The 267,669-nt window shown below is 38.5% G+C and overlaps 13 protein-coding genes and 1 long non-coding RNA gene across 21 annotated transcripts; 6 read left to right on the top strand and 8 right to left on the bottom strand.

Moving 5' to 3' along the window:
* Positions 1 to 39,184: 39,184 nt before the first annotated feature.
* LOC106906431 (olfactomedin-like) lies at positions 39,185 to 43,754 on the bottom strand. The gene is made up of 5 exons (XM_014971709.2): positions 43,573 to 43,754; positions 43,278 to 43,436; positions 42,362 to 42,574; positions 40,946 to 41,078; positions 39,185 to 40,215 (listed from the first exon to the last, which is right to left on the bottom strand). The coding sequence occupies exons 1-5, from the start codon at positions 43,606 to 43,608 to the stop codon at positions 39,368 to 39,370; spliced, it is 1,389 nt and encodes a 462-aa protein (XP_014827195.2). The 5' UTR covers positions 43,609 to 43,754; the 3' UTR covers positions 39,185 to 39,367.
* Positions 43,755 to 47,560: 3,806 nt separating this feature from the next.
* On the top strand, positions 47,561 to 55,335 carry LOC106906427 (olfactomedin-4-like). The gene is made up of 7 exons (XM_014971706.2): positions 47,561 to 47,688; positions 47,764 to 47,886; positions 47,961 to 48,179; positions 50,380 to 50,533; positions 50,683 to 50,907; positions 53,648 to 53,816; positions 53,936 to 55,335. The coding sequence occupies exons 1-7, from the start codon at positions 47,635 to 47,637 to the stop codon at positions 54,402 to 54,404; spliced, it is 1,413 nt and encodes a 470-aa protein (XP_014827192.2). The 5' UTR covers positions 47,561 to 47,634; the 3' UTR covers positions 54,405 to 55,335.
* Positions 55,336 to 55,522: 187 nt separating this feature from the next.
* On the bottom strand, positions 55,523 to 59,338 carry LOC106906430 (olfactomedin-like). The gene is made up of 5 exons (XM_014971708.2): positions 59,163 to 59,338; positions 58,907 to 59,065; positions 58,042 to 58,254; positions 57,826 to 57,958; positions 55,523 to 57,603 (listed from the first exon to the last, which is right to left on the bottom strand). Exons 1-5 carry the CDS (start codon positions 59,196 to 59,198, stop codon positions 56,756 to 56,758), a joined length of 1,389 nt encoding a protein of 462 aa, XP_014827194.2. The 5' UTR covers positions 59,199 to 59,338; the 3' UTR covers positions 55,523 to 56,755.
* Positions 59,339 to 61,717: 2,379 nt separating this feature from the next.
* LOC106906429 (olfactomedin-4-like) lies at positions 61,718 to 64,875 on the top strand. The gene is made up of 7 exons (XM_014971707.2): positions 61,718 to 61,856; positions 61,942 to 62,064; positions 62,152 to 62,370; positions 62,534 to 62,690; positions 62,894 to 63,121; positions 63,344 to 63,512; positions 64,010 to 64,875. Exons 1-7 carry the CDS (start codon positions 61,803 to 61,805, stop codon positions 64,446 to 64,448), a joined length of 1,389 nt encoding a protein of 462 aa, XP_014827193.2. The 5' UTR covers positions 61,718 to 61,802; the 3' UTR covers positions 64,449 to 64,875.
* Positions 64,876 to 65,159: 284 nt separating this feature from the next.
* On the bottom strand, positions 65,160 to 118,898 carry ndrg4 (NDRG family member 4). Of its 4 annotated transcripts, XM_088006419.1 has the most exons (19): positions 118,152 to 118,898; positions 95,512 to 95,602; positions 93,659 to 93,817; positions 87,739 to 87,777; positions 81,802 to 81,907; positions 77,819 to 77,939; positions 77,110 to 77,172; positions 76,746 to 76,806; positions 76,197 to 76,283; positions 76,036 to 76,092; positions 75,781 to 75,884; positions 75,617 to 75,673; positions 75,290 to 75,341; positions 73,232 to 73,279; positions 72,911 to 72,946; positions 72,767 to 72,818; positions 72,589 to 72,627; positions 67,902 to 71,134; positions 65,160 to 66,073 (listed from the first exon to the last, which is right to left on the bottom strand). In XM_088006419.1, exons 2-18 carry the CDS (start codon positions 95,587 to 95,589, stop codon positions 70,980 to 70,982), a joined length of 1,314 nt encoding a protein of 437 aa, XP_087862545.1. In that variant the 5' UTR covers positions 95,590 to 95,602; positions 118,152 to 118,898; the 3' UTR covers positions 65,160 to 66,073; positions 67,902 to 70,979. The 4 variants fall into 4 exon arrangements, with proteins under 4 accessions (XP_087862545.1, XP_087862542.1, XP_087862544.1 ...); XM_088006416.1 differs by lacking the exon at positions 93,659 to 93,817; XM_088006418.1 differs by lacking the exons at positions 72,589 to 72,627; positions 93,659 to 93,817.
* A 17,377-nt stretch (positions 118,899 to 136,275) lies between these two features.
* gins3 (GINS complex subunit 3) lies at positions 136,276 to 139,829 on the bottom strand. Its single transcript, XM_015010522.2, has 3 exons — positions 139,563 to 139,829; positions 137,528 to 137,761; positions 136,276 to 136,824 (listed from the first exon to the last, which is right to left on the bottom strand). The coding sequence occupies exons 1-3, from the start codon at positions 139,731 to 139,733 to the stop codon at positions 136,594 to 136,596; spliced, it is 636 nt and encodes a 211-aa protein (XP_014866008.1). The 5' UTR covers positions 139,734 to 139,829; the 3' UTR covers positions 136,276 to 136,593.
* LOC148158703 (uncharacterized) lies at positions 139,587 to 140,703 on the top strand. Its single transcript, XR_015763069.1, has 2 exons — positions 139,587 to 139,705; positions 139,803 to 140,703. It is a non-coding gene; the product is annotated as an uncharacterized LOC148158703 (long non-coding RNA).
* Positions 140,704 to 145,764: 5,061 nt separating this feature from the next.
* Positions 145,765 to 189,689, bottom strand: znrf1 (zinc and ring finger 1). Its single transcript, XM_015010523.2, has 5 exons — positions 188,240 to 189,689; positions 161,922 to 162,017; positions 149,513 to 149,618; positions 147,728 to 147,819; positions 145,765 to 145,910 (listed from the first exon to the last, which is right to left on the bottom strand). The coding sequence occupies exons 1-4, from the start codon at positions 188,631 to 188,633 to the stop codon at positions 147,762 to 147,764; spliced, it is 654 nt and encodes a 217-aa protein (XP_014866009.1). The 5' UTR covers positions 188,634 to 189,689; the 3' UTR covers positions 145,765 to 145,910; positions 147,728 to 147,761.
* A 3,381-nt stretch (positions 189,690 to 193,070) lies between these two features.
* Positions 193,071 to 198,838, bottom strand: ldhd (lactate dehydrogenase D). 3 transcript variants are annotated; one of them, XM_015010527.2, is made up of 11 exons: positions 198,759 to 198,838; positions 197,700 to 197,799; positions 197,015 to 197,127; positions 196,760 to 196,901; positions 196,406 to 196,547; positions 195,605 to 196,039; positions 195,332 to 195,460; positions 194,967 to 195,094; positions 194,315 to 194,405; positions 193,882 to 193,993; positions 193,071 to 193,749 (listed from the first exon to the last, which is right to left on the bottom strand). In XM_015010527.2, the coding sequence occupies exons 2-11, from the start codon at positions 197,790 to 197,792 to the stop codon at positions 193,569 to 193,571; spliced, it is 1,566 nt and encodes a 521-aa protein (XP_014866013.2). In that variant the 5' UTR covers positions 197,793 to 197,799; positions 198,759 to 198,838; the 3' UTR covers positions 193,071 to 193,568. The 3 variants fall into 3 exon arrangements, with proteins under 3 accessions (XP_014866013.2, XP_087862538.1, XP_014866014.2); XM_088006412.1 differs by lacking the exon at positions 198,759 to 198,838 and adding an exon at positions 198,451 to 198,583; XM_015010528.2 differs by lacking the exon at positions 198,759 to 198,838 and having other exon boundaries at positions 195,605 to 195,804; positions 195,880 to 196,039; positions 197,700 to 198,249.
* fam169b (family with sequence similarity 169 member B) lies at positions 198,247 to 204,660 on the top strand. 2 transcript variants are annotated; one of them, XM_015010529.2, is made up of 8 exons: positions 198,247 to 198,465; positions 198,788 to 198,920; positions 200,067 to 200,169; positions 200,253 to 200,338; positions 200,500 to 200,665; positions 201,199 to 201,381; positions 202,553 to 202,683; positions 203,633 to 204,660. In XM_015010529.2, exons 1-8 carry the CDS (start codon positions 198,404 to 198,406, stop codon positions 203,933 to 203,935), a joined length of 1,167 nt encoding a protein of 388 aa, XP_014866015.2. In that variant the 5' UTR covers positions 198,247 to 198,403; the 3' UTR covers positions 203,936 to 204,660. The 2 variants fall into 2 exon arrangements, with proteins under 2 accessions (XP_014866015.2, XP_014866016.2); XM_015010530.2 differs by lacking the exon at positions 198,247 to 198,465 and adding an exon at positions 198,507 to 198,640.
* Positions 204,661 to 204,736: 76 nt separating this feature from the next.
* arpin (actin related protein 2/3 complex inhibitor) lies at positions 204,737 to 207,752 on the top strand. Its single transcript, XM_088006414.1, has 6 exons — positions 204,737 to 204,927; positions 205,291 to 205,366; positions 206,146 to 206,278; positions 206,454 to 206,660; positions 206,868 to 207,031; positions 207,577 to 207,752. The coding sequence occupies exons 1-6, from the start codon at positions 204,836 to 204,838 to the stop codon at positions 207,583 to 207,585; spliced, it is 681 nt and encodes a 226-aa protein (XP_087862540.1). The 5' UTR covers positions 204,737 to 204,835; the 3' UTR covers positions 207,586 to 207,752.
* Positions 207,753 to 208,656: 904 nt separating this feature from the next.
* On the bottom strand, positions 208,657 to 228,165 carry anpeplb (alanyl aminopeptidase, membrane like b). Its single transcript, XM_014976627.2, has 20 exons — positions 225,478 to 228,165; positions 224,788 to 224,930; positions 224,558 to 224,694; positions 223,981 to 224,101; positions 223,611 to 223,765; positions 223,332 to 223,445; positions 222,161 to 222,304; positions 221,100 to 221,165; positions 220,087 to 220,152; positions 219,832 to 219,977; positions 218,700 to 218,779; positions 217,511 to 217,644; positions 216,290 to 216,345; positions 215,750 to 215,897; positions 215,452 to 215,540; positions 214,845 to 214,955; positions 213,108 to 213,275; positions 212,844 to 212,984; positions 211,021 to 211,084; positions 208,657 to 209,784 (listed from the first exon to the last, which is right to left on the bottom strand). Exons 1-20 carry the CDS (start codon positions 226,083 to 226,085, stop codon positions 209,632 to 209,634), a joined length of 2,844 nt encoding a protein of 947 aa, XP_014832113.2. The 5' UTR covers positions 226,086 to 228,165; the 3' UTR covers positions 208,657 to 209,631.
* Positions 228,166 to 228,292: 127 nt separating this feature from the next.
* Positions 228,293 to 236,406, bottom strand: LOC106903666 (uncharacterized). 2 transcript variants are annotated; one of them, XM_014967625.2, is made up of 3 exons: positions 235,771 to 236,406; positions 232,553 to 233,178; positions 228,293 to 231,642 (listed from the first exon to the last, which is right to left on the bottom strand). In XM_014967625.2, exons 2-3 carry the CDS (start codon positions 233,081 to 233,083, stop codon positions 231,055 to 231,057), a joined length of 1,119 nt encoding a protein of 372 aa, XP_014823111.1. In that variant the 5' UTR covers positions 233,084 to 233,178; positions 235,771 to 236,406; the 3' UTR covers positions 228,293 to 231,054. The 2 variants fall into 2 exon arrangements, with proteins under 2 accessions (XP_014823111.1, XP_014823112.1); XM_014967626.2 differs by lacking the exon at positions 235,771 to 236,406 and adding an exon at positions 233,414 to 235,756.
* Positions 236,407 to 238,062: 1,656 nt separating this feature from the next.
* Positions 238,063 to 266,887, top strand: chka (choline kinase alpha). Its single transcript, XM_014967617.2, has 12 exons — positions 238,063 to 238,583; positions 240,114 to 240,222; positions 243,801 to 243,854; positions 253,418 to 253,531; positions 257,661 to 257,794; positions 258,584 to 258,688; positions 259,080 to 259,138; positions 259,328 to 259,415; positions 261,808 to 261,916; positions 261,996 to 262,102; positions 262,222 to 262,303; positions 262,864 to 266,887. The coding sequence occupies exons 1-12, from the start codon at positions 238,348 to 238,350 to the stop codon at positions 262,921 to 262,923; spliced, it is 1,257 nt and encodes a 418-aa protein (XP_014823103.1). The 5' UTR covers positions 238,063 to 238,347; the 3' UTR covers positions 262,924 to 266,887.
* The last annotated feature ends 782 nt before the right edge of the window (positions 266,888 to 267,669 follow it).

Here is a 267,669-nt window from a genome sequence, read left to right as displayed (position 1 = left end):
CAATTTTGGGCAGGCATGCGTTTCTGGGCATAACACCGGAAGGCTTATTATGTTGTACAAAAAACAAAACAAAACAAAAAAATTATTTTAGTACATGTTATTATGTGTCAGAAGAGGGCTTTGAAAATAATAATACAAAAAAAAAAAAAAAAAAAAAAATAGACCAAAAGGGCACTTTGGGGCAAGGAGCAAAAAGGGCAGGTGCTCAAGCACCCCCAGCCCCGCCCCTCTGCACGTGCCTGATAATGGTCCTGATTGTAGTCTGCCAGAACGAAAACAATAGAGTCATCAGCCAGGCTTTATACAGACAAGTTTTCAAGGAAATGCTGGTTTATATTGGTGCCATTACATGTACGCCGTGGGAATTGTGCCTCATTGGTCGACTGATCCGTATCTCGTCAAAAACTGGAAATGCTGTAAATTTGTTAAACTGTACAGTAAGCGAATGATGAAAATGACTTTATTAGGAAGTCTGTCTGCATACTTAGAGTGGGTATTTGTGAAACTACTTACAGCTATTAGTTTAGCTAAATATTAATTGGCATGTTTTATTATCCCTGCATTTTCTGTCTTAATTTCCAAATAACTACTTATCCAATGCTGGACAAATTCATACTAAGAAAATAAATAAATAAATAAATAAATAAATAAATAAATAAATAAATGTGAGGCACCACAGCTTTGGAGGTTTTGTGTAAGAGCCAGGGAACCCAGATTTTCAAGATTTTCTAACAGAATATTCTGCTTGGAGAGTAAGACTGTCTGACTTTCTACATTTTCACCTTCTGAAATATTCACAAACTTTTTTTTTTGCCTCTAGCTCCATCTCCACATGTGTAGTACGTAAAAAAACAGACTGTCTTTTCGAAAATATATATAAAAACTACTTTCTCTCTGACTACTCCTTGGCTCTTGGGCAAATATTTTAATTATTCTTTTGCCTTTTATGTCAGAAATCTTGAGGGGAAACTAATTGTAGGTTTTTTTTTTTTTTTACAGTAACATGTTATTTCCACTTCTGGTTTGTGAGTTCAGTGGTTTTTGCTGGAACACTGAGAAGTTCAGAAAATCTGAACTTACCTATTCTAGCCCTCTATGAAATATTTTGGTAATGAGAAACATTTTTCTAGGTCACCGGCTGATATTAAACCAGCTTTGATGTACATATAGCAGCAAGAATGCTGCTCCTTCTCATTTCCATCATTACCTTCACCTGCTCAATACTATTCAATGATAATCTAAATACTGACACTACAAATAAATAAATTATAATAATAATAATAATAATAATAATAATAATAATAATAATAATAATAATTAGGAGTTGCACTCTTTCTTTAAATTTTTGCCTAAACGAATTGCTTGTACTTCACTTTCACAAGCTTTTCACTTTGCATCAATGCAGTGGAGTATCAATGATCATTGTGGTTGAAAGCAAGTTTATGCTAACCTCACTTTAATAGCTTAGATAAGACTGAAATTGTCAGGGTTTATGCAATGTTTAATCCTGTTGGCAGTGTCTGCGACTGACCCCTCTGTGTCCTGCATTTATCCTGCTCTCATGTGATTGTTTTCATATGTGTGATATTAAGCGGTGAATAGGAGTGCAGGAGCTGGTGCAGCTCACATTTATTATAATAATTGTAGCATTAGATAGCCTTTTTAAGTCGTCTTCTCTCTCTCTCTCTCTGTCTCGTTCACTACTTTTCCTGAAACATTTTCATTGTTCATTTCTGTTTCGTTCTAGTGTCAATGCAAAAGGTTCACTTTGAAAATTAAGCCATAAACGACACTGATGGAGAACCTGAGGGCCCATGCAAACTTTGCAGTCTATTAAGACGCAGCAGTGTCAAAGGCAGAGGTGAAATCTAATAATGATAGCTAACACTTTGATCAAAGTGTCACTTTATTCATAGTAAGATGTGAAAATGAAGGAAGTATCTATTTTCAAATAATTTTCCCAGTCAGTTTTTTTTCTCTGTCTGTTTTTGACACCGACATGCAAGAGATGTGTGAAAATTTTAAGACAGGTTTTTTGCATCACAGTGTAATTATTTATTTAGTATTACATACTTACCACTGATTTTGGTTCTGTAACAATGATGGCTCTCCAAGCCGACTGTTAGCCCTGATAAAGACGTGTGAAAATCATCATAATAAATTAAAATTTTACTGCATTTGCATAATTGCACACAATTTGCTTGTACATTTGTGTAAATTGAGTGCATTGTTTACAAAATCCGACAATTAAATAAAGATGAACAAACTGCCGACGGCATGACCTAACCAAACAACGAGCAAATGAGGAATAAGTTCATGTTTTGCTTCCTTTTGTCTTTGGTTGCGCCCCTGTCCTAACAGCTGTGTCTGTAGCCTGAAATACTAACCTGGTGGTCGCCAAAAAAAGCAGGTTTATTTCCAATCTGTCTCGATTTCTTCCAGCAAAAGCAACAATTATTTTGTATCGTATTTACCAATGTTACCAGATGCACTTGTTGCATCTGTGCTGGATCTAATCAGCCAAGCAGCAGCTCTGAATCTGCCATGTGGCTGGCCGAGAATAGAAAGAAAATGTGGAGGAAGTTGAAAATCAGGTTAACAGGCAGAGCAGGCCCACAGCCCACCCGGCTCACATGTCATCTTTAACCTCATCACCTCACTAATTACCAAACAGGGGGTCCGCCCCGCCCTCTTCGTACTCGTTCAGCAAGCACAGACTCCTTCTGTGAGGTCAGAACAAGGCCTGCAGCTCTTGGAGGTAATAAGAGACTGTAAATCTTTCACATGCGCACTTATTTTAGTGAGCCCCTGTAGTTTTCAGTGTGCGTCTGCTTCTCCGCATAAACAATATAGTTCAACTCAACCACATCTTAAACAAACTGCTCCACCCACAGCTTCTAGTTCCAACATCACGGTCAGAAGACGTTAAGAGGAAAACCTTTAACAAGAGGAAAGCACAATGACTGAAATCAACTTGATTCATTTTACCAAAAAAGATTTTTGTCAACATTGCTAAAAATGAGTCAGCTCCTTTTTCAAATGACCGGAAAACAAAACCTAAACTGGAAAAGTAAAAGTAAAAGTTACCTCTCGAATCTTTTCGCTTTTTTTTTTTTTTTTTTTTACACAAACCACAAACTGCAATGAGATTAAATTTATTTTTACAAGTAAATATCTTAAAGGGGAAGTATTATGTGTTTTCCAACCACATAGTGCCATTTCATAGCACAATAAAGTAATTATTCTACTTTCAGTTGTTATAAACACGACTTACAAGAAATTAGATTTTGCAATTTAACGCCCTTGACATTGGGCGTCTGTCTCTTCAAGAAACCCTTTAACTTTCCGACACTCTGCCATCAGCATGTCATCACATTGCTCTTCTATTGACCCCTTCACAATGTTTTTACCAGCATTGCACAGAGAAGTAGCTCGAATAATGAGCTACTTCTCTGGTGTTTAATGGCAAACACCTCTAGGTGTTTGCCAATTGTTGCTGGCTAGTCTGAAGGAGCTGAGTGGGGAAGTTGTGGGGGAAAGCTGCTCTGTCAGGTGGAAGCCCAGGTGGAAAAAGTTCAAGATATATGAAAACTTTTGTGAAGTCAAGATAAGCAGTTAGACATCTGAGGATTTGAGGATAATTCTTTAAAAGAGGAATGATCCATCATAGTGATCATCTGATGAGACAATATTTCAACAAGAGATAAATAAAAATGCCAGCATCCATCTGCAGGTTAATTCACAAAATGTATTTTTTTTCTTGATTTCGAAAGTTTGGGATTACAATGTTTCTTGGCATCACAGCAGCCATTATGTTCTTAGCAGCCATAAGGCTGAGATGGGTGTCCACTGCTGTCAGTGCCGGGTCTGGCCAGAGCACCTGGCATTTGATATGCCGTGCTAAATGGTTTTCAGACTCCGCCCACATAAAGAGCGGCAGCATGCAGAAGGTGCGGACCCATTCTGCTCTAAATGAGAGTCTGTAATTTCATCAGTTAACAGCGCTGATGACTGACAGTGCCCATACGCTCTCCCTGTTTCCAAATATAAACCCACCCCATCGCCTAAAAGATTAAACCGACCCAACCCAAATCCTGCTCTCTGCAACTTCTCAGCAGTGGAAACATAATCTGTCTTTATATTCACACACTGACCTGCCAACAGCAGCGGGCAGCCAACCAAGCCTCCCAGTCACATCAAACATAAACTCACTATCGAACACACAGCTGTCTGCTCTAAATTTGCTTTAGTGCGATGAGCATATTTCAACAAATAGGCCGTAATCCAGACTAAATATCATTCAGCCAATCTCATTGGGATGGATTTAAAAAAGGAACTGCTCCATTCCCCAAATCCTTCTTTAAACGGCCCAGTCCAACGTGCTGATCCAGCTGAGCCACTCACTTTACAATGCAGAATGAAGCAACGCGCACAAGACTCACAGCTGCAAGTTTCTAAAGAACCAGCTTCTGGTGTGCACACATTCAAATAATTATGCATCCATATTCTATCATTTGTAACCTTATTTTTCTTTCACACAAATGCAGTTAAAGGAAAATTAAATTTTACTTGACTGATTTGTCAAAAGAAAAACATCCTGCTTCCACATTATTTGAAAGAAAAAGTAGAAGATATAGGTTCTGCTATTCAAATGCATTTGATTATTTGATTATTGTCAGAATGAGCACCTCTATAAAAAAAATGCATGGGGTTGAGCAGGTGCATTCAAGAGTGATTGACAGCGCTAAGGACCTCCTCCTGCATCTGATTGGTTGTCTCTAGTTCACACTGGGAGAAGATATAGCAGTTTGATTTTTTTCACAGATTATTTATCTCAAACCATACTGTCAGACATAGAGACAGTTTCAACAAATGTGTAAACAGTATAAAAGTTACACACTGCTGCTTTACAGACCAGAGGTCTGGGAGTCAAACCTCATGAACATTAGCTCAAACCTCATGAACATTAGCTCATATGATCAGAAATGAAAGCAACAAAATAAGTAAGCTGCAGATCATCACGGTGACACAGATGCACACAGTTTCCTCTGAAGAATTCAGAAGAAAGGTGGCACAAGTGTCATTTGGAAGCAAAAAACAACACTGTCTTGTCATTTCAAGTTGGCAGAAAATATGCTGAGCAAAGAAAGATAAAATGATGACTGAAACAAAATGCTGGGAACGACCAGTCGGTGGAAACGTTTGGCACCCTCTCACTACAACGCTCCCTCTTAGGTAAATGGTCTATCCAAGAAGCCGTACCGCCCTAGCTTATAAATGTTACACTAAGAGATAAAGTTGAGAACTACTGATTTATATCTCTATGAAGATATAAATCAATGGTACTGGACAGAAGAATAATTTGGCCTAAATCTAGAAAAACCTACAAGAACATACTATATTTTCCGCTATAACACGTCAACATGTGTGAACGGGTCACGAGAACAAAAACAAAAAGGAACTGTGCTCCACTTTGTTCAACAATTGGGTTTGATCAGCAACCAAGAAATTTATAACAGAATACTGAAAAGAGAAGAGTCTGTACGTTTGTGTGCTGCTGTGTGTGACGCAGGAGTCCATTTATATAATCTCTATGTGTCATAGAGCACAAGTGAGGTTAATGCGTATTTGCGATGTGTCTGTGTGTGTGCTCAGTCGTCTTGCCCGCAGCAGACGGATGACCTTGGGTCGGTTGTCTGCCTTTCCCTGTTTAGAGGCTCTTAGACGTTCACTGAAGCTGTAAATGATGTGACGACATAAAAAATAAAACACTGTGCTGACCAGGGGCCCTGAATAAAGAGAAATGCTTTTTTCAGGCTGCTCAGATCACGTCCTGCTCTCTCTATCTTTTTTTTTTTTTTTTTTTGTTTAGTTACATTTTCAGAGCTGTGCTGCAGCTGCCGCCCACTCTCACTCTGGACGTCTGCTGACCTCTGTCATGTTTTATTTTCTGAAAAAGAGGGCGATAGAGAAACAAGCCAGTTCACCAGAAAGAGATGTTTCAATTTGGAAATGCTTCTGTGTCGGCTGATTGTTTTATTCTGGAAATAGTGCTTGGGTTGCGGTTTGCAATGCTGGGTGTTTTTTTCTTTCTTTTTTTTTTTTCAGGGCAAACCTATTAAAAAATCATTTTCTTTTCCCTGTATCTTTGCCAGCATTTAAAGGATTTGTTTGACACCAATTGATGGATTCACACATATTTGGAACATTGGAGAAGATCAAGAAACACAGTGAAGAAGTTTCCATTTCTAAACACTCCTCAACCAGGGTCATCATTTAAAAGTAAGTAGATATAAATAGATAGGTCTCTACTTTGCCCAGGGGCGTGTCTAGGATTTTTTTCTTGGTGGACCACATGTGCACAGTAGAAGGGTGGGAACCTGAAATTGCAGTTTTCTCTAAATGCCTTGCAGTCTTAAATTGCAATGCCACAATTTGAAGTTAAGAAAAGGGGAAAAATATTTTGAATCCTCCTATATAAATTGATCTTCAGTCTGAATATTCCACTTTGACACATTCATTTAGTTTTCATCTCTTGTGTGTGTGCTGGATGTCTCCCTCCCAGCAGGGTGGCAAATCAAATTTCAAGGGTAGCTGGCACAAATTTGATCCCAGATCTTTAAGTTTTGTCATGTGTGGATGAGGAAAAATATATGTAAGCTTTTTCTTATTCCTGTTTCACTTTGCCAAGTCATTGCACTCTGGATAAAAAACTGTCTCAAATAAATCCTTAAAAGTCCAGAATGAATTTTGAAGGCAACTCTAGGCTCATACTTTTACATACGCCTCTTTTTCAAGACTGTAAATTAATACATTATTACTGATCTACTAATTTATTTAATTTTACTCATGTATTTATTTCCCCGATTTAAAATGTTGCACATGAACCTACAACAACAAATTTACCAATTACAGTCAATTACAGTATCCAGCTACCCATTTGAATGTATTTATGTTTCAATCATTTTGTCTTTAAAGATAAAAGCGTTTACAAGAAAACCAAAAGCAAATCAGAATAGGATTTCAGGTTCAGATTTTGCTTTTCTTTCCTTTCTGGACGAAGCATCGGTGGAAGCGGTGGAGTTTAGCAGACATCCCACTCATGCTGCCATGCTGGCACCTTAAACCGCCTGCATGGATGGAGGGAACAGATAGACAGATGGGGGACAGAAGGAAGGCTGACACACAAGAGTGATGAGAGGGTACAGAGATGGAGACACTAAGGACAAGCCCACATGAAGGCAAGAGGCAAACATGGAGCCCTTTCAGTCTGAGAAGAAATCACAGAGGAGGAGAGTGAAGAGGGTGGAGGAAAGACTGTAAATGGTCTTTAATCAGCTGTACGTGGTCTAAACGGGGCTAAAGTCATGTAGCTCAGCCTCATTTACCATAAGTAGGCAGTGTGCTGCTGGTTAAACACCACCTACATGTTTTAGCTCTGGGTGTTTTACTTGAGCAACCTTCAGCTTTGGCCTGTGAAACCCCGAAAGCCTTAAGCCAGATGTATTTTTAACATTTCTGCCTGAAAAGAAAAAAAAGTCAGATAGAAACAGCTCGTCATCTGCAAGGTGAAAAATATCAGCTGTGCTAGAAAAATGGCACTTTGCACATGACTAAAGACTAAAGTTTCATCCCTTCATAAAATAAGACTAAAATTATAAAGAATAAAATTGTGTCAGTAAGATTCTAGTATTGTTTTGTTGTTTTCAAATGCCCAAATGAAGAAGGTCCATCATGTTGCCACAGATTCATGATCATGTAGAAAGGCTTTCAGATCTTTTTTTCTTAGTCTACTGTTCTAAAAATGGACAAAAAGTGCCAAAATAAATCTTGTTCACTATCTAGTCACTTGGTCCTCAGAGTCTTGAGCAGGACTGGGTCTTTTCCCAGTGGACATTAGGTGAGAGGTGCATTATACTCTCCACAGGCCACTGGTCCATTACAACCATGTAAAAGGCAATTAAGAGTGACCAGTTATCCTCGAAAAAATAACAGGAAAATGCTCTGTACAAAAGATAAACATGATAAATAAACCCAGGAAGCAGAGAAAAGACCTTCAATTGTGACGAATCTGAAGTTGAGGGCCCGAAAAAACTGAAACCCCCCCTGCAGAGTCCCACAGGGTAAAATATAGCCTCCAACTGGGGACTGTGTCTGCGCTGGTGCCAGTTAAGGCTTTCTAAAGAGAGTAAGCCATGGACTTCCAGATTCACACCATTTTTGAATCCCTGGTTTCAAATTAACAACAAAAGCCCGCAGACATCACACGTCCTTTAAGGTTTGCAGTTTCTGATTCAAATACCAGCAGGCCTCCACACAACTGTCCACAACAAGCGTCTCATCTCTGCTGCACAGCTCTCAGCGCTGCGCAGAACCGATGCACTCACTGTTTTAGCTTTCATATCAGATTAGAAAATGGCAAAAAAAAACAAAAAAAAACTCTGTGCTTCCTGCAGTCTTAATTACCTCTGTGTGACTGTTTTGAGACAAGCTTCTTATCCGATTGTGAATCTGCTGCCAGCGGCGGCGACAATGAACTATTCAGGCTTCTGTGAGAGCACCTATCCGAGAGAGCAGAGGGAAATGAGAGGGACGCACTTGAGTGTGAAGTCTTGGCTTAAATGCAGGAAGAAAAATGATGATGATGAATAAGAGGCGAAGGAGAGGTGGGAGGTTCACTGTCAACACGGCTCTTCATCCCATCATTTATTAGAAATCCGAAATAGGAAGTAATCCCGAGGGAGGCGGGCAATAATAGGAACAGCAACTAGTTGCTGCAATTACCTGCCCAGCCATTTTTTTCACAACAACAAAGAAACTCAAATATGAAACATGAAACCCAAAGCATTTAAAATCAAAGGTCCTCAATTTTCTGGACAATCAGCAAAAGAAATATTCCTTAACATACTGAACATTTATCTACCGTTAATGACTGGTCGCCCCACATCAGTCAATATTTTTGATGAAAACCATAATCCTACATGACAAGGGTTAAAAAAACAGAAGCATCAGGGTTTAGTCAGTGAGTTCAATGATTCTGTGAACAAATACATTTAAAACACTTGTCCTCTATTTTAGGCTAGAGTTAGTAAATGTTAGGAATGTTGGTTACACTGGATTCCTCCAGAGATTGGAGACAAGCTTATATGTTTATTGCAATATTAAAGAGCAGTGATAGTAGGCTGCTCAGAAAGGAAAAAAAAAACAGCTTTAATTTTATTTAGTATTGAAGCTAAATCCAGAAATGTGAAGTAATATGGAAAATGACCTATCCAATCGACCAGTGATCACCTCCAGGGTTACCTGTGAGAATGGTAGCTGTCCACAAGAAGCCTCAAACAATCATTGTTGAGAAGAAAAAAAAAATACATGGACTGAAAAAGTTACAGTTTGCCAAAGAACACAATCACAAGCCTGAAGACAAACTCAGGCAACCGATGAAAGCAGGATGGTTCTTCCTGGGCTCATGGGATGAGTCTCATACAAGTTTGACGAAGTCATGTTGCCTCGTGCTGAATAAGAAATATCATTGAAAGGCTTCAACAAGACAGTGACTTCAACACACCAGTTATCAAGCATCTTCTTCGTACCAGACCACAAAGAGTATAAGGTAGACTGACTACAATAGGAATCCTTTAAGTGCATTGTGTTCTGAAACAAAACCAAGAAATGCACAGGAACTGTAGTCCAAACAAAGAGTTTGGAAAGAAAAAACGCTCATGCTGCTATTATTTTAAACATCCTAATTAAAGCTGCATCACACATTGAGTCTTAATTGAAATCTCAATATCAGTGTGTGCAATATCACAATCGAATAGGAGTACCTGGATGCAATATGATGAAAATCAACAACCAGAGGCCATAATTATCAGCTGAGAAAAATGTGAACGAATCACCTAATATTGTTGTCCAGGTGTCTTGTTCATAAGTGATAGTTGGATGGAGACTGAAATGGACACGACTGAGATTTTTTCTGATGGCGTTGCTACATCCTGTCGTACAGAAGAAGTTGAGAGATGCATTAGCAACACAGCAGAGCACTGAGTCAGGGAATGGGCCGTCATTTGGTGCCTTTATCACATGCATGCCGAGGTCACGCTCAGGTGCATCAGGACTTCAGCTGCAGAGAGCTTCATGTGAGCGGCTGACGCTTCTTGATAATGGACAAATTAAAAATGAAGAAGAAGGAGTTTTCCCCCCAAACTGTCACTCTTAGTTACCAAGCAGCGCTGGTTGATTTTTCATTCAAACAGCACTTTAGTAATTCTTGCAGTAATGAGAACGGTAAGCGGACATGCTCAGTGTCTGTTCAGTCTGCCAGAGAGCCATTAACTACTTATACTTTGGTTATCACAAAGATCCTCACAGGGAGTCTGGGAACCTACATTTTTGGAACTTTTCTCCAGATTAATCAAATTACTCAAAACTATTTTCCTCTAACACTTATAAATATAATGGGTTCAAAACAGATCTGTGGACCGTGGAGCCTCAATCAGCGAGCAAACAAAAGTTTAACTAAAATTAAACGGGAGGCATTTTTTGTTTAAGTTTTGCCTTCTTGACCACTTGAAGAGGATTCAGCAGAAGTGGTTCAGGTGGTGCCTCCTGTTGCAGCTCTTTGTAGGGTTACTAGACAAACTCCACAACAGACCAAGAACTTGGAAGATCCATATGTCCCCTCTGCATCGGGAACAACTTTCAATCCCCTTTTAGAAACTGGACAGTGTCCAGAAGAAAGTACTGCATGTGTGGGTTGTCCTCTTTAATAGGTTTCCTCCACAACCTCGAATAAACGTAAGATGATGGGAAGATGAATTTGTTCACAGAATATACCAAACAGAAGAGATGTTTTGTAATTCTTAAACTAATTATTCCCTATCAGTATGTGTCGGCTGCAGAGCGGATCACATTTACATCACACTAGATTCAGCTTTATTGTTTAAAATCACAAGTGAGAAAATGGAGCTCCTTCTTAATGTTCTTAACTGTGCCTTGCATGACGACAGGAAACATTTCCTTGGGTAGTAAATGGGTTTAAAGGCTTAAAATTGACTGCTGTAACGCAGGAAAAAAAAATACTTTGATTATCTCCAGATGGCACCAAAAGCTACAGAAAAAGCTACCAACTGGAACTAATTAAAGAAGGCACAGGATTCCTGTTTTATCACATTTTGACTCGTCACCATTTGCTTTCGGATCTCGTTTTAAAACCGGGAACGTTCATGGCCGAACACCTCAGGAAGAGCCTGTCTTATTAAAACTTCACACTTTCAGCACAGACCTTTGGGTCATCTCACCAGAAATTATTAGCAGGTCCTCACAGCTGATTTAAAACCCAAGAGGATCGACCTTTTCAAGCAGCTGCACTTCTACTGTGGATTGAGCTTTTCGTGTTTTGTTAAATGTGGCGATTCCTTCTAAAAACAGAAGCCGAGGATGTAATAAAAGGTTGTTTTTTTCCCGTCAAATGGTAATTTTAATTTGACAGACGAGCCTTATCAGAAAGCAAAGTCAAATTTATAAAAATACCTGTATTGAGGTTTTAACCAAGAAAGGTGGAATATCACTATGTTTTACTGATAAACTATAAATTTGTGTATTTTAAGCATGGTGTAAAAAAATAATTTGTTAAAAAAAACTTTTATTTATGATAAAAAAAAAAATAATTAAACAGTTAATGATCCACAGGAAAGCTTCCTTAATGCTTTCAGCCAAAATTTTTTGTCTTGCAGCTAAATAAAAGTAAAATAATGTAATAAATAAATCAATAGATAATAAATCATTAAATTAAAGACAAATTACATTTTAAAAATATAGAAAAAAACTAAATTAGCATAAAATACATATATTGTTAAAAAGGCAAATATTGAGCCTTAAATAAGTATTAAGAAAATTGAAAGGAATATCATCGAAAAATATTTAAATTTTTTTTTAATTTAGTTTAAATAAATACAAAGACACATATACAAAAATAATTAATAAAAATATTTAAAAATATAATCAAAAATAATAAAAAAATACATAAAAGAAAATATTTACTGAATAACTGAACTAAAATTAAATAATATATACAAAAAGTGTAATAAAAATTAAATAAAATACATAAAAGAAATCAAACTAACATATTTAGAAAACATGACATAAATGTCAATAATGTCAGCATCTGCACCCAACAGAGGAGACGGTCATTTTTCAAACATTGTCCCACTCATTGTAAGGTATGCAGCTTTAACCCTTTGTGTCTAAACATGACAAACATTACTCCACTTTATACACGGTTAGGCAGCCTTGATGTTTCTGCACCTGCTCAGAGGCTGAGAAACCAGATCCTGCCCTATCAGGTGTCCCAGACGAGCCCCCGGTCAGCCCCCCACCTGCCAATCGAATCGGCCAAAACCACCTGGCTGATTTGACAAAGACCCTCTCTGATGCACGGATGAAGAGTAAGAGGAGGGACACAAACTTTCAAGCCTTCCCATTACATAAAGGCTTGTTAAATAAGGTGGGGTTGATTTGCATTATAAAAAATGAAGTAATTTCCTTGCACGATTCTGAACAGGCAGCACGACATGCAGCCACAGCGGCCAATCAGAGTCGCTTATTACGCCTTCTGGCTCATTCTGGGATATTAATCACCAGAGCTCTCGGTTTCCACTGAGTTTAATGAAGCCACTTATTTGAAAAATTACACATTCAAGAGTGACACTTAAAAGAACACACACACACACGCATTCAAACATTAACACACAGTCAACAGGGAGACGTGTGACTAACACACAGCTCTAATTAAAAACATATCAAACAGAAGGTGAGTTAAGCAATCAAACTAGCAAATGAAGACACGTCATGCAGGGCAGACTGAGGAGGTTAGTCTGAAGATCCTGTTTCAAGACGTGTGCATATTGCAAAGACTTCTGCTGCTCCGACATGTTGGTCAGAAGCCAAAAAGTGTAATAAATAAGCCGCAGCGGCTAAGGCAAGTGTTGTTTTGGCTAAATGCGGAGGATTACTTTAATATAGGTGATTAGGGGAATGTAGGAGGAGACGGGCTACAGGCCCAGATCTCAGTCCACACGGAGAAACATGAACCTCCTCTTCATCCACATAAAGCACTGAGTCATTCCTCATTTCTTTGTGCTTTGCTTCAAATAAGGCAAACATTTTTTCTTTGCTATATGCCAAACTGATACTGATCAATAGTTTTTCAGGCTCTCTGATGGTTTCTCTAACTTTTACTTTTGACTTTGGCTCCTTTTGTTCTTTACAAAGATTCAGCACCAGAACGTGGCCTATAAAAAGCAAACGCAGACAAAAATATACTGGCCAGGCTTAAGCAGGCATAAAAAGAGTTGCCCATAGACATTCAGTATTTCAGTAGATGGTACTTTCCAAATGTAATCAGTGAAAAATTATTTTTTTATTCTTCATTTCAGTGACCGCTCCATTGAGTTTTTGAGCTTCAAACAGAATAAAAATGCCTCAGTTCTACAGCCAAAGCATCTTTGTTGGAAAAGCAAAAAGCTCAATAATGTTATTATGACTTCTAAGAAATGAACTTCCAATGATCCTCCAGCTGACTGGTCTCACACTTGAAAAAAAAAACTTGAATACGCAAAACCGGCCGCTTGGTTTTAAACTGAATAGCCGAAATATTTTGAACAAATCAACAAATGCCAAAAGCATTTTTCCAGTGCAAACTATGTCTTCACTGCAACAGTCAAGCAAGTAAAAATTTTAACTTTTTCACTCTGGCACCCATTAACAAAATTGAGTGCTACTCGGAAATATCTCATTAGTAAACAGAGAGCACCAATGTGTATTTTAAGCTCATTTTAAATCTAGCTGTCCTGAAAGCCACTAGCAATAAAAAAAAATAGTGAACAAAGATGGTAGAAGCACACCAAACAGGTCAGAGGCAAAGTTGCAGAGAGGATTAATAGAGAGTTAGATTTTAAAACAATGTTGCGAACTTTGAACGTCTAACGAAGTGCTGGTAGATCATCTGAAAATGAAATGTATGAGTTTGGCTCAGTAACAAATCGACCAAGACATGGCAGTCCACGTTTACATGCAGCCATGGAAAGCACTCCTCAGAGAAGTCAAAATGTGTATTGTACCTCTGGAGGAGCTGCAGGGATCTAGAACTCAGTTGGGGGAATATTTCGATTGGTCAGCTGAAATCTGTGCAAATATTCCCAAATAGATACACAAAGGAGGAGGTTTTGAAAATCCAGAATATTCACTCTTAGCGTTTCTTTAAATGCTTCAGAAAACACAGTTTCCTGTTACTCAAATAAATACACAGCTGTGTTGGAACATTATAACTAAATAAACCAAGAGAAGAGAACTGAGCACTCTTTAAATCAAAGTAATAACCACACTGATTAGCATTCACTTTGTTTTAGGGCAAAACGAGTTTACAGGCTGTACTGTGTCTGTTTTTACATCAGTTAAGGCAATAAAACCTCAGATAAGGAAGGGAGAGGGGGGAGCAGCAGGATGAGACAAAAATAGGTGATGAAGGAAGGAAAAAGACTGGAAAAATACATATGGAAGACAAACAGAAAGAAGCTAAATGGAGAAGAAAGTGGAAACAAATATTGGAAAGGGTATTAAATGGAGAAACAGAAGAAAATAAAAATGGGGGAGGTGAAGCAAACTGAGAGAGAGGAATGAAAAGATGGAAATAAGATGAGGAAACGGTCAGCGGAGAGGAGGAACAAAAAAAGAAGAAAAAACAGAAGGAGAAAGAAGAAAAAGTGAAGACAAGAAGCCACACCTAAATCTACTCTGGTAGAGAAAGAGGAAACACTAAACTGAGCAGATTCTCTTCACTTTCTGCTCCAAGCTGCTGCATCAGCCATCCAGAAACCGAACCGGTAGCAGACCACTACTCCCAGTACCATCCTACCAGCAGTAAATCAAGAAAATAAAGCCAAAAGGTGGACAGAGCACGCCGTGAAAATGATTAAACCAGCAGAGTGGCCGTGTATGAAAGCCAGGTGGAGAGAGTGAGCATGTCTGGCGACTGACTGCTGGATTATGCAAATGCGAGTCAAATGTTTCACCCGGGCAGACACAAGGTAAGATTTAGGCGCGGCTGGAAGACACACACACACAGAGACTAAAACCGAGAGCAGTTTCCTGAAATCCAACTGTTCCGCCAAAAATCCAGTCTAAATCAGATAGAAAACAAGACAATTTCTGCTGTATTAGCATTTATAACGCTACAGCTGGAGAGTGTCCCCCCCGCAAATGATTTCTGACACACACCGACACAGAGGAGGAGAGAGAATGCACCTCTTACTTGTTGGGGAGGGGGGGAAACATTTCCCACAGGGGCTTCGGTTTCAGAACGGGTCCTCGGTGCGGGGAAATTCCACGTCCGCGTCCACGGAGCTGCTGATTCCCTGCAGTTTTAGAGCAAGCCGACCGAGCCACGGTGCGCCGGAGCCCGCTGGCTGTCTGAGCGGCGGGCAGAGTGCTCTCTTCAGCACCACACCGCTTTGAACAGCTCCCGCTGACGTCACCACAAGGCTACGACACCACGCCCACTTCTCCTAGCGACCACGGCCGCCACGCCCCCCGTACTCACAGAGAGGAGGGGCCAAAGTTATCAATAAACTCATGCCTTGATTATGACTCCATGAAACGTTCCTTCTCTTAATCTATTCCTTTATTTTATTTCATTTTTAGTATTTTTTCCCCCCCTCTCTTCTAAAATATAAGTTTTAATGTCTGGCTGCATGAGTAAATTAAAGTTCAACAATAAATGCAGTGTGGTTCAGTCGGACTCTCCTAATACAGTGAATTCATCAATAAGATAATCCAGATGTGCAATTAAAAATGTACAAACAAACAAACTGTTCACAAAATAAAGTGTTAAAAAGTTATCTAACCTACATTTTGATCTAATTCATTTAAGACAAACTGAATTTAATTAATTAATGTAGCAGCAAATAGCAACCAAATTTGGGCTATAATACCACCCAATAAACATCATCAAAACAAATCCCCAACAACTGGAAAACCGCTATAAAAATTGTTATATTAGCAGTGAATCGCTGATACTGTCTATAGAAAGAAAGTCAGAGAGAGTGTTTAGTAGTGACAGAAAAGACAGGGTCAAGTGTTCACAAGAGAGAATATAAAGTTAACAACAACAACAACCCAACTAATGGTATGTATATGAACACAGAATGAAGATGTTTTCAGGTGTGAAGTACTCCACTGATGTACATGAGCTCATCCGCTGAATGCACGGTTGGCGGGTTTGTTCTACACATACATGGACAAAAAACAACAAAAACAATGGCAGGTCGCATTGTGCAGTGTGTGCCACTGAACTTGTTCAGTTTAACATAACTTCTGCTATTAAATATATGTGAGTAACATGAACACTTGCTTGATTGGATACAGGTTACTGCTTTTTAATGGAGGTTCAGGGTGACAACATCCTAAAATCACAGTCGCATTTAGTGCCCTGGCACGACGACCACAGAGGATTCAAGGCGTCATGGCGGTCTTGTTAAAAGGTGAAACTTTTCCCTCCATCACCGGCAGTTCCCGTGTAGAGGTCTCATGTAAACATAGCCTCAGTTTTCTAGCAATTCAGAGTTTTATTTAAGCAGAACAGCTGTTTTTGAAGTAAAATGTTCAGAAAGGCAAAACTGTTTTCTGTCGTACATGTGCAATCATCATCACAGTGTGCAGGGTTTTGTGGCGTTAATAGGAATCTGCTGCAGATTCCTGCTGAGCTGAAAGAAGTTACACCATGGTCACTTTTCTGTTACGGAAGCGATATATGAACCTTTTACTTGCTGGCTATAAACCAAGCTGGAAAGATGATACCGCAGAACATGTTGCCTTAGTCACAAAACTCAGAGAGGCAAACAATAAGCTTGAAGAGGTTATGGTCTGCACAGACACAGAATAACGCCTAGAATCAGAATGCTGAGTGCAGCAAAATATGCATCTTGGCTGCAAAGAGATTAAAAGAAAACTATACATCCACCCTAACTCTGCTGCAGATTCTACTCTAAATTGGCTTTTTGAGCTTTTTCCAACAATATGGATTCATCAATGCACTAAAACGTTGATGAATGATTTTGTCCATCAACCTTAATACTAATCAAAAAGAATTGTGAATCGTGTGAGAGCAATGATTTCGTGATGACATTTATTGGTGTTTATGGTGTTCATAGGAAGAAAACAACTTATGTGTAATGAAGTGAAATAAACACTGAACATATTTAGTTATTAAGTAGAAAATATTTTTTGGTGATTTACCTCCAAGACATCTCCTCTATGGATAAACACATTTTTTTTGGAGAGGGCTGATTTTACTCAAAAACATAAACTGCATAAACTTTGACACTTGGCTATTTTCATGTATTTCCATTTGGTTTCCAGCCAGATGATTAACTGGGCCATCTAGCAGCTTGATTTCCTCTCTCTTAATTCAACAGTTTCCATAGCTTGTTGTTTTTTGTGCCGAGAACCCCACCCTGACTTCATTTTTAGAATCTGATCAAGTGCTGGCACATTTATCCTTTCTTTTGCTTAATTTAGGTGATTTAAAAACAGACAATCAAAATCTCGCCTGTCTAAAATGTACTTGTAAATCAGTCTAAGTTTCAGACGCAGCAACAGAACAAAACATGCTGCCCTTGAACATACATTTTTGTTTCAGGAACACTAGCAATTTGAAATCCAGAACGCCAACCCATATCTCATGATCATGGGCCAGGGGGTGGAGCACATGATGAGCCATGAAAATGAATCTTTTCCCTTTCTCTTCATCTCTTTCTTTAGCACGACAGGCGACAGCAACTCTCTCATTACTGTAGACGCCCGTTCTATCCTGCCACCGCATCCAGAAACAAAGATACTTCAACTCTTTTAAAGTTGAGTTTCGTCTCCAAGATGCAAAGAGCTGAGAACAGTGACCTGCTGATCTGCAAAAAAGTACGATCAGACACCTTCCTGCCTGTGAGTGCTTCCCATCCATGGACACTCTGAACAGGAGCGTTTCCTAAACAAAATAAGAAATGCTGAATGCTAGAGAAGAGTTTGGGGATAAATTAATCATAAAGAAACAATAAAAGCTGAGTATTGACTAATCAACAGAAAAGCCCTGAGCAGCTCTTTTCATTGTTTTATATCAGTACCTTCTTCCTTCCATTTTGCTTAGAATTATTGTTACTGTCGTTTTATTGACCTGAATCATTTCTTCACCCTCTTTGGTCAACGAATTATCGCACTTTTCAAGGTCTTTTTTCTTTGTGCTAACTCTGTTACTGCTTGAAACTGTGAGTAGAGACAAGCGACCAGCCTGAAGCTGCTCTCTGTGCTGTTTGTGTTCACTCCAGTGACTGGAAGTGCAGAGGTGTGAGACTCTGGGACTCTGTGAGGCGGCTGCTGTCTTTTCACTTCCTGTCAGGCTGCTCTTCATAGACCCTTTTAACAGGTTGTCTTCCCATAGCCACTTGAACACAAATACTAGCTTCATGTTTCACTTGACACAGTTTCCTTTCCTATTTTACAGTTAGTGTTTTGTTTACCAATTAAAATAGTTTAGAAATTAGATTATGTAGTTTTTCATATCTTGTTTTGTGTTTCCTGGTGAATTCCTGTGTTTGTCTTTTAGGTACTTTGATCTGCAGACGTCTCGTTTATATTGATTATATATAATCAATATATATATATATATATATATATATATATATATATATATATATATATATATATATATATATATATATATATATATATATATATATATATATTGATTATTCCTCAAAATAATTCTCCTTTCATGTCTCAGCGTGTTCCCATCTCAGATATTTCACATTCACATGTCACTCCTCCCAGTATTTCCACTTCTGGTTTGTGTTCAGCTGCTGTCAGGTTCCAGCTGTCACCCACTTGTTTCTTTTGCAGAGCGGCAAATCGTTGTATTTCTTTGGTAAGTTTAGTAAAATTCGCAACACCATGATATTGTCTACCTTCCGTCTTTGTTTGGATCCTCCTCAATACAAGAAATAATCTGTAGATCCAAAACCAATTAAACTTAAATTACAGATATGTCATCAAATTTAAAATGTGTTGTTGTAATAGACTATTACATTCTGAAAAAAAAAATTCTCAGAGCCTTAATAATTCAAGACAGACCAATGCGTTCCCATGCTATTGCACTTGTTTTTAAATTTAATTTTAATCTCGCTTTGATCTAAAAGAAAGCGCAAAATGAAAAGAAAAGTGCAGATTTTGCAGTAAGCATTAAAATACTTTACTCTTTTTTTTTATCAAATAACATTCTCACTGAAAACATATTTAATTAACTGTCTATAAAATATTTACTGAACAATTTCAAATCTCACATGTACAATTTTGCATGAATTTTCGAGTGGTTCTTTGTTTAATGATCCTGCGACTCCAATGTGCATAAAAAATGAAGCCAGCAGTCTTCGGTAAATTGCTTTTGCAGTTGATAGTTCATGTTTGCAGTAAATCCAATGCGACAAGAACGTGCCGTAATGACTTCTCCACGGAGCAGCAAGGAAATGAGCACAAATTAATCACGATGCTCTGACTAGATGATTCTGCTCTCAGATATATTTCAAACATTAATGACCTTAAACTAAACAGGAGCATCTTTTCCTGAGAGGTTTCAACTTTGACATCTGAAATAAAAGGAGGATGTATTAGATAGATAGACAGGACAGGACACAGACAATCAGAGCTTTTAGTTCAGTGATTCAAGAGCTGAGAGCCTGCAGGGCGACCTCCAGAGTCCTCAACAGGCCTGCAGACAGAAGCTGCAGGAGATTAGTGAAGACAGACGAAGAGAGCTGTAATAATAAATTTGGGACAAGAGGGATTGTGGGGGCTTACATCATTGTGGCTCTGTGATCTGTGAGTCAGATAGTGTCTAAGGTGATTTACCATGCAGTATGTGAGCAGCACCTGGCCTCAGTTAGTCAAAGAGAGGACAGTAATCCTTTTTAAGAGAATCTATGTCACCAGACAAAATCCTCTGATTTCCTGAAAATTCAAGATAGAAACAGGGATTAAGACGAGATCAAATCCAAATAATCTGCGTGAAAAAAACAGCCAAACAATTTACACAATTCACAAAACTCATAACTTTAAAGTTGAATATATACGATTTTAACATTTATGATGAATATTGATGAATCATTATAATGACAAAACAACAGCACCTTCCTGAATGGAAGAGAAAACAAAATAGAACATACAAAACATCTAATACACCTTCTCAATAGCATATGTAGCATAGAAATCAGAAATACAAAGACGAAGCAATCTAACTACAGTAATGAGAGCCCAAATTTACATGGCTTACCATTTGAAGCATCTCAGAGCATTAATAAAAATCTGCTGTTTTGTAGTTAGGAGTTTTTAGTATTCCACCTTTATAATTTGGCAAGAAGCCCTACTTTAACAACAAGCACAGAGCTTACTGTTTTCTATGTACAAGACGCATATGGGTGATGTCATACTTATTGCCAATTGGTAGTTACTTGACTGAACAATTTGCCATCCATTTTGATTTGTTTTTTTTTTTACTGCTACAAGTGCAGAAGTACTTGTAGCAGTACTTCTTTGTACTAGTTTTGTAAAACTAGTTTGCTAGTTTTACAAAGGATGTAAACACAGCAGTGCATCAGCTGACGTGCAAAGGGGCCAGGCGGGGTGAGAGAACGAGGTACTAGTGATTTATGGTTTGGAAAGCAGCAGGATCTAAAATCAAATAAAAATTAAAATGTGATGCATTTGTTTGGCCAACAACATGATCACTATACTGATCTGCCATTACTGTTTTGAAAGGAAGGGTATCGATGTTGAAACGTTCCTCCTGGCGGCTACGTTATTCAAATCTCACCTGTCCCATTGCGATTTATGAATGGCCAGAGGTTTGCATTCTGTCCCAGAATCCTTAAAAAAACCATCCAGGCTCTGGCCGATCTTTGGTGTTGTGGTGTGGCCTTCAGTCTTGAATGAAGTGGACTTTACTCACCTGCAGTAGTTGCAACAGAATTGCTTCTTTGTGACTATGTTCACTATTGTTTTCTGAAGATCATTTAGAAACTAAGACTCTCATTTTCTGTGATTTAGCAAGCCAACAAATGTGTGCCTTTCTTATGCCAACCCACATACTCACTCAATTACCCATTGAGGACAATAACTGGACTTTTTGAGAAGTAAGAATTATGTCTAACAATGGGACCACATGCTGCTTTGGGGCTGGTTAGTTATTCATCTGAAGGACTATAACAAGTCCTCATTGTGTTTCAGCCCGCTCCTGAGCCTGTGTGTGTTTGTTCTCAACAAATCATCTAAAAGCACTTCAGCGTGCTTCCAGAGACCGTATGCCGCATGAACGCAGATTGAAAATGCCGTTCTCAGTTCCTGAGTGGCAGCTCAGGAAGCTGAGGCTTGACAGTCAGCCAGATTGATCCATCAGATAGCGAAGAGCTTCTCGTTATGGAATAACCAGCCAGGGGTTGAGAGTGGGGGCAGACAGGTGGCTGGTATTGACCGCACCTTCCAACATATAAGAGAAACAGCCATTGTGCTGCACTCAGTCCCCTGTTTAGCCCTGTAAACTGACCACCGTTAGCTTGTTTTTCGCACTAATACACGAGATAAAAGCCAATTTTCCTGAGACAATTTGTCACAAAAGACCTTTATCAGGACAAAACTGATTTTCCTGCTGCTGAATACAGGATTTGTGTCAAAGCAGAACTGTTTTCTGTGGTGTTCCAGACACAGAAAATAATGAACCTTTAGATTTAAAATTGTTACGCTTTTGGTTGTAATGTGAAGATAAAAGCAATATAACAAATCGCCATTGGTGGCGCTGTTGCTGTGCACAAGAGACGTGAGCTGGACCTGTAGCGAAGAAGACGAAGTTCCCCGTTCGAAAATAAACGTTGCCATGTGCTACCCTGCAGTTATCTGCTTGAATATTATTTTATTTGACCTAGTGTATCACACACAACATTTTCTACATATTTTCTGGATCATTTCAGCGCCACAAAGGAAGCGGCACTGGGTGACCTGGTGTAGTTAGACTCTTAAAGACGACCAGACATGTTATGTAAGCATTAACAGCAGGTCTGCATGTTTCCTTGATAAAGCTAGAGGCCCTGCTTTAGCATAAAAAGGGGCATTTATACAAGTCTTCTCCATTATGACATATTTGTTAAAGAATGAGATCTGAAAGTAACTAAAAGGTAGTCAGCATAACACTTTCAGGGTTTGAGTTATAATATGAAAATGATTTTTTTTTCCTCTGTGGCACTTTTGCGAAGTGGATCTACCTGATATGTGTTCAGTCCATGAAGCTGCCCCGTGTCCGCTCCCTGGCAGCTCTCCTTAATGCGGATGATTATCCTCTTACACAGAGCCTGGGCCAAATACACACGCCGATGAGTTTCTGTCACTTCAGGAGACAAAACATTCAGCTGAAGACACAGATCACCTCATGACAACATTAAGGCCGCCCTCACTTAAAAGAGTGAGTGGCTGTAGTAAAGAAAAGTCTGCAATCTTGAATGATGTGTCCTCAATTGTCTTTGAATCTATTTTATGTATCTCTTTAATATCTATTTTTCTTAAAGAATAACAGTTAGTGTTTTATTACACGTTTCACATTGATATAAACATTAGATTAAGTGTATCTGGATTTCATGTGGAAGACTGACACACTGGTAAATAGGTGAGGGATAAATCATTTTTCTTTACCAACAAATCTGGAAAGCATAGTGGCTGACATTTATTTTCAGTCTTCTTGCATCAATACTTTCAGAACCACTTGCTTTGGGGTACAGGTTTCAGCCTCATACCTGGGACCCTAAATAACTGAAATAAAATGCAAGTGAACTCATTAACCTTTGTTGTAAAGTAGTCGGAAATGTCTACAGAGGGATGAGCTACACTAAGGAGAGGCACATGAGACCTGTTGGTGGTCAAACACCTCCTGCGGTTTCTGAGCTGCTTGCTGTGAAGTTACAGCTCAGATTTATCGACTTGGACTTGAAATGTGCTGACTCTGCACTCATCAGATTTCTTCTCCACTCTTATTGTGCTATGAACATTGGAGTGGGCAAATCTGGCATCAGGCAACAAAGCTCTGAACTTTCTCGGATTTTACACCTTCTATTGCTGGATGGAAAGCGAGATTGGAAAAGTAACATTTTGTAGGTTGCATATTTTCTTCTGGGAATTAATTTCTATGAGGTTATGGTGTACAAAAGAGAAAAAAGCAGCAGATAACGCAGCAGGGCTCAAAGGATGGAAATCTGCACCAGGGCTTCAGCTGTTGGCTGATGGGAATCCTCAGAAGAGAATTAGACCCCGCGGAGCTGCAGAAACGAAAAGAGACTAAAGGGTGCCCTTGATTTGTTGATATGACAGGTAAGTGCGAGATGACAGAGTAGTCTTCTTATTGGAACGTTTTTTCTTATTAGCAGGCACAGCATGTGGTTAGCATTGATGGGACAAGACAGAAACGTGTCCTCCATCTGTCTGAGTGATCCTGTTAAGTCAAACGTTTCTTTTTATTTTAGATCTGGGACGCAACAGGAGTCAATTATCTGCTTTTTGGCTTGACGTTTTTGGCCTGCGCATGTAAACAAATGCTGCACCGACTGTCTTTGTGCATGCTGGTGCGGTGATAATGGACAGGAGCAGAGGAGCAGCGGCAGCGTGGACGTCTGCTCCGGGGCCAAAACCAGCTAACAGGAGCTACTCTATTAAAGATTATGAGATTAAAGAGGCTTTGAGCTGAGCCGCTCCCCAAGTGTTTTCACTCCTCTGCCTGCTTCAGCTTATTACACATAGCTGACCCTCATTGGTTTAAAAAGCTTTTGGCAAAGGACGGTTGTACGGTTCATGGTAATTTGGATGCCGGCATTGGTGCATGTTCACTGCAGCTTAAATGCTGCAGTTTGGATGCACTTCAAGTTATATAATGCTACAAATGCAGTGCATGGACCTTGTAATGTATCACACAGAATACAGAGTAATACTATGAGATCCCAAGTGTTGCATTGTGGTATCAATCCAGGGGTTATTGATTGTTTTGTTTTCCATTTTAGTGTTGAAATCTATAAGAATGCTGTCCATCAGTTAATTAATGGGAGACATTTATTAATGTCCCCCAATAGATTTTTGTTTATATTTGAGTCTGGTGGAGAAAGATGAAGAATAATGAGGGAAATTCTGAGAGATCAGAGATCAGATTCATGCAGCGACTGGAACTATCATGCACAAATTGCAAAGTATAGGTGTGATGTTGAAAAATGTCAAAGGAGAACCTGTAATAATAGCTCCACAGATAATAACAGATGATAGCCCGGTGACTCTGACCATTATTATGCAAAGGTTGTCACAATTCCTCATGAAAAGAAATGTGATTATTTTAGTTATTTAAAAAGAAAAAAAATAAAAGAAGACAAAGAATTTCAGGAATTATCTCAGAATATTAGATTATTATTATTATTTTTACAGAAACACCTGGTTAATTTCTTAGATACATTTTTCAACGCTGTATTACAGTGTTTTAACATTATTTTCTATTATCCGACAAACTGGATTTTCTTGAGCAGACTGAATGTTTCTCATGCTCGACAACTAAAAAGTGAAAAACGGATTTTATTAGCTGCTGCCGTCTCGTCTGTGTCATGCTACCTGCTCTGTGCTTAGAGATCCAATAGTCGGTGAGGGAAAGAGTGATGCAGAATGAAAAGGGAGAAAGATGAGGGGGATGGTTGAGAAGGAAAGAAGGAGACAAGAGTAGAAGAGAAAAGTAGGATAGAGAAACTGCAAAGGAACATCGTAGAAGTCTGTTTGGGATTAAGTATTTGTCTAAATCCTGATTGATCAACATGTCCCATAGATACATAGCACAATAAAAATGACACAAATTTGTATGCCGACGATGTGACTTGATTCTAAATAATACATGAAGATCGTCACACACATTAACAGATTTAATTTATTCTCTCAGGAAAGCAAGGACACAATTAGACCTGTCGAACTCGTTTTTGGGGGTTTCATACACGACATTGCTAAAAGTCTTTGCTTACCTCTACAAATAATCAAATTTGTTTATTTCTATGACCGCAGGTGGATAAAATGAATCACTCAGGTATGCAGACAGGTTTCATAAACTTGTGTGAAAGAACATGTCAGTGAATTTTATTGTTTTACTGATAGGATGACTGCTTTTTAAAAACAGTCATTTCTATGATGACTGGGATACGATACGACTTAGTGGGAATTATTTGATTGAATTTTCATCTGAAAACAAAAATAGCTTCATTTTAGTTAAAATAAAAACGCCTAACTTTTTTTGCTTCAAAATTTCCTTTTTTTACTTCCTTCGAAGCTGCATAAAGTCCCAAATTAGCCATTTACTTACAGTCTGCAGTGAGTCAGTCACTTTGAATCATAAATACAGCTACAAAAGATTGTGCTCACATCTCTTTGTTTACTTTACTCTGAACAGCAAAGTAAACCAAGATGAACTGAATGGGGACTTGAGCTCTGAACTATAAATGAGAACATATTGTTAACATGCTAAGCAGGAAATCTGACATTATAGTCTAACATTAAGGGTGCAAAGTAGTCATTACAATACTTCCTCTTAGAGTTGAAACACACAACTGTGATGATGACGAGATAAGTCTGTCCGCTGTAGCTAGCGGTTGATTCTTGCCCTCTGTTGCAGGTTCTGGTCAGCAGATCTTGTTTAAAGCAGGTTGTCAAAGTTTGTGGGTGTTTCCCAACAGAGGGAAAGGAGACTTGACTGAACTACGGTGTGAAGTTGTAAATAGTCAAGCAAATAGAATTTTGTGAAACTCAGAAAAAATGATCCTGCAATTTGAGTTTGAAGAAAATGAGGTTATCTTTGCTTGATGTCTGAGAGGAAACGTTTAATCCTGATATGTTCTGGGTTGGGAAGGCAACACAAAGATTGGTCTCAAGCATGAAGGACCTGTTTCCTGCGGTTTTATGACTCTGTGGAGGTCTGTGTGAAAGCAGCTGACCGAACTTATAACAAAACACTTCAAATAATCTAAAACAAAAGAGGGGTGAGGAGCACATTGTAACATTTTCCATTACACTCACTGTCATTGATAATTACTGAGCCAATTAGTTCACATCCCCTCATTATGTGTTTGAATGTCATATTTGCTGTGGGCGTTTGATGATGCATTGTTCATTCAGGGTGGGATACTGATACAACAAATTCAAATAATAAATAAATAAATAAATAAAAATAAGACACAGGTGCAGTCTACACACACCAGCTCAAATATCAACATGCGGCTCACAAAACTCTGCCTAGTGAGATTCATTTAAATTGTTTAGCTTCCTGGTGGAGAGGCAATATATGGTTGAATTCAGGCCTCTATCTAATCTCATGTGTCTTTATCCTGTTGCAAGATTCAATCATGATCAGGTTCCAACTAACTACCTGTTGATTAAAGACAATGTTAAATAATTTGGAAGTATCTATTATTTAGTTTACTTTGTGCAACGCAAGAGTGACGATCGGCACTAAATCAGCCCCTCAGAATGAGATTTCATACAGGGTTACTAAGTTTGTCTCCTCCAAACATACTTCCTGTGACTGTGGGCAGTCAGCTCTACAAAGTCTCACCTGACTCTAAGTCTTAAGTCATTTAGCCTAAGACTTAAGTCATTTAGCTTATTCAGGAGTAATTCAGTCATGCTTCACGTTGTGGACCTTGTGGCCAAATGTCAATGTTGAATTTATTTTTATAGCATTTTAAAAGCAGGTTTAAAACTGCACCAAACTGCTGTACAAAAATGATAATAAAATAAGTAAAATGATAATAATAAGAAGTAAAAAATATATCTAACTGGAGCTATACCAGGAGCCTGTTGATGGGTATGGAAACCATGTGGTTGAGGTGCAAGTTGCTAAGGGACGTTACTCAAATATAACTGAGGTTGTGTTCGTGCGCCTGTAGGTAAATCGAGAATCCAACTTAAAAAAAAAATAAAAAATCACTAAAGTCACTGAGGCTTTTTAACTGTATGCTCATTCCTTCCTGGAGAAAGGACAGTTCACACAAATTATTGAGAGCCTGCAAACAAAATGACTCATGTCAGTAGTGAATGCATGTAAACTTCTGGATCTAGTTTGTTATGATGGCAACAAAATAAATAAGATTCAACCTGGTTCCAGTCAGAGTTTTCAAATCAAAATCCAAAGTGGATCTTTTAAAGAAATATATACAAATTAGTCCCAAAAGTTTTGCTCTTCATTTTCCCATATAAGCACACAGCGTAATTGACAGTCAGCTCTGTTGGCAGATCATTAAATAAGCACGCAGAATATGCACCCAAACACTTTGTCTTTTGCATGTGTGGCCACAGAGGGACAAAGCCATCTGTCTTGTCATTAACAGGAGCGAACGGATTATATTTTGTGGAGGGGAAAAGCCGGTTTGTTCTGCCTCATCCTGCTCTATATAAAACACTGGGGCTGATCCAGCTGCACACTGCAGCAGCTTAGCATCAGGTTTGGATGCACACAAACAAACACACACGGTGAGGAATCACACATTTACTATAATGTGAATTTTCCACAGGTAAATTGAGTAGCCTTAGAAAAGATTTAAAATCCTGCAGAAGACAATGAATGCAATTGTTTCGTTTGTTTGCGTTTTAACCAATTTATCTTTGGGTCACTGTAATTATTACCCCTTCAATAGCAAAGACAGATATTCAACCTGTTATTGATTTTAACATTATGATGTCTACTTAAGTTTCTTTTCCTAGAAATGTTTTTGTAAGTAGTAATACACCATGTCCCTGTTGTAATAGGCACGTCTTTCCAACTGTACATGCTGAATCCTCAAACCCTCTATGACCCGTTTTACCTCCATAAAATGTTCGTCTCCAACTTATGGCATCTGGTGACTTCCAGTTTACCCAGGAAGTCACCTTGAACTCCTGCAGATCTTCAGGGTTCACCTCCTTTCTTCTACATCCAACCTTAAGATATGCATGAGCAAAATGTTAATTATGTTATTAAAAAATATTAAAAACTATTAGATGAAAATGCAAAATCTTGGTCAAGAACTCAGAGTCAAGAAATTGCATTTTGTCTGCCATACCTTCGGATTAAAGGTGTTCTGGGTTTTAATGTTTATGTGTTAATGTAAACATTAAAAAGTCATTGGAATATTATGTTTTTAACAGATTTAATGTAACCCTAAACCCCCCACCCCCCCAAAAAAAAAAATCTGAAGCGACTAGATAATTCTTCCCAACAACTAGGTTTAGAGGTGTGCCTTGCACCACGTACTCCATTTGTCTTTACTTTTTTAAGTTTTCACAAAATCTTTTGAAAACAATGTCAGTAAATGTAGTTCACATTGAGTGCATTATCATCCTACTAGTCCCTCAGATTCACTGGCTTGAGGATGAAAACGTGTGGGAAATTAATGTGTTTGGCCAATTTCAAAAAGTACAAGGACTCTAATAATTGTTGTGCAGGACACCTTGTCCTGTTAGGCGACGGGGCCTGGATAATACCCATGTTAAACGGACGACGGAGTCCGCCGACGACAGGCGCTTAAATTCCGTAACAAAAGTATGTTTTTATCTTTTTTTTTTCCAAAATCTTTCTCTTTTTTACTGTTTATTCAATGTCACATGCTGTTTTTATTTAGTTTTTGAATTATGTGAAGCATCTTGAAATGCCTTGCTGCTGAAATGTGCTATAAAAATAAGATTTGATTGATTGATTCAATTTGTGCTTTAAAAAAAAAACTGAATTTCAACATTCTGACTTGGAAAAATCAGCGACAAGCCAGATTTATGACTTGTAAAGTCAAGTGTTCCCAATCAGGACACAAAATCATTATGGTTAGAAAGTAAGAAACTAATGTGAAATGACTGATCCACTTCACAACGTATAGGACTTAAAGGATGTTCTTGGTACTAGATGCCACAGCACATGGTTCTAGTGGGGGCCAACATTAGGCAGGTGGTCATCATTATTGGTCCAGCTTTAATTTTGAAATGAGTGGGTGATAAAGATCATAAGTTTGAGCATTGAAAGAAATGGTCTCTTAATCTTCAGCTGCTAAAATACCAGCGCCTACTTCTCACATCCATTAGAGTGATGAGTTTACAAAAGTCATGAGTAAAAAATGCTTTTACTGTCAGTGGAGAAGTTTTTAAAGTGCATCCACAAAGGCTATTGGAGAACTACTAAAGGTTGGTTACTGCAGTAAAAATGTTCAGAAAAATGTCAGGAAAATGACTCGATATGCTTAATTGTCTCTGCTGGAAAAAAAAAAAAAAAAAACGCATTTCGTTTCAGGGAAAATGAGACACAATGTAATAATAATAAAAAAAAGATGCACAGAAAAACCCAATAAAAGAAGACCTTTGGCATAAACAGGAAACATTTTGCCTGATATGGGAATTTAGTTGCTCGTTGCAATAAACAGGAAGACTTATGTCTGCCTGAAAGGGCTGCTGTGTCTAAAAGAGTTATTTCCTCCACTCTCTGCAGGCTCTCCCCTGCCTTAAGTCAACATGAAGCAAGCAGCTGGTCAGCAGAAAATGAACCATGAATGAGAAGCTTTTTCAGTAATTCATAACACGCCGAGTGTTGCTTTTAACATCTGTGGCACAGTTGCAGAACGTACAAGAAAGGAAGGACATTTAAATCAAAACTGTCCACCCAGTGTTTGAATTAACCGACATAAATACACACACACACACCCCACCCACGGTCGCTTTCCATCCACCCTGTTATTTACAGATTCCTTCCAGAAGGCTTTCCTCAGACCAGCTTTTTAAGAAAGTATTTATATCCTGAAGTTCTGAGGCGCCTTGTCATTAGAAGGTCTAATTTAGCAATGAGAGCAGTCCCACCCATCTCTCCCACAACGCGTTCTCTCCTTTTCCCATCTAGGCCACCTTTGTGGGTCTGTGTAAACACAACATTAAGATGCCAAGTGTGAAGTCCCACAAAACATCTGGTCGTCTCATCCACACTTTAGTGGTGACTCATTTAGCTGCTATGAAAATCCAGTACTTGTTTGACATATCGTCCTTCTGCGAAAGCAATTAGACATTTACATTTGTGCTACTATAAAATATTTCACGCGCTTTAAGAGGCTCACGTCGGCCAAAAAGAAAAGAAACACAGCAGCAACTCAGACTGTCGTTTCATCTACCCCTTGGAGCAAGTCCAGTCCTTAAACAAATTTTAACATCAGTCAAACACATTAAATACAAAATGGTGTTTCAGGTGCTAACGGGAAAAAAAGTTAGGAAAACCAGCCTATGGGATAAAGATGTTGTCTTGTTAAAGCATACATTGACTGTGAAATTTGGTTTCACTATAGCTACATCAAGGCCGGAGTCCAGATATCGCTTAATAAAACCTGTCTGACACCAAGAAGTAGGAAAAATCTCTCAAATAAAACACATTGGGAACTCAAGAACATGTGAGAACTCCAGTGAATCACAGTAAATGGCCTTAGTAGATACAAATAGAAGAAGAGAAAAAATATCAATGGTCAACTTTGCCAGGAGTGTCATGCACCAAAATAACTCCAGGAGTGAAGGAGTGCACCAAGGACTCGTCCAGGAGGTAATCCTGCCCGAGTCACATGGTCTGCTTCCTATTGGTAAAAAAAACAAAACAAACAAAAAAAAACCTCAATAAATAATTTTAAATGTTCTTGTCAAAGTCCAGACTTAAACCTCATTTTAGAAGCTGAGATATGACCTTACGCAGGCCGTTTATGCTAATGAACATTTCATTGTGGCTGAATTAAGACAAAGATGAGTCAGTCAGATTTCCTCCAGGCATGTCAATGATTGATTCCCAGTTTTCACAAAGTAAAATTACTGCCGTCTAGGATGACTCAATTACTGATTAGGTTTTCACACATGATCCAGTTGGGGTGGATAGCTTTTTTTCTCTTAAAAATGAAATCACCAAGTGATGGCACTTTTTGTAGTTACTTTGGTTAACTTGATCTTTTGTTAAATTCTGTTTGATTATCTGAAACTAATGAAAATTGTAAGTGGCCAAAAGCTTTTGTCACAGCACTGTAAATTTGACAAAGACAGCAGTTTCCACACAATATGAACTTTCTATCAGTTACTTCAGTGCTCTTTAGTTCAGGACGCTACATATTATTCAAAAAATGTGTTGAAAAGCAGTCCAATGTCTTCTCTTTCTGGTCAGATTTCTGAGAGGAAGAAAAGAGCCATAAGAACTGTGAGAAAATATGCCAGCTGGCTCCATTTGACTTCAACGGAGGCTAATGCATGCCGATTGTTCTATCAGAAAAAAACACTGAGATGCTTTATTACGCCGTCCAAAAGAGATACATCAGGGGAGCAGGGATGCTTGTTGAAGAGTTTGAAGGACAAATTGAGCCAAAACATGGATGCATCTGCTGGAACTGCCAAACTAATGAGACGTGATAAATAAATAAACAAACAAATAAATAAAATCAAACACGCCAGAAGACTGCATGATTTATTTACTGGCATAACTTTTTAACAAGACATCTGCAGTTTCGTGAAACCACTTATTTGAATATCTGAGGAAATGTTACATTACATTTCACTAGTTTGCCTTCTATTAAGTTTAGTATGAAAACTTTACATTTTGTCACAATTTCTACAGCTTTTTATATAAACTCAGATGTGGGTATTGTGGTGAACAAAATAAATTTCTATCTGTCAGAAAAACATCATATAAAAACAACGGTCAATCAACTCATAGTCAAAAGTTAATCAATAAAACTAAGAATAAACCTTCATTATCATGATCGTGTTGCTTGTAACAACTACAAGGAAGTTCATATTGCTTATGAAAAAAACTGTAAACATTTAATATCCAAAAAAATAAGTCACATAGTTGGCTATGCTAGAGACAATGCACTTATACTATTAAATGGCCATTAAGAGTTAAATGTTCACTCTCAGGCCAGATTTTGAAGATTCAGTTCTAGTTTCTAGGAGAAAAATCAAGCATCTAACATTGTAATGTATTTTGATTTAACTCCAGACATTTTCAGAAAACATTCTATTTATTTTATGATTTCTAACAGTGATAAAAAAAAAATCAGATGAAAGGAGAAGCTCCATGTTCATTATTCTCTGTGGAACAAACATGCTGCTTTGCTTCTGCCAAGCTCCACTTTTCAGTTTTAAAAATATTTGTTCTGTTATAAAAAAATAAATAAAAAAAAACCTCCCTCTGAGGAGGCAAAGAAAATATCTTGAAAGCTAATCAAAGTTTATAATGGAGCCAAAACGACTTTGCTTGTATTTGGTGAAAAAAAAAACAATGGTGGGACAGAAACTGTGGGGGGGAAAAAAGACACTTTGCCTTAGAGTTGGTTCTTGTTGCAGTCTGAGCCACACAGAGAAATAAACACAGAAATCCTTTGTTCCTTCTTATATAGAAATAAAAATCTAGCATTTCTTAATGCTGGTTTGATGTTTCAGAAAGTATTTTAAAGACTTTTAAAAACTAAAATTGTCTGGAAAATGTTGCATATTAGGTCATCCATATGTATAATCCGGGCAACAATTATTTCAAGCTGATCCATGTTGCAGATACATTTTTGTTGACTTTTCAACTGTGGTGCATTTGATATCTTTACAACATGACTACTAAGAAGGCAAAAAAACCCAAACGTTTTTTAGTTTTAATACTCAATAACTCAAAGAGTCACAGCCAATTCTCATCCCCATAAATTGAGACTACCATTTTAAACCCAACCAAAAACATTTTGGCCCCCTCATATGTACACAGAGAAGCCAAAAAAATATATTAGAGTAAAGGTAGCAGTGCTTCAACATGATGGTTATTCAAATAAAAATTAGCCATCCAAAAAATTACTTAAGAGTAAAAATGTTTTGGTGTAACTGATCATAACATAATTTGTAAAAAAAAACCCCAACAACAACAACTAAAAAAAGTATGCAATCAGACGGCAAAATTTTAAGTTACGTTCAGATTCTGGTATTTTGAAGGTTACCGTATACTGATACATACTAGAAAATAAGTAAATGACAAATTCAGGCAGAATAAACACATTTTCAAATTGTTTGTGACAATTTGTGACTTACTGTATGCCATACGTTAGAACAGTGTAAAGTAGTTTTGGTAACAATATATTCTGCTTACTGTATATTAATCTGATCTCCAAATGAAACAGCAAGCTCAGCAGACTGAAAATACCTGACATTGTTTCTGTGTATGGAGTAATTTTGGTTGGAACTTGCATCATTGAAGTTATTTGCAGTGGGTAGAGTAGCCAGAAAGTTTGCTCGGGAAAGAGAAGCAATAATTCAAAATAATGCAACTCAAGTGTAAAGAAGTACAGTGCAGGAGAAACATTACTCAAACATAAGTGGCTACAATCAACCTCTTGTATTCATCTACATCCATTTTGTCCATTTTGTTCGTGAAAACTATTTTGTACCCATGTTTTTAACCAAAGACTTTCAGCGTTAAACTAATAAAAATGGCATAGTTCAAATTTGTTTTGGCAGGAAACAACAGCTGATATGTCAAAACAAGAAGCCAGTTTGTGACTTTGCATCTCCAAGCTTAACATATTAATATCCTGTCAAAAACCCATCCAGTGCCAGGAAGACATCCTAAGAAAAACCAATCGTAACCCTTGACTCACACAAGATAATCCAAATACTCAATCTTTATTATCCCCTACAGTTTTTTTCTGTTCTCCTACCTACTGCTCAGCTACATAACACGTTACAAAAAGGATGTTGAATTCAACTCTTCAGTGTTAATTCTAGGAAACGTATTTTGGCTAATTACTACCTAATGTTTCCTATAATTAAGGACAATACTGGCAGTACGTGCAGATTATATAATTAAGGCAAAACGATCTCTGTGATGCTGGAGAGGGAAGGATGATAGAAAGGATTAAATCTCCACAGATGTTTGTTTTTTGTGTGTCTTTTTTTTTTTTTTTTTTTAATAAAATTCAGAAGGTTGCCCTACTGACCTCAGTATGAACTGTGTACATCATTTAATCTGTCCACCCAAATCCTTGTCTTCAGTCTCTGGATGCCAATTGTCATACTGATATACGGACCTGAATGTCCTCAGCCTTAAACCTAGGATGTTTCAACATTGATTCCTGATCAGGATCAGAATTCATTTTACAACTATCTTACACCAATCATAACTTGTATGAGCACAAACTGATATCAAAACATAGCTTAATCTCATAAAACTGATCTGATTATAGTGTCTGCTTGTGTGCATAAAGAGTCATCTCTTTTTGTCTAGTTGAGGCAGAAATATAGGTTGCAGAAAAAGATCCTCTGCCCCTCCCCACTGTAGCATTTTTAAGCAACATGGAGAATCTTTTTTTAATCTTTCCAAATTAAAACCAACTCCTTGCTGGTTTGCAATTTGTGCATGATTATAAAAGATCCCTTAAAGATATGCAAAATCCTGCAGAAATTTGCAAGCCAAAGCAACTCGTGAAACATGATGCTTACACTATTTGTGATCTATGCACAAACGACACAGAGTAATGATTAGTGTTTGTTTAGATTTGCTACTTTGAAACTGAACATGTTTGTTCGACAACTAAGACCACCTAAAATCGTATATTTTAATGGTTTCAAGTAAGTAGGACAACATTGTTTCCTTTTCTCACAAGTAATAATGAACTTTTTCACATTACCATCCTTCACTTAGATGAAGACAATCTAGGTATAGTGTACTAAACAGGATAAACGAAGTGTTTTTTTTTTTTTTTAGATTTACTGCATTCAGCTGCATATTAACTGGTCTAAACATCAAAATGTTCACTGATCTTAACTTAATAATGATCAAAAACAGAATTACAAGACATACAATAAAATATATAAAATTTAACATGGCATTGTTCCAACTTTCTCCTCTTAATTCCCACGCTTCTTGAACAAAGAATAGTTTCTCTACCTTTAACTTCCGCTAGACTCACTTTACTCTCAGGCTTTAATCTACTTTGTGGTCAACAAGCAACATGTACTGAATATTGACACTCCTAAATCCCAGAGTTACTAAGATATCACAGTCTTTCAATTTTCTAACTTCACCGTACTTCCCAGCGCAGGTTTTCATGAAGCCAATCTAAAACTCGGCTGATAAAACGTACAATAAACAGAAAGGTGCACAAAAACCCTGACACAGTGCTATCTACTGATCAAATAAGAGGTAAACGTCTCACAGAGTAGTTTTTGTGTGTTTTTACCGTGTACAGACTTGAAAAATAATAAAACAGGATTCAGCAATGACGACAAAAGCGCTGCCTAAGCATTCAAATTGCGTCCGAGGTAAACAGGAAGTCCGCCCCAAAACCAACCCGGAAGCAACGACCCCCAAACAAAGGTTCCACTTTGCCACTACACCGCTGTCATCTCAATATCAGGAAAAAACTAAATGCAGTCAGAATAACATGCCAAAATGCAAACAAAATATTATTTGTTCATCTTTTTGTTTAAAAAAATAGTAACAACAACAACAACAACAACAACAACAATAATAATAATAATAATAATAATAATATTAATAATAATAGATTGTATATGAAAATATTTCAAAATTATAAAAGAACCAAATTAATGTGGGGGAATATTTTAGGTGCACCATCATTAAATACACCATCATTAAATACACATGAAATATATGGATCAATGTCCCAGTTGTTATGAAACACGGCTCTAAACAGGTGGATCTTAAACCTTTTTTTAAAGGAACGAAATGTTTAGACTCAGTTTTTTGAAAGTTACAGATTTGTGGTGGATAGAAGCTGAATGCTGCTTCTCTATGTTTGGTTTTGGTTCTGGGGCTGCAGAACAGACCAGAACCAGAAGACCTGGGATATCTGGAAGGTTGAGAAAATGATAATAGATCTCTAATGTATTTTGCTTTTAACCTAATTCTACACACTTGTGATGGTTTTATATCAAATAAATTCTGTTTCTGTTCGGACAATTATCCTCCTCATGTAGAGACATCAAAAGTTGAAACTGACAGATCATTGAAGGCTCAGCTGATGCTAGGTATTACTGGAAGTCTTTGATTGTGTTAATGGCATACCACAGAGTCTTTTATCAGAGTATTACATATTTATGAGAACTGATTGCACGATAATGTGTTTAAGGTGAAACTGTCAGGCAATCATCCTGCCCAGGAAAGAAAACAGGATGGACTTTTAGACATTAGAGAATGAACTCTGAGTGGTCAACTCGGCCTTATCCGTAAACCATGCCAGCATTGACAAGCTAGTAGGATAACATAGTTAGATCTTTCAAAACGTTTCTTACATTATTTTTCACTGAAGGCTATTTTGGTGACCTGCTCCCATGCATCCAGTGTGTTATACAGAAAAAGTTGCAGCTTTCTCTTATTGCAAAGTGACATTCTATGTCTTCTTGTAGTTTATGCAACTACAGCTGCTGTGTGAAGGACTTAGAGTTTTGTAGAGAACATTAGTGAACAAACAGCATTAGACAAAGAACCACAGCACAGTTAACATTGCTTCACTGTGGAAAAGTTTAAAGCTTAGAGTTAAGTTGTTAAAGAACATACCAAACTCTGAACAAATCACACAGCAAGGTTCAATCCAACATTCAAAAATAAAAGTACACTTAGATAGTTTTTGTTTTTTAGAAGTGTTGAGTTATCCATTAGGTTTTACTTCAGAAATGCATGCACATTAACATTTTTTTCATCTACGACAAACATCAGATACGTAAGCAAAAGAAATACTTTAAAATATAGAAGAAAAACTTAAATACATATAATTTTGTTATTGTGACTTCAGCTGTGTAGTTAAAACTCCTATTACAGCCTCCGAGAACCTGGTACGTGCTTCAGATTCTGGGTATAACAACAGACACATGACCAAAGTCAAAGTAACACAAGAAAGCACAAAAAGGGCATGCTCTTTAGTTAATTTGACACTCCAGGAAAAAAAAAAAATAACTTGAACATATTACACAGAAGCATGAGATTATTTTAGGTGGGATCAAAGAGTTTTGTGAAACCTAAAAAGCTACAAAGGTCTGACGGTTTCCAAAATGTTCCAGCATCTCAGCATATCATTAGAGTGCATGAAGATCCTCCCATCCTTTTTTCTCTGTGCAGAAACATGGAATCAAAAGCCACAAACACAGACCAACATGCCGCTGCTGCTTGGCTTCTTTAAATCTGTTGGCCAGCAAGTCTGTCATTACAGGAGCAGAGCTCTGGGTGTGTCACACAGTGAAAACCAGGCCTGTAAAACATCGGTGGTCCACTGAAGTCTCCGTGTGTGTCTCCACCTACTGCCAACTTCTTGCACTACAACAAAGGGCTTCTGAAACCGTAATGGGAAATCTGAATACCACAAAGTCCAGAACAAAGCCTGGGACAACCGATACCCTGCTGCAGCTTTCTACACATGAAGAGCATATTAAATACATACATTCAAAAATGCTTCATTTATCTTGAAAGGAAATAAATAAAATTCTGAACATTCTGAGGACCTTTACTGTAATTTTATATAGATATATTTTATTTCCAAGTTTCTTGTTGGTTTTAAGTAAGCATGGTCTACATGAATGATTTTGCAATAGCTCAAAATGTCTTCTCTTCCTATTTCTGTTTTTCCAGTTGCTATTCTCGAATGTTTCTATAAATTAGAAACCTATTTTCTTATTTTTTGTTATTTCCTGCCTAAGCAGTCGGGGTTATCTGTAATCATTTGAAGTGGTTGTTTTTCAGGCTTCCTAAAGCTCCTTCCAAGCTTTTCTCTTAACTCTGACTAATTTGTCAGTACCTGCTCATTTTCAGAGGAAAATTGTTCTTTTTTTGTTAGGCCACTTAACTATGACTCATGGTTGCATAAAAATGTTCTTAAAGACAACTGAGCAAATAACCACTTTTAGGTTGCATCACCAGGCAGCTAAACACAGAAAAGTCATTGTCATTTCTTAAGATGCAAAACATCAAAGATGACTTTCAGATCCGTCTAAATTGATTTTTCACCTATTTTTCTTTTTCTTTTCAGATTGCACTTTACATTGATTAGAAGTAATCAGTTACTTTCTATTTCCATGAGGTATACTTATTTTGCAACGGAGGTTTATTTAACTCAATTCGGAGAGACTCAGATGGAGAAAGACAACGATTAAAAGAGTTTATTGACGTGTGAATAAAAGTTCTTTGGCGCTCGGGCCCCGGCTGAGGACGTCGAGCTGTGAATTGCAATAGCTTGGTTGACCATTCCCAATACTGATTAGGAATGTCATCCCCTGGGACCCGATACTGGTGGTGGAGGTTGGTGAATGATGGGAGCCTGGAGAGCCAGGAGAGTGGAGGTGGAGAAGGGCCGGAGGTGGGTTGAGCGCAGCTGGAAAGCGGAAGACGACATGGATGGAGGTCCTTTTCAACAGGAGCTTGCTCGGTGATTGGCCGTGATGTGGCTTGGTCCAGCGATGATTGGTCGATGACGATGAGCGAGACACGCCGACTGGATGATACAGGTGGGGCTAGAGTCTTCCAGTTTGAATTTACGCCAAGGCTTCTTGTTAGCAGTTATAATTCTTCATAGGTCATTGAAGATCGATAATTAAGAAGTCTCTGACTTGGTAGCTGATGCAAATGGACATCTTCTTCTTTATGATGATCAAAACATGTCTTAAAGTAGGGAAAAAAATACTAGTACAACATGAATTATGTTTCATTCTTGTTACTTGGGTAAAAACATCTGCTAGCCCATAGCAGAAAACAATCACCCCATGAAATGTCAAAACTGCAGATCTGTCTTAAAATAATGCAAACGTGCAAGATTTTTTAAAATGTTTTTCGATCGACTATGAAGTCCTTACTTTACAAAATTCTTACTATTTACCTCCTTTCACTGAAGTATTGCATATTTAGTTTATTATTGAGCAGATAAAATTAAAACAGGAAAGAAATGTATTTTTAAAATTGCATTAAAAACTTCAAAACAACGTATTTATGTGGCCCCCAATCACTTTCAAGTTGATAATTTTGGCACTCGTGGCAAAATATTTGAACAACTGGAAGTGTGACGTTAAGATTATGTTGACACAATTAAAATATTAATTTTTATTCACCTAAAACAAGTTTATTGCAAGTTTTGAAAAGAAAGGAAAAAATGCATTAAAACAAGACATTTATTAAAACATACTTCATTTTTTCTTAGAATAGCAACAGAAAAAGGTGTCAGATGTGATTTGAGGAGAATATTCTTCTTCTTAGGTTCAAAGGCAACACTCAGAAGTAAGCCTGATAGGCTAGGAGATATCCATCGTTGTACATGTAGATCTGCCTGTTGACCGGGTTGTAGCTCAGACTAGCCACTCCTTTAGCAACTTTCTCCAGCGGCAGTTCCAGAGAGTTGTCCTCTTTTCCTGTTGCTGTGTCGAAGGCGTAGAAAACTTCCTCTCTGTATTCATCCACGTAGCGGGTGGCGTACATCACACCACACACCATGAAAGCGTTAGTCGCTGCCTTCTTGAACAGCCTCGTCTCCCAGGTTTGCGACACGTTGATCGTCTTTGAGTCGTCATCCCAAAACAGCTTGCTCACTACCAGATTGCCATGGTTGCCAACAGTGGCATAGAGAGCCCACAGTCCGGTTTCATCAGCCTCAACATCCACGTCGCTATTCGAGCGGCATTCATAGTAGCAATATGGAAATTTGTTGTTGAAGCCCACACCTGTGCCAGGAAGGGTTACCCGCTTGACCTCATTGGTCTTCAGGTCGTAGCGGCAGATATCTGCAGAGCGGTAGCAGTGATAGTACAGACCGTCACCGTACAGCACAGCACTAGGACCCTCAATGGCGGTGGGAGCAGTGACGGAGGAGGAGAAAGTAGCATCCCTGTGGTTGGCAGAACGCATGAAGTCTTTGTAGGTTTGGTAAAGGCGGACTATGTTTCCATAGATGTTGCTGCTGGTTAGGGTCTGAACCCAGTAGGTCTCTGTGTCCGACTCGCTGTCCATCTGCGCCTGTTTGCCCCATGATCCAGAGACGTGGTTCTTGTCATAGGGGTTGATTTTGGTCGTGACAGGTTCACTGATGTTGGTGATTAGGCCCTTCATGCAGTACCTGTTCTGGCCTGAAACAGGGGGGAAAGTGTCTTGAGTTGAGATTAAACTTTCAATATTTCATTGAGTGTATCATTAAGGAGTGGAATGATTATTATATTTTGCATAATACATATTATAGTACACTGATATTTTTTAGCTTTTACTTTTTGGTCACAACAACATGTTTCAGAAGAAATACATTTTAGCAACCAGGCAACCAGAGTGGATATAAAATGTAGTTTGGAAGTCATGATTTCAATGAAAAAGGCTCTAAAACCCAGATGGTTCAAACCTATGTTTAAAATTAAACTCCCCCTTGTTCAACCATTAAACAGGATTAAGTGTTTTTTGAAAGGTGACTTGAATTTCATTTGCCACACGCAGCCCTAATTACTGCAAGAGAAACATGAAGTAGGCTAAAGGACCCCAAAAAGCAACTCATCAGGCTCCAATCTGAAGAAATTCAAAAGTGGATAAGAAACAAAATAATTAACTTAAATTAGTCCAGAAAAGGTTAAAAGGCCATTTGGCTTTATAACTATAACAGACTGCAATAGCTTCCTGTAAAAGAAATTTCAATTAGACACAATATAAATTTATTCGAAACTATGTGGAAATTCAGATGTGAAATTGGTATTACATAATGCAAATTATGTAAAATTAAAAAATCTACTTTCATTAAATAAAAAATAATAATAATGATCTGGAAAAGCTCTGATTAATTAGATCTTTGGTGTCACTGCAGACACACAGACTCACCTCTGAAGTCTTTGGGGATCGACTTGCAGGACTCGACGTTGTTCTTCAGGTAGCGAAGTTTCTCCTTGACTGTCTTCATATTCACCGTGTCCGACGTTTGCATCTTTAGCACATCTTTTCGCAATTTACCCACCTGAAAGACACAAATAATTTAAATAAATAACTCCTGAAGAACAGTCTATAATTTCTTGAACTTTGGTTATGAGTGATAGTTATGAGTAGTCAGTATTTTACATGCGTTAGACAGAATTTAGTGTTTTGCTGGTTTTGGAGAATCATTGTTACGGAGGAGTTAAGCTAACTAGAACTAGAAAAAGCTAGTGAACAAATTTATTCACAATCTGTTTACTGTATATGGCATTTCCACATGTTTCTTATCTACTACAAGTTGCGTGCTAACAACATGGCCTTTAAAATTCATTCATTGTTATACTTTCTATATTTCGGGTAAGCTATATCAATAATTACATTAACTATTTATTACTTTTATTTCTAAAAATCAAGACATTTCTAGAAAAAGAAAAAAAATAGCATGAAGTAGCCACGAATGCATGCAGCTGAAAGTTTTTATGGAGTTATGACTTTACATTTAAACTCAAACATCATTTCATAATTTAATAGCCACTCCAGGCAAAAGCTGTCGTAGCAAACTCTTTAAATTGAATCTAAGTTAATGAGGTAAAGATTTAAGTGGTAGTTTCCAATAGTAGATTGGAGTCAGGAGAACTGTTGTCTGAGAGCAGGAGTCTGGAGACCTAACAAACCGCAACCTGTGAAGGGATTCAAAAGTGCTACATGATGAAGCCAAGCTTCCGGTAGCAGGGAAGAAATGCTTGTGAGTTTCACTTTAACTTTCTGTAAGCATTCAGAGCAAAGGCTGCAGTTTGGACCTGTATCGTTTCTCAGATTGCCACATGTGTTAGCGCTTCCATTTACCAAAAAAGCTATTGCTATGATGCTTTATAATAACCATACAGTAATTCAACTATTCAACCTGTTTTGAACAGTTCAGTTGAAGATATCATCTGCATGTCAGTCTATAGTTAGTTCTCTCATCATGTTTGGCGCTGAAGTCATTTCAAGCTAATGCTAAAGGTGAACCACCTTCATGTGGCTCAGAAACAAATAATTAATCATACAGTAAAATAAATGTTCTTACCTGAGAAACGATATAATCACTTAAAATAAAACATTTAAATTCTCCAGAGTCACTTTTCTCAGTTAAACAAGCTTTAAATTCAGTGTTACTTAAATATTGCAACAACTCAAGAATGTGTTCATTTGAGTTCATACATTTAAACTCCTGCAGGTAAGATACTGACCACTCATACTGATTCCAACCCCTCAAATACTTTATTATGATTCCAATCAATCCTAAGCTGTGTTGTCTTGATTTTTACTGAGTTTCCTTTGAACCTCTTTGTGGAGTTTCTGTGACTGGTCGTTGTTTAGCTGGCCGTGCACAACGGTGATGTCCGTCTCCAGCTGGCTGAGCTCCTGGCCCAGCAGACGGATGGACAGCGCTGTGTACAGTCCGCGGTCATGCAGGTACTGGTACGGCTCAAGTCGTGCTGTCAGGTTTGAAATTTGAACCTGAATGTCAGGGAGACGCTGACTGGAGACCAACACCTGCAGGGAAGCACACACAAAAGCTCCAAAATGTCAAGATTGCAGGTTGAAGCAAAACTATCAATAAATTGTTTCCTATTTTTTGAGAATGGTTCGCATGGTTTTAACGCTCTGAAACAAATCAAGTCAGACAAGAAAACAAAATGAATTTATCATTCCGGCATAGAAAATAAACTATATATCATGTATAGGCAATTTGACAGCCAAAGTTGTTAGTTTTAATAACTGGCTATAATCAAAACATTTAAATAAACGTGTGATTGATATGTTAAAATGTAAAGACAATTTTAATGAACAAGCAATTTATTAATAATCAAAACAATTTTTTGATTATTATTATTGTTATTAAATTCATATAATTTCATCACACGGTTTAACTTCCCAACAATCAAAGTTTTGTGTTTTTCTTTTATTTCGAACAGACAAAAAGTGAAAACAAGAAAAAATAAAAAAAAATTAAATTAAAGAAAATTATCATGCTCAGTTGACATGCAATTTTCCATCATCTTTTCAAAAAGGAGCAGGCAGAAGACACGCGATCTTATGATTTCCTGCCCCCCTCACTTATCAACTTAAAAACATTTAAATCTCCAAACACCAGATAAACTTACATCATTTCCACATTACATGACACTGACATCTCACATTCTCATTGTTAAATGTACAGCGATTCTACTCCCTGAAAATAATCTTCAGCTCTTACCTGCTGCTGCAGGCCGTGCAGAGACGTCTCGCAGGTTTCAACCTGCTGCTGCACAGCCTCATACCTCAGAGCAGGAAACGACCATATCGTGGTGTTCACATCGCACCGGCAAGAGTCAGACTTTTTCTGACCCGGCACGCGGTAAGCCCAGGTCTGTACCTACATACAGAAACACAGATGTTTATGGAAGCAGAAAACAGATGAGGTGCTGAAAACCAAATAAAACTCCTCACTGAGATTGTATCTTGAGGTTTCAGTCTAATTTTTTTTAAGAATCTGAAGAAATGTGACTTACTGTAGATAAGAGCAGTGGGAAGAGCAGCAGCATCATGCTTGAAGCTGGACCAGTGATGATCGGACGTCTGTGTGTTTCTCTTAATCAGCCTACTGATTTACTGTCTCTCATTAGTCATTACTGACCCATAAAATCAGGACTCAACTAAATATATCAAAGTGCAAAGTTACCAAAGACTTTTGGTCTGGCTCAGAATTTCCTACTTCCCCTTCTCTTTATTGGTCGTTTATTTGTGAGGTCAGTTCCTCTTTTAAAAGATCCTATAATAATTTTTTTATTTGAAATGTGTAAAATCTCACAGAACAAAACCTTCATTTCCATATTTTATTTAACAGCATTAATTAGATTGTGTTGCTGACTGCCAGATTATTTGTCCTATTTCTTGCCGTACATCAACCACTTTTCCCCCACAGCTGCTTGTCCATCTCCAGAAAGTTTAAGCTTATATTCCACATTATTATTCTATTGCTTTTATTATGAAAAGTTTTAGAAAGTATTTCATCCACTTCTTTTCTGTGATGGCTTTAATGGAAATGTGATTAGAGCACATGAACACAGCCACGATTCTCTAACTGTGGGACAAATACCACCAAGATAGCTTCTGACCAAAACCTCCAAAAAAAAAAAAAAGCGACAAGAAGGAAAAAATAATGAATATATTTGTATTTGTCTTCTGTTAGTTATTCAGTTAAGATCAAATGGGTTTACTTATGTAGCACTAATTCTCTACAAATAACGGGTCAAGGAGTCAATTTACCAAAAGGTCAAATGAATTCAGTCATTTAGATGGCTTCAAAGTCATTTATATTTGTTTTTAAAACACTTTGTTTTTAAACTCTGAAGAATTCTACACTTAATTTAAACATGCAATTTGATCAAATTGTGTTTTTTTTTATTCATTGTGCAGGTTGAACATTTTCTGTTCCTGAATGGTACAACCACATCCTCAAAAGTGAACCAAAAGTCTAAATAATAAATTAAAGGAACCCTTCAGTCAGGTTTTTTGTCCCCATTTGACTTTTCTCTAAGTTTGCAGTCACTTTAAATTCAAGGCCATTGACTTCTAAATGGAAGTAAAACAGCATAACTCAGATAAATAAGGTCATTTATGACCATAGTCTGCAGACTCAAGCTGCTGATATAATTATTTGTCTCCTATATGAACCTGAAGACAGAGGACAAAGCTGCAATACAACAAGGAAAACAAAATACTTCAAACAAAGCAAATGAAATGAAATGAACACAAGTGATTAAATAAACATACATTACATTTTGTGCAAAGGAGAATATATTTAATATGTTGTTTTTAGCAGTTCTCTGGTGATCTGAGAACAACACTGTGGGTGAAAGAAAATAAAAAATACTTTAATTAATGTATTGTTTTGAGTTGAGTTTTAGAATCTTATTCAAACAGTGGTGCCCAAGTTGATTCCTCGAGAATTACTATCCTGGAGCATTTGGATGCATCTGAATCAAATGGCTTAATTCCCTCATCAGCAGGTCATTCAGCTCTGTAGAGGCCTGGCAAGGAACCATTCAGTTAGTTCAGGTGTGTTTGAGGGCAGATGTATCTAAAAGTTGGAGGATAGTGGCTCTTTACAGCTACAGTTGGGCATCCATGAAGTAATGAAACATGTTCACAAATATAGATCTCATTTGAATCCAGTTTACTCTGCAACTTTTCCAGTCGGAATCGTGACAAGAAGCTTTATTGTTGCATTTCAAGTTAAATAGAACTTTCCATTTACAAATTGAAAGAAAAAAAATGGTTAAAGAGTCAGCTTATTATAGAGAAATAATCATTAAAGCTTAGCGTTAGCCTGACCCATATAAACCGTTTTATCTGATGAGTCTTACTTAATCGAATCGTAGTTCCTAAAGAAAAGAGACAATGTCAGCAAGTTCTGAACATTTTTAAAACTCATTTACATGTGGTAATTTTTTCTTTTTATGCTGATTTCAGTCTGGTTCTATTTAAGGTAAGAAAAACAATAAGCACACTGTCAAACAGTGGGACATAAAAAAAAATGCTTGGCTTGAAGAGCTTAGTCTGTATTGAATCTTTTGTGTGACTAACACAAACCACAGAAATGAATATTAAATTTAAAAGTCTAGTCCAGGGTTGTGGGTTTTTTATTGAGGTTCTTTTTCCTGCCTTCAGCGCAGAATGGACACTTTCTGTTCCTAAATCCAAATTAACACAAATATTATTAGCAAAAGATTATTTATTAGTCATTCTTTTTATTCACACGTGATTTCCCTTAGCAACTTCCAGTCACTGCATCTCAACAGAGACCATATGAGCAATTATTCACAATGTGTAAAAATCTAAATTTTAACCAGATGACATCTCTAAAACAGTTTACCTGTGTTTTTAATACGCAAAATATTATTTGGATGTTAGACGAATAACAGTCATATTCCTTTTTTGTTTACAACGCAGCAGTCCGATTTGTCCTTAAAGGAATCACAACGAGCAAATTGCAACAAAACTCTTTGGACTTAGTTTGAATAAAAATGGTAAATTTGTATTTTTTGCTGTTTATACTTAAATAAAATCATAATTTCTTTCAAATGGAAAGAAAACTCTGAGTTTGATTACACTGATCTTTCTTTTTCTCAGATTTGTCCTTAAACAAATCTGAGTTAAATTGAACTGAATTGTTCGTATCTGAACTGAATTCTGCATGTCAAGCTGTTTTGGTCCAAGTTGAATTTTGTACACTGGCAACATGAAGATAAATGCAGCCAAAATTTGGATCTGTATCCATTTGCTGCTGGTGTCAACGTCTCTGGGGAAACAAAGAGCTTGTGCTCATGTCATGTTTTCTAAAGCATCGCTGCAGTTTCACAAAGAGTGAATTACACTTTATGTTTAGGTGATCTTCAACTTAATGTTGCCTCGGAGTTGTGTCTATGCATCCTGTCAGCATTTCTTCTCAGTTGGTTAAATATACCTGTAAAATCGCCACAAAGTTCTAATATGTGAAACAATTCCTGAATTTGTCAAAAATACAACCTTAATATTAAAAATACTAATAAAGTACCATGTTTTTGAAGGTGAAAAGAGCTGCATCGGTTCAGTGCCCGAGAAGCATCTTCATGCTAGTTAAACTTTTTCACATTTTACCTCATAATTATGAGCATCAACTAGGCACAAAAGGATGCAGTTTTTTTCTTCCTAAAAATAAAAATCTGATGTCCGGAATACGCGTCAGATTTTATTATGTATATGCTACAGAGAGTCCAAATAAAAATCTGAGTAACATCCAGAGCATCTAATTTCACACGCGATCCTGCATAACTTATGGAAAACTCCAAACAGGGTTTTGAATAATTTTATTTCAACTATGGCTGTCTTCTTGTCACAAATGTTTTCCTTTAAACTGATTTTCCTTGCTGAACTGTGAATGCAGCTACAGGTGGATGGTCTGGATGTAGGTTTGTATTTGGGTCAGAGCCTTTCAATGTTCAAACGAAGAATTAAACTGTGACATTTTCAAAGCCTGGGACGTTGTTTTATAACCCAACCCAGTGAAATTCCTCTGCAACTTTCTCCCTGACCTATCCGCTGTGTTTGTTGGTCTGGTGATGGTGTTTGCTCTGTAATGTTTTTGACAAAACAGGTGGATTTTATGCAGGGAATAAATTACACACAGCACTGTTTATTAATTAGTTAATTAGTCTACAGGCAATTCTTTTGACCAGATATCATTTATGGGTATCAGAGTAAAGGCTGCAGCATAGTTTGACGTGGCACAATGTTGCTCTACTCTCTAAAATCCCCATTAAGTAAATGTTCGCTTTTAATTGCTGTGACAAATGTAAAAGTCTGCTTTAGTTCTTGAGCAAGATTAATTTATCAAAAGTTCCTCTCCCTTATGCTTCTGCCTTCTTAGCCACAAAGAGGAAAGGAATAAGATTCAACAAACATGAAGAAAAGAAACTTCCTCTTTTCCCCATTTGCGTGCACACATTAGTGGGAGTGTTCACTGCTTAGAAACCTCATCTGCACACAGGACCTTGAACAAACTCCAGTTTTATCAAGCTCTTTGATCAACCATGAAAGCCTCTGTAATTGTTCCACTCTGGGCTCTGTTCTCCCTAGCCCAGCAGGTAAGAAAAAATAACGAATGACAACTTTTTTCATTTTAATCCAAAAAAACAGCAACCTGATGCTTCAATCTTCAGGCGGCTCCAAGTAAAAGCTGCACATGTGAGCTGAATCCAGCAGAAAAGGCTTTTCCTCACGACAAACTCCAAACAGCGGAAGGCAATGCGACAGACTGCAACACCCACGTCACACCACAGAAGGTAATCCCACCGTGTCTACCTGCATGTCGACAGTCATGTTGAGTGTTGTGTGATCATCGAGTGCGCCTCTGCAGGCTCTGGAGCTGGAGAGTCTGCTGCTGGGACTGGAGAAGCGCCTGACCCAGCTGCACAGTGACGTGTCCGTCCTGGAGGAGGAGGACGACGGAGAGCTGTACGGCGTTCTCAGTCTGTTCGTCATAGAGAACGAAATGGTCGAGATCAGGCAGCTGATGGAGAAGCTCAACAGCACCACCGTGGAACACCAAGTCCTCACCGATGACACCGTTCAACAGGTAGATTCACGCATTAACTCTTAAATCTTTAGTACAATCAAATAGCAGAGCCTCAGAGAAAATTTAAGAAAACTCTAAGCTTTAATTCAGGTATCAGCTTCTGGTTTAACCACTCACCTTAAACCAGTGTTACATGTTTTTGGTGAATCCCTTCTGCCACACACCTGACTTGAATAAGTGGGTGGTTAATAAGCTTCTTCAGCACTTGATATCATCTAATTATTTGAATCAGTTGTTCTGAAACAGAGATACATCTAAAATATGCAGAGCATTATTCTTTGAGGACAGCAATTGAGAAACACTGATTTATCTGTAAATATATATATTTTTTGCCAACAGGGCCTTAGTTTGCTGTAATTCTATTGAAAGATACAATAATAAGCTGATTTTCCGCAAAGGTTTAGTTTGAAAATGTCCTCGTATTTTAAACAGCACAAAACATCATGTGTTTCAAAGGTTTCTCAAGGATTAACAAACAAAAATCATCCTAAATCCCTTTTTTTTGGGACATAAAATTCCAAATGAGTGAACATTTCTAAAACCACAATAAAGTTTTCCATTTGAACATTATTGAATATCTTGTCTTTGCTGTGTATCCAATTGAATATAGATTGAAAAGGATGTGGAATAATTGCATTCTGGTTTTATTTATGTTTTAATGTCCCAACTTCATTGGAATTGGTTTAAGTTTAAGTTTTAGATCAACACAAATCAAAACAAATACATTCATAAATTAATTTAACTACATGCATATTAAGCAAATGAGGACAAAGAGAAATATGTTTCTCTCTCGTCTCATACAGGAAACAGGAAGTCATGGATTAACTAACTAAAAGGCTGTCTGATCAGCTTTAAAAAGAAACATTAAAAATAAAATTGACATTTAGGGTCAATTAACAGTTAAAAACATGACTGATGATTTATCAAAAAGAGATGGTGATGAAAAGAAAAAAAACAGTGTGCTGAGAAAACAAAATATAACAAAGAAATTGCTTCTTTCTTGTTTAAAGTTGTAAAGTCATAATCTGAGACCTAAAGCGTCTGTAAGTATGAAAATCTGTAGATATTATTGTTATTGAAAGACAGTGCAAAGCTGCTGCTATCTAGTGGCTATAAAGTAAACAGCAAGACGGTTTGTGTATAGAGCAGTGGTGTCAAACGTACGGCCCGCGGGCCTGAACCGGCCCGCCGAACGATTTAGTCCGGCCCGGGGGCTAAATGCATTATCATTATTCATGAAAAAACATATACTTCGTTTAATTGAAAATCTGCAGTTCCTATTCTGTCCACGAGGGGCGCTGTGTTTCATTCAGAGCACACAACATGATGCAACACTGCAGCGGAACTAACAGCAGATGGCAGCACTGAGCTTCAGGTTCAGTAAACAAGTTCGATTCTATGCTTTACCAGCTTTTTATTTTGGCCCTGGCAACCTCATATTTCTCGTGCATGCTAACATACATACGTGTTATGTATGCAAGTTTTTCTATATGTATGCATTTTATGCATCAACAAATGTACTTAATCAAATGTCTGTTTAAAACAGCTGACACTTAAGATTTCAAATGTGTGAAGCCAGATAATTTGTTCAAATTGCTTCCCAGATGTTGAAAATTGATTTTAAATCTTTTCTTAATTTTTGTCTGTTGTATTTTGTGATGCAGGACAGTGTTTTTAAGTTCCAAAAACTGTGAATAAATGTTTTGCAACATTGTACAATCACTGAGATCAGTTCTTATGCATAATGCACTTAAATAAATGCTTAACTGAGTAAAAGTATTGTTGAAATTGCAGATACCTTTCTTAAAAACTGAGATTATTCATAATATATTTTGTAAAAGTGAAATTCGTTTAATATAAAAATCAACAACAAGTCCACTTTTATTGGTTCTATTTAATCTTGCAATGAGTTTACTTGTGTGGCCCCCTGCAGATCAGATTAAGCTGTATGCGGCCCCTAAACCAAAATGAGTTTGACACCCCTGGTATAGAGTAAATATTCTGACCAATACAAATAAACTAGACATGTTTCATTTCCATTTCAATAAAACATCACTCACATAAAATCAATATTAAAGGCCTGTCTGTGGTTCCATGACTTTTCAACGCTTTTTTTTTTTAATATCACTGTAAATTCACAAGTCAAAGTCTTAACCTTTTTCCCCCCAACTGCTCTATATGTTTCCATTGTCTTTCTCAGCTTGAGGAGTTGAAAACTGAAATGATAAAACTGGAGAAATTTGACACCATGGAGGTGGTGAAGGGACGGCAAGTCAACAAGCAGCTGAAGAGCGCCCTGGAAACATGCAGGATCGGAGTTAATGCCACTGTCGCACCCACCCAGCCACCATATGGTAACTTCCTCAAACATAAAGATCCCAATGACCTTAAACTCAAATACTTAAATGTACTGACCATTTTCCCAGGAAAAATGGTAAAAAAAAAAACAAAAACAAAAAAACTGTAGTGGTATTTCATTAGTTTTTTTTTATTTTTTATTTAGGTACCTGTCAACACGGTCCACTTCGTAACATCACCGGGCCTGGTGTGAACACACAAGGAGAGTTCTCTGGCAATTATGCATACGGGGCCTGGGGTCGCGATCCCAAACCAGAAACGAGGAAGGAGAATTGGTACTGGATGGTACCGCTGACTTCCAGCCAGTACGCTAACTATATCCGTTTCTACTCCAGTCTTAGCGCACTCATCATTGGGGTGAGCACTCCAGGTGAGGATGTTCGCCTAAAAGTGACTCGATAATTCTTCAAAATATTTGCATCCAGTGCTTTGTTTTAACTTCCGCACTTAAGTGAAGTACAGTTAGCTGTTCGATGACTATTTATGAGTTTCTACTGGTTCCAAGACACCAGTATGTGTCCAAAAACACCCTTTACACCCCAACCCTTAGTCCCCTCTCTAAAAGTGTGCTTCCACGTTTCTCAATGTGGATCAGAGCTCAGAGAAGGAAATGGAAGATGGGATCAACCACTCTGATGTCAGGCTTGTAAGTAAATTGCAATGGATTTCCCAAGGGAGAAAAGATGTCTGAGGACCAGCTTGCAGAGGGTCTACATCAGATGAGAGGGAAATGCTACCAATCTGTAGCTTCTGAGGTCCTTTAGATGAGAGGTCTTCAGCACAGGTACCATGCAGGTGGACTTCCACAGCTGCAATAAATTCCCCAGCTTCAGGCTCATGTTGAGCATGTCTCCCATGATGCCATACAGTTGATCTGCACAGCACTTCAAGTGCCTGAAGCTAATGCCATCCAGACCGTCAGCCTTCCAGTCTTTCGCAGGTTGTTCCTCACTTGAAGTGTTGTAAGGATCAGGGTTGTAGTGATGAGGAAGGCTGTAAGATGAAGTTCTCTGAACAGAAGTGGGTGAGAGATGTCTGAGAGTTGTCAAGTTTGGGGAAGAAAAGCAGGCAGTTGTTGAAGATGAGGGGCATTTGCAGCAGGGGATATGAGGGAGTGGTGAATGAGTGATTATATCTATTGAAGAACTATTTCAGCTTATTCGTCCACTGTAAATCTTCTACAACCTGGGCATTTTATGTGTCACTGGAAATTGTCGTCTGGCTTACAAACACCATTTTTTCCCCCTTCTCTAATCTTTCTTCTCAGTTCCTCTCTGTTTCCTGATCCAAACAGTCTCTTCTTTTTCTCATGGAGAGCCGTTGTTTCAGGATTGATGCCAGAGCTGCATAACATTGGACCTTCATGAGGGGCACAGTGTTGCCAACACTGAGGTCTTCCCACATGATGGAGCTAGAACTGTCCTTCAGAGTGTCTTTAGTCTCCTCAGACCATTTCTTCATTGTGAATTTCATAGCTGGTTCTTTGTGTACAAGAGGCTTTTACACCTATGAAGATGAACCAAGTTGTGTTTTAATCCCCCAGGTGAACAAGCTTACCTTTAAAGGGAATTTGAAATAAATGGTCTCTAACAGATTCCCAGCTCACCAGAAATCACTGGATAAAAAAAATATATTGCAAAAATAACACATTAGTGTTTTAATCATTATAAAAGGGCATGAAGTCATACTTAACAAGATAAAATAATGTATAACGGTAAGGGTTACTTAGATTGATTACAAAATAGCAAAATTCCTGAATGGCATTTGTAAGAAAGTAGGGAATCTTTTTAATATTCTGTAAACAAAAACTGAGCTTCATTGTCAGGCAGAAAAACAAGAAAATAAAATGTTGATCTTACTTGTTTCATCCACATCGTTTAGATCACTTACAGCAGGATGAAGAACTCTCTTCTGGATCTTGGCTCAGCCAATCAGATGATTTGTTTGTTGATCTGGAACTCACCAGTGCAGAAGAAGAACATTCTGCTTTCGGTATGGTTCCAGGAAGTTTTGTTGGTAGGTGCGAGACTTAGTAGCTGAAAGGCCAGAGGCCCTTCCAGTGGGGTGGCTGGCTGTGCCTGTGGGCAGTGCACTAGGATGGGGGCAGGGTGTTGGGGTACTGGGCCACTGAATTGACTTGGCTTACTGCCCTCGTCTTGGAGGAGGCCACTCTGTGGGGGACTCTCCTCTTAACATTTTTGATCTATCAAAGGTCCCACGTCTCAGCAGGTGCTGCATTGGTTTTGGGGCACAGCTGGGACAAGAGGGAACAAGGTGGGGAGTCCCCTTTGGTGGTGTGCTGCTTGTGTGGGAGCTTGGACCATGCCCGGAGTGCTGGGCACCCATCAGGATGCCTATGGCTCCGGGGGATACATCCTGGCCAGAGGCAGCAGTGGCTTCGCAGAGCTCTGTCAGATGTCCATTCTTTTTGGTCTCTCAGGGCCTAGCTCACCAGGTGTCCCTCTCTGCCCTGGTCCTTCTGCTTTACAGCTGCTGTGGTGGGCCAGTACCACCTCAGTGTGTTGGAGGTTCTGGGGTAGGGAGGGTCTCCCTTGCTTAGTGCTGGGTGCCTTTGCTGCTGGGGGTTTGTGGGAGCTTGGGGCCACCAGAGAGGCTGGCTTCAACCTGCCTCTCTGCGAGATGGAAGTGTGGATAGGTCAGGAGGGGGCCACCCTACATTTTGGCCTGTGACTCTTTGGCCTGGGAGCTGCTGCTCCATTGCTTTGCTGATAGAGCAACCTTTTGTGTGGAGGTTGCCTTTCTGATCCAAGTTTATCCTTCCTTTGCTGCTCTTTGGTGCTGTGGGTTGCTGGCCTTTCAATCTTCTTGGCATGAACAATTGTGCACCTCCAGGTGACACACTCACTCACATAAAGTAGGTCCTTGGTTCAGCACTAAATCTGTTCCTCTGTCTCTAATGTAATTTGCAAGTAGGTGTGAGTAAAGAACAAATAAGCAATTCTTTACATTGTGACAATAGAAGAATATTCTACATATGATCTCTGTAAACATCTAAGCTTCTTTGTTCTTGACAAACTGAGGTCCAGGTATTATAATCACACCAGTAAGAGTATTCTAATGGTTACCTGATTGTACATGTTTTCTACCAGGCAACATTCAGATCGCTTCCTCTAACCCGACCACCAACACCATTCAGGGTCCCAATAATGTTTTGTATGGAAGTGCCTTGTACTACAACTGTTACAACCGGGATGCTGTTTGTCGATTCAACCTCACCAGCAAAAGTGTGACCAGCGTACAACTACCAAGAGGAACCAGGTTAGATAATGTTGCAAGAACATTTGATGTGCTGGTTCTGTTTGAGTCATCGCTACAGTCTTAGTGTTGTTCTTTCTTTTATTACATTGTTAGTATTATTCCTGTCTCGGGTCTGATAGGTATAACTCAAAGAGTAATTTCTGCCACCTTGAAGACTGCTACGCCTTCACTGACCTGGACCTGGCCACTGATGAGTCAGGCGTTTGGGTCGTCTACACCACCACCGAGGCATTAGGCAATCTGGTTCTGACCAAGGTGGAGGAGACTGAGCCGCCAACGCTCGGTAAAACATGGCGCACTTCAGTCTACAAGCGAAGTGTGACCAACACCTTCATGGCCTGCGGCGTCCTCTACGCAACACGTTACATCGACGCAAATGTGGAGGAGGTGTTTTATTCCTTCGACACCACGACGGGGTTGGAGAACTTCAAAGTTAGCATCTTTATCAACAAGGTGTCCCCTAACATTTTCTCCTTGAACTACAACCCAGTGGACCAGATGCTGTACGCATACAGTAATGCTAAAATGGTCTCCTACAAGGCTTTGTTTGGGTACTCTGATCGTTATTTTTCAAGGAGTGATATTTGATCGTACAGTGATCAAATGATCACTGTACGATCATTTGACATGATAGTATTGTCATGGTGTTATATTAACGTATAAGCTTCGTCCTTTGTCTTGTTAGTCAGATGCAACAAGTTTCCTATGAAAGACAGCATATTCTCAAAATGTTTCCGCATGGCTTTAGTGTTACTGTTGCAGCCGCGCTGTCGTTGAAGTAGAAGTTGATTGTAAAACGGCACATTCACCTTTGGTTAGTTAGACAATTAATCAACTCCAGTTAAAAAATAAACTTACTCAGCTTGTTCAAATGCACTGGATTGTGATGAATATGGAAAATCCTTTTATTAAATTTATAAGAGAATTTTTGAAACAACAGGAAGCCATAATGTCTATTACTTCCTAGTAGTACAGTAGACGCCTAATAGTAGCGGGGATTAGGAACCAAAACCTAACTTTAAAATTATTATAACTGCTTATTTTAGTAGTTTAATCACCAAATATACCTTGGTATGCAGTAATACATACAGTGGAAACCAAAAGAAAGAAGGGTTCAGTTTCAGGGTTAATAAAATTTGCAATAATCACAATAAAGGCTAAAAATGAAGAAAAAAAAATACAGTTTGGCTATGAGAGTATGGTATTTTCTATTTACAAATCTAAAGAATCACATCATGTTGCTATTTTGTTTAATTCTCTTTAACGGTGTATGTGGGGAGTGGTGTTTATATGGTGTGAAATTTCTCAAGTTGCTTTTCTGCTCCAATGATAAATTAGATTTTCTAGCTGTTTAGTGATCATTCAAAAATGTTATGACTAATTTTCCGTATTAAATTTTGTACCTCCTTAAAGATGTAGTAGGTAACTTTTATAAAACGTGTAAAATTATATGATGGATATGTGAAAGAAAAATCAAGTATGATTGATGATGAGAATAAAACTGTCTCCTGTCTCTGTCTTTTTCCAGCAGATCATCTGTTTCTTACAAATATGTTAAAAACATGTTTCATAAAAGTTATCTACTGAAACATTAACAGCAAAAAAAGTAAAAACGTATTTTGTTGTAAACAAGATTCAAGAGAGTAAATATATGATTCAAAACAATTTGGTGAAATCTAAAATGTATGATGTTACTGATTTCACAATTCTTTAATGAAATAAAAAAAATGTTAAGTTTATTCAAGAATAAAAACATGGATATATTCTGCCTTATTCCATTCAGACATGATGTTATGTATATATTTTGAAATCTTCCATACCAGGTAAAAACTGATCATTACTTCACTTGTTCTTTTTTTTTTTGCAAAAAAAGAGTGGTGATGTTTTTAGAACTTATTTCAAAAGATGATCAGAAAAACACATAAAAAGCTTGTCAACAGTAAAAAAAATAATAATTTCAGTGCTATAATGTGAATTTAAGTTTTTCAATTAATTACTGAGAATTGCTGATGTAATTTTAAATATACAATTTTGATTGAAATGTGAATAAATACAAAAAAAAACATTCACAGTTTGTCCTACAAACAGAACAAAAAATTAATAAATAAAATCTCACAAGACAGCAAATCACAGTGCTTAATTTTGAGTGAACGAATATGTAAAATCCTTGGACAATTGTGCCATCTACAGGCTGCCTTGTAGAAAAACTACCAGGAAAAATGCAAATAATAGACTTCAGACAGTTTGGAATGTGATACTCTAAACGCATGATAAAAGAAATCTACAAAAAATATAATTATAATTTACATGCAATTGAAATTACAATTTCAATTGCATGTAAATTATAATTATAATATGTGTCAAATTATTATATTTGACATAATTTCTGATGATGAATGAGGGAGGGATAAGAGCAGCTGCCGCTGACCCTGCAGGTTACCATGGCAACGTTTTAGAGACTTTGGACCAATTGGAAAGGGATACTTCATTGAATATTAAACTGTTTTTGAAGAGGGGACATAACAAAAGCGATACATTTCCTATACATTGATTCAAAAGGGTGCAGCAAACATCCAAATAAAAAAAAAGTCACAGTGTGATTACATGTGCTTTTTAAAACAAGAGATTTATCATTTATTAAGATAAACTCTGACAATATTGTTTGGTAAAATTTGCTAGATAACCAACATCTTTATTCAAATAGTATTGCAGGATTAACAAACATTACACATTACAGATGGACCATTATTAATTATACCACAACATTTTTGAAATGTCATTGTCATTATTGATAAGTCAACACTTAGGCCAACATCTTTGATTGGCTAACAAACGTTGTTGTTGTTTAGCCAACACTTTTGCTCATTCAGCATCGTTTTTGAGTAATATTTGTGTTGTGTTGAATCAATTTAGCTCAAAAATAAAATTATTCCATGGAATCAAAAGTGAGCCTGATAGGCCAGAAGATATCCATCATTGTACATGTAGATCTGCCTGTTGACCGGGTTGTAGCTCAGACTAGCCACTCCTTTAGCAACTTTCTCCAGCGGCAGAGCCAGAGAGTTGTCCTCTTTACCAGTAGCTGTGTCGAAGGCGTAGAATACTTCCTCTCTGTAATCGTTCACATAACGAGTGGCGTACATCACACCACACACCATGAAAGCGTTGCTTACCGCCTTCTTGAAAAGCCTCGTCTCCCAGATCTGTGTCACGTTGAGAACCTGAGCTTCGCCATCCCAAACTAACCTGCTCACTACCAGATTACCGTGGTTGCCGAGAGTGGTGTAGATCACCCACAGCCCGGTTTCATCAGCCTCCACATCCACGTCGCTATGCGAGCGGCAGTCATAGTAACAATATGGAAACTTGTTTTTGATCCCAACACCAGTACCTGGAATGGTTGCCCGCTTGACAGAGTTGGTCTTCAGGTCGTAGCGGCAGACGTCGGTAGAGCCGAAGCAGTGATAGTACAGAGCTTCACCGTACAGGACACCGCTTGGACCCTCGACGGCATCAGCATGAGTGTAGGATGGGGCAAGGGTGTAGTCCTTATGGTTGACAGATGCCATGAAGTCTTCGTAGCTTTGGTAAACACGGAGGGTGTTACCATAGATGTGGCTGCTGAGCAGAGTTTGAACCCAGTAGCTGTCCTTCTCTCCCTCTGTGTCCATCTGCGCTTGTCTGCCCCATGATCCAGAGATGTAGTTCTTACCATAGGGACTGATTTTGGTTGTAACAGGTTCACTGATGTTGGTAATAAGACCCTTCATGCAGTACCTGTGCTGGCCTGAAACGAGGAAAAAGTGTCTTGAGTACAGATCACGCTTTCAATATTTCATTAGGTGTTTCATATAGGAGTGGTATGAAACACTGGGTAAGTGTTTGGCATCAACACTTAATGACTTCATTCAAAAAAATGAAGTGAGGTAGGCCAGAATTAAAAATGGTGGATGGTGTACCTACTGTTTACACTGAACATGTGTCATAATTGATTAATACAACACCTTACCTTTAAAGTCTTTGGGAATTGTCTTGCAGGACTCCACGCTGTTCTTCAGGTAGCGGAAATTTTCTTTCACGGTCTTTAGATTAATAGTGTCTGAGATGTGCATCTTTTCTACATCTTTCCGCAGTTTACCCACCTGGCAAACAAACATAAACACACACCCTCTCAGAACAGTAAACATTTATGAGAATCCTTTTTTTTTTCTGCACTTTGTTGTACCTCTGTGGAAAGTTTCTGTGTCTGCGTGTTGTTCAGCTGGGTGTGGACTACACTGAGGTCGATCTCTAGCTGGCTGAGTTCTTGACCCAGCAGGCGCAGCGACAGCGCGGTGTACAGGCCCTGGTGGTGAAGGTACTGAAAGGGCTGGAGTCGGGCTGTCACATTTTCAACTTGAGCCTGAATCTGAGGAAGACGAGTGGTGGAGAGCAACACCTGAGGAGAAACAGAAATAGAAACTCAATGGCTTTTATATATATAGACAAGATTTTATTCATAGATGTTAACATCAGAGACTGATAATTTTGTGTGAAGCCACATATGTTCAACTGAAAAATAATCACCCATTTCCTTAAAAATAATCCAAGTGATTTAAATAGTCAAAGAGGATTTTCATATTTAAACTTTATTTAGCTACATTATGCCTACATGGGGGGCGGAGAGAAGGGAGAATAAAACCCCGAACAGAAAGAGTCTGATGTAAAGGACTAACGAAAATGCAGAGGTTTGGCATTATTGGAGGGTTTTGGGCTAATTGGGCACAGAAATAAATGTTACATTCAATATTTTTTATTTATATTCAGTTTATTCTATGTTAGTCTGTCATCATGAACATGTCCCTAATATTTGCACTTTTTACTGCTTATTGAAGAAGTAAAAATACAAAGTAAGAGCAGTTAAATGTTTTCAATCTATCAACCTCATGTCATATAACTTTCTCAGTTAATAATCCTTTAATGCTTGATGTATAAACCATAAAAGTGTCATTATTAATTGACATGTATTTAAGCACTAAACATGACGTCTTTTCATGAAATCCAAATAATTTAATGTAAAATATCAGTTTTCCAGCAGTTTTACTTCGTACCTGTTCCTGCAGACTGCTCAGAGATCCCTCACAGGTTTTAACCTGCAGCAGCACACCTTCGTACTTTAGCACCGGGAAGGACCACATGGTGGAGTTCACCTCACAGTGGCAGGAGCCATCTTTACTCCGGCCGATCACACGTTGGGCATCTCCACCTTTCTGGAGTTACACACACAAAAAAACAGTGCAGTAAACAGAACACTGGTAAAAAGCTGCATTAACAAAAAGAAACATTAAGAATAGATTTAAAACTCACTAGGGATGTTAACAGAAGAAGGAGAAATGCCAGCATCTTCACAGCAGGAGACCTTAATGCCAAATATCTCCCCTTTTCTCTCCCTTCGCTGAAATACTACGACCAAACCCTCTGATGAGTCACAAATCTGTCACCACAGAAAGCTTTCACATCCACATGAAACCCCACAAAGGATGGGAAACTATAAAGTTTCACAACAAATATGGTTGATTCAGGAGTCGCCCATTCCCCTTTTGTTATGCAAGAGCTTTTTTTTTTTTTTTTCATGTTTTTGGAACACACCGTTTCACCCTGAAAAACAAAATCACTTCCTCCCTCTCAACTCAGCAACATGTCATTGAGCCAGCATCACTGAGCTGAATAGAATGATGACGTCCATCCATTTGTGCAGCTTATTACATTTTTATATCATTTCAAACAAGCACATTTTAAACAAATCTCTTATACCGGCAGTCTCAAACTGATATAGGAGACCTAAAGGTGCTGCAACTTTTAGATTTGTTCCTTGACTTAAATGTCTTGTTAGCATGCAGTTACAGCAAGCTGCTGATGAGCTAATATTGGAGTCAGGTGTGCTGAAGCAGACAGATCTAAAAGTTGACAAGTTTGAACAAAACACATTTTATTTGTACTGCAGTATTAGATACGTTTTTCTAAATTAAGTGTTATAATCCATTGGTTGGTCAAAGGTGATATTGTTCTTCTATGCAGATGACAAAATCATCTTTCCCAGCGTTTCATAATCAACAGAATGATTAAAACTAGATACAACATAATGCCATTTGTCAATTATTTACCTGAAAACTGCCATCTTTTACAGATTGTTTAAAAATTATATACAAGTAATGATAACAGCAACAATGAAAAATATAATGGACATAGTTTGACTCCAAGAGCAAATAGTTTAACATTGATTGTGTCCTTTTCTACAAACTGCCAACAACAAACAACTTAAAACAGTAACAACATTAGGCTTTCTTTTATCATGCAAGACTTACTTATTATTACTACGGCATCCTTTCTGAACCCCTAAAAGTAAGATTATGTGCTAATGTGCTTACAACAATTGCAAGTGAAAACAAATGTGTGAACTGGTATTATTTTAGAGCAGAGAGAGAAAACAGAACCACCCTTGCTAACGAGGAAGCTCTTCTGTGTAAACTGTGAAATTTTTCAAACCATAACTTCACTTTAAATTTGAAAATGTTTAAAAATTGTGTATGCCATCAAACAATGCACTGCAGAAACCCATGTCTTATTTCAATTTAAGAGGCACTGGGGATATAAATGTTCCCCAGAAAAGGAAATTGTAGCTAGTTTTACAACAGCTGTGGTTGACTCAGGAGTCACTCATTTCCTGTTTCTCTCATGCAAAAGGTATTATTTCCATCACACTAATACATGTGGTAGTTTTACTTCACAAAAATACAAAATAATCACTTCTTTCATCACTGAGGGACAGCTGGCCCCAACAACAAATGTCTTTTCTATGAATAACATTTTTTGATGCAGATGTTGTGCAATTAGATGAGCTTTTAAATTTTGATTCTTTCTGCTGTTTCACATTAACTTAAGACCCAATAATTTTTTGCATCACATCTTGATTTTATTCTGGAGTTACTCTTTGAGAGTTTTAGCTTTCATAAATTGATGTGATGTGAAAAACCTGAATTTAAATGACTCTGCAAAACCGTGACAGATTTCACATGCATATGAAACTGCAAAACAGCTAAAACTATGGAGTTTCACAACAAATATTGTCACCTAAGGACTCTCCCATTTCCCTTTTTTTCCATGAATGTTATTGTTTGACTTTCTATAACATTTCAGCTCTAAAGTTGCCCCGTAAAAGAACATATAATATCAATAACTAAAATTTTTAAATATCCATCTACAAATGACTTGCAATATCTTCCACTTATGAGTGGAAGATATACATACATATATGTATTTATGTATACAAGAAGATATTTTTAAACACAAAAATACAACTGAAGATAAGTAACAATGACTGTTTGGTTGTAGCGTGGGCATTTTTTAATGGTATTTATTTATTGAAAACAGTTCAATGAGTCATTCTGTATATTGGTCAACATACTGAAGGCGATTAGCAACTTTATTGTTTATTGTACCAACTTGAAAGGTGCTACGGGAAACAAAAAGTAGAGAAATAATAATAATACATTAAAAAAAAAAAAGGAAGACAAATGTTCTAATCTCAAGCAAAGTAAAATAAAATGTAACTTCAGATAATTTTGCATCGTTGTGCATTTTCTAAGTGGACTTTGAGCAACAAGAGTTTTTCCCAGGCATACAAGTTTTTCCACACTAACTGATTAGGCAATGTATTACCAGATCAACTTGAACAACAAAAAGAACAACTCTTCTTTTTGCAAAATCTATCCACCCAGAACAAATGACCTTGCATATTGTACCCATCTCTGTTGTGCGTTTAATCAACAGGTCAAACAAAGAAATCCCACATTGCCGCAATCGCATCTGCAAAGAGGAAGTGAAACCCTGCAAAGCATGCAAATCCACCGACTCACATGCAGTCGGTGTGGGAGTGTTCATGAAATAGTAGCTGGTGCTGCAGCGAGGCTGGTTTCACAGACTGTTTGATTTGCTCTCTGATGCATCATGAAGCTGCTCGTCGTCCTTCCATTGTGGGCCCTGTTCGCTGTCACCCAGCAGGTAAGCAGGTTATTAATGGTATTTATTTCTAGGTATCAATTACTTGCTCATCTCTCTCTCTGTTTGTAATGTGTCGTTATTTCAGAAAGCGCTGTCAGATGACTGTCAGTGTGAGCTGATAAGTTCAGAGAAACAATTTCCCTACGACAAGCTGAAAGCAGCACAGGATGCCGCCTTAGGCTGCATAAACACCATCACTCCGCAAAAGGTAGGCCAGTCTCCTCGTTTTCAAATGGACTTGAACTTGCTGCGTGTCTACATCCATGCACTGCTTGATTGCTTACTGCTCCGACAGAGCGCCGCCTTGGACAGCCTGCTGCTGGGCCTGAGTCGACGCCTGCCCCAGCTGGAGCAGGACGTGGCGATGCTGGAAAAGGAGGATGATGGAGAGCTGTTTGGAGTTCTGAGTCTGCACATCATCGAGAACGAGCTCGCAGAGATCCAGCAGATGATTGATAAGCTCAACAGAACCAACGCAGAAAGCGACCGCCTCAGTGAAAACGTAGCTCAGCAGGTAAATTCATAACCCTTCAGTACTTTTAGTGCTTTGTCTTTAAATGACAAGTCTCTCATCAGTGTCTCCACATTTGGACAGATTTAAATACATTTACAGAACATTATCGAGTCCAAATCATTAATAATTAACATTCATTGTTTTTTTTTTTTTCTTTTTTTAGCTGGAGAATGTAAAGGAAGAGATGGAGGAGCTGGAAAAATTTGACACCATGCAGGTGGTGAAGAGACAACAAGCCAACCAGCGACTGAAGAGAGACCTGGACCAGTGCAGAAACAATGGAGTTTTCCCCACTATCCAACCCACTCAGCCAATTGGTGGTGAGTCCTAAAATTTTGAATGGAACAGCCCATCACATAAGCTCAACAGAACCACAGAAAATGGTTGTTTGGATCATAAACAGGGTCGTTTAAATGAAGTTTCCTGCTGATGGAAAATTGGGAATTGTTGAAACTGTGAAAATACAACTATCCCTAGATGTGCTTGATATCTTCCTGGATGTTTTGATTTCACATTCTACTAGGCGCCTGTCCTCATGGTCGTCTCGTCAACATCACCGGACCAAGGGTCCACACAGCTGGAGAGTATCCCGGTTCGTACAAGTACGGAGCCTGGGGTCGGGATCCCAAACCAGAGCCAGGGAAGGAGAGCTGGCACTGGAGGGTGATGTTGACGTCCAGCAACAGATACGCCCATTACGTCCGTCTCTACTCCAGCCTGAGCTCTCTCATTGTTGGGATCAGTGTTCCAGGTGAGAGCCTGAGCCCCCACAGGCTTGATTACATCTGTGTTTCTAAAAATAAAAACTAAAAATCAATTTGTCTTTTATTATCTCCAGAAGAGAACTGATTGCTTGAATATTTCATGTGTAGGTTGACCGATTACAGAAAATGTCACTTAGGAGGTAATTTTTTTTAATCACCTTTTGTGATGTGAATTCAAACCGAGTGCTTTACGTCTTCTTTGTCCTCAGGAAATGTTCAGATCCATCCGTCTAACCCGACTACCAACACCATCCAGGGCCCGAATGTGGTTCTGTATGCAGGGGCCTTGTACTACAACTGCTACAACAAAGACGCAGTTTGTCGATTCAACCTCACCTCCAAAGGTGTGACCACCTTGGATTTACCCAAAGGAACCAGGTCGGTGCTTAACTCTTATTGAAGTTGTGAATGTAAGAATAAAAGTCAGAAAATTACAGCATACTCTGAACAATGCTAGGAGCGTCTAATGAAACTCATGGTGACTGTGAAAATCTGTCAATATCAATGTTGACAGAGGAAAAATTGAAGAAAATCGTCCATCTGGCACAAGAAACTGTCGCAGACACACGTAAAATCATCTCTGTTTGGATGGGACCTGAAAGCCACAGCAATAATTTCAGTAGTTTTATGTAATATGCTACGTCAATGGGAGTGAGTGAAAGACGGTTATGGCTCAATTTAACTAAATAACCTTCAGGAAAAAAATAAGGCACCTGATCAAATGCTGACCTTTAAGTTTTAAGAGGCATACTCTGAAATATTTTTCATCGTGATTTATAAATGTTTTCAACTTGTTGTATTCCGTTATTGCAAAGGACAAAAGAACCGTCCAAAACTAAAACGCTGTTCTGTAATCACCTCTGCTTGTTTACCAGGTATAACTCAAAGGGCGATTTCTGCCACCTTGAAGAGTGCTACCCGTTCACGGACCTGGACCTGGCCACGGACGAGTCGGGCGTCTGGGTGGTCTACACCACCACCCAGGACCACGGGAACCTGGTTCTATCGAAGGTGGAGGAGGGTGAGCCACCAAAACTCAGCAGGACCTGGCGGACTTCAGTCTACAAGCGAAGCGTGACCAACACGTTCATGGCCTGTGGCGTCCTCTACGCAACACGTTTTGTCAACAAAAACACAGAGGAGATCTTTTATTCTCTTGACACGACGACAGGGAAGGAGAGTTTCAAAGTTGGCATTTTCATTAATAAGGTGTCTTCTGACATTCTGTTCTTAAACTACAGTCCAGTGGACCAGATGTTGCATATGCAGAATGATGCCCAAATGCTCTCTTACAAGGTTTTGTTTCAAATGTGATAAAAGCAGCAGTAATGCTGAATAAGTGCCAGAAAGCATTGCGCTAATCTGAAAATTCATCTTCTTTATGTCTTAAAAAACGTTTTCTTTTTAAAAGTGACCTTCCTTCTGCTTTCCAGTTTCATCGACTAATGTTATCTCCTTAATATCTGATTTAATTTAAATGAAAACAGAACGTTTCTTGTCATGGCCTGTAATCTCAGCCATCAATTATCCGAGAGGGTAAATGACATTTAGTCAAAGTTATCACACTTTATTAGACTTGGAGCTAGATCTGGGATGCCGGGACCATTTCCTGTCCTCAAGATGATTTGTGTAGTCATTTGATGCAGGTTGACAACATGTCCAAATAATGTTCACTGCTGAAATTCTTCTAAAAAAAAAGACATATCAGGTTGAAAGGGTCTGAATAAAAATCTACAGCAAACTTTTTGCATTTTTATTTTTTTGAAAACCATCTCCCATCTTCTTTAATCTTGAGTTTTGCCCAACTTTGTCCTGATCTATCACATAAAATCCCAATTAAATCTAATAAAATATTTGGTAGAATCCCCCGAAGATGCACAAAGGATCAATACTGTAAATGGACCTGGGTTAGACGTTTTCTAGGTGGCGCTGTTGGGTGTGAGTGAGCTTCACAGCTGCTGGTAGCTGTAGTTTTTTCAAGCTTCATCTGAAAACAAATGAAGAAAAAAAAAAGTGACAGACAACTTCTGAAATTCTGACACTTAGTTTTTATTTCTTGTTACTTGACCAGTACATGGACAGAGACAGCTAAGTTTGTATTTATATAGTATATATATTATATTTAAATTGTACATTACACATCTGAATGACAACGAAGCAGGTAAGAGTCTTTCTACTGTTGTGAATAGAAACAAGCTAACAGGGAAGAGACTCCCACAATATGAAACAAACAAGAAAAAAAGACCTTATTGCTTCATACAAATCAATAATAATGGCAGTAAGTAGAAGCATAAGAGTAGTAGTAACACGATTATCAAGATCATTATACCAAGATGAGGTTACACCCTACAGTTAACTATAAAAAAATGCAGGGGAGAGAAACAGAAATGTGTTTTCTCACGTTACAGTAGTGTTAGTGTTTGGTAATGGTAACCTGCTCTAGAAATAAAAAGTATCTACACGAGCGAGGAGGTCTAAACAAACCGATCCAGTGAGTAGCTGACAGGGAGCCGTGGACTTTTCTGTTTAAAGAAGAAGGCGGAGGACGGATCTGCTGTTTTCATGTTCAGGGTTAAATGTTGGGGGCACGGAGAAGAAGTGCAAACCGTGGTGAGATCGAGGTGTAGGATGACAATACCGTACAGCACTTCAAAAAAGGGACAAGATACATTCAGGAGCCCCCCAGGCAGTGTGGGTCGAAGTTGTGTGGGAGGAAACCAGAGTGTAAGAAGGCAGAAAATAGCTTTTAGTGAAGAGAAGAAACACTGAAAGATGACCGAACACGAACTCCGCTACATGCAGTCTCGACTGTTTGAAAAATTCACTCGCAGGGTGTTTTGATCAGATCTCGTAATCCGCTTTCAGCTTATGTTACATTTTTTTTTAAATATATCGACAACAGTTAATCTCTCATGCGTCAACAGATTCACATTCTTTTCCTTTAACCAAGGGTGTAGGAACGAGTCTGTCATTGGGGGGGACGCATATCGGAAACCTGACAGATGAGTAAATAGCTTGAGCAGAAATGTCAAACAATTATGTCATCAACACATCAGCAACGCGTTACTCTAATCTGACCCTTGTTTCAATAACAAGTATTCTAACACGTTACTATTTACAATCCAATAATCAGATTAAAGTTATGCAGTATAATGACTGTCATTCCAGGATGAACACTCACTTTAGCATTTGCCTCACAACTAGCAAGCTAAAAACTCTGGTAGCACAGAGCCGACCAGATTCTGATGTATCTTATTGGTCAAAATGCATTGATATAAATTGACTGGTAATTGAACTGGTTCTACTTATTTCTAAAACCAAAGTAGAAAACATCTCCTAAAATAAGACACAACAGTTTTAAACTCAATACAGCAGTTTGACCAACAAAAATAAAATCTAAAAAATCAAGTTTTGTTCTTCTTGAACATCTCTCTACATCAGTGCAACAGTTTGATCTACAAAATAAACAAAAATTATACTTTTCACGTCTAACAGACACCTTAGCTCCTCACTGTTAACTCAGTCTCACTTTCCAGCCCTGCATTCAGTAACTTACCAAAGATTCATGAAAAACACTGAGGCAAAAAGACTAAATGTTTTTTTTCTCCTGTCATTTTCAGCCGCAAACATTTAACTAAAATATCTACGGATATGTGTTTCTGTCTCTGCCTCCCTCTGACTCTCTGCAGCCTGATGTTCCTGCATGGATTCATGGATTTACAACAGACACTACAGTAATGTACAGTGTCAGAATGTGAACTAAATATAAAAAGTATGTTTTATCATACAGAATGAGAATTTAAACTTAATTTTCAGATGTATACATTATTATACATCTCAACTCTATTTACTGTGTAGCAAAAATTTTCACTAATTTATTTTTAAACCTCTCCTCAAGCACTTTTCTTATTATCTTCTAACCATTAACCTTATGGTGTGGAAATAATGAAAAAATATTGAAACGTTGAAAGAAATCAACGTGACATCAGTCTCCTCCTGTTCTCCTTTCTGGTTCTATTATAATTAATATAATTTTTATATCTTCACACCCTGAAACGCCAACTGGCTCTCCTATGTCTTCCCTGACCTGCTCCTCTCATAATAAAATAGTTTATTTAAAAATTAAAAAGAGTTAATACATATTTCAATAAACTAAATGAAGACCTCACCAGAGCTTCTTCACCTTTCTTCAACATCATTCTAGCACTGCTGTTCTCCTAAATATATAATATAATATAATATAATATAATATAATATAATATAATATATAAACACATGTTAAGTGGTTAAGTATGATCAGGTGTTGCTCAGTTTAAATAATAAAAAGGCTCATTTTCCTGCTGTTTCAGTCTAAATCATTGTGACTAGACTAGCTAACTGTTAAAGTTAGTGGTAAAATTTTGGACATGTGACTATTCCAGAATTTAAACAGCTAAACCAAAAAGATTTAGTTCTATATATGAAAGTAAACTGACAATAAGATGTTATAAACGAGCGATATTTATGGCAACATTCCTGACAGACAGTTTACCTCCTTCAAACGGAGTTTCTCTGCTGCTGCCTTTACTCTGAGCCGTTCAGAGGGGGGAGGGGGAGGAAGCGCTCTGCTAAATGCGCTGTTATGCGCCTTCAAAATAAAAGCACGCGAGTGGAAGATTTTAAAATTCTTCGCAACTGCAGTGAAATTATTGGGGGGGACGAATGTGGCTCTCTCCAATATTGGGGGGGACATGTCCCCCGCGTCCCCCCCGCTTCCTACGCCCATGCCTTTAACATTCATTCAACTATTTTTCCAGGGCAGCATCTCTCTCCGTTCTGCTTTAGCCACCACTCTCTGCGCGCTCCCTATCGCCCCCTGGTGCTCCAGAATAGTTACTACAACACTCTTGAAAAGTGACTTCAGCTGATAGCCCTTTAGGGTGCGGCTGGACTTGCCTGTTAGAGCCGGGGCACCTTGTGATTTTTTTTTAATTTTTATTTAATTTTTTTTAGGGAAGGGGGATATTTTTTTTTTTTATTTTTAAGATGGCTGGGGGTTGCCCTACATTCCGAGCTTGGAGCCCAAATGGCGCCAAAAAAGCCCCGTCTCTGGCAGGCTGCCTCAAGGGAACGCACACCTCAGTATTTGGAAGCTACGCCCCTTCCTAAAGGGGACGGAAATGCTTTGTTTCATTGAAAAAACAAAAACAGAAATCAGTCACAAGTGAAGTGAGGGTATGTGAATACTGGATGTTAATGCAGCTAAATAAAAACCCGGGGAGCACCATGTTTAGTCTCAGTAAAGATGGCCAGAGTTCACAGAGGACAGCACGTGCCTTAGTCACAAACTACTCTTGTTGCACGACTAAAAGCGCTAAGCTAGTGAGATCATGGCTAAACATCAAATCACTCACTGACCATGGGGCGATGAGTTTGTGTACATTTTGTGTTTTTCTTTGGCACAGACTCATCACAAAACCCAGCCCACACAGCTCTCCTTTCAGTAAATGGGCGAAAAATGTGCGCTTGTGTGTCGAAAGGTGGAAAGTGTGAGGGTGTAGCTTTGGTATATCCATGCAACAGGGCTGGGCGGTGTAGAGGAAATTCTCGGGTGCCTTGACTCTCCAAACCTGTTCTGGTTGGGCTTCTGGTCAGAGCGTGATTTTCACGTCGGAGACCGCAAACAGCCGACTGCTGCCAGAACCGCGTCGGTGCAGAAGAGCCTCAGATCCACGATGGGTGTCGCATCTACGACTCTAAACATCCATCTAATCAGCCTAACGAAAACGTTGCTATTTTCACGTACTACTCACACAGGAATGCCCTAAGATTTACATTCACATGCAAATATGTGTTTAACAATTCTAAGCTATCATTGTGTTGTGGATTGTCTTTAACGTGAAGTGACCTACACACACCTTAAAGCTGCACTCAGTAAATCTCACTGAACGTTTCAGCTAAAGCAGTCGTGTTCACCAGCCCGGCCTGACAAATGCAAGAAAGAAGGAGATTTCCCCAAATGATTTCACTAGAGTAGAGAAACAGGCTCTTCCTTATTTTCTTTCATTCTAACAATTATAAAACACAAAAGAGAAGAAATGTGGTCCAGTTTTTTGATAGAGGTAGTAGTTTTAAATCTAACAAACAAACAAAGAAAAAAAAACAACTACAAGATTATCCTACATCTATGCATTAAACTACTTGATCCTAGTCTCTATGTGATTTTTATGAAACTGGTTACATAAAGAAAAAGTGCATCAAAGTAGGCCAATGTGCTTTGGCTGATGCATTTATAGAACAGAAATAATGTGAATTTTTAGTTTTGATGCTTTTATCAAAACAATCGGAAAGAAAACTTTTTTTTTTAACAAATCATCGTCTACCAAGATAAATATAATCTCTGGTTGACTGATTGATGCAACTTTCCTCTCAAAAAGACAGAAAAGTAGTTTGAAAGATCTAAAAACTATTCCTACAGTCATATAAGGAATATAAAAATATTCTACTTATTCTAAAGAACTAACAATATTATTTTAAACAGCAAAACTTTCTCAAATCTGAGGTATTTCATCCTGGGATGAACAAATAATACAGACTATGAAACATCATCATATCATCCTATTTTGGTTCAGTATGACCACTAATCTAAAATAAAATATATAAACTTTTACAGATGAGTTTAACTCTAAACAAACAGCTTAAACAGTAAAAACATTTTCCATGCATAAAAATTTCATATAAGAAAATGTAGTTTCAGCCGTCACCATAGTGCAGAGATAAACATGCAACACAGAACTGTCACCATCCTAGAAATGATTGTAATGTTTTTTACCTTTCCTGTAACTTAAAAAATGCGCATCCTTCAGAAACTGCGTGCCTCATTTGAAACCATGCTGCTCCAGATTGTCATCTTGCATAAAAAAAAAAATAAAAAAAATCACCCTTACTCCAAACGCTTCAGTTCCCTGCATCTGTTTAAACTGATGGGAGTTTAATTTCCAGGATCAGAGGAGAGAGAAGTTGCCTCCACTTTATTTTTAGTGGAAAAGTAAATCTACAGGGCCAGGCTGGGGAAGATGGCAACATCCAATTGTCGTATCTTAAAAATGAACTCAGACCAAGTGCAGCTTTGCTTCAGTGCGGTCTGTTCTAACTAGGCTCTAAGATAACCTAACACATCATGCTACGGTAAGACCACGTGATGAAATCTGCCCGACTCTGGACGCACCTTTTTTTTTTTTTTTGTTCTCACCGGCCCTCTTATGGCAGGAGATCAGCTTCCTCATAAGCGCTGCAGAGAGAGATGCTGCCAGTTTCTCACAAACAACATGAACTACTTTCCAAAATCCACATGCATTTATCCGTTTTCATTTATTTACCTTTGTGGCACCCCCAAAAAGTTCTGCTTTCCTTCTCATTTTTTTTTTATTTTTTTTTTACCTTCGAAACAAACAGGAGCTTTTAAATTACATATCGGTGTGTGGGTAACCAGTTGTTTGCGTAGGTGCGTGAGTGTGTGTGTCTTTTCTCGGGGGGAGAGGAAGGGGATAAGAGGGGTGCAGGCAAATTAAATGAGGAACACTTAGCAAACACAAGAATGACACTTCAAGAGCAAAACCAGCAGTTTAAATCTTTAAGTGTGGGGTGAAAGGGGTTTGGGGTGGATAGTCAAAGGTCTGCCGGATGTGTTAGAAGCAGTACAGATGGTATTTTACAGTGACAAGGGGAAGAAGATGGCAGACAAAGATGAAGACAGCGAGAGAGAGAAAGCCGCCAGCTGACACTCATCATCAAGCCTTATTTTTGATCCTCTTCTCCCCTCTCCACCCGCCACTACCCCTCTTCCTCCCTTTTCTCTGTGGCTCCTCAGCAGGACACCTCCATGGTCTGGGAGACCGCGCCGACACCCTCGCCGCTGTCGGAGTTGGTGCAGGCGCGGGAGCGGGACCCCTCCACGGAGCCGGCGCTGGTCAGGGAGGCTGTCCTGGAGCGGGCCAGGCGGGTCATGCTGGCAGAGGGCACTGAGAAGAGGAAGAGGAGAAGAAGAGGCAGTTAAATTTTTGGAAAGAGTCCCTCCCCAGACCCCTCCCCCCAAAAAAAACAAAAAACAAAAACAACGTAATGAGGTAATGTCAGGGAGATGTAGGGAGGACATGCTAATGCGAATAACTGAATATTATTCCTCTTTTTCAGCTGACTGGCTTGTAAAGCAGCCATTAAAGAAAATTGGGCTGTAAAAAAAGCTGCTAATGTGTCGGCAGAGAGACACATCGTTGGCAGCATGCATATTATTCTCAGGTTACGACACACAAACATCATTGGGAATAGTCAGAAGAGCTATATTTTAAATAAATGTATTCAGTTAATCTATTTTATTAAGTAAATCCAATGGCCACGTCACTTTCTGAAATGATTTGTTTCATCTGTACGAAAAGGTCAGTACAGATGACCTTTACTGTACTGAAAAGGTCATCTTTAGCATTACTGTAAGGATAACTGATTGGTTGATTTGTCAATTTGCGATTTGTTAATAGTCAAAGTGTTGCACCACACATCTTAACCAGTATTTGGACAAATCTTGCTAAAGACGTAAATAAAAATTGTCCCACTGTTTCGGTTTCCACCACCTGCAAATGATAAAAATCCATGCTGTGTGAAATCAGGCCGTTACGAAGCCCTGATCTCCCAAAGACCGAGTTTCAGCCGAGCTGAAATGGTGCAAGAAAGCAAGACAGACTACAATGCTGACTCAGTTACACCTGTTTTCTCAAGAGGAAAGGGTAAAAAGCAGCTTGTGAAAAAACACCCAAAAGATTTGACCAAAGTCATGTTGCTTGGAGGCAGTTGTGCCACATTTTAGGGAACGATATGTAAACTACCGAATTTGAAGAAAGTAAAATAAAATCTCCATGAATTCTCTCTCGTCCTCCCGGCATTTACACACAGGACATCATCTTGGTATTTTTTTCCAGATAGAGGGAAAAATGTAGTCCAATTTCTTGTGAAATTATTGAAAAGAAGGCTACGTATCTTTTCATACAGTGTATGAAAACATCTGGTTTTCAGCAGATATGCAAAAATATCCACCTGGAGGTCTCGACTCCCAGTGGCACCCATTTTTGCATATGCTTAAATTTTCATTCGAAAACATTCATTTGTTTGTTGTGACTTTAATTTGAATGCTTTTGCTCAAAGCTAGCATAACTCCATGCAAAGAGCATAATCGGGGATGCGATGGAGTAGGAAATGGGGGAACGGGGAGTGAGGACAGTGTATTTTTCCACTGAAGGAAAAATTTGGTCTGATTAAAAAAAGAAACAAATAAAAAAAGTGAAACAGATAATCACAGCCCAAAAAATATTATAATATTCATAACCCAAGAGATGAACCAAAAACAAAATGGAAATAAATTTGAAAATGCCATTGAAGAGGGCAGCAAGTAAGAGGTCAGAGCTGAATGGGAAGGAGGAAGTACCTGGCCCTCCACTTAACCTCCGATCCTTCACATTAGCGACTGAAAGAACGGGGCAAGGAAGACAGAGGGCAAGATTAACAATTCATCTCCCTCTGCATCAAAACATTTTCTTCATATGCACACTAGAAATATTTCTTCATTGCTTTTGCTAATCTTGGTACAAGTTCAGGATACTCACTGTAGCCCATTCCCTGCAGGAAATACTTGAAGGCTTCAGTCAGCTTCCCTGGCTGGAAGAAAGTTCACACTGTAAATGCTGCCGTCATTGTTTGCCTGGATGTTTGTTTTCGTTTGGCAGGAAGTCTTGTGTTTGTGATGTTACCTGCGTGAGCTGTGGCAGTCCACCAGAGTCAGCCATCTGCCATGAGAAGAAATCAAACATCAGCGCTAAGATTTAAACATTTCAGACGTTGTTTGCATCAGATTAGCAACGGCAGCATGCATCAGTACCCACAGGCAGTATTTTAGACCCCATTTAGTTTTTTATTCTTTTTGCAGTTAAAATGTGCCTTTACGCAGATGACAAAGTACTTTATTAATTTGGCTCGACTTAAAGCCGAATGGTTGATAAGCTTCGTTCTGCCTTAAGATTTTGTCCTTTATGTTAATAAAACCGAATTAAGTACGATAAAGATGAAGTTACCTTTAGGAAGGTGGTGTTGGTTGGATCCAGCTTGGAGTTGCACTCAACCTTGAAGACAAAATTAGATAAAATATTGCATTGTTTGGTCATACATCAGTTTTACTTAGTGTTAGCATTTTTATAGCAGCTCCAGTAGAGGAGATTTTTTTTTTAAATATTCAGCCAGATTGACTGGGTTTTATTTTTCTTGCATTTTATTTTTCATTTTCGTTACGTACAACTCTAAAATCCATAAACCTTGCTCAGAATTAGCAACACACGTTCCAGTGGACTGCATGTCCGTAACCCAGATGGTGCAGCGTGCTGCTGCAGAGATGAGTCAGTCTGGCTGGCAGAGGCTCGGCTGAACTGTTCACACACATAAACTAGACAGATGTGCACTAATTCACATAATGCAACACTGCCCAGACACAAACGCACAAAGTGAACATCACACACATGGCAGCTCTTTTCACTCTGCTGCATTTAATCTCGGATGCTAATTGATAAAAATGCAGGTCAGGCCACAGGACAGGAATAGAAAACGGGTGAAAATGTCAAACATAGAAAAATTATTCATTCATATCTCAATGTAAGTAGACCACTTCAGCAGCTCCTGCCTCGTCAACGAGAAAACGTTGAATATTAAACTCGAACCGCATCTGTTAGAGCCAACAAAGCAACTTCTGTTTACATCCCTTCTCCTCCGCCTCACACTCCGCATCTTCATCTCCGTTCGACTTTCCTTTCTGTGGGATGTTTCATAACAACATCCCTCCCTGCTGCATCTCCGTCGGAGAGAGGAGAATCTGGGCACGCTGCAGATTAACTGGTGCAGAAGGGCATGCATATCTGGGCCACTTCAAACAAGGGAACCCCAGAGACACAGCCAAGCCATCTGTCCCTTTGAGAATACACACACCCACACACCCTCCTCCCCCCCCCACACACACACACACACACACACACACACACACACACACACACACACACACACACACACACATGCACGCATGCATATCTGCACATGTATAGTATCGCAGGCATGCATCATCCTCATAAAGACACACAGATGGATAGCATTCCTGCAGGGGCAGCGGGGTTGTGGAGTAAGAGGGCCGGGTTTCTGCTGGCTGACCTGTTTCTGTTTACCTGAATGAGAACAAACAGTAGCTGACTGAATTAATGAGCCAAGAACAAAACACTGAATGGAGAACAAAACACTGAACGGAGAACAAAACACTGAACGGAGCAGGGAGGGGAGGGCGGTCCGCTGCCTGGAGCTCCAGTTAGATTGTTGCTTATTTACTCTGACTCACGTTGACAGGCTCTGCTAAATGAGGAAGGCTGCTGACAGAAGAACTGATTTTTTACAAAACACTGATCTCATGTATTAGAATTTGAAACGTCTAGTTCGGGGGTGTCCAAAGTGTGGCCTGTGGGCCGTTCTCGGCCCTCAGGGGGATTCTGTGGGGTCAGCAGCAAAACGGTGTCATTTTGACCATGACTGAGGAGATTCATTCAACTGGACACTTTATGCAAATCTTCAGGGAATTCTTTTTATTTATTTCATTTTTATAAAGAAGAAAATGAGAGATGGAGTACAATACAAGTTTTTGATATCTGATGATATGTGTTACGACATTTGGTTTGGGTAACCATTCAGAAAATCCGACTAAATTGTCACCAACAGCAGTTCAGCTGACATCTTGTCAGCACTGAACTAAAGGGTTGTTTCACAGTTTTTTGATTTGCATTTAATTGCCTTCAGTTCAAATATTAAATTAGGCTATCTTGCTTTCTAATTTAGTCTAAAGTGCTACTCTGAACACAGTTTAGGACTGAATCGTTTTATGAAAGATTTCTTAATGCACAACATATGGACAAGTCAAACCTTCACGGATGAAACTGTTCAGAAAACAGTTTGTTTGAAAAGAATAGATTTTCGTTTTTGTCAAATATTTTAGTACATTTTTGTCTAGTCACATTTTCTTTTGCCCCAGATTGTATAAAGTCTCATCGTTACTATTAGCTGGCTGTGTTGTTCTACCTAAACGTGGATTATGATGTCGGACTCACCACTCCCTCTTCGGCAGGAGCGTTGTCTCCCACAACCAGCATCACTGGACACCTGCAGAAAACCCGTAACCATTTAGGATGTTCTTTCAAATTCTCTTGGTTTTACTGAAGACTTTACTCTCAAAGACTTTGCAACGTTTTTGAACAAAGAAACAAAACTCCTCTTTTCCTATATTCATGGAAAGTCATGTTATAATCAATTCAAAACAACTATAACTATGAATTTTTACCATGTAAAATCAACAGAGGTCCTTTGTAGTCAGGCATGGTCAAAATCATAAAGCATGTATGAAGGTGTACAGTAAAAATAAGTTCCTGAAAACTCACTTCAAGGTCTTGGCATTAATCGTTGTCCCACCACGGTTCATCTCCAGGTCCCTCCGACTGAAGCAAACAAACAAAAGAGGAAAACCGTGCGAGTTTGAGCCTCTCTGTCACGTAAAAGGTTTTGCCTTTCAGACTGGCACAAGATTGCTGGTTTGCTCGTTCACCTGTTGTACATGTTCCAGAAAAGCTGGAGGTTTTGGTGGTTGATGGAGTTGGTTATCTGTTGTCGGTAACTCTGAACCAGTTCTGTGTTGTTCACCATTTCGTCCTGCGCACACACAAAGCACGGATGGATCCAAACGGTTTATTTACTGTATTCTGTTTGTTTTTGTAACTCGATTATTATGTTTCCGATTCTAAAAAAAAAAAAAAAAAAAACATAAGAGAAATAGAAAAAAGAAAAAAAAGTCTGATCTTACCTGGCTGAAAAGATGTGGCAGCACAGTGTCTGGGATGGTGCTGGTCAGACCCGACAGCTAAAGGTGCAACAACGACACACGTTTACCGACAGCTGCTTAACACAAAAACCCCACCTGACTTTACAAAGACCTGAATTAGAAGTAGGATCAAAAAGAGGCACCTTGGAGGCAGCCCAGTCAATCCATCCTTTGCCGTTCGGGTCGATGTTGAGCAGAACCAAACCCTCCACCATGTCAGGGAACAACAGCTGAGCAAAGAAGCACAACAGCTACTTTAATGGAAAGAAAGCCACTTATTAACTAGTGCAGCTCCTTACATTTACATCATTTTAGGTATAAATGTGAAGTAACAGTCCATGTTGTTTTAATTATGGTATTTTTCAGGAAAATCTGTGATTAAATTCATACCACAGCAATGTACTCTTTTCTGTTTTCCATTTATTTTGATAAATTATTACAAAATAACTGCAGTGATTGTTGTAGCTACAAAAACTTAGGTCAAGTCAACCAAATAGGAAAAAAAAAAAAAAAATCTACATTTTTGGGTCCATTTTTACATGCAGCAACTGGTTGAAATGTACCTAAAGTTGAGACATTATTAAACATTAACTGGAACCTAATGCAGTGGAAAACGGTAAACACTTAAAGATTGATAAAGAAGTTGATAATTGACAAAGAGGTGCAGGATATAGGACAAGAGTTTAACTCACAGCGAATTTAGCCAGAATATAAGCTCCAGCGCCGACTCCGATCCCAACGATGCTCTTGAATCTGATAATAAGAATAATAAGATCAGCAAAAAATTACAAGTAATCTACCCAGAATAATTGTTAGAAGCAAATATAAATCTCAGCTGAATCAAGTTTAAAAACAAAACCTTATAGGAGAAATGTAATCATTACCTTATGGCTACATTTGTTTAATACTTTATAAATGTTGTAAAATGAAGCATAAAGCTCCAAATGGTTTTTCCCACAATCATTTGCAGTTATTTCCAACAGTGTTTGGTTTCTCAGACACTGATATAAACTGTAAATGTACAAGCAATTGAGTTTTAATGCAAATGACACCAACCCAAAATGCTGCACAACAGTGGGCAGCATCCCAGCCAGCTGGTCCATGGTGGGATACTGGTACCTGTGGAGGAAAATGACACAGTTTGTCCTTTTAATTCAAATTATAGACAAATTATGTCCTTCAACAGATAATCAAACCTTTTTAATCCACAATGTATCAATGTCTTTACACTTTTTGTCAGACTTGTCATAGAGTTTTTTCATTTTAGGATTCTGTAATCTTTACCCTTTTCTTGACTATATATAAATCCTTATTCCAGTATTAGTTGCACCGATAAAGTAATGTAAAAAACAAAAAACAAAAAAGAAAACAAAAGCAAAAAAGGAAATATGCTTAAAATTATAGTTTAGTAAAAATTACATTAAATTACATTATTTGTTTTAATTACATTAAAAACAAATAAAGAATTGGTGTCTTTGGAAACTTAATCATGCTCAGCTTAAAAATTCAGACATGTTTTGATGTTTTGATGAGGCCAACATTTAAATGCAAGAGCTCGATCTTCTTGTATATCATATTTTATCAAGTCCAAGCTCTTCAGGTGTAGAAATGCCGAGTTCACTTAATACGGGCTTGAGCTCCTGGATCACGTACGGGTAGATGTCTACCCGTACGTGAACACTTTGATAATTAAAGTGTTCAATGATGAAGATGTTCTCCATTCAACAATGAAATTTGTCTTTTTAAAGCATGAAATGCTTCATACCCTTGTGGGAACTGCGTAGCTCCGACGTGTTGTCCTGGGGCGTCGACATGACAAATCACAAAGTGCTTGGTGATCTCCTGCATGTCCTCGTTATTGAAGAAGGGATTGAAGCACATTTTGTCTGGAGGAGGAAAAAAGCACAATGATGGAGGGACAGGAGCAGGGAAATGTAAGCTTATTGAATATGCATCACACTATGGCTAGCCCTGATTATTGCTAATGTGGCTAATTATTAACAGTTCTAAAATTGTTATTCAGGTTTATAAGAAGTGCAAAGTATTAGTCTAAAATAATAAAAAAATGCAAACCTTTTCTTTGATTTCAAAATATATCTTGCAATTTTAAGGATCAACTTTCTCTATGAAGAGCTGTAATGGTAACTTTAACTAGTTAAAGTTAACTATAATGCTTTCAAATTTCTCTAATAATTCTCTATATTTTAGTGTGACTGAAATATTCAATTGAAATATGCCTTAATAGTAAAACCATCGCTTTAATTGTATAAATTCACAATATTCAAACACATTTTAATGTTATACCTGATGACAATGTAGTCATAGCTAACTAAAGCTAAACTTTAATTTATCATATTTTCCCTAATCAAACAAGTTTGAGGGGATTGAAATGTGTCGAAATATTCAGCTTTACCTCAATATTTTTGAGATTGGGTTTCATTTTGCATAATGGCTTCTTGATTGAATAACTTTCTAATACAATCTGTGGAAGCAATAAACATGCAGTTACGGTTAGCCTGAGCCAAAACTAAATGGTACCTGGTCATATATTTAAATAACTTGTGTTTAGAAAGTGTTTAGAAAATATTTCAAGCCCAAACTAAGTATTAGTCCATTTAGTGCAAGCTAAATACTGTCACGTTTTTCTCATTCCAGTGTCAAAACAATGTCTAATATTGATTAAAACTGTTGGTTTTATCACTTAATTAAAGTTTTAATCTAAATCGAACATGAGAAATAAGTAAAACAAAACATAAAACAGAAGTGATTCTTGTTTTCATCTGCGGTATATTAAAAAAAAAGATATTTCCAAGAACTTTTTAACTTTCCAAAATGTCCGACTGCCTTACTTGATGTTTCTTGGTTGTTGACACTAATTTCGGTGCCTGCCACGCTCCATCCGTCTTAAAATTTAAAAATATTTTTAGTTTCTGATATTCAGAGAATCCAGCTTGTTGTGGCAGTGACTCACAAAGGATTAGTTTGAAACTTAGAGCCCTATTTCCTGAAGCGTGGTGGAAAAAACTCGGAACATTAAACTCTGGAATAGCTTAATCTATAGTGTCAGCGCTTCCTCTGCCCTCCTCCCACCGGTTCCGCGGTCGTCCTACTTTCAGCCCATGTGTGTCCGAGTCGGTGAAACCACACAGCAACAATGTTTCCTCCTCAGGGCTCTGACAGAGCGGCTTTAATTAAACGAACCAATTAACATGACAACTGGGTTAGAAGAGAAAAGTAGGGGAAGACAGGAAAAGAGGTAGATGCAACAGAATGTGGTCATTACATTAAGTGAGCATCACTGAGGTGAGAACTTGCCCATCAGCAACACGCTGAATCGTCGACGCACGCTCAGTGTGTCTGCACTCCCACCGACTCCATGACCTACTTTCTCTTTTTGGACTTTCTTTACCTCACCCCATGCAAAAGCTCGTATTCTCCTCCTGTCTTCATCCTGCGCTTCCTCTGCAGTCAGATTTAATACTTTAGCTCCATCATCTGCATCAATTCCTGCTGCATGACCTCTTTTCTTAAAGTGACCCTCTGCATGCTCACTTCTAATCCCTTTCTCTTCATTTCATTTTCCATGTAGCCCCCCCGCATCCCGTACACACACATACGCACACGCGATCCTTGTTTCATGTTCTCCCCTCTTCGGTGGTCCTCATCAGGCCTCTGGCAGATTTCCCCGCCATCTGCTTATTAAGCCTTATTTTGACGGAAGACTGAATTTCCACCTAATTTCAGCCGTGTTTCTCTGCATTTTGTGCATTTTCCTCTGTCCTTTGGTTAAATGACAAGCTGCAGATACTAAGAGTCATGTGGCTCTGCTGCAGGAAAATACATTAAGACATTTGTTATTAATTTTTAGATTATAGGGTTGATAATTAGATTTTTTTTCCCCCTTAACTTCTGAATTTAGGCAGAACCAGGCGACAAAGCAGCAGGTCAGATAACAAAAACAAGCTGATATCTGCAGTCATGCCAGCATTGGATGGTGCACCCAGCCCCCCCACCACCATCCTTATCCCACCTTCACTCATCGCGGCAGCGCCGCATTGCTGCTGGTTGGCCCCACCCACTTCTCTCTGCAGAATAGGGATGTTTTTCTGACCTACATTTCATCCATGCCTCTTTCATCACCTCTTTACTGTTTTCGTCTTTGCATTTTTACACAACCTCCCCTCTGAGGCAGTTTCTGTCTCCGTATCGTTTCTCTAGGGTCTGATTTAATGAAATACCAATCAGCTAGTGTTGCATTCAGGCATGTAAGGCGTTCGTTCAGTGACCTTCAACTTTGACATAAATGTGGTGACAGATCAACACAGAGATTGAGGCGATCGTTGTGCAGCGAGCAAGTCATAATACCTGCTTCAGCTTTTTGAAATTGTACTTTTGTCCTCATTCAGGATAAATGAACATTTATTTTACTAGATGAACTCGATAACTGGGTTTGTCTTCATTTGCATAATTGACTTTGTCCATTTTTCAGACTTACATCTGTGTGATTATCCTGATTATCTGCTGTTCTAAAGCCATTCTAAGCTGCATAAGTTAAACCAGGCTGTCCTAACTGGGTTAAAGTTGGGTTTTAACATTTTTTAGAGGTTAAACAATTAGCTACTTATTCTAAGTCATCTCCATTACACTGGCTTGAAATAAGTAGAGTAACAAATTAAACCTTTCGACTGTCTTCAGTGATTATATTTTATTTTAAAAGAAGGCAGAACTGATGATGTTTAAAACTAATTGAAACCCAAGTACTTGTCTGAAATGTATTTTACATGTGTATTTTTACATCCTTATTAATCTCAAGTAAAGCATTGTATATGGTCTTCTCTTTATTGTAGGCATCAATTTTTTGTATTAATATAAAAAATGTGTGCCTTTGTCATGAATCTACCTGGTTGCACATTTACGCATTTTAATGATATGTTTTAGACACAACTAGTCTTGAATCTTGTCATCTTCAGATGTAATGAAAAAGAGAAAAAGTTAAACAAACATAATGTTGTCGCCATCAGTATTTTGAGTTTGGCTTCAGTGAATGAGAATCAGTAATAAAAACTACTCCAAAAATATTGAAATACTCAGTTCATTAGGTTTGTTTACTACCTGACATATTTACATCAGGATTTTAAAATGGTTAAACTGGTAAAAAGTCCAGTTTTTTTTATTGGCTATTGAACAAAATCATCAGTACAAACAAAGACTGAACTTCATACATTCACTACAGCCTCAAGCTTTTATACCTCATTAGAAGCTTTGAAAAAGATACTTTGAAGCTGATTAAATGACTTTACAGCATCTTCTTTAGTGGCAAAAGTATTCTGACAACAGTCTGAATGCTGGCCTTGTGTTTTTTGTAGTTAGTATATAACATAACCGTAATGAATTTGCACACAATAGTCACCATACAAAAATCTCACTCATTGTGGCCAGTTCCTTTTTTCTTGCTTTAAAGTTCCTTCTCGTTTCATCTTCCTCAACGATGAAATTCTGATTTTAATATATATATATATATATATATATATATATATATATATATATATATATATATATATATTGCACTATTTTAAAAATGTCTTCCTTTATTTTCTTAGATATGACTTCAGCCTTACGGCGTGTTGCATATTAGACAGAAAAGTCGGGATGTCTAATTGAAACATGACAAAGAGCGCCAATTATCGCCTCTGAGACCTGCAGAAACATCAACCTCTGGTAACACTGTTTTTTCTTTCGAATACTCACGGTTCAATCCCACATCATGGTAGGTGAGGATCGCAGGCTTGTTGCCCTTGGGAGCGCCTCGGATCACCACATGCAGCATCCCGTAAGGGGTCTCCACATCATGTTCCTGTGACACATGCAGAGACACAAACTCATCCGGTGGCTCAACAAACACATGAATCCATCTGGACTAGACTACATTAACCTGACCTTCACTAAGCTTCACGTCTGCGCTACTAAAAACCCACTAAACTGTTTATTATTGGATCAAAATTGTTCCAAATAATTAAGAAAAAAAAAAGGATTGAAAGATAAACACAAATATGATGAAACATGATTTAAAAGGCATCATCAAAAGTGTTAATAAAATTTCAGTTTCATCTTCGATGGACTGGAAGTTACACCCCTTTAACCATGAAACTATAGTTTTCTTTCATATCTGATTTTTTCTAATCTAAAACAAAATGGTTTTCTGGACATTTCATACAGACCGTGCATGATTTAATACCCAAGAAGGCTTTGGACTCACTTTGACAACCAGTGGCTGAAAGTGATTTCCAATAATCTAATCTGGGTATGCCCTAAGTCAATGTAGTTACTTAGCATAGTAACACCAAGTCACTTGGCGTTGCTATGGTTCGATCAGAATCTGTTACAAGGATTAATTGGCCGAAACTGGGAAAAAAACCTAAATAAGCAGAAATGAGATGTGATACAACGGTTTTAGAAAATAATATGCAATTAAAATGTTTGTCAAATCTGAGCCTTTTTATTCTGAAAAAATAAGAAAATAAATAAACTGATCTGTACTGATATGTACTATTTCCAGTGAATGTATGCTAAACGGACGATTTGGCAACACTCGACAAAAATGGACAAATAAAGGGACAAACGGACCCAGAGTTAACCAGAACAGGAATAAAAGCAAAGCTTTCCCATATACGCACATTGTGAATTCACCTGCGGTGATATAAACGATTGATAGTTTATGGCAGAATGGATGGAAAAAGTCGTTTACATACTGTCAATTTTAGCTGTGAAAAATAAATCTGGGACTTTCTGATCCAAGATGGGCCACAAAAGAAATAAATCTGATGCAGATTCATACATTGAGGTAGAGGTTTTGAAATCAAGATAAAAAAAAAAAAAGATTAAAAAGATTATCTTTATTCAACGTTTATCTAATGTAATTATGCGTTGTAATGTTGTGCTTTCTCGTAGTTTGGATATATTTAACAAATGGAAGAAAAAAATAAGCATTTTTCATCATTGACTCCTTGCAAGTATTTCATTATGTTAAAAATATTACATCACTCAAATGACAAATCATAAGCAGATATTGTCGCTAGACATGAACAGCAATTTAGAGCGTGAGTCACAGCCTCCATGTTCAAATAGAGATATGTGAATCCAAAACAGAGCGCTGCAGAAAGAGGCAGAAGTCGCATCATCAGCTGAGCCGTGAATCAAAACATCTCATGTTATGACCCACATTTTGTCTGCTGGTCACAGCCAGGCAAACGCAAAATGGAGGTATGAAGCAAATATAACACACACACACACACACACACACACACACACACACACACACACACACACCCACACACACATGCACGCACGCACGCACGCACACACGCACGCACACACACACACATGCACACACACACCTACACACACACACACACACACACACGCACGCGCGCACACCCCCCCCCCCCCACACACACACACACACACACACACACTCACAGAGCAGTGATCACTGTAACTGGATTCATGCTTTAAGCTGCACTGAAACCCCTCTGATGATGCTGCTGCAGCCTCTCCTCTCTGGATCAAACAGACCCTAAAATATGCTCTGACATCACATCATTACCGTCCTCATCCCTGCATGTTTTTTTTTTGTTTTTTTTACCCAGACCTGAGTATAAACATCTGCTGCTGTCAATCTTCCAGTCTGGAGAAACACAAACATTCATGGCACAGCTATTTAAATCTATCCCTGCATAGCATGAAATAATAACAAACACACAGGCAGCAGTTAAGTGCCAGAATTTTCCATAATCCTCTCAAAAGCAGAGAGTCATGCAGGATAGTTATGAATTAATCCATTCCGCTTATCTCGCTGTTAGTTCAGCTTTGAAATCAGTGTCATCCACAGTCAGCGTTCTAATTTAAGGCAGTTACTGCATGAGGAGGTGTGTTTCCAGTCTGCTTCAGTGTGTGCATCAACACAGCAGAAAAGACAAAAATGACCTACAAACATTAGGTTTTTGCCAATAACAACATGCTGGCATGATTCCTCTGTAGGAAGAGCCGAAGGAGAAAGGAGGCGAGCAGTAAAAGTTTTCTCGCCTTAAATTACATTTTTAAAAATTCAAATATTCCTCCTCAGATTGGCTTCTGAGATTGAGCTTCAGGATGTCAACATGCAACTGCGTTTGTGCGCCGATATGTGTCAGTGGGACAAACTCAGAGGATGGAGCATCGCTTGGTGCTGATGCTGCAGGACAAAGCGGACCCCACACCAGCACACGTAATGCACGTTTTCACATCGAGCAGAAGCGACGACAGCCTAAATAAAATCTCCCATTGGTGTTATTCTGTTTGCACTCGTCACTCACCCCGTCCCAACACTCAGGCATGGTTGCAGCGTGTTAACTGACGGCTGCAGGGAAGGCAGACAAGCGGTCAGACCTCTCCTGTTTTACGGGACTAGGTCCTGGTGATGCGCTCGCTGGAGGATGGAGGGCTGGATGGCGAATGCCGCAGAGTCTTTGTCTGCTCTGCTCTGCAGCCAACAACGCGCTCTTATCCTGGGAGCAGCCGCCCCTCCTCTCTCTTTCCTCCCTCACACATCCCTCACCCTGCCTCACGTACTCCACGCGGCGGAGGCAGGAGAGCATGGGCAGCATGTTGATGATAGGCTCAGAGAGCTGCAGCCCCTCGCTCTCTTATTGGCTCGACTATCATGTCAGTCATCAAAGGCTCTCTCATCAGCACCGCTGCGCCTGATTCGATGCGATGTTTACCTGTTTTCCCTCTATGACCTTGTTTTGGTCGTAACTTCTGACAAATAAATTAGGCCAATAGTTACACAGTTAATTACAGATTGCACTCGATTATGTCAGCAACGCAAATGCAGACATATGATGTGTATGTTTGTTTGTTTTTTTTTTGTTAACCCCTTTAAGAGCAGCATGACTAACTATTGTTTATTACAGAATCAGTCATCGTTTCACTCACGTTGGATCCAATAGGTTTACACACACACACACACCCACACACACACACACCCCACACACCCCCCCCCCCCCACACACACACACACACACACACGCACACACACACACACACACACACACACACACACACACACACACACACACAATCTTTTTTATTAAACAAATGAGACCAGAATTCTGCCAAATCATTTCTAAACATTTTCTCTGAACAACAAATATATTTGGGGAAACGATATGTAAAATTTTATTGAATAATCTTTTTGCAGAAGCATGCACACGTTCGTGTATTAGGATTCGGTGGATTTAATGCAAAAAGAATTCTGAAAAAGTAAAACATGGCCACTCTAGTGGAGTTCAAATTGCAAATTTACCTGCCTTCCCGTCTCTAGCACTAGACTCCCATTCAACGAGATAAGTCAACGCTTTAGGCACAGCATAGCGGCTCCTTTCTTTTCCATCTAATCAGCAGCCCAACAAAACCAGAAACTAAACCCCAACGAAATGGCATCAGCGTCACCTCCACTAATTGAACCAGCAACGAGTGAAAATACTTTCAGAACATAACTAACAGCTGAGGAGTATTTGTGCAGGAAGTCAATGGGCACAGCAGCGCAAATCAACAGAAAAGACACAATGGGATATGTATATTCATCTGGTGGCTTCATGCATATAAAAAAATAAATAAATGGGCATCTTCAACCTGCAAAACTCTGGCTCAAGGATGAAATCTGCAATGCTTTTATTCAATGCACAACATTTTTCACACATCTGTAGTGACAGCGTTGTGACCTTGACTCTCCCATCTCGTCATATGGGAGCTGCAACAACCCAGCGATGAAGCAGAGTCAGGCTCACAACGCTGTATGATGTTCACAGACACCAAACCCACATTTCTCTCCAGTTAAAGCAACATGCGCCACGGTGGAGAACCAGCAGCCTACGTGCAAATCAAGGTGGCAGCAATGGTGTGCCGACTGCAGAGCCTCCCTCTCTCCCTGCTCTGTGCTGACACTCATCAACAAGCCCTTTGTCCTTCCTCTACGACTTCCACTCGCCTTTCCCCCCCCTCGATCTTTCACGTTTTTTTAAACTCCGTCCGTCCCACTTTTTTTTTCCTGCTGACAGATCACTCAGGATCTTTCCCCTGCTGTCATTGACTTTGTCCCCCTTTTTCACCCAGACAAGCAGGAGATTAACTCTCTGCCTGCTGACTCTGCATCTCCCCATCAGCTTCAAACATATAAACATCCACGCCCAGCATGGCTGATTCACTGGTGTTCACATCAAATTGCTTGATTATTCTTGGATTTTTTTTTTTTGCCTTACTCTGAATGTTATTCTATAATAATTATAATGCATAAAAACATTTTGTTTGGTGCTGCAATTCTCTGAAATCTCTTCTTTTCTGTTGTCATGACCTCATGAACTGGGTGTTGACCGTGTTTAAAAGGTGAAAATGTATAAACAAATGACATTATATCGTAGCTGTGTAGGTTAAAAGATTAGAGCAGAAGGGAATAAAACAACGTCTGAAAAGTCGTCCTCACCTTTTCACTGAAACTGATGTCAGAGTGAACAATTTAGCAAGTCACTGTTTAAAAATAATCACACATCACGCTGAACCTTCCTGCTTCATTGTTACAGTACCTGAGATTTCAGACGAGGTGGGGTGTGACGACAAGAGAGAGAGAGAAGTGTTTGTTGAGTTTCTTTCTGTCACACTTTGACTGCCACTTATCACATAAGGAACTGAAGTTATGATCAGCAAAACCAGTCAGGACTGATCCACGTGATTCTGAAATGGTGTATTAAAGTTCGGAAACTGCGCAACATTCACGTTTGGCCTCGAGCAACTTGGAGTCAAGGAGTTTGGACGGCTGAGAAACAGTCCAGTCCTTTGCCTCTGACGTGTCAAATTCAGGAGAGTCTGAGAACGCTGTAGCGCCGCGTCCTGCAGGATCCTGAAGCACCGGCTTCAGCTGCAGTCTCTATGCCTTCTGAATCATGTCCATACTGTTGAACTTGATGTGCTTCACAGTCTGCTTGGGTTCCTTTTTACCCTCCATAATTTCCTCCTCGCTAACGTAGTTGTTAGCTCAAAACTTGAAGTCGTCTGAAAAGCTCACTGCTGCAGTAAGCTTTCGTGGTAGGCTACTGACTGCTGATTACAACTCCACAAAACTCCATTTCAGAGGCTTAATATGACATGAAAACATATTTCAGGGTGACAACTGCTTTACAGGTAGCGCAGGAAGGTCAGGACTCCTGGACTCAGCCATCTTGGGTTTGATTCGCGACCTTCGAACTTTGCTTCAAATATTCCTCCTCTAGTAATCTTTTTCTATTTCCTGCCTGATCATTGCAAATAAATTCCATTAGTGCCACAAAATATACATATAAAAAATGTTTTTACAAAGACTTCTTAAAAGCAAACATTGTTTATGTGCATGAGAGCAACAAAGTCTTGAATTCCCCATCCAGATGAATCACACACTCCATGCAACTCTGCATAAAATTAGTGTCTATCACTTTCAGGACAGCAGCTATTATCTCAGGGATTGGAATAAAATATTCATTCCAGTTTATCAAAGCATGCATGTCAAAGGGATGACCAAAAAACCCCCAAAAAACCCAAAAACCATGAACCGCCACAGCGTGAGAAAACAGAAACAACAGTAATAATTGAAGAGTAGAGGAGTGAGTGGGTTCGTACCTTCCAGTCGCCTGGTGGCATCAGTTGTTCAGGGCATTCCTGGTCAGGGAGGCAAGCACATAAAACACATAAAAACTATTATGTCAAAATAAGAAAACATGGATGAACTTTACTGTCCTGCATACAAGGAACAGAACATCCACTGTCGTAGAGACGACAGAAGCACTCCGCGGCTCCAAACAGGGCATGCTAAGGTAGCATATTTACCGTCAGCCGCAGCGTTAGAAGCATTAAAAAAAGTCACAAACTTTAAAATAAAAGGTATTTCATGCCTTTGAGTTTCCAACGCCTCTCAACGTAATCAGCCTATTTGGGTGTTTCAGCCTTTTGTTTGTTTGTTTGTTTGTTTGTTTTTTGGGTTTTTTTTTGTTAAAAATGAAACCAGCATCAATATAGTTTGACATTTTTTTAAAGAATCTACAAAATATACTTTTGTAGATTCTTTTTTTTTGCAATATAATATCAATTAATTTAAAATATACTGGGGGAAATTAATGACTGCATGCATATTCCGTTCCTTTAAAGAGACTTTCCATATTGAACAGAAGTCCAGCTAAAAGATTTGTCACAGACAGTGAAATGAAGATTACCAGAGAGCAGTCAGTGTAAGTCTTTGCTTTTTCCGTTATCCCAAAGCGTTTTACCAACAACCAATCAAAAGCAGAATAATTCGGAGAGTGGAGTGGAAGATGAGGATATCCTAACAAAACAAACACTAGAATCTGAAGGTGTTAAATTTCACATTAAAACAAAGCCACGTTTCTGGTTTTGTGTGCGCAAACTTAAGTGCACTAACAAAGTTGATTCTGATTCGCCTGATCAAATGTGGGATGTTTCTGAGGAAGAACGGAGAGAATCTCCCACATCCAGATTTTCAAATATGACTGAGATGTATTCAGCCACAGGTGGACCAGCGTACTGGCCTAAAGGGGTGTGAACATTTATGTGGTCTTTATTTTATTTTATTTATTTATTTATTTATTTTTGCAAATTCTTGTCCCAAAACCCAAATTATATTAATCACAGTTTAATTTTTTCAAAGCAATTAGAGGCTGAAGCATACAAGTGGGGCAAATACTTTTTCTATACAGTAAATTAATAAACAGGCTTGAAAAGTAAACATCAAAAATGAATTCAAGAGTATGAAAGTTTCTCAAAAAATGTCTTCTCTTCCCTTTTTAAGCATTTTAATATTCAATCATATAAATAAATTCTGAATATTTTATATAATACAATTGTCAAATTTATGTCACACATTTCCTAATGTTCAAGTTGACATCTTCTTATTTTTTCTTCCTTATTTATTTATTTTATTTATTCTGATCTGTGGATTTTAAGGAATACTCAAAGAGTATTGTAAGATTGTTTTCCAAATAGATACCTTGCAGCATAAATGTTTAACTTAAAGGATGTGTGGGAAATTGAGAAGAGCTTCAAATTAAATAATGGTGAAAGATGGTGTTTGAATACATGATGCTGTGCAGCAGCCAGATCCCTTCTCACGGCAAACCACCTCGAAAATGATCTGAATCAACAAACAATTAACGTCTTGCAAAAGTATTCATAACCGACAAACTTTTCCGCATTTGGTATAATTCAACCATAAATCACTTGTGCACTTTATTTGGACTTTTGTGATGCACCAACACAAGGTACCACATAGCTGTCAAGGAAGATGATACACTCAGTGAATTGTTTATAGGACACGAGTGAACAAAGAGCATCACAAAGTCCAGGAAAATAGGATATAAATCGAAAACCATGCGTCTGTCCAGCTTTCAGTTATACGCTATGCTTTGTGTTGATCCATCATATAAAATCCCAATAAAATACCCTGAATTTAGAAATGTGACATATGAAAAACTTGAAGGAGTAAGAGTACTTTTGCAAGTTTAACCAAACCAAGATCAAGACAAGAGACACATTTTCTTGATTGGACAAAAGTCATTAATTTGTTGGTTTTGAAGTTGTAGATGTGGGTTTTAAGTTAATTATGTGTTATCTTTCAGGTGATTTGAACCTTAAGAGGAATCTGGTCTTTCATGTGTTGACATAAAACACAAATACGGCATGCTTAAGAACAACAGCTACTATCATATATCATTTTTTTTTTTTTACAAACTTTTTGCACACCAAAACAGGTTCACTCATCAGAAACATTGTTAAAAAGCGTAGAGCAGAGCAGGAACATCTGTAAATCTTAATAAGACAAAAACAACCAAATTAAGGGCATGGATGTGTGGTTAAACAGTTTGTCAGAACAGATGGCTGGCCTCCTTCTTAGACATGCACACCTCTGAATTTGTAGGATTAGTTCGGGATGCTTCAGAAAGAAAACATGAAAAAAAACACACACACACACACACACACAAATATAAAACCATGACTGAAGTAAAAGAGGTGGATAATGGAAACAAGATGTGAAATTTTAGTAGCTGTGATGACTTGAAAGAAAATGACAGGAGAGCCACAGAGAGTTTAGAAGAGGGAAACACCTGAAGAAAGAGAAACAAGTTACAAAAAACACAGGATCTGAAGCTGCCTCAAAAAAAGAAACTGCACCAATACGTTGCTTTGTTTGTACCACATTAACAGGATGTGTACGGAGCAGACTATCCAGACACTTATTTAATTTATTGAACTCATCCTTGAAGGAAAGGTGTAGTTTTGAGGCAACTTGGATCCCCACAGACTTATTTCATGCAGGTGGTTATATTTTTTGTTCAAACAGGGAATACGTTAGTAATGGTAGTAAGGTGGTCGGACCAGCAGGTGGCACTCTTCTCTTCCTTTTAACACACCCGATGTGTAATGGCTCAGTTCAGGAAGATGTGAGACTAACCAAAGGGAATGAATTCGTAAAGGTGGCGGCTCCTTTAGCCTCGCAGACCTGAACAGAATGTTAAATAACTAAAGCTGCAATTTTGTGTGTCTGTGTCTTTCTTTCTGAGTTATTTTTGGGAATGCAGATTTTGGCCTAGATTTCGGGATTTGTTTTTCTAAGGATTTCTCTCAGCAATACTAAGTTTAAGACATCCGGTCCTGGAGGATCAAGGAACTGACTTGATTAAATCCACAGGGGATTAAAACCAATTGTACTGCCGTGTTTTGCTTTGCTGCTTAGGACGTTCTTTAACTGTGAGCTAAACCAAAGTAGTTGCACAAAACAATAAGGTCTTACAGAAAAATAACTAGACATTAACTCCATATCAGATTTGCAAAACATTTTCCTAGTAAGGTTGTTACAACTGGGTCTGGACAAAATGTCTTCACGTTTAATTTTCAACTAAACTTTTACAAAGGTACTACTTTAATAAAAGAGCCAACAGCTTCTGCCACAATGTGATTTAGACTAATCAAATAAAGTTTTGTTTTCTCTGTTAAGATGGAAATGTTAGCATTTAGCTTGTTAGCTAGTGAGGACTACATACACAGAAAATAATGCCCTAATGTTTAATTTTCAGTTTAATTTTCACCATTTCAATAGTTGAATAAATCAATCTAATTTATTCAAATATAGCTTAACTGCAAACATTTACCAATTTCAGCTTGTTTCAAATGTTTCTCAGCATTTTAGCTTGTTAGCATTTAGCTAGTTTGCTTAGTAGAAATTAGTGCTTAACAAAATGTCTCAATGTTTCATTTTCAGCTCGTATTTTCATCAAAAAATATTGTTTATATCAATAACCAATTGTTTAAATCAGAATATGTGATTTCAGTGCATGTTGATAATATAAATGTTCTCATTTTTTCTGATGTTAGAAACCCTTCAGTCAGTTAACTTGAAGATACGCAAGGGTGTAGGAACGAGTCTGTCATTGGGGGGGACGCATATCGGAAACCTGACAGATGAGTAAATAGCTTGAGCAGAAATGTCAAACAATTATGTCATCAACACATCAGCAACGCGTTACTCTAATCTGACCCTTGTTTCAATAACAAGTATTCTAACACGTTACTATTTACAATCCAATAATCAGATTAAAGTTATGCAGTATAATGACTGTCATTCCAGGATGAACACTCACTTTAGCATTTGCCTCACAACTAGCAAGCTAAAAACTCTGGTAGCACAGAGCCGACCAGATTCTGATGTATCTTATTGGTCAAAATGCATTGATATAAATTGACTGGTAATTGAACTGGTTCTACTTATTTCTATAACCAAAGTAGAAAACATCTCCTAAAATAAGACACAACAGTTTTAAACTCAATACAGCAGTTTGACCAACAAAAATAAAATCTAAAAAATCAAGTTTTGTTCTTCTTGAACATCTCTCTACATCAGTGCAACAGTTTGATCTACAAAATAAACAAAAATTATACTTTTCACGTCTAACAGACACCTTAGCTCCTCACTGTTAACTCAGTCTCACTTTCCAGCCCTGCATTCAGTAACTTACCAAAGATTCATGAAAAACACTGAGGCAAAAAGACTAAATGTTTTTTTTCTCCTGTCATTTTCAGCCGCAAACATTTAACTAAAATATCTACGGATATGTGTTTCTGTCTCTGCCTCCCTCTGACTCTCTGCAGCCTGATGTTCCTGCATGGATTCATGGATTTACAACAGACACTACAGTAATGTACAGTGTCAGAATGTGAACTAAATATAAAAAGTATGTTTTATCATACAGAATGAGAATTTAAACTTAATTTTCAGATGTATACATTATTATACATCTCAACTCTATTTACTGTGTAGCAAAAATTTTCACTAATTTATTTTTAAACCTCTCCTCAAGCACTTTTCTTATTATCTTCTAACCATTAACCTTATGGTGTGGAAATAATGAAAAAATATTGAAACGTTGAAAGAAATCAACGTGACATCAGTCTCCTCCTGTTCTCCTTTCTGGTTCTATTATAATTAATATAATTTTTATATCTTCACACCCTGAAACGCCAACTGGCTCTCCTATGTCTTCCCTGACCTGCTCCTCTCATAATAAAATAGTTTATTTAAAAATTAAAAAGAGTTAATACATATTTCAATAAACTAAATGAAGACCTCACCAGAGCTTCTTCACCTTTCTTCAACATCATTCTAGCACTGCTGTTCTCCTAAATATATAATATAATATAATATAATATAATATAATATAATATAATATAATATAATATAATATAATATAATATAATATAATATAATATATAAACACATGTTAAGTGGTTAAGTATGATCAGGTGTTGCTCAGTTTAAATAATAAAAAGGCTCATTTTCCTGCTGTTTCAGTCTAAATCATTGTGACTAGACTAGCTAACTGTTAAAGTTAGTGGTAAAATTTTGGACATGTGACTATTCCAGAATTTAAACAGCTAAACCAAAAAGATTTAGTTCTATATATGAAAGTAAACTGACAATAAGATGTTATAAACGAGCGATATTTATGGCAACATTCCTGACAGACAGTTTACCTCCTTCAAACGGAGTTTCTCTGCTGCTGCCTTTACTCTGAGCCGTTCAGAGGGGGGAGGGGGAGGAAGCGCTCTGCTAAATGCGCTGTTATGCGCCTTCAAAATAAAAGCACGCGAGTGGAAGATTTTAAAATTCTTCGCAACTGCAGTGAAATTATTGGGGGGGACGAATGTGGCTCTCTCCAATATTGGGGGGGACATGTCCCCCGCGTCCCCCCCGCTTCCTACGCCCATGAGATACGCCATCTTTAAGACTGAAAAATATAGAAATTCATTTCACCAAATATTTAAATTTGGGTATTCATGTATATGTTATTTATTATTTAATTTTAGAGGACTCAAATCTAACTAGGCTTGTCACCATTTAGCTATTACTCTTAGTTTTGGAAAAAAAAGCGTCTTAATGTTTCTTTTTTAAAGTTAATTTTTAACCGTATAATAACTGTTGTGCGTTGATTTTGTGTCCTGCCTGTCAGATGTTTCTGGTTGTTCTGGTAGTTACCGGGAGGACCCCGCTGGTCCGACGGCGGGTCTGGCGGAGCCAGTGCCGTGCGAAGGCATGCCAGCGGTGAGTGGGGCGGCGGGGGGGAGGGGGTTCATTAGGGGGTGCGGGGCTTTCGGGGCACGGGAGTCCCACCGATGCCTCCTCTCCTTTATCCTGCTGTGTTGCAAAACAACAAGCACAACAAGGTGGTTACTGGGCAACAACTAAGTCAGGCAGATTGGCAACGTACAGTCAACATAAAACATGATGTCTATAATTCACATTTTCTTTCTCTAATGCTTGTGCAGATCTCCCAAAATGCTCTTGGTGAGCTTCTTGTCCTTTAAATGTCCAAGGAAGAAACATCGTGTCCCGTTTCATTATAGCTCTTCTGTTCCTGTGTCACCAGAAAGGTCAGGCTAAAGATTTGCAGGCTTCTTCTAATTAGAGTAGAGGAACAAGTGGTGGGTCTTGATCAAACTTGGAATCGAAAGCAACAATAAACCAGGAATCTGCTCCATTCATGCCTTGCTAAAATGTACTTTGCACCAATGATAGTTATGGAAACTTAAAAAAAATAAAAAAAAACTTAATATTTCATCACAATTTTTACTCTTGTGAACTTTTTATGACAGTTTCATTTGTCCTGCAATGTGAACAGGACCACAGCATCCCATTTGTTCTATCTGATCAAATATTTTTTCGTCAATCTCAATCCAAACATTGTTTTCTTTTCCCATGCCGACTGAATGAAGAACTTGTCGGACATTAATGGTTGTGGGTTTTACCACCATCTTGTGCAACCAGCAATCACTCACTGCTTTTAAAGGTCACCTGTTCTGCAGGGCTGCAGACTTTAAATAAGCAGTGAGAGGCATCAGAGTGTGTGCTTGAGCAAAAGGGGTCATTCATAGAATAAAACAGCGGCTAGTCAAGTCATGCAACATGTAACCGGATCAATGAGGCAGCAATCAATGGCATTCAATATTTACCAACAGAGAGTTATAATGAGCAGGCCTAATGACCTTTCCAGCTGATCAATGGTGGTTTTTGAGATTTGTACTAATGGAGAACATATTCTGTTTCTTCCTATTAAGAGACGGATCTCCTATATCACCTGGATGAATCATATTCCTGACAAAGAGAGTCACAGCTAAGCCATCGCATTAGTCAGCAAAACTAAGGTTGGCAAAAGGAGACAGAGTTGCTTTACTGGGATGTAATTTTCTTTCTTTTATTCCTCTCCATCGCGGGCTGTTAAAGACTGTTTAGGCATTTCTCATCCAGCTTATCTGAGTCCTTATTTTAAATCAAGCAACTTTTATCTCCACAGTTGAAAAGAATAATAACCACGTCACTTTACTTTGAAATTGTTGTTAGAAAAGCTTCAAGATGCAATTAACGGTGTGCTTTCCAGGCCTTTTCGAGTCACTTTTGCATCAGAGAAGTCTCCAGCATTTTCATCATTCCTGCATCAAGAGGTATTCAAGAGCCCCTGATTTAGCCTCAGCCTCTACCTGTTGCTTATTCAACGGATAAGTGGCCTGGAATAAGTGGTGTTTATGTAATCGCCTCTGCCTATTCTCTTTTCTTTTTTGTCTTTCAATCCCTCAGTCTCTTTCTCTCAAAGCTTAAATGAGCTCTCATGTTCTCACAGTGTTGTCATGGTTGGATAGAGTTCATTAATTTCCTCCTCCGCTGGTAAACAGGCCCATTGTCTAATTATAAGCCATCACAAATAATGAGCACAAACATCTCAGTCTTAATATGCCAAGAGTTTTTAAAAGCCCTCACTAATGGCATTTGGATGCCCAGACAGGAGGGCAAATGGCAACAAAAACACATGCAAATGATAAACATGGTGGACTAACCATGTCTGCATCTGCTCCTCTTTGCTCCAGCAGCAGGGGCTTCTCTTCTGTGATCTGCTGTTCCTTCATCCCTGCCATCCTGGACAACAACCTGCAATCGTAAATTCAACGTGGAATAAAAGAAAAAAAAACACAAAACAAAACATAAGATTACTTTTTGTGTCAAAGTCTGTGAAAAAAACACGTCATCGTTTTTTTATGTACATATCACACAATTGCATATCCGCCCAAAAATTTTTAATTGACACAACTTCTCTGTTCTAAACATGCAGCTAAGCAAGACAGGTTGAAAAACTCTGTAGCATGAACAACACACCTTAGAAGCAGCACACAAGCTATGAATATGCATCACTTCTATGGGATTTGCTCAGATCTTGCCTAATTTATCCCGAAATAACATGACTTGATTCCATGCTGCACTATGCAGATGTTCAGTCTGCGCCACTGAGGGTTCACTCTCTGCAGTATATACTGGATATTTAAAGGAGCTCCAACAGGAGAGAAGTCCAACCCATTTTCTGACTAATTTGATAAATACATATTTAGCCACTTGGGGGCACTTATAGACAGGGAACAAATCATTAAACCGTCATTCCAAGATTGAAGAATCACAAACAGAAGAGGGAAATAAAAATCATAGTGACATCTTGGCAAAGTAACTTTCTCTTTCCTGACACAGTGACATACTGTTAATCTTACACTTATGAGCCTTATAAAAATGCATTAAATAAAACAGATAATATGTTTTGATTTTTATCAAAATGCACTTAATTTATTCATAGCTTTCACATGTGATTACCAAAAATTAGGTTTGACAAATCTTTGGTAATCACTCTTGAAAAAAGAAATCCGTCCGTTCGTCCATGTATCCTATGCATGAATAAGTGTGTTTATTCCTTTTCTTTTTATTGTCTTCTGTTTCTTCCCAGACAGATTGCTATTTTTCTTGGTTTTTCCAGAATCTCTGCTTCATCACAAAATTTTAAATATACGTCAAAACTCCTATTATCACAGTATTATATTTAATATTGAAAAATGTAGCATCATTTTTTATGTTGCACCAAAATTTTGTTCCAGAAGTTCAAAAATGATGTTCAGAAGGTTTTGAGGGGGCTTCTGAAGCCCTCTCAAAAGCCCGTCTATGTGGGATGCTTCTGATAACAGAGACAGATTTAAAACGGGAGCTGACATAGATGCTTACTGACCGAGATTACTCGGTTTACAGTGGAGCTCGGACACACACGGGCTATTTTTCCAAAGATAATACGAGGACTGAGCCTCGATAAAAGCCCTAATCAGAACGGAGTGTTGTGGTTAAACACGGAGCTGATACGGCGCTCCACGCAGTGGACACCAGGCACATCAACGCACGCCAAAAACGAGGTCAGACAGCAATAATACAACAACAGTGCCAGTTCATGACATCAGTCCACCAACGCAGAAACACAGAGTAGCGTGACTGCATTGATACCACCAGGGGCTTCTACTGCTTCAGAGGGTAAGCAGCCTAAATGCTCCATGTTCAAACTGCAAAATGTTACCGCAAAACCATTTTTGTGTTGTATTTAGTAACACTCTCAGGACAACTACACCTCCTACTTGATGTTAGGTAGATAAATGGACACAAACGTCCAGGCGACACATGCTGACAAATACCTATATTTTAGGTATTGAAAATACCTAAAATATAGGTATTTAAAATATAGGTATTTTAAATTTACCTATATCAAAGGTATAGAACCATGCAAATGCTACTGCTATAAAAGTCTTTCTCTGTGACTCTTGATTATTTTACTGTGCATAAAATTATGTAAATAGGAAACAGGGCATTTCAATTATAATCACTGGAGGTGGAGCTAAACATTTTTTTGTTTTAATTTACAAATAAATAAATGTGTAGTTTCTGCATGAAGAACTTCACCATAAAATATTAGGTGACAGAATAAAAGTCTAAATCTGTACTATAAATTACATTTGATATCAAATATAAGGATGTGTTTAAATAATACATTTGTGAAGAACGATTTTGCAATCAAGATGCATGAATATATTATACAACCCCTAAAATATTTTAAGATTACTTATATAAAAAACTTATATTTTTTTCATATGTTTGAAAAGAAAATTACATAAAAATATGTTGTTGTTTTTTTACATTTAAATCTGAAATATTGATATATACAAATGTGTTTATTTTAATTTATTTCTGGATAGTTCTTTCATGTTGAACTGATTAAAATCTGTTTTGTTTGCTCCCTAACAGCTCTGATAAATGAATTTGAAGAGGGTTAAGCAGTCCCAAAACACAGTTAAAACATTAAGGATATCTCTATAATATATTAGTGGAAATTTTACTCTCAGCTATCAAGGTAAAATATGAACATTAACTTGGAAGTGAGAGAAAACGCAGATATAAAACAACCAAAAAAAACGTCTGCATCTGTTAATCATTCCTTCCTCTTCCTCATGTCCTCCCTCGTTCCCTCCAGCAGTCATTCAGCTTTATCTCACTGGTTTTATCAGACACTCTTAAGAAGACAAAGCACAGATGCCAGTTACATTCACTTTTAGCAGCTGATGAAGAGTGGTTTTGTCTCTATAACGCTGCAGTCAGATTTATTGCTGAAAAGGGCTAGAGATGACTCACTGCAGCTCAGTCTTACCAGGTGCATGTTCTCGCCGTAAGCATTACCATTTACCGTGTTGTGACGGTAACTCGTGAGCATGTTTTCTCCTTCCTTCTGTTTATCACCTCTCTCTCTCTCTCTCCGTCTCCCTCTCGTCATGACCAGTTTATTAAATGGGTCAGTGTGACCTTCTGCAGTCACTGGAATGGAGCCATGAGGGGTAATAGTAAGGGAAAAGAACCCAAACAATACCGCCTATGGTCCAGTTACCCCATTCTTACTGCTGATACAACTTGTGGCACATGTTTACTTTTTACTGTTTGCTGGACTAAAATCTGAAATCTGTAATTGAAATACTTTAGAAAGAAAAATGTCCCAGGTTGATTTCTAGAAACCAGAGAACACATTAAGGACAGATTTTCCAGAAACTCTCGTAAAAACAGAAATTATGGGTGTATTGATGGTCTTCTATACCCATGTAATTCTATGCATAATTGTGAGGTAATAGGGGCTACATGAGCCCTACAGGTAGACTACACCATAGGCCAGATTGCCAGTCCATTAAATCAACAAAACATAGCTGAGCCAAATAACTAAGTAATTTAGAGTTTCCAATTTGTCAAACTTACAGGATTCTTGACTGTGAAAATGTGAAATCAGCCAAGAGCAACCACATCAAGAAAGGATAGTCCGGGGTCACCAACTCCAGTCCTCGAGGGCTACCGTCCTGCAACTTTTAGATGTGTCTGTGCTCAAACACACCTGGATCAAGTAAACTGCTCATTTCGAGCCTATTGCAGAGAGGAACGAATGCTGGTGAAGAAATTCAGACATTTTGGAGCAGAGGTGAATCTAAAAGTTGCAGGATGGTAGCCCTTGAGGACTGGAGTTGGCAGCCCCTGGATAGATATACCCTAGCCCAGTGGTGTCCAAAGTTGGTCCTCAAGGGCCGGCATCCTGCATGATTTAGTTCTCTCCCTGGTTTAACGCACCTGGATCAAATGATGGCTCGTTAGAAGAGGAACATTGACATGCTGAGAAGGTTGTTACTACCACCAGGGAGAGAACTAAAACATGCAGGATGCCGGCGCTTGAGGACCGACTTTGGGCATCACTTCCCTACACCAGGGGTCCTCAAATCTAGACCTCGAGGGCCGGTGTCCTGCGGGTTTTAGAGATGGCTCTGCTTCACCACACCTGAGTAAAACAAGCAGACCTCTGGAGAACCCGGCTGCACTGCGGAGGTAATTCAGCCATGTGATCGAAGTGTGTTGAACCAGGGACACATCTAAAGGTTCCAGGACCCCGTCCCTTGAGGCCTGGAGTAGAGGACCTCCGCCCTAGATTGTGAACTGTTGGGTATGAACTTCCTCAGTCTTGCTTAGCTTGACTCGATGTCATGAGATGAGAAAATGTCAAATCCAGTCATTTGAGACTTGACTTGGGCTTACCCCACAAAGTCTTGAGACTTAGCTTGGCCTTCCCCCTTAATGACTGATTTCGACTTGGCCCTGAATGACTTCGGGCTGTTTTTTCTTTTTTTTTTTTTTTTTTTGCTGTTTCCTCACAAAGACCTTGAACATCCATTTCCAAATCACAATTCTGCAAAAGATTCATATCATCTTGATTTGGACCATACAGAGATGGACACACTGGTGCACTTGGACCATCAGGTCACAAACTGATAGTGTATCACCTTATAATGTAAAAACTGATTATTATAATCAAGTCTGAGCATTGACCACTTTGTTCTAGCAACTATGTTTTTGCTAAATTCGAAAGAATAAACATATAATTTGCATTGTCCCTGCTGATTACTCCTAGGCATCCTCATTGTTATATTCCTGTTTTGTTTCTGCTTCTTTTGTTTCTCTTCCAAAGCTTTATGTCTTCTGTTTGACATTGTGCTTTTTTCCCCCCAAATCCCTGCTTCTCTGTCTCTAAGCATCTCCTCCTTTTATCTTCACAGGCTTTGACATTTTACCTCTCCTTCTGTCACTCCAACATCTCTGTCTTGCAGCTGCCCTCTCTCACTTTCAGTGCTTTGCTTTCAGTTTTTCTTCTTTCACACCTCATCTCATCCTACCATATCTGCTTTTCCCCAGCCGGTCTCATTGCTTTTTCTTTTTTTTTTTTTAGGCCTTACCGTTATGTGGTTATGTAAGACGTCAGATTTTAAAATCAATTAGTGTTGCATTTTATCAGCTATATTTGGAATCATGACGCCAGTGTTGATGGTGGAAAAATACTGCTCCGGGCTTCTCGTGTGGCTTGTCCGGTGACAACCAGACTCATATTATCAGCAAATTATGATTTTGTTTTGTAGCAAATACCTCTCTTTAACGCTCATGACTGCAGAAAGGCTTGAACCGAAATAATATTTGGAAAGAACATCATGTGTTCCTTGAGGAATTTTTAAAAAAATGTACTGAACATTCACTGATTTTAACCTATTTCTACTATTTTCCTTTAAAATGTAATGATTACCGCGACCTTATTCATTTTCCAAACAATTAACAGCAGTTCCCTCTTTTAATGTTAAATTGAAAGCTGCACAAAAGACAAAAAATAAAGATTTTAAAAGAGTTCAGATAGGCTTAAGGTTAATTATTTTTAATTCATAATCTATAACAATGCTGTGTTTCAGGCTGACTGGATAACATGACATGAGAAATATGTGGGACAAAACTCGAACTTGTCCCCTAAAGAGTTAAGACTTGACTTGAAAGATATTTACATTAAATACATTTTACCCCTGTCTTTTTCACATTGTTTATGTCCATTGAGGCTTCCCAGATCATTTATGCTCACACTTACTGGCTAATTAATTACATCTGACTGGCAGCATTTGGTTGCTTCCTTTGTACACTAAATGAACCTAATTAGAAATCTATATTACTTTGATATATGAGGTAATTGTGCTTGAATTGGTGATTTATTTAGCAAACATTTCTAGAATCCAATTAACTCATTAGAAACAATTACGACTTTTACCTCACTTTATGAAATCGCTGTCCTTCAGCAGTATTTGTTTCCTGACCACTCTGCCCCTCAGGACACTGAAAGGCCCACTGAGGCATGCAGTCCACTTTCCACAGAGGAGAGACGAAATTCAAAGCCTCTCTTCATCACCGACTGGGCTCAGACAGCGATTGTGTCAGTGGGGGTAAATCTACTTTCTGTCGACTCTTTTGTGGAGAGTAAATGCTGCTAAGAATTTTTTTTTATTACTGAATTGGGTTTTGAGTAGAAAACCTATTCAGCATTTAAAAAAAAAAGAACAAAATGGATCCATCCAGTTTTTTTTTCTTCCTCCTTCATGTCTCTCCAGACAGGGTTGCCGTGACAACCCAGCTGGGTCCAATGGCATCTGGCTCACCCTCTCTTTTCCTTTCAAATTACACATTTATGTTTTCCACCACCGTCTTAATTACATATTCTAGTCTACATACGAACACAGCTTAGCAATATTGTCAGACATGATAGGTCGCATCTCACCTGCTTTTCTAAATGTAAGAAATCATAAGCAGAAACGTAAACCAAACAATATACCACCACCTGAAAAAGATAAAGGCTAACCTTGAAGATAAATGCCTCAAGCCTTAATTAATCATTCCTGTTTAAGAAAAGATGCACAAATATTAAAAAAAAACAAAAGAAGTGGTTTTAGAGTTAATACATTGTTTTCTCTGGATTCCCTGCTGCATGTGATAAAGTAACAACTAAGTCAATAATAGGGAACGAGTAGAGCAATTTCCATCCATCAGTAGTCCATACCTGCCTACTCAGGGTTGAACGTGAGGTGGGTTACAAGACAGGCCGCCATGCATACACACACTCACACGTAAGGGCAATTTAGAGAGGTCAGTTCACCGAATGTAAACTGGAGAACCGAGAAGCATGCACCGTTATGCAAATAATCAGAGAAAGACTCACTGGCTAGGATTTGATCCAGTGGTCAACTATTTTTTTCACAATGGATGGTCAGAGGCTGGGCAAAGCTTTATTAAACTAATAAAGAAAATAATATTCAATTTCTTTAACTTGGAACCTAAAGAACATAATTTCCTGCAACTCTCATCCTACTCGCCTGCTTTCTTTATTTCTGAATGAGGCCTCTGAGATTTCATGAGCTGTTCATGAATGAAAGAAGGAAACCTAAAGATTATGCTGGGACAAACCAGTACTTTTATGCTTTTTTTTTTCATTGTGACACTCATTGTCCCTAAAAAAAGGTTGGCAAATAGTTCAAACATTTGACTTAAAGTGAAGGATACGGACCACTAAAACAGCCACAATAACTATTAAACTGTTTTTAACTTTTTACTGTGTGTTTTTGTAATTGTTACAGTTCTGTTGGAAAAAAAAAGCCACATTTTGAAATTAATTTTGATTCACAGACTGAATCTTAATACTTTCTCTTCCCCCTACTTTTGTTTTCACCGCTCAGAGTGAGGTCCAGATTCAGTCTTTGGAAACAACTGGAATAAACAACATACGCTGCCCCCTTTTGAGCCAAACACTGGTGTAAAGTCCAATTTTTGTCAATGTAACTATTGGAACTCAATGAAGCATCATTACTCTTCTCTGCTCTCCTGCTTTATATTGCACACAATGCTTCTCTTTCTTTTTCTCCATTCACAGGCTTGTCTTGCCAAATTACACATTTCACAGTCACACCATTGTAACCTTCCTTCTAACTGTCTTCCCTCCTCGGCTGGTATATGGCTGTGAACTCCTTTAGTGTTTTGATGTTTTAAGCATTTCAGTTGTGCAGTTTCCACACAGACAAGTTTCACAAACACAAGATTGGACAGTGGACTTTTTAAAGCATGTTAAAGCTCATTCAGGTTCCTACACAGAAAGAATATCCTCCCTTAAGAGTAAATCTTTCTAAGAGGGTTCGATTTAATAAATGACAGATTTTTAGACTGTAAACATTATCACGTGCAAAACACAGCATTCTCGGCTCTTTGTTTGCCAAGAACCAAATCCTAATTTGAGATAACTAAAATAAAGGGTAGCTCTTGAGAGCAACTATTGTGCAACTTTTACATGAATACCTGCTCCAACACACCTGAATGAAATGAAACATGTAGAGAAGGTCATTTGAGTCAGGTGTGCTAGATTAGCTATGAATCCAAAAGTTGCAGGATACCGTTCGAGGACTGCTGCTTTCGCAAATTTGGCAAATCTGAATAGAATAGTTGCAATTGCACCCTGCATTCAGCTGCGTAGACAATAAGGTTTTTCTTTAGCTGATTAACTAAAATCAGAAAATCAATAGGAATGGCAGCAGAAGCAGAATCCCACTGGGGTTAATTTTTAAATGTAACTTTTATCTTCCAACAGGTTGGATTTTACCAAGATTTTAAAAAATAAATAAATATGCATCTACATTTGATGCATATTTGCGTCAATCAGTGGAAATCGGTTAATCTTCACATCTGTCATTCTCATCCAGACCCAACCCAGGTTAACTCCCTACTGGCAGATTTTTTTGTTTGTTTTACCTTTGCATGTATTGTAATGCTTATTTTAAGCTTTTCCATCCTTGAAGGGCCTACAAAGCAATAGTTTAGATTGATGACAGAAGTCTGAGGGCTGGTCTCTGTCTCTGCACACAGATCCCTTCAGAGAGACAGACACCAGAGGCTCAGAGTGTCGCGGGAAAAGCTACAACTCTTCCAGCTGTGAAGCACCCATGAAAAATAGTCAGGTATTTATTTAAACACAGTCGTATTTTGGCATTACAATTAAACCTACAGCCAGACATCTTTGACAAGCTAATTATTTTAGACCTAGCTCGTCAAGGATAAGTGGGTATAGATAATACAGTAGATGGAACAACAATGCTATTAAAGATTCACACTAAACGACCTGAAGCTGCAACTGCAGTGAAAGACGGCTCCGAAATGTGGCGACGACAATGTAGGAGCTGAAGTCAAATATTTTCAAAGATATGAATCCTGCTTTTTTCTCTACACAGTTATGCACAAGTTTTTATAACTTTTTTTATCTACCATATAAGGTTTGTGGCTGTAACACAAGTTCAGAAGGTTTTATTTAATACTTCTGTAAAGCACTGTAAGCACAAAGAGAAGCTTTCTGTCAGACAGAAAATCAATTGCAGATTCATGTGAAAGGGAAGCATCACATCTGATCTATGAGGACGGAATCAATACTCCGAAGCTGGGATGGCATCAGCACATGTGCTGACAGAGGAGGAAGGTTAGGATTTCAGGAGAAGCAGTAGAAACCTCCTTAGTTACACTGTCACACAAATTAAATGGCTGATTTTAATTTATTTTTATTGCTCCGCGTTACCCAAAAGGCTGCTGTGTCACTAACTCCCACACTAAAAGTGACAAAGCTCAGGTTTGCTCCCCTCTCCTCCCCCCTGAGTCTCCCGCAACCTCATCATATGACAAGGTTACTGAATCCACTCAGCAGTGTTAATTAGACATATGGCTGCTGCACTTCAAAGAGGAAAAAAAACTTCCAAAGGACATGACTTTTTTTTACCTCCTACATACCCTCAAAGTGATAAGACCGCTCTGCTGTTATGTTACAGACAGATAAAGAGGAAGATGGAGTCACTGCACTCAAGTGCAAGCAACAAGGACATGAAAACAGGGTTGACTGCAGATATTTTACTTATAAAATTACCTCCAGTGAAGTCTGCTTGAGCTCCATCAGTCCTAATTAGAATGAGGACTGACTTTTTGCTGACTTTCAAAGATAATGTAATAGATAAATATATGTTGCAAAAGAAAATATTTTTGCTTCTGCACGCACAAGAACGATTTTTTTTACAATCAGAGCAAATTATTCGGTGCAAATCTGAGATTGTAATTTATGTGCTGAAATGCCTCTGGACACTTGGAAACATCTTGACCTATTAACTTTGCAGGTGAATAATCTCGAATAATCGCAGAGGAAAAGTCGAGCTGCTTGGATTCTATGCTTCCTCCAGACTCTGGGACCTTGATTTCAAAATAAAATGTTTATTCTATGAAGCTCTGGGTTTGCACACATTCTACCTGACAGCCAATGTGACACAGATGCAGACACGCAGGTCTATAAAGACCCATCTGTTTTTCCCAACTTCTTGTCATCCAAAATGTCTGCTGTAAAACAAGCTCATTTGTCAGAAGGAGTTGCAAGCATCCTGCATCATCCATAGAAGTGCTCTGCCATAGCCAGGCTTGCTCACTGGCAGCTTATGACTCACCACAGAAGGAACATTAGTCATGGCAGCAATAAAAGCCAATCTGAATCAATTAATGCATTACCCTCACCAACGATAAATAAATAAATAAATAAATAAATAAAGTGCAATAACCATCTGAATATTTGCCACTGCTAAAAACAACAGTCTTTGCCTTATTTGTGACACAGTGGCTCATAGAACTCCTCAAATGATGCTCCACTGATGCTTTTTTTCTGCTTTCATGTGAACAGGAACATGACTTACATTTCTCTATAAGTCAAAAAAAAAAAAAAACATTTTCAGAATCTTCTCTTATGAGAAAAAAATACACAGATCATTGCAGATGGCTGCTCACACTGAGCCTGGTTCAACTGAAGGTTTCTTCCTTTTAATATAGATTTTTTTCTTTCGGTATACATGCTCATTATGAGGGGTTTCTGCAAAGTCAGTGAAAGAAAAAAAATCATGGAGCCATCCACTGTCACTACATCCTCATCTAGGAGGAATGAATGTTGCAAGTCAGTGACTTCATATGACCTGCTGGGATTCCTAAGGTAGAAAACCTTTTTTATGTAATTTGAAAAACAAACTGAACTTGACTGCTTTATTTGTATCTAGGTTGATAGGAGTGAATGGAATCTGTCTATCTGACTCAGATGAACAAACTTTTTTTTTATTTTACAGTGCCTTAACACTTCATGTGTTGTAAACTGGCACCATGTAAGCAAAAAGGAATTGATGTCCTGTGCTGCAGGTTTTGTCGAGCTGAACTACTCCCCCTGTCAGATGGAGATCTTCCAAACAACATGAGTGTAAAAGTCCAGTGCGATGACCTTTTTAGGCTATAAAACTTACAGTAACCCTCTGCTATTGTGATCTCTAAAGGTGTGCAACATAAGCATCTTCAGTTGTCAAAACAAAGATATAAAAAATGAAACAAAATCACATCATCTCCTGGGAGTAAGAGCAGATCTGTTTGTGTGAAGTGTAACAAATGTTGCTGTAATTAGCACTAGTCTAATTGCTTCTCTTCGAGGATTAATTGGGTATACTCTAGGAAAATCCTCGTCACCCTCAGTCGTGCATTTCTAATTCGGATCTAATTTTGTAGGTTCAAACAGTCCAATTATTGTGCCTCCTTCCCACATCCCAAACTAAATTGAGTCATTCCTCTCCTCCTAAGAGGGGGATTGGAACAACGCTGCATTTCATTTGAACTTTGAACTATGTCAGAATCAGCTATAGCTCTCACTTAGACTTCTCATTGTCCCTCCCCCCCATTATCAGTAAGCTGAACACTGCAGTAAAAATCTTTTTTATTTTTTATTTATTTTTTCATTTTTACAGATAACTGCATAAATTAAGAAATGTCACAAATAATCTTGGGTCAGAAAAATCAAATTCTAAGTTACTTATACTTTTTTACATATATATATATATATATATATATATATATATATATATATATATATATATATATATATATATATATATATATATAAAGTGAAAAACAAAACTGGCAATGAATCTTGGTGAACAAATTAATACCTCCTGTTTTTTAGACAACTGTTTTAATTCATCTACATAATGTTTCTGTGGTTCAGTAGGTAGAGTGGTCATCTGGGAAAATTCAATCTCCACATGTTGATGGACAAACCTTTTCAGAGCACTGCATCCAAGTAAACCACCTACATGAGTGAGAACTTTTGCTTTGGCTAGATCTAAAGGAGCCTTTAAAAAAGAAATTCTTGCAGGTAGAAGGTTAAATTAGAGGTGTTTGTGTGCACAACAACGAGCACGACGATGTCGAAATCCTTGTGCTTTTTCATTTTGCAGCTGCCAAGCAGTTCAGTTGGATGTGATGTCATTACCAGATTTTAAGTCTTACCTCTGACACAAATGAAGCATTAAATCTCGCAAGTTCAATCCTTCTCTACGTAAGATGCTTAAATTAAAGACAGTCAAAGCCGATGAGAACAACAGTATACAGCGATGTATTGCCAATATCTTGTCTTTTTGCAGGATTTTATTACTTAAGTATCTTTCTGTCATGAAGTGGGTTTGAGGTGGTGAGGAGAGACGCAGGATGAACCCAGGTTGTAGTGAAAATGATGTGATTTAATGAAGGAAGCTCAAAACAGTCCAGGATGACAGGCAGCACAGCAGAGAGGTTAGCATACAGCTAATTACCGGTAGCAACTGATGACACTGAAGACTGAATAGGAGAGCTAAGCTTAACCAGGACTATCCAGTTCAACTGGCCAGCGCACAACAGACAAAACTGACATTAGACGAGGACCCGACTAGAGACAAAGACAACAGGTGGGCTTAAATACACAGGGAGCGCAATCAGGTAACTAGACACACCTGGGAAGCAATCAACAGGGAAGACAGGACAGGGAGGACTAAACACAGAAAACCTAAAAATAACTACACAAAAAACACCGAACACAACACTTTCTAGTGTGGATATTAGCCCGTACTGACATTTCTCCACACATCCCCACATTCAGTCCTTCTCCACCCCATCATCCAACCTGTTGGCCTCCAAGCACTCTAGGAGCGGAAGTACTTCACCAGCTGACGGTATTATAAGCTACACATCGAAACATAGAGGCTTTTCTTTTTTTTCTTGCTCTTTTGAAAATGAGACTTTTAATTATTAATAGCTACTTGGTGTCTAGAGGAATCTTCCTTAGCTGAGAAGCTCCACAGAGCACAGATATAATTTCTGAGAGGAGGATTAAATATTAAAAATTAGCTCTCTCTCACCTCTAGACAGAGAAACTCAGCAGCCATTTTTTCTGGAATTCAAAGATCCCTTGTCTCGGAGGTGGTGCCCAAGAAAAAGTTACACAGTGCAGCTGACTTTTCACTCGTGGAGAAACGTAGATTTGTTTATTCATTATTCCTGGCTGAGTCAAGCAGAAAATAAACAAATAAAATAAAATAAAGAAAGCAGATCTAGGAAGCGTCCAGTCACACAGTGGGGAACTTACTCTTTTGACAACACTCTTGTTCAAGCATCTATTTTTGCCTCACCTCTCAGTGGGGGTTAGGTGAGACAGGACAACCCCGCCTCCGCCAAATTGTTTCGGAGTATTGAAAGACGAGCAATGGCGAGCGATAATGAAGGTAACGTCAATGTGATTTGTGTAGAAGATAAAGTACTAAGTCTGTGCTTTCCATCAATATTCATTCATGTAGTCACTGGTGCTGGTGGTGTTAAAAAAAAAAAGTCTGTGATGCTGCCCAGAATTTCAATTAGGTGCTGATCACCGAAGTCAGTGATGCTCTAACAAAAGTGATTGCTGCCGTCCATCTGTCTGAAAACGGCTGTAATGGCATTTTAACACAGTTTGGATGTCATATTTTTTTATAAGAACAATTGTTGTCTTGTAAATGTATTCAAGTATCTCCAACAGATGAGCTCCCATTAAAAAAGGGAGGCTGCAGTGAAACCATAAAGTATTCACAGCGCTCCGCATATTTTGTCTTACAGCTGTTTTTTTCAAAATTGTATTAAATTAATCTAAGACAAATTAAGACAAATCAGGAGGGGGTGGGGGGGCTGAACGATTTTGGGTGCTTTGTGAATTTATTACAAATAGAAAACCAATAAGTCTATTGTGTGTCCTAGATGAAAATGTATGTGTTTGTACAAAGATTGGCGCACTTACAAAAAATGATGGCATGACAAAACAGTGCTTGTTAGGCAATGTAGCATCTGGAGGACGGGTCTGAATTAGCCTCTGAATTCAGAGGAGAGTTCCAGAAAGCAGACGTGGCAATGGTGGAGGAAACCTTCATAAAGGCTTTTAATGTCTCATTATAGACATTAAAAGAGGCACTGCAGTAAGTACAGGCAGTTTGTGAGGCCATTAAATACATCCTTAATAAATCCCTGATGACAGATGAAATTCTGCACAAAATGAAGGCTGAAGACGGACAAAAGGTTCCATTCAGATGTCTCTACGGTTCCAACGTTGAGCATTTACGGGTCTGTAAAATAATAATAATATTAATAATTCATGCTTCTGTAGTTCTGAACATGGGTTGAAAGTATCCGGCTACCTGTCCAGGGTGAACCCCGCCTCTCGCCCGGAACGTTAGCTGGAGAGGCACCAGCAACCCTCCCGACCCCACTAAGGGACAAGGGTGTAAAGAAAATGGATGGATGGATGGATGGATACACATGCAGACACACGCACACACACAAGGTTAACTGTAGAAATATGTTGCCAGATCGTTCCCTTCAGGCAAATTTAGAGTCACTGATGTATTCTGGGGATTCCCACCAGAATGTTGCTGGTCTGACAGCATGGTGGCAGGTGCTGCTGGTGGAGGGGGAGTCCAGTCCTGGGACTGTTTTTGATTTATTCAAAGAACCTCATCAAACCTCGTTCAGTGTGATTATTCTACCATGCGAACTGCCAGAAGGAGACCAAAAAATATTTTCTTTCCAATTTAGCGAGGTATAAACTGTCAAGTCCTGCAAAAAATATTGCTACTGCATAAATTCATTCAGCAAATATGTCACTGGAAGTTCAGGGTGTGCTGTTTATACCTGTTTAACTTGCCTAATGCAAAGAAAGCATCTCCCTGATTAGATCTTACCTACCTCACATGTGTCATTCCTCATTTATAGACAAATCTGACTATTTTTAGTACATTTCCAGAAGAATTTAATTCCACTTTTTATACTTTTTCTACGGCTGATAATTGTATTCAGAGATTTTAGTAAAACATGTATTTATTTGGCTCCAACTCACTGACTGCTTTAGGCACAGGATGAATTTTAAGGATGTTTGCTGAGCTTGTGCCCTGGAGATGAATTTTCAAACACTTTAAAGCAAGTGCTACAGGCTTGATATATAACCTTTGTCACAAAATGAAAATTAGGAACAGTAAACAATATTATCTGCTACGAATAACTCTTCTTACCAGTTATATAGGGCAAGGAATTGATCTAGCGAGAAGTCCATGAATGGCTTTCAAAAAAACAAAACAGAACTGTAAAATTTTACTGCCAAATATGACATTTACAAGGCGGAAAGGTGTTTGTCTCTTTCGGGCTGAGGAATAAGTCCAGCTGCGATGTTTTCGTCCAGCTAAAGACAGGTTACTGAATGTACATGTAAGTAAATTTGATATTGTTTTGCACAAATTACTTTCTTAGATTGAATGTTTTTTAAGCAGTTGATCAAAATAATTTGCCACTTGCATTCCCTTTCTATTGGCTGTTTCTATAGTCTGCCCCTTTAAGCTGCAGGGCAGATGGACGGACAGTACGTGGCCACTAGTCATCGTTGGTGGGAGATGGATGGCTTCACCAGACTCTTTCCTGGACTGGATGTCAAGGCTCAAAGCCCAAAGGAGCAATCCGTGATAACAGATGGTTTTCCTGATTAACTACTGTTTACTTGCTCAGATCCTCTTGTCTTTGTTGCACTATTAAACTGACATCCCCACAGCACTAATTATCCTGTATTTTATTACTGACCAAATTAGCAGTAAAATGACAAAACATTGAGAAGCATCGTTGCTAATTTTCTACCAAAGCTAATAATCGAAATGCAATATCCTGGTGTGTCATTATATGTGAGTTGAGCAAATGTTGCTTTCATTGCTAACGACGAATCAAGTCAATTAGCATAAAATTAGCTTCTGACTTATAATGTTATTTGTTTTTTGTTTTTTTTGTTTCTTTTTTAGGTTTGACTTGCCAATTCAGATTTTCTTCACATGCAATTGTATTTGTGTAAACTTTTTCCAGTACAACCATTAGATGTAATAAAAATTGACCATAAAAGAGAATAAATGTGCTTATGGCCGGTGTTCTTGTCTGTTTCATTTAAAAAGAAATGTTTTGCTGCTTAATACTTTGTTTTTGTTTTCTGAAACTCTCTGTTTGACTTTTGATGATTGTTAATTATCCCCTTCAATCTAAAAACAGAAGTAGTTGTAAAAAGTATAAGTATTAAAGACAACAGAAAATTAAGGAATTACAGGATCAATGTTTTTCAGTTTTGATGTATTTGATGATTAAACCAGGAAAAAAACCCAAGATGTTTAAGAATTTGACTTGTTGATCTTCCTGCATCTACACCTAAATTTGTCAGGTTAGTGAGAAGGTAGTGTCAGCTTATAAAAAGCTAGATTTATTAGAAGATATTAGCTTGATATGTTAGCCTGTTGCTAAAGTTTGCCTTTGATGGATATGATTTAAAATGTAACTGAATAAAATACTTTCCAACTTAAAGTACAAGGTACAGATTCATTGTCTGAAGTTACAGTGATGGGAGTAAATATAACTGGTTGCTTTTGACTTTTGACTACTCTATAGATTAGAAAATCAAATTAACTTTCCACATTAATAGTTACGTTTTTGAACAAAACAACACATTTAGCATATATAAGCTCTTTGATGTTGATAAAGCTTAGGTCAGTTTTGGTTTTGTAAAGAAGCCAACTCATTTGGTAGCTTATTATTTAAACATATTTATACAGTTTTTTGGTAAAATGTTGAATATTTTACCAAAAATATTGGTGAAATATTGAAATGCTCTTAGTACATAGAGCATTTCAGGAGTCATAAGAATTATCCGCAGCATTTTTTAATAACCTGAACCCTGCTAGCTACAGAAATAATCTTTAAAAATCGGTCATGAGGACGAAGAATGTTGCCATCGATTACACACTGTGCCTGTCTTCATTGTAAAACAAGGCTTCCATTAGTGACCATTAAGTGTCAAAGTGCATGAAGTTAATATCAGTCTGGTTTGGTGCATCGTTCATCTAATCGATATACTTATTTGTAAACATCCAATATTTTTTGAAACACAAGGAATCAAGTTTTCTTTAGAGTTGAAAATGGCTGGTTGTATTTCCTCAACAAAGATTTTCTAATATTAATAATTCAAGAAAGTGTGGAACCAGTGCAGAATCACTAGTTCCCTGCAGACTGAGACAGCACACAGGCTGGCATTCAAACACTTATGGACAACAGCAATGGATAACACACACACACACACACACACACACACACACACACGCACACACACACACACACACACACACACTGAGGGGGAAAACAACGCTTGTAAAAATGTGTAATGGCAAGGATTGCTGATATGCTCCATTTCATATGAGTACAGCAATAACAGGAAATAAGAGTGAGATTCATCTGAAAATCTTTTGCCCAGTTGAGCTGCATATTCTTAAACTGAACTGAAAACTGCTCTGTGTTATAATTGGATGTCTTTAGCACGTTGACTGCAGCGCTATGAGCATCGGACTGGAAACAGAATGAAGGCAATGTTTATTAAGGCAATACTGACATTTGGAAAGCCTTCCAGAGAAAACTGTTTTTATTTAGGCGTTATTGAGTCTTTGTCATACTGGAGTACGCCAGGCAGTACAAATCTCCAATAGAGACAAATCTGTTACTAAAACTTACCATGAAGTAAATCTCTTTGGAAAATTTGCTCTGTTTAACATACAAATGTAATCTATAGCTATATGTCTGAATTGACTTGATTGCAATACTGTGTCCTGTCTGAGCTGTTGTGAAAGCCTGTAGCAGAACATGTCAAACAAAGCACTTAGATTAGATTAGATTAGATTAAATTAGATTAGTTTAGATTAGGCTGCTGTTTTCCAGATTTATTTTAGTTTTTGGCATAAAAAGTTCAACATTACCTAAAGTGTGTCTTAATGAAATTACAAGATGATTCATTTAATCATGGCTTCTCAGAGTCCCTTTGGTTTCTGCTCCAACTTTGTCCCTCTGACACAAAAAATGCTTTGAAGTAGAAAAAATATGTGTCCACACATTTTTTTTCCCCCAAAATGCCATTATTAACCGTAGTCATCTTTGAAAAGATTGTGATATAAACAATAATTTGGATCATTTTTTTCCAATTCTAGTCCAATATTCAAGTTTTGATATTATTTCTTATGAAGAAAAAAAAAGAGATCCAAACCTGGCCCCATTTTTAAAAACGGGATTATTGGTAATGAGTCTTTTTTACTGTGTTACTGTGGATGTGAGGACAGAGCTCTAGTAGCAGTCAGTCTTGTAACAAATCTGAAGAAGCTTCTGACTGAAGATTGTTGCTGTATGACCATCGTTTGACATGCTAACTGCTCAATTTCCAGGTAGTGGAGATTATATTCATCATTTGCTTTTGCCGCTCCTTTTAAGAGCTCTGTGTGACCATGTGGTTAGAAAGAGAGATGCTGGAGTTGGGGATTTAACCCTCGCCCATTGTGATTTATAGAACAGAGTTTGAAGTTCTGCCTTCTCTCTCTGCTCTTTCGTCTTGCTCTGCAGCCCCAAAGTCTCCTTTTCAACTCCTCTAGGATTTGGGGTTGTAGTTCAGGTATGATTTGAGCTTTTTGAGATGCTGAACAGCTGCTCCCAGTTGTAAAAACAATACCTTTGTTGCCATGGTTGCACATCATAACAAATATTGGAAAGTATAAAAGTAGGAGCAAAATTTCTTCCAGCTGAAAAGCATCCAAAACCAGAGGGGAAAAACTGTCCAAACATGGAATGCTTCAATCAAAGAAATGGAGACAAAAGTCTAAAAATAGAACAAATCAAAACTAATGTAACAGAGCTAGTCCAACATGCTGCCACCATGAGTGGTGCATATCTAGCATTGATCACATTTACATCCAGACTTTGATTAGGCCATTCCAAAACCCTTCAAAGTTTTAGACTTTCAAAGGTGGTCTTGCTTTTTTCTCAGATTATTGTGCATAACTCAAGTTCACTTAAGCATGGGGTCATAAATGATAGATGGCCTTATTTTTTTTCTGATGCTGGACATTCTCCTGCAGGATTTTCAACTTAAGACAAGAATCCATGGTTCCATCAAGTCATCCAGAGACTGAATCATCAAAGCAGTCAAAGAAGATTACACTCGCAGAACCATGTATAATTATTAGTATAGTAGGATGTTCTTTCTTTGAGGGTGGAGGGGACATGCCTTACAAAAAGTAACACTTTTTTCAATCTACAGACTATTTTTCCCCAAAGTTAGGAGTCATCAAGATGTTATGTAGAAAAATGAAAAAGCCGTTTGGTCTGTGTGTTGAGATTGTTTGATTTATAGTCCTTGAAAAAAATCTCAACTATGATGCATTTTGATAAAATATGCCAATAAAACAACAAAAAATAATTTTGAATGTTAGTTAATGGTAAAAAGGGCAGAAAGGACAAAAAAATGACCTTTTTTAAAGGAATGTGGAAGACTTCAAAAATAAATAAAAGTCATTAAAAAAACAAATTAAAATCACAAATAAACATAAAGCCTGAATAAATGTTATTCCATTCGAATCATCCCACAGCCACACTTAATTAATAATAAAATTCAAAAATGCCCAGGGGCCCATGAGGGCTAAACATTTAGAAGCAGTATTAAGTCGGGAACATAATAAGCATTCAATGAATAAACAATCTGGGGAATGATTAGACTTCACAAAGCCGAAGCAGAGCCAGAAAACAATGTGAACCTCAACCTGAAAATGACATGCAGAAACATTTTAGGACATCACCTTTCCTCTGAGCATAACTCTAATGCCTCTAGCATCTATGAAATTATCTCTAAGTAGATAACTATGCCATGACAGATGAACTACTTCTGTACTAAGCATATTTGTTTAATTACTAGATAATGATTTTCTAATGGCTGACTGCTGCATAATAAATATGCACAACACTGGACTGCTTGACAGAATGAAACAGATGAACGGAAAATGCCATAAACAATTTCAGCCGAGCTGAATAAGGGGAGAGAGCGGGGGATGGGGACTGCGAGGCACAGCATGGTACGTTATTTTGGCTACAGTGGCTTTATAATCCTACGTACATCGTCTGCAGAAGGCTCACTGGAACCGTGCAGCCAGACTTGGAAGGGAAGTTCCTCGCCGCTTCTTTCAGCAGGTACAAAAATACAAGAGACAAGATCTACTGGAGTGCTGCTGAGGTTATGAAAAGATTCACAGAGTTTTATTGGAAGACAACAAAGCTACTACTCAAAAGGACACCCAACAGCCTGAAAAAATCCTGTAAAAAAAAAAAAAAATTCTAGCGAATCAAAGGTGAAAAATCTTTGCAATACAATCCCTCTCACTGAAATATTGATGCTTCCGAACCGGTGGGATTGCATGTCCCACAACTGTATTGAAAAACCACCAAAAACCCAATTTGAGATGAATATTAACTAACAAAAATAATTTTAACAACCCCAACGCAGATGAAAGTTGAGCTCCCAAATAAAGAGAAGAAATCTAGGAAAAACATCTTGCAAAGTGGAAAGCATTAGCATGCAGAACACGCTAATAACAGTGCTGCTCTTCCAGTGGCTCACTCACAGTGCCAACCTCATTGTTTAGCTGTTGAGAATGCCACTGGGTGGGAGGGAGATGGATGTTTAGAGAGAGATTTGGAGACTCCAAGGAGAGAGAAGATTTGTTTCAACATACAAAGAAGCAGAAAAACAGCAAGACTTACAAACAAGTAAGTCCTTCAATGCCAGTCACACTTTTCAACCCTTTTCTCCCTGCATTTATTTACAGATGTATATATATTTTTTATGTATGATTTGTGCCACTGCCACAGGTGAGATACATACATAGTGGTTAAAATTGGTCTCTTAACCTAATCTACTCTACAAATTCTAGAAAAACATTTCTGTTGGAAATAATTAAAATAAGTAACCTTAGGAAAATCGATACATTTGTTTTAGATAAGCCATTAATAAGTTTGCTTTCTTTGAGCGTAAATGTTAGAAATATTTGCAAGGACATCTAGGGAATTTGACTTTGCTTACTAAAGTCACCTGCCCTTAAAATGCTGTATTTAATTGTTCTGTTGACTTAATTTCTGTGTTTTAAATATATAAAATAAAATAGCACTGTTAGATAAAACAGAATATTAACAATGCAGCTACAGCAACATTAGCAAACATTGTTACCTTTGTGTCAATGCTTTTAAATGTTGCTCTTTGTTAATCAATTTACAAATTTGTTGTTTATCTAGACTGATAAGTAAATAGTTTTCTTGGACAGAAAATTATAAAAAATAACATTGTTTGCTTATTAGGAATGCTAACATTGCTGCTAACTTGGTTAGCTGTACTTGTAAATCAGAATTCCTCAAAATGTAGTTTTTTGTTATTCTGATAAATTGTGATTGTTTTTTATGTACAAAGTAGTTCACCAAAACATAACAGTAACAACTTTATGTGCTAACATTACCAATATTAGCAACGCTAGCAAACACAGCTACCTGAGTTAGCTTGCTTTCCAATGATGGCTTTGCTAAAAATATCGCTTTTGATTATCCTGCTATATTAGATTTGAGGATAAAAATGACAATTTTTCTTTTTATTTTGGCACTTGATTCCAATGTGAAAATAAGAATGAAGATTTAGCATATATATTGGTTAGTATTCATTTCTATCAATTAAAAACAAAAACATGTCATGTCACGTGTAAAAGTGATGTTAATATAACATCCAAATGAAAACACATGAAAATATCTAATGTACAAAAAACAAAACTAACAAAAATATTGTAGCCAGTGTACAGCCTCATAAATATGGGGTAAGAGTCGAGCTCCAGCTCGTTTGTAAGTGTGCAAGCAAAGGAGCTTCAAACAGATACACCCAGAATGAATTTTTCAGCTGGAGCTCGATTTGACACATTAATATTCACACAGGGCTCTGGGTTTATCTGGTTTCCTAAACACTATGGTAAATCTCAATAGTCAGATGCCAAAATGGGCTTAATGGAGCAGCCGTACGGTCTAAATTAAACCTGATGTGAGGCTGGTAAAAGAACAAAAAACAGGAGTCTATTTTGCCTTTGTAGATCTATTAATAAGTTCAGAGCAAGGAAACAGACCGCTCCCAAAGGAAAGACAGCCTCAACTTCAATGGGAATGAGGGAGAAAAAACAGTTTAGAGACAAAACACTCACTGGATGTGGGAAAAAAAGAAAAAGAAAAAAAAAAGCAATTCATTTAAATCATTAATGATTTGGTGACAGTACAAAGGACTAAGCGAGTATTTTTGCTCATTTATGTAATCTTTTCAAAGGGTCCAGGTGGAAAAACGAAGATGCGTGGTTTTATTTCTCAAAGAAAAGAACAGCAGAATTTGCGTTTCAGACTCAGACAGGTGTCGCCAAGAGCATTAATGCATTCAGATATGAGGCACCGCTATTCAAGCCTGCACGAAATTCAATCAACTTTTATGACTTCCACTTACTGTAGAGGCATCATTCAGCTGCCTCACCCTGCGACAGCCAGACATTATCTTCTGCTCCCTTCTCAGTGACGTAAGCCCCCTTAAGAGCGCAATATTTATACATGCATTTTGCTCTCGGTCTCCAGCAAATGGTGCCCTTTTGTTCCCCGCGGGGTCAACAAATTCAACCTGTCGACATTCCGTTCACGCAAATGCAGAAGCCGCCAGCGGGGGTGTGTAAGCAGAAGTACAAAGCCTCAGCATCAGTACTCACAGATTCTGTGCCAGAAAAAAAAAAAGAAAAAAGAGGGAAAAAAATTGCTGTCCTCATTTTTAACATCCTCCTGTTCCTCCTGCTGCTGTTGTCCTCTAACACACACAAAAAAGCCACCTCTCAAGGGAGGCGTCAAGTCTCACAATCATGGCCAATATAAAAAGATAGATGCAAATTTTAAGCCATTTGAAGCGCTACAAAGAGATTCAACCATTTTAAATGTTTAAATTAACACAAAGCTGCAGATAGATCAAAATTTACTGTACCTGTAGCGTAGCTCTCAGTGATCGTGGTTGGGTTTTTGTCCTTGTCTCTCCGTCTGCCACAATCTGGATGACAGAGAGAGAGAGAGGGAGAGAGAGAGAGAGGGAGAGGGAGTGCGTGTGTGTGTGTGTGTGTGTGTGTGTGCTCGGGGTTGCAGTGGACAAAAAGAGAGAGAATGGTTTCTTCGTCACTCTGCCTCCCACCCCTTCCTCATGATAAACACAGAGCACGTGGCTTCACCGACGATGCAGCACGTAGAGAAAAATCACACCACCGAGAAATGAAGAGAGAAAAAAAATTATAAAAGGGAAGGACAGACGAGCACAAAACGAAAATTAAAAAAAAAAAAGAAAGAAAGGAAATTGCACGGCCCTCCATCTAATGGGTGTGGTCGGCTGCTCTGAATTGGCAAAGACTGAGATCAAAGAATGTGCTGGAAAGCAGGGAAATATTCAATCTCGTTCGTAAAAGGAGGGGGGGAAGCTTTTCTGAACATGCAATTGTGACACAAAATGACTCCATATCAGCTCAACTCATCCTCACACCCACACACGCACACACGCGCACACACACTCAAGACAAGCAGACCAGCTCAACAGCCTGTAGGCAAACAGGGGAACATTTTGTCTGGTTGGAGCTGCCGTCAAAGGATCTGACCATGTTTGGGCATGTGGGCCATGAAGTGATAGAAGCGCTGATAGCAACATTTACATGTCTCTGTTAGATTGATTTCTTCAGCACAGTGGTGGTTTACACCACTGTCCTAAATATGTCTGGGTTATTATTATTATTTTCTTTCAATGTAATTTTGCAGAGATGAACGTGTGATTGTTGATGTGAGCATTAGGGACGGATAGGAGAAGTGGAGCAGTGGAGCAGTTCTTCCAGACGTTTATTCATTGCTCGTCTGACTGTTCCAGACTGCCATGCCCTTTAGGGATTCAGAGGACACTCTGGGGGTGACAGTCTGCCGTCGCATAGTAAAACATCTGATTCACAGCTCTTATCAGCTGATATGACCCAGTGAGGTTGGTAGTATCAGCTGCACCTTTCATGGCTGTAGGTATGCCAGACACAAAGAGAGCAGGAGGAGGGAAGCTGTGCATTTTCCTTCAGTGACAGTGAATGGTTTGTGGTTATTGGTTTTTCAAAAGTGGAATGTATTATGCAGGAAACAGGAACCTGCTAAATAATGAACTAAGGAGTCTTTAATACCTTGGAGGATTGGGCATAGTGCTATAGAATGCCTTACAAGTATTCATAGCCATTGAACATCTCCATGTTTTGTCACATTGCACAGAAAATGATTCAAGCTGTGTGCAATTCACCATGTTTAACTTAAAACAAGTTTGTACCTGGCATTTTTCTTACTTTGGATTCTGGTAGTTCTCATGCTTTCTTGTTGTTGGACCTGCCAGCAAGAAAATTTACTTTTACTTTTCAAACTCAAATTAATCTAAAAATCTCAGAGATTTTTTTTCTTGCAAATTTTCTACTTTTGGAGCTCAGAAAAGGCCTTTACCTTTTTAACCTAAAGATTTCTTGAGTTTTATGGTGGAAATTCACTCCTTTTTTTACACGCTGTCCTAGTTTCTTGTTTGTGTTTCGATTATTGCATCTTAGCAGAGATAAATGCCTTTTGAAATGTTAAGGCTTTTAACTTTTTGGTCATATTTCCTTGTAAAAAGCCTTTGTGTAGCTTGAGTTGATGGAAACGTGATATATAAATAAACTTTACCTTGATCTCACTCTGGAGGAGCCTCAAAGATCCATTTGTCCTGTGGGAAAATCTTTTGAATGGAAGAAGAAACAGATACACCCACATTTTTTCCTTATCTGTTTTATAAGACAACTATATATTTTTAATGGCAACAACCAGATGAACTATCTTTGTTAATAATACAGTTTCATGGTGAAGAAGAAATCCTATAGGGTTCAGAAACAGGAGAAAGGCAGATTGTTTTTTTTTTGTTTTTTTTAAAGAATAGGTATATTTATTCAACAAAACCAGGGCTGCATGAGGACAAAGCCTGACACAACTAAAGTTGGCACAGGTGCATAACAGGAGGGCACAACTTAAAAAAAGAAAACAAGGATTTTGCAGCATGTCTAAAAACCTGGAAGTATATACCATGTAAGTTATTAGCTAACACAGGGCAGGTGTGAAGATTAACAAACAAGGATGTGGTGTGCAAATGGATACAGGAGCTGTTCTGTGTAATTTTGTCTAGTTGCAGGGCCGGTAAGGAGACTACATGCACCAATCGGGAAAATGAATGTCAGGCAGGTACATTTTTAAAACACATTTGAGCCTTTGTTTTTCAAGATGTAATAGAAATAACCCTCACAATAAAAAAAAAAACCCAGAATTGAATGTGCAAGTTTATATTATTACATATACACACTTATATGTGGCTAAATGGTCCATATCAATTTTCAAAGTAATCACACCCTTTTTGTAGCAATCAACAAGCTTCTGTCATAATTGTGGTCGGTTATTTGGCTCCTCTTCTTCAGAGAATTAGCAGAACTCGTTGGAAACTGGTTGGCTTCCTGGCACAGACTCGGCTTTTCAGCACAGTCCATAACTTTCCAACAGGGTGGAAACATTTACATGCCTCTGTTAGATTGATTTCTTCAGCACTGGCTTCTTCTAGATGTTCAATGTTAGCCTCCTTTATCCATTCCAAAACCACTTTTTCTCCCAGTAATCCCAGTGTATTTGGGATCACTGTCTTGTTGGAACACTCACTTGTGTCAAAGTATTAACCATCTAACACAAAATATGCGTTACAGGTAAAAAGATAACCGTTCAGGACATTCAGCAAAAACTCAGGAACCACCAAGAACTCAGAGGTTCTGCTTTAGAATCAGCACCTTCGAGCGCGGCTGCAATTGGCTGCTGTTCATGTAGATAGGCTAAAAAGTACTTTATCATTTTAGACAAACATCGATTAACGACTAAGGACATTCGAAGGTGTCAAGGTGAGCCTAAGCCAAAGAAAACCACACCAACTTCCTTGTGTAATGAAAACAACTGGCTCCAGATTTCCTCTAATCAACAGCTAGATGAAGCTTATCCTGTTGGATGTTGCAACTGCATATTAACCCTAAAATCATTTGGATGAATAGAATGGATAAAAGCAAACTATCACTGAACTTCCAAATAGTTCCAAACCTCATATTAAAAATTTATGGGCCATACTTTAAATTGCTGCCTGTGTCAGAAAACAATCAATTCTAATATTCTCCACGAATTAAAAAGAGAGGTCAAATATTGAGATGGGAGGCTGCTGATGGATACTAAAAGCTTGTTGCGTATCTCTAACTTATCAATGGTTTTTACCCAAGTATTATTCAGGGTTGTTGTACATATTCTAGTCTGTATTTATTATTTTTGACTCTGCGTTAACAAGAGAAAATTGTCAGCAGACTGGTGTAATAATTTCTACATTTTAAAAAGTTGGAGTTATATGTTGTGTAACAGTTTAAATACATCTGTTAAAGCATTTTTTTATAGAATATTCATTCTGCACTGTACCAATTCATAATAAGCATTATCTTATTAAGTCACATCACAAGATTAGCAAATCCAATTTACATCCAATCACATCAAATCTAAGTCAAGCCTGTTTGACCAGAAAAAAAAAGATAAATCCAGAAAACAGAGAGAAATAGAAATCAAAAGGAAAGATAATGAACTAAAGAAAATCTTTAGTTTACACAGGTTTGTGTAAACATCAACGCTATTCACACAATAAACTACTATAACTATAAATCAACAAAAATACTATTCATAAAAGGCTGCTAAGTTTTCAACATATCATGCAAATAGGGGGATAAGATTGTTTCATTTTTTTTTACTATACACTGAATAGGTGTTGTAATAGGTTATTGTTTTACAGAAAAACCTAAAACCTTTGCCATTCCTGACTGCGGCCTCCTGTGATGCACCGGGAGTCTGGTACCCAACGATAAAAGATGGGCTCTGCTTTTAACACCACAACATTTTTGTTGCCAGTCCTGAAGTGTCACCTTTATGCATGAATGAATAAATCCTCTACTGTGCCTGTAGCACTCACCAGCATGCTTTAATTCCCAGGATGGGGTTTAGCGAAGTGGATGGTTGACACCAGTGCTGTTTCTTAAAATACAAAATAATAATTAAAAAATAACTAACTAGAAAAGAACAAATACTAAAATGGACTTTTAGGAGCTTTGCTACCAGTGACATTCAGTCAGAGGAGGCAAGTGAGGCATTTAGAGAAGTAAGAGAAACTCAGTTTGTCCATCTGACTGTTCGATAAATTGTTTTCTGTGCAATTTCTAAATGTTATGGTGACATTTGCTGAATGTACTCATTTCCTGTTCAAATACATGGAGAAGGGCAAGGTGAAGCTCCTGTTCTGTTTCACACACAGTGACCGAAGCCCATTACCGTCTTTCTTTATAATCCATGTATATGTAAAATAACCTGTTTAGTTACATAATGTATGACACAGGTTGACGCTCCAAAGTCTGTCTAATACTTATTGAATGTGTGTGTCATATTTAGTCCTTCTGATTGGTCATAAATGGTGAGGCAGGAAGTACCATGCTGCACTGATAGGGGGCAGTGCTGAGCCCCATTGGCACCATGGGCAACAGATGCTCTTCTTCTCCTGGGCGATTATCTCCATTGAGGCAGTCACACAGTTAAAACAAGGACGATTTTTACAACAGAGTGTTAGAGATATCTGTGGCGACAGAAAGGCGTGTGAGCTTCATATACAAACAAAGCTAAGATCATATTTTCAATTCTAATAAAAAAATAAAAAAATATATTGAATGTTTAAATGGTTTAATTTGACTGTATATGAAATATTTTTTTTTCTTGCCATCATATTGCTAAACAGCATGAAACTGATTAAAGCTTAATTTAAAGCTTTTAAAATAAGTAAGCACAATTACTTAAGGTCAAAATTGAAATATAAGCTGTTATTTTGGGTTTTGAGTATGTGTTCTTCTGACTTCAAATAAGTAAGTGCATCACCAATAATGAACCTTACAACATGTCACTCTGTTATCTACAGCCTGTCACACAGACAAGTCTTATTTTCTGTATGTGTATAAAAAAATATATCAAAAGTAACAGCTTAAAGACAGAAATAAAGAGGACCAAAGAGTTAAAATGGATAAAAACCCTTTTGTCTTTTACAAACTGAAAAAAAGATCTCTCTCTCTCTGAGGTCAGGTTTGTTCTGGATTCCCCCTCAGTTTCCTGAAGATATGACCAGGTAAATGGTCCACACATCCAAAACATGTTTTGAGGGTACTTTCATGTCAAACATGTTTCACAGCACTGAAACTGCTGATTTGATGTACGCCCCAGAATCTGGTGACAATGCAGCAGTGATTTTTATTAGACCTGAGTGTTACCTCTTACGAAACAGATAATGACATCAACCTCGTCAACCTTGAAGAGGAGGCTATTATTGGCACGGCTCAGCAGCGGGTCCCCGCATGTTTTCAAAAGTGTCATTTTTAGTATTAAAAGCTAGTCTTCTGCAACCCTAGTTTAATTCAATTCAAACTGCAATACAATATTTTAAAATGTAGTTGACTGTAAAAAAGTCAACTGGTAAAAACCAAGCTGTTGAGGCCCAGTCACTTTTACAAAGTCAGTGGCACTTCTTCTACTCCTGAGAAATCATTTGGCGATTGTAGAGAGAAACAACTAACCTTCAACAGGAAAAAAAAAAGTTCTATTCTGACAGGATTGAAAATGGGTTGAGAGAACAAAATGGAGACAAAGAAGAAGACACAGAAGCCTCAAACTACAATAAAAAACAAAGATAAAAGCTGTTTCTAAGCTGGTAAGGTAGACTGGCTCTCTGCTGGGGTCCAGTTGGGGGCCACCAAAGATTCAAGCATGAATATATAACAAAAAAATTACGCTTTCACAGGTAACAGGTTTAAAACATTATGTTAATGTACATTTCTCTATGTGTAATTACATTTACATATGCATGTCTGTGGTTGTATGTATTTATATGTTATGTAAATACATATTCGTATGTGTGAGTATGAATATATTACATATAATTTCTGTACATATGGATGTTTTCAAATTTATAGTTTTTCCCCTACACTGTACTGTTCATTTTATTCTGTTTTTAGTTTCTGTTGCTCTTGTTTTGTCCACTTTTTGCCACGACATTTTAAATTTTCCACTTGCGAGATTAATAAAGGATTGTCTTATCTTATGAAGAATTAAAATCTTTGATTTTCTTCTAGTAAGACTGAAATTTGACATTGGTTTGGTTTTAGAAGCAAGCAAAAGTGCAAATAATTAGTGTTGCATGTATTACCTTCTTACTTCTCATACTATATCTTCTCTCACAATAATTTTCTTTCATCCATTCTCTCATTCCATTGATAAAAATGTTATTCAATTTTATTTTGTTGAGATGGAAATTGTGGTGCAAACCAGGAGGCAGACCCCATTAAAATTGTTCAAAATGCTACCCTGGTCAGTCACCTCACAGCGTGAAAGTGTCCCATTACGGTTCTGAAACTGGACCGCCACAGGCTCAATCTCTGCAATTTCCCAGCGTGTCCATCAGCAGTCATGTATCTGCACAAAATGGCCTGCAGCTAATAGGACTTTACCATCTCACTGAAAACCGCAGAAGACTAAGTCAGCTGAATGCCAAAACCGTAGGAAAAGAGGTTAGGATTGTCAGTCAGTAATAAAGGACGTTGCAGTCTGAGGTAACTCTGGTCGAAGGTCGAGAGGTGAGACATGTTCTTGAACCTGCTGACAGTAGGCAGCAGCTTTTTTTTTTTTTTTTTTAACATGTTGTCATGAAGGATCGTTTGATATGTGAGGACACATGTCACAAAGGTTTTAGATCAAACCCTAAAGCCACGTCGTTCACTGCCCAGAAAATTGGACATGCACCGTTTCTCCCAGGAAGCTTCAATCTCTCACATCAGAGCAACTTTCTCACTGCAGTCGGTCATCTATGATAATTTAATGTTACTGTTTCTAAACAAGAATTGAAACACCACTTAATTAATACTTTAGGCTTACTATAATTTATTCACAAAGTGATGTTAGTCTGCCTAAAACAATGCTGGATTTAAGAATTTTTGTGGGTCAAGGGCCACTTTAATTAAAAACAAATGATGGCAAGTAAAGGGATTTGAAAAAGAAAGTTGATCATTTATTTATTTATTTATTTAGTCTTTTGTGTATCACAGAATAATGAAAATGATCAAGCTGCTGGTTCACTTGATATTGTATACATCTAATGTCAAGAGCGATATTTTGAGTTACTGTAACATTGGAACCCCGCCTGTCTACGGTTCAGTATTCATGGAATCAAATTAATATTTCTGTGGAACATATATCCAAATTATTACCCAAAATTTTGCTTATTTCATAGAGCATATCTAAAATTAAAAAAACAGCGTGGGAAGCTAAAATACTACTTGACACTCTGGCTAGCATTTGTAAACCAACCAATCGAGGAGCACGATTAATTTAACTTCCTCCTGATGGCAGTACCCCGAACAATTAAAATTGACAAAAGGAATCTGAAGTACTTGTGCATTTCATCTTTGTGCAGGTTGTTGTTGTCCTTGTTGGAGTCAGAGTCTGACCCAGAGCAGGAAAAAGAGGACAAGGAGCCTGCAGGGCCATGCGACCTTCGTGGAGAAGCACGTGAAGCTAACAGAATCATTGTAGAGATGTCGATCAGTGTAGAACCTTATTTAAGAACCATGTTCTGTAACCTATATGTATTCTATGATGTGTAAGTAATCAGTTCATTATTGGTGAAGAATTACCTGAAGTCGTGAGAGAAAGAAAAGTAGTGTATTGTCGTTATGTCGCTCCAGAAGCCGCTCAAACTGACTGACAGCGATGCAATGTTTGGAACTATCGAGAGCTGAAAATAAACCTATGCATGTCAAAGAGTTTGAACAGTGTCGTAATACTGAAAATTTTGACTTGTCTACTTGCAACTTCAGTATAATTAAACTTAGACAACAAAATTGTTGCAAGGAAAAGAAAAGGCAAAATTACTAAACTGATTTGCTGGTGGTAACCATGACCTTTTTTAGGAGTTCCACCGCAAATGGAGTGATGTCATAGACTAAAAAAAAAAAAAACTTAGTATGCTGAAGAGAAAAATGAACTTTATAAAGTTCATTTTCTCTGACTGAAAAATATAATCCAGCACCAGGAGAGAGTAAATTTAAGTTTTTTTGCACTCCTGCACCCTCAAACCAAACAATGTATTTATGGGCTAAACAAGAGGATTTGCATTATATTTTCCATTCAAGGACCAGACTCAATAAAACTGCCAAACCAAGTCGAGTGTTTGCTCGTTTACTCAAAAGCAATTTCCAATACAACACCTTCCTCGTCACCACCAAGAAGACAGAAAACACCATATGAACGAACAGACTTTGAAACAAACCTTCACCACCATATTAGACAATTCTCACACTTCCAGATGGTCAACAGGCAACCAGAACAGCACCTCACACAGCTTTGTGCTTTATGATCCTGACGGCCACAGTGGAGACAGCTGAGCCCACTTGACCTGCATGAGGCTAAACTACGGGACCCAAATGACTCAACAAAGAAACACATCCAACATGCACTGCAGCATGCAGCAATCAAAACATATCAGATTCCACACCTCCTCATTACCACATTCCTCTCTCAGTAAGTTCCTACATAATTTAAGTTGTGTAGAGGAATAGTATCTATCACCTGAACAGCTGTCAAGTCAATAGTCTTCCCCATTTGTTTACATACCTTAATATATGGTTGATCCATTGAAAGTATTATTTTTAACCGATTGGTCTTAATACACTTTTTTTTTTTGGATAAACTACATTTTCAGTTTTCATCAGGCGAAAACCATAATCATCAAATTTGGATCTGACTTGAGAGGCCTGCATTTGGAGGATGAAAACGTCTCAGCGTTCCTCCTGGATCTGTGGCTGCAAACCAATCTTTTATAGGCAGAAGGCAATGTATCCAAAGAGTCATTGAAAGATATGGAGACAATAACGCAGTATTGCATAAATAAATGCAACAACAAAAAAAGTTTGATCTAAAACAAAAAGAAAACAAAAAAAAAGTGGTCTTCATTTGCTCACAGTGTTAATAAATTCATATGCAGATCTCATTCATCGGGTATGAAGTCTTCACACCGAAACATTATTCAGAGCAGTGCAAAAGGTTCGGCTCCATCACTAAAAGCCCTCTTTATGTATGCATATCTGTGCAGCCTACACTCATACCTGCACAAAGAAACCATAAATTGTTCAAACACAGAGGAAGTGACTTAGAACTCCGTGTGGGGCTGTCAAAGCCAACCCATGCTTGTCCCAAATGTTCACTTCTATTGATCGAAACCTAAAAAGCTTTCACTCAATGCAGTAACGCCACAGGAGAGCACAGTGTGTCGACTGCCAGCAGACAGACTGACCCCTGGGAGGACCGAGCCACTGTTATTATTAGAATGACTCATCACTCGGTCATACTGCAAAGTGGCCTCTGTAGATTTAGCCGGCTGTGAGAGTCTGCATCAAAGATGTATAGAAAATAAGGGCTATTAAAGTGAGCTGCTCATAGTGAACTCTGTATATTACATTGAATTCCTCAGATGTTTATATGATGTACATTGAGGAGTAACTTACACCACTTTGGATTTATATATAAAATATATAAAACTTCAGTGTTCAGAAGGCGTTTGTTGATCAAATTTCAGTATTCATTTTTCTTTTGTATAAACTGTTAAGAAAATAAATTTAGAATATGCTAGTTTTAAAACTTAACATGTCTTGATTGAAATAGCCTAATTATAGTTTTCATATTAATAACTTATTCTGCTCTATTGACCTTTATGTTACCTGTAGTTACAGCAGATGGTTTGCTAAGATCTTTTGAACTGCCCTTTGTCTGTGTGGGAAACAATCAGGAGAAGTTCCAGTTTTCACACTCATCTGTGAAAAGCCGTAAAACAGCAGGAGTTCAGGTCAGTAGAGGAGAGTCTCAGCTTCCACTTTGTTTAGACAAAGGGAACAAATGGCTTTTGATCTTGGAAACAAATTTCAGGGAGTTTCTAACTTTAGATAGAGCCAGAGATTTCCCTAAAATATATTATAACTATAAAATCTACTTCTTCAACAAAACGTAGCTACATCTCTTAGTACAGTTCAAGAAAGTTACAAGAGATCACGATAATCTCATTGTACAAAGGTAGTCAAGAGAAGTGCACAAAAATCCACAAGTGTTTGCTCTTTTGTCTCAACACACTTATAGAACTTTGCAGCTCTATTTATTGAGATGAATCTTCATATGTCAGCACACATTCCTGCAACTGCACCACACCCCAGGCCCAATGCTGATATAACTTTCGCAGACCACGTCAGGATGCAGTTGTACTTGAATATTGACCAATGCCAGCTTGGCACTACAGCCACCAGAATCACATATCAAAGCTATGTGTGCACAGGCTGCATTTTATAGCTGCATGGCCACAACCACGACCATGGTCCAACATAATCCACGACTACATTAATAAACCAACATGAAATCAAAGCTTGTGTATACACATATAACGCCGCATCGTTATTTATGCATTTATGAATATGTTGTTCATATGCGCCTAATTAACTAGCCACAACAAACTCGTTTGTGTCCACTTTCTAATCCAGTGTGACGTCCATCAGGTTGGCATAAATTCAGGACAAGATGATTCATGAAGTTCTTATACATCAAACTTCAGGCCCGCTACAGATATAAGTTTTTATAATGGTGGTTTTTATCAGAGGCTTCCAAGGAGCTGCCTATTTTTCGCTCCCTGCTGCCAGCCACCTGCTTCAGATAATAAGGCGAGGCCAACAGAGTACGGCCCCCCCTGCACCTCCCCTCTCACCGTCCCCACAACATGCCACTGTACGAGCTGTTGCTCAAGCCGAAACCAGGGAAGGAGGGCTTGAGAGGGAGATAATATTTATTTGGAGAGCATAGCGGGGGCGTTGCCTCAGATACAGCTAATCTTCACACCTCATTGCTGAGATGTGTCTGGCTGCTGCCTTTTTTCCTTTTTCTTCTCCTGTTCCCCTCCTGCTGTCTTCCGACGACTCATCTCTTCAGACTTCCTGGCTGTCTCTTTTTCTCTCTCTCTCTCTCTCTCTCTGTCTCTCCCCACCTCAGGGACATCAGCTTAAGGGGCCAAAGGGTGGTGCAGTAGAAAAAAATAATGGAGATATTATGATAAACCCATCATATTATCTTGGAATTATAATATGATAGTGAACTGATAATGTGAGGAGTTTCAAGCACGGTGGCATTGGAGATGTTTGTTAATGGTGTAGCCTTTTCCAGGTATTTACATGTTTTATGTGTTCAGGTGTCATGTCGATCATAAACTCCTCTGACAAAACTTCTTCCAAACTAACCACTTTCAAAAATACTCGACAAGAATCAAACAAGATGCTTTATTAAGTTTGGAATCCCAATTACGAGAAAGTCATATTACATTTTAATGCTCATGAAACCTATGACAGAACTCACTCACAACATCCACTAATCCTTGGATAAGTAAGATAACCTTTGACAAAATATATGTATGTCTCCTTTTTTTTCTGTGTTCTCCCTCCACATATGGGTTCACTGGGTACTCTCATCACCACAGTACAAAAACCATGAGTCGGTAGATTAACGGCTCTCCATATTTGATTTTAGGTGCAAGTGTGTGCATGCCTGATTGTTTGTCTTGTGCTTCTCAGTGTTGCTGTGTGATGGACTGGCGACCTGCCCAAATGTACCCTGACCCTGCTGGAGAAAAGGATCTGCCCTACCTCTGATAAGGAGATATAGACTTTTTTTTTTAACTTTAACTAAAAAAGATTAAAGAAACACAAATCCTATCCACAAGATCTGCTCACTGAAAGCCACTCCTCTCACTAGACTTCAAAGGTTAAGGATGGTATTTTTGTACTAGGTACCAGTAGTTTGTCATACTTTATCTCTAAAACCAATTTCCATGGACACAGAACAGGGGAGGTGTTTGGTATAAATCAAGTACAGCATTCCAGGAAGAGAACATCATACCAACTTAGGTGGAAATGCCATGGTTTGAAGATAGATTGCTGTTGCAGGACCTGGACATCTTTCATCCATGCAGTCCACCGTATATGAGGATTTGAGGAAAATGGGACTAAATGCAAAAAAAAAAAAAAACAAGAAAAAAAAGCTGCATCAGAACCCAAACCCACAACATGACAATGACCTGAAACATATGAGCAGATCCAGCAAGGATTGGCCTAGAATTAAGGGTAACACTTTATCTGAAGGGGTGTGCACAAGACAGACACGTCACTATCATGAACATGAAGGAGTTGTTACGACTATTTGTGACTGTTGTCATGAAGTGTCATTTGGTAAATAATGATATTTTTATTGCAAAGTTACATTAGAAGTTGCATTAAAACTGTATTAAAAGTGTCAACTTTGTATTATTTGGCAAATAATGACACTTACAGAGAAGTTACCTTAAAATCTTGCATTAAAAGGTCATTAAATGTGTCAACTTTGCATTGAAAGTGACATTACTTACCGAATGACACGTGACAACAGTCATAAATATTCATGGCCATAACAGATGTTATGTTATGTTTATGACAGTCTCATGTCAGTCTTATGCACACCACTTCAAATAAGGGGTGTGCATTAAGATATGGATAGTCCTTGGCCTAGTCAAAGTCAGTAACATTAAGATGCTTTGGAGTGATTTTAAAGTGGGATGAACATCCAAGAAAGCCCTCAAAGTGAAACTTTCTTCAGGACTGTCAGAGACTAGCAGCTGGGTCCCACTGAAGTTATTTCAGCTGAAATGGGTAAAATTCAGCTGAGTTATAACCTTTTCATCAACTAGAAAACACATTTTGCTCAAGTCTTTTATTTAATGAGTAAAACAAGGTCAAATGTAGGTGTTTTTCATGTTAACAAGGTTCTAATAAATGTAATAGATTTTTTTTAAAAGCCTTTGTAATCCATCTATTCCTATTTTATTTTTTTTTCTGTTTGGCTCCAGACTTTCTCCCCTTTACTAATACAAGCTGGAAGTCATGAACCGTTAGACTAGGATGTTTTAGGAATACTCTTAATCAGCTTCATATCTTTATCTTTTTTTTTTTTTTTTTTTAATTGGCCACTGGCGTCCTAATACGTGTTATTAATATGGACATGGTGAGACCTGGGCGTTAAATATTAAGCTTCATCTTTTTATAACGAGCCAGTCTCATTCAGCTCAAAAAGATTTCAAACAAGCTAGAGGCAAAAATATCTAATATTTAAATTTGAAGTCTGACCTTCCTGCCCCCGTTTGAACTGCGGTGACTCTGGTAATTAAATATTCAGAAGTTTTGCTTTCATGTTTGAAAGTATGTTTTATAGATCCTTTAATTTGTCCAAAAAAAAAAAACTGTGTGCAGTTTTACTTTATTTCTGCTGTCTTTGTAAAAAACTCATTGTTCTAAGGTTTTAAATCTCCACAGTGTTTTTATTCCTAGTTACATGCTCAAGAGCTGTGAGGAGACTTTGTGACGTAAACACTCTTGTGATTTATGTCAACCTGTACGGTAAGCTGGGAGACACTGTGAACGATCCTTCAATGAAATATTATCAGCAGTATAAATGAAATTACAATTTAGGAGCTTGTATCCAAAGTTGAGAGACAAAAAGTGAGCCTTGGACTCCCCTCAGTATTTTATTGTGTACGCGAATGCTTTTCCAACAAATACCAAATGTCAGAGGCCCTTAAAGAAGACAGAAGCCAGAAGCAGGATTAGTGTCTGGTATGTCAGCTTTCTGGACGCTCGCCCTCAGTCTGCCCTTTGCTTCAGCCAAACCTTTCGCTGAGACTGCCCATCAGGATCCACGGATGGGCATGATGGATCTGCTGTCAGGCAGGAAGGTGTCGATCTAAGGAAATAAATTAAACTCATTAAAGTTACAAGGACTGCGATTTCTTCAGTGCGGTTATGATACAGGTGCTGAAATAAACCTCTAATTTAGAGGGACAAAATAGCGGGCAACTTGTTCTGGAATATAACAAATCGGAATCATTAGGGGAGGGCAAAATAAATTCTTGTGTGAACTTTCTTGCTTCTTACTTAAGGATGAGCTACACATGCAATAATTTCATGAAATAAATAAACGTGTCAGTTGTTTTTGTAGAAAGGAGATATCTATGAATGTTTGTAGGCATGACTGACCAATCAAACTGCTGTTTCCTGTTGTTTTGGAGTTAATTGTTTCAGTTTGTTGGAATGGAATATGGGTCACTTTTATTGTGAATCGTTTGCTGTTTACGGCCAATTTTAATAACTGGCTGCATCCAAATCTTCTTTAAATAAATACCACACATCCATCTATCTATCTATCATCTATCTAGATAGAAAGATATCTAGATAGATATCTTTCTATCTATCTAGATGATAGATAGATAGATAGATAGATAGATAGATAGATAGATAGATAGATAGATAGATAGATAGATAGATAGATAGATAGATAGATAGATAGATAGATAGATAGATAGATAGATAGATAGATAGATAGATAGATAGATAGATAGATAGATAGATAGATAGATAGATAGATAGATAGATAGATAGATAGAGATAATCATCTTGCTGACGTGTTGCAAAAATAGTACCACTGCCAGCAGTGATGTGATGAATGCTTCTTGTTTGGTCCTCTGTCACGGTCAATAGTGACAGCCCAGAGGGAATGTCAATATTTACATAACCAGTGACCTACCATCTAAATCCATCATCTGACCCATGTTAAACACGGCGGCGTGCTACCAGGATCCAGCCACCCTCACATTCTGGATGACTTTACACAACCCTTAAACAAAAGGACATTTTCTGCAAATGCAGAATATTTACAACATAACGGTGAAAATGTTCCTGAACTGATGAGGGGAGCGATGGTTGGCAATTGAAGTGATTTGTGTCATTTTCCCTCTAATCTACCTAATATGGCGATTTGATTCAGTTACATCAAAAAAATTAAATGATGACGTACAGTGCTAGTTAGGAACCGGTCCATCTCAAATTAAATTGTAGCGACAATTTAATTTGAAATCAATGTTCTTAATTATTAAATAACTGTAGAAGCAGGAGGAAGCATGTGCATGCACGTCATTTATTCAAGATGATTTCTACATGCATATCTAAATAACTTGTGTTTTTTATTTACTGAAGGCGCTGTTCATGCTGGTTAAGCCCAGATGTTGTCTTTCAGATGCATGAACATGTTGCAGATTGTGTTATTGTGCATCGCTGGTCTACTGGTTCAACCGGAAGATTTTTTTTTAAACAAATGCAATTAGTTCCACTTATGTGCCTCCTGATGTTATGAGTGCAAAATTTAAAAAGTCAACACAAAGAACAAGAGCAAACAAGACAGTGTGTATTCTTGTAATGAGTAGCACGTTCAATAGCAGTAATCTCCTGGGACGAGATCAGGAGGTCCGCGAATCCAAAAGCTGTGAGACATCTATGCAATTTTTGTTTGTTGAATATATATTGGATCACAGTTAAAAACAGTCATTTCACTTTTCATCATGTCTTCACAGTTCAAACATGCACACTGCACACATATGAACCCCATATGACCTTTCAAAAAGGAATATTTATAAATCTTATTAGGTCTGAAGCTTGTTAAAAGATTATCTTTAAACATGAAAACAAAAGATGTATAACATTTTGTAGTGTTTGCAGGGACGCAGACAAGTGAGTTTTAATTCGCAGCAATAGGAATGATGGCTGCTGTAGTCTGGACAATGGAATCATTTCTCTTTTGTTTTCTTATGGATTAGTCAGATGAGCACCAGCTTGCATTGAGGACCTTTACATGTCTATGTCCAGAGCAGGTAGCTGAGGTCATGTGATCAGGACCTGCTGGCTGTGCGTCACACCAGCCTGAAAATCAAATTGTTTTGTTACGGAGAATCCAAGTCTAAAACTCTACCATTGAGTCCACAATCTTTGAACTCTATTACTTGTTTTTTTTAATTTTTTTAATAAAAACTAGCTTTTACGTAATTTCAGTTTCTTGGTTTATGTTAAAACACTTTGAGATCATTTTATCATGAAAGTGGCTGTAAAAATTTTCCATATTAAAGCTCAGAACCATCATCTTTAAGTAATGAATGGCAGTGATTATTGAGAATTGTGTCAAATTATTTCTGTATTTAGTCCTTTAGCTGGCTGGATATTATTACTGTAGTTGGCCTATGGTTGTCATAGAAACCACCATTTAAATTATGATTTACTGCTAAAACTGAAATATTCTATTAGGGTTTTTAAAATTTTAAAAGGGTTTTTAAATTGGATTAGAAATGTGTGATGTAAAGAATTAGACACAATTAAGCAGATATAAGACAAACTTAAAAATTCCAGTTTAATTTTCAAGGGTCTCCCTCAATGAAAAATTTAATCTTTCTCAAACCAGTAAAGATGTTTTTTTTTTTTTGTTTCTTTCTTTTTTAAAGAAACTTAAAATATTAAAAGGCATTTTAAAAAAGTTCATTTTGTGCTCAGAATAAACAAAAATGCTACTTTTCAGTACCTCATCAAATAACCTGTTAATCTCTCATTTACTCTCTGGAGAGCTAAATGTTTTTGGCAATTGTAACCAAAAACTACTGTACTTGCAGTTTTGTTGAACATGCTCTGTAAATGCATTCAGAATGAAATATTTTCTCAATAACTCGGACATTGTGTTGTGTATGTGTGTAACCCAGTGACACATTTTAGCAGCATTTGGTGCCTGGCAGGTGGTCATTTCTGACTCCCCACAACAGTTGGTGATTTAGAAGGGACCTCAATCTGCACACTGTGAACAGACTCTACTGTATTCATTACATGGAGCTGCTTCCTGGGTAATAATCACAAAATACAAGAATATGCACATTAATTACTTCTTTCATACAGTTTAGAACTAGATGCATGCTGAAATCATTCATAAGAGTTAAAAAAACAAAACAAAACAAAAAAAAAACAATAGGTGCTATCTCTAATGTGAGTTTTTCTATGTTTCTGTGTGGATTACCTAACTGATTCTAAGGTTGTTGTTTTTAAAGGTTTTTCAAAATGTATTACACCAAACATTTAAGTATGCGATACATACTCTTATTGCCATAACTAAACATTAAATGTGGAAACAATTTTCATTTTTAAACATGCACGTTTCATGATTTTAGTTCTTTTTCAAGCAAGTTGTTTTTTCATATAATTTCCATTTTAGAATGTTGGGATTTATGCCCCAGGTTTGGACTTGGGTAATCGGTTTCCAGAAGGGTTCAAATCTGCACAGATTTTGCTACAGGTCCAAAATCAACGTTATAATATTCAAGCTGCTTTGTTATCACAGTACTACTTAAAGCTAGAAATTTACATATCGCCAAATCATGTCTGGAATATTGGAAAAAAAGTGTCTCATGAAAGACATTTTGCCCCACCTTTGAATTCTCCTTGCAGAGAAATGAAAATATAAATAAAATAAATAAATTCCTTAGATGAGAAGCAACCCCACAAAAGGATGAATCAGGATGCGTCTCAGAGACGACCTGTCGGAGCCATCTGAGGTTATACGTTATCAGCCGCTGACACAATATGAACACTGGAGATTACACACACAGCCTGGAACTCATGATCTAATAAGGAAATTGACCAAAAGTCTTGCGTTCTCAAATCCGTTTGCTGCTAAAGTTGAACAAGCATTGATAGCAAAACAGTCAGCGCACTTTCCTACAGCTTACCTGGCCTGAATTTATCACAACTGATTAATTTGTCAGAGCCAGAAAAAAAAAAAAAAAAAAAAAAAAAAACTCCAAGAAAAATTAGGTTTTGGGTCTTCTTCGTCACACTAGACAACTGGAAAACTTTAGGATCAACACCAGAGGTTTTTTTTTTTTTCTTTAACGGCTTCTGATGGAATTACTGCTGTGGAGAAAAACATCTGGACTAATACTGTTAGCCTCTCAGAACAGCAATGCAGCAGATGCAGCAAAAGGCTGGTTAAGGAAGATCCATGACTGGTTTTGTTAATCTCACCTTTACTGTTTCATTTACAGTGGAATGTGTTTTATTCCCTATTGGTTTGATCACTAAGTTGTGATTAATTTTAGGGCAAATTAAGAAGGGCTTCAATGTAAAGAAAAAAAGAACTATAAAACCTTTACTTCTCATACATAAAACCAATATTTATACACTTAAAAATCTTGCCCCAATTATCAATTAAACATGTCTGCATTTCAGCCAGGGTCCTCGTCCCCGTAGTCTCTTTGGGTCAGGTGTGGAGGAGGACGTCGTCCTGACTAAATCTGCTCCTATCGACCCGGTACAAGCGGGCCGAGGTCAGGACTGAACATCGACCAGCTTCCTCTTGCGGTAGTTCAGAACCAGGCTGGAGGCAGTGAGCTGTGCGGCCTGGCCCTTCTCCCAGCCCTGGAAGCCGTTCAGGCCGTTCTGACCGGACCTGAACAGAACCTTCTCCAAGCAGTCCAGTCGCCCCACCAGCACAGATGTGTCTTCATTGTAGGCGTTCTGGGAGGAGTCCATCGTTCGCCTAAAGCGGCCGATGAACGTCTGGAGGGACGACAGAGTGAGAAGGTCACGATCACAGTTTGCAGTTAATGAATTTTAATATGACTGATGCTTTCTATTTTTTGTTTTTGTTTTTTTTTTGAAGTCGATCCCATCTGAAATTTTTTCTTCTACAGGCAAAATTGTTTAAAAGTGTTAGAAGCAAAGTGGAAGAGGGGATGGTGCCTCTCAAAATAAATGTATTGGATTGCTGCACACTCTAGTGGTGATAGAGATCAATAACACTGCCTTGCCTTCTGACGTTTAGTAAACAGGAAATGGAGCAGAAAAGACATCTGGGCTGCTAAACCTGTATCAGAATTTTGATCTAAATTTCAAACTTACAGGTTAAATTAAAGACAACTCGCTCATGCACCGAAAAAGGTAAGAAAATGCCTGCTGTTGGTGGCAGTTAATAAAACATGCTGCCGTGTACGCTTGGTAAATTGTAAATTAATGAAGAAACTAATTGGCTTCTGTCCTTGTCAGAAGTGAGCAGGTTTGTCTCCTCACCTAAAGGTCAGACACACAATTACTAATCTGCAAAGACGTTCCACCTCATCTAAGACGAACATAAATCACAGCAAATGACATCTAATCAGTGACATTTGTCTGACTGACAGCGTTTGTTGTTTTCCACTAGGCGGTTATCTTCAGAAACGGACTCATGCTGGTAACTACTGCACTTCCTCCCAGTCGCTCGTACCTGTAACAACGCGTTTGCGATGTCTGGGTTTTCCGGATTGTCAAAATGCAGCATCTGGGAGCCCAAGCCGTAGTAGTAGGGCCCCATCTTATGCAAGTCCACCACGTTGGGGTCCGCCGTGAACACGGTCCTCCAGCCCTCTTTGTAGATTTTAGGAAGCTCCACAGACAACACCTTCCTCTTCTTCTCATACAGACCCTTACAGAGCCATAGAGGAAGCTCCATCTTTGTGCCCTGAAAGGAAAGAAAGAGCGCTTAGTGTAGCAAACAGGCTCTTAGGCACCAACAGGCCGCTCTCCAAACTGCTGGCGCCGATGTGTTCGTGAAGGCAAATGAGCCAAATGCAAATACCTTAAAACATATTTTTTTAACTCTTCATGATATTCAATCATTCATTTTTAATATGTGCTTAATTCTGTGCTTTGTCACATGTAGATTCAAGTCTTTCTCTGTGCTTAACATGCAAGAGACAGGGTTCGAACTGGTCAGGTTATGAGTCCATCATAAAGACACATAGAACTAATAACTAAGGGCAGCTCAGTCACTAATTTTCCTAATATTCATGTTTTTGGATTGTGGGAGAATCCAGAGGACAGACCCGCACATGTACAAGAAAAGAAAAAAAAAAAAAAAAAAAAAAAGCATGAAATGCCACAGAGAAAACACCTGACCATTATTTGAACCTGCGACCTTCTAACTACAAGGCAACAGTGTTACGACTGTGGATCCACTTCGAAGGTATGTTAGTTTAACGCAACACAAAGGGTGCGTTCACACTGCAGCCTGAAGTGACCCAATTCCGATTTTTTGGCAATTCCGATTTTTTTGCCGGGCCGTTCACACTCCCAGTAATTGCGACCTGTATGCGTTCTGCAGTGTGAACGGGAAAACGACCTGAAAGTGTCCCGCATGCGCAGTATAGGGCGCAATAGCGTCAGCGTTCTGCCAACCGCCATAAAAAGAAGAAGAAGTGCTCAGTGTTTGCAGAAGTAAACATAGAGGCTAACGGTGGAGCTTAGCTTAAATATTTGAAGTTGTTGTCCAACCGGAGCAGCATATTAACAACTTTGTCCGTCATGGTTGTTGTTTTTCTTCCCGGTTGCGTGTATGAGGATGCAGAATAGTGAGATTTGTTGAGAATCAGTTATGTTCAGTTCGGATGAATGCGACCTGGACGTTAGGTCGCATTTGAATCGGATATGTGTCGGATATGGGTCACATTCGAAAAAGAATCCGACCTGTGCTGTTCACACTGCCATGAAAAGATCGGATACAGGTCGCGTTACGTCAAAAAAAATCGGAATTGGGTCACTTCAGGCTGCAGTGTAAACGCACCCAAAGACAGAAAACAAGATTCGAAGGTTCAGACTTTTTTTGTTGAATTTTTTGGCATTCTGAAATGTTTCGAATCAAACAAATTGTGATGTCAGACAAAGATAACCTAGGTTCAATAAATTAAACTAAGGCTAATTCATAAAATAAGCTTGTTTATATTTACGTAAATAAACTTTGGGGGCGCTATCCAATCGAACAACTGAAAAAGTAATTATGCGTTTTGAATAATTCGGATTGTAAGTGACTAATGTTCCAAATAAGTTGAGTTTTGATTAAAAGTTAGCCAAAGAATTGTATGTTTTGTGTATTAAATTGTATGTTTGTTTGTTTTTAAACTGTAAGAGTTTAAAAAAAATTTTTTTGTGTTATGTTGTGTTTTAATGTACAGCAATTTGTATCAGCTGTGGTTGTTTCAAAGTGCTTTATAAATAAAGTTGGTATGGTAAAGAAGATTAAATTTGCGCCGACTTTACGAGGGAGTAGTATTTATTCTTGAACACCAAAAATGTAATTTTTAGAACAACAATGACTAAAACTATTAAAAACTAAGAACACTGAATTGAGATTGGCGAGACGTTCGGTTGAATTCCATATTATTTATGCCTCAGTAACTTTTAAGTACATAATAAAGTAAAGAGTGATTTAGAGATAAATGCTGTGCCAGAGGTCATTGTAATTTATTGCAGAAAACTCAGCCAACCTCTGGGATGTCCTGTGAATCACTAGACTTCTCCAGAAATCCAAGTCGGGGGAAAACGCACTCCGTCCGGACAGGCAGTCTCTCCTGGGAGAGCAAAATGTCGTCGAGAGACAAAAAATTCTCCTCCATCCCCACACCGGGAGGTACGGGAAAATAAGATGGTGTGTCCATGTGAGTAAATGTGAGACCAAAGTTAGACAAGTAACGGAATAAAAACAATTAAATTCTCCCGTCTTACAGCGCTTCCACCACACTTCCTGGTTTTTGGCGCCGGAACAAATAAACCAATCACAACGCTGGAAACAAGTGCGACAAACTGACGGTGCGTTCTAGTTACCTCGGAAGTTTGAAATCTATTTCTGAAAATATGTCACACCCATCTTCGTCTTGGAAGTTGGGAATCCACTAAAATGTACTAATAGTTATTCCAAGCTATTGAATATTGGCAGAGCAAGAGTACTATATTGAAAGTGTTATTCTGTGCAATTTACGTATTGTGAAGGAGAATGTCCACAAATGTCTTACATAGTACCTTTAGTGAGTTGGATTCATAGTTGGAAGTTAAAATTTTCAACTTACATTTCACAAAATTAACTTCAAGTTTGTAATTTCAGCTCAGAAAGCTACCACCTCTTGCTAACACTGGTTCAAATCCAAATATGACTGCTTCTAAACGTCAACAAAATAACGGGTTTTTGTTGGGATTTCTGACAGCTTGGATAAAAGACTGTGATACACATTTTAAGTATAATTTGTGGACATTTTTATTTTAGAGTACAAATTCATGAAATAAAGATAAAGTCACTGATATGTGCAACACATCGTATTGCAGATACAACTGATTTTCCAACTTGCAACTGGAAAGCTGTTAAATTGGGGCGATGTAATTCCCACATCCGACTAACAACTGTACCAAAATAAATTGAACAAAACGTGAGAGATTTGATTAGATATACATTAAATATGTAAACCTTAATTAAATATTTAAGGTATACAGAACATGTGGTTGGACTTGGACTTTGACCTTGAAGTTACTCTGGGATTTCTCACTTTCCAAGTCATAACTTTGATGCTGTCTTGGATTTTTCCAACTTTGAATCAATGAAATACAAATAGATCAAATAAAGACATATATGGAAAACACCATCAGTATCTATCGACTGAACTGAGCTCTGAATTTATACAGCATAATGTCAGATTGACTTCTGTGATATGTTATCATCATTTTCTATATTGCAAATTATTTGAATAAAATATCCTGTTATTGAATACAAATAACATATCATATATGGGGCAGTTTTCATCAGTTATTTAATCAACAGGATCAAAATGCCAAAATAAAATCATGTGTAATAATATTTTTGACCATTGGAGGCCAGAATATCACCACGAATAAAAATAGGGTCACCTTATAACCAGTTGGAACTGTTAAGCTGTAACCAATATGTGAACTGTAATTATATTAGAAGCGTAAAAAGAAAGCACAACAACAAGTAGCTAAAAGTTAGACAGTAAATTCAACCTTGAATTTCCATCCAATTAAAATGCAGCACTTGTCTCAGTGCCCTCACCTTTTCTCTGTCACTTCTGATAACATTCATCAGCTGATAAATGAGGAATGACAGCCAGTCCAGACTGTAATATTGTACTTTCTCCTTTGTCAGGGTAAAATCAGTTCACAAATCTTGACGACAGCAAAAACAGTTCAGTCATTTTTCTTATTTTGACATTGCTGATTCTCAGACACATCCTTCAGACGCCACATTAAGGTCATCAGACACGTGGGCCAACTTCCACCTCAACAAAGTGTTTCTTCATGACTCAAGAAATTAAACAGCTCATAAATTATAAAGATTCAAATGACACCAGGCTAGAATTAATAACTGGGTTGGCGGCTCAAAGCTGTCTGTCTCAGTCGTGTCCTTGGGCAATACTTCAGCCGCCTTGCCTGCTGGTAGTGGTCAGAGGGAGTGAATGACAGCCTCGCTTCTGTCAGTCTGCCCCAGGGCAGCTGTAGCTTACCACTGTCAGTGTGTGAGTGTGTGCATGAATGGGTGAATGACTGAATGTAGTCCTATAAAGCACTATGCTGTAGCATCACCATTTACCATCTACCAAGGTCCTTGTAAGCAAGGAATGAGCTGTAACAGCATCATGACTACAACTGCTTTAATATTAAATGAGGAATAATACGGAACGAAAGCTCCAGTGGGACTGAGCGCTTTGTGCCAGAAGCGAGTTGATAACGCTTTCAAACTCCATTAAAGCTGCATCAGATGCTGTCACACACACCGCCTGTGAGAAGTGGCTGTTTAACAGGACATGAAACTGAATTCATACTGTAAGGTTTTTTTTGGTTTTTTTTTGATGTGACACTCTCCCAACATCAACCAGCAGCAGGAAGCCTGGTGATGGACAGCAAGGCTTCCTGCTGCTGGTAAGTCGCTGTGTAAGATCCACATGCGACTCGAGTGGAGTCGCACACGGACGCGCATGTGAGGTTTACTCAGCGGACATTGATTTGAAGCAGCATGAAATATTTGAAGCTCTTAAAAGTTTGCAACAGCCTATTTTTTGTGGTATATTTTTCTTTTTCTTTTTTTTAATCAGATTAAGGACAGATATTTACTGTGTTAAACAATGAGCCTGATATTTCAGACAAACTCCACATATCCATTTCTTTTCTAAATACCTCTTTCTGTTGGACTAAAGTGTGATTTTATTTTTCTCTTGCTGATTTTTTTTTTTTAGCTCAGTAACACTTACATCTGAGCACTTTGGAGGCTTTCTAAAGTAGTGCAACTTTGCTCTAAGCAAAAAAACAAAAAACAAAAAAAAAAACAACTATTAATACACTTTTTAGGAGAAGTGGGATTTCTAGGAAATGTAGTTGAAGATTGAAATAAGATAAAAATGTGTTACCTCACATTCAGATCTTGGAAATAACACCTCATCTGCAATGCCTTCACTCTGCAAGTTTCCTTCAGTGACCTAAAATGCAAGACGAACTCATATTCGTCTTGCTGTAAAAGATGCATTTGAAACAGCACGGGAAAAAAAAGCTGAAAATACTTGTTTTTTCATCTAGCACAATTTATTCCACCATTTGTTTACAGTAGCTTTGTAAATGCAGTTTGTACGTTGATTCGTAGTAGTCTTCACACATCAGCTCTTGGCATTCTGAAGAGTGAGTAACACCTCACATGATTGGAATATTAAACAAATGTTGTTAAATATGAACAAATGAATAAATAAGCCCCGTTTCAGTGGCTCCACAGTGGAACAACAAGAGTCCTTTTGAGGGTCCGAGTGCCTCGCGTCTCCAGTCGCAGACAGGTACATCTGTTTCCAGCAGAAACACAATGTGGGGGAGCTGACTGTAGCAGAGACCAGGAGGCCCCCGTTTGAGTTGCAAACACACATGCACAAACAGTCATGGAGGGATTACGAGCCAACAGAGCAACCGGAGAACAGAAGAGGGAAAAGAGGACTGAGAAAGTCACACGAGTCATTTTGAAGAATCCAAATGCAGTTGCCTTACGCGTCCTAATTTTTGTTTATTTAAAAATTTTTGTAAAAAAGATTTTGCAGAATCTTTTTGCAGCCCATTTTTGCTTTGAGCGACGCTCCAGTTTTCTTTAAGTGCCTTTATCGTTTATTTTTACTCTCCCTTGCTAGAGTAGGGAACAGGTCATTTTCAGTTTCATATTTTTTCAGATTTAGTTATTTTGTACTCAACCTTTTTAGATATCAAAAGATGCCATTGCCCTGGGACTTTTTGTACCAATCAGGAATATATAAATACATATCTGCTTTCAGGTCACTCGGGTTAAACTTGTACTTTCCTTCCTATTTTAAAATAAAAGTTCTCAAATATAGAAACAAACAGAGGGTCAAGTTTGAAGCAGACAATGTCACAAGCTGACAGCAATTGGACGTAGTGGCCACAAACAGTCAGATTTGACCTTTTCATGAGATGTCTTTTCCAAATACCTTGAAGACATTCTTGATATCAATGTTTCCTTGTCCCTCTAGTTTTATGGTGAAACATCCTGTCTCAATCCCTGTTAGTCAAACTATTTCTGAGTAGAATTTGGTAATGTTAGAATTTTAGAAAAACCTTTTAAAAGATAAGTCATAATTAAATCACGATCAGTCCCAAACATAGAAACAGTCTTCAGTTTAACAAGAAATACGGTGATATTTTAATAATAATAATATTTCATTGCATTCAACTGTGCTGCCACAGTGTTGTACATTTTTTATTAACTGTTATGGGCTTTGTCCTCCTTTTGCTGTTTTTTTTATTTATTTTTTTATCAGTTTTAATTCTAAATTTCTAGTCAGGTAGATGATCTCAGGTGTAAGCAAATTTTATGACTTCCCAGAAATTTTATGAAACTCTTAAAGGACATGTTAACAAATGCCTTGCTTGTTAATTTTTATGGGTGTATACTCCATCCATCCATTTCCTATGCACCCTTGTCCCTTAGTGTGGTCGGGAGTGGGTGTGTACCAAAATATTTATTTGAAATGAAAAGTAAAAAAAAAAAAAAAAGTCTTAAAAGAAAAACGTAAAACTCATTTACTGCATCTGTGTTAAACAGATTAAGTGTTGACAGACATTTCAAGCATTTGTTTGTTGGTTCTTTTGATGGTTATGACCTTTCCTAAGCAAGAACATTACATAACACCAAAAGGCTGCAGTTTTCTGTTGCTTGGACAGGTTTTACAACACTTACAGTGATATGCTTGGATACAGCACTCTGTGACCAGCAAGCTTCTTTCACAATTACTGTCTATGCTTTGCTCTCCATGTGGAGGTATCAGTGACTGGCTGCTGGACAAATAATACATCAGTTTCTCTCTCTGAATTGTAAGTGGGCCTCCAAATGAAAAAAAAAAAAAAAAAAAAATATATATATATATATATATATATATATACATATATATATATATATGTATATATATATATATATATATATATATATATATATACATATATATATATATATGTATACATCCTCATGTGGTTCCAGGTTATATATATATAACCTGGCTGGTTCCACTCAGTAATCCCTCCATGCAACGGACACAGTCTCGCAGTCGCGCTCACTCCAGACTCTCTCTTTAAGAAATGACTAATTTTCACATGAAAAATCTGGCAGATCTGATAGAGAAAAACTGAGAGAGGTTACAAGTGAAATTTACAATATGTCATGTTGCTTTTCTGCAGCTGTAAACATTAGCAAAGTAAAGGGAGGACTGCCAGTTGCACACACAGGGAACATCTAGACTGTAAACATTTCAATACAGAGACACACACAGCACTGTCCCAGTCAGCCCTCTACAACGACCTTTCACACACACACCTACACACACACACACACACACACACACACACACGCACACGCACGCACACACACGGCTTCAGTAACCTGTCACAATCCAAGCACACACACACAGACACATTCAGGTGAAGCCTGACACTGACACATCCCAACAACACACACACGCACACGCACACACACGCTTTAAGGGCTTAAACTACATTGCTTCCAGCTCCCTCCTCCCTCCCAGTCTGGACTGAGCATGTGCAGACCGTTCCCAGTCCTCTCCACCCCACCACGCCCGTCTTTCAGACCAAGCGAACGCACTGGACAAGCTGACATGCCAGTTCCTCTCTCTTCCTGCTCAGATGTGCGCAGAGCCGATCTGAAAAGCATTTTATGTACTTTCTGATGTAATTAATCTGGTGCGGACGGTACGCAGAACTGAGGCAGGGGGCTATGAAAGAGGAGCGCACTGTGAGGCAGTCTTTTATGAGAGATCACCACCAAGCTGGAGTCCTGTTTGTGTGAGATGAGAGGCCCACTGAATAATGTACAAGTCTGTTTGCAGTTTTCTGCCTCTCCTTCTCCTTCATCCTCATGTGGTTCCTTTTCCTCTTCCACCCACCCTGCCCTGCTTCCTCCCCCCCAAAAATCCCCACCCAGTTAAGGCCATGGCAGGACTGGACACAAGTTACAGACAGGCCTGGACCCAGAGACGAGATGGGAGGCCCGTTAAGACCATGCTTTGATTTGGAGGGGTGTCTGAAGGGAGGCGGGAGAGGGTCCACGTTGTATGCAGTATCATCAGCAGGTTTCGAAATAAAAAGCTTAACAGAGGCCCTTTAATGCGTGATGGTTGGAAAGTCACATTTTCTTTTTGGTTCAGTTTACAAGGAACGGTTGTCTGATAGGACTATGGATTCCGTCACGGCGAGTATACGATGATCACTTTGATTGTTTCATCAGATTTGGTAGCGTCTGTGTCCAGATGTCCATGGTAGGAACCTAATATGTCCTGAAGACAAAAAGGAGACAGACAGGACAGACTGATGTTCTCAGAAATTAGAAACTAATGTCAGAAGTTAAAAGCTGTCAACTGTTACGTTTTCAATTCGTTTTGGACGATAAAGAAATTAGAGTTTACCAGACCTTTCCTAACAGATACTGATTTCCAATTTTCTCCTATGGTGGAATGTTGGCCCACTTTTCTTGGTGAACTTACTTTAAGCAAGGATTTCATGGACTGCAAGGCCTGTGTAAAGTGACCGTCCTAATCTGACTTAAATCTGGACTTTGAATAGGCCTATTGTAAGAACAAAACTGTTTTTACGTTTAAGATCACAAGCTAAAGGACAGACGTTTTGCTTGAGGATTTTCGGGTTGAAAGTAGAGTTCATGGTTATATCATTACAGAAAATCATAAAACACTGTATATATCAAAAATAGCTTAAAAAACTTTTACATTGCAAATTGATATCTTGAAATTGGCCTCTGTCTCTTTAAGAAGCTTCTGTTCTTTCCAAATTGCTGCCATGGAACATTCAATTACTCCTCAAACATGCATGAGAGAATTAAGGCATTACTCCACGTATATTTTGGATGAAGGAATAGCATTTTAACATGATGTAAAGCTCAAAAATGTCAACCTTACATAATACCCCATTAAGATAAAATTGCATAAAGTGTTGTTTAATTTCCCCAGCAACTTTGTTTTGCTTGTTTGTGAATTCTTTATGTAAGTTTCATCCTGCCTCAGATTTTTCAGTATATGACAAATCAATGAGCAAAGCTGATCAGTTGAACATTAGTAGATTTTGAGATCATGCCAACTAATTAGTGCATCACAGCATACCCAAGGATAACAGATAAACCCTGTTTTAAGTAGCCTGGCCATTGCCTTCCTGTGCAACTCCACTCGATTCTCATTTCCCTTCAGTGCTCCGTCTGGGAATTCTCCCATTGAACTAGATTTTGCTGGCTGAATTTCAACCAGGCAGATCAGTGAACTGAAAGAGGAGTTGCGAACAATGTTTTAGAGTTGTAGAGGAAGTGAACAAAGGAATTCAGTCCATGCTGCCAAATATTGAATTAACATTAACATCCATCTCATTCGACTTCTCTCTTCGCAGTGGAGGATGGTTGTTTACAGTGAAGGCCATTTCCAGTGAGCTTCAAAGCATTGAACTGGCGCATTACATACACCGGGGGCAAACGTCAGCAATTGGGTAAAATTATAAAATTCAACAGATCCACAGAGAAAGAGAGCAATTGTTTCTCAATAGCAGACCTTCTTTTCCAGCCCCAGTTTCAGTAGAACATGGGGCTGGTTTTTACCAGACTGTATTTCAAGGAGAAATCCACAGTTTTTTTTTAATATCATTTTTAAAGCTACTAAACATTTCCATCATGCTATTCCTGCAATGAGACGCCAGAAACACTGTGGGATTTTAAAATTAGAGTTGTAATGCCCTCCCATACATGCTGCTGCAAGTTGCCAGTAGATTTTCTCTTAATTTACAAAATAGTCAGCCATGTCCTGGCTACCAGTGGAGAGACTGAGAAAAAACTGTCAGAAGTGAAACATTGGCAGTAAACTCTAAGGATTACCTTGCCTGCTGTTTTTTTGATTGTTTTGGATTGACTCGCTTACACGTTTCTGGATATAAACTGGCCTGTTTTGAAAAGAACAGATTTTGCATAAATAAACTGCACTGAACTCAATGAACTGCCAACTTTAGGTTTGGTGATAAAGAACCATAATGAAAGGAATCTTGTGCTGCATATTAGAGTTTATGCACTTTCTTCAGCGGGCGATCACACTATGATTCTCACCTTGAAGAGTACTCAGAGTGGGCCAGGTGGTCGGTCAGTCGGAGGGGTGTTCAGGGCAGGACCGATTGATCTCAAACCAAGAGTCTATACAGCTGCAGAAGCACAAAGACACACAGACATGAAGTAGCTCAATCGGATATAGAAATCAGAAAACACATCTACATTGGCTTCTTCACACAGATAATGATGAATTTACGCATCTGAATTAGAAACAAGCTGAACTATGTTACGCAATACGCATTTAACTCAATGTTATGGAAAGCTGTTGCTAAAGTTTCATGTAGGCCTGTTGGAAAATCTCCAAATACTCCCACACAGGAAGCTCACAGAAACATGAAACTTATCAATGAACCTCAAGGGACGACACTGGAAGAGACCTCTTCTGACCTGTTTTGAATTTATAAAATCTTTCTGTGTTCTTAGAAAACATTTGACAGTAACCACATTTTTGGGGGCCGTCATGTCAAGTTTATTTCATAAACAGCTTGAGAACTAAACTCAGATCCTAAGAAGAAAAATTCACCATGTTAGGATAACTTTTGTGGAGTAAGCGCTGTGCTGAAATGTCCTCATTGCAAAATTTTTTACACAGGCAGATGCTAATGATTATATAGCAAAGTGGAGCCATTTCTGAATCGCAGCAACTCAGCCACAAGGTAGTGGTATCATAGATTGTGTTTTTGTTTTTTTTTTTTTCTTCAGTGGATGCTGGGCAGGAAAGAATACTTTCTTTGAAGTTGTGCTATTAAGCACTTTGGATTAAGAATGGGATGTCACTCAAGTTTATGTTTGTGTGAAGGCAAATTAGTTTGACAACATAGTATACTATACAGTTTCAGTAAAGCAGTACTGCGTACAGAAAAAATAAATGCATTCTAAAATTAAATCTAAAATTATAAATGTGTACAAGAAGTAAAAATTTGTTAAAGTTCAAGAAATGTGTCAATAATTACTTAAATACAGAAACATATAATTTATTGTAAATTATATGGCGTTATAAGGCAAATATAATTATAAGGCAAACTTGAATTTATTGCATGTTAATATTTACTACTTAGTTTCCCTTTGGATTAATAAAGTATTATTGAATTGAATTGTTAAAACAACGCGATCTCAACAGTTATTTGATATTTTCTGTGCTGCACTTCATCATAAAATAATTTAATCTCTGACTCTCGTTCATCTAGTAGACTCCAACATTTCACTGGTCAAACTGGTAACAGTGGTTTAATGGCAGACCAATCACCTTTGCTTTAGCAGAGTTTGCCACAGACTTTGATGGTGGTTAATTATTTCAGAATTATATAAGCTATTACATTTAATGAATTAGAATGAATAATTTCCACATTTGATTATTTAAATATGTTCTTCTAAATTTTTGTTTTGAAATATTTAAATAATTTGAATAAAACAGATTGATTTATGCAATAAATGAACTTCCAATTTTATTAAAACGATCACATAAAGTGAACATTTATGCAACTTATTAATTTCTTTGCATTGTGCTACTTTGACTCTCGGTACCAGCTCATCTCTTTGTTTAACTTTTTAATAAAGTGAAACACTTTTTATGACAGAGAGCAGAAATGCTGCATGGATCACTTTTATCTTTAAACAAATGATTGAATAATGTTTGCATCAAAGTAAAGCAGAGCAATCAATCTTTAAACCTTTACACAGCGCTGTGAGGGGAGGGGATTTAATTAGAAGAAGTGCAAAAGTGATATAAGAGCCAGTGATTCAAATCTGTCTGCGTGTGTGTGTGTGTGTGCGTGTGTCAGTCACCTTTTGTGGTAGATACAGAGGCACGGCAGTCTGGCTATGGTGTCCCCTTGCTGCAGCTCCTCTAGACAGATCACACACTCACCGGCATCCCTCGCCAACACATCATCTAAGGTGGTAGACACACACACACGCACGCACGCACGCACGCACGCACGCACGCACGCACGCACGCACGCACGCACACAGAGCGGAAGAAGAATTAGCATTTCACCACAAACACTGATAATGTCAGCCATCATATCAAACAGCAGAGAGCAGCCGGGAAAGCAGCTCGGTGCATCACAAAGATGATACCGTTGGCATTTTCTGATTCCAGCCATAAAAAAAAAATAAAAAAATGCAACAAAGAAGCAATTTGTGACGAGCTTTGAGCCAGTTTCTGTTGCTATTACTAGAAAATGTATTTCAGAATATTTTATCCGCTCCACTACATTACTAAATGAAGATCAGCAGCTACAGAGACTTGAATGATCTATACAGAAGGATCGTGCTTATCAAACCACATGGGACTTAACCTGTACTCATCACCCTGGAGCATTTTAACATTTTTGTCACTTCACTATCATAAACTTCAACGTACAAGACGAAACACGACTGAAGTGAAGGAAAAAGGCAGGGTTTTCCGAAACAAACAAACAAAAAAAAATCAAACAAAAAGAGAAATCTGAAAAGTGTGGCATGTATGTTGTAGAACAGGGGCCACATAGCTGTTACTTTCTCTGGTCGGGGGCCGGTCTTAATTTTTGGAGAAAGAAACCTTAGAAAATTCTTCTCGACGGGGGGGTGCGCGCGACACATTCGCGCTTTTAGATAGATTTTTACCCAGAATGCAAATGGAAAAAACCGTGAGTGAAACGGTGACTGGGACTGACTAGTATATATTCCATTGAGGGAAAGTTAGTTTCACATCTGCTCAAGCCCCCTGATGGTTGAAGAAAAATCCACATATAAACCAGAAAATACAATATATGAAAAAAAAACACTGAATGCTCTCTGGTATGAGGAGGCGGGCCGGATCTGGCATTGTTCAGGGGGCCGTAGCTTGGGGACCCCTGTTGTAGAACCTCAACTAATACAACTGAAAGTCTTTTGTGGCTTGTTTCTGTCATGCAAAGATGTAGTTTTTGTTCATTTCCAGAGGCAAAATATAGCAATGTTTTCTAATATATCATAATGTTTTTTTTTGTTTTTTTTTTAAGTGCAGTGAGAATTAATAAATTAACATTGACCTTATCGAATTATCTGACAATGATAAGATATTTTGGGGTCAAAATCTTAAGTCTATCTATAATCCAAACCTGTTCTTTTCTCAGGCTACACCAAGATGGGAATAAAGGCGTCTAATCTCTGTTTGGGCTGACGTGTGGAGGAAGCAAGTGGAAAATGTTTTCAAACCAGCTTTTGCTGCAACCTAAACCTAAATGTCATGTGTGCAGAAAGAAAAGATTTCTAGTGAATAAATTAGTTGCAATATAACCAGCCTTAGAACCCATACTAAATCCTACTTGATTTTTGTGTTACTTGTAGTGACGAAGAGCAGCAAATCAGATCAACATTTCATTAACTTAATCTGGACAAGCATCCATTTCCAATATGACCAGTACAAACAAGCATCCACGTGCATTCAGAATTTGGTGATGAATTATCCTAACACGCATACTTTGGGAATGTGGAAAGCAGCTAGAGGACACATAGAGCACATACAAACCTCTATGTTTGTCCCAGATTTAAAACCCTCTTGTTGCAAAGCGACAGCACTAACAACTGCTCAGCTGTGCGGCGCCAGTCGAGGCGCCCACATTTAGAGAATGATGCAATGATGACTGAGTCTCTCTTTAAGTACAAGGACAAGTAATTCGATCAATGTTTTAATAACAGTAAAATAAACCACCAGAAATCACTTTTTAATTGATCCACAGGTTTGAATAAAACAGACAGTTTGCTGACTTTAATCAGTAATTTAAGACAATCCAGCTCAAGTATCTGTACAGATGAAATGGGTTTACCTTGCTCTCGACGCTGAATTTCAGCCAGGGCACGTTTGTTATTGTTCATGTGGTTGTTATTGTCTATTTGATGATGGGAGTGCAGCGGTAGCTTGGTGGAAATGAATTTCCCCTTTGGGACAATCAAGTCTAAAGTCTAAAATCAGGACATCCAGTTAGCCAGTGTTAGTGTGCAAAATTTATGACACAGCCCGAATTTCCACATTCTTTACTCTGGTAATCTATAGTTCTTATAGCCTTCTGAATGTCTTTCCAAAACTTTAGCTGCTCGTGCACTTACCCTGCATCCAGAAGAAAAGCTTATCTTGAGGTAGAAGGGAGGATTCATAATATTAACCTGCCGTTGGCAAAGCTGCAAAAATAACACAATCCGGTCATGTAGCGCAGAGCCCCGTAAGATGTTTTCCAACATCTCATTAAAAGGTGAGGCTGCCTGAGCACAGTGTGTGGCGTGACCCAGTAAAGGTACGCCGAGATTAATAAAGTGCTCACACAGTGTGAAATTCTAGAGAATAAGTTGCTCATAAATTAAATTCTCTGCTTGCTTTAAAACAAAACGCTACATCAAACGAGTCGTCCTTGGTCCTGGTTACCCCCACCTGACCGAGGCCAGGAAAATCTCCATGGCTCTTCGGAGGATCAATACACCATTCAGCGAATGTGCAAAATGACGGATCGTGTGCAATTATACAAAGCAAGTCAAACATATAATTGGGGATACATGTGTCATACATAGCCCTCCACATTTGTTAAAGTTGTGTAAAAATCCTAAAGAATCTAAAATCAATGATAACTTGACTAACATAATAATATTAATTGTAAAAAAGAGCAAAAGAGCAGAGAAAACAAGTAAAATACCTAATGCTTGATAGAAATTAGAATTTTGGTTGGATGAGCTGTTCAGGTTGAAACTCTTCGGTAATAATTTACACTGAATAATAAACGTTTTATTATACAAATGTAAAAAACGAATATCAGTGTGCAAAATTCATGGTTCTCTCTGGGTACTCTGGCTTCCTCCCGGAGTCCAGAAACATGACTGGTCAATTAACTGGTCTCTCTAACTTGTCCTGTGTTACCCGATGATGGACTGGCAACCTGTCCAGAATACCTCAACTAAAAACCAACAGAGGGGGGTGCTGTGGTGGCGCAGGGGCAAAGCACAACCCACATACTGAGGCCTTAGTCCTCATGGCAGTGGTTGCAGGCTCGATTCCCAGCCTGGCAACATTTGCCACATGTCTCCTCTCTCTTGTTACCCCTGTTTCCTGTCAAACTACCTTCAAATAAAGGCCACTAGAGCCAACAAAACCTTTTAAAAAACAACTAACAGGGAGTCTGTGGAGGGATGATGGCATCAAGGCCGTCCAACCTCAGAGACTTTGAGCTTACCACCAAACATAAATTGTCAAAATGTTAATGCTGAGCAGAAAAAAAATCAATTTTTTAAATTTAGAGAACCACGGGTCCATCTGCTTTGCCAATGAACTGCTTCAGTACATATAGAAGATCGTGTTCTGATTAAAGAAACAGAACCAAACCATTTGATTCATTTGCATAAAGCAAAGATGAGGCCGAGGTTCCCTAAGCCAAGCAGTTCTGTACAACACTAGAGGTGCTGTGTCATCTGTTGAGAACCGTGCAGAAGTAGAGCCGTATGTTTACAGAGATCATGATTGAGACATTGAAACAGTCACGTCATTTCCAGCAAACCCTTAAACCGTAGCCGCTCGCTACCGATGAGATCGTAGGCAAAGTGAATGGAGAAAGATGTGTTTGACATTTCGCTAAACCTGGTCCGTCTTCTGTTTCGTTTGATCAGAATTGGATGAAACGGGATCTGAGGGCTCTTTTTCTGGGTCTCCAGCTCATTAGTTCTCTCCTCACCCACCTGCCTCCCTCTTGACTTTCAGCTGTCTCTCCTGCCTGCCAGCAGACGTTTGGCATCAAGCAACTTCACATCAATAATGACTTAGAGGGGTTGCTCTTTGCTTTCCTGAATCACAGCACTAAATTCCTTCTTTTACTGTCTGTCTTTGTCCTCCAGTGGCCCGAGCTGCAGGAGGCAAACTGCATTTGCTTCACCTGATTCTCCCTTATGCGTTCGCTCTGTTTTCGCTCCACACTGGCCCTCCTGACTTAAATGTCTTTGGCCCCCTCAGTCACGCCACTCACGCAAGTGCTCAAGGTGCTATATTTAGCAGGACACATTAAAAATATCATTACTGAAAGCCGAAGCCCAGATAAGATCCAGCAGTCACCTCACTTGGATTTTGTGCTACCCTTGAACCTCACCTGCACTCTGCAGGCATGTAGACAAAAAAAAATATTAAAAGAAAAACCCCGAGAAATGACATTTGTTTCAAGTTACTGTAGACAAACATTTACAATTAGTAGATATGTTTGTGATTTGTATTTCAGAAATCCTCCACACCATTGCAGTTACATCTTGCACATACAGTCTGTTGCGAAAGTAAACGTAACTTTCAAGCTTTTTTATATTTTGCCACATTTTAACCTTACATGTAGATGAATTTTTTGGTGGGATCTAATATAATAAAACAACTCACAACAGCGGGAATTGCAAAAAGATGCAGTTTTTTAATTTCTGATTTAAAATCTTAAAAGTGTATTATAGATATGAACTCACTGCCTTGAATAAAGTCTGACTAAATCCAGCTGTTCTGTAAAGACCTTTTAGATTTGTTAGAAAACATTGGGAAAGAAACCGTCTTTGTTCCTTGATCGCAAAGACCAAAGAGCAAAACAGGGAAGTCAGGAAGAATGTTATGGAGAAGTTTAAAGCACAATTAGATTGTAAACATCTCAAGCTTCGGACATCTTACAGAGCTCTGGAAATGGAAAGAGTGTGGCACAACAACAGCAAACCTAGCAAGACATGGCTGCCCGAGCAGAGAGAGTGTAAATCAGAGAAGCAGCTAAGAGGACAATGGTAAAGCTGGAGGAGTTGCAGAGACTCACACCTCAGGAGGGAGAATCTGCCAACAGAAAACTATTAGTTATGCATTCCACAAATCTGGCCTGTCTGGAAGAACAAAGCCATTCTTGAGATAAACCCATAAGAGGAGCCGTTTGTAGTTTGAGATAAGCCATGTGGCGGTCACAGGAAGAAGGAAGGCTGGTCAGATGATACAAAAATTTAATATTTTGTAACCTGCATGCAAATCAGGTCAGAGGAAAACTAACAATGTAAAAAAGAAAAAAAAAAAACTCCCAAAAGTTGAACAATCACAGCTCTCTTCTTCAAACAAGAAGCTGAAGAAATATGGACGGAGCTAAATACAAAAGAAAACCTTTTGGAGGCAGCAGAAGACTTTGGGACAATAATGTCTATGATTGGACGTTCACCTTTCAGCAGGACATTGACCCACTGCAATACAAACAGAGCTACGAAGTATGCATTTAGATCAAAGCATATTTATGTGTTAGACTGAAAATCAGCACTTTCTTCTTTGATTTCCAATTTTGACTTCCAATGATTCACTTCCTGCTAAAGAGCCCCCTGGTGGTTGAAGAAAAATCCACAGAAAAGCCACACCAGGTTTTATGCCGCATGGTTCAAAGCGTGGGGGAAAAAGTAGCGGCTTATTGTCCGAAAAATACGGTACTTGCTATTTGAGGTTCAGAGAGTAAGCAATATGGTTAAGGCTCTTATTTTGAAGGACGCTTTCTGAGTTCATTTGCTATTTTAACACAAAAAGTAAAATATATGCTCTACTTTTCAGACTCCTCCTGTTATCTGGACTTATACCTGCAGCTAAAATGCTGATAGTCCACACTGGTAACAGGTTGAACTAATAAGGCTAACTAACAAGACAAACTGTTTCGTCCCTGTCATTGTTTGTTGGGGAGGAAAACAAAACTGGGCCAAAACAAAGAACTGCACTGCATGCAGCATACCATAAAAACAATCTTATGATCTCTCTGCTTTGGCAGATCAGTAACAGATTCTAACTCTTCAAGATATAATATGCCAACACCCCGACCCCACACTGTGACAAGTTTGTGTTTCTCAGGTGGTTAACACTCCTTATCACAAAGTGACATGCATTTCTTCTATTTCCTATTTAACTGCCATGACAAAAAATGAGTACATGAAAATATTCCACACCAAAACAGTGCAAGAATTGCAGGTAATAATAAAATGCCCACTTGTGTTAGGTCAGCAGTAAAAAAAAAAAATATATATATATATACATTTATATATATATATATATATATATATATATATATATATATATATATATATATATATATATATATATATATATATATATATATATATATATTGAGGTTACTGTGATAAACTCAAAATATTTCAGTTGCCAGTTTGTTACTGTACTACAGGGCTGGACCCCCTTTTGCAGGCAGAACGGCTGCAATTCTTTATTTCATAGATTTATGGCTGATACGCTCATTCTACGTTTTGGTTTATATTCACTCGACAGGATCGTTCAGCATCTGCAGACATCAGTGACCTGAATCACCAGTTCCCCCAAGTCCTGAAGGGTTGCTGGGGGGGGGTTGTTATTTTTATTTTATTTTATTTTTTAAAAATAAAATAAAGTCTTAGCCGTCTAAAATCAAGTTTTTAGATATAAAATTTGACTTTTGGGAACGGCTCTCACTGAACACACATGAACCCAGCAAAGCCCACCCCGATAGTTACGCTTCATGCAAATCGATTACCTTCAGCTATATCTTATTTATATCGCTATAAAGTGGATGAAAGCAGCAGCTGTTGAACTACGCTCAGAAGTGTTGTCCTGTGCCAGGATGCAGGAAAAATTGAAGGTATGATCAAGGTCTTTGATAGTTTCACCTGAGGCAATTCAGACAAGCCTAAACTTTGAACTGGTGAGTGTCTGCAGAAACTGTTTTTGGCATCCGCCTCATTAAAAGTGGCATTACCCCTGCAATGACCTGGAAGTACAGTGCAGTGGTTGCATCAACAAGACTAAGCTACATCGCCTCGCAGTCCTTGTCACATTTTGCCATTTCACAACCAGAACTTGATGCATTTATTGTGTTTTTTCGTGATAGACCAAGAGAAAGTAGTGGGTAATAATTAAATAGTTGACTTTTGTAGTTTTGAACTAATGAATATGCATTTGCATTAATTCCCCAACACTTTTCACAGGAACAACAGAGCTGTTAGTGTTTTTTGCTGCCCCATCTTTTCCTCAAGGTCAGGTTTAGTCAGAGTCTGAATGGAGACCTTGTGAGTATAGATTTTCAAATCTTCCTACAAAATCTCAATTGGACTTGAGTCTTTGACTAGGCCACTCTAAGAAGCACATGCTAGCAGCAGGCACGACGGAGAAATTTCTTCAAACTCATACCCCCTCATCATGCAAACCACAGGAAGAAGTTCATATGATGCAGCTTTTAAGTTGAAGGCTATGGATCTGGCAGTACAGATCGACAGCCGCTAAGCTTGGCGTGAACTAGTCCATGGTTCGGCGTTGGAGATGGAGGGCTGCGTCCTCAATAGCAGATTTATTAAGGACGCAGCCCTCTGCTGCCCTCTACTGCGTCTTTGTGGAAAACCGAGAGCGGAGGAGATACCAGCGGCTTATTCGTGTACGTTTCCAGTTAAAAAAAAAACAAACAAAAAAAAAAACTTTGTGGGTGCGGTTTATAGCTCCATAGTCTGGAAAATACAGTAATATTTTCAAAAGTTTATTAAAATATCTTACAGTATTGTCTACATTTGCATAAACAACTTTAGGGAAATTGTGTGTCTGAGCTGCAGTCTGTAAGTCAGAAAACAGTGTGTGATGATGATGATAGAAGAAATGAAAAACACTTTAAGGCACCTACTTGTACTACTACTAATGTTGATAATGTAACTAATAGTGATTATATTTATGTTCAAAACCACAATAATATTAACTAAAAACCAACATTTTCATACACTAAAGTGTTGTCATTTTTAAGTAAGTTTAGATGATGCCCTGCCTGTTCTCTGTTTAGTATTGCAGGAGTGTCTATTCCCAGATCCTTCTGTGGAGTGTGACTGCAAATTTTTGTTTTTTTGTGCTCATCTAAAATATTCAAAAGAAACCGCAGCTTGAAAAGCTGGAATACCTTGATGCAACTTGACATGTCATTGGCTGGTATTGCAAACAACAGTAATAATCTCTAGAACGGTAAAAAAGTTGAGTCAAACTTTAAAAAAGACCAAATTGGTTTACTCATCACTACCGCATCGTCTTGACCAATTGGAGTAAATAAAATCAACATGGCTAATGTTTTTAAGTCTTACTTTGTGGAGAAAAATACTCAAATTTAAACTCTGTGCTGTTGAAATGAATGAAGAAGAACCAAAGTTCTAAGAATATTTTTGAAACGGTTGCAAAAAGTGGGAATATGTCTATCAAATGACACCACAGACTTGTTTGTTTGTTTGAAAAATGTGGATGTGTGACACACCACACAACCCAGGTGATTGGCAATAAAACCCCTGAGCATCCCAGGAAACAAGATAAGCACGTTTCATTCGGTGGGTCTCAAAAACCACACAGAACAGAGGAGAAGGTAGATAAAAGAGGAACAAAGAAATTAGGAGGAAATTTGGATGGCAGGAGTAGACAGACGGACGGACTCACGGAGCAGAGGGAGAAATTGCAGAGTGTAATTGGCTGGAAATAAAGAGCGACAGGATGGAAAGGAGATGCAGAAAAAAAAATGAGAGGAATTACAGGAGAGCTTCTCCTTTTACCCTCTCTCCTCTCGTCCGTTATCAGGCATCAGAGTACTCCATCACTCCGGATCCCATCAAGCTTAAGACAGTTTCACTCTCCCCTCTCTGCCTGTGTCACTCAATCTTCAGCTCAGATTTGGCTGGAGGCTTCAAACCTACATTATGTTTTACTGCACTGGCCTTGTGGGCCACACTGGCAGCTATTTGTGGAACTGTAAGATCGCCTCCCTGCACTCCCCGCCTCAAACTACATCACATGATTTAGTTATCGTTAGGATCAGAAGCACAAGATGATGCAGAGGCCTCGACAAGGTGACCCCAGCAGACGCCCGTTTCCACAGCCGGCGAGTTGGAGAAGTGTCAATCAATGAGCTGCTGTGGGGCAATAAACATTTGGGACCTGCGTCTCCAAGCAACCAACAGAGGCAGATCATAACTAACAGCAGTGTGTTTACTGGTGTAAGCAGGTGGCTGGATGGCAGACAGGAAGTCTGCACCAGCTTTGTGTGCTTCTTTATTTTCCGTTATCTCAACTGTGGGTGTAGATTCCTTTATTTGTAGCTTACACTGACTGTTTTCTTTATCCTTAAATTTACCAAAAGAATTAATGTCAAAAAAGTAGAATATTACTTAAAAGTTTCAAAATAGAAACTTGTGTTGATTCAGAATGGTATGATTCACATGTTTATTTATGTTCATTTTGATGATTATGGCTTATGACTAATAAAACCCAAAAGTTAGCTTCTCAGAAAAATTATTCTGTTTCATAATATCAAAAAAAAGGAGTTGTTTAACAGAAATGTTATGTTCTCGTCTCCGCTGTCATCGCAAAGAATGCTGACCTGACAGTTTGCAGCCAGAAACAGGCTGCTAAGCTGGCAGTAATGCATAAAAGCATTCGGTGAAAGGTTTAGTGGAAGGAAAAATTATGGCTTAAAAGACAAAAGGCACACAACAGTAATAACTTCCACCTTGATAGGATTCACAAGCCTTGCACTGGGATGAGAACAGTGGCCTGGGCCAGCAGCTCCATCAGTGTGGTGGGGGATAATGCTGTGTAATCCCAGTCTGGTAACTTGCTCCCTCTAACCTGCTGTGCCTATTCAACACAGAGGGGGAGCCATCTCCTTCCAAAGTCAATAGTTATTTCTTGAGCTCTTGTCATTTGCTGGTGTCGGTCCACTGACTTTTATGAAGTCCAAAACCAGGACATTTAGCAGCACTTCACGCTTCCCTCTGCTGACAAACAATATCATCAGACAGATGCAGGAGACTGGTGAAATAAACTCAATACAAACTCAATATGTTGAATCTCATAGCATGGCTTATCAGTCTGAAAAGTACAAAATCCAGGTATCAATCTACTAATAATAACAAAAATAAAAAAACAGAATGAGATGCAACAACTTTCTGGTTATGAAACTGAGTCAGTCAACTTATTAGATAACAGGAAGATCCAAGCGTGGCGGTGCAGAGACAGTTAACAGAGCAACACACAGCAGCACTACACACAGAAGATCAATACAGAAATGAAAAATGCTCTGACATGGTCAGCTCCCTCACTCTTCCAGTGTTAAATGCCGGTGAGACTCAGCTAAGCATCGGCCCTCAAAGTTATTGACGGCAAGGTATCTGCAGTTTAATGTAAAGCTGCAACTTGCAGATTTTTAACAATTCGGACTGAAACAGAACCCCAAAAGAAATGAAGCACTGAAACAAGATTAACAGGACATGCAGTATGGACACAGTAACAGCCAACATAGCAGAAGAGCCCAGTAGTGAACCATGAAAAACAGAAATGGTTAATTAAATTAATTAAACGTGAAATAGTCCAAAACGTCTGAAGCATTAAGGGTTCTTTTTACTGGAACAAAGGGGCCAAGCTCATCTCCTGAAAAACAGCCACACAACTATAAACCATCTATTCTACACAATGCAGTCAGTTGAGTCATTCAGCGACTTGTCCATCAGGTTACCAGACCAAGTGTCATGATTTGTTGCTCCAGAGAATGCATATCCACTGCTCTGGTATCCAGACGCAGCATGCCTAGTAGACTGCTACGCTGGCTTTGGATCAGATGCAATGTGTCTGATGTGTCGCATTGCATTAAGGGATGTAAGGCTTGGATGCATAAATTCAAATTCAATTCAAATTCAAACGTGCTTTGGCTATACTAAAGGGAAATTTAACGTTGTCATAACTCGTATATCCCAAGAATCCTCAAGTGTTGCTGTGGACGGTGATGCTGTGGGCAGGAAGGATTTCTGGCAGCAGCCAGTCCTGCAACGGCTCTGAAGAGACCTCTGACTGAAGACTGTTACTGTAAGACAGTCTCATAACAATCATGCCACGCTATCAGCTCACTTTCTGGGCAGCAGAGGCAACACGCCACAGTAACATGCCAATTGATCAGTTGTTGGCAAGAACTCCATCTAGTCACATGGTAAGAAAGCCAGCCATGTTGGAGTTGGGGATATGCTCCTTACCCTCTACCATAGATGGAAGAAACGGTTTGAACTTTCTCTTTCTCACTTTGCTTTTAGGAAGCCTCCCCTGTAGCTCCTCAGGGATTTGGGGTCATCCCTGAGGATGCCATAGTTCAGGTGTTATTTGAGTTTTTTGAGATGCTAATGAGCTGCTCCCAGCTGTAGAAACAAAACTATCCAACGGTGAATAAGAGGAAGAAATCTTCCAGTTGTATAGCATCTGACATTGGGGGCAATAACTGTCCACATGTGCAATGCCTCAACCAAAAATATTATGAACAAATGTCTACAAACATAACAAATCAGAACTAACCACGCAGAGCAACCCTAACATGCTGCCACTATGAGTGGTACAATTCTAGATCCCATTCCCTGAAGCTCTATTTATGGCCAAAGAAAGTTTCAGGATCTGCAGCTGTTGACTGCAGAAAGTCGACATCCTTTACATGTACAGCTCTGTAATGTTGGGATGCCAACATTCCCAACCTCTTCCACTTTTTTAGCAACACATATAGCATCTAATGATACCAAATTGGAATAAAACAGGGAATAAATAAAAACGGGGAGGTTTGTGGCTGTGGCTTGACAAAATGAGGACAAATTTAAGAGGTTAGTGATACCGTTGCTTGGATTAAATTTGTATTTTCTTTCCAAGTCTTGATGACTCAGTACCATAACGAAGAGCTTATTCAGCATTATTCACGTGCTTCTGTTTTATTTAAGCAAAAAGGTACACTTGCTGCAGCACTACAACAACTCCAGTAGAAAAACACCGAGGGGCAGAGAATGATCAGACATAGTTCGGGTCACATGGCACCAAAATAAGTTGTGAAACACAAGAAGTTATGAGTTACCAAGTAGCTTTGCTGCCTCAGGTGGGCTTGTATGTTTGCACGTTTTTTTTTTTTTTTAATTGAATACATTATCTGCGTAGAATCAAACCGTGAATATATTATGAATTTTAATTTTTTTCATCTCATTCATATTTAAGGTGCTTTGGAAGGACTAACTCGATATAATAACCCACCCACATCGCTGTGAATATTTAGCTGTACAGCAGCAGGACACATGCAAGAAATCAAGCAAGAAAAATGAAAGGTTATGCAAACAACACCATTTTCCCTGTGTATCCCAAGCTTAACTTTTCCCTCCAAATGAGAACATGTGAACGTCGTGAGACGTTTCTCACCGTTGTAGGAGAGACGAGGTTTGCTGAGACACATGATGAAGTGGACCTCCATCTCATTGGACGCCACAGACTTGGAGCAGACAGGACACTTGAATCCTGGGAAGATAAACAGTGATGTTCAAAAACAAGCACCAGTTTTGTCAAATCTGATAACGCCTTACCAATATCCAACCCAGAGGTTTAGACGGCGATTTTAAGATGTCTTTATGTTCGCCAAAAGGCATGTTTAAGATCTGAAAATGATGCACATTTATCTTCTTGTGGGATAATCTGAAGTCCAGGAGCCCCAGTGATGGATTACCCATCAGAAGACCATTTAACTCTGCTGCTCAGGGCTCCTGAATCCCCTCAAATGCCAAACTTTGACAAATTAGGTGTGGAGGCAGCTCTCTGACGGAAATCCCAGTGATGTTCTTGTTGTAAATGCTGCAGTACAGACCAGTTTAATGCTTGTAACAGCTCATATCAGCTGTATAATGACTTTGATATCGCAACAACAATTATAAAAACAAGTTGCAGTTTAAAACATTAGATTGTTCAAGTAAAGCAGGGCCAAAATGTCCCAAAATTAATTTAAAAAAAAAAAAAAAATCCCACAATATTCAGAAGACAGTGCAGCCTTTCCTAAACCTGCTGTTTTTTTCTTTGTGCTGATTCAAAATTTCCCCTTCTTGATTAAACTCAACAGGTTTATGATAATCTAATTATGGAGGTAAGACTGCTGCACTAAATCTCATGTCGCTTTACAACTGACAAAAGTAGTAATATTTGTTTTTGAATTAAAGAATTAAAGTGACTAATTCATGTAACACACACACACACACACACACACATATATATATATATATATATATATATATATATATATATATATATATATATATATATATATATATATATATATGTGTGTGTGTGTATATAATCTTATGCTTTGATCCCACGCAGCTGCAAAAAGTTGAGTTTTTATGCTTGATGTAGTCATACTTTGAGAAACTCCTTCACACTGATATAAAAGACTGAAAGTTTTTAAAACAAATCAAAGACAGTCATGGTTTGGACACTAAGGGAGAGCCTAAAGTCACTTTTTATGTGTTTTTACATGAATTTTGGAGCGAACTGCTATTCCTCTGGTTCCTACAAGCGAAGAAAGCAGCAGACTGGGTTCTGGCTAACAGGGAAAATAACCCACATCGATCAACATGTAGTTAAACATTCATTACATAGCTATTTTTTTTGTTGCAATAGATTATTTCAGTGTCAGTGGTTACATTTTTGTTTTTAAGTAAAAGCAATGAGATCATGTTACACATTTTTGTTCTTGTTTTATTTTTTACTCAAGCTTTTGATTCCACATGAGCCCTATTTAAATCACACGTATCCACAGTCCTTCATTCTCGATTATAATAAGTGATTTTTAAAGTATAAAGCACTGATCTGTGTGTATTTGCCCGCTTTTCTCCCCTTCCACGCTTTCACATACTCTCCCCTCTCTTGATTGTTTTGCAATGCTGGAGCCGCCTCAGCAGACTCCTCCTGTGCTGTTTAGATGGGGCCCATTTGGCCTAATGATATTAGTTAAACACATAACAGATAATTAGATCATCCACTGGGCCACATGAGTCGAGTTTGCTTACAGCTGAAAACAAACAAGTTCTCTGAAAAAGAGGAGCCCAAATAGAAATGCTTTCGCTTGCTTTGTTGTCAGTCAGATCTTTTTTACTTTTACAAGATCTGCATGTTGAACATTGTTCTTCAGTGCCATTTTTACTTATTTAATGATTGAGGTTTTGTCTATTGTAATTTATTTTTTCTTAGTCTTTAATTACAGTCACACGTGTTTCTCAGGCCTGATCTCCTCCATGTTTGACTATTAGAAGGAAACCAAAAGATCTTATAAGTAAAATTCAGTAATATATTGAAATACACAGAGATAAGGGTGGGAATAAATTTGAAGGCAAGACCATCTAATTTCACTCACTTCTGATTTTTTTGCCGTCAGTGAAGCATGCGTCCTATACATTGACCATGTCCTTCGAAAAGTCCCGAAGTTGTTCTGGGGTCTTTCATCAGCTCTTAGATGAGTAGATGACTTTGTCCTGGAGTAATTTCAGAAGGCTGGCCACTCCTGGGAAGATTCAACCCTTTTACACATTTTCTCTGTGTGTGGATAAAGGCTCTCAGTGTGATTCACTGGAGTCCAAAATCTTTAGAAATGGCTTTGCAGCTCTTCTTGGCAGTAATCAGGCCTAGGTCTAGCTTACAAAACTGAATTCAGCTTTCCAATTATGTGGTGAGTCACATTTAATTCACGATTTACCAGGAAATGAAATAATCTTGCACATGGCTGGTGTAGATCAGTGTATCTCTTAGTGAATAAAATAACAAAAATTGGATTTGTTTTTTGCAGCTACTTGGTTGATCTTTGATGATTTGAAACATAAAAAGAAACACGTCTTCATGGGGCTGTAGATGTTTCACTCAGGATGCAGACTGCGCTTTTAGATTATAACGATTCTATTTTTCCCTTAAAAATATCTTTGAAAAACTTGAGAATATTAACCAAGTCCAAGTCCATGAGTTGAACGTTAATATATTTTTTATAGCTCTAAATGAAATTTTATCGCATTTGAGGAATTGTGTGCCTTCCAGATTTTATCCTCTGCATGTCGCCCTCACTTAAAATCCTCAAAAAGTTGTTTTATAGTAAAAATCGGTCTGTGTCAGCAGTTTCACGCGAGGCCTTATGTTTTATAAACCTTCGCATTGTTTGCTAAGAAAACTGCTTCGGTACATAAAACTGTTCGAGGTACAGTAGTTTGACAAATTGTAGCGTTACCCAGAAATGAATTCAGTGTATGCAGTATATTCTATGGCAGCTGACCCACTTTTCCCTTGGCTGCTATTTTCAGATGATCCAAGGGGATGAGCAGGGAAAAAAAAAAAAACATGAAGGAAATAAGAGAAAAAGATGTAGAAAAGGAAGGTGAAGGAGCCGAGCTGTTTGGAAGAGAAATAAAGGGTTATGATGCGCCGTCCAGGAGGAATCGAGCTGAGGTTTCAGCTGAGCAGAGCACCACAGATCCTCCAGGACGTTTCACATTCAAGCTGCACATAAGGTCAGATAGGGACAAAAATAAATCACAGGACTGGATCATAAATTAATTATGCTGGTGCTTATGTGAGAATGTAGCTGTGGATGTGTGTGCAGGCCTGTGCTTGGCCGGTAACTGTATTATGCGCTCTGAGGATTCGGTTTAGGTCAAAAAGAGATATTTCTCAAATATAGCTCTCTGCTGTGGTCTGCAGCTTATTCACTCTTAATGCTACGCAGCACTTTTAAGACTAACTTCTCACTAATGGCAACAACAACAACAACAACATAGAAACAGAAACCATCCTGAGCCGAAATGAACATTTAGAAGAGCCCAGTGTATTTGGATGAAATTTGAAATTCAAAGGAATGAGCAGCATGGTACAGAAAGTGCTGACCCACACGAAAGCCGTCTTAGGTATGCCTATAATCTGCACCTTTGCAGAGATGCACTATTTGAGTTGAAAAGTGCAACATATTGAAGTAGGTTTGCACCGTTTAAAAAACTCTTGCAGAGCTTTTTGAAAACCAGAGGAGGTCCATAGAGCCACTGCACTGCAGCTGAGGGGAGAGATTTGTAGAATTTAACACTGATTTCCAGATAGGATTTCTGTACAAATATGAATGATGTCTGTGCATTGCAACTTTTAATAAGTTACTATAGTTTCTGGCCCAGGGCAGCACAGTTTAGGGGATGAAAAATAATCAATAATTTATCCACAAAACACCTCGTGTTTACAGTAACTGAGGAGCTGATACAGCTGAAGTTGGTGCCTGATTCAGAGCTAAATTAAGGAACTAGTTTGGTGTTTTAAAGGTATTTAGGAAAGGTTGGACAATCTTTACATGCGGCAGCATTAGCGCCAGCTAATCGAATATTAGCTGATGCTAAACCAGCATCAGTGCAGTTGCAATTGTGACGTTTGTTTCCAGTCTGTGATGACATTTTTTTTGTTTGCTTGGTTTGTAGAACTGCATAGCTGATGAGTCTGGAAGACAGTAGTAAAAGAAATACATTTTCTGATACAGCTGCAGAAAGTCACAATTAGAGAGTCTTTAAAATCTGGAACATAAAAGGTTGAAACTGTAAACTCTAAATTTGTAAAATCTCTCTGCTTAGGAAAATAAAATGGCTTGCTGTAACTTGTTTTAAGACACAAAAGGTAAAATGATATTGTTTTAAAATGCAAAAAAGAAAGAATTCCAGTTCATTCCTTTGCCCTGCTGTAGTGCAGCTGCTGTATAAATCTCCATTCATGAATTGAGCGCGGGCCCTGGAACTAAGCTGATTGTTGTGTTATCATGTTTTCGCTCAGGTGTGCCATGTTTTAGTGACGAAAAAAAACGGCAATCGAAGTTGCAGGGAAAAAGCAGCACTTTGCTGCGATATTAATTAACATTCAGTGAGGAGCGAGGATCAAAGCTTGATAATGACTCACGTGTAAAATCTGCTGTTGGACTTCCAGATTGGATTCCCCAACAGCTGGCTCTGTGCAGGCATGGGAGCATCTTACTGAATCATGATTGCAGCAGCCACGCCTGATTGGTCAAATTAAGTTCAAGGTGACTCCTTATACACTGACACAGAAGTGCTTTAATGTGTATCAAGTGTGAAGACCAAATTAGAAAATCACTATGGGTCTGACTGTAGTTACTGTGGAGATACAATGATGAATGGAAACACTTTAGTGCATAAAGCTTTAGTGCAATGGCAGTTGTGGCTATAAAACCAGTGCCTATTATTTTTCTGTATTTATCTCAACACCAGAAAAGCCTTTGACAGGCTCCTCATTAAATCGATGTAGCCTCTCTCGCTTCCAGTAGAGGCGAGCTTAAGTCTATAACCAAAGGTTGAAAACATGCCGCCTTCATGAGGAAAAATGAAAAAATAGACAAAAGACTGAAGCATATTGATTCTAACCAGTCATACATAAAACTGCCAAATCAGTCCCAACAATACAATTGATGTGGTGATTATTTCGTTCACATGAAGAAATGAAAGCAACAACAAATTTCACAGCAAAGCGACTTTAAAGTGAGCGAGACAGAAATATTTAACAGGGACGTTTTCAAAGACGTGTTGCCTTTGAACCATTCTGGGAAGCTTTCAAACTAGACAGTGGTTCTTAAAGATGCCATAACAAATCTCACTTCAGTCAACACCAAGGTTTCCAGGAAACACAATCTGGACATACATCTTAAAACAGTTTTGACCCACAGAACCACAATATATTGGTAAGAGAAAGTTCAAAAAAGCATTGTCATGGAATTATCAATTGAAGGAAAGGAAACAACGTGTCATCAGTGCAAATAATAACTGTACTCAGAAATGAACACGTCCCATGTTAAAGTAGGAAAAACTAACAAAAGAGTGAAGAAATTTGAATTTCAAGAGTGAAAATCAGAGACTTATAAAATTACTTCCAGCTGTTTGTCTGGATTTCTGGCAGCATGTATCTTTTTTAACCTTTCACACAGACTGTACTATACAACCTTCATGGCCACCCCTGTTTAAAAAATCGCCTGCCCTGGATAAAAACACTCTGTTGTCCTATGCTTCTGTTGTTCTCCCTCTGTTCATTGATTGGCCCAGTAGAAAATCTATCAACAATCCAAGTCTAAGAGAGAAACCCCAGACTGCGCTGTAAGCAAGTGAAATACAGGAAGGAAATGGACAGTCTATTGTCTCCCCGACCCAGAGAAATATATTCAGTTCTTCTCAAGGCACACAGGGTCACCTTCTTCAATCAGAAAATACACGTAAAACCAAACAATTAAATAAACAAATTAGTATTATTTTCCTGGGGTAGCCACTGCATTAAACATTGATATGTGGATCAAATCTAACAACTCCAGTCCTCGAGAGACATCGTCCTCGATGCATCCCGGCTCGAACACACCAGAATCAAATGAATGGGTCTTTACTGGGCATCGGCAGAATCTAATGGCATACTGAGGAGGTTGCAGGACTAAGGCACTCTTGGCCTTTGGAGATCTGTGCATGTGTTTCATTTACAGCAGGATTCATCAAATTGAGTGTTTTACTCTGGCATGACAAAACTAATTCAGGTGATTTTTCTCACACTGGCAGTTCAATTATTACCAATGTTTCACATATCGGTAGCAAAAATGGAGACACTTATGAAGCTCTAATTAAAGACTGTATGCAGGGAGTCTTTTCCCATTTCTATGGGCCAAACATGAAAACACCCAAACAACAAACACACACCCATCTTTCCAGGTTAGGAGGTGAGTAAAGCCATTAGATGATATGGACCAGTATGATTTCAAACGAGTACATGGAGGTTTACTCTTGTCAAACCCCTGCACATAAGAGGAGACTCAATCTCAGCCCAAAGCATATTTTATCATCCCTGAACTGCCTGAGATCCTGAAGAAACGCCCAAACAACCGTTGTTCAGCCCTGAATGCCTCAAATCCAACCTGGAATGAAATATGGACTGTTTCTGCACTCACTGAGGCTGTTTATGTGTCTGATCTCTATGAAACTATTCTTTTAAGCGTATCACTGTTGACATTTCTTTGCTATCAAAAATAAATACAGTTTAGAGTCATAATAATATGAAATTACACCAAAACAAAACTCAGAAGCTTCTGTGTCTGTCGCAGAGCCATAACTAATCCCCTCACATGCCGTTCTAGACATGCCAGTTTCTTGCGAATCAAATCCTTTACAGTCATGGGAATAATTAAGTACAACCCACATTTTGGTAGACACTGGAACCACCCTTATTAGCAACACCTTAAGAGAACTTGAGCAGCTGTGTTCCTCTCTTCTAAACAACAGAGCTTCAGTTCATTTCTGCACATCTCCCTTACGGTATGAGGAGTTTGTGCTGGCATTGCTGCAGAAGGTTCATGCAATGCTTCCAAAAAAGCTACAGCATTTTGCTCCTTTCCTCATAATCCTATCATGAAATATAATACTTAACATACCTACTTAGGCCTGAAGAGTCAGAGATGGGGGTTCTTAAGGCTTCTTTAATTTGAAAAAGCTTGAATTAGCTGGAAATCCTGAGAAGATTGGCAGCTGTTTAAAAGCTCTCCAGTTGTGAATAACCTTTATCTCTGTAGGATAATGGACTTTTAATTGTCCAGAAACGGTCTTATAACCTTTCCGGGATTAACAGGCAACAACAATTGCTTCTCTAAGGTCATTGCTGATTTCTTTCCTCGGTATTGTTTAAACACACACCGGAATGGCTAAAACTGCTGCTTGATAGCGGCAGTCGTATACTCGAATGCATTTGATTAGAAGCACCTCGTTGCCACTTTTTACCTCCTGAAGGGTTTATTTTTTTCCACATAAGTTTGATTCATCTTTTCTGAATAGGTACGTTGCTGGTGGAACTGGTTGAGTGTTCTTGTTTTTTTGTTGGTTTTTTTTTTGCAATAATTTTGGAGCCTGTTAAAAACCAGGTCCATTTTTGTATCCTCAAATGTGGAACCTTAGAATTAAAAATGGGTATTATTTTTGTTTTTGTTTTTGTCAGTTTGGTAACAATAAGGCTAATAAAAATGTTTTATTATTATTATTATTATTTTTTTAGCATGTGTGACGTTAAGCATGAATCAGCTTGGGACTTTATTTGGTTTAATTTTGAGCATGACACCAAAATTAAATGCTATATTTTTTTTTTAACAATTCAAGTGTTAATCCATGTCCAGCTATATATAATTACTGCCCTGGTTCCTTTTCAATAATTCATGTATCAACTCACCGATGATAACGACTAATGAGCAATGAATTATAGTGATACACAGCTTAGCTGCAGCAGACAGCATGATTAAAACATGCTTAACTGTGCCATGCTGATGAGCGATGACCATTCTGGACCGCATACGGCCAGAGTCATAAAAAGGAGCCAGACTAAATCAAACTGGCGCCTCGGACCATAATGGCTGCACAAACAGCTTCTCAGATTCAATCAATACCGCGATTCAATTCTGACCGTATTTAGTCCTATCGAAGCGTATCTCTAAAGCAATAATTACTTGTTATTGTTTCCTGTTCTTTGACGCTGTGCACTCAGCTTGATAACTGTCAATAGGACAGACAGGCAGCGTGGCAGAATGGGAAGTCCTGTTTAACGGTGCAATAAAATGAGGATCACAACAGTCCGGGGGCAGAGATGAATCATCCAGGCATCTACTTCATGGTGCAGAAGTGAGGAGGAGGAGGAACGAGAGAGTGCGAAGAAAAAGAGGGGACAGTGGAGCAGAGCAAAGCGAGCGGCGAGACAGAAAAGTCAAAGGGGAAAAGATGGAAAAAAAAAAAAAAAAAAAAAAGAAGATTGCTCTGAGGGGCAAACGGTACGAGAGAAGCCAAAAAAAAAAACTGAAAGGAAATCCAGGAAGTGAGGCTGGCGTATGACTGAGAGCAGCGGCTGAGAACAAACTGAGCGGAAAGATAAAAGGAAAAGGGGAAATGTGGAGGAGACGAAAAGGACAGATCGACGTGAGAAAATAAAGCAGAGAATCGAACCGATTAAACTCAGGAGAAAAACGATTGTTAAAATTCTGAAACTCTCTTTGATTTCTTTGTTTTCTAAAGCTTCAGTAAAGTTAGCGAGTCACGGTCGGACCACGCGACGGATTTGATTTTCCCATCCGTGACCTCAGCAGAAGGGCGATTCAACGACAACTGGGCCATTCATGCATTTTTTTTTTTTTTTGTATGGAGAATCAACCAAGTCCTGTAATCAGAGGTCAGGATGAATGGATGAATGGGTCTATCATTAGTTGGAAATTGGCCACAGTACAACCAATTGCTGCTACTCCAAAAACAAAAAAATCACCAATCTTATGTAATTCGAGGACTAACTTTTTAACACATCTAGAAACAGAGGAAGAGAATCTCTTACATGTAAAACACAGAGCAAAGTCAGGCAGGTCAAGGTTACTCTGTAAGCTGAGAACATGGCTGGCTCCGCAAGCTCAAGATGCTTTCATCAATTTCTGCTCTAATTCAGGAAGTAAAGACACAAGCATTCAGGAAATTCGGCAACTGATTCAACTGCAGACACACACACATATGCACACAAACAAACACACAAACGCAGAGTCATGCTGAGATTTCGCTCTAGCAGACAGGCTGAAGGCTGAGATTCTCCTGCAGAAGCACAACAAAGCCACTCTGGGGGTTTAGCTCTGTGGCACCGCAGACTGAAGGCAGAGATTTAACACACAGAGGCACGTCGGGCAGGCAATGTCAGCCAGACAGATCACAGTGGAGGGGAGAGAAGACACCATTAATACTACAGATGGAAAGTGTGAGAGCAACTCTAGTCGCGGAGCCGACCAGCTGAGAGGATGGATGTGGAAAAGGAGAGGGCACTGGTCTTGTAGCGATACATCATTCAGAAAAGACAAATTTACCCGACCGCATTCGAATGCTTGTGTTTCCAGACCTTAGCAGAGGTGGAGGACACCTGGTTAGCATGTAGCTACTGCACCTCAGTCAGTGAGAATTAGGTCAAATTTCACTCGGGTGGCTGTTCATGAACACATGCGAATTGTAAAACGATTGTCAGCTCGAGCTGCAAACTATAGCTAGCCGTTGCTTCTGTAGATAGAAACATTTACTCAATGCAAGTATAAAACTGTTAGCCTGTATTTTGGATTCTTTCCTCTTGTTCTTTTCACAGAAAGGACACCTCGGGGAGCGCTTCTTTGTTAAGCCGTGTCTGTTTCTTTCATGGAGCTGTTGATGGAGGAACACCGTCGATATCCGAGTGTACTCCTTTTGTTTTCTTTCCTGTAGGACGTATTTACGGCCCGGTTCTACGTGTTTCAATATTTTCCTTTGAAGCAGTTGGTGTAGCTAATATTGACATTAATGATGTAAAAGCTCCTTGTTTTTTCACGCAGAACTTATTTCTTGAGCAGTGATGTTGTAGTTAGCTGTGTACCCTTAGCAGAGCTATTGACGGAGCTGCTGCTATTAACTTTGTAATGTCTTTGGACTTTTCCATTGAAAGTACTGCCCTTCCTGCGCATCAATGTCTAGTTACGTCTCTCTATTGTTAAAAGTCAGTCAGTCGTTTCCACTGTCACAACACCCTTGCTCAGGAAGAGGGATTGCTGCAACAGCAATGACTTGGTGCAATTAGTTTTGCTTCCTCAGATTGTTTAATGATTTTTTTAATGACCCTAACTTAAATGGATTGCATAGTATTACAGTATTGTCTGAACTGTACTTCATATAATTGGTTCTGATCAGAATTTGTCATACATTCAGTTCTGTAATGTATTGTTTTGCAATAAACTGGATTTAAATTTGATTTGGACCAAAGGTAAATTATACATGTGACCAAATTATACATTGGACCTGTTTTACTTGCAAGGTGCCTTTGACTTGTGATGTAATAAAACTGAAGTCAATTTTATAAGTAATTAATTTTAATGCCTCCCTGGACTCTTAATTTATTTTGTCTTTAACTGCAGGTGATGCATCTAAAGCCACACATAATAACAAAGCAGCCTACGTTAACTGCAGCAGCCTTTTCCTTTTTTACGCCTCAGAGTCAGACAGAAAGAAAACCGATCGTCAGCAGACCACCACTGTCACGACCATAAACGGCAACCCTGGAAACCGGAGGCTTCATTACATCACAACTTACAACTAATGCCACTCGCGCCAGCAAACTCTCTGTACCTTACCGGAAAGACCGGCAGTTTCCATGGGAACAAGACAGAACAAGAAAAAGAGAGGGATGGAGAGACACGGGAGAGAATGGATGCTGGGGGTGTCGAGAAACAAAGAGAAGCAGAGAGAAGAAGATGTTTTTTTTTTTGTTTGTCACAAGAGAAAATAATTCAACCTTATATGCAGGGAGAGGAAAGAGAAAGGCGTCCATACAGTCTGTGTTTTGGATGTGGACAATCCGGCTGTCAGGAGAGGTTAAATAAGGATGTTTACTCTGACGAGAGTCCCTGAATGCTCCGTCAACCCCTAGGAGTCCGTGTCCTCTGAGACTATGTGGGGGCCAGACAGGGATTGGTAAACAACACTGTGAACAGAAGCCACTCCTAACAGCGGTCACTGTGCAGCTTCACTCGTCCCTCAACACCAGCTGTTATATGAGCACTACGTCAGTGAAATGTCTCTCAATGTATCTGGAGGAGTCACTGAATACATTTCTCTGAGCCACACAAACGACAAAATAACCTTCAGATAAGAAAGAAAGAAAGAAAGAAAGAAAGAAAGAAGGAAAAGTGTTTGACAGTTCAGTGAACTCGGTTTTTCTGCTCTTTAAATCTTAAAAATCTTTTGAAGGATACCACAAACACATTCCTCAGGGTTGTTTCAAGGTACCTTGTGTCGACTTGTCTCTCCAAGGTTTTGGATCTGTTTTCGAGCTTGAGCTGAAAGCAAACAAGCCTGATAACCACACTGGAATGATCTTACCTTCTTAACAATTGCTCTCTTCACAAGAAATGACTGAGAGCTCGGAAACATTACTTAACAAAGAGATTGAGAAACAAACAGCGTTCATACAAGTAGCAAAAACAACCTCATGACACCATTCTGCTCTTTACCCTTCAAGGCTGTTTATTCAACAGACCCACTATTGTTTAGCACTTAGCTTGCTCTAAAGTGGAATATTTTAGAAATTACTTTGCTCAAGTGTGATTTTGACCCATTCTTCTACAGAAACAGTCTTCAAATTTCGAATGGGGTCCTGCTGCACTCTGATCTCCAGATTTCCAGATGATCTGAATGGGACAATGGGACAGTTTTACTTTCTTACGCTGAAACCAATTAAGATTTTCTGTGACTATGTGCTTGAAACTATTGTCTTGCTTAGAAATCCATCATCATCAGATTCTTATCAAGGATGTCCTGGTGCATCTCTCATTCCTTCAATTATATAAAGTCTGCCAGCACCATAAGCTGAAAATATTCAAACTGGGAAAAGATTTGGCATGTTCAGTAATTATTTTACCCCCTATTTGTTGCACCCTACCAGGTTTTGACCCTTTGTAGGGTGTCCAAATGTAAATCAGTCTCGTGGTTGGGACAAGACATGGAGCCGCAGACCATAAACGAACCTCATCTAAGGTGTTGAGGGTCCTAAATTTCCGAGAAGGCTATGAGAGTTTGGTTGTCATCTCATTTTTTTTTTATTTCATTGCTGGTCTTACCTCAAAAAGACCAGTTATGCAACAAGAGCAATATCCGGGTCTCAGGACCCGACGTCTTTAAAAGCTCTCTCTCAAAGTAAAAGAAATGTAAAAAGGGATCAGACAGTGCAGCTGTAAAAAGCTGGCGCTTTGGCTCCAGTTACTGACCAAGTCCCAGGTGTATCTTTAGAGAGCGTCTTTGCTCTGCTTGGCGGTTATGACATCAAGGCGTTGCCTATAGAAACAGTCTCCGAGGCTGCTACAGCTGATTATCACACAGTACATGTCACTAAAAGTAAATATTGACGATATACGATATTGTAGATGGATTTTTTTCTGCTAGTTTTCATTTTCTGTTCATTTTTTTTAAACTGGTTTTGCATTTCTAGGCGAATATTTTTTTTTGTCATAATTTATGAGGCAAATGTCAGATTGAAGAGCAGACAGCAGTAAGTCAGTCATATGATGATTTAATAATAGAAACCAAAAGCATTTACAGGACAACGCCGGAGAAGCGAAGAGCATGTATGGACGTAGGACGCTAGAAAAATGGCTCCAGTGGGAATACATACACACACTCACAGAGGTAATTAAGGGGATGAGGAACAGCTGGGACTAATTTCTGGGGAAGGAAAAGACACTGAGTATGGAACACAAACATGATTGAGGTAAAATATGATTCACAATGCTAATCAATGTTCAACAAAACAGAAGAAGAAGAAGACTGTTCAACAAAACGCAAATATTCGAAGATTATGACAATTTGGTAGCTTGCTTCATCGTTTCCTGCTTCTTCTCAGTCATTTTCTAGCTTATTGTTGACATTTTATGGTTATTGTCTGTCCTTGATTCTACGATGCTTTTTAAGTTTGCTATTCTTTAGAATTGTCTTGTGATTCTTGTCAAACTGTAATATAATTTTCTGCCTCCTTGTTACTTCTTTTTTTTTTAAATGGTCTTCTCGTGATGGATGTGTGGCTCTCTTGCTGTCTGTTGGTGCACATTAATCATTCCCTGCTAAACAGCACTCACCTGTTTGTGTGTGTGTGAGCGCGCGATGCAGAGATCATTCATGGATGTAATAGTAACGATTAGGTGACATTTGCTAAGGTCAGCATGCGTATGTTTGTGTGTTCCTTTCTGGAAATCCACCAGCAATAAGGAGCTAAATGGTTGTCAGAGCAACAAAGAGCCCATCTCCAAACGCCTTCTTGCAGTCTCTCCTTCCCTCCCCGTCATCTCGCTCTGCTCCTCCGCGGTGTGTTTGTCTGTCTGTGTCCTCGCAGGCCTCCCGAGCACGCAGCGCGCCGAGTTAACGGGGGAGAGAAAAGACGAGGAAAGATGTGGGGAGCGTGCGACGGAGAGGAACCAGAAATACATTGTGATGCTGACCTACATTTTCACTACCAGACACTTCAGCAGCACAGATGTTGCTCCATCCTCGTCATTCCTTAGCTGCAACATGCGACAACAACATCTGCCCGCACTGATGGCAGCCTCATTTTGAGCTTCTGTGCATACCCAGCGAACGCTGCCCATCAGGAGGTTTTTGTTTGTATTTGCTTGTGTGCACCGGCGATGGGGAGGTTAGGAGGATTTTCAGCGAATTTCTGCACTTAAAGCAGCACCTGACTTAGTTGGTGCGTCCACGTTTCTGTTAGGCGTGTGGACGCCACTGCACTCCTGTTAATAACCTGCATCCGGTAGGCTCTATTCAGCCCTCCAAATCCTAAATCTGATGATGCAAGCGTCAGGGATGAAGACTTATTTCAGGCTTCGCATGTTTAATATTTCTCGAGCCGAGCTGCAGCCTGATCTCATTGCTTTGTCTTCCATGAGTGCAACATAGAAAATCCCTTAGCATACTGTGATAGAAAACGTTTCAGGCTTCATTATTAGGTGTTGGTCAAGATTAAAAAATATATCGACTTCCACAGTTTGTCAACTGACAACCTCTAACTTCAACATATTGCGTTGGATTTGATGCAACTTCCTTGGAAGTGTAAGGAAATTGACACGTGGCTTTAAAGAAAAAATGCTTAGTAATACCAAACATGGAGTGTGGCGTGCATTTGTATTCAGCAACCCTGAGTCAATATTTTGTAGAGCCTTCTATAATTACAGCTGCAAGTCTTTTGGGGTTTGTCTCCACCAGCTTTGCTCATGTCCAGACTGATGTCTTTGCCCATTCAGCCTCGCAGAACAGCTAAAGTTCAATAAGAAAGAGAGAAATTGTATTTAGAGAATCCGTGAACATCAATTTTCAAATCTTTGCCACAGATTCTCAATTGGCTTGGATTTGTCTGGGTCGTTGTAACACATGAACATGCTTTGATAGAAACCACTGGATTGAAGCTCCAGCTGGTGCTGAAGGACTGGAGTAATTTGGGGTGCTGCATGTTTTTTGTGAATTTTTTTTTATTTATTAAGATTTGACTAAAAGTCGCTTCTGTGGATCAACAACTAAAATGATTTCTGTCTTAATCTTGTCTAACTTATGCTGTTCATATATTTGTTGCCTTGTGCACAGGAGACGGAGTTTAGGGTTCCAGCAGCATTTACTTCAGTTTCCAGTCACACCGATAATTGGTAGCATGTTTTTTTAAAAAAACAACAACAAAAAAAAAACACCACCACTGATAATTCTCCGTATAAAACAATCCCCAAGCCTGTCTCTATGAATGTTTGTTTCAGAGCCGCAAACGAAGTCGATGTTGTTCTTGTTCTCTCTTAATGATGAATAATGCGCCGGACTAATCTTCCAGGCGGAGAGGAATTCTTCTGAATGAGTGCAACGCCACTTCGCTATTTACATTTAAATTAAAAAGCACCTGCGTGCGGAGGTGAAGGATTTGCTTTGTCTGTAATCTGAGAACAATGGAGAGCAGACATCCACTCATGACACAGGCGGAGGGGCGACAGAGGAAGTGATGGTGTTTCTGAGTAATTGCTTTGCATCTCGGAAAGGTGAGTGACGGACATTTTCAGCTGAGTTTTTTTTTGTTGTTTTAACATTAAATATCTGACATTATGCTCTAATGTCATATATTTAAACGTTTATTTATAAGTAACAAGTTCATAAAAAATGAATTCATGTCATGTTCACGAGTTTTAATGTTTTGAAAGTTGCGTTGGAAGTTCAACAGATGAATATGGAAAACCTATTTCCTCCACCAGGCTTTTAAAGTCATTTAATGTTTTGTCGTCTCAATGTGCTTTTTACTTTCATGCGAGTTGCTCACTTTTCATTTCTATGGAGAGGGCTCACTCAGCTGCCTTCATTTTACAAATCAAGAGGGATTTTTCTTTGATTTAGTGATGAAAATAGTAATAAATTGTATTTGAACTTCCTTAGCATTCAAGAGAACATTTAACTTGGTTTATATTTATAAAATGGATCTTTTCCTGTGGTCGTAGAGAAATGTTATTTTATTTTGTTGCAGTGTGGTCAAAAATACTTTTTTTGGAACTGAAAGGAACAAGAAGAGCTCCACTACTGAGTGATCACTTCTCCAGAACTAAATCTGACTGAAAATCAAAGGAGTCCAATTGCACAGGATGAATGCAAATAGAGGAGGAAAAAGCTCCAAAGTCACTTTTTAACATCTAAATGTTTTATGTCACAAAAACCTGGCATTGCAACATGAGTGTGTAAACTCTTTGTATCCCCAGTGTAGCTTAAGAAGCCACAAGGAAACAGATCAGAATCAAACAGTTTGTCCTGAAATAATACATTTTATTTTCCACTGAAATTAAACAAGACTCCTGACACATCTAAAAAAATAAAGTTAAAATCTGACGCATTTTCAACGGCAGAATACATCAGCTCAGGTTCTTTACAACATATATATTTGTCAGCTGAAAACCAAGCTCCTAGATTGTGATAAATTAAATCAATGGCAGGACCAGCTATGGCTGCCGAGATATGTGTGAGCATAAAAGGCCTCCAAGAGCATCGAGTGAGTCCCGTTATTGTTTTAGTCCCTGTTCTGCTCAAACTATCAATGTAATTAGGCGTTAAGAATGCTTTTGCACTTTCGAGGGCGCCGCTGGGGGAATCGGCAGCCAAGGTCAGCGGGGATTAAACGTGTTGGTCAGAAAAAGAGTGCAAATGCTATATTGATTAAGCTCTGATGCTGTATTGACTAAATGTGTCAATAAAGAGTTGGGAGGGTTGAGGGAGGCCCCCCCTGCTCTGAGGAACGAGTGTGGCTGACTGATATACGGTAAAGATTGTTAAAGCACTCGGTAAGACGGCAAAGTCAATTATCTGCTTGTGTTGGGATGTTCTGGATAAAAAGCTTCCCTACACCACGCTAACACCCCAACACTATGAGCTGAACGCATCCTGCTTGTGATTATGTCAACCAATAATCGGTTCCCTTTTGCATCTTTGCTGCTCTCAGCTTGCTTGTTCTCGTTACTGCGTTTTTTGGACGTATTAATCACTCACAGTCCAGTCAGGTCTCCAACTTTAGCTCACTTATTATTTCATGCCTTCATGCCTCTCACTGACACCAGATGTGGAACATCAAATCTAATCAAAGCAATTACGATTAATCAGAGCCGAGAGCCTTCTTGCAAGCAGAACTAAATCAAAGCAGAAAAAGTCAGATGTTAGAAAACACGGCTGGTCACCACAGCCAGAGGCGGATAGCTGCTTTGCTTGATTTTAGGGGTTTGCGCAAATCTATAAAACAAAAAGAAAAAAACAGTTTTCCACCTAGTTAAGATAAGAATTCACCAGACAATTGTGAAATAGTTGCTGTCCAAAAAGGGGGGCAAACTACAGGGCAGAGAGCTATGGTAGGAAAAGTTTAGAATGGCCTCGGAAAAATCCAGACAAGAATTTGTTTGAGAATGTGTGGCAAAATTTGCAAAGCGATGTTCACCGACACTCTTTATTCAGACAGAGCTACTGTCCAAAGAACAATGAATCAAAACTTCAGCCTGTTGGTGAATAAAACTGGTGGAGAGAAACTCCTTACTTCTAACAAATATAAGTGCAGTAAAAAAATTATTCAACACAGCACTGACTCATAAAGGTGAATACAAACTTATTAAGCATTTTGAAAACCGAACATCTTTTTATTCTGCTTTATTATTGTATGCTTCTCAATGATCTATCATGCAGCACTGTACTTGAAGAAATGTTAATGTTGGCTTCTGACATAAAGCTCAGCCACACATGAATCCCAAAACAACTAAATTAAAGATTAAAGCTTGAATCTTTCATCTCGGTCAACTGCTAGAAAAACTCTTTGCCGGTGAATGACAGAGAAAACAAGCCCCGTAGCTTTCAGGCGTAATAGAAAATTACTTGATGGCTCTATTTTGTTAATGCGGCTATATTAAGATTGTTTTACTGATCTCATCTGCAGACTGCAGCTCCTCGCTGTGCGGTCCAAGCAGCCATATGCTGTGTCAGCAGAGGCACGAAGATGTTCAGATTCGCGTTGTAGCAACATGAATGAGTGTTGTAAAAAAAACAAAACAAAAAAAAAAACTAAAATCTGCTTATGTTCCAGCATCAAGCTGCAGCCATTTAATGCAGCCCCGTTGTGGCGCATTTGACCTCTAAGCGGCACTGGTCCAAAGATAAATGGGAGGCGTCTTTACTGCCGCCACTGCTTTCTGCGTGCGTGTTTAGCAGAGGATGCACGCCTCAAGACGAGGCAGGTAACTGCATTACTGATGCAGCTGCGGCGCTGTCAGCGGTTTGAGTCGTGATTAACATCGGCCCGCGTCTTTTAACATCTGAAAAGAGGTCCATCAGACATACACACACACACACGCAGACAAACGGAGACCTCCGCAGCACCTCTGGCTCTTTGTCTGGAATCTTAAAAAGAGAATCTGTTTCCTCTCCTGAAGATCACTTGGTGCTCTCACTCGCGCCCATGCTCCCTTTTTGTCCTCGCAAACACAACAGCGGTCTAAGAGCAAGCGGAGAGGAGACACCTGTGGCCTGTCTGATTGAGAGCTGTTTTATTTAAAAAAAAATACGCATGAAGAAAAGATACGGCTCTCTCCCGAGATCACATCGGAGAATGAAACAAGTATTTTTGTGTGTGAGCCGGTCGGTTTTTATGGCGCCTGAGAGAGAATTTGTTCCAATGCTGAATTTCACGTGAACTGATACTTCACGAAGATGTGGAGATGAAGTGTTTGTTTTTTCTTGTCTTGTTTAGGGCCTCATTCTCATTTGTATCTCAATCTGGACTTTGACTGGGCCATTACAACACATGGATAGGTTTTGAATTAAATGTTTCTCGTGTGGCTCCAGTTGGATGTTTGCATAGACATTATAAAGTCCTATTTCAGTCTCATCTATTTCAGAGCATCTTCTTCCACGTTTGCTGTCATTCTGCATGGCAAACCGTAAACAGGATTTCAGTAAATCATAGCACTCTTCCTTAAAGACCAGGTTTGTCCACAGCACAACTAATAATTGTCATGTCAACATATATCTGCCCATCAGAGCTGAGCTAGTAACAGCGCTAGAGATTTTGAGATTTGCAGGGTCTTTTTTTTTGACTTGCCAATTATGCCGTATAACGTCAACCCCCAATGAAATACATTTAAGTTCTTCATTGCAGCTTCTCAAAATGTGGAAAAGTTCCATTAGCATTCAAGATATTGAGTGCTACAGAGCTTACAGCTGAGTTAATGTTGCTTAAAAATGTCAAGAATCTATTTGATCACCTTTAACTCGTGAAACGTCGGGAATTCAGCACCTTAAGTATCAAGTTGTTTCTCCTAAAACAATTTGATACTTAAAAACTGCAACAAAAAGAGCAGAAAGAACAACTTGGAGGACTAAAAGATGACAAGTGAAAGTTTCTCATAATTACAGTCAGTTTAAAATGATTTGCAAGGTCAAAATAAATCCGCAGAAAATGTACTCTGATGTTATTTCTCGAGAACTGGCCCGTCTGTTTTCAACGAGTTATAAAGCACCAGTCCAAAAAACACACTGTCACACAATAAGTTCAAAAAATAAAAATAAAAACCTATTTTGCACTAGAAACGTCCACTGACAATCTGTTTGAGCAAAAGGATGACTTTTTCTTAAAAAAAAAGGTTGTTTAAATGGATCAGCTTGTGAATACTATCTACAGTGCATAGAAACTGTATTTTTCAAATAACTATTTCATTTATTAAGGGAAGACCGAGCCAGCAAAATGCGAAACATAGATCTTAAAAACATGAATTAGGACTGCATAATCTAAAACTAATGACATAACAAATGTACCTTTTAATTATTTAGCTCCAGAGAACTTAGGTGCAGAGGACAATTATATTTTCACACAGGGAAAGGTTTGTTAGAACATCTATGTTCTCTTCATAAAACGAATCATGATTTGTTCTTTATCTCTGGTTATCTTTTGGCTAATATTAAAAAGTGTTTCTCATTAGAAACATGTTATTGGAGCAAAAAAAAAAAGGAAAAACGGAAGAAAGTTAAAGCAGAGCACATTAATCTATACTCATACTTTTAAACAGGTTTAAACAAGAACCTCTCTCCAGAGAGCATCCACACATCAAGTCAGACATTGCTTGGTGGGGTGGGGATTTGAAACAGAGCGATACCGCATGTGAAAAAAGCACATGATTCTCATAGTCTTTAAACGGAAACATATCTTTTTTATTTTCTCGAGCTGGTCTCCTGGAAGCAACAAGCTGCTGGGGCTCTGGGATGCCCCCAAATCAAACATTTTATGTGTAAATATGCAACCAAATCATGGATAAAGATAAGAGGAAAAAGCAAGAGAAAATTCACGTCTAAATGATCACGTGCGTATTCATGGCAGAAGACAGCTACAGTTACACATGCGTCTTAAATATGCGGGATTTACTGTATACTTGCTGCCACAATCAGATTCAGCACCACAGCAATACTTGTAATTTTAGCCTAAGGATCATTGTAAATTCATAAAGCAGTCATCCAAACAGACAGCAAGTGAGAGAAACAGGTTGTGGGCTGAACTGTGCTTTTTGTTCGGGTCAGCAAATAACTATAACCGTAACTATGTCAACCGCAGGACCTCTCTATAATCGCCAACAACCACTGAGTGAATACATGTGAAGGTCAAAGTCTGTGTGTTTCTCCTCGGCTCTGTCTCTTGAGATGAAAACGTGTTGAAATGTGTTTTTTTTTTTTTTTTTTTTTTTTTATACAAGTTTCATTATTTGTTTAAACCCATGAAGACATGTTGATGTTACAAGACAAGCCACATTAGTTTTTTTTTATTTTTTGCTTTTTGCATCTGCAGGCTGCCGAGCAGCATCAGTGGTCTCAGCAAAATAAACAAGGGCCCGGTGACTGAAGCAAAAAATAGTAGCCAGGTTTCCCAAAAAACCTGTCTGGACTAGATATAACTAAAGTAAAAGGTCATGCTCGCATTCACAGCTCAAGTTTTGGTGGATTAAAAGTGGTAAAACTTGTCAGAGAAGCAGCAAATCACTTGGAACAGATTTAACGTTGTGACATTTTGGAGATTGTTTAGATTGTATCTGGCAACTACAAACAAAACTTTTCTCACTTTTATGATGAACAATGTGCGTCCTGCACACCTTTTCCACTGGTCTGAATGCACATCACTTTGTCATCCTAATGGACTTTTGCTCTTTTACATGTCATGCAGCATCTCCAAAACATGTCAAACTTTACACTACTTTGTATAATCCACAGGGTGCTACATCTCTCTAATTTCAGTCTTTGGATATGAACGGAGTGTCAAACATTCCCTCGGCATCAAGACTTTTGAGGTGTGATTAATAGATTTGAACATGTAGTTTCTGAAATGTTTGCCTATTCCTCTTTGTAAAATAACTCAGGCTCAGTCCAGTTGAATAGGGATTGCTGTTGGTCCCTATTCAATCAGACAACCATTTTTTTAAGTCTGTCCACAATAGGATTAGATATAGGGGTGCACCGATTTATTGGTGCCGGTTTCCTTAATTGCCGGAGATCGGCCGATTTTTACATGTGAAGCCGATCTTATCCACCAATCTTATCTAGCTTGGCAAAGGCCTAAGAATCAGCTACTGTCCTCTTTTGCTCTCCGGTGAGAGAGGTTGGATTGACAGACCGGCCCACCAAGTTATGTCTGCACATTTACAATTAACAATAGTGACCCCACTGTTGCCAGCTTAATAACTTTCTTGCTATATTGAGCAACATTTCAGACCAAAGAAATTGGTGTCGGCTAAAATCGGAATTGGCAGGCTAAGCTTTTTAAAAGATCGGTAATCGGCGATCAGGCAGAGAACTGCAATCAGTGCACCCATAATTAGGTATGTACTTTCACTAGGCCATTTTAAATCAGTCACATGCTTCAATTTAAACCGTACTGACACTAACCGCAGTTAGTTCTTGTCGTTTTGTGAACTTGTAAATGGAGCAGTCACACTACTTAGCAGTTTTTTTCACTTATTTGACAACTTGGACTTTTTTTTCAAATCAAATCAAGTCAAAATGAATTTCTTTTCTATATTTAAAACAACAATAGTGGACTAAAGTGCAACAAATATATAAAATCACCAGTAGGTCTCAGAGTTACAATACAATAAAAACAAAACCAGGTAAAATAATATACAACATAATGAAAATAGGTATTGAAATTAATACAATGTGATGCATCTCTCTGAAACTATTGTAAATCTTCCTTGTTAATTGTGTCTGTAACAGAGCTGATCTTCCTGTGGTTTATCATCAATAAGCTTGTTATTAGTTGCTAGTACTTGTTTTGGGTATCATTGCAGATAGTGTAAGGCCATAGTTTTCTGGGTCTATTCTACAAAGGTCTGGCTATTTCTTCTTTCCTAAATGTGATTTTTTTTTTCTCATCTCGATTCCCCAAATTATGTTTACTTCTGAACATTTATCTTGTTTGCTTCATGGTTTTAGATTTGTAAGCCTTCTATCTCTTTTTACATTTCCTTTGGATCCCCTTGTAGCTACATGTGTCTGTTTTTAGTGCCTTTGGATTACTCCTGTTTTTCTCTGTGTTTCTGTTTTGCATCTTTGTCTTGTTGTTTTGAAGGCTCTAAAGAACCTGGAGCTCCTCGGCCCGTCAGGACTGTCGGTAATCCTCGCATCCTTTGTGCTGTGTGATGGAGAAAAGGGTATTATTTTGCATTTTATGTGGGATTAAAAGATCTTAAGACGTCTTAGGTTTAACCCGGTGAACTCTGCAGGAACCGGGCTCATCCACAAATGCCCTCGGCCGCTGTCCAACTGTAAATCAAAGAAGCGACTTAGCTATTAACACGCTGCTGCTTACTGCAGTTTATTTATTTGCTAGAGGCCCCTTCGTTCAGCTTTGCAATCGAACATGCGCACCTTTCTTAATTTCATCACTTTTCCACTGACTTCCCCCCACCCCTTCTGCGCTGGAGTTGTTATCTGGCTCCATAGATATGAAAGCACATCAGAGTTGCTAGGCAATGTAAGAAGGGCAAAAACAGCTGAGATGTTGACGTCTGACTTGCTATCATCCTGCTGTGAGCCGGTCAGGGCTTTGGTAATGAGAGCCTGGGGACCCGGCCCGACCTGCTGCGTGCGTGTGAGAGAGGAGGGAGAGGGTGTTCATAATGTGGGTTGGTTACTTTATTCTGGGCATTTCAGGATATTTGATTGCAGTGGAGCCAGCTGCAGCGCGGCCACATTTGCAGGGATAAAAAAAGTCAAGTGTTTAACCAGAGTCATGTGGATCTAACTAACATGATTACATGCAAATTTTTTGGAAAATTTGCACAACCAATGGAAGCCGGACTCTGCATCATATGACTGAAACTTGTACATCTCTGACCATTATTTTGGTTCATATTGAGCTCATTTAGTTTTTAATAGACAGTATTGGTTGTTTAGTTGGCCCAAATTAAACTGTTTATTACCACATATATCTATTTAATGATCAGCTATGTTCCAGATACTGATAGAGTTGCTCTGATCAGATTCCTAATGGTTTCTGGTTTTCTTTGACTTCTTGTTGACAGATGCTAATTTGGATGAGATTTTATTTCATTTTTTTCTCATTTATTCTTATTACATAAAAAAAAACTGTAGACAATGTTTTGATTCAAGATTTATTCCCTTTTAAACTTTTTCACAATTGATGGCAATGAAAGTCTAAACTTCAATGTATTTTAATGGCCTTGTATAAGATGGATCAATAAATAGTGGGAAATAATTGTAAAGTGTAAGAAAAATCACATGTGCTCTTCAAAAAGGTCTAAAAATAAAAATCTAAATAATGTGGTTTGCAGGTTTATTCTACTTTGTGAATCTACCTTTTGTTTCACATACAACTGCAGTCATTTTGGAGTATTTCTATATCAACTATGCACATTTTTACTCATTTTTCTTTACAAAATATCTCAGGCTCAGTCAGATTAGATGAAGAGTGTCTGTAAACATCAGTTTTTGCAACAGATTCTCAACTGGATTTATGCCCAGACTTTGACTGAACCCTTCAAGCACATGAATGTGCTCTGATCTGAATCTTACAGCCAAAGCTGGATGCTGGTTGTTTTGGCTGTAAAGTAAATCTCTGCTTCAGTTTCAAGTGTTATGCAGCCTCAAATAGGTTTCTCCTTCAGAACTGAACTGCATTTAGCTCTGTCCATTTTCCCATCAGTTCTGACCAACTTGTCTCTCTGGAAAAAAGCAACCATACAACTTGATTGCAGTTCCACTACAAATGTGTGAAAACCTTGTCAATTTTCCACTTATGTTGGAAAATAAATATCATATTGGCATTGCTTCCATTGAATAAGAAGCAAAGTTAAAATCACACGTGAATAGGTTTGTTACTTCACTAAAAAAACATCCCGTGTCACTTTATCCTGCCACTTCCTGTCATCTTCTCTGTTTTTTCTGTCAGAAGTTGCATCAGTTTGTTGATCACATGGCTCCTGTGAGGCAAAAAAAAATTGTTTCTGTTGCAGTTTTGTAAAATACGGTCATTTTGATGCCATCAAAGATCCAAAAATTTTAATAGAAATATTTATTTTTGTTTTTTCTACCATCATGTGTATCCAACAGGGATGAGCTTGTAGGGTAATGTACAGGCATACAGAGTTTAGGTGAAAAAAAAAAAATCTCATCTCATCTTAACAGACTATCTTCATCCACATGTTTACTGCATGTAGCTTCTTATGGCTTTCTTTCAACAATGAATTTATTTTTGCCTCTTCTCTGGAGCTTCTTCAGGGTTACTATGGACCTCTGCTCTCTGATCAATGTGTTGCATCATCGATGGATCGAACAGAGCTCTGTGAGACATTCAAAGCCAGGAATATTGTTTTATAACTTTACTCTGCTACAAACTTCTCTATATACTTCTCACTAAGTTGGTCGCCTTGCTCCTTGGTTTTCATGAAGCTGTTTGTTCATTAATGCTGTCAGACAAAACCCAGAGGCCTTCACAGAACAGTTGGACTCATAATGAGACAAAAAATAGGTTTATTCTATTTAATAATTATGTGACTTTTAAAGAAATTTGCTTGCATTGGATTTTTATTTTAGGGGTATCAAATTACAGGCAATTTTTATTTTTAAAATATTTGTTAGCATAAAAAAAACATTATTTTTCCATCCACTTCACTTACGCACTACTTTCTGTTGATTAATCACATAAGATAGCAACAAAAATACACTGAAGATTGTGGTTGCAGTAGAACAATTTGGAAAACCTGTTCAAGGGGTATAAATACCTCTGCAAGGAACTTTATATTTTAGGCTTAGCTGCGGTCCATCTCCCAGTAAGGTCAGCTAAGGGTTGCCCTGTGCATGTCCAGACCTATGTTCGTGTCTGCACAGGTGTGTTCACTCAAAAACAGAGACATATTGGAGAGATAAGTGAGCTGAAGATTAGCGAGCGGGAACAACGCTCTCAACCCTCGGTTCTCCAGCCTCGCCCTGCTCCATCCCTCTCCGCCCTCCTTCCACTCTAATCGCACAGCTAATTGACTCAGCCAGATTTGGCAACAGGCTTATTAGTGTCATTTCACACAACAAGGAATGACCTATGCATATGGTGCAGCGGTGACGGTCAAGATGGAGTGCACTCTTTACGGTTAGAATCCAATATGACCTATAAACAGCCCATTCGTGTGAGCGCTACACTGGTCTCATTTTCAGCCAAAATCTGCAGAAGGAAAAAAATAATAAAAAATGATACTTCATCCCAGTGTGTGTGTCCAGTACATGCAAGAAGAAGCAGATGTTTCAGTGCCTCAACTTTCCTTTAATGCAGTGAATATTAATGGCACCGCATTAGTGTTATTTCGCAGCAGGTAAAGTTTGGGTGCTTAGAAGCATCTGGCGCCTCCAAGGAGGGGAGCTGGAGGTCAAGGGGGGTCAAGAGAGTCCATGGTGTGATCAAGTAATTTGCATTTTAAATGCAGATTTGTTTATGTCTGAGTTATATTTTAGTTTGTGATAATATAATAAAATTGCGTTCCTTTTTGATGAGCAACTCCAATATTCTTAAATGACCCGTATCTAACCATCCATTTTAACACATTATGCAGTACATAACTTCTGCTTGAAATAGGTTGTAGCAGGAATGGCCACATGACCGATAGTTCATATACATGTTTTTTTATATAGATTTATATATATATATATATATATATATATATATATATATATATATATATATATATATATATATATATATATATATATATATATATTTTTTTTTTTTTTTTTTTTTACAAATATAGGTCAAATATAAACAAGTCTTTATTTATTCTTAATCTATTACTGCCTATGTCGCTTTTTCCCCCTCCTTTTTATTTAAAAAATACTAATTCCTATCCCCTAAACCTGAAGGCTGCAATTCTTACTTTCCCCCAGTTTTTAATTATTTTGCTATTTATAAATACAACATTGTGGCAACTCTAACAATTCTATTATAGCGATCATTGTTTGCGTGCCATCCAAAGATTATGTGCGACCCCCCATCGAGGCACCCCTTTCAAAACTTTTTGGAGGCACCCTTGTAATCAATCCAGCTGGGTTTGTGTGTCTGCGTGAATAGAGGTGTGTTTGTGCGGCAGATCTTACCACTGTGCGCGCTGAACCAGCGGGGTGCAATGTGCAGGGGTAAGGTGTCAGCCAGCGACCCCCGGGACCCCAAATAGAGCACCCCGTCCGTGTGATGCCCGCCGCCCCCAGAGTCCTGGTAGCCAGTTCCGTGGGGGGCCGCCGTAGTGCCCCCAGACCCTCCTCCGGCTCGGTCCGAGTCCGTCCCTCTTGGGGTGTAGAAGCCGAAGGGCACGGCGGGACTGTGTTCGATGCCCATCCCGGCCACGGAGCTCACCGAGCGGCTCCGCAGGCCCATGGTGCCGCTCGGCCGGTAGTGACCAAAGTGGGCCGAGGGTGGCACCGCGCTGTCATCCGAAGAGACGCCGGGAAAAGCACCCCGGGGCCGCCCTGCCGTGCTCTGCTTCCCCCCCATCCAAAGCGGGAGAGAAATGGGTGGGGGTTCTGGGTGGCTCGATCCGTAAAGGGGTCGAGAAAGCCCAAACAGGCTGTGCCCCCCCTTCTCTCCCCTCGTTCCTGTCGGTCTCTCGGCCTGCCTGCCTGTCTGTCTGTCCGTGTGTCTCAGCAGACTCGTCAGCTCTGACTCTCTGCAGACGCAACAGCCCGTTTCCCTGCCGAGCGGAACATGAGCCAGCCCTGACGTCTGGATTCACCTCACCCTCAGACAAATTAATATATTATAATTAAAATAGATAACCTCGACACAACCGGAGGGGGGGGGGGGGTCTGCCGAGCCGAACCAAATCCCTGCAAGGTTAAACAGATGCACGCCGCTCCCCCGCGCTGTCCCAGCTGCTTCAGACGGCTGAATCACCCCGGCCGGTCCGGATCACAGGAGCGCCGCAGTCTTTACTCCGCCGCTCTCCACTCATCTGATCTCAGACATCGTGACAACTGTTGCTGTCTGTCTGACCGCCAGAAAAAAATAAAAGACGGTCTGTCTTGGAAATAAATGACGTCGTCACCGAGCGCTGGTCCGGTCCGGTGAGCTCCAACCAGAGGACACGTCTTCTCCTCCTCCTGCCCCCCTCCCCGGAGATCGGGGTCACAGTGAAGCCGCTCCCCTGCGCTCAGATCGGGCGCTCCTCTCCGCTCCTCGCCGCCGCTGCTGCTGCTGCTGCTGCTCCTGGCCAGACAATGGACGCGCTCAGTGCGCAAGCTCGGATCATAAACACAGACAGACGGGAGACGGCGCAGCAACACTTTGTTTTAATTCCTCGACATGGGATTGGCCTGGATTTCTCTACGTGTGGGGGGTCTGATCTGCTGGATCAGACAGGGGGCATTTCAGGATAACCTGCGACAGGTGCGGTGAGGCCGGCAGGCACCTGAAGGTGAACTGGACTACGTTCTTGTGCACCAGTCTTTGGAAGAAGAAAGTGTGATAAGATGTGCGATTTGCTTTTATTACCTACTTCCCCAATTGAAACAGCTTCCTGCTAAGTCAACAAGTTCTGAGGGCTGATTCTTAAGAGCCACAGTTCTCAAAGGGATGGACGAATGAGGCCCCATGAAAATAAAAAAAATCTATTTTGTTATTGGTCGTTTATCAATAACAAAATCCCAATAAGAACTTTTATTTGTCTTTTGTTTAATATCTATCCTCTTTTTTGCTTTTTGCCAGACTTAAATGTTCATGTCATGAAGTAAATGGGATGGGAGGACTATCTAATCCCCCCATCTCTTAACAGGTTGTGCCTTTCCTGGCAGCAGGGACTGCCATACGTCTTTTACTTCAGTGTGATGGGGCCCACTCTTCTCTGCAGAATTGTTTTATTATGGCCACACTGGAGGGCTTTCCTGCATGAATGGCATAATTGAAGTCATGCCAAAGCATCTCAAATGCAGTCAAAATGTGGTGGCAGAGTCATTCTAAACACCGGCCAATCTCCTTTTGGACTCAAAAGACTTGAGCCCGCAATGGCGATTTAACTTCCAGCAGAGCAACAAAGAACCAACCATCTAGTGGAATGATCTGAATCAAAGTGTGTGGAATGACCCAGTTAAAATTCAGTCAGTTCCTGAGTCTTATTGTTTTGCAAATTCCGAGTTTCTCTTTCCCAAGCATTTATGTGTGGGGTTTCATTTTAAACTAATAAACTTAACAGGCTGACATCCGTTCTGGTACTTTTACTGTCCACAAGGCTGCAAAACGGACAGTGTCTGTGAACATAAATGTTCAGGCCTCACTAAAGATTCTTGAATTAATTTAGATTGGGACTTGGACTGGGCCAATCCAGATGCTGAAACTACACTGGTATGAACCATTCAAGTGCAACTCTGGTTGTATGTTTGGGTTTGTGTCCTGCTGGAAGCTGCTTCAGTACAGCTGGTCTAGTCAATGCAAATAAAATACACAGATGTTTGTGGCTGCTTGTGTTTTTTCTTTTTCATTTTTTCTTTTCCTAACCCTACTTAATTTTCCAGCTGGCAGGTTTTGTTTGTCTTCTTGTTTCTATGTTTGGTTGAGTGTTTTACCACGTGCAGGTCTCTTGCAGTTGTCTTGGTCTTTCTCCCCAATAAGGTAAGCTATTGTAAAGTCCTTACTGTCATGCAGAAGGTGTTAATCTGTCCTGCCGTAATGACAGCAGGCCTATAAATGGTCTACTCTCTGCTGCTCAGGCATGTAATCACACTCGCAGACTCAAATAAACCAAACACAATCCGCTCAAGAGGGTCCCATGTAAATTTAAGAGCCTGACAGAAAATAAATAATGTAAATTCATCCAGAGAAAGAAAGCAACTTTGTTGTGTAGAAATCATCCCTCTGTTACATTCTTGTAATCTTTTGAACGTATTACCTGCTTTCTCGGGCTTCCAGTAGGTCACTCTTAGGTTTTCTTTCAATCCCTGACCATTTACAGAGGAATGTTTCCTTGTTTGTTTAATCCACCTTTTTCCAACACATAAATTATTCAGATATAAAAAGGCTCCTAACCCTTAAGTATTGAACCAACGTTGTGTCTTCAGGCACTTTGTTACCAGAATCTACCAAGGCCTCAATTTGTTTTTACTTCTTGTGCAAAAAACATAAAATATAACATAGTTAGAGAGAAAACAGAATTCTAGCTCCGAAAAAGCTGTTCTTCTGGAGCTGCTTGATTAAACCTTTGCATACTGAAAAGCAGCCTTGCTGCATTTTCGCTGTTACTTAAGCAAATCAGATACTGTTCATCTGCTTGGCGTAGTTGTTTTCCACAGCACTTCTTCCTTTGCCCTCCACTTTCCTCATTTTTAAACCCCATGCTGCACAGAAAGTATGCTGCAAAGCTCTGGCACAAGGATGGGTGGTCCAAGTCCAAAGTAATACTTTGAAAGTCCTTTATTTAGCCTCAGAAAACTTGTGATCAATGCTTATTTAAAACAAAACATAAAAGTCTGGCTACTTGGACGCAATACATAAAGCTAAAGGTGAACATTCGAACCAATGAGGCATGGGTGGGTTAAAGATGCGTACCTTGAAACTACTGTTACAGTGAGAGAGGTGGTGTATGGAAAAGAGAGAACATCACTCTAACTTTGACTATCCAGTAAAAACCGTCTATCTCTTTCTGCTACATCCAGCGAGCCACCAATATATATTTTCAGATCTCCTTAATTCATATTGGCCAATCACGCCAGCCTTCCAAAAGTTGATGTAGCTCGCCAGTCCGTCACAGGACAAAACAGAGAAAACAGGACAAACAACCATGCACACAAACACTCCTACGTAAGTGCAATTTAGAGAGACCAATTCACCTTTCACTCATGTTTCTGGACTGTGGGAGGAAGCCGGAGTACCTGGACAGAACCCAGGCAAGCACGGGGAGAACATGCAAACTCCTGAGACTGGGATTTAAACCCAGGATTTAAAAGCAAAACCACAGTGCTAGTATGGCACTGTGCAGCCCTGCCATATTCTATCAAAGATTTAATGCATTTTCTAGCTGAGTTTCTAAACCGCTTGAGATATTGAGTGTCTACAGTTGATCCTCTCTGTTGCTGATTCTGTGTGATTTATTTCTCATGGGTCCATTTTGGATAAGTTTGTGCCACTTTATGGTCATTTAGAGGCACTTTGCATCTATAAGACAGACATTTATACTCCAGAGCTTCTTCAAGATAAGTCATTCAGTGATCTGTGTCTGTATGCACGGCAGCTGAGAGCTTTTACAAATCAATATCAGCAATAAAAACAAACTGTCTATAAACTGAGAGACAAATTCAATATTCTTCAAATTTTTTTTTTATAGCAGCCCAAATAAGCTCAAACTGTTTGTCTTAGGAAAACTGTGTCATTCCGAATCTCCACTTAGCAGCTGACCCAACCAGTTAGTAAGCACAGCAGCAAGAATAAGCTGTTATTAGTCTGTCTTCTGATGGACTGATGGAATTTGTCACAAATGAAAGAAATGCTGACACCAGTTGGTGAAATCGAGTACTGCAGTGTCAACAAACGCTTCACTTGGGTTTGGATTCAGACTTCCAGAAAGTGGACCATTCTGAGCTAAAGCTTTTCCTGGGTTTCTGCATTAACACAGACTTACTGGTGTTTACTCCAGCATCTCTGTTGTTAGTGATTAACAAATCAAAATATTCACATCTTGACTATTAAATTCTGCCTCAATAATGGAGAGATTAGTTTTGTTTTGTCAAAGTCTATAGCTAGAGGTAGGGCTGTAACCCATAATCACCAAAATTAACAGAAATAACTCACACCACATATGTGCGTTTGGGAATTACTGAATGAAATAGTCACTTTTTGATGCCATTCTTGAGAAAATTCTAATCAAAAGTATTTATTATCTTCTAGTTAATCAGTGAATAAGAAGAATCACTTCACTGTCATTTAAAAACAAGCATTGACCTCATATTGTTTTAAAAATTATAGATTTAATATTTGGGTTTACTTTTGTTTCCTAGTTACAAACATAATTCAAAGGATAAAATTACTACATAAAATTTATAGTCAGCAAAAATAAAAACATTGCGGAAACCTCAAGCTTTGGTGAGACCAAACTAATTCTGTTGTAGCATTTTAAAAACACTTTTAAAAATGAAATAAAACATAATAACATATTACAAACATTCATTGATAAGGCTTTAACTGGATTTCCTCAGCCACAGTAATACAATCTCATTATTTGATGTCACATTTTTATCATTTCAAGTAATTAAAAACAAAAACAGCAGCTACACTTTTTGTATTCTTCTGTCTTCCAGGTGCCCTGGCATCCAACAGAAAGTACAGTGGTGATGCATCTTGAAATTTTCTTCAATGAATTCTGGTGCACACCTACACAGACAACCTAATGATTTTTTTTTACTCCAATCTTATGCCATACTCTCACCCTCTGGAGAGAACTTCAGTTTATAACTCTCCTCTTTGGAGGATTTTCCCAGGATTCATCAGGTTCCCTGGGTCCAGACTGTCCTTGAGTCCCTGCATGACCTGAATGGCCAGAGGTCCCACCTCCTCACACAGCAGCGCTCTCTTTCCTAAACCCACACCGTGCTCTCCTGTACACGTGCCGTCCATGGCCAATGCTCGCCTGCAGAAGAACGAAGAGAAAATTAGATTTTTGCATGTCAATGACACAGAGAGGAAACACAGACAGAAAGTCAGACAGTCACAGGTTGCAGGCATTGGTTCAGGTTTGGTTCAGCCCTCAGAGAAATGTTACCTGGCCAGCCTCTCTGTGAACAGATGGACCTGGTGCAGCTCGTCTGGATCATTTGGATCCACAACCATCAGACAGTGGAAGTTACCGTCACCAACATGACCTGCAATAGGACCTGAAACAAAATGGGCTTGTATCCATTAAGCAGAAAACGCCCATTGGATGTTTTATGTGTGTTCATTTTATTTTACTTGCATTTGCTAATCAATCAATCCAGTTTATTTTTATAGCACATTTCAGCAACAAGGCAGTTCAAAGTACTTTACATCATAAAAACAAACAAAAAAATACAAAGTCATAGAACACACAGTCAACAATTGTGTTGTATGTACACTGTTGGTTTGTTAAGTGATAAAACTGAACTAGGTTGAATGCACTTAGAGGTTTGCTTTGCTAAAAACCTCTAAAACACCAGAAGTTCTTGTCTTTCTCTCACCTGTCAGCCGGCTCTCAAGCAGGTCCTTCTTTGTCTCCACGATAATCTGAGGAAGTCGCGACAGAGGGACACACACGTCTGTGGAGTAGGCCTTCACAAATCACACACACATATACAAGAAAGATAAGGTCACCGTATCGGAATGGCTCTAAGCAGCCGTCTGTTGAAATCTTTAAAATTTAAACCATTAGTAGAGGGAGATGCATAAATGCCCCAAAAGGCAGCAGTTTGCTTCAGATTTGGATAAATAATGTGCAAGAACATTAGCAGTCAACAAGACACCAGGGTTACTCTGCAAAAAAAGGGTTAGGGTTACCCTTCATATATTAAGTAAAAAAAGTTTAATATAGGTCTTAATTGTATGTCCTTTGACCGCTCTTCCACACAAAGGTAGATAAAAATACACTACTACAATATGTAACTAGCCTCCATCTTACTTGATGGAAAAAAAAAAACTGAGTACACTGAAAAAGCAAGGGCCATACTATGACAATGACAATGATTTGTAACAATATGATTATACTGTTAATATTTGAGGCCATCGGTTATAAATTGATCTAAGATTTGGTATAGTCAGAAATGCATCACGTCTTGATATGGTTGACTTTCGCAGGTGTAATGTTGCGTGTTTCAATGTCCTGATTAGTTTTACCTTGCAGCCCGGTCTCAGTGCCTGGGCAGCGTACCAGGCGTCATGGCGAGCTTTCCACAGACGGTTCCTTGTTTCGGCGTCTCGAGCCCACTGAAAGTCTGAACCTTCATTACTCTGTGTAATCTCCTCTGGAGAAACAAACACGGAGACTGTAAGTGTTTTACTTTCCAGTGTGACTCTTGATTCTTAAGTAATTTCCATTAGCTGGGTTCTATTCGTTTGTTGCCCAAATATCAAAAAATAAGTAGTCTTAGCTTTACAATCACAACAGCCGATCTGTGTAACACGTTTGAAGGAGAAAGAGTCTTGAAGCTAACAGCAAATGTCAGAGAAATTGTTCCCGTTCACCACTCTCTCTCACACACCAGCCGTGCTGACTTGTTCTTCCAGGCTGCGTTCTGACCCGTGGAACTCCAGGAACAGAGTTGGGGTGACGGGGTAGGACAGAGAGCTGAACTTGTTGCACGCATCAATCATGACATCATCCAGAAACTCTGAAAGCAAAAAACACACAATGGAAATAGAGAGGGAAGAGGAATACAAATGTGACATTCTACATGTTGCTAATTTATTGAAGTTGCTTTATATTTCGTAGATGTCAACTTTTAACAAGTAGAAGATGTTTGACTTGTCCGTACCAATACGAGCAATAGGGACTCCAGTCTGCAGGATCTGCACGGTGCTGTCTACAGCGGCCTGGACAGAGGGAAAAGAGCAGACAGCCGACACCATGGCCTCTGGGACGCCGTATAGCCGTAACGTAGTCTTGGTAATGATACCCAAAGTGCCCTCTGAGCCCACAAACAGGTTTGTCAAGTTGTATCCTGCAGAAGTTTTCCTGAAAACAAAATAATAAGATGATGAAACTACAACAAGCAAGGCTACAGGGTGTATGTGATGGTCGACGTTGTACCTGGGACGCCTGCCTTTCCCGGCTGTATGTATGACCGTTCCATTAGACAAAACCACCTCCAGGTTCATGACGTTTTCTCTCATAGTGCCATAACGCACAGCGTTTGTTCCCGAAGCACTGGTGGCAGCCATGCCGCAGAGGGAAGCATCAGCTCCAGGATCTAAAACCAACGTCCAAGAAGACAGCTAATTTGCCAGATTGCCAGCGACAAGATTATTTATTACACAGGCACCTGAACTTTACCAGGTTCTGAAGAGATTTAAATCCTACGGCAAATATATCAAACAATAGACTCCACCATGTCATTAATTAGTCAAACAAATATCAAGCCATGATAAAAAAGGGTAATAAAAACTTAAATGCACAACAAAAATCTAAAGCTGCTGTTTCCCATCACAATTATACTTTAATATTGCTAAGAGCTTCACAATAATCCACTAACTGCACAGAAACAACCGCACAGAAGTTAGCATTTAATCTGTAAACTGTGATTCATGGAGTATAAACTGGAGACTGTGTGACTGACCCACAGGGAACCATAGGCCTGTGTCCCGTAGGTAGGCGTTAAGAGCTTTCCGGGTCACACCAGGCTCAACGGTCACATCAAAGTCCTCTGGGTGAAGGTCTAAGATCTGATCCATGTTCCTCAAACTGAAGCAAACACCACCCTGAAAAAAGAATCACAGAGACGCATAAAATAAATATTTTTCAGATTTTTTTTTCCACCTAAGAACACATATGTTGGATTTTTTGTTTTCGAAACAGTTTTGCATTTAAAGATTAAAACCAAAGCCCAATTGGACATACTCCTGGAAACACAAACTTTTTTTTTTTTTGTCAGAGATGCATTCATGGAACAAATATTGACACAGGCTCTCACCTTCACCGCACCAACCCCTCCCTCCAAGCCCGTCCCAGTGCCAAATGGGATGATGGGAAGGTTGTGGTCATGACAGACTTTTGCTAGAGCACTGACCTCCTCCACACAGCGCGGGAACACAACCACATCTGGGGGCCGACATCTGCACAGAAGCAACGCATGATTCAGGTCACCCTCCACCGTTCACAGAAAAGAACACACGATTTTTATTTATGTTTCTACAGCAGTGCTCGTAGTAAACAGAGAACTTCTGACCTGTGCACAGACTCGTCTTTGCCATGTTGTTCTCTGATGGCTTCGCCCAGAGAGACGTTGTCCTTTCCACATATACTTCTAAATGCAGAGATAACCTTGTCTACAGCAGCTTTCTGAACAAATGACACAATAGTTTTCACTCAACAGGTCCATATCAGTTTTTTAAACATTTTCTTTAACTGGTCAGTGTTGTGTCTGACATTTAACTATATATTTCACTTTGCTACCAATGAAGATTATTTACGGACATTAGCGAAGCTGGGGATAAACTACTCTTGCGTCACCGAACCATCAATGATTTGATGCAATGCCAACGTCACGTGCTTAATATTTAACCCGATTACAATGGCGGACCGGGTGTGATAGTTTGCAGGGGAAAAGTGTTAGGTTACGACAAAAACAAATAAGCTGTCTACTATTCCAGAATAACAGATTCTAAAAATAAAAGCAAAAAATAATAAAGAAACAATGCGCAAATGGAGCGAATGTATTATGGTGTTTTTCTACACTTATACACTAAAAACAAATGCATACTACGTTAAATAATTATTATTTCACATTTGAATGCATAATATTGCCCCGACTTTGAGTAGTAACCTTTAATTCCCCCTGGTTTCACTTTGCAAACGACCTTCTGAGACAAGGCTAAAGAAATAAATAAATTTAAAAAAAAGATACAACTCACCCTGGTGGTGTTTTCTAATGTTATGTTGCGATACTGAATGAGACTCCACCGGAGGGAAAGCAGCCTGCGGCTCGGTGTCAAATTAAGCCACATTGTTTACCTGTGAACACGGTTCCTGACTCGTTAAGTTCATAATAATAAACATCACACAGAAGAGCTTCCGTTATTTTTGTTTTTTCAAAATAAAATAAACACAATCAGACCTTGAGCGCCGTCTTGACTGCTGTTTATATTTTATATTTTTAAATAATACTGCACAATTAATTAAAGCAAAACATGTTTAGATTCATAATCCATGTTCTTATAGTGTGTTTTCCATGTGCAAATATATGTACAGTAATCGTTACGGAAGCCTAGAGCGGACGTTTTAAGCATATACTTTTTCCCGGTCGTTTTCCTGAGGTAAAGAGTTAATCTCGAGAAAACCATCCTGGAAAAAGTGTATGCAGAAAACGTTGTTTTAAAAAAAATAAAATAAAATAAAAAACAATAAAATTCAATTGCACGTTTTTTTTTAATGAGAGTAAATTCGTAGTGAATAGAATTGACCCCTTTTTATTTGTTTATGTTTTATTTTATTTTTTTATATTTTATTTTTTGCTAATGAAAAAACTAATAAGCGCAAAGTATTTGCTTTTATTTCGAAGATTCCCTTTATGTTCTTGTCGTCACCAAAAGAGAAACTTAGTTTTTTTTGTCGGTAGATGGCGCTGATGATTGACGCAAAAGTGGGATCAAAGTTTAGGCTTACCACAAGACTGCACAGGTAGTGCTGACACATTTTCATGCCATTGTAAAGTTTACAGAATATTTGATAAATATTCGCTGTCTTTGGCTGAAGACATCTGTTATGACGTCGTGACGTGCTGTTTTCACTGTCATCGCTATTATCAGACGCACCGCTGTTTCCTGTAGAAAATGCCTCGAAATCACAAACTTTTGTAAGAAACATCATGAAGCGCAAAAATTATATCATAATTATTGACTTAACAAAGTTTGAAACCCGTAAAAACCCAAAGTATTATGACAGGTTAAACATTAGTTTTGGTGTCACTACACCTGAGACTTTCCTATTTCTCCTCTGGAAGGGCAATGTATCCTGTCGACCTGCCAGCTGTGGACGACACCGAGCTGACATCCGCATCTGAAAATTACCTAGCTTCACTGAACGCAACACATTCCTGCAATGAGTGGTTTCGGTCATTACTGACGTCAAAAGAGGTTGGATAACGCTTTCTTATTCTTGCCATTAACTGCATTTTTTTTTTTACATTTATATAAATGTAACTGTTTTGATTCCATGTACACATTTATTATATATTAATTACCTACTTTTATAACGTTGGGACTTGTTACTGTCAAATATTTGAAGGTAAGTGAGTGAGAAAAGAAAAAAAAAACACACCAAAGAAACAATAATGAAAAATGATCAGCAATAAAAAATATATGACATTTTGAATAATTGTTATTATTAATTTTTACATTCAAACGGTTTTAAATCTAAAAGCAACAAGACTGACAATGACATTTTTTTCCTTTTCAAACCACAGCATAATAACAATAATGTTATTATTAATGATATTAAACTAAGTTTTTTTAAAAATCATTGTTAGACTGAAATACTTGTAGACTGCTACATCTGACTGATTGACATAAATCATGACAGCGACAAGAAAACAGTCGGTTGAAACAATTGAAACTGTTACAAAAACCCCTTCGAGAAGTTCGCTCAGACTGTGACAAAAGGTTAAAAGGTCTAAAATGTATATGAAGGACAAACAAAATGTCCAGGATTATAAAAGTGAAACATGGTAAAACCCTGGACCAGCTAGAAAGCCAGAGTAAACTACTATTGTGAACTCTACAATTCCAGCTGAAGGAAATGGGATTTAACACGTTGAAAAACCAAAGTAACAGAAACTAGAGGAGCTCCAGATGGGAGCCTTTATCCCTAATGCACAGGTGGATCTCGTTTCCAACAGTACAAAAAGGGATTGTTTATAATGAAGTCATTTTTGGGGAGAAAAAAAATATTCTGTCCACCATGCACAGAGCCTTCCAACTTCTCTGCAGTAAAGCCAAACCAGTTCCATGAAATAACTTGAAAACAGTCTGGATCTCAAATCAAGGGGAAGTTTCAAACGTTGCATGACCGAGCTCCGTCCTGCAAAGCTGATCTGTCAGCTGATCTGAATGCTGGATCCATGCCTCAAGGAATCCAAACTGTCAGAAAAGCCAGAGGAGCTGCAGCAGAATATAAATATATAAAGACAAATAATAGACAGGGCTTCATCTCTTCTGCTGCTGTTACAAAATGCAACACCACTTACACATTGTTTTTAAACTGTTGTCGTTTTTTTCGTGTAGATTGCTGTAACACCAGCCAACATCAGACAGCTCCAGCTGTTTGAGGACGAACATCCTGCCTGCACTGTGCTGGCGCTTCATCCTCCGCATGATCAAACACAGGGTTTGGAACCAAACACGGTGTTTCACCAAAAACGCCATGTCAGACGCAGACTCAACTCCTACCTCTCTGTTTTTACCTTCTAGTCTTAGCTTTATACTTGCACAAGAAGTGGTGGCCGTTGGACGACGTGCTGCAGACCTCCAGTGAGTCCAGAAGTGGCTTGCAGCCAGTAAGTGAAACAATTTTAGAATCTGGTGAGACAATATCTCTTCTGGATCTGAGAGAACATCACATGTAGGACTTCCTGCACATTTGTCACTTGCAATATAGATTGAGGTCCAGTGAGTGAAGCATCTCTGTATTATCTGCACCTGCGCACGTCGTCCGCAGGTGCAGTCCATCATGGAGAGGTTGATCGTGTTCCTGCTCAGTCAGGTGGTGGAGAAGCCTCGGCCACATGGAGAGGTGTCCTTCTCCCTGCATCCACCCACAGAAACCTGCAAAGTGCTGTGGAAGGACGGACAGGCGGTCGGCTTCTACACCATCAAACACAAAGGTGGGGAAGATCAGTCAGTTTCCATTAAAGTTTAAAATGTTCAAATAGAAGACATGTAAGTTTTAAAGATACAGTGCTCTGCCGCAGCTGGACGGAAAGCGATTCATGATTTTCAGTAGTTTCTTCAGGCGGAAATCTGATATGTTTGTCCTGCATTTGTATGATGTCTCTCATGTCTCTCTGATTCAACACTTTGAATCCACTTCTGCTGTAAATAAAACTGTAAGATTTTGAAAGTATGCCTCTACCAGCTTGGCACTTAACGGCGACTACAACTTCTGACTATTCTTTTTTGCAGAATAGCTCAAGCTTAGCCAGACTGGATGCAGAGCAAACGTGGAAATCGATTTTCAAATGTTGTCAGATTTCATTCTGGACCTTCACCGAACCACTTCCAAATGAATATGCTCGATCTAAACCTTAATACTGTTGTTTTCCTGGAAAACGCCTACAAACTTGAAATGCTCCTCTGAAGTGAAACATCCTTTGGTCAAGCAAAAAGACAATGAAAAGTCTTTCCTGTGCTGTTTCAGGCAGTCTTTGTGACAGCTGGAGCAGCCGCTGCTACCTGCTGCCTGTCCTGGACACTGTGCTGGTGAGGAGACGATGCAGGAGGAGAGGCTTCGGCCTTCAGATCCTGCACGACTTCTGCTCCTCCTTCTCCTCAGAGGAGTTCCTCGGAGTCAGCTTTCCCTTGTCGTCCGGCATGGTGGCAGGTCAGTATGTTTATTTCAAATTTAAACCCCTTCCTTGCATTTTTTTTTTTTTGTGTTGGGGAAGAATGTTTTGTGTTTTGCTGGCGTATTAGGCAGACAAAATGAATGAAATGAATAATATTATATAACTTTCAGCTTTACTTGGAAATGTTCTGACATGCTATTGTCACTGGGGGAAACTCTATACTTGATATCTGGCTCTATTTGCATGCTTTTCATGTCAAACTTTTTTTTTTTTTTTTTTTTTTTCTTTTACTTCACCATGTTGATTATCCATGAATGAGGAACAGCTGGTGACTTAAGTTACCACTTTGGAGTCAGGGGGTTGGCAAAAAGGCAAAAATTAATCACTTGTTAATAAAGTGATTAATTTTTTTGTCCCTTCATGCGTCACTTTTTGATGTCTGTCATTTACTGTGTGCGGTGACATTTGGGCTTGGATGTAACATAAAGCTTCCCATATGGGCACCCTTATTCGGAGTGATGGTCAGGCTGCGGCTGCCTTTTTTATGCTTTGCGTCTTAATGGTGAACAGCTCGCAGCACAAAGACAGGAGCTTTAATGGCCTGTCTCTGACCAGGTGGAGAGCTGAGTCAATTTAATGTTTTCACCTCCAGTTGTTTCCTGCCAGGTGAAACGTCCTGAGGGGACAGTTGTTTGTTAAAGACTTATTAGTTCTGACTGTTATTCCTTTCAACTCTTGCCACAGGGGGAGATTCAATGCACCCCCTGTTTAACACCTCCATAGAGCAAAACATGGTAAATTTAATGACCTGGAATCCCACCTCCTGCTTGGTTCGTCTTTTTATCTGCAGATAAAACAGACTCAGTCATGCATGCTTCTAAAATTGCCCACATCTGTTTAATGGATCCTAGGGTAATCCAGCATGCATTTGTAGCAGTTTCCAGAAACCCCTGCCTTATTAATGTAATTAAACCTGCATGTGTGGACAGTTCTGCAGAGTGATGAGGTCAGAAGGCAGCAAACCCCTAGAATAGATGGTCTGGTTATCCAAGTGGAAAACCTGACCCACTGAGGGAGGAGTGTATAAAAAACACTTTAAAGAAAAAAGTAAAACAACAAATTATGAAACTAAATGTTTTTAGGGCCTTGTGCAGAATGTTAAAGTTTATTTAATTAGTTTTTTTTTTCTTTTAACGCTGTGTTTAGTGATCAGGAAGTTCCTGCAGCAGCACGAGGAACATCGGGCGCGTCTGTATGAGGTGGAGGCTCCAGGAGGGTGGAGTCAGAGAAGAAACATCTGGCTCAACATCCAACTCGGTCGCTACGCTTCTGAGCAGGTGAATTGCCCCTTTTCTCTCAGACCATTGTGAAAGAATGCACGTTGTTTCTTATCATGTACTTACAAGGAAAAAAAACTGTTAAAAAAATTAAGTACACAATTACTAAAGTAGGAAAATCAGTGTTCTACAAGTACAACCTGCCCCCAAGCTTATTGACACCCCTGGTAAAACCTGTGCAATAAGACCTAAAATAAATAGTTTTATTTCAGAACCAAAATTACACTGGACATTTTTTAAAGAGTCAAACATCAAGTTTTTCAGGGAGTTTGTCTTTTAATGACACTCTGGTGGCCCCTCTGGGTTCTTCAACAGAGCAGTGAACCAAAGCAGATGTCTGCATCAACACGGACATGGTTTAGTTGCTAGAAACCTTATTAGATTGACCATCTCAGTCCCCAGACATAAACCTTATAGAAACCTGTGGTGGGTTGATTTGCAGAAAGGAGACTCCAATCTAGGGGTTGTGCAAAAAAAAAAATATATAAATAAATAAATAAATAAAATAAAATAACTCAAAGATTTATTTCTCTCTAACCTCGTCAAATATAATATGATCAAATTAAAATGGGATTCTACACAGTATAACTCATAACGAAGCCATGGCCTTTAGCACCAGAGATTGCACAAATGTACTCAAGTTAGGTTTTGCTAAACTCTACATTGAGATTATAGTAGAAGCACATGTATAGGTTATCTTGGCTTCTTAAAGGTTCTTCCAGGATCAAATGAACAAGAACTGAGATCACTGGGAATATTATGAGTAACGGTCAGAGTCAGATGGAGTTTATCATCATGGAATCCACTGATGAGTATAGAAAACCCCTCTGTTTCCAAACGTATACATTGCATGAGCTGATTGTGAACAATGATGGGAGTGGTTTGTAATAACAAGAAATGGAATTAAAAAACATTGTATGTTTTTAAAGCTGTTTCTGTCCGCCCACAGACTGGTTCAGCTGTCCTGACCCCCGTCAACCCCTGTAACTCGAACGCTCCCCCGATAACGGCCTCTGCTCGGCTCTGTGATGTGAACCGGGAAGATAACTCCCTGAGCAGCGAGCTCTCAGGGACAGGATGTTGCTCTTCAGTCTGCACTGATATTCTGGATTTTAAAGCTCCCTGCAGGCCCCAACGTTTAAAAGAAAGTTTGAAATGGAAGGAAGCTTCATCAAGGAAGCCTAGAATAGAAACCCCAGAGCAGATGCAAAACAGGTCCAAAAGAGCCAGAAGAACATCCATCAATGAGTAAAAACACAAACCTAGCTCATTGCACAACATCACGCTCTAGCAGGAGCTGTTCTTTTCCTTGTGTGCGAGGGGTGCATGAAAGGGCTTTCAAATATGAAAATGAGAAAAAGCTGCATGCTCTGTGCAGATTTTGTGTTTCAGAATTTCTTTCTTACTCAAGACAGGCAAAACATTTTAGCTTTTTGGAGTTCACCTGTTCCATTTTTCTGGTCATTCTGTGGTAATTTTACCCCCTATATCTTACTTTATGCTTCTTGTATTTCTGAATATTTAATTATTTTCACCTTAAAAGTCCTGTTTTGATGGAGGCAACTCAACTATCATCAGATAGAACATAGATAGATAGATAGATAGATAGATAGATAGATAGATAGATAGATAGATAGATAGATGATAGATAGATAGATAGATAGATAGATAGATAGATAGATAGATAGATAGATAGATAGATAGATAGATAGATAGATAGATAGATAGATCTGTCTGTTATTTTGTTCTTTGTAATTTATGTTAAATAAAAACTACAGATCTATATAACATTTCCTATGTTCCCATATTTATATAACATTAAGAGTACCTGGGATCCATCAATGTCCGTTTCTCTAATAACTTTTCATTATAAATAGTGACGAGGTATAAAACTTGCCCTGGAAAATATCACATACAAGACTGCATGATGAAATGACGCATTTAAAATCCACTTAAATAAAACATGTTATTCAGTCATGCTCCGTTGTACCTTTCTTGTTTCGATCTTTGGTTTGCACTTATCTGGCGGCACTGCAGGCGTGAAAAACGAGCGCACCTCGCTCTAGCACAGCTACATGTAGGAACAGGAAGCTTGGAAACAGGAAAAAAGTCCCTGAGAAGGAAGAAAAACTTGAGATTACGTTTAAAAAAAATGAGCAGAATCTATCACAACACGTCTTTACAGAACAAACCGGTGCACAATGAGAGTTTTGACCGTGTGTGGTGTCCTTCTTCGTATGAAAGGTAGGAGCTCCAAACTAATAAATCCATCAAAGTGCAGTTTCACCAAATCCCAATAGTAAAATCACAGTTTTTCTATTGCTCTTAACATTAAGAGCAGAACGCTTTTATGTATATCCTAAAAATCTTTAACTCCAAAAAATAAACAATTCGGCTGTAATCTGCAAAGTGCTAAAGGAGATAATGTTGAGATACCTATACAACAATACAAAAACATCAACAAATTTATATCCGCATCAATATGCTAGAACCTTTAATGCAGTACTTTACAAACCAAACATATTTTAAGATTGAAATGTAATAACTGATCAGTTTGACAATAATTGTACTCATTCAATTCAAACTTGATATTTTGCTGTCTCTCAGTGGTCCTGGGATTCTTCTGGAGGGGAAACTGATGGATGTTTCCAGACATTCAATCAGTGATGTCAACGGACAAAAGGTGTACCAGACTTATTTATATAATTTTACTATATTTTCTTTTATTTCAGCTAATTAATTTTGGCTACATGTGGTTCAAATTTATTTATTTTCATAAAATTATCAATTACAACAGAATAATTAAAAATTCGATTATTTTGTTTTAATTTAGCGTGGTGTAATGTGTTTTGATTTGATTTGATTCTTTGTTAACTTAGTTTTATTTTAGGTTGGCATGTTTTAAATGTATTTTTAGATTGTGATGTATGTCTTTTTTGTTATTTGATGCATTTATGTTTATTTCTGTTAATTTTTTTATTTGATGCTTTTATTTTTTATTTTGTCTTTGTGTTTTTTACTTTTGCATATTAGATTGATTTTTCTTTAATTCTTTATTTTGATTCCTGTTTTGTTGGATTATTTTTCGTTTAATTTAATTAACACAGCAGGTGTTCTTGAAGTGCAGCATTTGTTTTGTTAAAGAAGATATATATGTGAATAAAACCAGCAAATATGAAACCAAAGCTAATTGCTAAAAAAATATGACATAACTAAAGGTTTGAGTTGTTGTCATATTTGTAAAAACAGCTTTATAAGGGAATTTATCCAAGCTTTGCAAAGCTGAGTTAGCTCTACTGTAAGGGTGTATTTGATTGATATAAAGATATAAAAACATATATATTCAGAAGATACCAGAGCCAAACAAAACCAAAATTAAAAGCAAAGACTGATGAAAATTAAACTACTCTTCGTTTTCTCTCCTGATATCTTCTAAAAAAAAAAAATAAAAAAAAATGTCAGGTACGTTTCTACGTGCTGTACATCAAACCCGGACGCATCCACCAGAGGAAATTCGAAGCCAGTGGGAAGGAGGTGGAGCCGAACTTCAGCGACACCAGAAAGGTCAACACAGGCTTCCTTATGTCCTCCTACAGTGAGTGACGACCACAGTTTTTGTGTATCTTCAGTCCTCACCATTATCTTGGTGCGAACTGCATATCAGATTAGAAAAAAACAAACTTTCACACTGTGGGAAAAATTGTTTTATTTTCCGTCACCTTTTTAAATTAAATTGATTTAAACATGCTTCTTTTTTTTTGTCTGTGCAGAGGTGGAAGCCAAAGGAGAGTCCGACCGCCTGACTGAAGATCAGCTGTTGCAGATGATCAACAAAACCGAGCTGGTTAAAATCACGGACAAGCTCCGACCTGCTGGGAGCTGGGCCTTTTGGTACCCAGAGTCGGAGATGGACAAAACAGAGCTGGAAACGGGACAGGAAGTCCGACTGAAGACCAGAGGAAACAGTCCTTTCATCTGTCAGTGTGCTTTAATTATTTAGTTGGCTCGCATAATTAAAAAAAAAAAAAAGCTTATTTAGCTGTGCAGTAAATTTACCACATTACAAGCCTAAAAACCAAAGACGTAATGATCAAGAACTCAAATAATTGGTTCTGTTGTTTTTTGAACCTCTGCTGTGCGTCACGTGCAGCATGGACCACATTCCTGACTTTCTTATCTCACAGTCTCTTTAGCCAAAGTGGACAGCGGGACGGTGACCAAATGCAACTTTGCTGGAGATGAAAAGGCCGGCGCCTCGTGGACCGACAAGATAATGGCCAACAAAACAGACGGCAGCAGCTCTCAGGGGCCTGGAGCGGCAGGGGAGGGAGCCGAGGAGGACGAATGGGTCAGAACCACATCTAATTATTTGTTGAATTTAATTTTTGTTTGTTGTTTTAGTTTTGTTCATGTTTTTTTTATTAAATGTGACTCATTAGCTTTTCTTGTTATGATTAATCTAGCATTTAGAAAAACGTTTATTTACATTTAGTTCCAAAAGATCTGACATTTCTGTATGTAATTGTTTTTAAAATTACATTTACTTTGAACTTTTAATCACATTTTAGTGTAATAAATAATAAACTATTTGAAATAGATAAAAATAATGCTAGTATGACGTATTTCTGTGATTAATTGACCGGAAAATGGAATAGGAATTTTAATGTTTAGCAAGATAAGTACTTCACTCATGACTTGAGCCTCACTTAATGACTTCTGACTTTGGTAAATAAATGCTTAAAGAGGAAGAGACCAGCTGCCACAGTAGTAATCTATAGTGTGTATTTCTGCATGCAAATAGACAATCATATTTGCCTATTAGTTATTTTTTTAATAGGAGTTCTGCATGAGCCTGGATTTATTGCTCGTAAGCTGATCTGCATTTCTCTCCAGGACGATTGAAGACAACGTGGGTTCTGATCTGGTCTTCAGGGTTAAACGGTTTTCATCCTGCATCGACTCCGAAGATTGCAGCTGCAGTGCTTTTTAAAAAAAATAACAATAAAAAGTATGTTTTTGTTGTATCTTTTGAATTAAATGGCCTCGTTTATACAAATTTGACTACCACACACAGCCTGAATAGCGTCATTAATCACTGTTACAAAGTTATTTTCTTTTTCTCTTATTTTTTTTTTTTGTTTTTTTCACATCTTCCTCTGTGATGAGACGAGAGAAGAACAGAGGCTCTTCGAGTTCTTGTTTTTACTCCGCTTGTCTGAGAATAAAGCTCAGGCACCTAAGACAAGATTTCTTTCCCAAATTTATTCCATATTAGGGAAAAGTTCAAAGTCTCTTTCCGAGCAGCCAGATTTTCTCAAAATCTTGAAGGTCATTCAAAACCCTTCATCACAAACAGCCTAGTTTAAATTTTTACCGTTTCTTTTTAAGTCGATTGTTCCTGAATCTGTAACGTTTGACTGCTTCTGTCCTAATTTTCCTTAAAGTATTTGAACTGCAACTGCATACTATGACAAAAAAAATAAAATAAAATAGGTTAGTTGATAAGTTGAGAAACAACAAATCTGTTTACAGCCTAAACCAACTATCTGCAACCCCCCCACCCTGAAAGTTACACTTGATTTTCAGTTTTTATGAACAGTTCAGTCATTCCATTAGCCGATGCTGGATTGTGACATGTTGAAAGTTTGGGATTTTGCTGTTTAACCCAACTATCTGCTTTAAACCTCTCCTTAACTTTCTCCCTCCCTTTACTAATTCACTTTTGAAGCCATTTTCTTGCACCGTTTTTTATTTAGAGGCATTGGAGTAAAACACAAACATTCAAAACACTTTATATGTGAAAAAATGCAGCATGCACCACATTTCCTTATTGCTTTGTTTTCATCTCTTCAGCATAATACCAATAAAGTATGATTGTTAGCTTGTTGAAGCGTAAATCCTGTTTCCAGTCTTTTAAAGTTGGTCAACCACAGGAATATGTCTTTGTGAAGGTGCTGCTAACAAAGTGCCAAAATAGCTGGTTTGAAGTCCTATACTAAGTTGTTTTTCACTTGTGGACACAACACAGGGCCATTTCTGGAGCTTAGGAATCTTTTTTTAAACCTTCAGACAGAAATCAGTGGTAAAAGTGATGGGGAGTTAATTTTCACCCTGGGCTGTTTGTTCACTTTGCTTTTGAGAGCCCAAATAAATCCTCCTACATGCTTACAAGCTGGCTGTGCAACGAAGGAATCCTTCGAAAAACAAACTGGTAATTAAAACAAGTTGTGTCTGATTACGTCTAATCTCAGTTCAGACTCGGACAGCGTGGCATTTCCTGTTGCTAAAACTAAAATAACACAGACCAAATGAAACGGCTCGCTGTTGATGTTTTATTATTAAAAATAACAATTTCAGCAAAAAAAAAAAAAAAAAAAAAAAATGAATGCAATAACAGTAATTGGATTGTTTGATTTCAACATTCAATGCTCAAGCGAACTTTCAGATGTTATTCTGGATGTTTGTGTGTGTTTGGGAACCAGCAGCAGCATGGAGACCGGTTATTTGAGGATTATTATAAATTTTTTTTTAAACTAAAGTTGTATATTGGAACAGTAAAATAATAATCAAACTGTCAGTCCGTAAAAGAAAAAAAAAGTATATTCATTAAATTTATATAAATCAGCAGCAACACACACAAGAAATCTCATATAAGAACATCTTTACCAATGGATTGACGTTCCAGCAGGAAACACACAATTCATAAAAGGGAATAAAATCTATGTTTTTACTATTTGCATTGAATATACTATAAATAATATTCATTGTTATTTACACAAACAAGAGCACACCTCTCTTGTTGTCTGTGCTACACATCACACCACTTCTGTCTGATCAAACGGAAATGTGTAAAATCCTTTAACTTCATCTCTACTTAGATTTACTAGAGCCGCCTGAAAACCGGTTTAACCGCTGATCCGACGGGCCGCTAACCATCTGGAGCTTTGATTATTCTAGATGGGCAGTCTCTCTTTCAAACCACTCCAGGACCGCGTCGTGGTTCTTCTGGACCCACTGGATGTTGACTTGGGTCTGCTCGATGGCCTGAAGTGTGGCTCTGTAAGCGCCGTTCATCTCTGTGTTGTCCCTGAAGCGAATCAGCTGGAGACACAAATTGACGTGATTAAAAACACAAAAATGTGGAAGCTAAATCCGACAGAAAGAGCCCTCACCTTCAGTGACACTACTCCTAATCATTAGGAAATATTATAATCTTTTGCAAACATATTGTCCAAAAGATTTCAGAGATTTGTGGAAAGCAGAAAAGATGTGTACGTGTCTGATTTTACTGTAATGACCAAATTCCTTTTCCAGACTCTTAACTAAACATAATACACAAATCTTAAAGATAAAAGTTACTAATTAGATAAATAGCTGGGTGATGTCAAATAATTTATTTTCAAAAGTCTTATCGATATAGGAGACAAATGAACAAAACCAAGGAAATGATTTGTGTGTGTGTGTGTTTTTGAATAGAAAAATAAATTCACATTTTTAGAAGATTGAAACATAAAATACAGCTACAAAATTGTTAAAAACTTTGATTTATTGTAAAATGAGGTTTATTAATAAGACTTGTGAAAGCGTTATCAGCATATCTAACAAAAGATGGTTGAGTGTGAACCATTGTGTTAACCAGTGTGGAACAAATAGATTAAATAAAAGTTCTAGATTATACTACACAATAAAACGACACCTAAAACTACACCATAATCATCAATTCTCTGGTGAAAATGAGTGAATAATGTGAAAAGCTGTAAGTAAGTAATTGCTACTTACATGTCAAACACAAAGAAAACTCATTCAAAAGTGCAAACATTCAATAAGCTAATAAAGTGGAATAATGATAATGAAATATGATTTCAGATGCTAAAAATTATAAACCACTCACAAATAATTCAGAAGAGAAATGAAGAGTTGAAGTTATAACATATTTATATGACCTACTTAGTTTTTTTTTTTACAAGAACAAACCTCAGCAAAGCCAAACTTTGACCAATAGACTCACTTTGTCATCACAGTTTATATAACATTTCTGATAAGTGACCTTTGACACATTCAGCTGATTAAGTAATATGAGGAAACATCTGGATAAACACAAATAAACCTGATAACTCATTAAATTCAGGCTCAGAACTCAAGACTCAACAAAATGAATAAATAAATACCAAACTTTATCTTAAACCGGACCGGTCACGATGGGACAGATTTGTGATCGATTAGGTGTCAGGGCGCTTTGGTTTACTCATGCAAGCGCAAAAGCAGATAATCAGAATAAAACCTGGTTCGAGGTGTGGCATTTATTCAACATTTGCAGATAAAATGTGAGTTAATTACCTCCTGCAGCTCAAAAGGTGTGGAGAACCTTCTGGTCACGCCCATAACCAGGGAAGCAGCATCCCTGAAAAACAGCAGCAACAGCATTTAAAAAAAAAACAAGTGAAGAAGCTGAAGAAACCAGTAAATCAAGCAGAGTAGAGGGTGGAGTATATCTGCTTTTTAATTTACTTTAGTTCACATGTTTCAAACTCAAGTGAGCCAAATCCGGCTTTTTATGTGGCCTGCTAAATTCTAGACTGAATACTAAGTGTGCTTAAATATCATGTTATCAATCAAATCAATGCAATTTTTACTGACAAATTATATCATTCAGTCCCTCCAGTTTCTTGCGAATTATTGCATATTCACACAAAATCAACAAATCCCCATACTTTTTTGCGCTGATACATAACTGGGAGTTTTTTTCAAAAGTTGTGGAAAACGTCTTTGCTTGTACGAAACAGCTGCCTCGGCCTTAATTGATGTCAGATTACAGTCCATGATCTGTACAGTGAGTAATAAAAAGTTACACTTACTGTCATAAATGACCGTAATTATCACAAATATTTCCAAAATGGTACCACAAAAACACTTTGATTAAATCACAAACCAATCTTGAAATCCTGGAGGGACTGAAAAGATGTTCAACATTATTTCATTTTAAGAATTCATTGACTTTTAACAGGTTGTGGGTGGGTTTTGTCAATACATCCTGGCACAACCGGCCCTTTAAGAGCATTCATCATCTTGATTTGGCCCAAAACGAAAATGAGTTTGACACCCCTGAAGTTTAGATAATCAACAACTACTGGTTATTCAATAAAATCTTGGATCCTGTGCCTATATAAATACTTAGATACAAAATCTGTTGACTTCCTGGCTACAGCGTAAACAGTGGAGACTTTATGGTGAGGAGCTTTTGATAAGCACTGATTAAATTTCAGGACCTTTGTCCTTGACGACACAGGGCAGGTTTACTGTAAGCCACCGTATGAAACGCTAATTTTTATGACTTCGCTTTAACACGGGCGATTAAATTGTCACGAAGCCTCTGTAAACAACGCCTCCCTGGGCGGGTTGAAGGAACGGTAACCGATGTCTTCTTGGCTCAGCTCCTGTCCTGAAGTGGAGCTGAGAACCAAGATAAACATTGACAGAGGAACGCTTGGGGACCAGCCACTCAGCTGGTTGGTGGTCCTGCAAAACTTTATGTTTATTTGTAGCTAAAAAATGCAGTGTTGACCATATATATGCTGTTTAATGGCGTTTTCTTTATCAGTGTGGTCAATACACAGTGTTTACCCCGTACTCTACTTTTCACCATTAGATATTTTTAAAACATAATAGCCGTACTGCTAAACATCTATTGACAAATTTGTAATTCTTAGTAGTGCCAAATATTAATTTTCCCACAGACAAAACCCAGGATCCATCGATACTCTTAACACAGTGAAACCATTTGCTGCTTCAAAAAAGATAAGTTCCAGTTTTTCTTGTCCAAGTTTGATTTCTATTCCTGAACTTTGACTGTTTTTTCCTCCCCATGGTTACAGCTCAAAATCACAAATACGTTTAAAGCCCTTAAAGAAAATATTTTAAAAAGTGACAGAGGACAACAGTGTTGCCCAAAACAATTAGACAATAATCAGTGTTTGTTACATAATGGCCAGCTGGAAGCTTTGGTGTACGTTTTTGGGAATAACATAATTTGATTCAATTCAATAATTAAATGGACCCTGAGTCCCCTTTAAATGTAGTTTGAATTACACAGCTCCTTCCTCTCCACCCTCTGAGGAAATTACGTATTTCAGAGGAACTTCTGACCCAAACATCGGACCTACCCCTGACTGACGTAATCCCAGTGGGCTCTGATGAAGTTCCAAGCCAGCGCTTGGCCCGCAGCGTTTTGCGCTATGAGGTTAACAGTGGAAGTGACATCCATCAGCCGTATCTTATCTGGGTCCAAAGTGTACGACAGGTATCTGTAAGATAAGGAAGGTTCTGATTCAGTGTCTGCTTCACAACACTTGGCATTACTGTAATTCACCTTATCACAGGCGTGTCTGTTATGAGAGTGTTTTTTTTATTTTATTTATTCTCATCACCTGTTGAGGAGCCAAGTCTTCTTGGTGCAGGACAAAGCTTTTCTGAGCTGGTCTTTCTCTGAGGTGTCAGTGGAGTTCAGAAATTTCTCCCAGGCAAACTCCCACTCTTTCTTATCACCAGCGGCCACAGCTTGGCAGTAGATTACAGACCGTAAATTGGTATGAATGCTGAATAACAAACAGAAAAATGCCTTAGTCCACTGATTGAAAATGCATTGTTTATGCAGAACTGTTGACTCAGACTGTTTGCTCTCGAGAAGCTCGTCCACAGACCCGCGGGATATTTTTTTCTACAACAATAATGTTGTGAAGAATGCTCTGCCATCTATTCAAACGCTTACAGACCGAGTCTTAAAATGAAGTAACTCTGGATTGTGATTTTATGTTTCTTTAAGTGTATTCGATCTGATCTCAATCAGGTTTTTCAAGAATTTAACTTTTTCTCCTGAGTTACACATCCTGGCTTGAAATGTTGGAAAGTCCCTCAATAATCTGCCCTAAAATCCAACATGGCTGCTGCACGTATAGAAACTGCAGTAATAAACTGCTGAGTTTCTCATCTGAAAGTCGTTAAATTAGTCACGCACATTTGTTACTGACCAGCGTGTGTGACTAACTGTGGTCACTGGTCTTACTGATTAGGGATTTGCCTCATCACTGAGCTTCCAGCAAACCTCACAGATTGTCTGACTGTCAGAAGCTTCTCCAGTAAACAGTAGAGACAGATAAACACATCAGAGTTAGCTCTGGAGGCGACGTGGAAAAAATAAAGGACGTCTTGTTTGCTGTGTTTTCATATGACGTCAAACTTCCCATCACAACACTTCCTCTTTTTTTCTAATTAAAATGGCTGAAAATACATGCACATATTTTTTCTTTATTATTTTATTTCCTCTAAAGTTTATATGTTTATGCTCTATATCTGTCCTCCGTAAAGACACTTGAAAAGAGAAGTCAAATTTCTTGGTTGTTCACATAATCATGACCTTTGAACTCCTATGGAAGAGGACACTCAATACGCCAGCTGTTCTGATTTACATTGTTGGGTTGTTTTATGTTTTAAGACAATAATTTAATCATTACTTGGACGTAAACGGGGGTAAGCCTTCAGATAAAATACCAAATGCTTCTACATCAAGGAACATCAGATGAGAATAGCAAATATTCTAGACTGAAAATGTAGAAGAGATTCATTTTGTTTTGTTTTTTTTCCCAGTACGTCACACAAACATCACATGCACTAACAAGCAGTTGCGGGCTACTACTGACAAACTAACATTACACGCAATTGCGTATCAGCTTCTCCCCACAACTGCTTGAAATGGCTTATAATTACATGCAATTGTGGACTGATACACAACCACATTTTAAGCCGGCATATTCAACACATGCAGTGATAGTTAAAGCTGCACCTGCAGACATTTCAGAAAACTGACTGGAGAAAATTACAGCAGCAAAACTAACAAACATCGGAGTTCCGTGTTAGTTAAATTTTAGCAGATAGTTTCACAGTTTGTAATAAAGCAATCATTTTTAAAATCCAGAGTGGTGCAGCTTTAGAATAAACCACGATGCCGCGACACCAAAAGACACAAAAGGTGAGCAGACAGCACCTACCTTCTCTAAATCTCTGCTGGAGAGAGCAAAGCTACAGAACGCAAGGGATGCTATATTACAGTTACCGTCAAATTATGGCTCTTCAGAAAACAGAGAAGTTATATTCATCTCAAACCATACGTGTTGGTGTCGTTTCTGTCCATCCACTCAGCAAACTTCTCTGTAGCCATCTCCACACAATCTGGGAGTCCATTGGAGCAGGCCACCTCGATGGCAGTGATCTGGTTGTGCCTTTAAATAACATCACAGACAGAACCCGACGGTTGAAAGTCACAAACACATTTAAATGCTTTTCAGAGTCAACTTTAAATAAACTGCACATTTCAATGATGTTTTTTTTTTGTTTTTCTGAATGACTAATTCAAGTTCATGTTTGCAACATCGTCAAACCTTTTCTCCTCAGAACTAGTTTGGGTAAAATTAGTAACATTCATACAAAAAGTGTGTCAAAAGGAAATAAAAAAAAAAAAAAAAAAAAACCCACAAGACTTGACTTTCCAAAAGCAGAAAATGAAATCCCCGACCAATATATAATTTGCATGCTTCTGCTGTCAAGATGGATGCCAGTGCCCTGTGTGCCAAAGTACTCAGCATAAAAAAGTGTCTGGCTGTGAATTTTATAGACCTCAAACAAGCAAATCTGGTTATGATTAACCTGCAGACAACTCTTCCACTTTAACCTGTTAGTTTAGCAGCTCCAGACGGAGTGAAGTAGATTTTTGCTTACTGTAACGAGTGATCGTCTGGGACGGTCGAGTAGTCTGTTTGGTTTTTGAAGAAGTTATAAAGCTCCTCTACTTGATGACGAAGATAAAGCTGCAGAGAGAGAAAGAGAGAGAGAGAGAGAACTTTACAGCAGACTTTCCAGGTCATGCTTTTCTAACATCTGATCAACTTTAAGAGTAAACTAGTAAGAATGGTTTTATATCCACGGAACCTGGTTGTAAGATAACCCCATATAATAAAACAAGAGAATGTTCTACTTGCTTTATTATATTAAGCAACAGCATTTTATTGGCGCTTGCCTGCATGGAGCCGTACACCTCGGAACGATCAAACATCAGGATGAAGTACTCCAGATTCCTGATGGCTGATTCCCAGGGGAGGTAAGCCGTCTCGCTACGGAGGAAACGGGTCGACTTCAGAGCCAGAGTCACGTCGACCTGCTTTGCCCTGAGAAAAATAGAGGACGGTAGAGACGGTTTGCAGAGACTGCTGAAGAGTAATCGTCGTTTCATTAAGCTGGAGATTTGTTTTAAATGGGTGCCTTGTCGCTCAACCTACAAATCATCGTTCAAGTCAAATATGTTTGGGAACAAATCATTTAAGACACATTTTTACAAACGTATATCAGCAGATCAAAGCAGGTTGCAAAATCTTTCAGAGGGACATTATCATTCCCCCATTTCCTCATTCGGTGTTGCTTTGAACTGGAACCAGTTCCTCTTTAAACAAACCAGGGTCAAATCGAATCCAATACTTTCACTTCTGAAGTTATATCCTTTAATCCCTGTGTCACTTTTTCCTCTCAGTATTTGTGAAAAATGATGTAAGGATTTCAGTACCTAGCCAAGTTGAAGGCATCGTCAACCAGCTGCGCTCGGTTCATCAGAGGGATGCGCTGCAAATGAGAGAATTCAGTGTTTTAACAAAGCACCCAACTGGATCCCAAAAACATATTTTGATATGAACCCCAAGAATAATCCCAGGCACGGTTTGTAATTCAAATGGAAAAATCTGAATTTTTTTGAAAACATTTCAAAAAAACTTGTTTTCACTGTGTGAGTGTTTTAGTCTTACTTTATGTCCCTCAGGCACATTCTAGGAAACCGAGCAATGGTTTCCCCCCTGGTTAAGTTCTTCCACTCATTCATGTATTTATGGATCTTGCCTTGTTCACCAATGTGCAGTCATGTTGAAAGAGGATTTTGTTTATTCTTGTCTAATTGTTTCTTAGTGTTCTCTTTGCAGAAATTGACGGGTCATTTCTTGTCCATCATTTACGTCTTACACACCTTCTAAACTTCTTAAGAAGCCAGTCTCTTCTCTGGAAGTGTGGACCGCAATTAAGATAAAAGATTTGCATTTGGTTAAACATTATTTTTCTTACTTTGACTTTCCAAATAAGGACTTTAACCTGACAGCATAAAAAAAATGCTCCAATTAACAAAGTGCTCATAAGACTGGTGATACAGGGGCGAGATTCAGACTGGCGTACGATCCTGTGGTTTCGTAAGTCTGAAAGCGTTGGCTGACGGTTTGCTGTTTGTGTGTGTACGTGCGTGCGTGCGTGTGTGTGTGTGTGTGTGTGTGTGTGTGTGTGTGTGTGTGTGTGTGTGTGTGTGTGTGTGTGTGTGTGTGTGTGTAAGTTGGCTGTGTTGGACATCATCTGTTCAGGATTAACAACAGTTGTAGAAAAAGTTGTGAATGAGGCCTGGACATTTTTTGGGAGTATGTAGCTCCCCAGACCAAAATCAGTCTTGTGTTTCACCTTTAAAGAACAAAGCTTTTACTTCTTTTTCTTTTTTTTTTTTTTGTAGGTGTGTATAAAGTACAGACATTGAAAAATCTTTAGTATTCAGATGCTTTTACAGTTGCCAATCAACTTAATTCAGATTCTTCCTGGGTCATTCCTCATTTCTATCTGTTCACTTGAGGGATTTGATCATGAATCCAAAGCTCATCATCGCGTCCTTTTAAAGGACAGGCGTGCAGTGTTGTCCTTGTCTGGTAAAATGTTTTAGTGAGAATAATCTGGAAAGCATTTAGTTCAGCTGCTAACTCACAGATGGATTTGTTTCCAGCTGCCACAGCAGGCGATCCCAGTTCTCCGCGTTGTAGTTGACTCTGTAGTATCCAGTGGTGTTGATGTTAACCAGGATCCACTCTCCTTTCTTTGAAATTAACTCATCCATCCCGTCTGTTCCGAGAAAAATGTTTGGAGAGCACATTTTAAAACTCAACACAAAACTGGAGATTTTGGAAAAGAACACCAAATAAGTCCAGAGCAGTTCTGTTTCCCAGGACAAATTATAACAATTCAGGCCTTTGGGCACAAAGACAATCCCCCAAACAGCCCTGCATGCAAACAAAACACCAAACCCAAAGCAGATGTCTTTTCAAGAGATGATTTTTGGTTTATATCTAAGATATAAAGCTAAGATTATATCTAAGATTGCTATATCTATATCTAGAGTAAAATAAACATTTTTTCCCTCTTTGTTCTCCCCTTATCTTTAGTCATGAAATATAAATGTCATGGAGGTTTGTCCATTTATTTTTATCATCTTATTGCATATCAACTTGGAGAACTTATGCACTTATGTTTTTGAGTCTAATTAATTGAGATATTGGTTTACTTTGCAGTTTTTTTGTAGCATTGCATGGTGTGACTTTCGTTTCTGGGATGTCCAATCCTGACATCATTGGCAAACCATTTTATGTCGTTTCCACTTCTGAATGACCTTTCTCACTTTACAACACTGGAATTTAGATTATTTGGAAAAGATCTAACTACTCTTCACAGATTCATGGAGAGCAACAATTGCTTCACTAGGGTCACTGGCATTGTGGTAAAAGACACTTTAATGCTCTGGAGCAGCAAACGGACAAAATTCAGACATTTTTTGAGGTAATCAAAGAAGATGGTGATCAATTAAAGATTCCTTTAATTAGAAACTCTCTTATAAAGCCTTTAAAAGGATGAACTGTGTCCTAATCGAACCCTTAAAGTCAGTTTGTTATATTAATCCCTGATAACCCTCAAGAATGGAAGTAAAGTGTCCATTTCTTTTTTACCACAAATGAATGATGGGCTAATAACCAAAAATGCTGTAAAGCCTTTTTGTACGTCTCTTCGGTCTGGATTAATCTGATTGGTTAAGAACAGGAAAAAAAAAAAAAAAACAATTCTGGACAATGTTGTGATTTCTGTGTGAGTGTTAGGGGTGTTAGCTGTGTGTTCCTGCACATTACCTCTTTCTCTCTCTCCCAGCCAGAAATCATTCGGTTCAGAAATATTTGTGGTGTATGTGATGGGAATCTTCCACAATAGACTAGACAAAGAAAAAAATAATTATATGTTAAAATGTGGCCAAAGGGCTTATAATGCAGAAAGTAAGTCTGAACAGAAGCATACAGTCTTCTAAGGCTTTTTAAGGAAAACAGAACACAGACAAGTCTGCAGACTACAAGAAAAAAAGACATCAGGTCTGCTGCACAGTGACGATACTTTATGCTGCAGCTGCAGGAGGGGTCGAATAAAAAATGAAAACCAGACCACAGTTTGCTAAATCATTCCACCGCGGTTTCATGACGTACAGAGTTAAAGAAAAAAACAAAAACAAACATTGACTCGAAACATTCTGGTATACTCAGCTGTAATCAGCAGCAGTGATTTCATGAAGGCCTGACAGGAAGATAAAAAAAAAGAACAAATTGGCCTGCAGGGACCTTCTGTGTTTTAAAAACCGAATCTGACAGAAAGAAATTCAGCACATTGTAACTCTGCCAAACTTTTTTTTTTTTTTTTTTAACAGAAGACACATGATCACAGCTAGTGAGATAAAAAGCTCAGCTAGCCATCTGCTACTTTATGGAAACAGGCTCATACATGTAATACATAACAGCTTCTAATGAAGCGAGTTTAGACCTGTTGGAAGTAAGAAGCAAAATTATACAATTACATATTAGTTTTGACCTTTTTTTTTAATTGTCACAATCCAGTGACATTCAAAGGGCCCCCAAGCAGCATTAACAGAAAAAAAAAAATCCCTTACTAATTTTCTAATGTTGCCCCATAGTTTTAAGACCATTGGTAAGATTGTATAGCTTTAATATTAACACTAATTTTTTCATGTAACTATAATATTACATGAAAATATTAGATACAAATGAAGACTTTCAAAATTATGACTAAACCAACAACCGTCAAATATGCATAAAATATGCAGAGATAACAGAAAGCTTTACTACTTTTAAAGATTAAGTCATTAAACAGCTCTGATTATTGCTGTTCATTTAGACTGGACTTTGGCTTCACTGTCACCATGTTTTCCATTAAATGGTCAAAAAAAAATTGTAAAAAAAAAAAAAAAAGAGCCCATACTTGGATACAGCAGAGCTGTTGTAGAGGAAGTGCTTCTGGTTGATCGATCCGCTGATGGTGTTGATGGTGACGACAGGATAGCCGATTTGAGTGGTCCAATTTTCCATGAATTCTTGAACTGTGGGCTCGGATTCTTTATTACGGGCCTGCAAAGATGATCACAAGCCAGTTGTACTTAGCCATACGTTTGAGTTCAGATGTTCATACTTGATGCAATCGCTGTTTGAAACCAAAAGACGTTTTTTTTTTTTTTACGTTTTGAATGAAGACCCACAGCTCTTCTTGGTCTGCATTTCCTCCTCTGTGCGTTTTGAGGTACTCCTAAAAAGCAGGAAAAAAGAAAAGTTAACATTGAAATAAAGCTCTACGCTTCTGCGGTTCTGTCTAGTATTAAATCTGACTTGAACCTTACTGTTTCTCTGCACAGCATACATTTACAGTTGAAATTGGTCATTTTGAGAAAGTCGGTCTACACAACGCTGGCAATATTGGACACCAAACTGAATCAGAGAACCTTCAAATCCCGTCTTACACTTGGCAAGCCTGCTTGCACAAGCAGACAATTCAGAAACACTATTTCGATAGTTGGTGATATTATGACACTCGGTCAACTCATCAAATTAGAAATCTGCTCTGCTCTGGTTTCCTTCTGGCCTTGGTATGATTCATCTGAGTATGGTGAACTGGAAATGTCTGGATACTGTTTGTGCTTGGACCAGAGGCTGTCTGGGTTTAACTCCAAATAGACAAAGTTATGATGAAGGGATCAGAGGCCACCTTTGAGTCCCAGAGAATACGTGCAAGACTCTCACTCATCTGAACCAGACGTCTGCAACCTGTTGCTTTTCAGACTTCCACAATGGCTTCTGTTAACTTGGGATAAAAACAATGAAGAACATGTGTTTTGTTGAAAATGACAGCAAGAGTACCAGTACTAAATTTATTTGGATCTATTCTTCTTGACATTAAGTTGGAAGCTATGTGCTTTTATTTTACATCAACATCCACAAATATCTGCACGCCATAGAAATAAATGTATTGTTTTTGCATTTTTTAAAATTATTATTTATTTCAAAACCCACAAATAGAAATAAAATGGTGGATGTTTAAAAATGAAGAAATTTCTTCTTGTAGCTATTTATCAACAATTGTGAGTTATCCTTCTTCCATAGCTTGTTTAGCATCAATCAAATGAATATTATTTAACAGGACAAGGCATTTGTAAGAATTGCAGCATCATTTTCATGTGTTTGACATGGGTGCCTTACTCTGATGCCGTCGTCAAAAGCTTTGTCTTTCACATACTCCGCCAGCATTCTCAGCACCATGGCCCCCTGCAGAGTACATGAAACCAGGGCTTCTTATAAACACAACACAAGCTTTCAGAAGAAAAAAACAAGAGAAATCTGATAGAGACCTTTCCAAGAAATATTAGTAAGGAAACATTTGATCCTCAGCAAAACAGAAAAGGACAAATTAAACTGATATTTTCCAAAACATCTTCACCACACTATCAAACTCATCTAATTTGCAACTGCAATTTAGGTCCAGTGCCATTACAAGTTCTTACAAAGTAAAAGGTGTAACCAATTGGATCCAAATAAAAACTTTTTTTTCTTTTGCCATCTTTTCTGCTGAAAATTGTCTATATTGTGCATGTTTTTAATATTTTTGGATTTGGTGACACTTTAAAAACATAAAACTAAAGCTTTTCATCCCTATGAAATAAATACATCCGTTTAGTCGTGGACTGGTTAGAGGCATCAGCAAGGCTTTAAAAGGTATGATTTCAACACTGCCTAAAATGTTACTTCACCATACTGGTGAATTAAAGTACTTAATAGGAGGGTGACGATGTCCCTGGAGTTTTCCCTGTGTTTAGAGTTAGCAGCACTTCTCCTCCCCCACCTGTTGCTAAGCCCTGCAGGCAGGTCAGCTAACTGAACAAAATCTACCACAACGTCATCCTTATTAGAAGAAATGTAACTTTGTGTGTTTATAAATATTTCTGGTTACAAAAGACACGGACAAAATTGTTTCTTTATATCCTCTGATGTTTTTTTGCTTGAAGCTACGCTGATTAGACACAGCTTTGAAAAAAAAAAATTCAAGACTTTTCAGTTTGTCTAATTTCATTATTTTTCTGAATGTGTTTGAGCAAAATAAACAACTTTCTTTTAACTCCCAACCCAGAGAAACACTTCAAACGCAAATTTACATTTAACACATAATGATGTGAAAAGGCATGTTTTTTAAAAGCTCAACCAAAAAAAAATTAAAAAAAAAACAAGCAAGCATATGTGTGTGTGTGATGTGTGTGGTACTTTACCTTACTGTAGCTTATAGCATCGAACATCCCAAGGATCTCACCAGTTGTCTGGACGTCATTCGGTGGAGCGCTGAGAGGATGGGATGTCAACAGAGCATCCTCCTCAAACGCTGCATGGAGGTCATCCATAATCATTTTCTCTTTCTTTAAAAAAATAAACATAAAACAGACAAAAAGGCTGTTTAATGACACCTGAAAAGTGTACGGGCTGCACAGTGGTGCAGTTGGTAGATCTGTTGCCTTGCAGCAAGAAGGTTCTGGGTTCGATCTTTCTGCATGGAGTTTGCATGTTCTCCCTGTGCATGCGTGGGTTCTCTCCGGGTACTCCGGTCTCCTCCCACAGTCCAAAAACATGACTGTTAGGTTAATTGGTTTCTCTAAATTCTCCCTAGGTGAGAGCGTGTGTGTGTCCTGACTGTCTCTGTGTTGCCCTGCGGCAGACTGGCGACCTGTCCAGGGTGACCCCGCCTCTCTCCCAGAACGTTAGCTGGAGATGGGCACCAGCATCCCTCCCAACCCCACTAAGAGACAAGGGTGTATAAAAAATGGATGGATGGATGAAAAGTGTACAAAGTGGAAGTAGATTATTGAGGCAAAAGTTTGCTGAAGCAATGACAGAATTTGGTCAAATTTTGACATACAAAATATATTTGATCTCACCCTATGTCATCAAAGATATACATTCTTCACTTTAGCAGTCTTCAAACATGAAAGGAGAGATCAGTCAAAAATGCAGATTAATAAAAGATATCTATGTCTACTTAGGTCCTATAGTGTCAAAAAATAGAAATGACATATCTTTATCCAACCTGTGGTTCATTATATTCTAAAGGCTTCAGGGGAGAATTTGAAAGATTTAACCAACCTTTAAAGTTTTAAAGATGTTTGAAGTGCTAAAGACCCAAGTAAAGGTCAAATACTTTGACTTCTCATCAGTCAGTCAGAGATGAAGGAGTCTTTTGGATGAAAGAGCTGAGAAATGACAGCTGCTTCAAACCAAAGATCATCAGATTACATGTCTGGGATGATGATAAAAGCCTAAGAAAATGGAGGTCTGGTGGTTTTCATAAGAATTGAGGTAGTTTGGTAAAAAAAAAAAAAAAAAAACTGATGCACTGATGCTTTTGGGAGCAACTAGCAGTGGATGAGGGGACGGCCAGCCTGAACTTACTATTTGAAATTTCGGCTCAGCATGGTCCACTGCGAGGTAGGACATGTAGGTGGCGAACCCTTCATTCAGCCAAATTTCATTCCACCATTTCATCGTCACTTGATTTCCAAACCACTGTTGACAAAACAAAAATTCAGCAGTCAATCTGCCGCGAAACTCTACTGTACCTACAGAAGATGCAACTTGTCATGGCAGTAAATACGTCCAGGAGGTATTAAACATTTTTTAATGTGTGTGTGTGTCATTCCAGGAAACACACACAATTCTTTTCCCCCTTACCTGGTGTGCCAACTCATGAGCAATGACGGTGGTGATTACTTCCTTGTGCAGCCATGAGGACACTCCTTCCTCATAGAGCAAGGCTCCTTCCTGGTAAGTGATAAGTCCCCAGTTTTCCATGGCTAACGGTTCCAAGTCCGGTAGAGCAATTTGATCTTAAGGACACATACAAATATGGGCAAATTATAAGTTACACAACCTGTATGAGACTGCTTTGACAGATTGTTAAATTATATAGTGGCATTCATTGTGGTTTTAGGAAAAGTGGTTAAAGATTAAAAAAAAAAACATGTTATCAATCAAAGAAATAAAACAAATTTGTCACATTTTGCCTTAGTTTGTCAATCAAGTTTTAAAATCGTAGTTTTACCGAGGTCTTCCATCCCGTACTGCAGGTCAAAATGCTCTTCGTAGAACTCGAGGATCTTTGCAGTTATTCTGGCAGCATACCGCGTGTGTCCGGCGTCAATGGCTTCGGGACGGGCATAGGTCTGCATGAACAAAACGCAAAAATGTTATTTTGATTTTTCTTCAAAACGTGAGAAAGAGAAAGAAGATTGTACAAAGTAAACCAGGTATAATATCATGACCACAGATCTAATCCTGGGTTAGACCCTCATCTAATGTCAAAACAGCCCCGAGAGATCATGTCTCTGTTGCCAATTCTAGCTGGATCAATTTTCATACCTGCAAACTGAGAAAACCTCAGAAGAGCTGCAGCTTTGGAGATACTCAGACACATCTAACCACCAGAAACTTGCTCAACTATTCTCCTTTCCGTTTTTCCTGCTTTCAACATTTCAGCTCTGGTCAAAATAATAGGCTTACTATCTGTTGGCTACAAATATGACTGAAGTTTCTAACTAATTAATAAAGAGAATTATTGTTTAACAATTAATTTATAAACCCAGATTCTGAACAACAAGCTATTTCTTAGACTTACTTACTTTAATAGTCACACGGTTTTCTGGGGATGTAGTGAACTTTGTGAACTCTGAGATTGTGAGGGCAAGTAAGTAACTCGACATCTTTGGCGTAGGAAAAAACGTTGTGTATTTCCACTCGTCATCTATGCTAGAGGATACTGCAAGAAGAAAATAATTCACAATAGCATGAGTCACTGCATTAGATCCAAGAATTAGAATACCTTCTTTGCTTATTGTACTTATTTACTTACTTTGTTGCCGTGTGTTTGACAAAGCCTCTGTACCCCGTCTATGGATTACTGTCAGCTGAAAAACAGCCTTCATGTCGGGCTCGTCGAAACATGGAAACAATCTCCTTGCACTTGTTGGCTCTAAATTTGTGGCTACAAGGAATCTATGAAAAAGACATTGTAGTAAAATCGAAAGAATAATATTAAAGCCAAACAGGGATGCATTTTATACTTTAAAAACATAATATATCAAATGTCAAATATGGGAATATTTATTTACTATCTCATAAAGTCTAGAAGTCAAATCAGACCAAACAGTGCAAGACTTTGTTATCACTACTTACTGTAAGAAAGCAAAGATAGTTTGTGAACTTGAAAAACATGATGGAGGTTCAGAATATTTACTTTTTAAGAAAAAAAAATATTTCCATTGATGAAATCTTTTTTAGAGTGTCACACAGGTTTATAATCTTTTAAGTTTTAAATCTCTCAGTTTCTTTTCTTAATGGTATGAAAGCCTAATACCCCACATGGAAATATTTTCCTTAGGATGAAACTGGATTCTTTTTTTTTTATATTGAAGTATTTTTTAAAAAACATATTGTTTCTCCAAATAGCAAAACATTTCTTTGTTCCATACATCATCTTTATACTTTCTCTGTGACAGCTGAGTTTAAAAGAGCATTATAGTTTTTTTTAAAAATCACTTACCTTTCCTGTATTGTGTCATTTACAAAGTCAAGGTCGGTTTCAGTATATTTGCTCACATACATTGCTTGAAGATATTCAGATATTTCTCCCTCAAAAGACAGAGACAAACTGTAATTCCCGTTTGTCTTTAAGTTTTCCTCCAGCTCAATCTCCAAGAAGTCACTGTCATCATCGTGTTGTTGGTGAGAGAGGACACTTAATTTCACGTTATTGTCGTGGTCTGTCACCCGTAGAGACGACACGCTCAGCTCGAAGCTGTGGAGGAAGATGTGCTTCGTTGCTTGGTGACAGCGGAAGTAGACGGTCGAGCTCCCATTGAAGAACAGCGTCTGGTTTGGGGTCGTGACGTTCACCTCTTCCACAATCCTGCTGTAGAACTGAGGATGGAGGAGGATCTCGTATCTTTCGGGAATCAGGGACCTCGGCAGCCGCATGACCGGCGGCGGGGCCAGGGTTGTCGACGGGACGGTTGGGACTTCAGTCATGGTTAGGTTAGTAGTCTGTATCTCGAAAACAATCATCATGGAGATCATCCCACCGATGGCAGAAACCGTCAGCACAGCGAAGGCGACGGCCAAAGCTTTGGATAAGGTGGATTTTCCTGGCATTGTGGCAGCTTCCTCTGGCCACCCGTGAGGCGTCCTTTGCGTCGCAGCTGAAGTTGAATCTCTGAGCGTGTCTACCTGTGAACTAAACCAACTTATCTGAAGGCATCCACCTTACTTCTCCCTCATAAACAGGGCTTGGCCCTTAAAAATTATAGGTCTGTGCTTGGATTAAGCATTAACCTGAGCAGTGCCAAAGGAGCAAAGAGTAAGTGTTGGAGTGTGAAGAGGGCGATGTTCATTGTAGATAGTCAGGCAGTGCTCTCTCTCACACATCTGGAGGCGCTTACTTGGTCCTACCACTAATGTAAGGGTTAGGTAAACCTCAGGCAAGGCTGCAGTTTCCAAACCATCACACTTTCCTCGCTTTTCCTATTTATAAACACAGCACAAACTGTAAAAACAAATATCACCAAGTGTCTGTCGTGACATGAAAGAAAATGAGCCTCTTCCGATTGTAGCAGGAGTCCAGGTATTCAGCCTGCCATCATCGTGCCCGCGTCCCCCCAAGGGTTCCCATCCACAGGTAAGCAGGTCCTTGCTGCAGAGGTTTCCAAAGATACACGTCCGTAAGAAAGGCTCTGTGAGATTGACAAACTCACAGCAAACAAGACGCAAATGAGGAAAGGATGTCTGAGGGGGCTGGATGAAAGAGGTGGAGTAGAGCGGGGGAAAAAAAAAAGAGGACTGGCTGCAAAGGCTCATCCTGAGGGAGGCTCGACCACCATCACCTCTGTGCTCGAATTTCTCACGTAGGGTTACAAATCAGCAAACAAGGAAAACATAGAAAGGGGTGGTTGTTTGTGAGAAGACCAGATGTTCCCATTTCAGACAAAAAGTTGTAGGGACATACACAGCATGAGCTTAGACGGTGTTTCAGTTTTTTTGATTTAGGCAATATTTTACAGTGCTGTGAAAAAAGTTTGGCCGCCTTACAGGTCTGTTATTTAAGTTTTTTTTTAAAGAAAAAATACTTAATTTCTACACCTAGTGAGTAATTATCTTACTTTTGGCAGGAACGACTCCCATCAAGCATTTGCAAAAAAGTCTTTTACATCCAGGTGAAGGGATTCTGGTCCGCTCTTCCTTCAAGTGATCTTAATTCAGCCAGAATGGAAGCTTTGCAAAGATAAGTTAAGGTCAATTAGATGACTAGGCCTCTACATAACCTTAATTTTGTTTACGACCATTGAAAGGTTGACTTGTTCAGGTGCTTTGAATCATTGTCCTGCTAGAACCCAAGTGAAGTTGAGCTTGTGGTTGCTGACTGGTCTCTGTAATTGTCCACTGGGATTTTCTGGTAGAGCAGAAATGATAGACCATCACATGACCACCGTCATTGGTTTACTGTCAACATGGTGTTCTTTTTGCCATGTGTAACAGGACGCGCACTTTCTTCATCAGTCCACAAAATATTTTACCAAGAGTCTCAGGATCATCAAGATGTTTGATATTTACCTTTGGTTTGTTTTGGTTTAGCAGAATTTTAGCTTGGTTTCTTTCTTACTGTTAAGAGCAGTAACCTTAATGAGGCCTGCAGTGCTTTGGATGTTCTGAGATTTTTTTGTGGCCTGCCAGATGAGGAGTCTTTGCACTTTCAAAGTAATTTTGGTAGACCAGTCACATCTGGGATGGTTCACCGCTGAACTGTGTTTTCCGCTTTTGTGGATTACGGCTCTTGCCGTGGATCCCTGGAGTCCAAACGTATTAGAAATGACTTTGAATGTTTTCATGGAGAGTTTTTAGCCTACTTCATGCTGTCAGACGTGCCCCGTTTCACAGGTTTCTGAATTCTATACATTTGGTGGTACTCAGGTCTGTGGCAGGTGGGGAAATTGAACTAAGGTTTCCAAAAATATTGTCACTCTTGGTTAATGACTTACCAAGGTGGAAATCAACTTTTACTTTATTTTACAATAAGCCAGTTGGTTTTGATAGCCCTTTTCTCTTAATGAGTAGAATAATACATTAAGAATACATTTTGTGTTTACTCTGTATTTGAGAGAAAAACAGTAAAAAAAAATAAAAAACCTAAGAAAACAAAGGGAGCAAATTACCTTTCCCTGCCAATGTATACAATGTGTGAAAACGTGGCCCGTCGAGAGACAGCAGAACATTTCCGCAGTTTTTGAAAACACTTTGAGGTTTCCTGCATTTATTCCTGGAGTGGTTGCAGTAGCACAAATAAAGAACAACAAAAAAAAAAACCCTGAAAGGCCAGTCTTTTTATTCTTAAAAACAAGTGGACCAGATTTTACAGCATCTGTGCAAATGTCAGCGCCTCCTGCTCATGTGAAGGACAAATGAATTCTCGGAAATGGAAAAAGGCTTGTCAGTCATATCATTCTGCAAATTTGAAGTGACAGTGGTGTGCTTAACTGGGAAAGAAACCTGACCACAACAGAGCAAAAATGAAAAACGTCAAGCTGCTCTCACACACATTAAATACCCAAAAGCCCACTGTGTTGCACAACGCAGTAAACACAGAAATCTTCACGACCAAGTCTTTGAAAATGGGGACATCTGCTGACCGGGGGTAAAACTGCGGCTCAAACCGATCGGATTTCTCTGCAAAGAGTCTCGAAAAGCTGGAATGTGACGCGTCGCCCTCTTCCTGAATGAAACTTTCCAAGAAGACAACAGAAATGTGCAAAATGTCTGCAAAATCAAGAGCTGCGGGAGTTCTTCACTCAAACACCATCAAAACAAATACTTTAAAAACGCTGCTGGCTCCCTTTGCTGGAGGAGGAACGGCACAAACAAAACAAACTGTAAAGGAGCACCAGCAATTTTTGAACAATGTGGTCCAGCACTGGAATTAAGTCTCATTTTGCATTCCTGGCCGGCTGTGATTGGAATTACACCAGCTTAACAGCAAAAAGTTTAAAGTATTCAGCAGCAGAGTCAGGGAGCAAAAACACACAAACAGGTCTCAGCTCATTTTCAGACTGAAGCTGCTCTGAGGCTTTAGTTAAAAAGCTCATTTCAACGCATCTTACAGCAATTTTCAGTCCTAAATATTTACTGCATATTTAACTTTCACCTCATCTTTTTTCGTGCAAACTTCTCTAATGCTTCTCCATCACGTCTCTGAAGACAAATATAACCGTATTTAATTTAACCAATCAAACATTAATTTGATAGCACAGGACATGTCATGTTTCAACGTTTAGATGGCTTAGTCTGGAGAAACTGGCAGAAGAAAGGCAAAATATTTTGGAGAATTGTTAGATACTGTATATTTTTTTTAAGAAAAAGTAGCAAAACTTAAGTTTTTAATAAAAAAAAACAAAAAAAAAAAAACAACCTTTTTTAATATTTAAATTCATCTGCTTTTCTTCCTGAAATATTACGAGGTTATTCTAACTGGGATGAGTTCTGTTCTAAAAATGTCAACACTGGATAAGACCACACTAAATACAATTTGATGAAGCACAATTTGTGGTAAATTTTCTTTATTTTATTTTATTGTAGAAATTTAAACGTTAAAAGTGGACATTTTGGGGGGAATCTAAACCTGATCTTGAAGAACCTAGAGGCCAAATGAACAGCTCAGCAGCCTTTCTTAGTTCAAAGTAGTGAATCTATTAGGACCTTCTCTGCAAATTAAAAATAATCAAAATTAACATAGCGGTGCAGGATGAAACGGCCGCTCACCTGCCGTTTGTTTCATATTGCCATGGCAACCCAGAAGAAGGCTGTTTTCTATTTGTCTAAACATTTACTTTTTTTGACAACTATCCTATGTTCAGGTACATCAAATGTTTGTAACATGTTTCCTAGAAGGTTTATGGGTTTGTCGAGTTTAAATAATTAGCTTAAAACACATAACAGTGCTCCTGAAGCAGGACTGCAAGTAAAATAAGCCAAACAGAAACATTCTGCAACTGGTTTTTACTAGCAAACACAGTAACGTTAGTATATACAAAGTTAAGCTTTGTGTGCTATGATACTGCGAAAAAGAGCACAGGATTATATTATGTTTACGGAACTTTATGCTTGTATTATTGTATTGCATTGTATTGTATTTTTATATAGTTTTCAAGGTGGTTTGTGTTTCTACAGTGGAATATAAAAGAATGCGAATGAAGCAAGGATATTTGAGACCAGTTCAGTTACAAAGGATGCCATCTAAATATAGATACGTATAAAAATCACAGATAATTTAAAAACAGTTGTTTTTTAGTATTAAAGGAATAAAACTAAAGTTTGGAAAAAAAAATGTCCATGCTCCATTTTCTGTTTTTAAGCTTCGTTAAAAATTGGGACTGAAACTTTTTTGACTGCAAAAAAAATTGTTAAAATAACATTTATTATAAAATTTTGATATTTTCCCCCTTAATTTGTGACTGTAATCCTGCGGAAACGCCATCACAGCAGTGGAGATTACAACCTAAATAACTAAGACAATCATATTATTACTGATGATTATCATCTTTACCATATTTTCATAAATATTCAGCTGAATTCAAAGTTCATGCATTAATGCACAAAGTTTAATCTTGGATGAAAAAAAAAATCCTGAAAATATTTTGCCTTTATTCTTCACTGTTCTTTTCCTTGACAACAACAGGTTTTAAAAAGTTTCCAGCTAAATAATGGCGACATTATTCTTCATTCAGTCCTGATCCACGTACTTGTGGCTCTGCTCATTTCCAAGCCAGTGCAGCAGCAGAGCCCGATCAGGAAGAAGCACCGTTGCCTTTTGCAGATTATCGAACAAATGATTACAAACCCGCTGTGCATCATTGCCTCAATCCTGCGTGTTTTTTTTAACACAAAGAGCAGATTCCAGTTTAGGATCTGGGAGGATCCTGTGGTCACATCCTATTTTTCATCTGCAGCAACGAACGACTTCTGTGTCCTGTGGCAGAATCGGTTTGTTGGAATAAGAGCAACAATGTGGGGAGTAAAAGCAGTGTTTTACTTTGGCTGGAATTTACAATACACAGACGGATCTTCAGTCAGCTGACTACCACAGCCAGCTGTCTAGATGCTGCACACAGTAGCAGGACTGTTCCAGGATGGCGGTCAGCTCCCCGTAGCTCTTCTCCCTCCACGTAGGAAGGAGCCTCTCATTGTTCAGGGCCTGAAGCTTTGGCGTCCCCTGCTGGAGGACATGGTACAGACAAGGCCACCTGCTCTGGATCCGGAGCCTTGTCCTACGATCCAGCGTGATACCTCGCACTATCTTCTTAGCTCGGAGTTCTCTCAGGGCCGGCAGCTTCAGGCAGGAGAAGACCAAACCGCGGCTGGGCGAGACGTCCAGGAACTCCAGAGACTCGGACTCCAACGAGTATGAGATCCCCAGGTTCCTCAGTGGCACCAGGATGTGCAAAGTCAACGACTTTAGGTTGGGCAGAGATTTGGTAAGCGTCTGGAGCGTGGAGGGGGTCACCAGTTTGAAGACCCAGAAGTACTTGAGCTCGAGGGTCCGTAGCTGCTGGAACCGGGTGAGCAGGGACACAGACAGATCCGACCAGTCAAAATGTAAACGCATCTTGGAGATTCGCGGGCAGCTGTGGGTGAGTTTGCCGAGCAGCTCCTGAAAGCTGGTCACCTGCCAAACCAAAGAAAAGAAGAAAGTTCCTGCTATAAGCTGAGACTGCTGGAGAACATAACAGCCACCGTTTACCAGGTGCCAGTTTCTCCTGCTGCTCTCCATTTATGGATTATTTGATGCCATCATCTTTCTAGCCTCTCCTGGTTCTTTCGATAGAAGGTACACCTAGTCTAGAGCCTTTATGTTCAGCTGTGTCTGTATCTTTATCCCAACGATGGAGGTATTGCAACAACTAACTTTGTGAACTGTTCCTTTTATGAAGACAGTACCCCTGGTCCACTGCTCCTAAGTTTAATTATGTCTGTCTTCTTTGACGGATCACCTGATGGAGCCACTCCACTCCTAGAGCTGGACAATATGGCTGAAAAACGTATCATAATATAAGCATTCCTCATCAGTCAATGTCAATAATTGAGGATATTGATAATGATTGATAGGTTTTTTGTTTTGAATGTCTGAAATACTGCCAAACTGGTGGAATAACCCTTCACGTGTTATCTAGTTTTCACTTCAAGTTGAAAACTGGCATGGTGGTGAAACCTGAAACTGCTGCTGCACAAGTTACTCAACAAGCTGTTGCTAGGTAACCAAAGAGTGAGCTAGTTGTTGCCACCAATCTTGCTTAGCTCGCTGTGAGAGGTTGACCAGATAAAAGTATTTTCTCTACTTACATGTCCCAGAATGCTGTGCGGTTCTGGATCGGAGTTCAGTGAATATTCTGCATATTGAATATTGACTATTCTATCAGATGTATTATGTATTGATATTGATCACATGTCTATCATGATATATAGTTATTGATAACGATCAGTTCTACTTTAGCTGTGTCGTCTTCTTATAGCTGTATCTCCCATAGAAAGCACGCCTATCCTGCGGTTAGCCACTGAAGAATAATACTGTTAATTACCTGGTCCATCTTGGTTATGCTGTCCTGGTGTGAACTGGAGCTGGAGTGCACCCTTAGGTCCAGTGGCTCAAAGAGGGTAAAGGTCCAGTTGAGGTCCAGATGGCTGAGGTCTCTGCAGTGGACGTTATCCAGAAGGTGACTCAGCAGTTCGCTCCACTTGTTGCAGCGGTCTCCCAGGTCGAAGCTGGCCTTTAGCGTGAGCAGGCTGGCCCGCCGGGAGATCAGATGGTGGGTGTAGTGGTGGACCCAGGACTTCCATCGCTCAAACTCCCGGTTGGAAACAAGCAGCCCCTCCTGGCCCAGATGGAAGGCGCCGCGCCGAGAGTAGTCTGCAACCCGCCACAGTTTCCACGACCGGACCAGGCAACTCCAGCTCAGGCAAACCAGCGCGCAGCTGCATTTGTCCACCTCGTTCAGGAAGGACAAGACGTGCAGCTGGCACTCCACCGGCAGCGAGTTAAAGGGGAAGAAGTCGTCCACGGCTTTCCGCCTGCTGCTCACTGGGACGAGGAGTTTTTTCTGTGGCGACATCTTCGACGGATGATTAAAGGCTTGTGTTTACTGGTGGAGGTCAGAATCTCCACCAGAAGGTCCTGTGTTCTGGCTTTGCCATAAATATTTCTGCCCTGAAAGATGATAAAGACAGGAGAGTTTATTTTAACTACGTTGTAGGAGTGGCAAATATTTCAGCTTCTAATTCCTATTATAACACATGATGAAATTGGTGACCATGACCATCTCTGAAGTAAACACTACAAATAAGCAAGAGCATGACGACAACATGAAACGGAAAACAAACGCATATTAATAAAGCCAATTTTTTTGTTTCTTTGATTAGAAAGAAACTAAATATATACTTACGTCTGAAAAGAGGACCTCGGATCAATAAACAACATTCCCGTCATGTTCTCCTTTTTCACAATCCTACCAAGGCTGTGTTAATCCCTGCACCTTTTCCTTCCACTGAATGTTTCAACAATGTGGTTGTTCACAACACACGTGATCAGTCAGCTTCTTGAAGCTGTAAACATTTGTGGCCTACAATCCCTGTGGGTGCCGGTGTAATTTACGGTGGGTGGGAACACTGCCAAATCCCTAATGATTTTCTAAGGGATACACAGTGGTGAAAGTAGGGGGGTACGGCCTAAAAGATTTAGCGGGGGTACGCAGTACCTGCAAGAGAGTGGAGCGGCTGTCTGCTGTAAAAAAAACAGTGGGTTCACTGTGCAGCCGTGAGTGCGCCCACTAATCAGCTGTGACTGATTAGTTTTTCAAGAACAATCCAATCCAAAACACGACTTAATCAGTTAATAAATAGCTTCCCCCCGCCCCCCATTTCATATTGTTTCTGAACTGTTCTTTGTTAGAGCAGGGCTGCAACACGTCGATCGTGGAAGGTTTTGAGTCGATCTCGGCATTAGGTGACAAACTGAACGCCGCCAGGACGCTGAGACCAGCACGTCCTCATCTGACTCCTTATCAAAACCTTCATAACTTTATTAAAGAACAACAAAAAGTCAACAAAACATGTGCAAATTAATGACCCAACAAAAATAATAATCTCAGTGATTACTGTTTCAACAAGGTGTTGCGCAATTCTGTGCGTTTCGGTTCCATGCCAAAATAACGAGCAGAGCAGGAGCTTAAAATTAACTAATCAACCACCGCTGTGTTCAGGGAGCGCTTATTAATGATCGGAAAATAAATATCAAGCCTGGAAACCTGATATCGTAACGGACCGAATGTTTTAAACGTAATCTGTACTCGGCTCGAGGAGGCAATATTCAGGTACATTCTGACTTTTCATAAGCTGTAGGCCATAATTCTTGATATTACAAGAAATACCAGAAATAAATGTGTGAAATACATTACTGTGGAAAATGAATCTATTTGAGTTTTACTTTAAGGACACAATTGCTCAAATAAAATTGTTGGAATTGTATTCTACTTTACTCAGATGCACATGTTTTCATTGTACTGTTGTAAGATTTTAACATTATTATTGCTTTTGGTTTTCCATTCTTTTGGCAGTGGAGAAGGGATTTACTGTGGTTCTGATTTACAGCTGGCAGTGAAAGTCCTGAAGAGAAAAAACAGTTACTAGATTTACACCAGTTTTGTTCCACACTTCGCTACAGATCGTCTTTGCAGCGTTTCTAGAGAGACGTACATTATTTTACCCTTTTTTTTAACGTCTGCATTCATTCGACTTGATGTTGCTTTTCCACACACAGTTATACAAGTGTTTTTACGGGCATGCACTGACAGTGTTCTGGCTCGCGTAGCGTTCACTTGGTCTCTGATGTCATAAATACCCAACCAAATACCCCAAATACTCTGAAGCTCCAAAGAAGAAAACCTTCTTCTAAACTGCCAGGTAAGCCAAAAATAAATGGATTTATAGTTGGGCAACATTAAATGTTGAAACAGATTTTCTCCTTGCAGCGTTCTGAAAAGCTAAGCCTCTTACATCTGTGGCTTATCTCTCTATGTTTCACTGGTCATACAAAGCAAGACTAGTTTTATTTTTAAATTGCTATTATTACACAAGGCAAGTAAAGAGATTTACAGATTGTTTGGTAAGTTTCTCGTATATTATAGCAGACCACTTCCACTTAAAAGTCGGAATACTTCAAAATGGACCTTTATTATCTTTTAATTAATTCAGCAAATGTCCAGGTAAGAAGAGCCTGGGGGCTGTAAATTGTTGAGCATAAAGCAGAATTCATTCTTCTTACACATTTTTTTTTTTTACATTTTCTAATTTCATACTATTGGAAGTTTACTTTTTTTCTGGGAATTTCTGGACACATGCCTACGTTAAAATATTTGCTGTGAAATTCTGGAAAATACATGTATACTATAGTTGATATTTACACTCTAAAGGCTACAAATAATAATACGGAAGTGCCGCAATAGCTGCCCTGCCACGATTTGAGCTCGGCCCTGCTGGACTTCTTTACGTTCCCAATATGAATGTGATTTAAAACCGCATTTAACATCCACGCGTTCACATATCAAGCATTTGGATTTACAGCGTAGCTTCTTGAAACATTAAGGCTAGTCACCTCAGCTCGGTTATTCACATCCTCACCTTCTAGTTTCTGTAAGAATACCTGGTACACTCTGATAAAGTTCAAACGTTTGCACAATAAACGCTACATGCAGATTGTATGGATGCATATTGCACAAACAGTAGGTTTAAATAAATGCGTTACCTTCAGCTGGAAGAGGAGAGGCTCCGAGTTATACTCGGTTTTAAAGCTAACATGCTAGCAGACAAAGACTTTCAAATTCAAAACAAATAAAAAACTAAAGTCGAGATTTTATAGTATTAACTTCAAACCCGAATGAGTAAGTAACTATTAAGACACCAATAAAAAAAAATACGAAAAATAAAATATTTCAAAAAATTCAGAATAACTAGGCCGGCTAGTTAGCTTCACAGCAGCTGAGTTCTGTTGTTGTTGTTGTAGATGAAGGCGTCATCAACACGTTCTGTCAAAGGAACTCTGGTGCGCTTGTTTTAGACATTGGAGCTGCGCAGAGGACCGGAGCTTAGGAAGAAAACGAGAAAAAAAAATCTAAATGTCGAGCCTTACAAAATTTGCAAAGAAACCAAACTCTGAAACTAAAATGCCCTTTAGTAGAAAACATTAAAGATAAAGAAGACGTACGAAGCTGACTAAGTGAAAAAAACAAAACAAACAACAACAACAACAACAAAAAGACAATCCTGTGAGAACTAAAAGCACGGGCTCCCCCTGGTGGAGAAAGGAAGTCAGTGATTAACGCTTTTGTGTTAATTTCTGTGTTGGGGTTTGCAAAACTTTCTTTTTGAATTTCGAATCAAGACCACTTTTCTAAAAAGTACAAGTGCATTTAAAAATAAGTGATAATGGAAAAGTTAGTTTATGACAGTTTATTATAGTCTTTAGTAGACTATAATTAGTTTTCTGTTCAGTTTAAGAGCCAATATGCAAACAAATCTTCTACTATCCATCTATCCATCCCTCCATCCACCTATCCATCCATCCATTATTGTACATCCTTATACCTAGTCAGGACGGGAGAGGTGCTGCTGGTGCCTAATATTTGAACCTGTATTTATTCGTTAAAAATGAAGAAAATATTATGAATCATTGAAATCCTAAAATTAAAACTCACACTACCTTGATGGGTGTTAACATCTGACGGAAAATGTATGTTTGTGACTAACTCTTAAAAGGTGCACTGCTTTTCTTTCTTTTTGAATTTTGACAGCTGGTAAACGGAGGTACTTTACGTCTAAATATTATTGGCAAAACTGAAATGTAACAATGTCCTCTTAAAGTTGTAAGCTAACATGCTTCCATATAGTTTAAATTTACAACTGTGCATAGAATGCATGCTGTTGACGAAAAATTAAGCTTTAGAGAGAGCACTTTCTATTCTGTGACAACTGTGGAAGTAAGTAAATAAAACCTGAAATTCCCTGCGTTCAGTGCTTCTTTGGTTATCACGTTGTGGTTTTCTGCTTCCCTGTGTTGCGGGAATTATGAACCTTACCCTACCGGATGGTTTTGATGATGCTGGAGGGTTTGTTGGGTTGGGGTGGCTTTTCCTGCTACGTGAGAAACGAGACAGGAATGCGACACGTGTTTGCGTTGCATTGAGAGACTCATTGAAAATATCAGAGAATAGAGAGTGCTGCACTGAGTCCACATAACAGGTTTAAAGCGTTTTTTTCTTCTTCTTGTTTTGGTATCTGAATAATTAGAAGTATTTCATATTGTATGAGAAATCAAGAAATATGAACAAGAAATCCAATTACGTTTTGTTTAAAAAATTATATATATAAAAAGTTACATTAATGAAATGAACTAAGGTTGTTGGTTGGCTCTGGCTGTTAATTTCTACTTGAAGATTTACATTTTTAGATACGCTTTGAATGGCCTACAAGTTTCCTTTCAGTGGATAATTTGGTTGTTCACGGAAAGCCTATTAGAAATGTCTTCTAAAAGTCTTTAGTGAAGATTCTCAGCCTTTGTCATCTACCCCAAAGCTATACTGAGAAATTAGATAAACCAGCTCACTGAAGTTATATTTTTTCAAAATATGCACATTGTTATTTTTAGTATTTAATTATTGATTTTCATTAATTAACAAATGTTTGTACGGACATATAAAGCATTTTGAGTGACACTGTGAACCTGGATAGATGCTAAAAGTTTACACTCCATCTGCATATTTGTTGGTATCAGGGAAAAATACATAAAAATTAATTGTTTTATTTTTTTCATCAAGTGATTTAACATTTTTTTGTGTGACTTTATCTGTATTATTATTATTATTATTATTATTATTATTATTATTATTATTATTAGGATAATTGAAGGAAACATTCCACTAATTTTTCTACATGTCCCATACTCTTTGAATGCATCGCCAGATTTGTTGTGGTTCTGATCAAACCAATCAGAGAGCGGAACGGGCGGGTCCTTTTTCTCCCTCCATGTCCCGCCCCTCTCTCTGATAGTCTGCGCATCTCTCATCCTCGTTTCAGTCTCTGCGATTTAAGGCTCAGCTTCGTCGTTTATTTCTGACATTTGCGTTCTTAAATTTTTTTTAAAATCGACACTACAACAAACAGTAATATCGAATAATAAAAATAGAGCTTTGCTTTTCATGAACATTTCGTGAAATAGCCGAATTAAATCCACCTGCGACACAATCCAAAACGTGGAGACTGCGGTTTTTTTTTTTTTTTTCTTAATCTTTCTTGCTTCTTGATAGAAATAAATAAATAAACAAACATGAAAACCAAATTTATCAACGGGGTTTCGTCTTCCCCTTCTATGTCGCTGGGCCTTCTGGTGACTGCGAATGCTCTGCATGTCCAGCCCGACACCCAGGAGGACTCCAGGGAGCTTGTCCGCCCCGAACAGCCGGACCTGGAGACCCGTCGCAAGGCTTATTTATGGTGCAGGGAGTTTCTGCACGGAGCCTGGAAAGGACTGGCGGAGGAGGACTTCGAGATCACCATCATAAGGTTACAATGCGTTCACTCTGCATGTGTAATAGGCGTGATAGCGGCCAGCGTTTCTGTTGATCTATTGTGTGAAAAGATGAAGTCAGACTCAAACCAATAGTAATGAGTCAGAACAGCCATGCGATGTGGTGATGCTAAGCTTCTCAATTTATTGAAAATGACTGAATGCATCTGGTTAATTTAGTAAAATGAATCATTATAATTTGTCCTTCCAGATTTCCTTTAAATACTGTGTTATTTTTGTATTTTGTATGTTCTAACATAGGTTAAGAACAGCAACGTCCTATATTTGCTGGCTGAATTTTTGTTGGAGTGGAAGGTTTATTTTATTTTTCATTCTCATAGCGTTGAGCAGGTTTTGGTGGAGTACAGAAAAGCTGCATGCCGAAATCTCGGTCCTACCACACAACACTGTTTAATGTCAAGCTAAATCGAAAAAGAATGCCCCATTTGAAAGTACCGGATGTGACGTTTAGGTCATTTTTTTTGAAAGGTTATGCTGCTGTAAATTGTAAATTTCAGGTGTTTAATTCAGTAAAACTAGTCATTCAGTAATCCTTATTTAACCTCAAATGTGCTTTTAGATGTTGCTATTGAGAGATGAGTTTTTCAATTTATTCTAAGAAGGGTTGAATGGCAAAGTTTGGATGGAAACGGGTAGCTATAAATTCTGCAAAAAATTAAGCTTAAATGTTTGATTTAAATCTAAAAGCAATACCTGATTTAGAGGCTTTAAGATGAACATTTCTGGCAGTTTCCTGTTAAACTGATTCAGATGTTGACTTAAGGATTCCTAATTGAATAAAACTGATCATCTTTATTTTCACCAGAAGATGAAGCGCTACATATGCTTAAGGCACTTGGTTCTTGATCAGTGGTCTCCTTTTTACTGTTTATTCACAAGAAGTTCACTCACAGCAACCTAATACTGTTTTTTTTTATTTTTTATTTTTTTAGAAATGTTATCTAAATCTTTAATTTGAAGCCATATTAGGCCACATTTGCAGACTTGGAGACAGATATTTACTCCAAACAGACATTTAGAGAGAAACAGGAGTAATTTAGTTATTTTTCTTTAGTTAGGGTCCAAATTCAATATTTATGCTCCTTTTGGAAGTTTCAGACGTCAATCTTGAGCTATTTTTGGGGGGAAATCGATAAAGATTTTCCTCTCTGTTTTGTCTACAGCTTCAAACAGGTCTTGACTTGCTGAGCTAGAGTTGCAAATTTATACTTAAGTTGAAGTAGTGCCAGCGCAGACTTCTGTCTTCTCTAGACTTCTGTCTTCACTACATCCTGATAAAACAAGTTGCTGCTCTCCTTCCGTCTCACACAGGAAATGTGTGGGTTTCTGTTCTGGATATTATAAATAGATCTGCTGCAGCTCAGAAGCTAATACTGTTTGAACTGGTCACATTAAACATAAGCAGGAGCTTCATCAAAACCTGAAGAAAACATGGACATTGATCACTATGAAGCACTATCACACTCATTGCATGTCTGTTTTTTTTTTTTTTTTTTTCTCTCCAGAGGTGGTCTGAGCAACAAGCTCTTTCTGTGCAGCCTCCCCGACTCCCTAGGCTCGGTCGGGGACGAGCCGAGGAGCGTCCTGCTGCGCCTCTATGGGGCCATCCTGCAGGTGGGAGTTGTTTCAGTCTATCAACCATAAGCCAAAAAGTAGGTCAGACTCTTCATCAGGATGTAAAACTAAGAAAGTAGTTCCCTGTCAGTGTGTTTAGTTTTTGTTGTTGTTTTTTTTTTCTACACACAATTAAGAACCGAAATGTAGAATACATACCTAAATCCTCTTTGAAGTAAAACCGTCAAACTGTTTGCCGTTATCTCAGAGATGACTCATGTAACAGGGGTCAGTGTGATGTGTCAGTACCACCTTCAAAGGTTGCTGTTGTGTGTGCGCCTGTAGTTCATATGCTTGTGTTAGAGTATGCATACATGTGTAGTAGTTATGCCTTCACGTGTGTGTGCGTGTGTGCGTGCGCGTTAGCCATTGTTGTACATAGTGATGTACCCCCATGGCTGTACATGCATGTGTTCTTTGCCGTAGGCTTCCCAAAGGAGCGTGCCTTGGGCACTCTTGTTCCCAGGTGAACCCACCAAAAAACACGGTACAGTATGAGATCTCTGAAATCTCAGCCTAATATAAAGATGTAACACACACTCATGTAGCACCAGGAAGACACAGAGTGGAGAGAAAACAAAAAGCTGCAAGCTGTATATCTTCCCCCGCCCCCCGCGCTCTAAATCCCTGGCTTGTGATTTCTACTTTTGAAGATGTCAGCTTAATTTTTGTAAGTAGGGGACAGAGTGGAGGTCTTGGCAATGCCTGCACGTCAGCAGATCCCTCAGCTAAAGAGAGAACGATCTGGCTTCCAAATGCGTAACACCTTGTGCGATTTACAGTCACTGGAAAAATAAAGCTATGAAGTATGAACAGTGATGGCATAGTTACTTTGAAAAGGTAACTTTAATCGGATTACTGATTATTCTTGAAAAAGTAACTTGGTTAGATTACTGATTACTTGAGTTGGAAAGTAACAAAGTTACATTAAAAGTAACTTTTTTTAGTTACTTTCAGCAGCTGCTAACAACAACGCTCTGCCACCAGTGAAAATTACATTGATCTCTGCCAATACTTAATTGCAAGTTATTTTATAATGGTAACATCAACAATGTGTCTCCACTTATAAGGTTGAACTGAAGGGGAGATTGTTTAATGGTTACAACAGTACAAAAAAAAACTTTAGTAATTTTTGCGTGTTTTTGTGTGTTCCAGTATTTTCTGGAAAACTATAAATAGGATTTTAGACCCCCACTCTCCCACACCCCCCACCCCAGCCTCGAGGTTCTGGGTATACAGCCCTGTGTTTGCTGTCGGAGCGCAGCGCTACTTCTGCTGCTCCACAACTCGGATGTCCCGCTGCACACATTTGTGACGCTTATGTTAATATTAATAATTATAATGGCGTTTAGTTGCACAAGTTTACGGACACGTTCATTGCGCCTTTCATATTGGTCTCGATGTTTGCAGTTTTCTGGAGCGCAACGCAAAGCTCAACGAAATTCAGAGGTAATATATTAATTTGCCACGAACAAAGACACAGCGGGACGGATGATCCAGGAAATGATGGACAGGGAGAGGAAATAAAATTAAATTACAAAAGAAAATGGTCACGCAAAGTGATTTCGATAAGTAGCCGTAGTCTGACTACTGGATTTGAAATAGCAACGCATTAGATTACTCGTTACTTAAACAAAGTGGCCTGCATTCACAGAGTATGAATACAGTCACGTGAAAAATGAAAGGCCAACACAAAATCCAGGTGGGGCAATTTTTCACTGCAATCAATTGAACCAGTCTTCTTCCCTGGTTAAAGCTTTTGCTCTCCGACAGATTATCTCAGACTTCCCTCTACAATAATTTGACTAATAGAGGAGCTCATTGTTAGGACACCTACTGCAAGCTGCCCTGCTCCTGTGACTCCAACTCAAGCCCAAATAATCATCTCTCCTCCTCCGAGCATGAGAGTTAGCATGAGTTGTTTCAGGACAGTTAGATTTCATTTCCTTTTCTCCAAAGATGGTGCCGTGAAGTATCTCCAACACGTCTCGTCTGTCTCAAAGACATTGATCCCAAGGCAAACTTTGCTAACTTGAGTGCTAAAGCTTTTGTCCAAACAAGCCATACTTGTTTTATTAGCTTTAACATTTAACTTGCTGGCTGAGGCCTGGAAAGCCTGCAAAAATCGTTTGCAATTTTTCTGAGCTTTGCACAGCGTGGCCTTGAGGTGCAAAGGGTGGCATTTGCTTGTATATTCACTTAAAGGAAGATTGGCCACCATCTTAAATGGTTTTCAATAGGGCTGCCCAATATTGGTAAAAAAAATTAAATTGCAATATCTAGTATTCCAACGATGCTTTTTAAAATCATCATCACCCTCTTATAAGCTGTAACCTCTCAGTCACTAAGATCTAGATCAGATATGAGAGTGAAAGTTCATCCACTAAGGTACATTAGTTATTAGTAAACAGAGTTTTAATATAATGTTACCTGAAATATCATAGCAAAGTCAAATATTGCAGTTCATTGCAGCTGTAATAATGCATGCATTGAAACTGCAAGCAACTGTCGGCTGATGGATTTCAAACTGATAAAACTCCTGTTTTTATGGAGCGGTCACTCTTGTCATTCAGTCCAGTTAGTCAGCATCACCTCTTTGCTCCTATGAAAGCAAAAAGGGTGCACTTAGTTTACCTGGTGATTGTATTGACAGTAATGGAAACTTTTTCCCACGTCTGTATTCTCGCCCGACACCGTTACATGCTGAGTCCACGGATTCATAATGCCTCACTCGTCTTGTAGCACGGATGCTGGTGAGAAAACTCCTGCAGAGATAAACTCCAGTTGGTCGCAATGATTTCATAGGATGAACGATAAAGGCTGAAGGACTTTGAGACGTCAGGACAACATTGACTAGTGACCTGCTGGCGTTTTTCTGATTTGTAGAGAAAAAAAACAAACAAACAAAAAGAAAGAAACGCTGTTTGCAATAAAATAAAAAATAAAAAAGCCCCCCAAGACAAAGATGTCGGCTGCCTTTCAAGGCAAGTTATACCCAGCTCACATTAACCGCTGACTTAATGAGAGCTGCATTAAGTTATTAACTTGCATCTGCGTAATTACTAATGGGTGTGTAAACAGTGTTTATTGCTCGGGATGTCTGAACGAGCTGAACCACTGCGTCCTTCACCAAGGTAACCGCAGCCTTCTCCACTGTCTCACAGCAGGAATTAGCGGCATCTAATCAAAAAGCTAATATGATTAAAGAAGACAGACGTCCATGTTTAAGTGCCCCGGCTACTAATGATTAAACCAGCTTTGACTGCACTGGAGACTGGGTTTCTCAGCAGTGAAGACATGCAACGCTGGACTAGAAGAAAGTTAAATTGTTGACAGTAAACATTTGGCACTCGTTTCTCTCTCTGGGCTGACGTGTCAGTGTCACGTCAGCCCAGACGTGTACAAGGATAGCGAAAAGGAAGATGAGCTGTTTTAATGTCTTAAAGACTTGGTGTGTGTTTGAACTCATACTGTACTGTTCGTACTGTAGGGGTGGTCAGGGTTTTTAGCTGATGATGCTGCATGGTTGGCTTCGCCTTTATTCATGGATAGTTCTTTCCTTTTTCTCTTGTTGATAGATGTCCTGTAATAAAGGGGACTCCCGACAGTCAAACAAAGAGAATCACTTCCAAGTAAGTAACTGATGATGGTGCTGCCGTACATTTTGTTTCCCTGTCCTCAAAAGATGGTCCACAACAGAGCAAACCCACACAAGGATGTTCCAGCCTCTCCTTGGTGTGTGTGTGTGTGTGTGTGTGTGTGTGTGTGTGTGTGTGTGTGTGTGTGTGTGTGTGTGTGTGTGTGTGTGTGTGTGTGTGAACACATCTATAAACTGTTTTAATCCCTTTGAATTTACTTTTTATTTTTTTATTTATGGGGATTCACAGAGAAATCAGTGGATATCTTGAACTTACACTAATGTGTTGATGCCCTTTTTTTTTTTTTTTTTTTTTTTTCCTAAATCACATTACAACCACAAACTCCAATGTACTTTATTGGGCCTTTATGTAACAAACCAGATGTCTGAAACTCCAGTCAAAGGGCAAGGCCTGGTCATTAACTAATCATGTGATTCAGGTGTGTTGAAGCAGGGACACTTCAGGAAGTTGCAGGAAACTGGCACTCGAGCGCTGGAGTTTCAGACCCCTGTAAAAGACTATAACACAGTAACTCCTAATTGTGAAGTGAAAGGAAAATGGCTTTTTAATAAGTTTTGCACAGAAAAATCTGAAAAGTGTTCTGCACATTTTGTATTCAACTCCTTTATTCTGCAAGAAATAAAATACGGTGCCACCATGCCACCAACTTCTCTCTGAAGTCTCTTTGTAGAGTCAGCTTGCATATAATTTAATCCCAGAATAAATACAATGTTTTGTTTTGAAGGCTTCAGTAATTTTTGTTTTTTTTGTGAAAATTAGTGAGCAAGCAGCATGATGAAGACAAAGGGACACAGTGGGCAACTCGGAGACGTTCTGGAAAAGCTTAAAGAAGGATTAGACTATAAAACAACTTGAGATTTTTCCATTTTACAGAGCTTTTTTCCAAACTATCACCTGAAACTAGGAACTATACCGTGAACAAACTCGACTTGGAGCTAGGTCAACTATTCGTAAGATAAGGAGCATGAAAAGTTGAACGAAGTGCTCTGCTAAGAAAAGACCAAAATGTAACAAAAAAAAAACAAACAAACGTGAAGATGCAATGTGAATCATGCTTAGTATCATGCTTTTGGGAATGTTCTTCCTCTTCAGGAACAAGAAGAACTGCTCAGAGTTAATGGGAAGTTGCGAAAATAACTAAGGCAGCAAAACACTTGAGAAAATGTTTTGTGTCTGGGATTTTTTTTTTGGTTTTGGGTTTTGCTTATCAATTCCGTGTTCCTTGGGTAAAAACATCTGGGTGTGGAACTATAAATGGGGTAAAAGGACAGTTCCACACAGCTTTTCCTTCCACTTCACAATCATGCACTTCGTGACGGTCAGTTGCATCAAGGGGTGGGAAGACCTTTGCAAGGCACTGTAAGTTCACAATAGATTTACCTCCTGCCTGCTCCTCTGGTGTCCTGGCACGGCATGACTCTTAAAAACAAAGTTGAGAAATGTTTTTGATCCATCCCATTCATCCATCCATCCCACCCGCTCTGTTTCAACCAGTTAAATCCTAAACATTGGAGTTGTGCTTCATTTCAAAGCACAAAGCCAACTTAGCTGTGACAGTCATGTTGCCCGAAAGGTTCACGCCGTCGGACAACACGGCGGCGAAGTTTTGTGTCTTCAAACACATAAAGCAAAGCAGGATACTCTTTTCATAACTTGTAGAACTTATTGCTCTGACTACTAAGTTTTAAAAAATTAGGGGATTCAATCACAAAAATAGGCAAAACTGTTTCATTCATATGTCCTTACTGAACAATATCTCATGTTTTTTTTTAACCCATTTTTGAGATTCTTTACAATTTTTTTAAGTGATCTTGATCAGTAGTTCTGCAGCCTTTCTGAAGTTTGATTGTTTTTGTTGCTTTTTATGAATTTTCTGTGCAGTTTTCTTCTTTTTACATTTCTAATTCTGAAATACCTTTCACAAACATTAATCTGCAGCTTTCTTTAAATGTTTCTTTACCAGAAATCTCCTGCCTCGCTGATGCCTTTTTACAATTTTTTTAAACGTTGAAAAAAGTTTTTCTTCAGCCTTTCTTTATTATTTCTGTCTTTTCTTTGCATCGTTGTTGTATAAATATGGAGGATTTGTTCACAGTTTAGGTTTTTTTTACCATAAGCATAGACAATGTGGGAATTGTAGTTATTTTGAGCTCTGTTAAATTTTTATTGACAGAATATTGTGCAGTATATGCAAAAAAAAAAAAAAAAATGAGGGAAGTGGGGAAAAACAGAAGCCTAAAATATAACAAGTTTATAAACATTGTCTTAAAGCCTTGCCTTCAAAAAATACAAAACAAATTCAGCAACTTGACAGGACCTAAGAGAAAAGGGTTATCAACCAAAAATATCATTTTCTATACAAAGAAATAAGGTTTATCCAAGACCTTTTTTGCATTACTTTAAGTAATTTTCTTTAAAATAGGCAATTGTGCAGGATTTCCATGAGCTTTAATATGTTTTGCTTTTCCATGCCGCTGTATGTTCTTAACTATTGTTGCCTTCAAAGTCTGCAATGCAACCCAGTTCCAGAATATCTGATCCAATTCAGCATCTCAGCAGACAAACAATGTGTTTATAAACTTTGAAAATCTAAATTATTAAAGGGTTTATGATGCATGGAGATTATTTACCCAAACTCATACTGAGCTTAATACTATCCTCTAAAAAGTAGACGAGATGCACAGTTTATATCAGGGTTCATGTACAATGATTATTTAAACCTTACACAAACTCCACTATCAGGATGACTCCAGTCCAGCTAATGAACCTCGATGAGTCACACTAAATTCCTAGTCAAAGCAACATGTACAACAGGACTTTTCCTTTATGCAGACCTCAGACCCACTGACCTGGAAAATGCTCGATCTTGCAACCCATCATGTGATTGTGATCTTTGAGCTGCATCCCGGAAAGCTAAACAATGACTCTTGGTCATGTGGTCGTGTTGAGGTCATCAGTCAGTTAACTATCATTACCACACTGCCATCTTTCCTTAACGATTACTGCTTCACCTCGGCGGCTTCCTTGGACTTTAATCCGGGTTAATGCAGAGCTGACCCTGTGTCGGTGGCTGGGTCCAGCTTTCCTAACAATGCTGTCTGGTCAAGGTAGATCCGATCTGGATTAGAGCGAGAGGGAAGACGTCACTGCGGTACATTAGCCTCTAACATACATTCTTAAAACCCAAGGGACGGAGACGCAGAGAGATTGTGCTAATGATAGTAAACAAAGGAGACTCTTAACCACTTAAATATTGCTCTTATTAATAGGTATCACAAGGTTATTGAACCCTTTTCCTGTTTACCTCATCCCATGTTGCACATCATGGTTTTACAGTTTATTCTAAATATAAACTAAATTCCTGTTTTGTTTCATAATGTGCGGAAACCACAATGTTCTGTTTATTCAGTCAGTCTTATTTACAGTTGACACAAAAAAAATGTTAAAATACCATGATGTGCTTTTTTGTAAACTCAGCATATTATGAAAAATGTAGCCCTTTATGTTATGGAAACATGGTCGCCCTTTTTGAGACTGGAGAAAACTCAGGTTTTTAAGTAGAGGGCCACTTAATAATTTAGTGTTAATTTTAGACCAATTCAATCAATAACTTGCATCCCTACTGTCATTGGTCATCGTCCGTATAGGCTGAATAAAACATTGCACAATATGCAGCCTTGTTCAGTACTTGAGGTTTTATCCCATTGATGGATTTTAACCCCCCAAATTATTTGTGAATATTTCACCACTTTGCAGAATCCTTTGTGTAAAATATCTGAAGGAAAATGCAGCTTGGGAAACTGAAATGCCACATGCTCCACACGCTATTGATAGCATTTTCAAAGCAGTCAATCAAGAAGCAACGTTTATTTTCCTTGGTGCTGATTGGCTGTAGCTCTAAAGAGCAACTCTGTTTGATATAAAGGAGACTGTGGCGTTAGGGCTAAGACGGTTTTTACTGTGTGTATTAATGCATATCAAGATATAGCTGATGTTTGAAATAGTAAAATAAGCAATTATAAGTTTTTAGAGCGGGTATTAAGTATTTTATCTATTTGCGAATGACTATTATCCCTGTCCACCGCAAATACCAGTGATTCATTCTATGCTCTTATAGTACAATGAATTGTTTAAGTATCGCATTTTATTTTGAAAAGAATGCTCTTGTGGGTAAATGAATAGACATTGTGTAACATCATGAGATGTGTTAAGTGGTCGTTTTAGTTCTTGTTAGTGTTGCAGTTGCTTTTGACAGATAAATGGAAAAAATGTGTCACAGTCTTCCCGCTCTGTTCAGATATATTTGACTGGTCATTAGTGCCGCCCCCATGACTGGATTATTTACACACACGGTAGGGGGAGATAAGCATCGAGGTCAGAGCAGCAGCTATTGGCAGCCCTCGATTCACCTGCGACATCTTTCCGAGATCAGCCGCGAAATACTTCAGAGCAGAGAAGCAGCACTGAAGCGTGTCCAGCGTAACAATTTGCAATCAAAGCAGGAGAAAACCCTGCATCGAATCCAATATGTTTGGGGGGATAATGACATGAGTGGGAGTCAAGCAGAGGGTGCCAGCTTTACTACAGGAAGTGTGTGTTTCCGGTCTAGCTTCAGGAAGCCATGGGTGGAAGGTCTTTGCTAGAAATTGTGAAACTCACTTGCCTCTGAGTCACAAGAAGCCTCAGTGGCCTCAAATGTATTCTTAGCTGACGGTTCAACGTATGAAGAGAAAGTGAGATGAATTCAACAGTCCAACAACGCTGACATTAAAAATGGGTCAGGGGAAACGAAACGGAGGTTGATGGAGGACAGCAGTGGCGTCAGACAGTCAATATGTCAACATGGTTCAGTCAGTCTGGCTTCGCTGCTTCCTAAAGTCCAAAACAAATGGCTTATCCACAAAGTTAAAGGTCTGTAGCATAAACGTCTGCTCAAAATGTTTTCTATTACATTGCTGTTAATTTAAACTTACATTTTTTATGTAATTTGCTGAAATTGCTTTTAAATAGACTTTTGTTTTTAAATAATTGAGTTATGAACAAGGAATGTTCAAAAAAACGGTTGTATTGTGAAAAAAATACATATATTTAACAAAGAAACGTTACAGGCCACAATAAAATGCAAAATAAGCACATTAACAAATATTGATTTAAATATAACAAAATCACTCACAATTTTGTTAAGTGAATTGTTGTCCTTCCACTTCACAATGATTCATTACTTATCATTAGCCTATTCCATGAAATACAACAGAGAGTGTGGTTACAATGTGACAAAATGTGCAAAACTAGAGTTAAATATACTTTCGCAAGGCACATAAATTGATTTTTATAATATCTAAGAGCAGGACTGGAAAAATGAAGACATGGAGATGCAGATGTGGTAGTAAGATCAAGTTTCAGAAGAAAAGGAGAGGAGTGTTCTCAGCTTGTCCCAGTAAACAAAAATCATTCACACAGGGGGATGTAATTTTTGAAAATGGTTGTTTTCAAGACTTTAGAAAATATCACACACATATTAAGTATTAGCTTAGCTTATTAAGACATTAAATTACTTTTTGCCTGGCATAGAATTAATGTAAATTAAATTGAAGTGCTCCTCCTACAGAAATCTTTCACTCTTAGCTAGACATTGGTATAAAACATTGGTAAAAATAGCAGAAGATATTGGATTTAGCTTCTGTGGAGAGAGCTTATTTACTGGAGTCTTTACAAGTGCTTTGGATGTAGACTTCCTGTCAGCTGGTTTGTCATCTGGCAGTATTTGTGTCAAGATGATTATGGTAATGTGCATAATTCACGTTGGAGATTTGAAAGCACATGGGGTCAGCATTCTGCAGATAAGTCCTTATATAACCACAGGGAATATTGTTTGAGCAAAGGAAACAGGGTGAGCTGCAGAATCATCTGTTCTGCATAAACGGCGAGTCATTTTAGATGCATTCACGATGCCCTACATGTATCTAAACTGTTCTTATAATAACCAGAGTATATGCCATGCTCTCTCTCAATATACAACAGTTTAAAGAAAGTCTCTAAGCTAAAGTCTTTCTTTGTCATAAAATATATATATATATATATATATATATATATATATATATATATATATATATATATATATATATATATAACCTCTCTGAGCAGCACATTTAGTGCTGAGTTTCTGTGTTGGCGCTTCAGAGCAGTGTTGTTATTCTGAGGTCCATCACAGTTTGGATCCAAGCATCTCAGCTATGTTTTCCTTGAGCCGGTTTCCTGCTGAACAATCTGTGTGAAACACATTCCCCTTTTTAATGTGCCAAAGATCACAAGTCATACAGCCAAACGCATGACTATTGGTGTTTTGTTGTCTTCCATACTAGTGTTACATCAATATGCAGCATTTCTTTTTCCTACCACTCGAAGCTCCAGTAAAAACAGATAAAAAAAAAGATATCTAAGAGTTTAATTCCTTTGCATCTGTGAAACTAAATTTAGAAAGCTAATATTAAAATAGTCAAAAAAAATTCTACAAATTTCTACAAAGATCCAACAGGTTTATACAAGATAGATATATATTTGATATAAGGAGGTTATTAAACATTGATTGACAAGGAACAAAGTTACATACAGAGATATGGAGAAGGTCTGACAGAGTCGAGTGGGATTATCTCTTCTCAGCCCTGGCAAGGTTTGGATTTGGCTCTAATTTTATTTTACCAGTAAGATTATTATGTATACACACCCAGGCCTCATTATGGGCATATAATCAAAATCCTCTCACTTTAAGGAGTCTCATATAATCAATGGAAACCTTAAGGGATTCACTGTGTTCAAGACGGATTTATCCAAAGGACCTTTGTTCCTTCTGACCAACTGTGAGATTTTTTTCCAAGTTTCTACTAGTCCGCCATTTTGTAAAAAGGATGTTTTCATCCTTCACTGGGCGTCCCCGGGAAAATGAGGTGAATTTTGTAATTCTAAAGGATCCACGGTGAAATTAAGAAATTGGAAACAAAAGAACCCACCATTTTATTTTAACCTGCTACATGATATAATGAAACATGTCCAATTAGGAAATATAATATTATTGAGATGCAGGGCAAAGTCGACACCTCCTGTGTCACATGGCAACCTTTCATAGATCATGTTAATAAATAAAGATATGGGAATAATTAGATATTTCACCTCTCCCACCACCATTCCCATACACAAACACACACTTCCATTTTGTTATATCTCCAGCCCTTTTTTAATTGTTTGATCTTCAGAAAATACTCATTTTTTTATTGTTTGTTTCTCATTGTCCTGTCAGATTGTTTTTTGAAGCAAAATTTATCCTAAAGTGGACCAAGAGAAGTGACTTTGTTGTTCATTTTTATTGTTGTGCACATCGCTTGTGTGTCAGAGTTAAGGCCGTACCAGAAACACAAGACAAGGTTCCGGGCCGGCTGTGGACTTTTACATGAAAAAAGAAAGTGATTAATTGCATTAAAATGCTTAATGTATTGAAATCTATGTAAATTAACATGCTGAAATCCTGTCCATACTGTTAAATAGGATTGTCTTTGTTATTTTCTACAGATTCAGCCAAATAAATAGGATCAAATTGTGTGTTTATGACAGACCACTAAATATCAGAGGATGCAAATAAAAAATGGTTGTGTTCTAAAATGTTCGTGACATGGAGAAACGGCTCTGTGGGGTTCAATTCCTGACCCTCAGATCTTTGCTGTATGTCTTCATTCAGTTTATTAGCCTTTTTTTATATACAAGTTATTAATAGTTCTGAATTATAGGGGCAAACATGTTGTGTTCACTCCAATACCCAATGCCTTTCTTAAAACAGAGTAAGGCCCTGGGGTGAACAAAAGCATCTACTTTGCACAGTACAGTATGTGCTGATAGACTACCCATAAATACAGTGTTAAATGTCAATGGTATTCTTCAACAGGACAAATCTCTTCCAAGCTTAGTCATAAACTTGTTCAACTTTTATTTTTGCCAAATTTAAATCCTTTTGTTTTAGTAACCTACCTAGAATAGGTCAAGAGTTAACTCTTGCAAGCAGTCTGACAAATGTAAAAGTTGATGGAATACTTTGTCAAGGCACTGTACCACAAAGTATCATGACTCACGCGAGAATGTGAGACATTTTTTCTATTAAACTTGAGCTCCTGCTGGACTCTTGATAGGAAGTCCCAGCATGAGACTTTTGTGTATTTGCAAGACAGAGTGAGAAAGACTAAGCAGTCCTTCCTGCTTGGGCAGCTTCAACAGCGACTACTCCTCCGAGACTGCCAAGTCCTGAGAGAGTTTAATCTACCTCTTGTCTTCCCCTCTGCACCCTGGCAGGCAAACCCAAACACATTTTTTTTCTTCTTTAGAGTCGCCCATCCATGTTATCCACTCCAAAACTTGCTTTAAAACCTTTTTCAGGCATGCCTTTCACCCTGGGAATGCTTTGGCATTTCACATGTCACTCATCAAATCCTGGCCTTTTAAAGCAACTTTTGTGGTACTTAAAAATTTTAAACTATTCACAATTTGCTTTTCTCAGTTTTACTTGATGCAGGCAGGGCAAATGTATTTGTACAGCAAATTTCAGAAATTAGGAAGGTCGAAGTGTTTCACATGACAAAAACATGAAACGACAAACAAACACAAAATCATTACATTGCAATGTAATGAAAAGTTGGAAAACAAACTAAAATTAAGATGTTTTAGTTATTAGTGAAAGACAACACTAAAACTACTTTTTTCCTCGATTTGGAGGAACTGTAGGTTTCAGCATTTTTGTAGTTTTATGGCAATTTGTTTCAGACTAGATTATCAAATGAATGTTTCTTTTCCATGTGTGGTTCTAGGCTTAGTAAACTAGAACCAGAGCACCTAAGTGGTCTGAAAGGTCAATGCAACAGAAATAGATCTTTTTTGCGTTTGGTGCAAAACCATTTGGTGATTTATAAACTAACAAAAGCATTATATTTTTTAAGTCTAGAACTGGGGTGATGTGCTTTATTTTCTTAGTTTTAGTGAGAACACGAGCAGCAGCAGCATTCTGGATCAGCTGCAGATGTCTGACTTCTTAATAGATATCTGAAGACACTGTTGCATAAATCAAATGCAACTAAAGATAAATAAGAATGAGTTTGTCATGATATTACTGGGACATTTGTTCTTTAATCCTGGAAACGTATTTGATAGAAGGCTGACTTTGTAATTATCTTTATATGTCTCAGAAGGTTCAGGACTGGGTCCATCCAGATGTTGAGCCTGATCACGAGTTTCTGTGTGCTGACTCTTGTTTGTTCTTGTTTAGATCCAAAAGAATTACTTGTGTTTTTATTCAGCTGAAGAAAATTATGGCACACTGTGAAAAATTCACCACTTTGCCATTGACTGGTTCTATGCCTGTACTTGAACGGGTTTCATAGTCACCTGGTGACATTGCAATGAGCTGCTCTTATGTTTATAGAACTAAAAAAAAAAAAAAGAACATAATCGATGGTGTGAGCCTTTCCCAGACGTGAAGAGTTTTACGTTGTCTGTTGCAGGGAGCAGAGGCCATGGTTCTGGAGAGCGTGATGTTCGCCATCCTGGCTGAGAGGGAGCTGGGTCCGAAACTCTACGGCATTTTCCCTCAGGGCCGCCTGGAGCAGTATGTCCCCGTAAGTCAACATGCTTTTGTGTGCAAGTACAGTCCCTGTGATTGTCTAAGAAAATAACGTAAAAAATAACTTCCAACGCATTAGCCAGATTTTGGGGTATTAATCTCTCAGCTATATTTCAGCTGAATGCTCTCCTTTTGTCAATGTAAAACCAAATACTGAGAAATTGCTGAGCTGTAAGGCTGGCTTTAAAATGATGTACATTTGTCCATCAGCAGGTCTCCTATCACCAAGAAGCCATAACCATGATTTACCTCTTTCTAGCATTAGCTGTAAAGTTGCAAGCGGCAGGTGGAGGAAGAGGATTTAACTTATCTTTTTGGCTGCATTTAATGCCGACAGAGAAAAAATGTTCAAACATGTCCAGATTAGAAGTTCAAATTCAACATGTTGCCCAAGTACTGATACCCCTTAAATTTATTTTGACAAGTGATACAATTTCAAATAGTTCATTTATTATGTTAGGATTTCATGGTAAAAGAGACCAACACAAAGTAGGGGAAAATTGCAAAGTGGAAAATGAAACATAATTTTAGTTTTTTGTTATATATGTTTACATGATTGTATTCATCTAATTCCTCTTTAAAGTCACCAAACTAATATATAAACTTCACTAGAACACTAAAACGGCATCATGAAGCCCGAGGAACACAGCAAACGCAGCAGCGGTAAAGTTGTTCAGTTCTTCGTCCAAAATTGGAGCAGGTATGGAGGAACTGTCAACTTACCAAGTAACTAACAGAGGATGCAGGGAGAGCATCAATTGTAGCTTTTTGGCAAAAGAAGAAATTGCCATTGTTCAAAGAAAGATGTCCTATTTCCAGTTTTCAACACAGTATGAAGAAGACACGGGTACAACAAGTTGCTTAGGTCAAATGAGAGGACAGTTTTACTTTTTAGCTTCTGTGAAAACTTTAATATATTATATATGAAAGTAATCTTATAAGTAACTCACTGGAGAAGCATGGACTAAGATTCTTTTTCATAACTGAGCACAAAAATGAGTTAACGAAATCGCCAGCAGGTAAAGGTAATTCTATTTATATAGCACATTTTCAGCAACAAGACAATACAAAGTGCTTATTTAACATGCATGTCATTGTTTAGTTTTTGGAATTCGTGGCTTTATATTAGGACCTCTTTGGATGAGTTTCAGTAAAGCTCACAGAGGACATTGGTGCATAACTGTGTGTTTCCCAGTAAAAGCACAATATTGAGCAGATGTTATAAGTAAGTAAAATAAAACTGGTATTTGCTCTTCACCAAGTTTGAGGTATGGCTTAAAACAAGGCTGAGTGTTGCTGACTCAGTGTGGGAAACATTGATCCGTAATGGAAAGAGCCGACATTGCAACAGAAAAGTGTTTTCTTGACAGAAACGAGGTCGATCGACTCAAAGAATTGATAGTTTATGGATCTCTTAATTTATTTTTCCCCCATGTTTTGTTTCTGGGAAATATTTTGGATGTCTCTTCATCTCTAGGCCTCTTTCTGAGAAATATGGTTGAAAATACATGCCCAAAATGAATTGAATGTATCTCAAGAACTACAGAGTTTATTTTAATTGTTTTGGTATCAAAATAAAGGCAAGACTCTAGAGAATATGTTACAGCTCTAAAACCCACCCTGCCTGTTACTGAGGAAAGTGAATTAATATGATACACAGCAGAAATTAAGCAAAATATCTATTTCCGCCAAAAAAAAACCCAGTTCAATATATGAAGATTCCTTTCAAAGCATGTTTACTACATGTTTTGGATGTAGTAAACAGTACACAATCTGACCTTTTACTGTGCCAAGTTTCATGGAAAGAAAGTGAATCACATGAGTTTTAGAGAGGTACTACTTGATAAAAATCTAGGCGGACCTTCCAAATTAGCCATTTTGGCACAATTTGTGCCATTTGAACTTTCTCAGTTTTTTTTCTGTAGGTTCTGTTTCAATTATTTATTCTTATAGAATAAATGATTACTTGTCATAGATAAGTAATTACATCTAATAACAATTGTTTTTGGGGGTTCCTTTGAAAAAAAATTTCCTCCTGGAGTCTCTAGTCTGCGCTCTGCGCTCTGCAAGTAAAACCATGCAGTTCTCAATACAGATATGCAAACTTACGCGGGGCGGTTTCTCGGGATCCCATTGGCCAATTTTGATGATTGACACGTCTTTCGAACCGTCAGAGCCAATAGAATCCGAGGGCGTTGACATTAATACGGAAACTAAAGCCATTCACCAATTAGAGGACGGGAAACGCATGTGACGTGCATTGACGGAGTTCGCCTCTACATTTTTATATGGAAGCCCAGGAGGCGGAAGAGGCTCTGGGCAGAGCCGAAAACAGTATGAGATGGATTTAGGGAAAATGGATTATCGAACCAAGTGGAAATATTTAGTCTAATAAGGATTATGACCACGAAACAGCAAAGGTAGGACTGAATTTATGTTTTTCGCTTCGTGAAATTAGCGATTTCTTTTTTTCTTCTTCAGCTGCTGGTTCAGTGAGTTTTGCACGTAGCGTGGTGATTCTGGTATTGTTGGAAACGGCAGAGCTTCGGCTTTACTCTGGTTGATAGTTTGTGGGCTTTGGGAATAGTCGCTCTTTCACTGTTGCATTTTTTACCGCCTATGCCTCGTTAGCCTCGTTAGCATCTAATTACGTTTCGTTTTACCAAGCTACTTCGTGTTCAGGCTGGGTGTTGTTGATGTAGAAAATATTGTTTGTATCATTTAGAAGAGCTTTTTCCCGATCTGTGGATATGCAATATGCCTATATTGATAAATGTATAGCATGTTTTTTCAATCGATCTTGTTGCGGCAAGCGCAGAGGACCCAAATTTGGGTCCTCTCGCGACAAACAGGTTAAAATATTTAGGATGCCAGAAAACTTACTAAGCCTGGTGGTATTGGCGTCAGGCAAGTCCATCAGCAGCTCACCGTGTTTTTATTTTAAAAAAAATTAAAAATTTGACAGGATAGTCAAAATATGACATCTTATGTTATTTGAAGACATTATTGGTGACTCTTAAACACCTAGCATAGTATTAAAAAAGAGGCAAACAAAAAATAAGTCGAATGAATATGCGTGGCGACTGTGGCTCTGTGGGTAGAGTAGTCGTCTTGCGATCGGAAGGTTGTTGGTTTGATTCCAGCTTCCTCCTGCCACATGTCGATGTGCCCTTGGGCAAGGCACTTAACACCAAATTGCCTACCAAGCTGTGTATAAGTGTGTGAGCGTTTGTGAGTGCGAATGGGTGAATGTGACTCTAGTGTAAAGCACTTTGAGTGGTCAAAAATGATTGGATAAAGTGCTATATAAGTTCAGTCCATTTACCATATCAGCAATTTCTGCACTTCACTTAACTCCCAATTAAGTAATTAGCAAGTGGATCTTAAAGCAGTAAGTAATGCTGGTCACATTCAGAGCTACTTAGACCTTCAAAGGCCCCATAAAGAATTTTTACATATTTATGGAGAATGATGGTATTATTAATGAATGGTTTCAGCTTAAATAAATACAATAGTTTAAATTGTTTAACATTTAAATTTCGGATTTAAAGGAGTTGGCAAGTTTTCTTTGTAAAAGTGCAAATAATATTCTTAATAGTTTGATTATTGTGTTACCATGTCAACAAATCATGATGCTATGAGCTAAATCTTTGTGTTTGAGCTTGGTTTGTTCACAAATACCTCCCCAGCAAATAACCAATTATCAGTGATTGCTTTTAAAGCTTAAGCTTGTCCCGCTCTTTCAGATTCCACCAAGTCTATTTTGCGGTGCCGATGTTTTTAACAGGAACACGGGGCCCCTAAAGTATGTTCTGCTCAAGACCCTATAGAACCGAGGGCCAGCCCTGGTCACATTTAAAAGTATTGGTGTGGTATTGTGATTTGTTTTTAACCTTTTTTTTTATTTGCGAGGAATACTAGATGAAAAAGACGTGTTCAAGGTTGACTAGCAGCTTGTTTGGATTAACTTTATCAGTTTGCAAGTGCAGACACAGAGCCAAGCGTGTGTCAAGGCGCGCATTGAGTGCCACAGTGTGTGAGATGTAAACGCTTACAATAAACTGGGGGAAATCCTATTATAGTTGTGAGTTTAGTTGTAATAGAAAAATATTCTGACGTTACAGAGCCGTAAACTGGACACCTGTGAGCTAAGCGACCCCAGCATCTCCGCTGAGGTGGCCCAGAAGATGGCCAGGTTCCACGGGATGAGGATGCCCTTCAACAAGGAGCCAAAGTGGCTGTTTGGGACCATGGAGAAGTGAGTCACTCAGGCCTCTTTGTCGCCATTCAATTAATCAGCCTTTGAAGAGTTTGGTTATTCAGTAACCTAGGGTTTTTCCATGATAACATGTGGCACTGCTGATAAGTTATTGATATATCAGATATCAGCTTATCGAGAAGCTTTCCCCTCTGAAGTGCTTTCACAATGTCTGCTGTGTTACATCAGCTTTACGTCTGCTGGAGGAAATGAGGGCTGTTGCTTCATTCCTTTGAGGAGTCCTGTAGGCACCTATAATCTGCTTTTATCTCTCTTATTCTGTCATGCTGCAGTTTGACCTTTCACGTGAAAACTTCCACATCAACAGAGAAATACGAGTTTTCCAGATACATATCGGAAAACTGCCATGAGAGAAACTGTTAAACTATTCTTAAAAAAAACCTGTCCCCATCCAATGAAAATTATGCCTGTTATGCAGGCATAATTTTTATGCAGAGCAAGCTATTGCAGAAATAAGGATTTTTGCCCACAGGAAGCACTAATGCAAACGTTTAAGTATCACAATTCTAATAAATAAAGAGTAAAATAGATTTGATTACATAAACTTGCACATTTGTAGACAAGTGCTAAGTAAAATGTCTGATAAAACATTTGTGTTTTTGACGTCATGACTTAATTTTAAAGACTAGATCAAAAACACAAAATCCCAGCAACAATTTCAGAATCGGCCCCGTCTCACTTCAACAATATAAAATAAGTGTCTCGCCTAAGTATTTCAAGTCAAAATAAAGTTTTTGATAACTGCTCATGCCATTTTTTTTCCACCAGGTACCTGAGCCAAGTCATGAGGCTGAACTTCACCAGAGAGTCCCATCTGCGCCGCTTCAACAGCATGCTCGCCTACAACCTGCCGCAAGAGATGGAAACGCTAAAGTAAGCTATCAAGATCACAAATTCATGGAACCTGTGGATGCACACCTTTAAAACGGAGCTAACTGATGATGCGTCCTGATGTAATGTTGCAAAAGGGCAACAAAACATTTAAGAAGCACACGAGACTATAATTCAAATACTCTTTGTTCAACAAACATGCGAAAACATGACTCTAAAATCTAAAACCGAGGTGAAAAGGCTGTAAAGCTTTTTTTCAGCCATATGAGCAGTGAAAAGTGACCTGAAGCTTTCAGTAACAGATGATTAAATAACATCTGGATAAACAGATTGGGAACCTTAAGCATACAGTGGTAATCTATGTTAATTTCCCTGGATAAACACTTCGCCATCCTAGCATTGAAGTGGCTCTTCTTTTTTTACGTGTGACCAGGTTGCTGCTGGAGTCCACACACTCCCCTGTGGTGTTCTGCCACAATGACTGCCAAGAAGGTAAAAAACACACACACACACACACGCACACACACACACACACACACACACACACACACACACACACACACACCCACGCACACACACACCCCCCACACACACACACACACACTGTTTGTCTTTACTCTGTATCTGTTTGTTTTGGTCCTTTTCAGAGGAACTAAATTTTGCTTCTCGGGTTGCTTGTAGGAAACATCCTGCTGCTGAAGGGCCGCCACAGCTCAGACAAACAGAAACTGATGCTGATTGACTTTGAATACAGCAGCTACAACTACAGGTACTAAAGGAGCAACATTATGCAAAACAAATAAAAAAAAAAACACAATACAGAACTGATTAAATGCATGCTGTGATTATAATGTTAATTTCTGAACGGCATTATGAATCTTGGCCGTTCTGGCTTTCCATGATTCCACCTCTCACTCTCCTTTACTGAAGCACATCTCATTATAAATAGTGAAAATGTCTTTAAAACTCCTATAAAATACCACATCTGATTTGTCTTCCATTACTTTGGTGTGGAGTGCTTTAGTGGTGACTGTATTGTTTATCTTACTTAGGTTTCTCTTATGTTTCTGGAATAGATATGTTACACCCTTAAAGTGTGGGAAATTAAGTCAAAGGAAAACGTGAAAGAAATTCATAAAGTCAATAACTTTGTTTCTGTTTGGAGAAAAAATAAAAAGCAGTATAAATATAGAAAAGTCGCTTACTAAGGAGACTGTCATGGAAGTTAAAGTATTACGCCATCCATTCATCCTTTTTGACTTATGTAACATACTTATTACACCTGAAGGTAAAATAGTCACTCGATTGTTCTGTGAAATGTCACCGTGCCTGGAAAATACATAATGCTGCCCTTTAATAAGAATGATTCGAAACGAAGGTACAAAATCTTTTTTTTTTTCTACAAACTGCAAATCTCCAATTACCCATCCTCCTTCCAGTAACTCTCCTCCCATTTGACCTTCTGTCCAATGGAAATGAGATGAGCTCTGCTTGCAGTCTGCTCTAGTGAGGGACAAAACCAAAGTCAGAGACAGCAGGAGGAGAGAGAAATCAGGCCGTGTAGTTTCATCAATATTTGTTGACTCTGGCCCTTGTAACTCGGTCTGTTAAAGTATTCACTGCAGCTGTTACGTAATCGCAGTTCTGCAGATTACTGCAGATTACTGCAGATTGGAGAGAACAGAAAGACCTATGAGTTTGACTTTGAGACATGATGGTGCAGTGAATTTCCACTGCTGTTAATCTAAAGGAGCACTTTTTTTTTTAAAGTGTGGGTGCATTTGTCACCTTATAGGTCCAATTTTCTAAAAAAGAAAAAAAAAAGTACTGTTTTTGGGCTAGGCTTTAGCTTTAGGACTAAAGTGTGAATTGAGTTTAGAATAGGTTTAGGGCTTGGCATGTACCGGTACTGGTTGGGTCTAGGCTAAGGTTCAGGGTCACGCTACAGGAGTTAATGAAAAATGAATGGAATTCAATGCAAAATCCTTGTGACGATAGGAAACCTACTTGTGTGTGTGGGTGTGTGCGTGGGTGGGTGAGTGTGTTTGTGTATGTGTGTGAATTCCTCAGCGGCTCATTTATGGGAAATGGAGTAGATCACAGGGAACTCCCACCACCTCCCACCAAACTTCAGCCTATCCCCTGCGAATGTTGCACAGCAGACACGTGACCTCTTGGTGCTGGCCCACCATTGCGCTCACTCTGACCCTTACTGGGGGTGTTTGGTTTTTTTTTTTAGGTCTTGGCTGATAGGCATTGGCTCGAAAAGACAGCAGAAGGGGAGACCAGCCCCATTTGGCACCTCCCAACAGAGCAAAGGGAGACTTTGAGACGAAAACAATTCTGATACAGTCCTGATAAAATGTGTGGGAAAGTATATCTGCTGCAGCTCAAGAGGCCACTGTTTCTTCCCAAAACTTATTGTGGCAAGTCAGAAAGAAATGCCTCTCTATTTATTTTTAGAATGTTCTAGACATCTGGAGATATTAAAACTGTTCAGAATGAACATTTTCTGATCATTTAAGATTCTTAAAGCAGTAAACACAAACTGCTATCGAAGCTTTAGAGAATGGGAGCAGAGTTAGTTTAATCTACTTGGGACTGATTCATCAAACACAATGAGAAAACAAAAGGAAGCACTAGAGTAAACATGTTTTAAGTAAACCAAGGAACTTGTGCTTTCAACACACTTAACCTTTTGTTTACTTGGCCTGTTTCAGAGGCTCCTGCAGAAAGAACAGAAAGTGGAAAAAAATATATTATTGCTATTCTAATGCAATCTTTTTAAATAAATCCAATACAGGACGACCTTTTGAATAAATAAAACATGTGTTCTCAATCCTAATGCAGACCTTTCTGTAGATGTTAGACAGACATAAAATAGTGTCGACATTATTAAAAAGACATTATGTGTGTTGTTCACTGAGTTTTTATTAAGTAGGAAGTAAAGTGAGATATTAACAGCTTTAACAACAATAACAACTGCAAATAATTCAAACGGACTCAAAATGTCCTATAATATATTTATTGTGAACTGTGCGCTTTATGAATAAACCAAACTGAATTGAAAATTCAGACAGAAGCAAACGGAACAAAGAGGATCGATTCTTTATCAAGACGCATTAACCCTTAAACCACCCCTCTGTCTGTTTGCATTGCAGAGGCTTTGACATCGGCAACCATTTCTGCGAGTGGATGTATGACTACACCTGCGAAGAGTTTCCCTTCTTCAAAGTTGATACCCAGAACTACCCTTCAAAGGCCCAGCAGGTCCGCGTTGGCTCGCTTCTGCCTCGTGCATTTCGTTCTCGACGGATGATTAACCGATGTGAATGTGTTTTGTGGGCAGCTTCACTTCATCGAGAGCTACCTGCGCGAGTCCGACCAGGGCTTTGACAACCTGAGCGAAGAGCACCAGATGAAGCTGAAAGAGGAGCTGTATGTGGAGGTCAACAGGTGAGTTTAGTGTCTAACCTGACTGGCATGAAGGTAATACTTTCAAAGTGTGTTTTTTTTTTTGTTTTGTTTTTTCTAAGAAGTGCAAAAACTTGCTCTGTGTTTGTTTCTGTGGGTAGGTTCTCACTTGCATCTCACTTCTTTTGGGGCTTGTGGTCCATCATCCAAGCGAGACTCTCCACCATTGAGTTTGGATACCTGGTGAGCCTTTTCTGTTAATGTACAGGGATAAAAGTTGGCTTCTCTACATGTTGTTGTTTTTCATTGTCGTCGGCGTGTTTGTTATGTGCAAATGGCAGCAAGCACTGTGTCAACACCTTGAGTTGAGACGAGGACAGAGTCCATCAGAGCAGGTTATCATGATAGCCGGACAGGATGTGTACAGATATTTAAAACCCTTGAATCCAAACATATTGATGTCAAAAAAAAATAAAAAAGGAGTAGTTATCAACTATGCTACTTTTTTTTATTTTTAAACACCATATCAAAGTAACTAAAATGTTGCATCCCACTGCACTTGATGTTGCTAAAATTTGAACATTTTGAACAGCACAGTAGTTTGGAATGCTTCAGAAAAAAGGTCACGGACTCTTTCTGTCGGAATCTCAGGATTTTTAAAATCGTTTGATTCATTCGGGATGGACTGGTGTTGTATTCCCACAGGACAAGCAAATAAATAAGCAAACTATTCAAAAGTTAAAAACTCAAACCACTGCAAAGCTCATCGCCATGTGTTCATGAATGCTTGATTGTAATTGCAGGAGTACGCCCAGGCCAGGTTTGACGCCTACTTCCAGCAGAAGATGATCTGGGCCGCCTAATGCAGCAGGCGACTGGGTGATTAGACAACACATTGAGCCAAAATGTCAGCAAGAGGACACAAAAAGCTGAAAAAAAAGATTTAAAGATCCACGCTTTACCTACTCTCCCCATCTTTAAAGGGGATTTTGCTGCCTCGTGTTGGTGTTTTGTCGACCAACGCCAAAACTTAATCCAGTGGCTAGGCTCTTGAGTTTACACCTCCAAATCAGTCGCAGCTCAAAGTTTACAATGTAGCTACACAAAGGCCAACCGAAAAAGGAAAGGCACTGACTTCTACTAACCTTCATTGCCGCTCAGATGTCCTCTCTGCTTCTGCTGGACCGTACCGCTAGCATGATGGATTTGAGTAGGTGAACGGCAGACTTGGGGTTACTGCTAGAGCGGAAACGTTAACATTGCATCAATGTGTATGTATAGATCATTCTCTGAAGGAGATGCTCTATGGGAAGGAACCAAAACGCAGACTACTCTGCATAGTTTTGCTCACTGAGGCAGCCAGTTGCTAACTATGTGTATTATAATATATTATATAGAGTTCAATGTGCCAGTAGCCTGTTTAACTGATGATGGGCTGAAGGGGTTGGTGAAATTATGACTTGATTTCTAGATTTTTCTGTACACTTTTGCTGTGATTTCCTTTTTTTTTTTTTTTTTTTTTTTTTTAATTTGGGTGTGTTTGTCATTGTCAGACCAGAACTTTTTAAAGATGTGAATTCCTTCCTCCAGATGATATTCGAATGCGCAAAATCGTCAGGTGTGTCAGTTTTGCTTATGCCCGAGTCTTTGTGACATCCTTACTAATCGTACTGACAGCTGGGCTTTATATTTTGTTAAAGCAGAAGTATGGAGTGTTTAAAAGTGTTTTATTTTATTTAAGTGACCAATAGATACACATCTCTGTACAATTTACTGAGCCAAATACCTTAGCATGTTTATTATGAACATTGCTGCTAAACACCACATTGACAATTGTAGAGACAGCTTTACATAGAGCGCTGCTTCTTTCTTTCTAATAATGGATTCTTGGTGATTGGTCACTCGTGTGTTGACACAAGTGCCTGGTACCACGCTGCCTCTTCATTCTGCTCTTCATCCAGAGTAATGACACTGGCAGTCGAGGCATCAAAGCGAATCTGTTTTGCACAAACCCACTAAAGTAAAAGTTGTAAATAATTACTGTGAAAAAGAGGTAGCTGACAGAGTTCTACAATTTAGAGACCTAGGTCATGTTAAAAATTCAATCTCGTATTATAACCTGTGCTTTCAGTCGTGGTAAAAATCGTACTGCATTTAGTGGCAGAAATGAACACAGAAAAGGGCAAACGGTCTCTCAACTATTACGCTGTTGAGTAATATACATGGATCCGGATGTCGAAACCGGAGAAATATAATCACTGCACTAAATCAATAGACTCCAAACACCAATTATAGTTAAATGCAGTATTTAGTTTCTTGTGTTTAGTAGTTTTTCATACCCTCTGTTTAATCGGCACACTGGGCTTCCCTTTAACGTGGTTCCTACATTGTTGAAGTTTGTTTCCATTCTTAATTTCCGTATTTTGTTTTTTAATGGATAAAAAATGTGATTTAGTTTTTTTTTTTTTTTTCAAATAATAATGAACGGGATTTCTATATTACTTCATGTTGAAATGACATTTTTTTATTTTTGATTTGTCATATCATATTGTGAAATTAATATTATAACCATAAGTATTTCGCTTTTTAAGTCATCAATATCTGCAGGCGTATTTAAAAAAAAAAAAATCAAAAATGGAAATTTCTGCAATTTTTTTTTGTCCTGGATTGAGTACAGAATTTAAACTGGACTGTTTCCTAAACTCGGCCTACTTCAGATTAATCAGGAAAAGGGCTGAACAGCTACTTTTTAGTTTTTCATAAACTGAATAAATATATCCAAAAATCCACATATTGTGCTTTATAAAATCAGGAAAACCCTCACAGCAATTCCCTATTTAAAGCCTTTAAATGAATAAAAGCTAAAATTTTCTTCGACTTAAAGATGACTGCTTTTTAAATTGGACTTTTTAATAAAGGATAAGGAAAAGCTAATCATGACAAAGATAATTAGCCTATCTTGAATGTTGAGACACACTGCAGCACTGTTTTTATTCTGTTATACCTCTATACTAACTCAGAATATTCCCTATGGAAAGTTAGCAGACTCCATTTTTTACATTTTAACACTTTTACCCACTTTGTGAACAGTTCCTTATTTGGGACATGCTAACAGTTGCTAATGCTAGTTTAAAGTCCAATGCCATTAATCCACCAGGCATGCTGTGAAAATAAATACATCAAACTTGGTGTATGCAAGATTTAAATATTTACTTAGTCTGTCATTTTCTGCTTGGTTTCTAATTTCTGGCCCATTGTCAGAGAAACTTAGCTAATCTAAGCTGTGTACATTTTGCCTTATCCGTCTCCTTCATCTGATCATATGTGAATACTTTGGTGGGCATCATGAAAAAGGCGAGCTATATAAAAGCTGCAGTGATTGTATTCAAAACCTTTGAGCACTGTGAAGCATAACAACAACTGATCACTACACCTGAAGCTAACAACTAGATTTGAACATCGATTGTGGCACTTTTGAAAACGTTATGAAAGAAGAAGAAGAAGAAAGGAAAAAAAAAAAAAAAAAAAAGCAGGGTTTCTGAACTGTGACTTTGGAGTTATTTAAATGTTAGTTGTACTTTTGCTTGTGTATTTATATTTACTTTTTAATGTTTTTAATATGTAGATTTATTTTTATTTTGATAGATCATACTTGATGTCCACCGTCAGAATGTGCAAGGGGTTGTACTGGACAGATATTTAATTTTCTTTTTCTTTCTTTTTTTTTTTTTTAAGTTACTGGTACATCTTTACTGTCTGTATCACTTGTGGGATTTCCTTTAAGCTAACCCGAATTATTATTTTGTTTTGGACGTTGCCTTTTATTCCTTTGTTCCTCTTGTAATGTCATTGTTTATTTAAAAGAAACAAAAAACATCTTGATGAGTAAAACGCTACATTCCATTCATGTTTTTATTTTTAAAAGTGGGATCACACACACGTTGAACCTTGAGACCCAAAGGCTGGCTTTTAATGGTTCTCTCAGTCAAACTGTAACTAGACTCTGGTCGCTGAACAAACACACCCACTCTGTATATATTTAATGTAATATTCTCTAACAAATAACAAGTAGAAAAAAATATTCAAAGACAAATAATGAAAAACATTTTATCCTGTCATCATTGCTGGTGCACAGTGCTGTGGAAAAGTATTGTCCCCTTACAGATTTCTTCTATTTTTGCTGGTTTTCATAACAAAAAGCAAACTTTTTTTCTCATAACATGGAAAAATAAAAAAAAGTAGTTGATTTCAGTTATTTGTGAAAAAGTATCGGAGTCAACCGAAGAAGGAATTGTCCCCTTAACCCAGTGTTTCTCTATTTGGGTCCTCAGGGGCCACTGCCCAGCATGTTTTAGGTGTTTCCCTTCTTCCACACACCTGACTTAAATAAGTGGGTGATTAACAGGCTGCAGCAACACTAGATAGCAGGAGTGAAGGTCATGCAAACATTTAAGTAAGGCGTTCTGGAAGAGAGACACGTCTAAAATATGTTAAACCTAACAACAGGTTGTCTTTTTTTTATATTCAGGCTGTCATTGTCTGGTAATAAAGTCAGTTCTTCTTCATCTGAAAACAAATCAAAAGAAATCTGCAAGAGGGCAAATACCTCTTTCGCTGCTCTGCACATTACGGTGTTGTTCTGTCCTTTGATGATGACCACAAATATTCTGTGCTTTTACTCACCTTTGTTATCTATGCAGCTATAGCTGAATGCGTATGTACTCACAGCAACTCGCTCTGTAATCGGAAACGTTTTTGTTAAACTGCAGCAGCACTGAAATGACTGTAAATCTATGCTTTGCACAAATAAAACTGAAAAGATGGAGAGTTTGACGTTGGGGGTTTTCATTTGTTTTGAACATTGAAACATGAGAAGCCCGGCGATGCTTAATTGTCAGGAAAATCATAAAACAATGTTTTCTTTAGCTATTTTTAGGCATAATAAACCTCACTGCGATATTTATCCTTATGTTACACACGGTGACTTGTTTTTATTTGGGGCATAGTTCAAAGCTCACATATTTATCTGTGTTCCAACACAGCAAGATCCAAGTAAAATTTTATCGTCTCACTGGATGAAGACAACACCTGGTGAGCCACACCAGTGTAGCTGTGGTACACTGCCAACATGGAGAATGTGGATGTGCTGATATTAAAGTACAGCAAGTAGTAATCCTAGAAGGGATAAAACAAAGAAAAAAAGATTTAATAATACATGGATTGTGTGATAAGTTAAACGGTAACACTTTATTTGAAGAGGGGTGAATAAGACTGACATGACACTGTCATAAACATGACATAACTCCTGTCATGAACATGAATAAGCCTTCATGAATATTTATGACTGTTGTCATAAAGCGTCATTCGGTTAATTATGACAGTTTAATACAAAGTTGACATTATTCAAAATGTCTTTGTTATGACAACTTGACATTAACCAAGAAATCATTACTGATATAAATTTGTTCTAAAAGTATTACTGATTGCACTTTAAAAATTAGGTAACTTTATGTTATTAAAGGTAAAGTTTAAACAGTAATGATTTCCTGGTTAATGTCAAGTTGTCATAACAAAGACATTTTGAATAATGTCAACTTTGTATTAAAAGT

This window comes from Poecilia mexicana, unplaced genomic scaffold (genome assembly GCF_051168715.1).
Source record: "Poecilia mexicana isolate PSO_F unplaced genomic scaffold, ASM5116871v1 scaffold_6, whole genome shotgun sequence".
NCBI lineage: Eukaryota > Metazoa > Chordata > Actinopteri > Cyprinodontiformes > Poeciliidae > Poecilia > Poecilia mexicana.
The sequence above is the reverse complement of the archived record's forward strand: the minus strand, read 5'-3'. Positions and strand labels throughout refer to the sequence as shown.

Coding starts and splice junctions, on each gene's coding strand:
- LOC106906431 (XM_014971709.2), bottom strand. CDS start 43,608: ATGATGCTGCTGCTCTTCCCACTGCTCTTATCTACA. Junction 42,575..43,277: donor TGCACGGCCTGCAGCAGCAG/GTAAGAGCTGAA, acceptor GCTTCCCTGCAG/GTGTTGGTCTCCAGTCAGCG. Junction 41,079..42,361: donor CACAGAAACTCCACAAAGAG/GTTCAAAGGAAA, acceptor TGTGTCTTTCAG/GTGGGTAAATTGCGAAAAGA.
- LOC106906427 (XM_014971706.2), top strand. CDS start 47,635: ATGAAAGCCTCTGTAATTGTTCCACTCTGGGCTCTGTTCTCCCTAGCC. Junction 50,534..50,682: donor ACCCACCCAGCCACCATATG/GTAACTTCCTCA, acceptor TTTTTTATTTAG/GTACCTGTCAACACGGTCCA. Junction 50,908..53,647: donor CATTGGGGTGAGCACTCCAG/GTGAGGATGTTC, acceptor GTTTTCTACCAG/GCAACATTCAGATCGCTTCC.
- LOC106906430 (XM_014971708.2), bottom strand. CDS start 59,198: ATGCTGGCATTTCTCCTTCTTCTGTTAACATCCCTA. Junction 57,959..58,041: donor CACAGAAACTTTCCACAGAG/GTACAACAAAGT, acceptor TTTGTTTGCCAG/GTGGGTAAACTGCGGAAAGA. Junction 57,604..57,825: donor AATTCCCAAAGACTTTAAAG/GTAAGGTGTTGT, acceptor TCCTCGTTTCAG/GCCAGCACAGGTACTGCATG.
- LOC106906429 (XM_014971707.2), top strand. CDS start 61,803: ATGAAGCTGCTCGTCGTCCTTCCATTGTGGGCCCTGTTCGCTGTCACC. Junction 61,857..61,941: donor TGTTCGCTGTCACCCAGCAG/GTAAGCAGGTTA, acceptor TCGTTATTTCAG/AAAGCGCTGTCAGATGACTG. Junction 63,122..63,343: donor TGTTGGGATCAGTGTTCCAG/GTGAGAGCCTGA, acceptor CTTTGTCCTCAG/GAAATGTTCAGATCCATCCG.
- ndrg4 (XM_088006419.1), bottom strand. CDS start 95,589: ATGGCAGGGATGAAGGAACAGCAGATCACAGAAGAGAAGCCCCTGCTG. Junction 81,908..87,738: donor TGCCACCAGGCGACTGGAAG/GTACGAACCCAC, acceptor CATGTGTCACAG/GAACATGATGTGGAGACCCC. Junction 75,342..75,616: donor ATTAATGCCAAGACCTTGAA/GTGAGTTTTCAG, acceptor GGTTTTCTGCAG/GTGTCCAGTGATGCTGGTTG.
- gins3 (XM_015010522.2), bottom strand. CDS start 139,733: ATGGACACACCATCTTATTTTCCCGTACCTCCCGGTGTGGGGATGGAG. Junction 137,762..139,562: donor ATTCACAGGACATCCCAGAG/GTTGGCTGAGTT, acceptor CTTTCCTTTCAG/GGCACAAAGATGGAGCTTCC. Junction 136,825..137,527: donor TCGCAAACGCGTTGTTACAG/GTACGAGCGACT, acceptor TCGTCCCTCCAG/ACGTTCATCGGCCGCTTTAG.
- znrf1 (XM_015010523.2), bottom strand. CDS start 188,633: ATGGGGGGGAAGCAGAGCACGGCAGGGCGGCCCCGGGGTGCTTTTCCC. Junction 162,018..188,239: donor CTGGTTCAGCGCGCACAGTG/GTAAGATCTGCC, acceptor TTATCTTCCCAG/GATTCAAGTGTCCTGTCTGC. Junction 149,619..161,921: donor ACCTCGTCTCTCCTACAACG/GTGAGAAACGTC, acceptor CTACCACCTTAG/ATGATGTGTTGGCGAGGGAT.
- ldhd (XM_015010527.2), bottom strand. CDS start 197,792: ATGTGGCTTAATTTGACACCGAGCCGCAGGCTGCTTTCCCTCCGGTGG. Junction 195,461..195,604: donor AGTCCCTATTGCTCGTATTG/GTACGGACAAGT, acceptor TTTTGCTTTCAG/AGTTTCTGGATGATGTCATG. Junction 194,406..194,966: donor CACTGAGACCGGGCTGCAAG/GTAAAACTAATC, acceptor TGATTTGTGAAG/GCCTACTCCACAGACGTGTG.
- fam169b (XM_015010529.2), top strand. CDS start 198,404: ATGGCGCTGATGATTGACGCAAAAGTGGGATCAAAGTTTAGGCTTACC. Junction 198,466..198,787: donor CTTACCACAAGACTGCACAG/GTAGTGCTGACA, acceptor CTCCTCTGGAAG/GGCAATGTATCCTGTCGACC. Junction 201,382..202,552: donor GTCGTCCGGCATGGTGGCAG/GTCAGTATGTTT, acceptor CGCTGTGTTTAG/TGATCAGGAAGTTCCTGCAG.
- arpin (XM_088006414.1), top strand. CDS start 204,836: ATGAGCAGAATCTATCACAACACGTCTTTACAGAACAAACCGGTGCAC. Junction 205,367..206,145: donor GTGATGTCAACGGACAAAAG/GTGTACCAGACT, acceptor AAAAAATGTCAG/GTACGTTTCTACGTGCTGTA. Junction 206,279..206,453: donor CTTCCTTATGTCCTCCTACA/GTGAGTGACGAC, acceptor TTGTCTGTGCAG/AGGTGGAAGCCAAAGGAGAG.
- anpeplb (XM_014976627.2), bottom strand. CDS start 226,085: ATGCCAGGAAAATCCACCTTATCCAAAGCTTTGGCCGTCGCCTTCGCT. Junction 223,446..223,610: donor CTCATGAGTTGGCACACCAG/GTAAGGGGGAAA, acceptor TTTTGTCAACAG/TGGTTTGGAAATCAAGTGAC. Junction 211,085..212,843: donor TGGGATTACGTCAGTCAGGG/GTAGGTCCGATG, acceptor GCTGTTTTTCAG/GGATGCTGCTTCCCTGGTTA.
- LOC106903666 (XM_014967625.2), bottom strand. CDS start 233,083: ATGTCGCCACAGAAAAAACTCCTCGTCCCAGTGAGCAGCAGGCGGAAA. Junction 231,643..232,552: donor GCATAACCAAGATGGACCAG/GTAATTAACAGT, acceptor TTGGTTTGGCAG/GTGACCAGCTTTCAGGAGCT.
- chka (XM_014967617.2), top strand. CDS start 238,348: ATGAAAACCAAATTTATCAACGGGGTTTCGTCTTCCCCTTCTATGTCG. Junction 262,103..262,221: donor CTGTATGTGGAGGTCAACAG/GTGAGTTTAGTG, acceptor TTCTGTGGGTAG/GTTCTCACTTGCATCTCACT. Junction 262,304..262,863: donor CCATTGAGTTTGGATACCTG/GTGAGCCTTTTC, acceptor TTGTAATTGCAG/GAGTACGCCCAGGCCAGGTT.